The sequence below is a fragment of the Aquila chrysaetos genome, chromosome 1 (assembly GCF_900496995.4).
Source record: "Aquila chrysaetos chrysaetos chromosome 1, bAquChr1.4, whole genome shotgun sequence".
Lineage (NCBI taxonomy): Eukaryota > Metazoa > Chordata > Aves > Accipitriformes > Accipitridae > Aquila > Aquila chrysaetos.
Window position 1 is genome coordinate 84,497,521 of NC_044004.1, and position 287,720 is coordinate 84,785,240.

At 43.3% G+C, this 287,720-nt stretch overlaps 2 protein-coding genes and 3 long non-coding RNA genes across 14 annotated transcripts; 4 read left to right on the plus strand and 1 right to left on the minus strand.

Moving 5' to 3' along the window:
• Positions 1–28,227: 28,227 nt before the first annotated feature.
• Positions 28,228–136,459, plus strand: BMP2K (BMP2 inducible kinase). 7 transcript variants are annotated; one of them, XM_041128035.1, is made up of 17 exons: positions 28,228–28,329; positions 32,068–32,194; positions 95,426–95,544; positions 96,895–97,000; positions 98,705–98,847; positions 99,145–99,266; positions 100,272–100,353; positions 100,997–101,129; positions 103,702–103,805; positions 105,966–106,045; positions 107,727–107,887; positions 109,252–109,430; positions 110,433–110,528; positions 111,291–111,478; positions 113,534–113,691; positions 119,632–119,745; positions 130,837–136,459. In XM_041128035.1, exons 3-17 carry the CDS (start codon positions 95,488–95,490, stop codon positions 132,270–132,272), a joined length of 3,159 nt encoding a protein of 1,052 aa, XP_040983969.1. In that variant the 5' UTR covers positions 28,228–28,329; positions 32,068–32,194; positions 95,426–95,487; the 3' UTR covers positions 132,273–136,459. The 7 variants fall into 7 exon arrangements, 6 of the variants coding, with proteins under 6 accessions (XP_040983969.1, XP_040983928.1, XP_029872365.1 ...); XR_005933726.1 differs by lacking the exons at positions 28,228–28,329; positions 32,068–32,194 and adding an exon at positions 69,427–69,863 and having other exon boundaries at positions 130,837–132,685; positions 132,994–136,459; XM_030016505.2 differs by lacking the exons at positions 28,228–28,329; positions 32,068–32,194 and adding an exon at positions 69,427–69,863.
• A 1,309-nt stretch (positions 136,460–137,768) lies between these two features.
• Positions 137,769–145,631, minus strand: PAQR3 (progestin and adipoQ receptor family member 3). Of its 4 annotated transcripts, XR_003923859.2 has the most exons (8): positions 145,328–145,629; positions 145,079–145,241; positions 143,727–143,882; positions 142,775–142,972; positions 141,219–141,309; positions 140,747–140,895; positions 139,673–140,274; positions 137,769–138,859 (listed from the first exon to the last, which is right to left on the minus strand). XR_003923859.2 is itself a non-coding variant. In XM_030017387.2 (7 exons), the coding sequence occupies exons 1-6, from the start codon at positions 145,510–145,512 to the stop codon at positions 140,753–140,755; spliced, it is 873 nt and encodes a 290-aa protein (XP_029873247.1). In that variant the 5' UTR covers positions 145,513–145,631; the 3' UTR covers positions 137,769–140,274; positions 140,747–140,752. The 4 variants fall into 4 exon arrangements, 3 of the variants coding, with proteins under 3 accessions (XP_029873247.1, XP_029873024.1, XP_029873343.1); XM_030017387.2 differs by having other exon boundaries at positions 137,769–140,274; positions 142,775–142,909; positions 145,328–145,631; XM_030017164.2 differs by having other exon boundaries at positions 137,769–140,274.
• A 159-nt stretch (positions 145,632–145,790) lies between these two features.
• LOC115342741 lies at positions 145,791–176,982 on the plus strand. The gene is made up of 6 exons (XR_003923889.2): positions 145,791–145,867; positions 147,101–147,276; positions 148,891–148,943; positions 149,042–149,204; positions 174,021–174,201; positions 176,664–176,982. It is a non-coding gene; the product is annotated as an uncharacterized LOC115342741 (long non-coding RNA).
• Positions 176,983–178,443: 1,461 nt separating this feature from the next.
• Positions 178,444–190,843, plus strand: LOC115342774. The gene is made up of 3 exons (XR_005933853.1): positions 178,444–178,587; positions 182,092–182,210; positions 189,491–190,843. It is a non-coding gene; the product is annotated as an uncharacterized LOC115342774 (long non-coding RNA).
• An 11,811-nt stretch (positions 190,844–202,654) lies between these two features.
• Positions 202,655–204,458, plus strand: LOC115347307. The gene is made up of 3 exons (XR_003925451.1): positions 202,655–202,831; positions 203,873–203,989; positions 204,348–204,458. It is a non-coding gene; the product is annotated as an uncharacterized LOC115347307 (long non-coding RNA).
• Positions 204,459–287,720: the final 83,262 nt, after the last annotated feature.

The following is a 287,720-nucleotide window of genomic DNA, read 5'->3' on the forward strand; positions in this document are numbered from 1 at the left end:
GTCGTGGGACAGTTTGGGGCTGGCACCGCTCCTGGGCTGCAGTGGGGTCAGGGTTGGGAGCCTCGCGTCTCTGTTGTGCCCAGCTGTTGCTTTGGATGAAAACGTTTTTGCTTGTGGCTTCTGGTAGTGTTGTGTGTCCTGCTGCAGAGCAGTTTGGGGCTGTGCCAGCAGCACTCCTGGGTAGGGGCCCTGGCTGCAGTGGGGCCAGGCCAGGGACTGGGGCTGCACCCCACAGTTCTGGGACCGGTTGCCGCGGGGAGAGCTGAGGGAAGCTCCTGTGCCAATGCTGTCCCAGGGAGGGTTTTCCCCACGCCATCAGCAACTGCCCAGCCTGCACTGGTGCTGGTGTGGCTCTCGGCCATGCCTGGGCTGGGGACAGCCCTGTCCTGCTCCCCACGGGGCTCCTGGTTGTACTGGGCCGTTCCTGAAACCCACTTGGCCTGGTTCAGCTTTATTTGATGTTTACTGTATTTGATGTTTAGCACTTTCGTTGCTTCAGCTTTAGTTGATGTTTAGCACTGGGCTTGGCAAGGATGTTTAGCAGGATGTGAAGCGCAGCCTGTGGCTCCCCCAGTCCTGCTCCTGGGCAGGGTCAGGGTCAGGGGGGCGAGTGCTGTGCCAGGCTGGGCACAGCTAGTCCCAGTATTGCTCGGTGTCGTTTTGTGCCTGAAATGCTCCTCATGGAGCAGAGGGGTTTCAGCAAGGTGTGCGTTCTCACCTTCTCTTCTGGGGAGGAATGTGGTTTTTTTGGGTTGAGCCCTGAGCTCTCCTGTTGTCATTTCTCCATCCCTGTTGCCTGTGTGCGGTGCTGGGCAGTCTTTTCTGAAAGCGAGGGGCAGGCGGGAGGTAAGAGTTGCCCTTGCCTGGGAGGGGGACAGGCATCTCCTGTGGGTTATGTGGGGCTGTGCTGTGTACCCCGGGAGCTCTGACTGACTGGTTTTGCAGGTAGAGATGAGATGCCAATGCTGCCTTGCCCGCTGCCCCTGCCCTGTCCCAGGAGACCTGGGGGGACCCCCACCTCACTTCTGCCCTCGGGAGTGGGACTGGGTGAGACCCTCCATGCAGCGAGAGGCACGTGGCAAAGATTTAATCCCTGAGGGAAGAGGCCGGGCTCCCTGCTTGCAGAAAGATGACTTGCCTCACTGCTGCTTGGAGCTCCTTGTTGAGGACAGCCCTGCCTAGGATTACAGATCCACCTGATGGACACCCTGGCTTGTTACAGCTCCAGCCACAAGATGTTCCTGCTAATAGCTGCTCCTTCCTGTAAAGAGCTGCAGGTAAGCTTAGCTTTTCCCAACAGAGGCTACAGAGAGCAGACACTCTCCTGTTCAACCGTGCTGGGAGTGCAGCCCCAGCTGACAGACTTCACGGCTTGTTACAGCTCCAGCCGAACGGCAGCTCGGGATAAGAGATGTTCCTGCTCCTTACAACTCCTCCTGACAGACTCTCCAGCATGTTACTGCTCAGGGTGTTTGAAGCCCTGAGTAATTTCAATTCCTGCTGCTTCTTTCAGGTCCAGCTTGTTTCAGCTCCAGCTATGAGATGCTCCTGCTTCATACAGCTCTGGCTGATGGATGCTCCAGCTTGTTACCAGCTCTGGCTTAATAAATGGTTCCTCTTGTTATAAGCCCATTAAAGCTCCAGCTAATTGCAGCAATTGGGGCTTTTGGCAAGGTCGTAAATCAATCACTGTCACAACTTGTATATGAATATGAACTGTCATACTTGTACATTTTCTAAATATGGATTAATAAGTTAATCACTATTCCAGTGCTGGTACATACCTTGAATAAAGAGTTGGAAACCTGCAGCGAAAAGCACCTTTTCCCCCAGAGACTATCTCAGACGTTTAATTCGGCCTGGTGCATGCCGGCCTCCCAAGCTTCAGGGACCAACGCGACCGGACCCCCACCTCCGGTGGGGGTCCACGCACGCTGCCCACCCCCACCCCCATATCCCACCTGGACCCCCAACACCCTCCCCCCACCATCTCCCAACTGCCCCAAGCCCCCCCCCCCCTCCCCCCCAGCCTCTGTTTTGGGGGCTGAAAACAGCTAACTGAGCCTCTCTTTCCAAGTCCCAAAAACACACCACATAGAAGTTTGGGGTTTTTTTCCACATCCCAGATATGTAGGACAGAGCCTGCATTTTCAAGTGAAGAAAACGCATGACTTAGTCTTTTTCTGAGCTTCAGAAAGGCAGTGCTCACCCTCTGCATTTGAGTCCCCACAAACACAGCACTTTTAGTCTCCATTTTCCAGGCTGAAAAACAAAGGACTTAGTTTTTTTTCCTGAGCTGCGAAAATGCAGGACTTACCCAGCATTTTCAAGTGCTGAAAACACATGACTTAATCTTTTTCTGAGCTTCAGAAACATAGGGCTCTGCCTTTGAGACCCACCCCCACAGCTTGTTTTCAAGGCCCAAAAATGCAGCACTTGGTCTCTGTTTTCCAAAGATGAAAACACAAGAGTTAGTTTCCATTTTTAGTCCCCAAAACACACGACTCAATCTCCCTTTTCAGCTGCTGAAAATGCATGACTTTTTCCTTTTCTAACCTCCAAAACCAACCCACTCAGCATCTTTCCAAGCCCCCAAAACACAGGACTTAATCTCCATGTTGGGAGTTGAAACCCAGCACTCAAATTCTGTTTTCTGAGCCCCTGTGTGATGTGATGATGGGGGGCAGGAATGCAGCCCACCCACAGCCCAAGGGCCCCAGATGCAGTTTTGGGGAGTGCTTGGGAACTGGGGTGGAGGCACCCTTCCTGCAGGGAGGGTACACTCCGGTGACTCTGGGGGGCAGCAACAGCGTGTTGTAGGGAAACACTTTATTCAGCTTTATTTCACCAACACCACCGGCCCCACAGCCTAAGCCCCCCGCGGGGACCCTTGCCCGGGCACCCCGGGAGCACAGCCCAGCGGGGCAAGGAAGACTACAACCACCTTCCACGTGAACATTCCCCCAGGGGAACGCCGTCGTCCCCCCCCACCCCGCTCCAAGACCCCCCCGCCGGCCGCAGCCGGGGCCCTTCCCCACCCCTGCGGGCACCGGGACCCGCCCGCCGCCGCAGGAGCCCCCCCGGCCGCCGCTGCCCGACCCGCGCCGGGAACAGCAGAGGCCGCCCGGCCCCAGCGAGGAGCAGCCGGGGGCGGCATGGGGCTGCCACTGCCTCCGCTCCCCCCCCGGCCGAACACAGGCTCGGCCCCAAACCCCCCCGCAACGACCCCGGGGCAGCTGCCTGCCCCGGCAGAGCAGAGCCCGGACGCGCCCGCGGAGTCTCCAGCCCCGGCCATGTAACGCGCCCGTCCCCGCGGCCCCTCACCTGCTCCGGTGCGGCCGCTGCCTCCCGGCCCGCAGCGAAGCAGAGCGGAGCACATGAAAACGTGCGGCCACCGCCACCACCGCGGCTCTTTTGGGCCCGCGCAGGCGCCCCCGCCCCGGCACCGCCCCGGTGACGACACCGCCACCGCCCCGGCACCGCCCCGGTGACGGCACCGCCCCCGCCCCGGTAACGGCACCGCCCCCGCCCCGGCACCGCCCCCGCCCCGGCTCCGCCCCCGGGGAGCCCCCCCCTCCCAGCCCCGCTCCCAGGGAAGGGTCCCGCCGGCCGTTGGCGGGTCGCAGCCGCCCGCCGGGCCCGGAGAGGTCTCGGGGGGCTCTCTCCCACGTCGGGAGACACCCGGCCTTGCCGCGAGCCTGGGGGGGGGGTCCCGGGGCTGCCCCGGCTCCCGCAGCCGCTGCCCGCCGAGGTCTATGCGCGGCCCCGCCGCCGATGTCTCGGCGGAAACCCGCGGGGGCGGGGGGGGGACGACAAAGCGCAAGAAGTGGTTAATGACGCGTTTAGAGGACGATGCCTGCCGGGTGGAGCCGAGAAAGCCGGGCCGCCTGGGGATGTTCACGCACCCGCGCTTAATCCCACGCAGGACGAAGCCGGGTCCCTTTGAAACGGCACGCCCCAGCCCTGACGCCCGCAGGGCCACCAGAAAACGGCGCTTCCCGCCCGTTTTCGAGCCCCCCCACTCACTGGCCACACCAGCAAAGCCAGCCTCGGCGCCAGAAGCTCTAGGGCTGGGGAGCTACGGGCTGTCCCCAGCAGCGCTGTGACGAGCAGTGCAAGGCAGCGTGGGTCCTGCTCCTCCCTGGGGAGAGGAGCGTCAGCAGGGCACAAGCCTTGAAGAAAACCACACAAGGGGGGGTCTCCCCGAGCCACCACACAGTGCTCAGACCACCGCTGCAGGTGTCCCGCACCTGGCCCACCTGTGAGCAAGACCGGCACTCACACCTTGCAAGGCCAAGAACTGCCCGGGGAAAGTCTCCCTGTCGCAGCCCAGGGGTGAGGGACCTTGACCACAGCACAGCTGGGGACACAGGGATGGTCCTCAGCCCCTGAAGTCCTGAAACGGGGATCCCCTAGAGACCTGCACTGCAGAAACTGCAACAGAAACCAAAGCAATCATCAAGCTGACACTAACAAAACAAGGAATACAACCAAACAGACAAACCCACCCAAAACAAACAAAGGCTAGAGGAAAAAACAAATCTCCCCAGGCACGCACAGACCAAACAAACAAGTCAGGTTTTGACCCTGTGGAAATGCCCCCTTCCCAGCCCCACAGGCTGCAGCAGGTACCCCAGCCGCACAGGCAGCCCACAGCTGCCTCCATGTTGAGGGCAGCATGGCAGGGCCACCTGCGAGGGGCATTCTGCAGTGGGCACCGGGGTGGGGGGGGAAGGCAGGGCACCTGGAACTGAGGAAACATGGGAGGCAAGGCCCCAGCAGGCAGCGGTTGCGAACTGGGCACCACCTTCCTCTCAGAGGATCGAAGTTTCTCCATGAAAAAAATGGAAGTAAAACCAACCGAAGCAATCTGTTCCCCCAGGAGATGAGGAGGCTGAAGTGCTGCCTCAATGCCACGAGCAAACACAACCTGGTCCTGGGCAGTGACGCGCAGCCCAGGTGCCCATCCCGTTTGCTCCACCTGCAGGGATGCCTGTCACTCGCGTGTCCTTCCGTGGCGCTGAGTGGGGAAAAGACATCTCCCTTCTCAGGGTGGCACTGATGGGCTGCAGGAGCATGGGGAGCCACTCAAAGAGTGACAGCCCCCAGGGTCTGCTGCATGGACACCACCTCCGAGATGGCATGGGTGATCCACAGAGAAATTCAATGAAAACTGCCAGTGAAACCACGGCCTTTTCCCACCAGCCCACGCCTGCCTGTGGGGCTTTTGCTGTCTGCCGTTCAGCCTTCTGCAACAGCCCTGCAGACTGGGAGCCACAAACTGCCTCGGCTTCCCCGCCGCCAGCACTGCACAGGGCTGACACAGCACCCCCGGGGGCTTCGTGGGCATTCGCAATGTGCCCGCGACTCCCTCGGGATGAAGAGTTAGTCAGAAAGGCACACAAGGAGCTGCAGAAATGTATATGCCAGAAACACACCGAGCAGCTGCAGAGTAGCCTCAGATCAGCACAGTCGGTCCCAGGCCTGCCCGTGCCTTAGTTCTTTAAGTTTTCCATTAAAACCTTTAGGATGAAGTGTTTCCTCCCCAGGATTCTTGATGGCTCCGTCATGTCACTGCAGGGGAGCAGAAGTTCACTCGTCAGCCTGTGGGCTCTTGTACCCGCGATGCTCTCGACACAGCCAAGCGCTCTCCCTGCCCCAAAGGGGCTGTCGGGGGCCAGGCTCTGGACACAAACACTGGATCTGGCCATGCTCAGACTTTCTCTCCCCAGAGGAGAAGGACCAGCATCTTCGCCAACTCCTCCTCACCTGCCAGAGAGCAGGTCCTTGCCTGCCCACAGGGGCTGGGGCAGGACACGTACCTGTCCAGGGGCAGCCACGTCTGCAGGAGGCTATTGCTGATGGCCACAGGGAGAGCAAGGATGAGCACACACACCGCCATGACCAGGAAGTGTCAGAGGGCGTCATGCTGCGTGATCAGCATCTGGACATAAATAGTGCTGAGGATTTCTGGCACTTGACTGAAAAGACAAAAAGAGCTGTTCTGTTCATCCCTTCCCCGCCCAGACACAATTATGCAGACGATGAGCAATGCCAGTTCCTCTGACAATTTCTCCAGATGCAGCCCTAAACATTACCCCAGCAGTTTGCAGTGAACCCCTTGTGCACACAGAGAGCATGCCCGCCTTTCCCAGGTGCGAGGTATTCACCCTCCCTTCCAGACGAAGCCAGCTCTCTGGGGACACTTTTCTTTCCTCCAGCCTCCTCATTTCCCCCATGCCCACCCCCTTCCCAACAGGAGAGGACCTTCCCCTGAGACTTTGAAGCTAGAAGCTGTGTCCGGGATCAGGACAGCCAAACGATGGGGTCACGGTCCCGTGTGAGCACTCAGCTTCTCCTGATGGGGCTGGCCCCCAGACAGTGACACAGGCACCGTTTGGTCTCTCTCTTCACTGTGGGTGATGGCCACAGAGGGGACACAGGACCACTGGGAACAGCCGGGCTCACGGAAGACAAGGAGAGCCAAGAACAGGTATACAATGTCGTAACATGCACCAAATATAGAGTAAAACTCTGGAAGTTTGTGGAACTGGGGACCAACAGAGAGCGAGCAAATAAGGAGACTCTGTTAGAAAATTTGTAAAAAAACTCAGCAGTGCCAGGAGTGAGGAGGACGAAACCCCCAGTGTCAACATAGTATTCCTCCTTGGGAAGGACTCAGTGTGCCAAAAACTTGCTGCAGCCCCCCCACCTTCTTGTTGCAGAAGACGGTGCTGTTCCCCTTAGGGCCCAGGGGCAAGGAGGGCTGAGCACCCACCTGGGACACAGGGAGCAACTGGGAAGTTTGGGTGTCTCAGCTGTAACTGCCTCAGTCATGGGAATGAGCTGGGTTTGGCCTGGGAGCATCAGTGTCACCAGACTGAGAAGAAGTCCAGGATGTGGCTGCCTGCACTCGGATCGGACAAAGCCCCTGGCTGTCCACACCACGCGTGCTTCTTTAGCCCATACCCACGGTGCACTGCAGCAGCTGAGATGGGAAGCTCAGAGCCAGAGGGAAAAAGTGTCTATTTTACCTCTGTGAATAATTGTTGCCCCTGCATTTCTTCAGGAAGGTCACCAGCCACTCACCAGCTGCCTGAGCACACGTGGGTCTGATGGACAGCATCCCATCCAGCGCAGCAGAAATGAAGTCAGCGTGGGCTGTGCGGGGGGGATGTATCTGCATCTCCACAGCCTGGAGAAAAATCAGAAACAGGAGCGACCGCGTCACAATTCTGTCTCTTCAAAAGAGAGAGGAAACTCAGACATGGTGATTAGTGGGACAACCAATTAGTCCTGGAGGGCGCCACTGCTTTAATGTCCAGCTGTGCATATAGGGCTTTTGGTATTCTGTGTAGCTGAGAGATCTGGATGTGCCTCCTCGGCTCAGCCCCAGGAGCCCCTGGAAGCAGGGCCACAGCAGCAAGGACCTGCCACATCCCTGACATGGGCCCAATTAGGGTAACGAGGGCTGTGCCTTGGCTGACACATCAGCCTACTCACCACTGGGCAATAGGAAGTTGAAACCTGCCCTTTTGCTGACAGCTGCAGCTGTGGAGAAGCTTGGGCTGATGGATGTAGTGCTTAGGAATATTATGAGCTTGTTGACAAGAACCTGCTGTTGATGCGAAATAACTTGCATATTAAATTGGACAGAGTGACCTGAAACCAGGGTGATTTTACTGTCTTGCCAAGGCGATGTGTTGCACTCAGTCACAGGAAATCTCTGTTTATCTGACCATCCTCTGAGACAGGAGGCCCCTGCAATCTCTGACCCTGCTACTGCCAAGCTTGAAGCTTTCCCTGACACCCGTGTATGACGCGCCACCATTTAACTTAGCTGCGATGTTGTGTGACGGCCCAAAGCAGAGGAACAGCTCTAAATTGTTCACTCAATTTCCCATTTCTGTCGTGGATCTCAGTGGATGAGCTTCCACTGTGGAAATTTCACAAAACAAGGGCCTGTAGGAAACCACCAGGGAAAGAAAAAAATGCTAGCAGAAAGCTAGCACAGTCTCAGAGGCTGAGGAAAGCTCCCTGAGCACCAGAAACCGCAGGCTGGGAGGGAGCTGACAGGGCCCAGAGGCTGTGCACGGCGCCTGACACCCGTCTCTCGCAGCCCCATGGAGTTGCACAGCAGGGACTGGCCCCGGCAGAGTTTCAGTGCCAAGGCAAACGCTGGGGATCAGCGACATCTGGGGCACATGGCAGCTTTGGGGATCTCTGATGCCGACGTGTGATCTTTCAGGGACTGCCTGCTGTCCAAAGAAACTTTATCTGCAGACCATTTGACAAACAGGTCTTGGGTACTGTAAGAAGCCAGAACAGCCATAAGATCATAGCATAATTCAGGTCAGAAGAGACAGTGGGAGATCTTTAGTCCAACCTCCTGCTCAGGCCAGGGTCAGCTATGGGATCCGACTGGGCTGCTCAGGAATGTATCCAGTTGGGTTCTGAAAACCTTCAAGGATGGGGATGCCTCAGCCTCCCCGGGCAACCCGTTCCAGTGGCTGACTGTCCTCCTGATAAAACACTTTCCCCTTAAATGCAGTCGGATGCAAGAGCTTGGCTGGCAGGAGCAGAAACTCACTGTTGTGTCATTCACGAGCAGCGCAGAGACACCCTGCAGTAGGGGTTGGTATGGATGCCTGGGGATCTCACTTATTGGGCTCCTGGATTTTATGAGCTGCCCCTTCACCCCCTCACTGCCAAGTACTTCTGTAAATGGTGCAGCTGATAGGCTGTGAGTGTCCCTGACATACCCAGGGCCAAGCTTTCAAGCCGGGAATCAGTTGAAGATAGGGAGGGTCAAGCACTACAAGCTGGGCTGCCTTTCTCTCGCTGCCTTTTCCCCACAGCCTCACTTAGTGTCTCGACCTCTACCATGAGGTTGGGAACACGCTGGTACTGGCGTGTGAGCAAGGAAACTTTAGCTGCTGTGCAGCAAAGGCTGTAAGCCAGCACTCGCAGAGACAGCCAAGGGGGCTTCTCTTTCTGTCTTCTCCTTCGCTCGTTCCTACCCACCACGAGCAACAAAAGCATTTGTGTGTCCTCGCAGAGAACTGGATCAGGGAGCTGACTTGTCTTACAAAGGACCCAGCTCATTCCCCTTTGCCTACCTAGCTCTGTGCAGACTATTTCCCCAGGGTGTCACCACACAGCTGTACTATTGCTGGTGCTGGGGCAAGATGAGGAACAGAGGGCTGGGGAAGGGATATCTGGCTGGCTCAAGGAACTCAAACGCGGCACGTTTAGCACTAGTGGATCCAGGTAATAGCATTTGTAGTAGATGTACTTTGATCTCCTTGAAACTTCTCTTTGCCATTCGAGTATTTCTGAAAACTCGCTATCTCAGCTTCACAACCCTGGGAAGCATTTGGACCCAAAGCAGGAATGACCTCAGGTACTTCTGCATCGCACGTCTCATTGCCCTGCAGAGCAGAGGGGACAAGAAAAACAAGCAATGCTGATGTCCTCATTTCCACGCAGACCAAGGTCTCACTGGGGCCAAAGTTACACTTGCCTAAAGCCCAAGTTCAAGTTCTTGCTGTTTGCTCTGCTTTCTACCTGCCGCCGCTGCGCTTCTGTGGGACCAGCAAAGGGCTGTTTGAATGTAGTGGCTGCGCACCAAAGCTAGAAACAGGGAGGTGCTCTGCCAACGGCTGTACAGTGCCCCAGCAGGGCAGCAGCAGTGGGAAAAAACTCCTGGCAGTGTGCTTTCCAGGAGAGTCTTTCATTGCTTCTTCTAGCTCCCCCGGATCAAACCCTCGCAGAGGACCGGAGTGAACACGAGCACAGAAATGGGAGAATGCGTATTTGCTGGGTTGTTAAATTGAGCAACTAAGTCAACATTCCTGGCAGACTGAGCTCATGCCCTGTCTGGGATTTGCTTCCCCACCCCTGGGCATCATCTCTCTGGTTTTCTGTTTCAATTGTCTGAATGCTAGCAGGAGAAAATGAGATAATACATATGGATTTCTTGCTCTTTTTTCCCCCCAAGTACAGCTGTCTGTCAGCAAGTGTCTGTTTTTCCTCCTGATTGTTTGCTGACATTGCTTTACAGCAAAGCCCCAGTGAGAAGAACTGCAGTCCTTTCCCAGCGTATGGGACAGACAGATTGGTGAGAGGAGGAGGAAGGAAACCCCTTCTCTCCTGCAGGCCAATGATTAATTGTGAGTGAATGAAATGTAACTCTGGTACCAACTCTGCCTCCTACTTCTTGTCACAGGTTCATCTGAGAGACTTGCCAGGTAAATATCTGCTACTTTTGTGAGCATCAAAATTATGTTCAGTGTCCTCATTCTAGCCCATTGATACCTATACGTGACTTACCACCCCTCCCGGCGTGCTGAAGAGCTGAAAAGAGTCGTCTGGCAGGGCATGATGTAACTTGTCAGCCAGATCTGCGTCAGCTCCTCCGAGCTTTGAAAAAACAGTGCGTGTAACTGAGAGCTACTTGACTGACATGTTCCAGGTCTTTATTCTAGTATGTGTAGCACGGCAGGACTCAGCTGCTGGCTGGCAGCGTGGCTGTCTCACGCACACCACAGCTGGGGAGGCCCTCTCCCAAGCACCCCATCTCCCCAGCCCAACCGGTGAGCGTGGGGACAAGAGAGCGGTGCCGTTTCCACAGCCCGTGCTTTGCGGCTGAAGGACGGGGGTCCGTCACCTTGCCATCACTCGTTTCTTGCTCCCTTCCCTCTGCCTACACACGCCGGGTCACCTCTGGGGTCCGCGGTGCCGACACCTGAGCTGTGCGGGGAAAGGGGTGTTGCAGGAACAGAAGAAACGGGCGGCCGCGGGCAGGAGGGACAGAGGGACCGCTTGTTCGCTCAGGCTGCAGCTCCCGGACAGACAGACAGACAGACAGGCTCGGTACCCCCTCTAGCGTCCACCTGCCCAAACTGCCTGCCACTTCCGAACCACAGCGGCGACTGCGCCTTCCCGAAATCCTGAGGCACCCTCACGAGCAAGCACGGCGCCTGAAAAACTGCCCAGCTTCTGTTAAAGGGTCGGCTTCGGGGGAAAAAATCACACCGGGAACACCCGCCCTTTCTGCCGCAAGTAATAGTTTCTGGGCGCTCTTGTCTCCTTTCCCCCTATACTGTGCAAATTAACCCTTTCTTGGTTGGGTTTTCCTGTTACTAAAACAAATTTTCTTGCCACTTCATCTCTGTGATGTTAAGTTTTGTCGATTAAGGTCAGGTTGTCATGTATTAGATAGCAACAACCTCCCCTTCTCCAAATTCTTCGCAACCTTTGCAACGTCTGTGAGGAAAGTTGACTTAGTTGCTCAATTTTACAACCCAGCAAATATGCGTTCTCCCATTTCTGTGCTCCTGTCCGCTCCACTCCTCTGCAATGTCTGCAGAGAGAGACCTCAGATAAAACAGGCATGAAAATTAAACGTCTGTGCCTTTACACAAAGAAATGCTCTCTGCATCAGGACCACAGCTTAGACAAAGGGGGGAAAAGCTGTGCTGCTGTCTGCGCTGCCTCTGTGACTAAGCAGAGGATTTAGATACCCAGAGCTGTCAAACAGTAATAAAAGTCTCACTGCATGTGCTAGAAATCTTCCAGTGCTAAATGCATATCAATTCAGCCTACTTGTCATGTTTCTTCTAATGAAGAATTAGCATTAGTGTCAAAGCTTGTTAATGCCATATAAAAATTACTCTGTGAATATATATGTTACAAGCTCAATTTTGGTATGTTGCTGTACTGAATAACGTAGGAGGGAACAGTGACTTTCAGTTATCCTTATGCTACTGTTAAACACAATCATTGCAGTGTCTTGGTTGGCCTACATACCTAAGAGAACTCTGGAGGGAAAGACAGGGAATATTTAAAACAATGAAATCTTGGCATCACAATTATTATTTCTAAGTATGTATTTCTTACTGATACCTTTTGTTGAGGTAATTACTCTGGATAGTATTTTTGACCTCAGGCAGTAATTTACACGCATCAGCTTCCTCGTGAGCACGTATCAGCATGTTCCTAAAAGGAGTATGTTAGCTTTTGTTAAACACGCCGTGGAGGGCGGGAAGTGGTGCTCAAGCAGTAATATTATAGCATGACTCTCTGCCAAGCTGTGCTCGTGACATGCCAAACACAGGCACGGAAACTTGCAGCTTTAGCTTTCAAGCACCTTCAGATCTGACCCCAAATTAATGCTGACTTTTCTTGTCTTTAAATCTGTACCTACAGCCAGCAGTAACAGCGGCACTGGATCACCCAGAAAAACAGCCAGAAGGACAGACCTTTTGGAAAGAGCTAACGGCTCTGTGCCCCGCACTCCAACAGACCCATGGCACCAGCAACCCCACGGCCCTGCCGGGGAGCAGGGTGCTGCAGGGGGCACTCGCAGTGTGGGCTCACGCCACCCCTCTGCCAGCCCTCATCCCTGGGGTCCCAGTCAGGCACAAACGGACGCTGGCAGGATCGGGTGCTCGGAGAGCACAGAGCAGCTGCGGTTCCTACTGAGGCTGCCTGGACCTGTAGCTGCTCACTATTTCTTTAACACATCCAGCCTGTGACAACCTGTGCAGGCTGCCCAGAACTCAGATACAGCCAAACGTAGATACCACACTTGTTTCCGCAGTGGATCCTGGCGCTACCCATATCAGCTAATATCGGTTCACATCCTTTTTGCCACAAATCTTTCCACTGATAATCACCCGTATGATTTTTGTCTACAAGGCGACTCACTCTACTTCCCTCTCTATATAAGAAGTGTTTGAACTTGACTCAGTGGTGTAGAAACTTTTTTCTTATAACTTGGATATTCAGCGTTAGATCCACATGGCCCCAAACTGTGTTCACTGTGTATCAAATTGCTTTTCCTTTTTACCCCTCTGCACCCAACTGTGCTTGCTTTCAGATAACCATTCGCTCTCCCCTGCAGATCACTGACCTATGGGGACATCAGCTAGGATGAAACTATTCTCCATTACCATCATTTGATCTCTTTTAGTTCTTTGAAATTTTGTATGCCACCTACATGCACAGTCTTCATTTAGGCTAAATAAGACCCTAGAAGGTTTATTTCACTTTTCATAGCACTGACCTTCTACAGTGATCTTTTCCCTCTATGTCAAGACCAAACCAAAATAGTTTTACTTCAGTCTAAAAGAGAAAATAGTAGTCTGAGTCAAACCTTAAAAAAGAGAGGTGAGTGCCATTTTCCTGTATTTGGAACACGATGAGGATTTTAAAAAAATCCAAAGCCTGTAAAAACCAAATACCTCCTGGCCCCCAGGGGGGCAGTTTGGTACCACCCATCCTGATGCAGGTGATAATACAAATATTTTCTTACAAAAGTGCATTATAAGAACCACTATGTCATCATACTTCAATCAGAAAGGCCCAAGGGTGGGTAAAGTGGTTCGGGAAATGATTAACTTGGCTATGTTGATTGAGGTTGTTTTGGTAATTCATTTTTGCCTCAGCTTCCACAAAAATAAAAAAGCCTTTCCTATAGCCAGGCAGAAATTTGAAGTCAGGGGAACTGGGGCCATGCAGCCTTATATGCTTGTACATAATGGCCTTCCATGGTCATTAATCTTCTTTTTGTTTGCGTGTGTGTGTGTGTGAAATGCTGGCTAAAGGTACTGCTTGTACTTGTAAAAAACCCACCTGTTTTTTTAGTGGCTATTTTACTCATTTTAAGCACTTCTGCTACCCACACTGCATGGAAGAATGGGTGAAAGCCTAAAAGTGTACGAACATCTCGCAAAGAAAGATGCACAAGTACAGTTAAACGAAACAGTGCCTGAGCAGAAAGAACTTTTGCCACGAGATACAAAGACTTATCTTTGGAAACAGGCCTTCTGTGACAAAATTTGACATTTGAGCAGCTTCAAAATATAGCAAAAGTATAGAACCAGAGGATTTTTTTTTTTCTTATTGCTAGCAGATAGTCAAGTAAATGCTAAAAAAATAAACTATAAGGTCACATTATGGCTTTCTCAAAATAAATGTGGCAATACTTTTACTCCATGGGCTCCACCACCTATTAAGACTCCTGTACTTTTCCAAGTCTAAAAGCAGAGTAGCGCAAATTACCATTTTTAAATGCCTGAGGGGAAAGCTGTCTTTACACTGCACCTTCCCTTGCCAAACAATGCAGTGATGCTATTCACAAATGAAAATTCAAGTTTGGATTTGGGGACTTGGAGCTAACACGGATCATCAGTATGATGCGTCTTAGGACCTTCTCAACATCTAGTGGTGAGGCCACTTCTTCAGTAGCATTGGCGGTTCCCACAGGATGCTGCAATCAGCTTCCCTTAGCTTTGTTGGCAGGAGGACTTTTCTGAAGTCCATATCTGGAGAGGTAAGAGGGACCCTGAAGGCTTTCCCACAGAAATGAGTGGGGTGGGGCATTGGTAGCCATTCCCCCTCCTGAACAAGTGATGATGTATTAGTACTAAACCCACAGTTTCGACTTGCTCTGCTGGAATTAATTCAAATATTTGCCTCACACGTAAAATTGCATCTTTTATAATACCAATATTTACACTATATTCACAGTCACGGAATGGGAAAATTCTCCTTGTGATACAAAAAAATATAGATCAGTTAATCTTGTTCTTCACAATAATTTAGATCTCACTCAACCCAAAAAATGAAGATGAATTCTACATTTTATAATGACTCATACCAGGATGAAAAAACTGCAAAGCTTGAAATTCAACTACTAAAGCAGCAGTAACCACACACTGCTATAGAAATCCGCATATAGGGGATTCTTCTGCTAACCTTCAGAAGAGATAGAATTTGGAGGCTGGCTTGTGGTAGACCAGATCTAACTTTGGAGCAGGGGAACAGAGAGTACAATGCAGGGACAATGCCCTTGTTCCTTCTTTCCCCTTTGAAAGATTCTTCACAATGCCGACGAGAAGTGTGTTACAGATGACAGTACGCTCACCACAGTTCTGCGCTTTAGGAGCAAACCTCAACTGAAATGAAGCACGCAATTTGATTGAGACTGGTTTGTGAGATTTTTATTGAGATTATTATTTGTGCAGACCATCTTGCGACATATGGAATTTAGAGGTGAGCTGATAAAGGCAGCAACACTGTTCTGTCATCACTGTCAGCTTTTGAAGGTTTCAAAACCCTTAGTATTAAGTCCTTAAAATCTCTAACATTACTTAAGAAGATGGTCCACACCGCACCAATTTGTTTAAGAAAGCCCTTAATCAGACTGCAGACTGAAACAATTGCTCTAGAGCACAGTTTGCCCTAGCTGAGTACTCCTGAATTCAGAATCAATATGCCTCCACAGAACCGAGTAAATCTCTTCTCCATCTCTGAGAAAAGACAGGGTGCCTGGTCTTAAATCCTGCAGCAAATGTTGTTTTCCCTGTTCTCTCAAGGACAGCCTGGATCATGGCACAGTTCTAACACAATAGTGTCAACAGATACAGCATACAGACCAGATAGTGACCAAACCTCTGGCTAGACGACTGCATTTGTGCTGGGCACCACCATGGCTCATGGAACATACTGCTCAAAGCACACTCTCTGTCCAAAAAATGCCTGTAATTACAAAAGCTTCACTGGGTAAAACTCTTCCCTTCAGAAGCACTCGAGTGTTATCGCTGGCTGTCATGGTTACAGCTAACTCACTACCTGCATTCTCTCAACTGATGCTAACCTGAAGCATTCAAGAAGCAGCAAGATCAGGGAGCTCTCGTGGTCGGTCACTCCAAAACAACTTTTGTCAGGTGTCCCATGGCATTTCGTTGCTGTGTCCTACACCTCACGCCTTTTCGTGTTCACATTAGATGTTAACTGTGCAGGATGGTGCAGGTTTCTAGTCTTGACTCACTGACTGGTATAATCAGTGACAGTGACTCGGCTCTTGAGGAACACCAAGTATGCACAGATGCTGCAGACCCACTTCAGAGATGGATGAAGTACCCTTTGGGATCTCCGAAGTCCCCTCCCCCCTTCAAGTGTTTGGCATCATTGCATTTAATCCATGTGCTGTACTGTCACACCAGTATTTATTTGGAAATTCTACATATATATGTATCTATATCCATACACAGCTTTTATGTTACCTACATATATTCTCCAATGGAACTCTCCATCGTAACCCCAGATTTTCTTAAGGAAGTTGGCTCTGCTACAATAATGAAGCTAAATTCAGGTGACCTAGGGCAAACCCTTCTGCACAGACTTGTTTTCATTACTGTAGTTTAAATGAGAATCTTTTCAAGGTAATCTAAAATATCCCTGGACCTGAATTCCTTAGAAAAGAAATTGCAGTTGGGTATCTTAATGACCTTAAGAAACAAAGCCTTCATTTAAACTTAAAAGCATCAGCTACAATTAAAGCACTGCTTCATTCTGATAGGATCTGTCTAAAGCACTGCCAGTCAAATCATAACAGGGGCCACCAACCTTCCACTTCTAACAAGCAATTAACTCTAGCAAGCTTTCTAAAAAACGTAGTCCTTCAGTAAATTAGGAAAAAAAAACAGAAGAAAACTTCCAATAGGTGAGTCTGACCAGTTTTATTTCTTCAGAGCACCATTTTTCACTGTTGAGTTGTGAATTCCATTGGAATAATAAAAATCATCTTCTACCCAACCCCTGCCCCCCAAAACCAAGAACTTAGCAGTTGATTTTGAAAAGAGAATCAAATATTTATGCCTCCACACATCAGCATTTAAGTCCAAAATCCAAGAAGCCTGTGAACACAGGCTAACCATAGCAGAGACTGATTTTTAGAAAAACAGGTGTTTTTCCCACTATCAGACAGAAATTCCCCACAAGCTTTACTATCTTGTGTTTCAGCTTGCTTTTTCTCTCAGGCAGTCTCACACTCTGAGGTCTACATGGCCCCCCTGCCAACAATCTGTAGTGGAGGTAACCGAAGGTAAACTCCAAATGAACACAATACTACTACATTTCTCCTGTTTACTGTCATTTACTCTGCAAAGCTCTTAAATGTTCAAGTAAGTAAGTGTAAAATTGCAACACACTAACTGCTTTCTCATTAAGCATCAGAATAAACAGATGCTTATTTTAACACATTTCTTCAGGCAGTTGCTGATAGTTATCTTGCCACACGCTGTGGCCTGGGTAAACCGTGCTTAAAAATGATCAGAGGCTGATTCTGCCAAATACGAAGACTGTTGCTGCCTGCAAGGTAAAAGCATGTTTCAAAGTACTAACAGCCCTTCAGCAGCTGTACAGCATTAAGAAAATGTGATGTAACTTTGGAGCAGTGGAAACAGTAAAACTTCCTCCAATCCCAATTTTCTAGCTGTGTTTTGTCAGCTAACTGCCTAAACCCCCAATAAATCCACTAAACTTCGAGTATGACGTTCTGTGTTTGATACCACTTTCATGCTGGTAAATGCCAGTCACAGATGTCACCAGTCCTGGAGGAAGTAGTTAGAAGAATTAAAGACGAGTTTCAGGATTGTCCCGATATGTATCATTGTAGCAAAAAGAGACGGCGATCCTTACAAAGTGATTTTGGCTGCAATTTGGAAACTGAACATAGAAGTGACAACAAACTGGCAATCACATGACAATGTATTACTCTGGCCAGCGTAAATCAAAGAACATGGAGGTTAAGTAAAATGAACTGCACTTCTGCCCCTGCAACAGAGAGCAGCTTCTCAGCAGTTAGCTGATGATGCAGGTGGTTTTTTTGCTTCTCACGTGTGGGCCAAGTTGCAAGACCAGTCTTCTCACAGCTGCAATTTCTGCACGGTCACTTCAACTTCAGCTTGGGTATTCTCCAGAAATAGTAATCCTTTCTGGGAGTTTCTTTGTTGTCTGTTTGATTTTACTGCATGGGTGTCTGTTTCTGATCTTATGCCTCTCATTTCAGTTGCTGCTAATCTGATCATTATCTTGGGCAGTTAAGGATGTAGGCTAGAAAGGAGCTGTTCTCAATGGTCTGCTCTAGAAACCTCCTAAATCTAACTGGCTATCAACTGTGGCGGGAAAAGTCATGCTGGTCTTTTTTTTTTTTTCCACTATCACAGCTGTAATAAAAAGTCATGAAGGCTTCCACACGTTTGCACTTTCTCCCTGGGTTAGCATAATTTTATATCTCTGCAGGAGGGTTTGGAGACAGAGTCATCTCCTATTTGCTGGTGATCTTATGACCTTCTACAAAATACTAGAGCAAGAGCAGACAAGACATGTACCTGCTCTTTCATCTCCCAATTGCCAAATCCGGTCAGGATTTCATGAAGGCATTCAGCACAACTATTTAAATCTATAGCCTGTCTACAACCCTGCCACCACGATGTGGGAATACATTTAAGAGAAAACTAAGTCCATGATGCCTTGTCTGAATTTCCCTGCCTGAGCTTTAGTGCACTATCAGCACGGACTCTTGGCAGGTGGCTGTAGTGGCCACAGAGAAAAATAGGCAGCTTTGCAGGCTGGCAGCAGGTGGTGTCACCTCACTAGAAGAAACATGCTGGCAACGGAACATAAGGCAATGCATCAAACTGGGAGAAACAGCCATCTGGTGAGCTCCACAATACTCCTAGATCCAGGTTCCAGTTTCTCTCCTGAGAGAGCTGCTACCAAGAACATGTGCCCATCCTCAACCATAGCAAGGCAGTTACAGAGCTCATGCATGTCACACTTAAGATAAGGAAAGGGATCAGCACTGTTGTGACTCCTAAACCGTCATAAAAACAAAGCAATTACTTGGAAACCAGGGCAGGAGAAGCTTATCTTGCCATTATCTCAACAAAAGACTGTTTAAGGAACTTTTGTCATCTCAAGCAAAACTTAATTTTAAAAGATGAACTAGTTCAACTATTAAACTTATTTCTGTAACAGGAGGAACCAAACCCACAGCAGTCCAGCTCTGCCTTTTCTGCTTCCTTAACACTTACTTAGAATAACAGCTCGTTGCCCGAAGAAGCTTTGTCAGGAAGCCAGGGTGTGATTTTCTACCTCTCCAGCTAGTCCACAGTGACCTGCAGAAGGCACTGCATTGCTCCGCATGAGTTTGTAACCAGTAACTTGCTTTGCGAGCACTGACTAAGCTGCTGATTTGCCAGCGTACAGCAAGTCACTTTGGGCTTTTCTGTACACTCACTCGGTAGCTATACCAATGGCAGAGCCCTTGTGAAGCCTGCCTGGCCCTCTGAGGGCAGCCAGGCATCTCCCCAGCCCCACTTCAGCAGTACAGTTTTTCCTGGTTCCCACACTTTGGCAGCAGAGCTGGGTTACTCAGTCCAGCATTGTGCACAACCTGCTGCAAAACACACCCCTGACATGTCCATGGGGTACTGCTGTCAGCTCCTGTAAGCACCTCTTGAACACAGTAGGAGAGTACAACAAGGCACTACCAGCCGTACGTCTCATCTAGTTTCAGACGCATCAGAATACCAGGCAGTGCTTACATGGGCAGGCCTGCCTGCAGGCACGCAGCCTGGAAGACCCTCACCACATTCAATAAAATACTCTCAGGGGGAGTATGGAAAGACTTGCTGGTGCAGGTATCTTTTTTTAAATACTTAACTGCTTTGGGGCCAGAAAATTGCACTAGAGGGAAGAGACATTCATGGCCATGCTTGAATGCGCAGGGCTTAATCTCCACCCTCCTGTTTTAGCATCTGCCTTGCTCAGTGTGGTGGCCTTTGAATTAAAACATGGAATTGTTGCAGGTGCTTTTTAATAAAAGACATCTCCGCTAAGTTCCCTATAGACCAGCTTTGTAAAACAATTACTCTTCCTTATACGAAGGGCTGCTGTATTTAACTCAGCACGAGATTTAATAAAACAAAATAAACCACTTAAAAAAATCAGTGACGGGTTTCTCTTTGTGGGTCTGGCTTCCACCTTGACAAAAAACTTCCCATACAAGGAATAGATTGAAAGAAACAACTGACCAGAAATTGGCTGAAGTCTCTAGAGAGCAGGTGGGGAAGATGGATTAACACTCTGTCTGCATTTTCCTGCTGCAACTTAAGGGTTGTACTTCAGCAGAAATATCCTCCTTATGACTCGAGTTGAGTGTGATTTGTATTTCTCCCTACATGCACTCCCTGTGGGGGCAACAGCTTTGGCTATTACTACTGTCAATTAACTTCAATTTGCAGAACTGAAGACAAGATAACCATGCTCAGAAAAGAGCCAGGAAGAGGAGTCTGCACTAAGCTGCACAGAAAACAAAAGTTTCAGACTACTTGAAAAATCTTCCACTCCTGCTTCTTTATCCCCTATCCCCCCACACGTTCATTAACAGGTTTAGCAGTTTTTCCAGCAACAGCAATACAGGTAGCTATACTTGCTTATTTTCTACAGCAAACTCCACTTTCAACCAGTTGCAATGTCAAGGAAGCAGTTAACTGAATTATCAGGGCAACGGGACACAGCTCCCAGTTTCATTCCTAATTTCACTTAGTAGGTGTCACAGCATTTGAGAACTGTGTCAACATGAGCAGAGCACACCCAGGGAACGACCTAGAGCAATAGCAAATTTCTGTAGGGAGCTTACAGGTGCAAAATCACAGTAGCTGGCAAACTTCTGGGCGAAACGAGTTTTTCTTTACAATTAAATCTGATACTCTTCCACTAAATAAATCCCAACGCTTCCCCCTCCCATCCCCCTTCAACGCTTGACTCCTGACAGACTGCATGACCTTTCATAGTAAATCAGCCCAACTTGCATCCTGCTTAGTGAATACACCAGACTGCAGGAAACTTTAGTCTATAAGGTGAAGTGAGTCTCAATTCTCCCTTTCCCACACCATGAATACTTGGCAACAACAAAGCTTGATGTCATTATTGGGTGGGTGTCAGCAACTTGTTTAAGCAAGGCATTTGATAAGATGTAGAGCTTCCTGCAAAGTTGCTACTGTTTGGAGTAGTGCGTTCCTTTCTCACAAGATGGGGATCTGGTAAATTTATCATCAAGAAAGCCAGGTAATTATTCTGCCCAGTAAATACTTTTGCTCCTTGTAGGCCAACATCTGGATTGAGTTACCACTTAAGCCAAACCATTTCACAGGTTCTGCCTAGAAAAACATCAAGGAGTTACAGACTGATGTGTTTTACAATCCTCAACTATTGTGTGAGCTTCAGAATTTGTGCAAATCATTTTCTCTAAATATCATAGACAACATTCACATAGATAATAGTGGGCATATTTCACAAATTTTCTTTCAGTAAGTCATCTGTTGTTTATACCTCCTCTTAAGGAAAATATAGCCTATCAGAAAAGAGAACAATCCTTCAGCACGTAACTCATTTCTCTGATTCTCACCATGTTTCTCTACCAGATGACTCACCCAGCTCATTTATACTGCCCTCAAATGAAATAAACCAAGGGACTAACTGAAAAAAATTTTATTGCACCAAACAGAACTGTAAATTAAAAAGCTTTCAACATATGAACAATAATAGGATAGCAAAGCTCTCTCAAGTGATTATAGGCTCCTGTTGAATACACCAGCCAACAAAATATGATGCCAATTTACAGAGCAATGAAATCCTCACTTACAGCTGCACTTCAGCTTCGAGTATGTTTTTAAGTACAGTGGTACCTCACACTTTGTAGCAAGCAGGTATCTGGTTCTCAGGTGCTTTATTGAAGCCCTTTTGTTGTTACTCACTGGCAGTGATGGACAACAAGTTGAAGCTTAGCATACTTACACAAAGAAGCAGCAAAAGCAGGCTACTTGAAAGAAGGCAAGACAGGACCTCTGGCTAACTATCAACAGGCAGGGCTGTGCCCTCAGCAACATGGGGCACAGTCCTGCACTACTTAAATAAAACAGGCACAACAGGTCTAATGAGGGCAACCACAGCAAGCCACAACCTAAACTTTAAGAGACCACCCCACATCAATAAGACAACACTAAAATACATTCAAAGTAACAGCACAGCAAAACACAAACTAAAAAAAACCAAAACAAAACACCAAAATACAAAAACAGCAGAGCACCAAAAAAGAAACAAGTGCCTGAGCCTGAGCTTAAATAAGGCTGCTGGACCAAGGGGCAGAGGGTATGTGGTGGAGGCAGCAGGTGTAGTTGGTCAGGGCAACTAGGGCCAGCTGGTGCTCTTAGTGCTCAGACAGCTTTCATGTCAGTTGTCTAGTGCAAATTCTTCTTATACTTATGTATAAGAATGGAAATACAGAGGTGTGAGTTTGAACCAAGCCACCTGACCTGTATGAATACCTCCTGTATCTGCAGTCGCCGTGATCCAAACAGTATGTTGTAGACTGCTGACGTGCCATTCTCTATGTTGTCTGTGGAAAGGCAGCCTCAAAATGCAGCAGATATGCTGCCCTAGCCATATAATTCAGCCATACTTCAGGAAAGAAACAACAGGGCGACTAACTGGACTGTAGTCCAGAAGAATGGCATAAGATTTGCCTCTGTGGGAGTTACTGGTATACTTTAATGCCTGTCAAGTTTCCACTGTGTGAAAGTAACCCTTGATTTTGCAGAAAAAAAGATGAAAATGTCTTTAGGTACCTTTAGATCTTCATTAAGCTGCTACATTTAGCAAGAGGTTTTTCCAAAGCACCTCAGAGGATTGGGACATTCAATTTCTCTTGGTTTAATTGAGTAGTCAAATCCCCAGCCACCTTTGAAAATTGTGTCTTCAAAGATTTGTTCATGCATAGGTGACTCTCAGCTACAAAAATGGTAACACACTGTCAATTTATGAAAAGAAGTGACTCTATTCAAAACTCACGGGCAATCCCTGGGGTGGGAGAGGAAGCACGACCTTGTGTAAGTAAGAGAAAAGGTCTATGTAAAGACTAGCAAAAGCTACAAGTGTCAGAGCACGGTGACTATGGATTTCTGTTTGAAGTCCGCAAATGTAACGCATTTCCATAAAACTCAGATCTCGTTCACCAACGTCCTCTTCTGGCGCACAGATTCTGTCACAAAAACAGAGCAAAACCATTTATGGAGCTTGTCTTTTATCTTCTTGCTTTAGATATGCAAAGGGTGGTTTTGCTCTTGCATCAGAGAAAGGAAGGTTTACCTAATATCCCAAAGCAAGAATGGGATAACAACATCAACAATTAAATAAACCAGACACACCATGTTCTGTTCCAAGATTTACAGGTGCTTTGAAAGGAACATGTGTCCTTTTTCTGCTGTCTTAAAAGCAGAGCGAAAGCGATGGGGGTCAAGATTCCTCTGTAGATGAGACAAAGTACCACAAAGTTTGTCTAGATGAAAGGCGAATGAATGGAGATTTGAACCATTTGACTTTTCATGTGGTGAGATCTCTCCCCTCAGAAGCAGCTGGCATAGAATGGATGGATGTCCTTTTAACTCCTAGGTTTATTTGCCTATAACACACATCATGACCTCAAGCTTAACACATTCTGACTTATTAATAGGGAACATGAATGTCTCCTTGAGCACAGGAAAACCTTCCAGGGAGCTCAAGAAACTGCCTGCAGGGCCCCCCCAAGGCACAGTGAGGGGCTGTGCACTGGGGCACTGAGTCGGCTGGGGGCACCTCTCTTTTTGGTTCAGCAGTTTATAGCGTGTTGACAAGCAGCAGCTGTAACCAAGGTTGTTCTTGCTGTGGAAAGTCATCTTTTTTAAACACAAGCTGGGCACACTCAGGTAATTCTGGTCCTTAGTGAAAATCAGTACTTACAGACTTCCTCAAGGCCTTGCTGAGATCCAGAAGCTAATAGCTATTTGAAGGTTAAGGGCACTGTACCAGCACCAGTGGATGGATCAACAGGCCAGTTCTGTACTTTCTGGTCTTCCTGGCTCCCAGAAATCCCCCTTCAGCTCTGTTTTTACATGAGGGAAGTTTGCTGTGACTCATATAATGTTCTTTCATTTCCTTTTTTTAAAAGGAAAATTCTTACTGTCAGTATTTAAGCATTTTGACAGCGCCCTGCTTCGCTCGGGTGGGCTGACAACTTCGCAACAAAGCATTTTATTCACTGGAAAATGCAGCTAAATGGAATGAAAACTTTCTGCGGGAGGGTGTCTGCGACAGAAGGAAGAAGAATTTGTTTCATCACAAATGAGAGGTTATTAACCAGGTAGAACCTGGACAGGATATTTCAGTGTTAGCAAAACACAGTGTTTTAGTGGTCCCCAAAGTGCTTTTTACCTCCTGCCTTAAGCCAGTCTCGAAAAAAGCCATTTGTGTACTAACTGGTCTGGTAACTTGACTGCCTATCCTTGCACAGTGTGAATACCCTTTCCTCATTATCTCTGTGCTCTCTTCCAAGAGATAGACAAAAGTAAAGACATGCATGCAGTCACTTGGCTGCATGCTTAATTGCTCTAAATGAGAGACAAGTCCCTGGATTTGCACGTATCACTTCCTCTTCTCCAAAACTGATTTTTATGTGCAAACAAGCAAACAAAAAAAAGCAGGGAGCACAAATGGAATACAGCCTCATCTGCCAATTTAGTGTGTCCTGCTTGGGTCTGTGGAGTCTGCCTAGGTCTCTTCTGGTTGCATTTTGTGCCATTTTGTGGCTAATTTCTCCTGGGCGGTGCTTCTCTCTTCCAATGCCAAATCACTGCTCCCAAGCTTTGTAAAAAAGTTCTGTTTTCTAGGGGATGTGAATTTTCCAGCGTTGGCAGATATTTTAGCCTTCCTAAACGCTCAGAAGATGCTAGCTATGTAGCACACGGGAAGAATTTTTTTGCAGTGGATCCTGTTCTGCCAGTGCAGAGTCACTTGTCAAGGACAATAGCTGTTGGCAGAGCATTAATATGACAGAATTGGGCGTGCTGCCAAGGAAAGCAAACTCTTTTGTGGTTTATGCAATGTTTCACTGGCCCGTCAGTTTGAGATCACCATTGATGGCAAACTGAAAACTGCCTTTCACCATTAGTAGGAAAAAAAAAGACTACTCAGCAAAATGGATAACAGACTTTACTGAACCCCCACAGCAACAAAAGCAGGTTGGGTAGACCATGCATGCGTGCGTGCACGTGTGTTTGGGTTTGCGTGTGTCTTACAACAACTGCCCTCTGTGTTGGAGGCGCGCTGCACATTAGGTGAAAAAGGTTTACCCTCTACAAAATGGAGGTTGGAGTGAGGTCCTTTTTATGTTGGCTTCGCAGAAAACTTGGAGATGATGCTGACTGCAGGAAACAAAGAGTCTTTCAACTTCAGAGTTGTTGACTACAGGGCCATCTTTGTACTTGGAAATTCTGCCTGTTTGTTGTTCCAGGCATCATGGGATTATCTAAATTGGCTTTAAGAAGCTGACTTGCTTTTGCACAAGAAATCTCCTGGCATTTAACAAACTAAATGGACAGTTGCAACTGAGGTCCATGAAGTTTCAATTATTTCTTGAGGTGTCTGAGTTAGGAAGAACAGTGCTTATTGATTCTCATCCTGTCATTCATTCACGGGAAGTACCCATGAATGCTTGGAGAAAGGCTGTGTCTGAAAGGCTAAATGTCTGTAATGATTTTAATTCACAGAAGGAAGGAGTTGTGTGGCTGGGACCATGCCAAGGTGTTAGTGATATCTGTGACTTATCTCATCTGACATCACAACCTGATATGCAAGGATTATCTCTTATCTGTAGACACTTGCCACTTCTAACCTTCCCTTCTTTCTCACACTCTTGGTCTCCTAACCCTTAAAAAGTAGTCTGCTTCCTCTCTACTTAAACATGCACTAAAATAAGGTGAGACAAATGAATGGTACTTTATTTCTAAATGGGAATGTCCACACCTGGTCATTGTGATCCAATTAATCCCTCTTATCTTAGCACCTTCACGTCAGAAGACTCTTTCTGAGTGTCTTGGGGAAACCGATCTGCTGGTGAAGTGAAGTGTCAGCTGAGGCTTTCGAGGCTGCCGCTGTACAGCATCCCCCCGTATAGTAACCTGACAGCCAAACAGAGACTGGAAATGATGCTGCGTGATGTAGGCAATCTCATCATTGGACAAGCTGCTTCCTAATACATAGAAGAGTGTACGCCACCAACGGATTATGACTGTGCCCCATGTACTTCTAGAAACCACCTGAAATGACACATGCAGACTGTGCACATGAAATGAAAGTGTGTGTGCTCGGGGCTTGTTTGCCAGGACGCTGGTTCCTCGCTCCCACTGCTTGTACAGTGGTAGTGCGAGCTGCCGTAAGCTGCGGCCCTTTCTTCGGGGAAAGGTGCACCAGTCCATATGCTGCAGAACATGAGCTTTAGGTCGCTGAATCAGCAGAAAGCTGGTTTTCTTTCACCTCTCTCTAGCTGCCTGGAGTTTCATAGGAAAACGTTTTTAAGACAGCACTGAAGCATTTCCTCCTTGTCCGGAGCTTCCTGTTTTGCCAACGTGGTCTGTCTCCATGATTCGCACTGCCCCCTCCCCTCCCTTCCCTGTCTGGAATGGCTCTTGCTTTTTGCACCTCTAGTGTTAATGTGCTCAGCACGTGAAGAGAATTGTTACTCCCCCTCCGCCACCCAAAAAATAACCCTCTCAAACACTGAATTCTCTGCACAGTTGAATATCAAGGTGGTTTTAAAGGATGAAAATAAAAAATTTCTGTAGCTTCCAGTAGATTTTATAATTTCATTGCCAAGCCATTTTTGCCAGATATTTGATTCGATAAGGGAAATGTGTCATTATAAAGAGGACTTGCTGAGACTAGCAGGTGTTTGTGTCTATTGCGTGCAGGCGTACAGAGAGACTTTGAGTTCAGAAAGCATGAAACATCCTTCACCCTTGCTTAAGGCATTGTTCTTAATTGGGTGACTTTGCTTTTAGAATAATAAAGTTTACACCCCACTGGATCACGCATAACATGCTAACCTGTGCGATCAGGAGACTGCCACCAGCTCTGCCATGTGAGGTTGTGCAGATCACTGCGTTTAGCCATGTCCTGTCCAGAAAGCATATGGAGACCTCAGAAGGGAAGAATATGTTATAATTACAAAGTGACTCCGCTGCTCTGATAGACTGTGGCTCAAGAGCAGTGGCTACCTATGGGATGGAGCCCCAAGTCTGGGGAGGAATCGCTTAACTTTGGCTACAGCTGCCTGTGCTTTAGGCCAAGCACCCTGCCAAAGACTTTGTAACGTGTATAAAATAGCACGTGGGACATCAGACAACCTGGTATGATGGGATGAAAGACATCTGTTTTGTGCCAAGAGCCAAGAGCTTCAGGAACAAGAGAAGCTTGGACTACCAGCTATAGGTGTGCTGCACTATGGGGGCTCAGTCATGTGATTCAGTTCAGATCTGTTTCACATTATTTAAAAAATGCTTTTCACCAGAGATGGAATCTGTGAGGAACAGATTATGGAAATGGCACTATGTGGTTTTAGCGTCCAAATGGGATGCGTAAGGGTTTCTGCTCCTTTTCACCTGGCATGCCAAAGCAGCAGCCAATATTACTTGTAACTCCCAGTATGATTGTGTGAGTGCCTCTTTAAATGCCTGTCTCTCCAGAGCAAGGATCGGTCAGGACCCTGGATCTGACCTGTGAACAATATAAAGGGGCAAAGGAAACTGAGCAGCTTTCTTGCTCTTTACTTTGTTTGGGGTGAGTCTGCTCCTGGGAGATAATGTCCATTTGTGACTTCATTCTCTTCTCCAGCAACGTATTTGTGTAACTTCTTGTTGTATGTAGGTGTACACTTCTGCAATGCCTTCAGACTGTGCATCGGAGCACTGATGCCTACTGCAGCTGGTTCTGAACCACTATGTTCACTGACCTGTATTTTGGTTATATTTGTAACTGATTGCTCCATTGAAAGCTTAAATTGTGTAAGCAAGGGTACCTCAGTACCAAAATCCTAAGGATCCTGTATTCATTTTACGGGCAAATCCAATTAGGGCTGCTGGTTTCATTACTGCTGGTAGTTGATGCCTGCTATCCCTTCGGCAGAGCTTGCAAGAGGCATCTGTGCTTATTCCTGAACTGGAGAGATTTTGCTTAACTGACATGTGCTAAGTGCTTGGGAACTGCTGGACCTGGCGCTGAAGCAGCTGAAAGCTGTTTGTGTATAGTGTTCTGTTTTTCATGAAGGGATGAGGAAGGTAGCCTTCAGCAGAGGTAATAAACTGATGAATAGAAAGCCCTAGAGAACATGTGTACTAACACAGATGTTGGCTCGGGCTTTACTGTGGCCCTGAATTAGAGTCACTCTATTGGGGGGAGCACTGCACCAAGAGATTAGTGAGGTGACACCCAAGCCATGGGGTGACTTGTGCCTCACAGCAGGGTGGCTGTTATGCTGATAAGCGATTATAGCATGCTGTTCCCTCCGGCGCTCCAGGCAGGGCTTGTGCTGTAACTTATCTCTGGGAGAGGGACAGCTAGACTGCACTTAACACAAGGTAGAGATTTCCCTGAAGGACTTAGGTAAGTAAGCAGCAACTGACTTGTACTTCAAAGTAACAATGCTTCAGGGACAAAGCTAAGGAGCTCAGAGAGGCAATCGGGGAGCTAGTCACACCTTTGATGTATCCTTATCTTATCAGGATATGCAGATATAAGGCCTCGGCAGAGGCTGGCCAAGGGGCAAGTTGTTGGTTGTGTAAAGACTGAGTCGATGGGCCTTCGTTCCTTAAGGCGAGCAAGTCCTGGAGGCCTTTAATCTTAGAGCATTAAAAAAGTAAAATGACGTTGCAAACTATGAACTGTAACTCTCCCCCATAAAGCAGCAGATATAAGTAAATGGGGCAAAGGTCTGGGCTAGGTTACACACAGCATGTTGCACCCTTGGGGCTATTTCAAGTCCTCCCAGCTTCTGGGGTTCAGGTCACCATCTCCAAACTCAGGTGGCTGCTCTTTGTAAACAAGATCCTGATCCAGTTGCTTCCGTTATTACAGAAGAGCCAGCTCTGTGGTTGCCTGCCAGCCAAGAGCCTGGATTATAGTATGCTGGAGTAGAGCAAACCACTCTTTAATTTTCAGTACAGGGAAGCTTGCCTTTAGGCTTCACGAGGCACTTGAATCTGTTTGCTTGTTTCAACCCTCCAGAGGAGAAGTGGTTAATGGGGGGATAACCACTGGAAGGCTTGAAGGCTTTACTCTTTTATTTTTCTCTTTCTCCTCCCCCCCACCCCCCCCCCCCCCCCCCCCCCGCCATGTTATCTGCTTAGCAGCTGAACTAAGGAGGTTCTGTCTACCTTTGTGGCTTTGTGATGTTGCCACCCTTAATCTACAGGCTTAATCTACAATCTTACAGGCTGTATCTGTGCCACCCCTGGGGATGGCTGTTTTAGTGGGAGACAAAAAGGGCCTTGGAGCAGCATCACTGGTAGACATGTGTTACAGTGTCTTCTTTAAGTATGGTAAGGTTGTGGTGATTTCTTTCCATAATGTCAGGGAGAGAACATTTCCTCTGAGAAAACAGGTCTTCTGTTCTTTGGCTTGTGAAATCCTCTGCAGTGCTTCTGATACGCAAGTGCCACTAGGCATGCTCTGCACCAATGACTGGCGTCTGCTTGGATGCACTGGGCATGCACAAAGAAGATCTGTTGCAAAGCTGAGCCTCTGTGTGTGTACAGCAGTTTGTGGAGGTCAAGCAGCCTGCCCAGCACTAATGCTCTGACCAAAGAGTCTGGAAATCCTGTGTGAAGTGTAGTGGGAAGTGACAGGGACCACTGGCTCTTGGTCTCCTCTGCACTAGGGTCTCTTTACAGAAGCAATTTTTTGTCCGTCTTTTCATTTTACTTGCTATAGGCTCTAGATGAGCAGAATCTTCAGTAGCTAAGCTCAGTAGGCACTGCTTTGTACGAGAAAGGAAATTACAGTTTTTCAGAGACTGTTGTTTCATTATGTTTGTTAGAGGTCCATTGTTTCTTCATCTATAGAAGATCAATATTCTAATGTCACACTTGTACTATAATATCAACAGCAACTTTGAAATGATTTTTTTAAGGAATAGTGGTGGGATCTTTTCTTTATGATCAATGAAAAGTAATGTATTGTTGAAACTAATTTTCCCCTACTTACATGCTCAAGCCAAATTCTCAAGGAGAGAAATACAAAAAGTTGTCCTTTTTTTCCTTCAAAAAGGGGAAACCCCACAAAAAGATGCCTCATCTAGGTTAAGACATTTCTCAGGAAGAGACATGGCATACATCTGAAGCTACCTTCTGAGCAGGTGACTCTGAGCATAGGGATCGGCATTGTGTGCTTTACTGCCACAGAGGCATAGCCATCTGTCAGAAACGTAATTCTCACAAATATCATTCAGGGCTTGGCAGCCTGATATAGGAGGTGCTATCACTTGCCCTCAGACCTCCTACTTGAGCAAAAAAAAGGATGATTGAGCAGAGCACTTCTGAAAAGAGAATGTCCTGGTTATCTACGTTCTTTCAGATCAGCTTAATTTTTCAAGTGCTCTCCAAAGATAGCCCAAGTGACTCTTGAAACAATTGTGTGATCGACTCTTGAGCATACAGTGCTTTCTCTAGCTGCCTTGACCTTTGACAGCTGAACTGGACGAGTAGCTACCAGTTCTCCTGGGCGTTGTGTTCTTGGCTAATCACTAAGCCCAAGCAGCCAAGGTTATATGGGGAGTCGAGAGCAGAGGGAAAGGCTTGATACCTGCTGCGGTGCAAGGTACAGAATCCCTGCCTCAGAGCCTCTAATTTTAAGGCCTCTAATTTCTGTCAGCTCAGGCTATCAAAGAGCTTCAGTAGTTTACTTTTCTCCCTTTCAATTTTAAGGGAAAAGGCCTTCCCTTCCAGTTTGCTGAAGCGGTGAGCCCAGTACAGGCTGAATTAGTGGCATGGCACTCAAGTGGTTAACACTCTTGTTTTCCCATCTGCATAGGAAAATGACTGTTCCTCTAAAGCTACTGCTCTGTGCAATAGGCTGCTGTCCTTCCTGACTCTCTGCATCCGGCAGTAACTTCCTCCCTTCAGATAAAGTGAAATTTATCTATAGAATTCTTAGTACTGGAGGAACAAGAGAGAGGGGCAGTCATGGGATCCGCTGGTATGAGTTAACCTCACAAAACTGAAGCTGAGCATGCCTTCCCTAACCAATGCCCAGGAGAACAATTTCCCCTCCTAAAGGGGAAATTGATATTTGGGTCACCCAGCTCGGAGTTCTCGCGCACAAGGTTGTCATGCAAAAAAGTTTAAAGCAGCACGTTAAATGCAATGCAGTAGAAATGTTAAGACCGCCATCTCAGACTTCGTTTGTATACTGATGGTGCAGTTAACAAATGAAGAGATTTGTGGCTCCTGTTCTGCTTGTTACATTTGGATTTTGTGACATGTTTCATAGTCCTTAAAATGTACTGCTTTAACAACATATATAAGCACAAATTAGACGTACAAGAACTGTGCACTTAGCTTCTAGTCTTACTGTTCCTGGATGATGGTACAAGTTCAGCTTTAAATTATGCTCTGAAAGACTTTCCTGTGTCTTTGTGGCTATCTGGAGGCATTTCAGCACTAGGTAAAGAACACTGGCTTTTAATTACAGATGGGAAAAAGCTTAAAAGGAAAACAGTTTCAAAATGCTATGTAACATAAGGAAGAATATTTAGAAAATGGATTTTAGAGTCGCTTTGCTCTGGTAATGGCATGGGCTGTCTGAAACCTCAGGACTCTGGATCTCTCTTTGGTGACTGGAACCAGTCGCCAATAGCCGGAGCCAATTGCCAATCCTGTGTGCTTAGGTCTCCACCTCCCATACAGAAAGAAATTATTGTCTCTAGCGATGTTCCGTGTCCTCACATTTTTCCCAATACTTTTGTTTTCGCTGCAATCAGAGGGCCCAAGCCCCACGGTGGGCAATGGGAAGTGGTGCGTTGCTTAGTGCACTTTGGATCATAGTTGTGGTTTATCTGGATTAACTCTGTCCTCGCTGCAGTCCCATTCTCTGTGAACGCTGACGGGAACTGATGGTTGAATTCAGAGTCCTCAAAGGAGAACGCACTGTGGTTCATAGGAAACATGCTCAGATGGGGAAGAGGTTCTGAAACCACCTTCTTGACAGAACAGCGAAGCTAACAAGCGTCTGTTTGGATGGACTTCGTAGGATACTGATGTCTTTAGGAACAAGACTTTAGGCCTCAGTGAGCCAGGAATTTCAGTTTCGTTCTGTATTCCTAGGACCATTGGGTTCTCTTTGCAGATCTATAACAGATCTTATGTCAGTTAACACCAATCTGATTCTGCCACATCTTCTCTGTGAAGACGATCAGCTCCTTCAGACAGGTGTTTCTTCTGCTGTGATGGAGCCTTAACGTCCTTCTAAAGCAGTAAGTTGTCTTAAAAAAGGTAATGTAATTTACTTGGTTGAAAGAGAGTGTAAATCAAACATTTAACGGCACTCTGGTATTACTTTTCTATGTCTGTCTAACAGAAAATGAGTGGCTTTGTTCTGATGATAGAGTGCCCTCATACTCATTTTCTGAGACTGGTATTAAGAGTTGTACATGACATTTGGTGTTGTACAGTGGATGATCAGTACCTGCTGCACCAGGTGCTATATGAGGCAAAAAAAACGTAATTAGGTAGTAAATAGCTCTGAGGTTCCTGTGGCTGTGCTCCAGCGCTATCAAATGCCCGTTGTTCTCTGGTGTCTGACAAGCTGAGAGCACTTTAGTGGGGACTGTGAAAGGGTCTCTCTCTTCAGTGCTCCAAATAATAACAAAAGTGCAGGACCTTAATATCTTTGAGACACCTGCCAATTGTGAGTTCACCTTTCAAGCCATGCTTCATAAGGATCTTACCTCTGCTGGCAGTTGAGGTAGGGAGTTCAGTTAGGTCAGTGTCAATTCAAAGTGGGAAGGAAGCCAGCAGGCAGCTTGTACTTGTTCTTTTTGTCCCTGGGTAAGCTGGATTCGTAAGTTACTGAAGAGGGAGGGGGAGGAGGTAAGAAATGAAAACAGCTCTAACCAGCTGGAACTAGATCTCTCCTAGCTAGACAGTTACAATTTGTCAAACAGAAACAATGCCTAACTGTTTGCCTCGCGAGTAAACATGACCGGAACAAAGCCTCAGCTGTATGTGTGTGTGTGCTTGTGAACCTCCTTGCACTTACTTTACTGGCTGTCCACGTGCTGGTCAGTGTGTGGCTTGTAACTTTAATCAAAGACAAAAGGAGAGGGACGGGCAGGCAGCGACAGGCAAACATAACCCTTCCATGCACTGGGAGACCTGCAGTTTGTCTATGCCGGGCCTATGGTGTGTCTGAAAGATTTCTGTATGTAGTTCCACATGTGAGTAAAAGCAGAGTTGGCAAGTAAGTTCAGATGACCAGCTACAATTACCTCAGGGAGCTCTACAAACAAAACAGCCATCCTAGTGAGCCTTACGAGCATAGCTAATTTGGTTACTAACATGGTCATTACGACTGCATGGTGACAAAGGGTTAGATTAGCAGCTCGGTGCTACCTATGCCCCTTTATTCTACATGCACTGCAGCACTGTTCAGCTGCCCACTGTATCACCTAGCAGGTGGGTGTTTACTTTGCTGCCTGAGTAGTCTGAAATTACCCTTCGATTTTGTACAAGGGAACATCTCAACCATTTATCTTCAGCTAGTAAGGCACAGAGCCGGGGTTGCTGTTAGAGAATCCACTCCTTTGCTTCATCCCTCTTGGCTCACAACACAGCTACTCTGTTCTGATTGTGAAAGCTGGGAACAGTGAGGTTGATGCTTTATTTTGCAATGTCTTTTTTAACTGTGGAGTCTCAAAACAGTAACAATATGTAACTCGTTTGTCACTGCTCCTAGTGATGGGAGGGAAGAATGAGGGGAATGTGTCCCGTGGTGCCAGAGTGATTTGGAAACAGAACAGTGAAGTTCTGGTGAAATGAAATCAATTAGTCTAATTAGCCTGTCCACTTAATTACAATTATTTTCGTTGTGTCGGTTTGCCCAGGCTAAATGACATGAGGGGGGAAGAGCGGATGTGTGTCTGGAAGCATCTGGAAAACTATGACGTTAGAGCGGGAAAAGAGGTGGTCAGGGAGTGGTGAAGTGTAGGACAGGGAGCAGGAATGCTGAAATGAGAAAAAGAAGTATTGGGAGTGATGGAGATTGGGCGCTCGGTTTACTTTACTTCCAGACAGTGAATGATTTCTCATCCAGGGAAAGACAACTCGATGCTTCAATCTGGATACAGCGCTGGTAATAACATGTAAAGGAATTGCCCTCTCCGTAGGTGCAGGAACAGGCTGGGTGATTAAGTCCCTGCAAATGGACCATTAAAATCCTTGCTCATTTTCTGTCTGCTTTCCAAGATCCTGGAGGAAGCTGAAGCACCATGTTCTCTAGTTATGCCTTAGCTACACTATTGTCTTAGAGCCTTTCAGTGCCGAGGTCTCTGCTATAACAGTGGTCTCCTCCTCAGCTGCCACCTTTCAGTTTGTTCTGACCATGGAAGACGATGCCAAATGGCAGCATGTACTGATCCTTGGCTCACAGTACTTGGCAAACCAACCCTGGAACTGATTAGCCTTTAACTTCACTTATCTGCTTAACAGCACAGCTTTCTGAAGTAAGAGATCGGCACTGGCGCCAGCAGACTGGGAAGGTGACACTGTATTGGCTCGTACCGAGTCTATATCCAAAAGGTTTCCTTTAGGGGTATAAGGAAAGCACTTCATGAAGGCTGAAGAATGAATGGCTTATTTTCTGATGTGCATGGGACTAAGCTTGCCAATATCCAAAGGCAAGTGAGGTTTTTGAAGCCCTATATGATGAATCAAAAGCCTGGGAGCATTTAAATAGCCAAGGGTATGCTTTAATGGGTTATAAAAAGTTCCCAGCCCAAATGAGGCTAACATATCTTGTGTGCACTAATCAGGTGCCCAAGCTTAATATCTTAGACTTCAGGAGATGCAGCCACAGCGCTCATGCAGCAAGCGACTAGTCTTTGATCCATCTGGCACAGCTCCTTCACAATGTACGTCACTAATTTCCCCTTAGGTCAGCCCTATCCTTCAAGGCACTTGCATCCCTTTTCCAGCCTGTGTGTTGCAAGTCTGGAGTTGTGCGGGTTGGGGATTTTGCTCAGTTGATCATCGTAGAAAAAGCAAAAAGCTATTGAAAACTTCCAGATTAAAAGAGCTAATTGTCTCAGAACTGAGAAACGGGGCATTGCCAGGCTCCTGTCATTGAGGGGAGCAAGAGCAGGACAGGGGAGGAGGGGGACATGGCGAGAGAGCACAATGGCAGTTAGTGGCGAGTCCTCGCGCGGAGCAAGACTGTCTCCTGGCAACGTGTGGCACTCGGTGGACAGAGCGAAAGGAGACTGAATGAGGCGCCAGGGTCCATTTCAAGTATTTTGGAGAAATTTGCTGTTCACTTATTGCAGACCTGCCTAGTTTATTAATAACACATCCTTCTGATGTAATCCTCGCTGCTACAGAAGCGCTGACAAGAAGTGTATGTAGGGCACAGATCTGCCCGCAGAAGAGTTGGGCAGCGCTTTTGCTTGGCCCTGTTCTGGACCTGTTCCTTGGCCGTGACATTTTGTAGCCAAGCTCTTGGTTGCCATGCCAACTTTTCAGCATTAAATCATAATCTAAGCACAGCAGGAGGCCAAAAGCCTTTTCAGCACTAGCTCCTGTTCTTTCCCTGTTGATCATATAACTGGTTGTGTGAGCAGGATTGGCTGGACGCTTCAATGGCTTGTCAGCAATAGCCCAGATGAAAACTTACCAGCAGGGAAATGACAGTCCCCTTTGGAAATGGGTACAGAAGTTAATGGGAGTTATGCCTGGAAGATTTCTGGCTTCCCAGCTCTGCCACCTGTCTGAAATCAAGACCTCTCTGTCATTCAGCTTGCAGTGCTCCCCTGACACGAGCTGCTGTAGAGTGCCAGGGGAGCACTGTTGCTCAAAGCCTGTTCGGGTGCTGCTGAGCTGGGAAAGGCTTCCTTTTTCCACGTTTGCAGTGTTCATTAATGTGCGTTTAGCATTAAGCTACTCATAGATCTCCTCACATTAAGACTGTTTCTGGACTACTAAAGACATGCTTCAGGTCGTCGGGATCGAGGTCATAAAACAAGAAATACTCCGTTGATAATGATGTGTATTAGATCATTTAATATGTTGAAATACGTTGTGTGCACAGTTCATGTGTATTTTCCTTCCATAATGGGTCAACAAAGAGGCACATGGTAATGCTGAAATGGCTCAAAATGAACAATCTGCTCTGGGAATGAAAGAACTGAAAGGATGGTTAGAAAACCTGTGAGCTCTGTTTTAGCCAGACAGGATTTCACGTTATTCCTATCGTATGATGGTAGCTGAACATATATCTTAAAGTAACTCTGAGCTTCTAAGAGTAGGCTGCTTAATAAATGCGGGGTAAACAGGTGAGCTGAATCAGAGCAATTCTAATGAAAAAGCACTTGGTTAAAAGTAAGGCTGTGTTTTGCAGAGAAGAGATGGGATCTGAGTTCTCCCTGCCAAGTACTTTTTTAAACTGTTTTGCAGCAGAAAGCTTTTTGTTTGTTCCTTTAGTGAAACTGAATACCCGTAGCTTGGAAATTATCAGGTGCATCAAAACACAGGTCAAAAAATAGAAAAGGATTTTTAGACGAACTTTGTCATGAGAAACAATTTGACTAGTCCCGTCTAAGCCTTAGGATTTCCATCTGGGTTGTCAAGCTTCACTGGGGAGCACTGCATAAAAAGTCTGTATTTTTTAAATACTTCAAATCTCACCCTTAATTTTGGTGGGGTTTTTTTGGCATTTCAAAAATGAATGGAAGATTTCTCTTTGCCTCCCTCTGGTATCACAACATTGGTGTGAAGAGCATCCCAACAACACAATTATGTTAGGTTTTTAATTTCGCTGTAGAGATTCCTGTTAGTCAAATATGACTTGGGCTGTTCTTTACCTGCAGTGGTGGGGGGAAGCAGAGCAGCTCTGCTTGCTGTTTTCCTGTTTACTGTGACGTTGTTCAGTAATGATCAACATGATCTCCAATCAATCCGCTCTCGATTTTATCCCATTTTCCACTTAAATTACTTTGCTAAAACTGTATTTGGAGCTAAACACAGTGTTGGGTAATGCCTGTGCAAGAAAGAGCAACAGCTGTCCTGGCATTCAAGAGACTTTCTTCTCAGTTGCAAAGGAGACGAGCTCTTGGGTAGCTGAGGGAGCCTGCTAATGCTGTTGAACCAAACAGAAAAAGTTGATGCTGTGTCCAAGTCTGTGAATGACTGAGGAAAAACTGTATCCTATAGGTCAGGGGTCCTGAGTAAGTTTTTGTGTGCTTACTGAGTTTTTATCTTGTTTGACATTCAGAGAGCACACGCACGTGTTGCGGCCTGGTTGATGGTATTTGTTTCCAGCTTATGGACTATGTGCCATATGCCTGAGCTTCCGCTACACCTTATGCTGTCATTTCAACCTGCTCAGAGAGGGGCCACAAAGCACTCGGGCTGCTTTGTGGTCCTTTTGTGCTACAGTAAAGCCAAATTACTTTCACTGGCATGCTCTGGCATGGTGGAAAGCAATGGAGAAACTGGCCCTTGTCCTGCAGAGAATAACGATCTTTTCTTTTGCTCTCTTGTCTGAAATGTCATCTCAGATGTAAATAGAAAATGAGAGAAAGAAAAGGACTGATGAATATGTAGGACAGAAGGGTTAAGTGAGTGCGTGTCAGATGCTACCGCTCTGATCCAGATAAACTTTCATGTCTCTCTGCGGTGGTAAAAATGACCATACAAAGAACAAGATACATGAGTAGGGGACAAACCTGTTAAATACAGATAGTCATGGAAGCCTAATATTTAAGGTCAAATGCAAACTGATAACTTTTGGACCTCGCCTGCTGCCTTGGGTCAATGAATTCACGCCATGTTTACAATGAATACTGTACTTAACTTGCTCTCGCTCTCCAATTCTGTTCAAGAATATGCTAGCAACTGCTGCACTGAAATACTGAACTGTACTGCAGGCATCAAGCGAAAGGGAGCCTAACGCTGCATCTTTTCTAAATGGTACCTTTTATTTAAAGTATTGGTAAATGAAAGGGCTCTGTCCTTAAAAAGGAAATAATCAAGAGTCATGCAAAATGGAACATCCTCTAAAGGACATAATTCCCACACTAGTAGATGACACTGGGAGAGTTTTTTAAAAACAAATACTGTGGCAGTTTACAGGAGCTCTGGTTGTGAACCAAGACCCGCCGTACAGGCTGCTATACCAACACAGAATAAAGAGAGTGCTTTGAGTGTCCAAATTCTGTTTGGTTTTGAAGCTAAAAATACCTATCCAAAGGTTCCAAAGATGCTCCCACTTAAAAACACATGTTCTTAAAGAAAGTACTAATTATGTGGTGGATGTTAACTGTAAAGGCACATGTCGGGAAGCTCTGGTTTCATGCTCTCTATATAAGTATAGTTCAGTAGCTTAGACATGGTTTGCTCCTTTCAAAAACAGAAACAATCTAGGGAAGCATAAGCAGTAAAAGGATTTGGTAGTTTGATCATAATTGCAAGTGAAAGCTTGCATGCTAGTCGTACATATATTTTTATCTCCCTCAGCTCTCATCTATAATGTACAAAGGCTCTCAAGCAAAATTGTCATTTCTGTTTGACTCTCTATTCCACCTGTACTTTTATACTGTTAATCTTGGCATATTTCAACAAATATTGAATTATTAACGTATTGGATGTACTTTAATGAAGTACATAGAGTTTTTTGTTACAGGATTTAAGGGAGACTTTGACTTCAAATGCTTTAAGCCATAATTGCCAGCCCTCGCATATCATTGTGTTATCCTCCAGTGCTTGGTTCTTTTCTTATAGACTAACCTTCTGTGTTAATACACTGATAGGAAAATCATAGTTACCATGTTAAAAAGAACAAGGCAAAAAGGTTCAGAAATGTGGCTGATGCTTACCTTCAGGGCTCAGAAATCAGAAGAGTACTGGAGGGGAAAAACCCCTGAATTTTTGTTAATGTTGTTTGACCGATGTCTTCAATGACTGCATTTTGAAAGGTTGATACTGGCAGTACATGAATGCAAGCCCCTGGAAGAGACCGCTTGGAGTTTTGCCACAGCTTTTGGCATAGCAGAGTCAGGTCTTGGCGATGGCTGACTCTTCAGGACAAGGTTTCCTACTTGACTTTGTTAATTACTCTTCAGCTGTTGTGCAACATAATATGGTACTGAAAATACAGTGAGAAATCAAAGGAAATACCTGTAACACGGCACGGAGTAACCACTGTCTGGACTGGTGCATATACATCATATATCACAGTTTATCTGCACTCTTCTTCATTTTCACGGCGTCCAGGAGACGGTTTGTGCAGCCTCTAAAGCCAGAGAGCGGTCTGGGTTACTCAAGCCTGATTTGCTTCAAGGGACCATTTATAGGCAATGTGCTAGGCAAATATGCAGTAACCAGTTGTGATTCTGTAGAGCTCCAGGTCTAAAGCAGCACAAGGGAAATGCTCAATAACTCAGTTTCACGACTGGGCAGAGGCACGGCTAGCAGTGTGAGGGTCTCCTCACTTGCAGACCAGTGTCCTGTCTCCTAGTCAGCGTTAATTCTTTGAGTCTGGGTTCCCATGAGCTTAAACAGAAATGCCGCAATAAAGAGGTAGAGACTGTGGAGGGGGAGGTGCGGGGGTTTTCTTGCTGTATAAAAAGAAATGTCACCAAGCAAAAATTCCATCAGAGGAAAAAAGGAAGTGAGAAGGAGATTGCCTTTATGCAGCAGCTCTGTTGTTCTGTTTTGCAGAGATGTTGGCATGATTACAGAAGTGTAAGGAGGATCAAAGAGGCAGTCTTGCAGATGACAGCAGCTCTTGCCAAATCCTACTTCTTTATAGCCTTTGCTTCAGGGAACTCTGACAGCAGTGCTATAGCTCTCTACTTATCAGGTGGTCGGTTAAAGGAAAACTTGTCTTGCAGGCTTCATACTGTAAACGCGAGTGCTTTCTTTGCCTGTGGAGTGTGGTGTCTCCCTTAAAGGTTCTACACTTTTATATACCTGATTACAGGGACAACTTAGATGAATTTTCCCGGAGGACTAGGGTTCCTGGACATGGGACCTTCAGGAGAAACAGGATGACAAACAAGAGGCTACAGGAGGCAGAACTATCCTGTGGGACTGGGCTATTTGAATGGTTGGTCATTGATAATCCATCACTACAGCTAGCTTCAAGACAACCTCCCAAATCTCGTGGGGGCAGAGCCAGGCAGAACTGCCACAAGCTTTAGCTTGAATAAGTTATCGTAATCCGCGGTGTGTAAATTGAAGCATGAACAGCATCAGTAAGGAATCATGACTAACCTGGATGTCAGTTAGTATCTTGGTGGGCGGAGGAGATGACTGCAACTGGTTAGGCACCCATCCTGAAATGGGTGGAAGGCCTTGATCAAACAGGTCCGAAGAGTTAGCTGCAGTGCTATACCTTGCATCACTAAGAGGTGGTCCATTACCAGTCAGAGGGAAGTGGGTTTTGCTGCAGCATCATCTGTGATGAAACAGTTGAGCTACATGGAGATGGGATGATTTTTGTTTTGTCAGGCAACATGGCTGAAAAAGGACTGTCTCTGGCTGGGTACAAAGTACTCGCTGCACATTAAGCTCCAGAAAGCTTTTTTAGAAAGCAGCTGTTGGAAATGTGCACTCATTTTCTTCAAATATGCTTCCCACTGCCTTTGTAGCAGCTGTCTGTAAGGCTGTTAGCAGGCACCAGACACAGCTTGACCACAGAATGCTAGAGGGGCAACTTCCAGAGCAGGAACAGAAACATTGAAAACCACCAACAGATTCTCAATGATACTCACTTAGCAAAAAGGAAGCTATCCTTGGGCAAGGCTCTGTACCCTGGCTGCCAGGAAACAAGTCTGTTTTTCAGCCCTTGCAAAATGCCATGTGGCGCTTGACCTGATTGATTCAGGTGGGAGTGGGAGGACAGCAAGTAGGCCCGGTGGTGTCGCTGGTCTAGGTTCTAGCTGGGCTACGTGATGTGGAGTAGGTTGCATCCCTATAACGTAAACTAGTATCAGTGGACAGATAATATTTCAACTGTAAGGCACGCAAGGCTTTATTCCAGTCTGGCACAGAAGCAGTAAATTGCAAAAACAAGCAAGTTGCCCAGGATTGTATGGGATATGTAACCTATCATACCCTCAGAAGTTAGCTGGTGCTTGCGGGATAGGTGGGGTGGTGATGAGGTAGTTAAATCCTCACTGAAGGAGCGAGGGAGCATTGGGAAAAGGGACTGCCTGAAGAATGCAAAATAACCTAAAACTAATATGCTTGCTCTTGAGCTAGGGGAAAAGGAGGAGGAAGGGAGAGGGTGGACTAAGCCGGGAAAAGGGGGAGTATGGGGCTGGTCAAGATCTGCATTCTAAAAACGTACTTGCGCCCTTGCTTTCATTTGTAGAAGAAAGCAGGAATTGAAGCTGCTCACCATTCTCAGTGTTTCCTCTAGACTGCAAGATAAGTCTCAAAGGGATCTCACAAGCTCATCCTGTTTCTTGTCCTACCCCAGAGCAGGATTAACTACACCTGTTTGTCTAACCTGTTATGAAAACCTCCCTGTGCTGGAAACATCACCATCTCCCCAGGCAACTCATTCAATACTTAATTATCCTTGCAGCTACAAAATCTGTCCATGATGTTTAACCTAAATTTCATATGGTATAATTTAGGTACACCTTTATCTGCCCTGATTAAAGGGAACATGGCTGCACAGACTGTCCCCTTCCCATTTGCTATTTTTGTAAATAATAGGCTATGTACTGACTCGGTCTTCTCGTTTCTGGGCTAAACCACTCCTTCCACTTAATATTTACTCACAGGTTGTGTGGTTTCCAGACTTCTGATGGTTCTCACTGACATCCTCTGGAGTTGATCCTGTTTGTCCACACCTCATTTTGAAGCGCAGTATGCTACTTGGACACAGCACTCCTGTGGATATGGAATAGAAGGGAAGGGTTACTTCACACCTCTTGCATCCTCTATTCTTGTTTAACATAGCCCTACTTAGTGCTTGCTCCTTGTCAAAACCACACAATACAGCTGACTCGGGTCCTTTCTGAGATCTGCTGTAACGGCTTGCGCCCTTCCTGCAGAACGGTGGAGTGACTGGTCGCCTCCCTTCCCCTGCTCCAGTGCAGTGAGCACTTTACTCTTGTCTGAACCTAACTGCACTCTTGTTTTTCAAGTCACACTTAAATCTAGTTCTATTCTTCTGTGGTACGTGCAGGCCTCCTGGCTCAGCGTCAGGTTTTAGAAGCATGATCTCTTTTTCTTTTTTTTTTTTTTTTTTTCATTAAAAGTGTCACCCAGATTTTCTGTGGAAATATTTAACAGCACTGGGGTAGGAAAATACCCCTCTGGAAACCTGCAAAATACATTTTTCCATCCGGACAGGGGATTATGAATAACTAGTTTTGTAGCAGTTTTTGCACTTCCACTAAAATTTTTTCCCACATACTGTTTCTTTTGCTTGTTTAGAATGTGAGACAGCCAGGTCCCAGGCCGGAAAGGAAATGCTGCCCTGTCCTCACTTATCTGTAGCCTCTCTATGGAGTTCCCAGCATATGATTCACAGCAGCTGCTGATTTCCAGGCAGCACTGTGCTGACTGACCCTTGCATGCCTATAGACTTCCACCCATCAGGATTTTCCCTAGGTGCAAAAGCAGGAAAAGAGTTGTTTGGGGAGTCGTGGCTCTCTTAGCTATTCATATGCCAACTAAACCCGATGGCAATTTTGGGGGGCTAGGAAAAGGTACTTCTTGGGCCACAGGGCACACACCCTGACAAATAATTGGAAATGCTGTTGTGCAATAGAAGTGTGAAGGCTTCTTCAAAGGTGGATTTGTTATAGTGCGGTATACCAGGCGAGCCTGCTCTTCCTTCCCTAGAGATGTGAGTTAGTACAGATGTTGTAGCACTTCTTGCTGGACCGTGATACTAGTATTATTATTTCTCCTAAGCTTAAAACAAAACCACTGTGTGACTGCCTAAACTAAACGAGAAGATGTCACTTTGCAGCATTTCTCAGCAGCTGGATCTGAGACCAGCTTCATTCTGTGGTTGCTGAGTAACGGGTTTAGCATTTCGCAGAATCCCTGGAGTTTTTCTCAGCCAGTGTCTCAGGCTTCTCTAGAAATGAGTTTCTCTCTCCCAGCAGTCTGTCAATGGGGAAGAAGACCTTATGTGCCTGGTGAAGTGGAGCCCCATGCCAGTCCCCTTTGTCGCTGGAGTGGCTCTGGGTAGGAAAAGGGAACACGTTGCTTCTATAAGAAATCCACTGCCTTGTACAGATCATTTGCCACAGAAAGCTGTATTGCCAAGGCCAGAGCCTGTCTATCTAGTGTGCCTGTGTGGGGAAGGAGTTAGGTTTTTTACCCTCTACCCACACCCATGGAGCAGTAGGGAGGGATTTTATGCTTGTTTTATCTTGCGTAGTAGGAGCGATAGTCACACCTGAATCTACAAACCGACCGGTACTAGGCTCATGGCTGGGAGCCACCCCTCCTCTGGAGCTTCCCAAGGCTTTGATCATGGATGTTTAGGGTTGAGTGGGGGGAAAGGTGTAACAAAACTAATCTGTAGCGATGGGCATGTTCCTCAGCTACATGTTCATCTGCTGCTTCTGGCTCAAGGGGTGTGTGTTGTCCTGGGTTTCCCTTCCCTCCCTTCCCTTAATAGTGATGCAGACATGTGGTATAGGACTGGATTGCGGTCACTTGCCAGGTCTCCCCATACTTTGTTGGTGTGACAGGCAGCTATATCCTGCGTGGCACCCGAGGACTCTCTCCAGGTCCGGGAGAGTTAAAAGGTGGTTAGAGGTTTGACTGACTAGTTTTCTTAGAGGGAAATATTTTTAAAAAATCCTCTCGTAGGCATCACATAGACGTCCTTCAGCTTTATTTCAGGAACACCTTTCATGTGCTTTTTCAGAGAAGCAGTGCTAGGCTTTCCAGAAGACTTCGCCCTAGCTTTGTTTATCAAGCTTAGGGAATTTAACACCAGAACTTTCCCTTTGTGTGCTTCACAGTACTAGGAACACTTGTTCAGCCTAACATGCATGGTAGGTTGGCCCTTGTGCCGATAAAGGTGAATGGGAGAGGTGTGTGACGCGAGCAGCGCTAAATCTGAATGTGCATTAAAAAAGCAGCACAACTGAGACTTGACTCTGCTGAGGGGGATGCTTTTGACCTCCCTCTGTAACACACTGGGGAGGAAACATCCGCTCAGGAGCTCTGGAGCTCAGAGGGCAGGGTGTATCCTCTCACTTGCCCCTGTCTTCCCTCCTCTATCTAAAGTGTGTGCTTGTGCAGTCAAGTGAACTCTGAGATGAGCCATAAAGAAGGGAAGATAGCTCTGAGGTCCTGGCCTTTTGCACCCCACCCAGTTCTTGCTCTGCTTGCTTTTGTTCATTTCCAACTCCAGTGAGTAAGGCTATGGTTGACCTTAAACTTCCTCAGAATTAGGGCTGTGGTTTAGACATTGCTTTAGGATCTTCTAAAGTACAGAACCCGAAATCCAAATAAAATAGATATTTCTACAGCAACACGTTGCTTTCAGTGCCGTAAGGAAGTGATGATTTGTTACGCCTCTGTTTTGTCTTTTTTTTATGTGACGCTCTTGGAACTTTCTACCTGTAAGGCTTACAATAATCTTGATGGTTGTCTGCACATACCCAAGGTAACGTAGGAGGCAGGCTACTAGATGATTTCCATGTCCAAGATAAAAGTTATCTGCTTCCCAGGGAATGATCCTTTAATTGGAAGGCAGTCAGCTATATTAGCTAGAGTGACTGAGACTGCCTTCTCTTTCTGGCAGTAGATGATCTCATGCAGCTTTCACTTCAATTTCTGGAGGATTTTTTGCTTTACAGATGAAAAAATATCCTTTGTTATGTCAGTTAAAGAATGTGAAGCTACCGAGAGGTGTGGCAGGTCGGTATTACTGACTCTATCACTGTAAACCACGATCCAATGATGTGAGCTGTTCCTTGTTTGAAATAGCAGCTCTGGAAATCTTATAGTTAAGGAAGAGTTTTCTGGGGAATTTTAAATAGGCCTCTTTCATGATGGTGAAGAGAAGCTGAAAAAGTGAATCCTAGAAGCACAAAGTCCATTAAGCTAAGAAATACTCGTGCTTGAAAAAAGAAAAAACACTATGATTTGGGTGAGAGTTGGGACTCCCTGGCTTAACAATTACTTGAATACGTGCTCTGCCTGCTTAAAGCACATTTGAGTCATTGAAGTGAGGATGTGGGCATCTCGGAATGGGAGGAATAGGCTAACAGTGTAATGCTAACTAAGTCCTCTCGTACGATCTGCCGTTTGCCCTCGGATCAGTCCATCAGTGTGCAGTCCAGCCAACAGAGCACACCTTACTCTTTACATTCAACGGTTATGGCCTTGAGAACAGTCAGAGATCTGAAAAAACTTTTTGCCAAGAGTCACTTCCAGTAGGTAGCTGTGAGGATGTTGAAATCTGTGCTTAAAGCAGAGAGATAACAAACTAGTTAAGAGAGTCAGTAGCATCAAGGCTTTTGATGTAGGGTAAAAGATTTCTTGATTTTTATTTTTTTTTAATGAAAAGAGGTAGCTCCTGAAGTATTTGCATAAGCCTTGCTTAAGAAGTCACCAGAGCATAGTGAATTTAACCATCTGTTGGTTGTAACATTTCTGCTCTGCTACAGCCATCAATGCAGAAAGTGTTGTCCATCCCTTAGGAACACTTGAGCATCCTAAATTACTTGGCTGAGGCTGGCCTCAGAGCTGAGTTATTGCTCTGTGACAGTGCTCTTCTCTCTCCCACAGTTGCTTCCAGCTGTCCCTTGAAGAGAAGGATTTCAATGCCATTTCCAAGCTGACGGGCAGCTGGGGTGGCCAAAGAATGTCTCTGTCAAAACAAGCCTAAGACCCTATCATGTTCGTTTTCTTATTCACAGTGGGAGTTTTGCACTGTGCTTTATTGAACAGTTTCTCAAAAAGCCTATTTTTAGTCAGGCACTTATGTTAGAAGATTTTGAAATGCAGTCCTAGTCCTAAAAGAGACTGTTTAAAAAAAAAGGGGGGGAGGACGGACGCCACGTGGAATCAAAGTGTTGAGCAGTTCCCTGTGTATCTCCCTGAAGCAAACCCCAGCAGCTGACAAGCAGAAAGTTTTGGGTGCTTAACTGTCGATGTTGAAATGTGGAAGCTGACATTTCAGCTAGGTTTTCTCGCACACATCCTGAAGAGAGAGAGGGGAAAAAAAAAAAACTTTCTGAATTAATTAGCATCTCTCACAGGTGAGATGACAGTGGAATAAAATTCTGCATGCTGTGAATAACAGTACTGCAACCCATTCCTTGACAATGTGAAATGAAAAAAGTCTCACTCCTATTACTGTGTTTGCTCTTCAGCTCCAAGAGGAGTAGAGAAGTAGGAGACTCTCCTTTGATTAGTCACTGGCTCTGGACGCTCACAGAAAAGAAATAAAAATAAACAGATAACTTCATATACGGACTCATTCTGCAGGGTGAAGCTTCCACTCAAAATTGCAAAGGGAACTTCTGAAATGATTTTGTATAGAAGCAGGTGTTAGACTGCAGCCTAAATAGTTTTTTAACGAGTTATGCACATTACAACGACATGAACAGCTGATGTGTTTCTAACTGGGACTGAACACTTTTGCCTCCCACATGTTGTAGTTCTAGGAGTTATTTCTGATAAAGTAGTTGCTCTAACTTAAAACTTGCTTCCAAAACAGTACACCACGTGCAAACTGCTTTCAGATGTGAATCTGATTGTCCACTCCGGAGTTGATGTAAAATAAAGTTTCCCCATGGAAACAGTGTCTGTTTCATTTTAATGCTTTTATTTTCACCAGTGTGGACTTGATTACTGAGGAGGTGAAATGTATTAAGTGTTTATGGAGATGTTTCTTTCTGATAGATCACTAGAAAAAGCCTCAGAGGAAATGAATCTGGCCCTAGTTCTTTCAGTGTCTTTAAGCTAAGGCAGGAAGCAAATATTTTTTTCTTGTGAAAAGTTATAAAACAATTGTGAGTCCTCGCACGGGATCAAACACTGGAACTAGACCACCGTTTACAAAAGAGACTTTAATTGCATGTCATCAGTTTGTCTTTGCAGCGCTGCTCCAGCTGAACTTCAGTTTATCTTCTGTCCAAATGTAAAACATTCATGTGTCCTGCTTGGCTGCACATTTACATTTGCACGCGTTCTATAGCAATTAGCTGTCTCTCTTTTCTCTCTCCCTTCCCCCTTTCTTTTCTTTCAATGTTTAAGCTTCTCGAGACATCTGCTTCCTGTCCAAAACTCACAGAGTAAACTTTTGCAAATCACTCTATTAGAAACAGGTATCTAAAAATGCCGTGGGTCCGCTACCTTCCCAACTGTTACAGCTCTGAGTGCGCAAAATGTCCGAATTAGCCGATCAGATGGAGGGTTGCTATTTTTCAACTGTTTTTGCTGTGTGTCAAGTCTTGACACTGAGCCAATCTGAACTGGCAGCAGATCTCTGGAATAAGCCATGGGGAAAGCAGCAAAACACAGTCATTTATCTTTGAAACAAAAGCAGTGAAGATGGAATGTCTGATTCTCTTCTCGTTTAGACTGGTGTAAAGCAGGCACAGCTCCTCTGAAATCGAGAACAGAACTGCAGGAGGAAAGAACTGAGCTCTTGTACCGTATGCTTTGGCAAAAGTGAAATGGCAATTTTGTACGATAGAGAAAGATCTACTACTTCACTGGGTGGGAGAGGGCAATGGTGAAAAACAAAAACTTAACATCGCTTAGAAACTTTTTTTAGATCGATTTAGGTTTTTTAAGATGTATGCTTCCTATTCTGCTGGTGTAATTCCATGATCAGTGAGAGCTTCTCTATATTTCTGATGGCGACACTGGCAGAGTTTGGTTAATGCTATTCAGTTCTCTTGACAGCAGGATTTCGTGTCTTAAAAAGTGACAGACTTCAATAATTTACAGAATGTTGTTTATACTTTCTGCAAAGGAGTTTGGATTGGCTTTTCACCCCTTCTACCCTAATAGCAATCCAGAGTAACTATTGACTTAGCGATATTTTGCTGGCTCGGTGCTGGTGTGAGATCAGACCCGGTGCTTAAAACTTTCCTGTGTTCAGAAGGGTGCTATTTTGAAACAATCTGATCGTGACTGCCAGTACGTACAATGCGGAAGTGAGAAAATGCTGAGGAAGTAAAACGAGCTGGTGAATGACACAGAACTCATCAGATCTTAAAGGGAAACTCCAAGGTTTCAAAAGAGCTGTTTTGAACAGCTGATGACTGAGAATAACACCTGTGATACACAAGTCATCTAATACAGGCTAATACAGGCACGGATCCTATATTCAATTCGTTATCAAGCGCAATTCCTTTCTGAAGTCAGTAAATGGAACGTGAGAGATACGCATCACTTTCATTTTACAAAGAGGCAGTCAGTGTCTTTGTGCAAGAAAGGGACTTTTTCCAGCGTCACCCAGTGAATTAGCAGCAGAGACCAGGTAAACTTAGTCCTGTGTCTCAGTAATCTGAGTACAGCATACGCTGCTTGCGGATTTATAGCCTAAGTCCGAGCACATGCTGTTGTGTGGTTTGCAGTATTAGTTCACTTCAGCTTTTGTGGTCACCTTGTTATGTAAGAAATTTAGCTTTTCTCTGGGTGTTGATATACATGTGTGTGTTTACATACACACCCAAGTAAACTGAGTACCAGGGGAAAGGAAAAACCTCAAAGGCAATTCAAGACAAATTAAAGCATAACCAAATTTTTAGTTCAAATATGCCATGTATGTTACATTAAATATATCAAACATTAATGAACAGTCTTAAAGGAAGTCTTGACTTTTTGGGGGCTTTAATGTCATTTTTCTGGCTAAAGCTAAGTGATACGGCTGATAGAACTCTGGTGATAATGCTGTATGTCATATCTAAAAAAAGAACATCATAAAAATATTTCCTTTTTTTAATTTTTTGTGCCTTGTAGGCAACTGAGCCATGTTTATAGCTTGTTCCTAGGTGCTGTGAACTGTGCTAAAGCCTGGGCTGTATAACCGTATCATCATTTTCAGCAGGGTTGCTTTGTCAAGTAGATGGGAACCGATATGACACAAAGACCAACCACTAACAGACAAACTATTCTTTCCAGTGGATAACTGTTTTGCTCATCTCCAGGATGAAGAAACTGTGATTTTTTTTCCTTCCTTTTAATTGCCTATTTTACAGAAAAGCAGCTACACCAACTACAAAACAAGCCCTGTGCTAAGTGATATACAAAGAAATTGAGTGCTTATGCCTGAAAAAACACTGCAAGGTGGGCACAGGGAGAAGCAGGGTTTTTAAAACACAAATTAAGTCAGGAAGGTAGCGGCAACACCATTTTTGTTACGTCCTAGTTAAGTTTTCTTTAACTCCACAGTCAGGTGGGAGATGGCTTGTTCAAGAAGAGGCTCTGCTACAGGGGAAGAAAAGTGATGTAAGCTGAAGAGAAGCAAGTAAGATGAAAAAGGCAGAGGAAAAGACAGATGTGGATTATGTTGTGTATCACTATTAGGTTATTTACATTAGGGGATAAGAGAAATGGGTTATTTTAAAAAAAAATATTTTGAAGATGAATTTGTTCTTTCACAGCATTTCCAGTATAATTTTAAAGAAAATGTGGCTCGTCTACCAAATTAGGAGCTGTGTGGTTCCCTGGGAGAAAAACCTGGTCCTACCAAAGAAAAGAGGAGCTTTGCTTTGTCTTGCCTACGCGGCAGGCATGTGCATAAGCCTATTCTGGAGGTAGTTAAGCCGCCACAGCTTCTCACGTGGAGGTTCTTGGGTTAGGAATGGCTGTCAGCTATGTTCAGCAGCTCAGTTCACAGTGCAATTACCTGGATAGTTGAACTAGCCTAGGTAAAGGATGGTATTTCACAGTATGAGAATTAAATCCAGGATGGGAAAGCCAGAGACAGCTATACCTTAAAATGGTACTGCCTTTGGCAATTTTTGTACTGTTAAGCTTAAGCCTTAGTGTGGAAATGCCTAATTGACCCTGTAGCTTTAAGCACAGACTGAGCTGGGAGATCAGAGCTTGGTACTCTCTATTTATACTCTGTGCCTTGCGGTTCTGAGATCGGACAATACACATGGTGAGAATTAAAAAAGGGATAAGAAAAAAGATCACGTGCTTTAGACCTTACATTTCAGAGTAAGCAGATGTATATGAGTTGATGTATATTTACTTGAGTAAATTTCTACTGGTTTTGCCTTTTGGGGAGGGGAGGAGGGGATGCTGCTTCCCTGAGGAACTGGCTGTCGCTTTTTGCATTTTTCAGTATTGAACACATTTCTTATTTACAATATAAAAATAATAACTCAGCTGCACATTTTTCATTTTGACATGTGAAGGCAAAAATAATTGTGCTTTGCATTAGTAGGCTAAGATGGTAATATGCTTCTGTTGTCTGGGTTCATTTGTAGTTTAGGTTAAAGAAATTTCTTCGCACTGTGTTGGGTGGGTTGAAAAGCTATATTACGGACTTATCTCTGTTCCCATAACAGTGTCAGTAAAGCCTGAGAGTAATTTTGGCCATGTCTAGACAGTGGTGTAAGACATAATGTTGGCATGTGCCATGACAACCTTCCATTTGAAAACAAGGTCAGTGAGTGCTTCTGGCATTGCTACAGATAATTATCTATCTGAACGTTGATAGCAGTATCAAGAGACAAAAATTTTTATATGAAGTGCATTCAATATGAAGATGTAATTTAACCAGCTATTTATTTGTTTCACTTGGTAACCGTTCCAGGCAAAAAAGCAAAAATTGTTTTCTCTTACTCTGCAATGTGACTAGAACATCATTTCCATGCCAGCAGGGCAAAAGAGTGGTATCACAGACAAGAGAAAATAGCGTATGTTTTCTTTAAGAAATATTTGGCACGCAAAACAGAAAAACCTCTGTTTGAAAATCTGGCAGCTCACCTTAAGCCATCTTAAAACACACGAGCAAGCACATCAGCGACTTCCTGTTGCTGGCAGTGCTGTTCAAGTGTACCCTAACAGTATGGAGAGATAATGCAAAGCCCATCTGGAAAGCGTGCAACAGCCTCTTCAGAAGGCACTTTGCCTTGGAACAAATCACATCCTATTGCTCTCAAAAAGCAGAAGACTATGAGAGCAAATTGTCTTCAGAGATTCTGTTCCCATGGCAAGAGATGGGAGATCATCTCCTCCTCCTAAAAACACATGATTCTTCTTTGCATTTGCAGATTTCATGGTGGTGAAGTAAATTGATGCATAAAATATTTTTTTTTCAGCGTGGGCAGCCATATCACGGACTTGTTATAACGTCTCACGTCACCGCAGGTTGTCTGCAGAAGCAGGAAGAGCGCCTGGGTCTCCTCATTGTGAGTCCCGTGCACGGTTCACTACACTATGCGCTTCTCTACCTTAAATTTCCTGTGTACTGCAAAGTGGGGTGAATACATAAGTCTTGTCTCTGCAGCCTGTATTTTTCATGGAATAGAAGTCTAGCGATCGTGAGCATGAAAAGACTATAGCCTGAAAAGAGCTTGCAAATAACAATTTTTTTTCCAATGCAGTCCTGTCAGAGAACTTGTGATCAAGGGAGGAACTGAAACAGCACTCCCTGAAGGGACACAAATGCTGTGACATCTGAAAGATCGTTTCAGGAGCAGTTACCGCATTGTAGACGTGCAGAGCCGCATTCCCTACATTTGACAGCTACTCTGTATTTATAGCTCTACAAAAGACTAACTTTTATTTGTAACTTCATTATCAGAATAAAATGTTTGTTTTAGGCGTGACTGCTGCTTCTTTGGTCCTTGCTGAGACCAAATTCTGAGTTACTTTCAGTGAAGCAAGTAGTGAACATGATGAAGTGCTGAGCCTCAGTCGAGCTTCCTTTCTGAGGTTTGTAGTGCTGCTGCAGTTCTACAAGATAGTGTTCATGCTGATTTGAACCTTGTGGGATAATTGTAATTGGCCTGGGGAGTCTTTAACTGATGGCAAATAAAAAAAGGCACCGTGCTTGACTGACTCCCACTAACAGATGAAGTCCTTGTAGGATCCCTCTTAGCACTGCTGTCAGATCTGATACTGTGGCAAATCACTGTCCAAGTCCTGTGGCTTCGGCTTCTAAGGTGCACCTCAATTTGCTTTTGCTGCCGCCATCTGCAACATGAATCCCTCGGGAGAGAGGAGTTATGAAGAGTTAAAGGGGAAGTGCCGATTAAGACCAGAGAGGCAGAAGGGAGAGTCAAGATGAACGGGTGGAAGCAGAAGGCAAAGTGCAAAATCTATGAGAGCGCTAAGGAAGAAGAGTAACGTGCAAACAGCTGAAGAGAAGGATGACAGAGAAAAGGGTTGGATAGATTGTTATAACATTCAAGAAGGTACAGCTGAGAAAGAACAAAAGAGGAGGAGGGAGTGATAATTGATGGGTTTTTCTCCTTGGAATGCTTCTGTGATGACTTATCCTAAATAGTCTCTTAAGGGAGAGAGGAAGGGAACAAAAGGAAGTGGCTTCCTTAGGAAGATGGGAGGTTCATTTTGCTGTCCCCTTTACGCAGTTCTGACCTCCCATCTCTTCCCCACTCCCCATTATAAGTGTCCTAACTATTATCAAACTGATTGCCCTACCCATAGAGAGATTTCACCCCCCCTCCTTAACGCTACAAGGCATTTCCCTCTTCTAGGCAAAACAATCCTGTCTGTGCTTGTAATTGTGTCTGTGTTGTTACGGACAAGGGTCTTTTCATTCCAAGACTGAGTGAGCTATTTTGGCCAAGCACACTGAATGAAGCATTTATTGCTTTCCCTCTAATGCAGTTTCCTTTTACAGGACACTCCATTTTTAAAAAGCTGAGATTAAATAGCCCAGGAAATGATGGACCAAAATATTACAGAAGAGATTGCTTGTCATCGCATATAAAATATTCCACAATGCTATCCCATAAGGGACACTGATACTCTTGCCGAGCCTGAGGTAGATGAGGTTCGAGAGACATACACATTAAACCACACCACTTAAAATAAAACAAATACGTTTAGATGAAAAGGTGGCATGGAAGGCATCCAGTTCTGGAAAGGAGTTTAGAGTGCAGAGAACGGTTTGGTTAATGTCTTTGGGAATAAACAACTTCTATGTGTGCATTTTTCTTAAAGCCTTTGAAATCACGTTATTTTGGGAAGTATCTATTTAGAGAGATCTGTGTACGCTAAGTAAGCTCACTTTTTAATAATTTTGTAATAGCTTCACTGGGACTCGATCTTGTGGTGCAAAATACAGCCCTTCCTCATGGTAAGTTTCTAAAGAAACAGTGGGATGAGATAACTCACTGGAAATTACAGATTAAACTAGACATTTGGTCTTCTGTCTCCTCTCGGCTTGCCTTATGGCCAATAGGAGTACCTCATCTGTATAGGGCATGAGCCAGTTATCGGCTCTGTGCCTTTTTTATGTGCCCTGCTGAAAGCCTGCTGCATTTCAGTGCTGTGGGGTCTTCCAGAGACAACTGTACCAGTGTGCTTTTGGGCACAGTGGGTAGACACAGGCTCGAGGGGAGTGAGTTTGAAACCTGCTATTGCACTACTGTCAACTTTTTTTGAGAAAACTGTGTTACGTGAAAATCGACATACATCAAGAATTTATATGCTGGCATGTTTTGTAACGTGGTTGCTCGCTCTCCGCCCAACCTGAGTCTAGGGAATCGTGTTCAGGCTTGCATCAGCATGCAGGGTGTCTCAGAAGTACAACTACAGTACTGCTTTTCCAGATGGAGTTCATTGGCAAGTCAGGCTGAAAGATGTGCCTCAAGAGTCAGAACTGGAAGTAGGATTTGTATGTTAATATCAAATTTGGAAATAACCAGGTAGATACACTGCTGGTGCAAACATACATAGCTGTATTCTACAGCCTCATGCTGGTCTATGGCACTGTATGGATTTAATTAGCTTCATTAGAGATAGATGAGAAATGCCTGTAAAACCCATGCCAGTGGTGTTTTGAAGTCTGCAGTAACAGCGTGCCATCATTGAGATGGAAGAGACCTGCCGCAGGGAAGGTTCTCAGGTTTTATCTCTGGCTGTCTTAAAAATGTTCTCCCAGGAGGAGGTCAACTGGATTTGTTGCTTGTGTCAAAAAGCAGTATCAACCCTAAAGTAGGATCTAGGCCTCAGGCTCACATGGCAGCATGCTTTGGCTGGGAGGCGGCTCCTCTGTCTGCCTTCGTCAGTTCCAGCACCCTGAAATGCACAGGGACCGCTCTTCCCGATCTTCCCCTGAGCGCTGGTCTCCTCCAAGTACTGCAAAGCCAGACAGCAGCCGCATCGTCCCTCCGAGACAGTGCAGCGTGAGCACCCTTCCCCTCTTGTATCCTTGTTTTATGCCACATTTTTAGTGCAAGTAAGTTGGACTGTATTCTTAGAAGAACTGAGATTAAGTTATGGAATTATTAGTTCTGATAACCCCATGATCTTCTTTACTTTGAACTGCAGAGCTCCTGTCTTCATACATTCATTTACAGAATTACTCGAGGACCTATGTGCTTTCTCAGTATGAGAAATTATGCTCCTTCTTCAAAAGAGTTCACCAAACAAGGGCAAACGTTGCAAGATGGAAGTTGGAGGAGAGGGAAAACTAAACAGAGGATGTTGGACAAGTTAACAGCCAATGGGACTCTGCCTCTAAGACTGATTCGAATATGGAAAGTGTACAGATCTTACATGCACATACAGCATATTTCATTCCCCTTTATTTGTTAAAGGAACTCCTCCTACTTGAATGACTTTGAGCTAATGTAATATTTGTGGAAACCTAAGCATTTTGCATTTCCTATATTCAGGGAATGAGGAGAGAAAGGACATCTAATTTTTTCAACCTCAATGTTTCCGTTATGGAGTCTGATATTTTCTTTGCCATTTATGTTGTGGGGAAAAATTGCTTTCGAAGACACTAAGAATCCTGAAGTCTGCAAATAGTAGTGAGTTGCCACATATATAGTGTCTGTACAAAATTAATTTCTGCACATTGAAAGCATGAACTTAAATAAACACAAACCTCACAGTAGCGTAAAAGGCAAATAAAGCCTTATATTTTAAATGGGAAACAAATGAAGAAAATCTTTACCAACTTTATCCAGCTCTGCCCAACTGGTAGGCACTAACAAAGGTTTACTTTTCTTTTTGGAAGAGATGCTTGCTGGGGAATGAAGAAAACACTGTGCTGTGGGAAGGATAAACCAAGACAGCTGTTTAAATTGCTTACTGTAGTATTAAGCTGTTCTTTGTACTTTTGTTTTATTGTTTGTGCATTTTTTTCTGTAGTTGCCTAACATTGGCTGGTGTATGAGGATACAAAACAAATGGATGGAATTATATTTGTGCACATGGCTTAATTCTCCACATGAGCAGGCAGTGGAAGAAGAGAAGAGGTTTGAGATGCTCTGCCTGGTTTAATCATTGTAAGCTTGGGTGGGCAAAGGGAGCTTTGCTTGTTACTAGGATAGCAATCATGGAAACAAAAACCAGTATAACAGAAGCTAGCTTGTGCGTTGATACTCGCCGAGAGAGACACCAGAGACATCAATCTTCGTTGTTCAAAGTATAAATGGTTCACAGGAGGTCAAGCAGTAATTTCTGTCTTAAAATAATGCTGCACATTTGCCTGCCTTATGCAGACTCAAAACCTTCTTTTAACATTCTATCAATTAAAAGCAGACAGTTAGACAAGCTATTGTCGAGCTAAATGATAGAATAAAGCTCACTGAATTTCAGGGTAAGGGTGGCTTAAGCTCAACCTCTCCTGAAAAACCAAAAAAAGAGAATTGATTCATTACAGACACTTACTCTGGGAAATACGATAGTCAACAGTGAAATTCCCACTGCGTCCCGCAGCAATAATGTAATTATATATGCCACCTGGAGAGGGAAAACCTAAGAAATGATAATGCCAAGTTGAGTCTGCCACCTTAAGCCTGTTCTTTTGTGCATTAGTGTGTCTTTAATAATGTGACATATTGTTTCTCATCTAGAATATATTGGGCAATTTATTCTACAGTCTTAGATATGCTGTGTGTTCTGTACTTCAAAGAACATCAAGCCATTCTTTATCTACTTCATCAATGACAGGCAAGTTTGTATCCTGCTTTTAATGATGCCGCACATGCATTTTTCCAGAGACAAGGCATGTTCGGGAAAGAACTGCAGAGCACAGCTCAGCAGAAGATTCAGGCTCCCATCAGATTAGGGTATTGTGGTGGTTGTTTATCAGGCTGGTACCCTTTGTAGCATGACTTTTACCTTCTCATAGGCTTTAGCTGTAGGACGCTAACATGAAGACCATTTGCTGCTAACTCAGTGTTAGATGCTGACTTCTCTGTCTTCTGTCCCAGGGACGCAGGGAGGGTGGGATGACCATGCGCCATCAGCCTCGTTGGGATGGATGGGTGTAGTATGTGCTTTGGCCCTCAGGGTGGGGAGGGCCCCCATCGTTGCATTTGTTTCTCAGTCATCACTGTGGTTCTATCTCCTTTGGCGCTTTTCAGAACGCCCAGGCTTAGCATTTATGTATCAGAATATTTCAATACCTGCAGAGGTATGCGATCATCAGAGCTGATGAGACACACCAGGGGGTAAGCTGCAAGCCAGAAAGGGTATAAGCTGAAGCTGAAGGATACACTCACTCTCCTTTCTGTGCCTAAATGATGCTGGTGAATAGAAACACCAGTCTGGTGCTATGGTAAGAGCCTACGATGAAACTTGTGGGCAAACGCTTCTTTCTGTGCTTTTGCAGAAAACAGTGCAACCCCTCTCGGTCTTCTGTGATTGGTTAGCAGCATTAGTGTTTCTGAATAGCAAAACCACACTTATGGGTTCGTTGGTCTCCGAGTTATGCAACTTACCTCGTTTCAGATGAACAATGATTTCATTTGATAATAGAATGTAGCTTTGAACCTCAGAAATAGTTGCAAAGAAAAGGAAGAAAACCTGTGCCACAGTTAACCGTCCCCAAATGTTTTCTGTCATGCAAGTTTTTAGTGCGTACTGGTATCGACTTCTGTCCCAAACACGTACACGTTTCACCATGGATATGGAAATGTTTAAGTGGATGACTTTTATTATGTTGTCCCCTTTCTCAAAAAGCTGAGTTCATATCATTGCACAAACAGCAAGTTAGCTCCTCACACCTAATTTTCTATTATACAAGAGTTACACAGCACCGAAAGAAAGAATTTATTTCTTCTTCTCTGGAAAAAGAGGCAACTTGCAAATCTTTGTATCAAAATGTACAAAACATTTTATTCATTTAGCCTTCATGAATGGGTTCTGCAGGAATAAAGGCCTGTATCCCATTTTTGTAGACTACTCAGAAGCCGTATCGCGAAGCTGTGAATTTGGCCACACAGTTGTTAAAAAAAGTGCATCATAGTGTGCTTTTCTAGTAGACATAGGTACCTTCAGTAGCAAGCCTATGCTAAGGCAATCTAGGCTGTGTATTCTTCCATGTCCTAAAGCATTTTATGTATGAAAGCATAGTGTTCACAAATGGAAACTGAAGCCATCTTCTCATCAGCAGCTAAGGCTGACAAAAGCCCATCTTTCTGTACCTTATCTAAGGAATAATATATTCCCAGCTTAATATATATTACAGAAAGGGAACTTTCGCAATGCAATGTACCAAATGCTACATTTGAGTGTCCAGTGTTACTCCTGGTCCAAACAAGTAATTGAAGAAGTGAAGATGACGGTAGCAATAGTGATTAGTAGCCTGCACTTACAAGCCATGTGACTGCATGTGTTCCATGCAGAAAGCCTGTCACAGCTGAACCACTTTAGCAGACTCGAAGAGAACCGTAATTAAGGCTGAAAAGTTGTTCGTATCTTAGCTCTGGACAGTTGTCCATTTTAATGAAAGAAGTGTCAAAGGCAAAAGAGGGAAAACGTGCTCAACCACCCTTTGTGCTTTAGCAACGTCTCCCTTATGATCTTTAACTACTAAACTTCCCAGCTTCTAACTTCTTAGAGACCGGTGCAGTTTCTCGAGCTGTTTGGTAGATCTAGACCGTAACAGGCACTGTAACCATAAGCTTCTCACAGCCCACGTTGTAAGTAAGTCCAGATTTGGTCACGCACAAGGCTGCTGTTGCCTTCTTTTGTAATGCTATTTCACCACAGATATTTAAGCATAGATGCAACTGTCAGTAAGCACCTCTTGGTGATGGAGAAAAGCAGGAGGATATGTTGGAAGGTTCTGTTTTCCTAGGTCACAGCCCCTGTTTTTCACTCCCACATAACTCAGAGTTATTAACTGAAAAGTGTCTAGCTTCATAAGGACAGCGAGGCTTGAAAATGCTTTTGAAAATGCCACTTACTGAATCAATGAATCCAAACTAAATGAAGCTCAACTGTGACATTTTTTCTCATTTCTCAAACTGCATCTAATGTAAGAAAGCTAAGAAAACAGTACCACTGCTTCCCTTAATAGAAGACAAATCCCCCCAACAGGTTTTGCTTTTAAATAAATGGACCATTTTTTGGAAAAATGTTTACATCTTAATACTGTTTAAAAATTCTAGCACACACAGACATGTGTTCTGCAGATACATGAGCTGTTTAGGTAAACTAGAATATTTATACAATAATATTAGAATATACTGTTGTATGAAGTATAATTTGGTGACTGACACTGATTCATCTAGACTTTGAAAGTGAACCACACGAGATGCTAAAAAGGAGAAAGTAAACAATATATATGGAAATAATGAAGGCACTTTTCCCATTACCTGGAAGGAAGCACTAAAGTTAATAGTGCTCATTAATGACTGAATAATTTATCGAGCTGCTTGAGGTAATTGTGACTCTTCTCGTTATCAAAACAGACATCTCCTTTGCATGTACCTAAGCTCTTAATCTCCATAACTTTAGTGGCAAAGAGTTCTACAGGTTAGTCCAGTGTCATATACATACATGCAATATTATTTCTATGTGTATTTGTGTATACCTGCTGTTGTATATTCATATCTTTTTCCAGAAGCAGTTTAAACTATCTGCTTCTGGGTTTAATTGGCTCCCTTATTTTTGGAATAGAAATACAGAGCGTGCTAAATAAATATTGTTATATTATTCATTGTTTTATATACCAATACCAGGGTCATAGCCTCATCAACATTGCCCAGACCAATCTTTACTAACCTTCCTCACCTACTTTTTTCCTGGGGTATCCAACAGTAACGCTAACAGATACTAGCTGTGGATATAGTTGCCTTACATTTGGATGTGGCACTTTGCTGATTGATTTTCTAGACATTTGGGTTTGATATAGGGCAGGATAGCAACAAATAAACATGAATGCCATGCTACTCTCCAGGTATATCCACTGCTCACAGGGAACAGGCGGAAATGATCTCTTTGATCACAGATGAAGTACTTGAGCAAGAGTTTGAATAAAGACTTTGCCTTGATTGATTTAATTAAATCAGTTTAGAAACTGCTTGAGCAGTGTGCACACTGCAAGGATTTAATTAAGCTCACTTCTAAACCAGTGCTGCTACACTGGGGCAAATGTGAGCACTCAGAATTCCATCACTATAGGCAGTGGCAAATGTTTGAAATATCAGCTAATGTGTAACAAAATTACAGATGACAATCGTGACTAACATCCTGGGCCAGCTGGCATCTTCTTGTCTGATCCCGTGTTTTCACGAATGGTCAAAAGTTGACAGCTTTTAACTGTGGACAAAATGAACTAGAGATGATGCAGCATCTTCATGAGGCAGGAGGTCTGGAATAGTGATATCACAAAACCGGTCATAACGCTAAGCAGTTTTTGATAATTCTGCCTGTAAGATTTAGGGGACAAAAAAAGAAAAAGTAGAATTTAAATGCTAAAAACCTGTGCCTGGTCTGTTTGAAGGTCTAGAGGTGAGTAGGAATTGCTCATGAATGATGAATCACTCGCTGCCAGCGAGCCAGGCTCTGGTGGTTGCAGTCTAAAGTGCTCTTGCCTTTTTGTTTCTTTCTGCTCTAGTCAGCACTAACTGTGTTTACATGGGCAGTGCCCAGGTTTTGTTCATGGCTCGTTGGATTGCTTTTACTCATCGCCTCTCAAGGACACTGCAAGTCTTAATTCATCAACCTTTGTAAAGATTAAAAGTGTTACTATTGTTTGGTGACACTCTAATTAAACAATAATGACTAGGTGCAGGCATTTCCTAGAGACTAATAAAAGGCTGGAAGGAAGTGATGGGCCAAGATCTTGCAGAGAAATTGCTATTGCAATTGTGAGCTGAGAAAAAACAAGGGAAAATATGCAGAAAGGATTTTGTTAACAGATTACACAATTTTATTGGCATTGGAAAGCCAATGCATGCTCTGAAAAGAATGTATGTCCTGAAAGCCTGTCAGATTGTTTCAATCATCTTTCAACACCCTAGCCAGCTTAAAAAGTGAACCTGAAAAACATTTTATGCTTTTGGTGGGTTTAGCTCACAGTCCCTCCTTCCGAACTTATCCTGTCACAAATATTTATTTATGGGCCTGTGCTGGTATTTCAGCCACACGAGTCATTTTTCCTTCTACTGTTAAAACTAGTTTTCATGTGTTTCAAAAGCTAACCTGTACTACTTTACTGACTTTTCAATAAAAATTGGAACAATTTCCTCAGCAAAGTCAACTTTACAGCAGTTTGAAGGCCCATTCCAACCCAGCATAGAGGAACATGAGAGCAAATTAAAGCAGCTAGCACATTGCAGGCTGGAACCATTGATTCTTAAGTTCTGTGACATCTTTGTTACATGTCAGATTAAATTGGATTGAGTTTGTGTTTCCTTGTCCTCAATGCATATGTAGAAATACAGAGTTGAGAAGAACCTACTCAGCTCCTCTCCCACCATGCACTAAGGCACATCACGTGTATCTGCAACTCAACTTTAATCTTTGCTGAACTGATACTTGTCTATTTACCCTTTAAAAAAAACACAAATGAAACGTTGAAAAGTTTAAAGCTTCTACAACCTTTTTGATAGGGGTACTGCATTTAATGAGTTTTCTTCTGTTGCTTCCTTACCCTATTTATCGCAAAGGTTTTCCCCCGGTCTAGTTTAAATTTTTTCTCCTGCAAATTAAGACAAATTATTCTTGGCTTCCTAGTAGTAAATATTGAGAAACACTGATCAACTTCCTGTAATTAACAACTTTTCCATGGCCGAAAATTAACTCACTCTTTTCTCCACTTCTCCAGAGTAATACGTCCTGTTTAACCTTTCTTCAGAGGACGTATTTTCTAAACTTGTTGTATTTGCTGCATTTCTCTGAACTAATTGATGCAAAATAACTTGTCTTAATGTGGGATACCCAAAATGGGATGTGGTACTTCATCTGAATCCTCAGCAGATTAATTACCTTCATGTCCTACAGATGCAATTTCTTTCAGTACGTGCTGGACTGAATTTTGCCCTTGTTTGTCTATTGCACATTTCTGTTCAGACTGTGAGCCGCAGTAGCCCTTAGACCCTTTTTGACAGACCTGCTGCTTTGTCAGATATTTCTAATATTGTACTTAAGAATTTTTCTTCCTCTTGCCCTTAGCTTTTGCATTTGTATTTATTGAATCCGATCGGGTTATTTTCAGACCTTTTCTCCATTTCTAAAGATCCCTCTGAGTCTGGATTCTCCCCGCCAAATTACTTTCAGCTCCTCTCAGGTACTGAGTCATCAAAACAGTTTGGAAGTGTACATTCTTCTGCCACCCAGGCTATCCAGTAATCTCAGATAAAATCCATTCCAGCAGAGACTACTGCGTGCCCGAGTTCACAGTTGAACAGGCAATGGTAGCCGTAACATGAGTTCTTCCATATATTTAGATAATCCTTTAAAATGTTTCCATCTCAGATTTTTATATCGTTTCCTTACTAAGCTGCCCATCTTTCCAGTGCATCGGAAAATTTTGCTGCTAAGTCTGTCACGTACCTTTCAGAAGTCATCGTGTGTCCTGCAGTCCTGTATTCCTTGACTTAACTCTCCCAAGGTCCCATCCGTAAGTGTTGTGATAATTAATGATGTTTTCTGAAGTCCCTCACCTGTGCTTTGCCCCTACTACTCTTTTCTTTGCATGGTAAACTTAATTGTTTTGTGATCACTTTCATTCAAGACACTTCACTCTTCTAGATTTACGACTACCTTCAACACATAATTCAAAACCAGATCCAGCATAGCTCTTCCCCTAGTAATCTTCTCTGCTTTCCAGAACAGAAAGTTATTCCCATCTTGTGCCAAAGGCTTATCTATCCTATTTAATAGGCACTTGGGCTGCAGAGCACGAAATGACAGTCATTAGGATATGCAATAGCTCCGTCTCCGTCTTTTTGCATAGTGGAACAATGGACAGCCTATTTCAGGAAAGGCTATTGCAACATTATGAACAATTACTGCAGTATTTCTGTACCTGCTTAGATCTGGCATAAACTTGCAGCAATTCCCTTTTCTCCATCTTTCCCACTACTGTTATGGCATGTAACCTCAACTACGCTAGAGGCAGATAAAATTCTTCCCTTTCCTTAGCCTGGATGCAAATGCTATTGGCTAAACAACTCACAAAAGTCTTGGTGATTTTTCTAACCGAACAAAAGTAGAACTAGAGTTCATACCTCCACAGTATTTGAAATGTATTTTCAGCGAACAGCTTGTGAGTGCACATAACCTGTCTGCAAAATTAAACAAATTATAAGCAACTCAACTGTCTTTATAAGTGGGCTTTTAAAGGTACGAGTCAGCCAGCAATGACATCTGTGGTTATCGTAGTTAAACCATTTCAGTGTTTTAATGTGCATCGGCACGAAGACTGTTCAGTTGTGACCCATATGACATTCTTTCTTCCCAGGCTCTCAGTTCCAAGGATTTTTTCCCCTCCCTTCAAAATTATAAGACTATATAAAGAAGGAAGTATTTTTAGCATAACGACTGATGACCAGGGATATTTTTGCAGTTCTTTAAGACTCAAAAAATACATGGGGGGAAAAAAGGGCCATTGCTGATTTTATAGAACAACTATATCGGTAAAACATATGTCTGCAAATAGGGTAAAAAGAAAAAGATTTGAAATAAAATTATTTCTTGAACCTCAATGGCTGTGGCTTTTTCATGACTTTTTACTGCTACAGGTAGTTTTGGGGAGTACCAATGCCTCTGGGGGTTTTTGGTGACGCTTGGATTTTTTTTGCGCTATTAAGTAATGTATTTACATCTCAAATGTACTTCAATGAAGGATGCTATATTCTAATTTGTATGCTGCTGAAATTAAGATATCATTGAGACTTGCCATTTGTGCTTGACCTTCACCTTTTGTCCTTCTTTTTATCTCAATAGCAGTTGTAGAAGCATGAGAGTAGCATTAGTGTTGGAATTTGGGCATTTTAGTTTTCTTGTAACAAAGTTTAGCTTTCAGGAAGGGGAACGTTGTGCCACCAGTCAGATCTCTGTCGACTGTCAGCAGGCTTTTTATAAACCGTGTACCACGGTTTAAGAATTGCTGAGAAAGGCCACATGTTTTAGTCACTTGCCTAACTTTTTCAAGGAAGAAAGTCACTTTCTAAGGCTTATTCATTAAACAAGTTAGGATGGTGCCCTTCCTTTAAAAGGCTGCACAGAGCACACTTCATTCCTATAAGAGAAACCTCTTAGGTATCTTTAGGACTGCAAAAGTTAGTTGTTAAAGCAAGGGTGAAATCGGGTTTTGTGTGTAAGAGAGAATGAAATCAACTAGACTGCCGGTGAGCTGGGAATAACCAGAAACCTGGACAACAGAAGGCAGGGAAGAGTTCAACTTCAAGAGGTCAAATACGGATCTAAGACCACTCTTACAAAGTGAGCAGGAATATGTTACCCTATCAAACGAAGCAGGAGTCCTGATCATCAGGACAAACATAGGAGACTGTTCTTTTCCAGAAAGGAAACAGATTATTATTAATGTGAAGCAATTTACCAGGTCAAGATGCAAACAATTCCGAGCCCGTTATAACCTCTTCCCTATTCCTTCCTCTAGGATTTGTACGTAGGAGTCTTACAAACACATATGCCTTTATGTTTTCCCCACTTTCCGCGGCTGTGTTGAACCGGCAAGGGCTGTTGTATCAACAAGCAATTTATATTTTGTTTGGTCCCAATGCCGGCTGTAGCACAAATGACCAAATCTTGCCTTGCAATAAAAGACTCTTGACCTCAGTGTCAAGGAGAGTTGCGCTGGGTGTCACCGAAGCTGATGTCAGCTATTTGTACCTTAAGTATTTTCACCAGCTCGCTCCTCAGTTTGTTTCCATTTTAATGTCAGAAATCAGTGACTTAGTTGTTTTCCACAGCTCCTTTTGTTTCTCTCCTGATTAGAATAGCTGACAGAATCCGAAACGAATGAAAATTTGTCTCTGTTTACAAGGTCAATGCAAAGCCTCTACCGCTGCTTAGATCCTCAACACCGGAGGAGACGTCAGAGAATGCACTTGCTTTCTAGCTGATTTGTGCCATCCCTTTGCACTAAGTGATTTCAGTCTTTTTCTTTCTCCCCCCCCCCCCCCCCCCCAACCCCGTCAACATATTTTCCGTGGCAACATGTTTCACAACATACCAAAATCTTTCTGCTATTTTGTATATATAACTAAGCAAACAAAAAAAGCCTTTCATTACTACTACTGCTTCTGAGATGTGGAGCTGGGATATGACTTGATCCTAGAAAAAAAGCAAAACCAAACCCAAACCAGTTGTCTCCTGGGGTTTTCTTAGGTTTTATCTCATCATAAACATTCTGTCTGGTTTTAGTAACTGTGTCTGAAACAGACTCCAGCAGGGTCAGCAGTATGAGACTAAGACACAGAATTTACTAAGATGGGAAAATTGTATAGCTACTTCTCTGTGTAAAATGATGTTTCTCACGGCTCCCAGGGGACCAGAAGGAAAACAAACATGTAACAATGAGGCGATAAGAGGGGAGAAAGAATTGAAGGTGCTTATGGCGAAACCCCTTCTCTCTGGCAGTGCTTTGTTCACACTGACTGAATTATTACAAAATAGAAAATAACCCTCACATACCCGAATAAGGACAAAAAAAATTTACTGCAGTAATTGTTGAACACTTGCGAGTCTGTTACAAGAACACGGATCCGTGTGTTTTAAACGAAGGTGAAGAATAAAGAAGTGACACTTAAAAAAAAAGTTTTAATATGTAAAAACCATATTTCTAGAAAAGTAGTATTTGTTTTCTTTCATTTCTAACACTCAGCTTGGGTAATTAGAATGAAGAGAGTTTGTTCAGAAACAGCAAGAGACATTTCCAAAACAACACTCACACAAAGAAAGTTTTCCACTTCTATTTTGCCTTAATAACCACTTTCTGTAAGGGATATTTAACATTTTTGCAGGAAGCTCTTTTATTCTCACGGGATTGATTTAAAACCAATTTATGTTTCGTACAGAGGAAAGAGTTTGGAGTAGGGAGAGATGTAAGGAGAGAAATGCTTAAGGAACAGTAATCAAGGTAAAGGCATTTGAACTATTCAGCAGTTTAAAGAGGATTAAATCATCACATTTCAAACTCCAAGCACATGTGAAATATCTGGTGTTTCATGTTCAAGTAGTGTTCTCAGCTAGAGCTTTCCTCCGTAAATCTTCAGAGTATTTTTAGAATGGAGTAAATAATCACTACAGTAATTTTATAGATGGGAAAATTCTTCATATATGGAGGTGAAGCAGCATACTTAAAGCTGCCTTATCCTGATTTTATAGATGGAAAACTTTTTTGTGTACTGAGGTGAAGCAGCATGCTTAAGGCCGTCTAGCAGCCAGGCGTCAAGAGGGGGACCCAGATTTCAAGCACTCTGAAATAAAGTCATGGATACATGATCTGACACAAACTATGACTCTCGCTATCTTGACACTGAGAATACAATTACTGTTGTCTTAAAAAAAACAACTCTGGAGGTTTGCTTTTGTGAAACTAACTGTGAGAGAAGTTTCAAGATGCATATTATGTGCAGAATAAAGACAGTAAGTGCAATAGTTTATGTGCCATTATAGATCTGCCATTATGCAAATATTAACAAAGGAATAACGTATCAGCATTTTAGACCCCGGGCAATAAAAGAAAGGAAGCAGCAAGACGTAACAATATTGTGATAGAGACATACACAGCATGTGACTGGGACTTTTTTGTTTTCTCTCCTGTTTTCATGCAGTGAAGGTTCATTGTTGACTCCACAGCCATAAAAAGCAGAAGCTGACCTTTATTGCTCTTTTATTTTTTTTTATAATGAAAGCTTAATAACTCCTATGATTTCATGATTCATCAAGTTGAAGGTTTAAGAAAAAAACATTGTGTAGCAGCCCTCCTCCCCCAATAATCATAACTGATATCCCGGCTTCAGTGCAGCCTCTGCATTAAGATCCCCCATCTCCTCCACCTTTGTAGCTGATCTCTCCTCACTTTAGGATTCATACTTCTGATTTTCTGTTCTTTGCCACTGGATTTTTCTTCAGACCATCTACTGTTTTACATCAACCAGAAAATAACCCTGCTTGTGGGTACTTTCAAGGTTTTCTGTTGTTTTTTTTAAGTAGCACAAAGACCTTTCTGATCTGTTTGTCACACAGTCAAGCATGCGTTGCGTTAAATACGTTGGTATTACTGCACGTATTCCAGATGCAGAAGACTGAAGCATCCCTGCTCTGCTTGAACCAAAAGAGAGGTTTCATTTCAGTAAGGGGGAGCAAAGTTTACTCTGGGTTTCATACCCTGACTGAAAGAAGTATCACAACTCTTCCCTTCTGGAAATTAATATATCTTCTAGAAATGTCAAAATGCTGTTCTGCTCAGGTGAGGAATTAAATCAAAGTTAGCGGGCCTATTCACATATTCAAAATTATCACTCATTTACCAGCTTGGAGGATCAGGCCCATATTTTTCACGTGATCTGTCAAAACGTCTCTATTATTCAACTTCATTGACCTAAACTTAATAAAGGGAATCGTTAACACGAAACCTCCTCACAACATGCTGGCGTCTTACAGAAAAACACCATTTGGGTGCCAAGTTTGCAACTAAATGGGCTGTGGAACTCAGCAAGGTAGCTGCAGCGAGTCTCTTTGACATTACTCACGAGAGACTACTCAGTTCTGTGGCCGCCTACGCGTTCACGACCATAACTCGGTGTGCAATACTGATATTTGCCAGCGATGCCTAGTAGTTGACCTCTGTGTCCTCTAGTATGTCAAGACAGAGATTAGTAGCGTTAATCCCCGTATAAAAAGAGTGCTCATTTTGTCCGGCCTATAAATAACTGAAGCAATAATTCAATCTCTTACTTTAAAAAGAACAAAAATACATGGGTGGGTATAGGGACCTCCAAAACAAATGAAAACTAACCAGCTAACCTAAAAGCCAATCCTACCCTCTCGCAGTGAATTTTAGCAAATACGTTATTTTTACCGAGGACGACCAAAATTGCATTACTCACCGGCACTAAACTTATGTGCTTTTAACCTAGCTGCATTTTTTCTCAAGGACATAATTAAAAGCGTATATCTAAGGATCGCAGGCATATATCACTGTAAGAATGCCCTCATTAACGAAATGCTGCTGATCGTGCCATTCCTCTCACAGTACTCTGTTCCTTTCATCTGCAGTCAAAATGCCTTTCTCTTCTAAGGAAAACTGTGAATTAGTCTCTATATGCTGCTGAAAAATTGATCTCCCGTAACTGAAAGGATGGCAACGACTACAGAAAGGGGACTACTAACGCAAATAGCTGTATCAGTGCATTAAATGTATGACAAGTTGTCACTTCAATAGACTCATATTGTCATTTTGTTACCGAGTACGACTACGGCAGTATGATTAAGTCAAAAGTAATTTGATTACTGAAATGTTATCCCAAGGATTTAACCTTCTGACTTCTCCAGAGGTTTTACTGAACGGATGGCCGCAATTGGTATCCATCCAGAACCTAGGTGTTCGGTGTGAAAGGCTGTGTTGTTAAATTCCCACTGTAGAAGCCAAAATTGCAGCTTCATACATTCATATGAGAGATTGACAGGAGATCCCATACCAGTTTTGTTTTTAGCGTATGATTTCATTCCGTAAGGGGAAAAAAAAATGCACGAGTACCTCATTTGTATTTGCTCAGAGGGGACTACCCAAGGAAAGCAGGCTTGGAATGAAGTTACCTTTTCAATGACTCTCATCTCTCACCATTTTTGGATGACTAGAATCACTGTTTAAGTACAAAAACTGGATGTCATTGGCATTGTGGACAGTTTGAAATTGGGTTTCAGTCAGAATGTGAATTTGAATTGGAAATTTGAGATAAACGATTTGGAAGTGTAGGGTGTTTCCCAAGTTTTGTCTGTAGGGAACTGTGACCGATATTGCCTTCAACAGCCACACTTGCCATCTAGCAGCATGGCGATAACAACATACCTTACAGCCAGTGGCTCCCTGGCTGCCGTGGCTCCGTGCCTTTCCAATCAAGCCGACAAACTTAAGCGAGGGACAGTGGGACACGGGGCCTCCTGCGGTTCGGAAACAGTTTTTCTAATACAGTTCTTGTTTTCCTGAAAATTTCACAGGTGAAACAAAGCTACAAAGTTGGAAAATTCCCAGGGTTACTTTGTCAATGTCTATAGGGAAGATGTCCACAGCGGGTACATTTCACTGCAGGAAATTTACAGCTGATGTTTTTCCGTCCAGATCCATCCTTTTACCACTTTCCAGTCAGTTACCTCCTAACCTCTGCTGGGTGCATGCGTGGAGACCCGCCACTGGCCAAGCTACACTTGTCAGCAACACTTTTTACAGCAATTTCCCCTACTGGAAGCACTCTGCGGACCCCAGAGCGTCTACAGGCAACCAACCGCTGGCCTGACCAGCGGGTGCAGAGCCATTTTACCGCGCCGTGCCGCGCCTCTCCCTAGATCTCTTCCACAGGGTACGTCCCCGCCCCGGGCTGGGTCAGCGAAGCGGGATTATTGCCGGGGCCGAGGCTGAGGGGTCCCGTCTGCCCCACGCGTGTTTCCCTCCGCGCCCCGCGGCGCCTCAGGGAAGGACGGGGGGGGGGGGGGGGAGCGGCGCGAGGCGGCTGGAGCCCCTAACGGTCGCCACGCGCGCAAGGGCGTGAGGGAGCGCGCGAGGCCGGGCGGCGGCGGGCCGCGCGAGACCTCCCCCCCGCTCCCGCTCCCGCTCCACGTGCTCGCCCAAGGCTGACAACCTCACTTCCGGCCAGGCGGCGCGGCGGCGGCGGCGGCGGCGGCGGCGGGGGGGGCGTGTAAGGAGGGTGTGTCTGTGTGAGTGTGTGAGGGAGCTGGGGCCGCGCATGCGCCGTCGCGCCGCACACTGGCGAGGCGGCTTCTCCCGCCCCCCCCCCGCCCCGCGCCCGCCTCCCCCGTCCCGGCCGCCGCGGGGCTGTGGCGGGGCCGGGCCCGCCCCCTTCCTCCTCCTCCTCCTCCTCCTCCTCCTCCGTTGCCGCTGCCGCCGCGGTCGTCGCTGCGGGCGCAGGCAGCCGGCGCCGGCGGTCGAGGTGAAGCGGGGTGGGGGCCGCGGCCGGCATGTGAAGCGGGGCAGCCCCTTCCCCGCTCCGGGCAGCAGCCTTTGGGGCAACGGCCGCCCCTCGCCTCAGGCTCGCCGCCCGCCCGGCGGCGGCTTCTTCTTCGGCCGCCCTGCGCCGCGCGGGGCCGGGCAGCCGCCTGCGCCCGGCCCCCCGTCCCGCGGGCCCGGCGGGGCCCCGCTCGCCATGAAGAAGTTTTCTCGGATGCCCAAGTCCGAGGGGAGCGGCGGCGGAGGCGGCGGCGGCGGCGGGACGGCGTCTGTGGGCTCCGGCGGCGGGGGCGGCGGGGGGAGCGGCGTCGCCTTGGGCAAGGTGCTCGCCGTCGGACGCTACCAGGTCACCCCCGAGGAGGTGCTGGCGGAAGGTAACGGGGTGGCGGGGAGACGGGGGCCGGGCCCTGCGAGGTGCCCGTGGGGCGGGGAGGGAGCGGCCGAGGCCGAGCGCGGCCGTGGGGCCGGGCGGGGGCCCGCTGCCCCGCTCCTCGCCGGGACGGGCTCCCCCGCCCCTGCCAGCCGCCGGCTGGCTCTCCCCGTCCCTGAAGAGCTGCTTACCCGCTGTAAGCCGGTTAAGGGGGCTTGGGGTTGGTGGGTTGTGGGTTTTTTTTCATTGTTTCGGTTGCTGGCTGGTGCCTGGGGCTCGTTGGGTGGCTTAGAGTTTGCTGGCGTTGAGTAGACCGGTCTGAGGTGTCCGAGAGAGCGGCACGCTGCTGGCTGGGCTGGCGATTCAGCGGGTGAGAACGAGACGCTGTGGCCAGGAACCCGTGAGTCTGAATAGGACGGTTTAATCCCGTAGTAGGCTTTTACCAGCTAATCTGAAGAAAAAAAAAAAAACAAAAAACAACCCAAAACCCAAAACTGTGATCTTCCTTGCTGGAATGCTGTAGGTTTCTGGCAGGGTCACGAGTGAAGTTGCGGCACTAGTAACTTCTGCCGTAGAGGATTGCTGTCCTCCCGTTGTTGCGAGGTGCCCGACTTCTAATTCTTGCCGGTAACTTGCACTTCACCTCGGTAGACCTCCATTGGGTCTTAAAGAAGAGTTGCGTGAATTCAGATAGTCTTAGAATTGGCTAGACTTTGTCGGTCGTACGACTTTAGTAGGCGCTGGCATGGGCCATCGTCAAAACAGCCATATTTGAGTTTCACTCTGTGTGTGTGCGTGTGGGAAACCGTGCAGTGTTGAGCTCTCATAGTTGGTGGCAGCCGATGTTGTAATGTATAAAGTATAATTCACTTCCTAGGTCACCGAGCACGGGGCTAGTCCTGTATACTTTGTAGCTACTGAGTTTTGCAGCACTGCAACACGCTGCTTTGGATGTTGTGGGTAAAATAATTTATCTTTGTCATTTTTATGTCTGTGTATTGCTTAGACCAGGTTATGCATAAATGTACTAGTAAACTTTCATTGCTTATGTCCATTTCTTGATGGAGATTTAAGATGCGGTTTTAACAAGTACATGCAGATACTATTTAAAATAGAAATGTTTAGGTGGTACTTATATTTTTAATTGCTCTCTGGAAAAAGTGTTTTAGTAGAATAGTGGAATTGGTGCTTAATATTTAGAAAGCAGCGTTTTGTCTTTGGCTTATGAAAATGAGGTCAGGGCTTAGCCAGCTGCATACCTGGTTGCCTAAAATATGAGTGGTCCTTGCTGAGAGCTCCTTCGAAGTCATTGTGGTCTGACAGAAGGTCAGTTTTCTGCAGGGCTGGCTGCAGGATAGAGACTTCTTAAAGAAATTATGGAAATAGGCTCCTGGGTAAATTGGGGAGTTAACACAAAAACCATATACATAGTGGAAAGCAGCAAAATTGCATGGTGCTTGGTTCAGTTCAGCATATTATGAAAAGCTTTCTCGTAACGTGCTGTTTGAAGAGTCGCTATAGATGCCTTTTTTTTTCTTCTTGTTTCTGTAGCTTGTAGAAACAAATTTGTAGCCCTTAAGGGGTTGGAAGCAGGGGGAGTATGCATTTCAACAGTTGAGTGTTGTGCAAATTGGCTTCCTTACTTTTGAGACTGAAATGGAAAGTTTTCTACAGCTTTTATGTGGTCTCTTAGATATGGATGCCTATGACTAGAACTGATAAGAGTCAGGGCAGTGTAAATCTGCTGCATCTTGGGAAAAATCTTCAAAGCCAACACCAGACCTATTCAGTAGGGAGGACCCCAAAAGGCTTAGAGGAGAAGAAAATAACAGGTGGCATAACTGCATGGTCGAGGTAGTAGGGAAGTGAGGCAGGCGGGGGAATGATACTCTTACGACTCCACTGACTGTCGGGAAGCAGCTGGGTTAACAGTCTGTGTGTGTGGGCAGCAGATGCGTGCCCTGTGGAGACTGGTGGGAAGGTCACTGTGCCTAAGTGTTCAAGTGGCACTCGGGTACTCCTAACTGACCACAATAGTTTATGAATGAAGAAGTTGCGTTCTATCTAGGAATTACTTCTTGACAGTCAGCTTTTCCCTTGCCTTAGTAACAATTAGTAGTAAGTAATAGTATGTTATTGATGTTATATTAGTCATATTGCAGTCTATTATTAATACTTAACACTTTATAAATCCCCTGCTTAATAATCCTCCTCCTTGGGGGGCAGGGAGGAACAAAGTTTTGGTTTGTTTTGTTTTTTTTTTTCCTAGTCCCTTTGCATAAGGCATTTTTTTCATCTTTGATTTTCTGAAACCCAGTTTTACTGAGCGTCTCAGGCTTGTCAGGTAGTTCCTGTTAGTCAGTGCTGATGAACTACCATTTACAAGCTAGTTGCAGATGCTCGTATCGGAGTTTTAGGTTGTGTCATGCAGCGTTGTTAATGCGTTAATATAATGAACGTAATGAGCCTATTTCAGAACGGATGTATAATGTTCTGTTAGCCGTGGTGTGGTATGGATAGGCTTTTTTACTATGTTTTAGCATTAATAGCATTATATGTCTGTCAGAGTCAAACTGTTTAAACACCCCCACCACCCCTTGCCACACCCCTTCCAAATTTTGCATCTGAGTTGTCTTAGGAACCTAGCTCTTGGTTTTGCAAAGGACGTAGGCTCCCGGTAACTAGAGCGAGTGGCAGCAGTGATGCCAAAAGGCTCCAGTTGTAACTACCTTGTTAGGCTGCAGTAATGAGTCTGTGGTAGATTTCCTGTGCTGATACAGATGTTGCCTTCAAAATGCTTTTCTGTTGTCTTTGACAATATTGTTTTATTGCAGTGTTTTAAAGGCAAAAGTATGTAGCATTATAATCTAGTACTTCTGGATAACTATGTATAATGCTATCTAAAGCAACTGCATCCTTTTGCAGTAAAGTAGGTATAAAGGTTGAAGTGTTGTAGTTAGTAGGCTGTTAGATGGTTTCTTTTGTTTGAAAGACACCTCTGCTCTGGTGACTTCTTAGCCTTTATAACCCAATGGCCAGTATGTTGTTGGATGGAGGTATCTGCTTTTATGGTTTATTTTTCAGAGATGGGGAAAAAAACTATCAATTTGGTTAAGGTTCGATGTAGAAAATGAGTCCCTATCCATTTTAAGGGGATGGTAGAGGTATGTGGAGCGAGTGACTGATAAAGGCAGAGGGCAGACCTTCTCTTCATATCTATCTTTTTGTTCAACAAGAGCATGTGCAATGCAGCTGAAGTTTGGAAAATTAAATCTGACAAAAATATGGAGAATTGTCTGTTCAAAGTTACAGATGGTGCGCGGCGAACTCCAGTTATGGTGACTCCAATATTGAAAAAGACTTTCTAGTTCGGAAATTGCAGCAAACTGGATGTGACAAAATATGAAACATGCTTTTAAATTGATCTCAAATGTCAATGCAAAACAGTTAATGTTGTGAAGAGTGAAAAGGAAAGTGAAAATTAGCAACTTCCCCAAACATTTTTGGTTTATGTAAGGAGGAGATAGAAACTTGTGACTTGATATGGGAATAATACTACTTCATTCTTTGCATTGACTTAAAACAGAAAGGAGTTATTTAAGTGTAAGAACTGCAGTAAAACTAATTTTTCTGGACGCTACAAGGATAGGCATTGGAAGATACACAGTTGTCTTATCATTTTGATTGCTTGGCAGGACTTTGTGGTGTTGAAACTGAGTAAATGAAGACTTTTCCAGGTTTGAAGTTGTCTTTGTACCATGAGTAGATCAAAGTGGGCATGCCAAGTGTTGTGTTGAAATTTAGTATGTGGGTATGTTTTTAATGAGTGTGGACTGAGCAAGCAGAGAGTTACAGATGTTTAAACAAAAAAAAAAAAAAAAAGAGTCTGTACATGAGTTCTACACTGCTCTCGTGAGACCCCACCCGGAGTACTGTGTTCAGCTCTGGGGCCCCCAGTCTAAGAAGGACGTGGACCTGTTGGAGCAGGTCGAGAGGAGTGCCACCAAGATGATCAGGGGGCTGGAGCACCTCTCCTATGACGACAGGCTGAGAGAGTTGGGGTTGTTTGCCCTGGAGAAGAGAAGGCTCCGGGGAGACCTTACAGTAGCCTGCCAGTACCCAAAGGGGGCCTGCAAGAAAGCTGGAGAGGGACTTTTTCCAAGGGCATGTAGTGATAGGACAAGGGGTAATGGCTTTAAACTGAAAGAGGGTAGGTTTAGATTGGATATAAGGAAGAAGTTCTTCACTGTGAGGGTGGTGAGACTCTGGAACAGGTTGCCCAGACAGGTTGTGGATGCCCTCTCCCTGGGAGTGTTCAAGGGCAGGTCGGACGGGGCTTTGAGCCATCTGGTCTAGTGGAATATGTCCCTGCCTATGGCAGGGGGGTTGGAACTAGATCATCTTTATGGTCCCTTCCAACCCAAACCATTCTATGGTTCTGTGAAATGTGCAGTGGCTTCCCAAGCTTCACTCTCGAACATGCCTGGCTTGTTTTGGAAGCTAATTTGTGGACATGGAAAGATGATCATCACACTGCTTTCATTGTTTCCTATTCAGAATTGATTAATGGAATCATGGGGCATAAGCTGTTGCATCTTATTTAAAATAAAAGTAGTACTGTGTAGTGTGTTTTCCCCCTGTGGTACAGCTACTAAACTGTCATCTAGTGTCCTGCATGTCTTGATGTGGTGTTTAAAAGTAGCATAGTTTCAAGGGGTTCTTCAGGTTGGTTGTTCTCCTGTTGTCCAGGACAATTAGTACCATATCTGGATGCTTCCTGATTTCTTAATTAGACTATTTTTAGTCCCAACAGAGAAATGGGGTAACTCCATGTCAGGCAGTAGTCCCCTGTTGCTTGTACCTGTCCCGACACCCCCCCCCCCCCCCATAAGGGACCAGGCTGTAGAGGCACTAAGCATTTGTCCTGTTGGAAGGATTCCATCGAAGAGGCAGAAATCCATACCTGTCCTTGTTAATTAAGCTCAAAGTGCTTCCAAAAAATGAGCTGGTACTTGGTTGGTCCCCTACTAGAAGAAGGGAGATGACTGAACGTAAAGCTTAGACCATCTGGGGTTTATACCTTTCAGAGAAGCGAAGAGGGTTGGCGCTTGCATGTTATGAAGGGGTACTCCTTTATTTCCTGATAAAAGCATTATGTGGCTAGCAGGTAGTTGTAAACTTAAATACTGGGCCAGTGCTGCTGGACTTGGAGTTATCTTCAGCAAAGAACCTTGAAGTAAAAGAAGTAGTGTCTTAGAAACAAGCACAAGGGGGTTTTTTTGTTACTTTGTTTTGGGTTTTTTTTTTTGTCAGGTACTGGGAATGCTAATCTGGCTGGGGGTGAGCTTTACTGAACTGGATTTCACAGGACTATCCAATAATTACTGTTTCCCTACAATACAGATGTTAGCCCTGGTTATAGATGAGAAATGTCCTAGAGTGGTGTGAATATAGCACACGAAGGTGATGATCTTGCCCCTGAAAACCTTGTTTTTTGGTAAGAACTAGGCTGACACTATTGGGAGGAAGCAAAACTCTCCTGTCATGATTTCTGTACAGTTTTTTTCATTTTAACCTTCCCAGGAGCAAGTGCACTGCTTATGAAAGCAGGGCTGAGATGTCAGACACTTACACGGAAGACACTCGGTAATACCCTGTGCAACTCGCTTCCAGAAGTACCCAAACTGGATGTGAAGTAGTGGTAGGCAGTGTCACTGTGCTTAGAAAAGGCAGTAGGCTGTTCGTTAGCCTTTCTGTGTCTTGCAACTTTGGACAGGAGGGGTTGAACATGACTCATTACTGGTCTTGTGCTGTAACTTTCTTTATTTCCTTTGCCCTAGTCTATGTGGAAAGAAGTTGTGTGATAGTGATTATACTGGTTTTTTTAATCGTTCTAGCTGATAAAATGGTGAGTTTGGAGCTGTGTGGTGTTGAGCCTTCCGGTGCTATATTTTAGGAAGCTGTTGTTTTCCTAAGTGACCTTGTATCTAGGACTAGAGAGGCAGGGAAAAAGCCACTCAAGTGGGGACTGCTTTTAGGTTAATCAGTTAATATTTGTGTAACGCAGAATGCTTGCTTCATTTATTTAATGTGATGGTTAAAGCTTAGTTTTCTGTGAAGAGGTCCCTCTCTATAGGGAGGACAAGTGAAAACCCTGAATCTTCCCTTTATAAAATTGAAAATTCATTCTCCTTTCTTTTATAATTCATCTCACACTGCAACCTCTTGGAGTCGTTGCTGGCAAACTAGTGAAGGAAGGAGCCTCTTACAAGCTCTACTGTCCTACTTAAATTGAGTGTGCAGTCTTTGCAAGTACTTGATGATATTTATTATTCAGTTTCAGAATCAGATATTTATTATTCAGGTCTTTTATTTTCATACTGTTCTAGTCGAGGACTAAGAAAACTAGCACCTTAACGGGGAGGAATCCAAGTCCTGTTTGTGAGATCTCGTGCTGTGCATTTGTAGATAGTCACGCTGTTTAATTTTTAGTGCAGGTGTCTTTTCCTGGAGGCTTTTCTTCAATTAATTGTAGACGGGAAGAAGGGGAGTCTTAAAATCTGATCAACATCACAGCTGTGGTAAAGGCTGAATTGCTTATTGTCCAGTAAGTTGTTAAAAAATCACTCCTAAAATTAGCATAGTCTTGAAAGTTTTGTTGTGGGTGGTTTTTTTCCTACCTTATGTGTCTTAGCAATAGTAGTTCAATTACTAATCCAAATAGATGAACTTCCTGATGTGCATAAGGTTCTTCTTGCCCTTCTAGGATGCTTTAAGCCCCATTTCAATTAACCTTTACTACCCTGAATTTTGGGTCTTTAAGTTATCTCGGGTATTTGCAACTCCGGCAGCCGCTATAAATTCCTAAGCGTGCTGCTGTACAGCCTACGCTGCTTTCTCTTGTGTTAAGATGTGGCTCGTTTGTTGTGCCTTGCTCTGAAGAGGCAAATAGAGAGAAGTGCCATTGTAAAGGATCTGTTAGCTTTAGTACTTCAACATGTTTGAGCGTGCTGTGGACCGACGTTCTAACTCTGAGATTCTGATTGCATAGTGGGAGAGCTGATTGTGGCAGGTGTTACGTATATAGCTGGTGCAGGGTCACTTCTGCCATGACTATGTGGCATGGCAGTCTTCTCATGCGTGGCAAGATGACATGTTCGTTACGGGTTTTCTTTGTTAGTTTAGTGGTTATGTAGCATGTGACATTCTGCTTTTTGCAGTAGCTACTGTTTTATTTTCAGTTGGAATCTAGTCTAGTTGTTCAGGTGGATTATGAGCTGCAAGGTTGTCTGGGAAGTTCAGTTGTGGAAGTTGAGTTGGGATTGGTCATGTCAATTTTTTTCAGAGCGTAACATCACTGAATCTATGTTCACATGTGACTGTAAAGGTCAAGCGTGTTACTCTGTCTCAACCAGTTTTGCTTTGCTAATATTTGAGTAGCAGAAATGGTTTGTTTGAGTTGAGAAGATAAAGGGAGAAAAAAAGCAGGGCGAGTACTCGAAACTGTCTGATTTTTGTTTCGGCTAAAAGTATAATATAATACATATGAAGCTTTTGCACAATCCCAATAATAAGCATGGCTGCCTGACTTCAAGTGTAGCTTCCGCACAGCAAGTGGTGAGATGCTGAACCAAGTTTTGATCTCTGGGTAATGAAAGATAGGGAGCCTATGCTGTAGTGCTTGGGATTTATCTTGAAGCTTTTCAAGCCTAATGAAGGCATCTAACAACTTGAAACAAGAGCATTGTTCTGCCTGTTACAGGATGTAGCTGTATTGTGTGTAATGAAAAAGAAAACAAACCGGGAAGCAGTTTGGGTATTTGCATGTGGTCCTAGTCTTACATCAAGATGTGGGTAAAAAAATGTCTTTTCATGTAATGTAGGGCACAAAAGGAATGCTTTAACTTCAGTTTTGTTAGTCGGATAACTAGTGTGGTGACTGAACTTTGGTGGTACTTTGGGAGAACAGTCACTCTCACTGTACTTTCCAGAGCTGTTGTGTGCCTCTTCTACACAGACGGAGAAATTAACATGTTAGGAAACATCTGTAGGCTGACAAAGGTATCTATTGTATAACTAAGTCCAAGTTCAGCTCTTAGGGACATGTGGTCTAACGCTCTTCAGTTGTCAAGTGGTTAGTCTTTGCATCCCCAAAGGACATGACTTTCTGCATTGCCATGTACGTGAACATGTAATATTATGCTTCTGTTAACTGCACGTAATTGTTCCGTTCTTTTTCAAGAAAGTTATCAATTTAACTTTTGTGTGCCCAGAAGTAGTTAAATACTGAGCAAGTACTTTGGAATCTAGTAATTCTGAGCTAAGTTTTTGGGATAATGGCCAAGAGTCAGATGGTTATATAGGAGAAGCAACTTGATTTGTAGCAGTATCATGTTAGTATGATGCACAAACTCAAGCCATCTTTCCTTTGTCAAATTTTGACGAAAGACAGATGTAACAAAAGTATATGCTATCTACTTGCTTTTTTTCTTGCGGATGTGTTTTGATAAAATATGCTGAAGTCACAGTAGTGTGAAAGGGGGAGTACGCATGCAGGTGGTTTTGCTGTGGAACTCCTGGAAACCCTCAAAGGGTAAGGCAGCCTGTAATAATAGAGGATATATTAGCTTTGTCTGTGAGAGACTTAGCCTGGCTTTAAAAGAAGCCGCACAGGATTTTTATTTTGGGTGTCTGTGTTTTGTTGGTTCAACTGAAAGTTTATTTTTTTGTTCTTATTTTATCTCAGTATTTTGCATGTCAACATAGAAAAGGAAAACTTTGTTAGCTAATAAAAGTAGAATTCATTTTCAGACAAGTGTTAACTAGCAACCAGTGATTCTGGGAAGAGTGTGTTTATTTCTCTGGGCTTTTGTTAGTGTAATATCAGAGCTGTCAGTTATTAACTAGTATGTTACCCATATGCAAGTATTTGTACAGTTTTTCTGTGCACGGAGAGCTGAAGTTAATGCTAAAGATGGGACTCGGTCTCTACGGAGCAGTGTAATTACAGGCCTACTTCCCTTTGACACCCGGGAATAATGAGCATGCTTTAATATACACACGTGCTAACTGTGTGAACTTAGACATCTTTATAGCTGTAGATGTTTGTTTGTTTTAATTTTATATGTGTGCACACATGCTGTCTGGTGAATGTCTCATTTCTTGCTAAATAGATTTCATCTTGGGTTCAGAGGAAAAGTGTTTGAGGTAATGAGTTAGGTTGTGCTTCTTTTCTCTGGCATGGTTTTGGTTTGCAGCATTCTTTTTAAGTCTTCATTCTCGAAACTGCTTAATTTCTTAACCTTGGGCTGTATTTTACTTGGTGTGGCTATTTTTTGCCTCCATAATAGTCTAGATAAGTAGGTTACCACAGTCGAATGAGTTGCTGTTTGTAAGCAGAGCCGTGTTAACTGACACTATGAATGCTCTGTGCCTGCCAAAATGTGGAGTGTAATGGTGTCAGATAACAGGTGGTTCTAGTAAACACATTTTATTCTGTACTTGGGACTAACCAGGAACATGGACATGGTCAGTCACCTAATTGTAACTTCATGGCTTGAGATGCAGTCCTTTTCCTAAGAAATCGTAAGATTTGCAGGTATCTGCTTTGGAATGGAAGTTTTTTCCTCATGTGTTTTTGCAGGTTTAGCTTAAAAGCTGTTAATATACTGGGTGAACAGCTGCTTCCTGATATGTTGGGAATATTTGCCTATTTGTAATACCTTAAGCTGAAAGTCTGAGGCTAGTTTGCAGACCCCTGTGATGCTGAGCAGCAGTACACTGACACAGGTCACATCATCTCTAGGCTGTCATTCTGCTGTGCTTGAGATCTCATGTCCTTTATTTTTCTCTCCAGCTTAAGAACTTAGGCAGTGAACATGAAACCCCTGTTCTCTTGAAGGGCTGGGTTGTTTTTCTCTCTTCATTGTTGTCTAGCTGCTAACATGGAAGATAAATTCCTTTTTCGCTTTCTTGGCTGTCTTGGAATGGATTTTAGTCTCTTGAGTGTTTGTTTACTGGTTAAGAAGGTAGGAACCTTTCCCCCCTTCTCCTCTGATACATAGTTCCTTGCTCACGCTTGTCTAGGTTAGTTACTTTTTACTAGTGGCAGTGGGATGTCTTGCATGTGTGTTGTGTCAGTTGTGAAACTGGAAAATGCACAGAAAAGAACAGGTTAAAAACTGGAAATAAAAAATTTACTCGATCCTGGGGGTCTTTTAAGTGGGGCATATATCTTTTGGGTTGAGTAGCAAAAGACATGCTACTTGGTTCTTGAGCAACGTGAACATATGTTAGAAAACATTAAGTCTGCATTGTGGAACTGAAAACTAGCTAACCTGCAGTGTTCTCCTTGTGAAGGTACGATAGGCTTTTCTTAGCCTTGATTCTTGTTACATGTGCCTCGCTACTTCTGATGCAAATGGTAAAAATACTGCAGAAATGATTATGTTGACTCGTGTGAGATGAACACCTCTTAGCATTTTTTGTCTTGCTCTTCAAGAGGTTTCAAAGCTGGTATTGATCTGAAGAACATAGCATTGCCTTAGGGAGAGTCATTATTTCGCAGATGGAGAAACGAAAGAAGATGAAGGGATTTGCCCCGAGTCATACAACAAGCCTGTGCAAGAGGTATGGGTAGAGTTTGGAACGTCCTGGCTTTGTGACCATTTCTTCCGCATCGCTTCTGCAATATGCTGTGCCTTGATTGCCATATACAAAACTATGAAAGGATTTCTGATATTCCAGGACTTGAGGAGATTTTCTTCGGGATAATGTATATGTTGGGCTTCCTTCCAAACTAGCACATTATTTTAATAGATTAATTTTTTCCTGTGACACCTTGAGACTTTAAGGCGCAAGTCTCTAAGAGTTACATACTAATACTTAGGAATTGTCCAATTCTTGGTTTAATTCCTGTGCTGTTGTACTGACTTGTTTTAATTCTCATTTTTTAAATTTGTTATTTGGATTGTGATTTCTGTCTGTGCATTCTGTCTTTCAGTAGCAGTTCTAACGAGTTATTATTGCAGCATTTTACGACTTCCCTTACAAAACAAAAAATAGTTTTAGAAGTCAGTGGTTAATATGATATGTTCTTCAGTTCTTCTGCAATTCCTGTGGGTTGAAAAACTGAGTGTGCTTTTATTTAGAGAAGTTGTTGCTAAACAATTTTTTTTCTTTTTTTTGTTTTGGATAGATACCAAATTTCATGCATGAAACTATATGAAAGCAGTGTTTCTTTGGAGAGACAAGCTATGGAGGAGCAAAACTTGAGACAAGCTATGGAGGAGCAAAACTTGGAGCAGTTCATCCAGCTGCTAAATGTGCATGGACTTAGTCTGTGCTGTTTAAGAACTCTGACAGAGCCAAGTGTTCTTTTGGATTGCAGCAGTGTAAACACAGGAGGAGGTGATTCCTCTTAGTGTTTTGGTTTTGAACTTGATGTCTCAGATCCTGAGCAAATAGATCATTAAAGAATATAAGGCACTTAATTACTGTGCTGACACACATGTTTAAGGACCCGACTGGTCTCATGGAACACATGCTATATTCGAGAATAGGAAATGTGAATGAAATCTGTTGTGTCAGTGTTAGACATGGAATTGGTTCTGTTTTGTGCATGATGTGCAGGAAAACAAACATTTTGAAAAAAAGGAAATGAAGTAATTGCGTTCTTCAGAGCCCTGCTGTCTTTCCATAGTGCTCAGTAGCATGGTCTGTGTCTGCAGAGTTAAGACCTTCACCTTGAGTTCAGTTTAGATGAGTTATCACTTACGTAGTATCACTTGGCTTTTACTTAATGAGAAGTCATGAAAGCAGCAGGAGGATTATTTATTCTCAGAATGAGTTATCCAGAGATTCCTTAGGCACTCTGAAGACAGAAAAGAAAACTTAGAACTATTATGGTAGTTCTAAAAGCAGCGTAACCATATATAAACTCATCAAAAGAAAACACCGTGTGTTGCATCTAATTTGGTTTAGTCATGTAGGCATCTTCAAGTTCCTCCGATCTTGGTTTGAATTACAGTATTACCTTCCCAGCTTTGTGCTTTCTTGAAATGTTTGATTGTCTCCATCAAATGGACTGTTTTACTTCTTCTTCCTTTTCACTTTTTGTTCTGTTAAGCTGATGTTGAATTATATAGCTGCATTTCTAAGAGCAAGTTTTTGTTGAAGGACATCTTTGGGTTTAGGTGGTAGATGGGTCCCAGTGCTTTCATTTTTTGAGACTAACCCAAAACCACATGGGCTTCCAGACAGGTCCGTTTAATGAGTAATTACCTTGTTCAGAGTTATCGCTGTTGTTGAATGACTCTGCCTTGAAACACAGTAGATGTGAGAGGTATTAAATGATTTTGATAATCTTGAGTCCGATACTCAGAATCCTGTTGCCATTGCAGCATAGCTTTTTTATTTAACATGATCAAGCTGCTTACACTGTTTAAAAGTTTCAGTGTCTCTTTTTAAATCGTCAGATTTCATAGATGTAAAATAATTCAGATAGCAGTCTTAATAAAGAGATCTTTTGTATGTGAATTGAAGTATTCAAATCCATTCAACGTGTACCAGATGGAGCATTAATAACTGCCTGCCCCCATGCAGGTGCCAAGGAAATATTATTACCTAAAATATTTTTTAATTCTATTTATTGGTATAAGCAGGTCAAATCTCAGATATTTTGTTCTTAAAGTTTGTTGGTTCCCTGTTGTTCATATGCCAGATAGGTCTATGTATGTTCCTTTGGTACGCTCAGAGTTTAAACATATACAAGTATTTGCAGAAAGCTACAGAAGACGAGGTGAGATAATGAAAATCCTTATACTGCTTGCCTCAAATATTCATATTGGATATTCTTAACAACTAATTCCAGCCAGTTAATCCAGTTTTGATCACGCTCATGTATGAAAAATGGTCAATGAATTCACTGGTGATTACAGTCGGATGTGAAGATGTGAGTGAGACTATGTAGAATCTTTCTAGTGGTGAAGAGATATGTGTTTCATCTTGCTAATTTAGTATGTGTATGATGCCTCAGGAAAATAGTTAATCAGAGAATCTTCCTATGACATCTGCCTTAGTCTGAAATGCTTCTAGCATTATGAATTGCTTGGTTTATGTCTCCATGGCCTGGTGTCTCTTTTGGTTCTTTTGCAATGAAAGATGGCACTTCTCCAAGATGCTGTAGAACTAGCTGTTTTGCTGAAACTGGGCACCTTATGCTTTGCCTTGTTTCTGTGCCACGGTAGCTTTGTGGTATTCAGTGGGTGAGTTATTCATGTGTGAGGTTATAGATCCATTCTCTGACTTTCTCTGCTTTGGATTTTTACGCTTGCATATTTAAATTACAATTAAAATAGTGATTTCAAGGGAAATGCAAGACAAACTACAGAGCAAATAACAGTTAGTTAAAGAAAAGGGGTGTATGTGTATGGGTTTTTTTAATTGGGTGGTAACCATTCAGTATGACAAAGGAGTTTAGTTCCAAAAAAGTTGCGGTGGCTGCATATTAGGTATATATTGTATCTGTACCCACCGATTTAACCATTCCGTAACTGTATTTTATTTCGACACTTGTTTATTATACTGGAGTTAAAGTCAAGGTTTTTTAATGCACACAACAGTTTATTTTTTTTTAAATGCTTAGCAAAAGACATTTGAAATCAATCTACAAAATGAATTGAATTAATGGCTTCTATTGATCATAGCATCAGTGTTGTACAATGAGTAACTTCATTTTTCTGTCTAGTCTATATACACAGATAATGTCATCGTCCTGCTTTTCAAACTCCCTTTGTTTTCAGTTCAGAATAAGCTGCAAATGGAGTTGAATTCAGTGAGCAAACAAAGTTGGGAGGGAGGGTGAAAAAACCTTTCCACATGTTGAAGATACAGCTGCTGTTCAAAGTTTTTTTTGGTGTGGTTTTTTCTTCTTTTTTTTTAAACTGTGCTAGCAGATGCTTGTGACAGGTATCTTACCAATGTCTTGGACAAGTTGACAACCTTTCTCGTGAAAAGTTGGGCAGGAAGCACATCCTGCCTGAAGGCATCACCTTGGTTACATCTTGAGTAACACGGTATGTCTAGTGTACTAAAATTTGAGAGACTAGAGGTTTAACGGCATGGTGAAATGGAATTGAATTAAATGTTTTGGCTTAGATTACATGGCATAATCCCTTACATAAATGTTGAGTCAACACTCTTGACCTTGACCAAAAAAAAAAAATACAATGTTCGGGTTGGTTGGTAGGGTTCTGTTGTGTGAGTTTCTGTTTGTTCTTTAATCTTACTGTTTGGAAAAGGAAGCATCAGTGACATGAAGGTCTGTCTCTTGGGTAAAGTCTTGCTTGCTCCTGCAAACAGCTGTCACTCTTGACAAGTGTTTCTTGGCTTCAGAAGTGCAGATTGTGTGTCTTGCCCTTCTATCTTTTTCTCTTTTTTTTTTTTTTTTTTTTAATTCCAGAACTGCTTTATGCCAGCTAGGGAGATTATAAAAATGCCAAGTTAGGGATGCAATTATGAGTATTGTAATGCATTGTGTATGGGAGAATCAACAGCAATAGTTGACAGAACTTTGTAGGCCTGTACAAAGGTAACTTGCTTTAAAAATGCTGACCTGCCCTATAAAGAGAAAGCATGTTTGTTTAAGTGTACTGGGATGTGCAAGAAGTGCATTTGCAAAGGAGGAAAGAATTTGAAGAAAATAAATGGATTGGTTGCATTACTGTACATCTCAAAAGTGTAAGTGACCTGAAAATCCTTGCATTGTTGGAATATAGAGTTGTTTCAAGGCTGGAAAATGAGCTTCAGTGAGCACTGAACTAGGAGATGCAGTGAGCAGTGAACTAGGAGACGCTGAACTGAATTATGTTTTGCTTTTGTTACTGATGTGCCTGTAAACCAACTGTTGTACTGTCTTTGTACAGTGAACTGCATAAGGTAGCTCTGACAACTCTACGTTGTGCTGAACTGTTTCCTTGTCCCCACCAATGGTGGGAGCAGGCTGGATTAATCTCTTAAAACATAAATACTTGTCCTGTTTCTGTGAGAAGAAAGCTCTCGTTCTTTTTGATAGAAAAAACTACAGTACCCTTCCCTCTCTGCATTACAGTGTAGCCCTAGAACTTTTAAGAGGTGACTTTGTGAATGAAGCCCAGCATGTTGTGGCTTGTTGCCAAATTTTACCTTAATTTCCTACTTTTGGTTTCTGTTAGTACAGATAATAGACCTGTTTAATACTCTGAATTAATTTCTGTTGCAACATGATTGCAGAATCTGGAAGTGAAAAGGGGTTAATGTTTTGATATTCACTATCAATTAATTGAACTGTTGGTGCTCTACTAGTCAGGTTCTGTGCTCTCTTCCTTATGAGAGAAGGTAAAATATTAGTTGACTTAAATACAAGAATCTGTTAAATATGGTTGTAGAGGTAAATGTGTTAGATTTTTTTTAACAGGGAATAGTACGAGGAGGTGATAACATAATATATCAAAGTAGTACAGGAGTTGTGACATTCTCAGGCAGCTTGACTCAAAATTGAAATGTAGAGAGGTTTTTCATGTTTCTTCTAACAAGAGTATGGGGTAAAGAAGGGATTGATTTTTACCCTAAGAAATATAATGTTTTGTCTTGCGTGCATAAGATGTATTACAGGGTGTATCAAATGTTTGCTCCTTTTCTTTTTTTTTGAGCATGCATTAAATCAGCTACTGAGTGTGGTTTCACCTTCCTTAAGCTTGACAGAATATTGCAGGAATTGCAAGTGCGTCTATTTCAGTAGTTGTGTTAACTTGAAATAGTTTGCAAATTTATCTGCATTAGGAAACTGGGGTTTATTTTTATTTCCCTAGAAGCAAAATAGCTGAGGCAGACAGAAGATGGCATGGAAGCAGTGTTGTCATTACAGTAGTCAACTATGGATAGCAAGTCACCTGGATACTTGGAGGACCATGTAGCTTGGTTGTCTTTAATGCAGGATGCTGAGCCTTGTTCCTTTTGCTGTTGGCTAGATCAAAGCTTGAGCATCTCGATCGGCCAGCTGTGAGACAAAACTTTCTTAAATCTAGAACTGTAATGTTGGTGCTTAAACTTGTAAGATGTTTGTAGTAGTTTGAGTTGACAATCCAGCATAGTGCTGTAGGAGTCTAGCTGACTAGGGCAGGTTTGCACCATACAGAAAAAGAATGTTCCAAAGACTGTATTATCTCAGTAAATGACAATCTTAAAAATGCACTTAATACTGGGTTGACAGAATAGGTAGGCCGGTTAATAGTATCTTTGTTGCTCTCACACAAGCACATGTGCTTGCCTTAGGCTTGTTCTCTTCAGATTTTTTTTCCTTGAGAGGGAAGTTGCCTGATGGCAGGGAGCAGAGCAGAGGCTTCACAGAGGATATGATGTTCAAAATTTAGAGGACTTCACCTAAACAAGCTGCAATGTGTAACCATTGACTATTTCATGCTTCCTTGCTGGTACTTACAGGCCAGGAGGGAATGACAGTGTTGTCAGAGGTGATGGCTAAAAATTCCTGTTAAGGCTTTTTGATGAATACTAACTTCACGACTGAGGAAAAAACGTCGAGGTCAATGCCATAGGAATACTTCTTGGGATTTAAAAGAAGAAAAGATGATAATTTCGGACTGATATTTTTAATATTCCTCTATATTCCACCCCACTGTCTGTCTTACCTGTTGTCTGTCTTGATGTGAGGGGTTTTCCTGTGATTTCTGGGCAGCTCCCTGTAGCATGTTGTGTAGCACTTAAATTTGCATAGAGGTATTTTTTTGCACTGTAGCGAGCTTTTAGGATCTTTCATGTTAAGAGAAAGTATAATTGACAAGTTGAAGTCTCTTAAGTATGTGAACTTTGCTGGGGTTAAAGCTTTACTACTTCTTTACGATAAAAATATTAGTACCTGTTGGCATCATTGGCTTCTGGGGGTTTTGTTTATGACTGCACACTGTATTAGGTGATCTAATTATTTTTAAATGGCTAAAAAATGAAGTGATTTGTGCATTTGGCATTTGTATGCTCTCCTTTGCAACATAACTGCTTATCCCTGTCCCAGTAAAAACACCAGATAATTTTTTTTTTTTTTCAGTTTGGCAGCTGGACATGTCTGGTACATAGGTGTTACTAAATAAGAAAACTTTTCACAAAAATCTATAGCAGAGCAGACCTTAATTCATCTTTCCCAGAGCACCTTAGTAAGTTTAAGCGTTTTGGATGCCCCAAGTAGTCTCAGGGGCTTATGTCAAAGGTTTTTGCTAAGTTGGACTGCTCTTGGTGCTAGAAGAAATAAAATATGAGCGCACCTGCTCATCGGCACGGGTAACAGTCCAATTAGCAGATAGAGGTATGCATAGCAGACCTGCTTTTTATGGGGTATACTGTAATGTCCTGTTGGTATGCGTTTCACAGCTGCTATTTTCACAGCGCTGCTTTAAGAGCAGACGCTGGTTTAAAGAAAGCAGTGCTTCTTGTTTAAACTAGCCCTGATATTCAGATTGTTACGCAGTGGGAATTTGTGTGGGCAGTGGGAAAAGGAACAGTGGTATGTCCCTTGGAACGCGTTGTCTGCATGCTTAAAATAAAGTGGAGGAATATTGAGCTCCAAAATGTGTGTGTGTGTGTAGAAATGGATTATTTTAAAAGTAGGGAGCTATTTCTGCTTTTGGTTGTGGGAATGCCGAGCTCTTCAGCTTGCAGGCAACATCTGTCAGCTGCTTTTCCGGATGGAGCAATGTCTCGGAGCCTTGTGTTCACGCCTGAGACTTGTGCAGTATGCTTTACTAAAAATACACGCACAAGAGCATATATAGGAATATATAAAAATGTAAATGTGAATATGTATGATTAGTGTCATGTAATACTGCCTTTATTCAGCAGGAAGGCCACTTTACAGTGCTTTCTGCAAACACAAGGTCTTACGGCTTCAGTTGGCAGCCATACAGCCAGGGTGGTGGGACAGCTCACATACGGCACCTTCATGGGAGGTGGAATGCTCTTGCTGAGCTTGGGGCTAGCAATGACTGGTGCGATGAGGCAGCAGTGTAGGAGCATATGAAATGGTGGCAGTGTACTGGGCTGATGAAAACTGTATGACCTTCAACTTATGCTCTGGAAGCCTAGTGTACAACATAAGGTATATACCAGCTGTTGCAGGAGTTCTTGTCACATTGCTGGGGAGCTGATACTTTCATTAATGGGATGTCACATCATCTTCTCCTTCAGAGGTGCTTCAGGAATGGAAATGCAGAACCGTGGTCAGTGGCTTCCTTGCCCTGTGGAGGTTTTGACAAAAATGGAGTACTTGAGCAAAAATTCTTCATAAAGCTTGCAAACTGCATTGTAGGTTTCCATTAATATGTAGCTTCTCAACAACCATGTGGTGTTTGGAGTCTGATTAAAAATTTTCAAATGTTTAAGTTCTGTGTGTTTTTAAAGGTTTCGCTGTTACAAATAGATAAAAATTTTATTAGCTTGAAGAACTAAATAGTGTTCTCTATGCAAAACTCTCAAGTATTTCTAGTATATGCTCTTAGTCTATGGCTCCCATAAATATGCCTGCAATACAACTTCTGTACTGACTAACAAGACTGCCTCTGTGGAGGAAGGACTTCCTTTGTTGTGGGAAGGAGGCAGTTTCTGATCATTTGAGGAAATGCCCTGTAATTATCCTAATAGGGTGCCAATGAACTTAGCAAGTTACAGGTGTTGTAGCAGTACATTACGAGAGAAGAAATTGAGCAGTAGAATGGAAGAGGGGTCTGTGCAGCATGTTAGCAGTGTATCAGGATAGGAGAATTATGCTCTGAGCTCCAAGAATGAGCTGGGTGTGTTATATACTATGTGAAGATGTGATCAAAACTGAGCTGCAAGAAATTGCTTTTGACATTGTTTCATCTGCAACTGCGGCAGAAAGGAGGTTACTCAAAATTGCTGGTAAAATAGCACATAGATGTGGTGCTTAACAGTTATTAAAAAAATGGCTTTTCCCAGTGCTCTATATGGAAGTGCATGTGGGTATTAAGAGCTGTTTTTTTCATGAGGTCATGCTTTTCTTGTGGAGAAGGACTACTTCTTTCCTGATTTTTTTTTTCCTAAGTGTGCTGTTCTTTTGGACGCTGGCTTCTTTGGTATCTTGGCACCCTATAAAGCTACAGAGCTCAGAGTTGTTTGTGGTTGGTTTTTTGGTGTGTGGGTTTTTTTTTGTTTGTTTTTGTTTTCCCCGGCACGGAACATGTGCTTGAAACATTTAATGAGGCTTTTCTGCTGTCCTTCATTATGGACTTGCAAGAAGGTTTTTATTTCTTGATATTGTTTGGAGCCTATGTGCAGGGCATTTATGCTACTACTTTGAGAGGGAGTGGTCTTACTCTGTTGGAGTGAATTCGTAGTCTGTAAAATGGTTCACGCTTGTGTATTGGGCTGGCAAACTATAGGGCTCAGAAGGCTATACAATTTCAGGAGGTGTGTAACTTTGGAAGGAGGGTGTCTCTGGCTGCAGGTCAGCCTGATTTTGGAATGTAATTGAGACATCTGGATTACTTCTGGCTTTAGAGTTAACAAGGAGGAGGTATGTGTACAGAGTGATCCAGGCATCCAGGGATGCAGAGTAAGATAGCAGTGAAAGTATTGCTAAAGGCAGAAGTTTGTTCAGAGCCTAAATGATTGTTGTATGTTAGATTATCTGAAAGGCAAAAAAGCCAGATCTGTTATTTTAAAGAATAACAGTGTGTGGATGGATAGCCATCTCGTTGGAAAGTGTTTGTGTGTGGGGAAGGTTAGCAGCGTGTGCGTGAGTAGATGGATCACTGGAAAATAATTTGCACTTCAACCTGTTTATCCAGCTTTGCGGAGAGAGGGGCACAAGGCCATCTCACTGGCCAAGGTCATATGAAACAGAGCAGAACTTGCAAACTGGCTTCAAATGAGAAATAAACTAACTATCTTTTAGGTTATTGAGCTTTATTAACAACACCTTTACGTAATGACTGTAAAGACAGTTCTGGAACTGTGCTGTAGTGGAGGAAGTCATGCTGGCCCGACATGCCCTTTTCAGGCTCACATCTCTAAGGGTTAGTTTTCTCACAAACTGTTTTTTTTTTTTTAAACTCAAGATTATATTTAGTTGTTGAGGAAGTTACTAAATATCTAGCTGTCCAGATTGTGTAGGTGCATAAGAACTAAGAGGATCTGTTGCTTACCATATGTATTTCTTCATTCATTTCAGCTTTTCTGAAATGTACAGGAAAACTGGATATAAATACTGTATCTGAAAACAGACTTTTATATAACAATTAGCTTTATAAAACTTGATTTTTGAGTATTTATTTGTGTCAAAATGGAAACAGATTTTAGAACTCGGCCACTTCTCTGTAACAGCCAGGTTTCAATGTATTTGTGGGGAAGCTTTTATACCTTGCTGGTTTTCTGAGAGTGACTGTAGTAGCTACTATTTCTGGTTCAGCATTTACAGGTGTGGGTAGTGGTTATTGTTTATTACTTCATGGATAAAATCCTTCTGCGCATGAAGTTCTGTTCTGTTTGTCTGAGACTTGAATATATAGTCAAGTAGTTAGCCAGTTGGAGGAACAACATTTGGTGCTTCTATAGGTTTTAATGGTTTATTGAAAAAATCTTCTTGTCTTTATATCTAAAATATGCATAACTGTTCAGAATATCTTTGTTGATAGTCTTCTAGTCTGTCTTCACAGAACAGCAGTCTGAAAGATGGTAAAGGTACTGGAAGATTCTTCAGCCTTATTTTGTTCTTCCTCAGTAAGCAAATAGTATATTTTGAGTTCTGACAGCTATACTGTTTCCTTCTTGGAGTTTCAGAAATGTAACACGGTAAAGCTTAAACAGAATGTTGAGGCCCCTGAAGTTTTTCAAGGTTGACCTTAAATATGCATAGGGAAAAACCAGACTAGAAAATATGGCTGAGGTAGAATTTAGTTTTAAAACAAAACCACAAAAAAAAGCCACAGAAGACCAAAACATTGCTAGCTTGCCTGTTATTAAGATGCCAAAAGTGGATGGTAAAGATGAAAAAAATGACTGTTCAAGGTAAGAAAGACATGTGACTTTCAACTTGCTGAGCTTTGTAATGAGTTTATCTGTCAAAGCTTCAGGGTTTTATTCTGTTAAGTATCTACTGACTTATATAACTGTAGATGCTATAGAAAGGCTTTTTAGCAAGTATTTCAAGGAAAAGTGACTTGTGTGATGTGACTGTCCTGTGTAACTTTTGAGTGTTTAAGTCTCCGATGAGTTTGTTGGAGATAAAACAACAAACAATCTGTAAAATCTTACAAATCTCTGTAAGAGATTCAGCTCCTACAAGTCTTTTGTGGTTTAACCCTGGACAACAACTAAGCCCCACACAGCCACTTGGTCAGTCACCCCCACTGGGATGGGAGAGAACTGAAAGGGGCAAAAGTGAGAAAAGTTGTGGGTTGAGATGAAGTCAGTTTAATAGGTAAAGCAAAAGCTGTGCGCGCAAGCAACACAGGCAATTAATTCGTTACTTCCCATCGGTGGGTGTTCAGCCATCTTCAGAAAAACAGGGCTCTGTCATGTGTAATGGTTGCTTGGGAAGACAAATGCTGTAACTCCCAATGTCCCTCCTTTCTCCTTCTTCCCCCAGCTTTTATGCTGAGCACGACGTTGTATGGTCTGGAACATCTCTTCGGTCAGTTGGGGACAGCTGTCCCAGCCATGTCCCCTTCCAACTTTCTGTGTACCTCCAACCTACTTGCTGGTGGAGTGTTGTGATAAGCAGAAAAGGTCTTGGTGCTGTGTGAGCACTGCTCAGCAGTAACTAAAACATCCTTATGTTATGAACTTTATTTGCAGCACAAATGCAAAACATAGCCCCATACTAGCTGCTATGGAGACATTAAATGCTATCCCAGCCAAAACCAGTACAAAGTCTCAAATCTGGGAAAGGGAGTAGAGAAAACTTGATTCTAATGATATAGCACACAATGAAAAGGACATGTGTGTTCTGAGGGGAAAATAGCATCCTGTTAGCTCTTTGTGGCACGGTCTGAGAGTAACAGAGATGAGCCTTGGTTGTGAGGCCCCCAGATGCGGTGCCTCATGCATTCGCACTTAGCAGCAAGGCTGTGGGATGTTCTTGCAAAGTTAATGTGGGCCCATACAGACTGGCTAAATGGAGTGCTGCTGTCATTGTGCAAAATGATGCTTTTTTTTGTGCTTTTGCTTTGCACATGAGTCCCTTCAGAATTGAAGTCAGTCCTGTATTCAGGTCTCGAGTGCCGAGTGTGTCAGCGACCCTGCGGTTTCCTTAGTTGCTTTTTTGCGGCCTCTCAATTTGCATTTGAGTTGGCTCTTGAGGATGTGGAACGAGGGAGAAAAAATGGGGTTGTGATGTTATGCTCTCTGCCTGTGCCCAGTAGCCTTATGTACTGTTGTCTTGACCATGTTGGTGGCAATTTTTAGACGGTATCTAAACTTACTTACTGGCAAGTAAGCTAAAGGGCTTGCTGCACTGAAATGGGTATAGGTGATGAGGTTCATATAATTGTATTGCCATACCTGTTGACAGGCTGAGCGCATGTGCAATTTGCTAGGTTATTATATTTGCTCACTGTGCCCTTTCTGTCAATTTTTCAACAGAGGTACTGTAAACTTTGGTGCTCTGATAAATAAGACCACCCAAAGTTGTTATGTTGCTTTTTGATGGAAAGGCCTCAGTTGGCAAAGCTGTTGCTCGTTGCCCAGTATGTGAAGATTATGTGCTAGTCAATTAGTGCCTGCATACCTGTCTTGAGCCCAACTGCAGCATGTTGTGGCATTTCTTGTCTGTGGGAAGATGGGGAGGTACTTGTGGGATGCTGTTGGGGTGTTGTGACTTGACTACATCAGGAATTTAAGGTGGCAAGCAGAATTGTAGTGATGGGTGGTAAAGAACAGAAGTGTGTAGAGAAGGGGGTGGCTTAACATCTGGAACTTCCTTGTCATCTTTTTATAAGCCATAGCTTACAACAGTTTTGTTTTAAGCTTTTTTTGGATGCATTGTGTTATGGGAAAGAGTGTATATGTCTTGACTGCTATGAGATAACAGAAAAAATTTTCAGCTTCTGAAAGTGTTGGTGAAATGCCAGCTCCTAGGTTGATGGACATGGGAAAGTGTAGTTCTGTTCAGTCTGCCATCTCGAGTCTCTGGGCAAAGCAACTACTCATTATTTGCAGTAGTGTTTCTGTATAGTACAAGGCCATGTATGTACTTGCCTCCTTCTCCACCCTGACCTTTAGCAATGTTTAATAAGAGTTGTCATGAATGTTTAAAGCACTGATTATTGCTTGCTTTGGTGCTTTCAGTGAGAATTTGAACATCAGAAATGACTGAAAAGGTTTAAAGTTTAATGGTTTGGGATTTTCCTGGGTAAAGTTTTCCAGAACATTGGTGACTAATAGGTTTTCTGTAAATAGTAGTATACTTATTCAAGTTTTGTTCAGAGTTATGCCACTTGGCTCTTTGATGAAGGGATTTCCATAGTGGTGATATTTACTAATGGAAAACAATTCAAGGTCACATACTTACTTCTTGGAGAAATGGGGAGTAGGTCTGCCCTTAGGGCTTTTTGAGGGTTCAAGTTTGGTTAATATTGCCACCTAATGGCAAGAAGAGCAGTTGTCTGAGAATTCAGATTTTTTTCACTACTTTCTACTGATTGTTTTGATCCAGTCATGTCTGCTCTGGTTACATAAAAACCCTTGTCAGGGAAACTTGAAATCCGGCATTTTGTTCTTTCTTCCTGCTAGTCATAGAGAATTTTAAGGCTATGAAACTGGTTAAAAAATGAAGAAGTTATTTTTGTTGTCTAATCGTTAGACATTTGTGCTTTACCTGAATACTGCTTTATATTTTTGGTCAAGTATTGGTGCTTAAAAAAGAAGCTTCTTTTTATTGAGAGGATAGTACAAAAAAATCTTCCGCTACCGAAGGTCTGCACATTGCTCTGAGTATTATTCCCCAGGCTGGTATTAGGGGAGCCCTATAGGATCATTTCAGCCCCAGCTGGAGTTTGGCATTAGAACTTGAATAACTTTCAGAGTGGGTGTCCTGTTAATGTTTTGGGAATGCCCTGTTACGTAAACTAGGTAAAGTATAATAATTCTGCAGAATTTCAGCTGTTGTATTAAAATTGGCAGTAATTCTGTTTTGACAGTGTAGCATTTCATTTGGCTAAATGAGCAATGAAGTTAAAAAATATTATGTACTTAATCATCAGGAAAATTTCCTAATAAAACTTAGCTGCTTCAGTTGTGAATTACTACGCGCATGTTTACTCAAGCACATGAGACTTGTATCAAATGAGGTGCATCGTACTTAAAAAATGCTGCTTGCAGATTATATCAGGAAATGTGAAATCCTGCTTGCAGATTGTATCGGGGAACGTGAAATGCATGCATTTCAATTGCCTGCCTGAATATCAGAGTAGTTAATTGTTTTAATTTACATATTTCTGTTCTGATTGTGTACCTGAGTTTTTGCACTAGTTGAAAGTTCCCATGGTAATAGTTGGCTTACCATCAGACAGCAGTCAATTAAGTAAAGTACGGATTTACGTGAGCTCTTCTATGAGGCAGATTTCCTAAAACTGTGGGAAAGCTGTGTGTGTGAACCTTGAGGGATGCTAATGTAATCTGCTTGAGGCCTTGAGCAGTACTTAAAGGTAACAGACAGATAAAACAGCAGAGTGTTGTTTTTCCCTTGGGTTTGCCTGAATGTTTGGAAGCGTAGGCTGTTTCACTTTGCTTCTGTGTGTAATTCCTGTCTACATGATTCTTTTCTACCAGTGAAGAGAAAAAGAAAAACCTCATCCTGGGAAGCTGGGAGGTGGGCTTGAGTGTATATGACTCGTAGTTCATGCCGCTGTTGGGACTAAGAATGGTCCTGATGGGACTAGTTGTGGGAAAATGTTTAGTTCTTAACTGGGTAGTTAGTATGGGTTCAAATAAAAACACTACTTCAGAGTTGATTGCTTGCACTGTCTTTGATTGCAGGGAGGTTCCACCTGTCTTTCAGGCTGTGCTGAAAAGTTGCATGACTACTTCAGTATCTCTCAAGACTCTCTTTTTTTAGTGTTTTAATTTCTCTGTTTTAAAATGTAGGCTTAGGGAATTAATAATAACCTTTATCAAGTATTGGGGGATTTAGAAATTTGTGAAGATCTGGAGAATACATTTGCTTTGTTCAGGTTTCTGAATGACTCTGAAGGTACTTCAGGGTTGATACCTGAATACACAGACTTTGCTTTGGGCTTTATAGATATATTTGAATGTGAAAATGCTTTTCAAATGTATTCGTTTAATGTTGTAACAGAATAGTAACATTCTTAGGTTTTTGTCAAGAATACTTCACCTATGTGAAATGGGTTGAGGTAGCAAATCTTTGTAACTTTTTAAGTGTTCGTTACTCTTCACTCAATGACTGCCGTAGACTTTCTTATGCATTTCTTAGCGTGTAGTGATGTTGGCTAGAGGAATACAAAAACTCAAGTAGCTTCATTTGCTTGTAATTGTTTTTTCCAGGTGGCTTCTCAACTGTGTTTCTGGTACGTACCCATGGTGGGATACGTTGTGCACTGAAACGAATGTATGTTAATAATGTGCCGGATCTCAACGTATGCAAGAGAGAAATTACTATAATGGTAAGAAGCTCGTTATTTGTAACTGGAGAATGTATTCATTTGTAATATACGTACACCAAATGCCTCTTAAATGACAGTTGCTTCTAGACCACCTTTTCTTTTGACCTTGCAGTCCCGTTTTTGCACTGTTAGTTTCAGCAAGTAATGCCGAGTTTAGGGTTGGTGCGTGAATAACTTCTAAAGCAATTATAAAAAGCAGATTTGATACCACAGTCGATTTGGTCAGTAATATGGTTGCCAAGCAAAAGTAATTTCTTCCAGGTGTGCAGCAGTACCTTAAATTCTTAAGGCCTCCATGTGCCACAGCTCTCTTAGCTGAATGATGCTGTTGGTGGCTTCCAGAAGTATTGTTGTCCTGAGCGGGTGTAAGCATGTTCTCGAAGTTGCAGTCTGGTATTGGGGTAACTGGTATGTGTGTACCTTAACTCCCCTACATCATCAGAGTTTCTATTGGTTTTCAGCAGATTACTAGCAAATAAGGAGAAATTAGAAGGTTTAGTCAGGCACACTTGGGTATGTGATTACTTGACAAATTAAAGAAAAAAATTAAGAAAAAAATAAAATTAGTTGCTGACTGGGCAAGAGCAAATATGTTATATTGCCTTCTAGCAGGTACTATGAAGACTATTTACCTCCATCGCCATACACTCCTAGCTTACACATGTTCTAATCATAGCAGCACCTATTTAATTATATAAGAGGTACTTTTATGTTAACCTTAAGTTATCTTATAGGCAGAAACTGTGTAGTATAGATGATGAAACTTGTATAGTCAGATAGGAAATAAGCATTGCTTAATTTCACATTTAAAGTGGCTCTTAAGTTGTTCGTTTTCTTCCTTGTGGTCACCTTTAGTTGCTTGTGTGTAATAACTTTGTAAAACTTTGTAATAGTTCAGACTACAACAGTTGTGGCTTTTTTCCAGTTACCTTTTCTAATAACTGAATGATTGTTTTTCAATTTAACTTAGCATGGGCATGAGTAGCTTGTTTCTTCTACACCTCCTGCATATCGAGGCTCTAGGTATTACTAGTTCACAAGGTTGTTTTAGAATGCAGCAGTATTGGATGTGTTTGCACTGCCCAGTAAGAAGCACGTAAATGTTCTTTTCTGAATGGTAATTGCATTGTGTTTGATATGTAGCAGTCACTGTGATATTGCTGGCAGTGATGAGGTTATGTTTTGTGTTTGTGGTACTTTCTCAAGAGTGGTGGATATGGGGCAGGGGATAAGTTTACTTGAAATCCTAAATGGTTGTCTGGAAGCTTGTACTATCTTTTATTTGTTTAAATTTTTCTGTGCAAGTGTAATGTAAAAAAATTTTTTTTTTTTATTTTTTCCCCCCCCCAGAAAGAGTTATCTGGGCACAAGAATATTGTGAGCTATTTGGATTGTGCTGTTAACTCCATAAGTGATAATGTTTGGGAGGTACTCATTCTCATGGAGTACTGTCGAGGTAAGAAGAAAACTCTTAGGTTTTCAGAGTAAATGCAGGGAAAACATTTGTATTGATCACCTGGGATTTTTTACTTAGAATTGTTCCCTTAACGTAAAAGGTTAACATACGTATCTCACAGCTGGAATCCAGTTTTGTTTGCTTTTCTGTTTGTGTTGTTACTTAGGCACTGAGCTGTTGAACACTGAGAAAATGTGGAATTCAGTTTCACATGGTTTTGTAATTAAGTATGATCAGAAACAGGGAAATTATTTGTATAAGTATAGAGTGAAATTGTTCTGTTCGGTTTGTGCCAATCAACTGTAGCTAGAACATAATTTGGTAGGAAAGATTGGCAAGGTTTTTGCTGCTGTTCTCCCTCTGCTATTTTTGTTTAAGATAAGAGTAAAGCATCTTCAAAATTGTTATCTGACAGGTGACTGGTTATGAATGAGCAGAGTATAGTGTTGATAATGCTGGCCAAAAAAAAAAAACAGTCCTGTGGTCCTGCTTTATAATGTAACTTTGTTTCAAATAATATATAAAAACAGGTAGTTTCTAGATTATTCTTTTTCCCCACTTCACAAATGCATTGGAATAAACTCGCTATAGAGTTTAACTTCTGAAGTTTGTCTAAAATTTACGGTGACTAGACACCAACCTAATAATACGAGATGGCGGTTAACCCAAATAGGTGATGATATTAGAACGAGTGCTACAAAAAGAAACTAAGTACTTCTACACTAGAAAGAAAACCCACCCCATTGTAACGCTTGAAGAATACTTTAAGTTGAGGTTTATGTTGGTTTTATTTGCAGTAGAAGTGGTAAACGATACAGCTTGTGCAATCTGTACCATAAGGAGCTTAAGACAGTCTTGATGTATGTTTTAGGAAAGGGAGTAAGGGGAACTTGAAACCTAATGGCTGCATTTTTGGCCCTCTGCCCTGCTGTATGGGTGAATTTCTGTACCCTTGTGGGAGTTCACTTCTGACTCCCTGTTGGTAGCACTCTTTCTTTAATTATAATGGTAAATAGCCACGTGGATGTCAACTGTCAGATGACTAGACAGTGTTAGGGTTTTCTTTTGCAAAGCGCCCTTGTTTCGACGGAATGCTCACCAAGGTCCTGCAGATAATGAGTCTTGCTTAGTCTCTTAGTGTTAAGTGAGCATTGTGGTAGGAAGAGCTAGTATTATCTGGTAAAACTACTTGAAGAAACAGGGAAATAATCATTCCTGATCTTAGAAAGAAACCTGTGAAGAGGTTAAGTGAGGCCTTTCTGAAGGGGTGGATTTGGGGTCTTTCCCCTGCCCCCCCTCCCCGCTCCCTGCGTTTGTCTCCCAGAAAGACAAAGAGAGAGGGTGTCTAGAATTCGAATTAAATTAAGCTGGGTTGGCTGCCAGGGTTTTGGCTATGGATCTAAATGCAAGACATGCTTTTGAGGTAACATCTTTGTCTGATGGATGCTTCTTTGTGTTTGTGACAATTCGTCCCAAACGGGTTTCAGTCATAGGGACTCTTTTTTTCGTTTGAGACAGTAATTTTTTGATGTAGGATGATACAAGAGTGTGTGTTTGGAAAACCAGGTTTGTTTTCTTTAAATAGAGTGACTGTGGAAAATTTTCTTGCATCTTATTTGTGGACTTCTTGCATATAAATAAGTCTTTACTTCTGTACATGATAGGAGTTACTAAAAAAAATATATTCCGTTATTGTTTCTTTAGCTGGCCAAGTTGTGAATCAGATGAATCAGCGTCTGCAGACAGGCTTTACTGAGTCAGAAGTAATGAGAATATTTTGTGATACCTGCGAAGCTGTTGCCCGGTTGCATCAGTGCAAAACACCTATAGTTCACCGGGATCTAAAGGTATGAACTTAATAAAAAGAAACGTTGAGGTTTAAAACAATGATCTACTTAAAAAGGATTGAGAATATAGGAGGTATTTCAGTAAGACTGACTTCTAGTTAGGGAAGCGGTTGCTGTTGGTGGAGCTGTAAACAGAGACTAAACAGTAAGATGTCAGTTAGTGCTAATGGCAAGTCTGTCAATTGATTTTTCTGTAAACTTTCCTGTTTGTGTATGAGAATGCGTAGTAATGCTTAACTTTGAAATTAATGCCGTTAACTTTCATCTAATATTTCTGTTTGTTGATTTCGTTTCAAGGTGGAGAATATATTGTTAAACGACAGCGGGAGCTATGTTCTCTGTGATTTTGGCAGTGCCACTAACAAATACCTTAATCCTCAAAAAGATGGTGTTAACTTGGTTGAAGAAGAAATTAAAAAGTAAGTTCACTTTTAAGTGACCTATCATAAGCAGGAAACTCCATGTGTTATTGTGTGCAGTGTGCATGTATCTTACTATGAATTGAACTTAGTGGTTGAATTTAAACGAATGTTGACATAAATATAGTAAAATGTGGGAACTATTTGGTAACAAAGACTCCTTCCATTTATTCACAGATGGTTTTTGCAAAACTGATACTCTTAAGAATAAAACTGTTGGAAAAAAGCATGCTGTTTTGAAATTAAATTGTTCAAAAATATTTGTCTGGCTACTACGGGCCATTTTCGGAATTCGATATTTTAAGTTTGTGCTATTTCAATACGGCTAATTGTATGAAAGAAAAAGAACTGATGTTAATAAGCATTGGAATGGATTTACGTAGAGTCTTATTTATAAAGTAAGGTCGATGTTGATTCTCCTAAGACTGATCAGAAAAATATTTTGACTTTTATTACAGGTGCACTTTAGAAAACATGTGTTAGTTTGGTTTTGCCCCTTGAGGCTAACTATTGCAGAGGAATAAATACAGGCTATTTGTTCTCAAGTTATGAAGTGATACGGGTTTTTTTTCCCAGCTCTGGAAAATGCTTTGACTACCAGTTTAGTAATTACTTTGAGATGTTAGGTTTTTTTGAAGTCTGCATTCTGTACGTTTCAATATGTGATAGGTAATACTCTTACACTACATCTTTCAAATGACTGGTTATGGCAGTATTTAAGCAAAGTGACTCTTGCAGAAGTACATGTGCTGGGGAAATACCATTAAAAGCAGGTTTTAGCTGACTTAAATATTTATTCTTGCATATGATCATTTTATGTTGCTACTCCAAATATACTCTGTGATGCTGTAAATGCAATAAATGACTTGGATTGTGTACGACAGTTCCAGGTGCATATCTGAAACTTGGGTGTGAATGATGTGCGTGTGGCAGATGCAGGAAAACACTCTTTTAGTTCTGAGGCACGCTTTTCATCGATGTCCTCTTTTAACTATATACTGCTAGGTATACAACACTATCGTACAGAGCTCCCGAAATGATCAATCTTTATGGCGGAAAACCAATTACTACCAAGGCAGATATCTGGGTAAGCAAAAAATCAGGTACTAATTAAGAGATGTGGGGGGGAGTTAAAAGCAGCATTGGCTAATTGAAAAACTATTTATCTGGAAGCGAAATATGTCGTGCAGCTATAAAACGTAGAATATAGTAGAGGTATCTTTGGTAGTTACGTCTTCTGTAAATAAAACGAATGCTGTGTCTGATGATCATTTTGAGTTAAGGGGGACATGATTTAGAATTGTTTTCCTTCTTGTCACTCAGGTTGCTGCTTCATAGTCACCAGTGATTTCTCGTGGAAACCTGTTGGCAGCATGATAAGGAAAGGTGTTTTTATTAGGTGATGTGCAGTGGACTAAATAAAGACTAAATTCAGCAGAAATGCTGCTGGTATCTCTGGGGGATATGACAATGTTAATGCAGCTCTTGGGGTATGCTCTAATTGTGGTACTTCGTTGTTGAACATAGGATTCAGTGGGAAAGAAAGCATTTTTAGAGCTGCTTTATATATCAGCTTGTCACATGAATACAGTGTTTCATAATGTAGCTTCTACATAACAGTGTAAGCTTCAGCTGTAGCTAGGATGCAATTTGTTTCTTGTTGGTGCTGCTTTATTGTGCAAAAAGGCTTACTCTCAAACCTTTATGGTGCCTGTATTTGTTTTTTACAGGCACTTGGCTGCTTACTGTATAAACTTTGTTTCTTCTCACTTCCCTTTGGAGAAAGTCAAGTTGCTATTTGCGATGGAAGCTTTACCGTTCCAGACAATTCCCGATACTCTCATAGTATACACTGTTTGATAAGTAAGTATCTGGGCAGCGTGGCAATTCTTTTGCTTCATAAATCAAATACAACAGAAGATCCTGCTAATGGAGGTGAGTGGCTTGGATGGTTGGTGCAGACTGGCTGGGTTGTTCAGTGAACAGTGGGAGCTGCTCTTGGCTACCATCTGTCTTGTAACTCCTGTACTTGCCTTTGAAAGGAGGCTTGGGTATCCATTTGCTCAACGGAGGACTGTGCCGCAGGGTACAGAATGGAGGTGCTGGACTAGAGAGGAGTTTCAGAAACCTAGAGAAAACTTCTTTGAAATGGTGCTAAAAGTGTGCCAGGTGAATGAAGTATTAACAAGTCTTTCTCCTGCACAGCTGACTTGTTAAAATCGGCTACTGTATTCTGGGTATTTAGTGGATGAGTTGATAACTTCAGAATTGAAACAGAATAAAATGGTGCAGAGACCTGCCAGATTAAATTTTACTTCTCAACTCAGAAGAGCTTTGCTGAAATTAAAAGAAATTTTTGGTTTCTTTGAGAGGCATGGATGATTTTTTTTTTTTTTCATTAGGTAGTGGGAAACCACAAAGGTATAATGGGAATTAAGAGAAGCTCTTAATTTACTCATAGTTCCTTTTTGCACTTAAGTGTGTATTTTCTATGGAACATCGGACAGTTAATAGTATTATCTGTCGAAGTTAGACAGTTGTGCTTAGATGAACTTGAAGTGCAAGTTTAATGTAGAAACTTAAATGTACTGAGATGAATTGCACTGGTGATGCTTTTATTGTAGTTTCATGATTTATAACAGAACAAAAATCTGATGAAGTTTATGCAACCTCAAGTGTTGGACACGAACTCTGGTAAAAGCTTCAAAGCACAAAGAGTGTGAAGGAAAATTTAGGACAACAACAAGGTCAATTGATCTGTTATCCATGTAGAGAGATAACAGGACTTAATATTTACAATAATAGTGAGTATTTTCACTTGTCTTTATTTTGAACTTCGAGCAGATTAACTTGTAAGAGTGCAACTGACAGAATATGAAAAATTGAGAAAGTTCAAATAGGAGCTCTTGAAATTTATTTCTGAGTTAAGAATGTGTTGACCACATAGTTTGTGCTTTTATATAATAGGAAATACTAAATCCAAACCACTTTTTTGAGTACATTAATAATTAAGAAATAGTGGTTATCATGGTAAGCATTTACCTTCTACAAATACTTAACAACTGGCAAAATGAGATGAATTTTCAAGTGTTTAAATACTTTCCTCTGTGTCACAATGCTACTTCTAGAAGAGTACGGGTTTTAATCCTGTCATCTTGTAAGTGTGAGCGCTGATTTATTAAGGTTCATTAAGTGCTGTGCCAAGATGAGCATTGCTGGCATGGAATATATGTGAGTGGGGAAGAATCTCATAATGTAAACTTTACTTCTTTCAATTTGGAATGAAAGCCAAAAAAAGCTGCAGTTGGTCATAAAAAGTATGTCAGGGACTTCTGGCTTCATATGAGCTCTTTTACAAGGTGGCAAGTGGGGAGTGACAAGCTAAACATTCTCTACTTCATAAATCTAAGATTTCAGAATCATGTGGCAGGAGTCACTTCGTGATAAGCGTTCTGTTTCCACTTAATGGTGCCATCACTGCAAGTTTAAATTTGCCTTATTTTGTAAAACCCATTAAAAATAAAACTTGTGGTGAACTGTAGTGGCCATGAATTAATGGCTTTGAGTAAAATTGTAATATTTGTCTAAAATAATTTTTTTTTTAATTACTTGAAGATTTTTTACAAAATCTTGTTTAAGGTTGGCTGTACTACTGAACAGTTTTGGAAATGTAGCTTAAGTTTCTCATCAAAACCGACAAGTTAAGTTTTCGTAGGTTGTTCATTTTCTTCGTAGCTCAACATATTTTTAGAGGGTTAACTTGTTCAGAAAATATCTTTCACTGTTTATTTACCTTCTCGGGTCATTTAGGAGAGATTTCCTGATTGTGTACTCAGTATTGTATAGTAAACAACACAAAGTAACTTCGATTTCCTTGAAAAACACTGCACCTTGTAATTTGGGAAGCTAATGTTTGGGGGGGACATGAGATATTCTGTGTCTTGTCAGGAGAAAGTCCTTTTATCCGTGGAAGTACATTTTTCTTAAATATACAAAAGCATGCATAGCCAACTAAACCTGCAAGACAAAATATGATGTAAAACCTTAGTCTGATACAGTTAGACATACCTGTGGATCTTCTGTTAGCTACATTGAATTTTGTATTAACCCTAGAAAATTCTAGGACTACGAGTTGGTTTTCTGTTGTTTCTCTCTGAAGCTATTAATTACTACTTCAGTTTAGCTACCCTTTCCACAACTGAGTGCCAAAATGTCAAACAGCATACGTATTCTCCAATTCTATTTGACCCTAGAAACTATTTGACTTGACAAAAACTACTAAAAAAACACACCCCAAAACCAATATACCAATAAAACTGACTCTGGGGTAAGCTCATTTGGCAGAGCTGCTGAATTTCTTCTTGCTGGTAGCACACTATCTCAACAGGCTTTTTAATATCCAACGGTGATAATTTGGTCTTAACAATTTTTACAGGATATATGCTTGAACCAGATCAAGAACAGAGACCCGATATCTTTCAAGTATCTTTCTTTGCCTTTAAATTTGCCAAAAAGGATTGTCCAGTGTCTAATATTAATGTAAGTAATCTTTAATTTTTTTCTTTCTTCAGTGTGTTTCGTAGGTGGCATTGAGAGAAGTCTGTCAAATCAGCTGAGAAATATTATTTCAATTCCATCATCAACCTTGTTCTTAGATTATAAAACATAGAGCAGAGTATGCTTAGAGCTGATATTGTGTACGTGCAATATTAGGTACCTAAACAAAATATTTTTAAATTTTGAGGGCATAGCTTCATGAATTATATTGATACTGCACCAATACCTGACAATGTTTTAACCATTACTAATCTCTTGTGTCTCATACAATTAATACGAAATATACTACCGAACTTAAACTTGTTGGCAAAAGAAGGTTTAATGTTGTAACTGTAGCGTCAAGAGTTTTTTTTGTTTTTTCTGGATAAACTCTTGTTCTTAATCATCCTTAGCCATTATGTTAATCCATTGGAAGGACTACGGTGAACTGGAAGGCAAACAGAATAGTGCCTTGGTTAGCCTGTATTCCTACCCTTACTTTCCACGTGAATTTGAACTTTCTTTGAAGGTCTGAGCTTTCTCTCAAAGATGGTCTCATTCACAGATCTAAATACTGTGCAATGGAATTTGAGGGCACATCAATGATGTTCGGTATTGTAAAGTGATTCTCAAGAGGTATCAGGAAAGATTCATCTCAAAATTCTTTTTGGAGCAAATGTCAACTGTAGTAAGGTATGCCTTCAGAGGCAGAAAAGTGAACTTGCGGAGATACCTTTGAATTCCTTAATCATTGATTCTTGTAGAAGAAGGTGTGTGGTAAATGTGAGGGTTGCTTTTTGGAAACTTGAGTTAAAAACCCGAGAATCTTTAAGTACTTAATATTTGTAGGTAAAGGCTAAATTTCACGTGGTTTGAATGGTTTTGCATTATGCTGTTGCAGCACATGAATAGGAGGTGCGATGACTGTAGTCTTCCTCAAATAGTTTATCCTTAAATATGAGCCTCTCTTGACGTAACATAATTTGGGAATTTACTACGTTACTCATTTGAGGAGTAGTATCACTTCACTCAAGTAACTTCAGTATATGTCTGTTTCTTGGACTTTTTTATTTTTCCCCTGCAGATAGGAATTGCCTGCTTACTTGGCCCTTTGCCCTGTGATAGACATGAGAAAGTGAAAGTGCCTGGAGTGTATTCTTGCAAAGTGAAGCAAGCTGTTTGGTGTGTTGTTTCCACTGGGGTGTTAAACCAGCTGTAAGAGTAGCAGTCTATGCCCTGGTTTCTGCTGATTTCCATTGTTAGCGCTTGCTCCTCTAGCACTCGTGGCTGCCTTAAAAGAGTAGTAGCATGGAAATGTGCACATGGACACCGCTGACCCTCCCCCTCGAAGTTTCCTGAGAGTGTAAGAACGACTGTTACAGGTTAGAAGAGAGGCTGGCTGACTGCAGTATCCTGTCTTAAACACCAGCTGATTTTTTCAAGGGAAAGTCAGAAATACGCCTGCCTGTCTCTTTCCTGGACTCTTGAGTAATTTCAGTACTGATGGTACTCTTCAGAAGCAGTATTTGATCATTAACTCTGTCTCTACTATTTGTGACCAGTTTTAGATTTGTGTTCTTTACGTAAGGAGGTAGTGTGTGTGTAATTAGAGATAATATTCCTCCTCCCTGCCCCAAAATTGCCATTTTCCTTGGTTAAAGGTGGTTTAGGTGGTTTAGGTTTAGGTCAGGTATTTGATTGAGAAGGGGATGAGTTTAAAGGACCATAGAAGCTTAGATGCTGCATGGTTTTCTGGAATTTGTGTTGAGGTGGAAGAGATGAGTGGGCTAAAAAACTACTGTTGTTTAATCTAAACGTTAGGCTTTGTTTTAGCTCTTAATCTTGAGACTAAAGTAAGTCTTTGTTTTGTGTAGTTACACGAAAACATTTGGGGACGTGTTATTGTTGATAGCTGGTAGTGCGTGAAAGAAGTGAAGCAGCTGACAAAACAGTCAGATCAGTAATGTGTTTGTTTTGCTTTTGCAACAGGTAAGAGAACATAGAGACACTGTTAAATTAAAACACCTTTAATCTACAGCCGTGTGAGTGAGTTCTGCATGTAACATGAAAGAACTTGAACCCAAGTACTCCTCTTCAATATGTAATGATTTTTTTCTTTCAGGATTTCATTTTTTTAATTTATTCAAATTTATTTTTCCCAAGAATTCTCCTGTCCCTTCAACTCTTCCTGAACCCATGACAGCTAGTGAGGCAGCTGCTAGAAAAAGCCAAATAAAAGCAAGGTGAGCAGCGGATGTGGTTCGTTTTGGTTTTGTTTTTTTTTTTTTGGGGTGGGTTTTTTTTTTCCTAATATTGTTAGGCTACATGTTTGTCTAAGGCCTGTTTTCACGTGCTTGTTAATAAATGAAAAATTATTTTAGTAGCAGAGGTCATTACAATAGATAAACTGCAATTCTAACACCTTCAAGTCTCTCTTTGGATTCCACTGCATTGCTTTTTTTATTGTATTGAGAATCCATGGAGAGAAACTGAGAGCGTGTTTGGTGGTGGAATAAGTAAGAGCTGGCAGTCTGTTTCTGGTCTGCTGTCTTTTCTCCTAGTGTGTTAAGTGAATTTTGAAATAAAAGATTTTAGTGGCAGGTGAGGATAATATGGTACAGTTAAACTGTTATTCAGAGTTTCATTTAAATGTGCAAATCAAAGCTGATTGATGAAGGTAAGTGGATTTTGTTCTTTCAAACATTCCTATTTTTATACCAAAATAGTCCTTTTTCTGTACTTGTTAATAAGAACAAGATGAAAACCTCAGGAATTCCTGTTCATGCTTTTTACTTCTGCTGTGGTATATGGTGTATGCTGAATGCTAATGCTGGAAGAATCCTTTATACTCCCATTCCTTGTTAATGAAAGTTGTTTGTGTTTTGAATGTACCAACACGTATGACTTAAGTACTTTTATGTTCGGCTATAATTATCATCTGTGTTTCAACTCTGACTTCATTAGCCTATTGTAAATGAGAAGCAAAGGAATGGGCTCATCTTAGCCATGTTTGAGCTTTGTAGATGTGTCTTTGCCATTTTAAGGTAATGTCGTGGTCTGGATGTGGTTGGTTTTCTGGCTCTGTTGTCAGTTGGTAATGCAGGACGAAGGGCAAGCGTAGAGTATCTATGGAATAATGTTTTAAACTCCAACTAAATCTGCTAGACGATAGTAGGAAGATTTAGAGTTCTTCCTAAATAATGTTTTCTTGATGGCCCTAAGTTACAGCAGGTTAAGACAGATGATGTCTTGATATAATGTGTTAGGAACTAATATGGGGTGTTACGTACTGGAGCTCAGATGTTGAATTAGTGTTTTTAAGCAGTTGGACAGTTTTAAAAAATGCATTTACTATAACCTGATAATGGGATTAAAGCTCAAAAATACTTTGGTTTTGAACATCTTTATTACCCTGGTGGCCTATTACACAACTCTGAAGTGCTTCAGGGAAGATGCCAATATTTTGAGCAGTTTATGGGTGTTTAAACTGCTGGAGGCTAAATCTCTTAACAAAAGGTAGAAATGAGTGAACTTAACAGAAGAGATTTTTCTTAACCTTATTTCCTGTATGTATGAAAAGTAGTCATACCTCTAGTCATAGGATTGCCGACTCAAGCGGTGGACATAACTTTCACTCGCTACTGTGAACTGAGGAAAGGTTATACAGAGGAAGCGGTCTCCTTGGGAATAAGTCTGTTGCATAGCTCCTTCTTAATGGGGTTCTGCAGCAGCTGTATGTTCTATGGCTGCAATGGGTGGCGAGTGGAATTTTAGGAAGCAAATTTTAAAGTATTAAAATCCATTTCAGAAGTAGGGCAGCACATGGGTAACATAATTGAGTTGTCAAGAAATAATACTGCGTCTAATTTGAAGAAACAGTCTTTTTTTATCAAGCCTCTTCCATGGGAAAACTTGCCGTTTCAGAATAACAGATACTGTTGGACCAACAGAAACCTCAATTGCACCGCGACAAAGACCAAAGGCCAATTCAAGCACTGCCACTTCTAGTGTGCTGACGATCCAGAGCTCAGCAACTCCAGTCAAAGTACAAGTTCCTGGTGAATTTGGTAATCGTGGGCAAAAAGGTAACTGAAGAGAGTAAAAGGATGGACCAAAATAAATGAAGAATGAATTTTGGGGTTTTGTTTTTTTCTTTTTTGCTCTAGTAGGGATAACATTTAAAACTCCAATTCATCTGTTCCCTTTTTATATGCCAAAAACCAGATCTTCATCCTTTCCGAAAGACTCTAAACGTGCAAGTAAAAAGTTTGAGTAGGTGCCACAAAAACTAAACGCAGATTGTTGAGATGTGAATGTATTTTTTTCATTGTGCTTAACACTGATATTGAACTAACTTCCCCACTGTGGACTGTTTGAGAGAAGCTCGTGTTTAGTTTTTCAAATAAGTCATGGAAAGCATTGAGCTCTTCTGTAACAAACTGCTTTCATTGTAGTAGGAAAAATATTTTCCCTCTGTCTCAATAAGTCAAGAGATATCAACAATATGTTGGTATTATTTGTGGGCTGGAACCATGTAAAAACTTCGCTTCTCTAATGGTTGAACCGATGCATTTCACATTGCACCATGGGTGCAATAGAGGGCAACAGAGGAGTAATTGAGGGAGACTCAATTGAGTCAAACGGGTTTTCAATAAATCCTTTGTGAGCTTTTTTTTTATCATCTCATTCAAAAAGAGTTATGGTTCTGATAAATATTTCAGTTAAATAGTTTTCGTTTGTATCTTGAAAGCTTTACTAGTTGCTCTTTGTGATGTTATGTGTCTTACAGTCAGGAAGAGTAGCTTCAGGGATGGTCTTCGGAAAGCCTCCAATTAAAAGGCCACTGAGAATGTGTGTCTCCCAGGTGTAAACTACTTTTACTAGATAGGATCCAAATAATATCCAACTTGGCAAGCTTTGCCTGTTATGATAAGTAACAGGTGATTCCTGGGCACTTCAGAACATAAATACAGCATGCAAGAGAGGTTGATTTATGTTAGTAACTGCTTACTTAAAAGGCTAGAAAAACACTTGAAAGGCAAAATTAATCAGGTGTTCTGTTTAAGGGAATTTGACCAGTAAGCCAATAGTTCCCTTACGAGAGAGAGAGAAAAAAAAAAAAGTATGCATACAAAATTGTATGCTTTGAGGGTTACGGTTTGAGACACTGGAAGATACAACTTAAGTGTCAGTAAAGCAGAAGTCTTGAACCCAGCTTCCTCTGTTGTGCGACCAAAGGAAGCTTCCCGCATCTTGTAAGTAGAAATCATGCATTGAGAGGCCTGGAAGTGTTTTCAGAGAAGTGAAGTTAGTATCTACCAGTTGTCAGACGGGGAAGGGAAGCTTATAAATTGTTTCACCTTGAAGCGTTTAAGAGGTTCACTGCCAGGGAGCTCTCTGGCTAAACTTCAGATATCAGTATGTCAATAGTGTTGCCTGAATATCACAGGAACCATGCGACCAGGGAACGGACAAGAAATCTTACAGTCCCAAGGGACCAACCAGCACCCCCCGCAGCAGAACAGAGTTCTCCAGCAGCTGCAGCAGGGCGACTGGAGGCTACAGCAGCTACACCATTTACGTCACCAGCAGCAGCAACCTGCAATACAGGATGCTTACATTCAGCAGGTATGAGTCAAATCTGTTAGACAAGTTTGTAAGTGGCACGTTGTGCTTGTTAATAACACTTTGAATCATGTGTTAAGATTTCTGCTGTTATGGCCTGCTTTTTTCCTGCTAGGAGAGAGAAAGGGATCGCGGCTCCTGCCTTTCCTTTTACCTTTGATTTGTCTCTTCATAGGCACTGTAATGCTTATCCTAGAAAGCTGCTTTCTTTGTGCTGTCTTGTTTTTGCAGTTAGACCCTGAATCCCAGCTTGCTTTGAATCATCACTGTGTGGCCCAAATAAAGGTTTTGTGTAAACGTGCTTGAGATAAACATTAGGACTTACCTGGGTGACGATGCTAAGCTTGCACTAAATGGTTGTACGTACACCATCTGAGTAGGATTTTTGCAGTTTTTTCTTTCTTGAATTTCCCTTGGTCAGTGAAGAGCTTCCTTTTTGTTGTTGTTCTGTATGCCTAGATTTTTCATGGATACTATGTATTTTAACATTGTCCAGCTTGGATACTGTCAAGTATAATTGCTTAAGTTGTGTAGCATAAATAACTGTAAAAATAACAGAAGAGTAGCTAGGTCAGAGAAGAACGTTGAGATCCTGTCCAAGACACCTATTGCTATTACTCTTTCTTTCCCATGTTGAGACATGTTATTCTTTAAAGCACAGCTGAATTATTTTCCAAAGGGGCTCAGCACTGGTGAAAATGGCAGAAGTTGGGATGTTAACTGGCCTGCACTAGAAAAGGCAGTGCTGAATATGTAGTCTAATTTTTTGTTAAATGGGCTGGTATTAATTGGGGGGAAAAAAAAAAACACAAGCTTCCAAACAGAGAGTCATTAAAATGCAGTGACTGAATTGCTAGCTGATTCTTGGTTATGTGATGTCTTTACTGAAAAATGCTGTTAAGTCACAGAAGTGATACTTTAATTGATGCTTCTTCTAAATACCTGGATATTCCTAAAGGGGGGGATCATGACTTCTTAAAGCTGTTTTCTTCTTTTCAACTATAGTATCAACAAGCAATGCACCAGCAGATGGTCCAACAGCAGCTGTTGATGCAGTCTGTGTACCAGCAGCAACCTTCCCAATCTCAGTATCCTGCTATGGTATGTCAGGAATGCAAGGTAGATGGTACTGTCTTAAACTAAGTGCTGTGTTTGTAAGTCTATTGTGAAGATGCAGTAAGGGAAGTTTGTGAGTAGTTGTAATGAGCTGTGGATGTGCCAAATGGTGTGAAGTTCAGCATCTAACATGATACTCAGTTGGGAAGAAAAAAGTTAACCCAAAGTTGGTTGCCAAAACTTATCTGGAGTTGCACTTCTCTATTAATCAGATGGGATATATCCTAAACTTCATTAAGTAGGCATATACTAACTTGAAACATACTTGGTGCTTAAGGTTTCCAGTAGTGACCACAGCAACTAAAGTGTATTATTCTACGAAGTGGTAGAAGACATGGTGGCATCAAATTATGACTTTAAAAGCGAGAAAGGTAACTGGCAGAATCTGTTTTTTGAAAGTCAGGAGAAATTGTCCAGAAATTTTGATGATTAATATTTAAGAATGGGGTATGAAGAAAACTAACTTCTAAGTGCTGCAGTAGCGTATACTTAGGATGCAATGATTACAAAAAGTTAAGTGGTAATACGTTGGAAGAGGAAAACGGTATCACTGACCTGTTAGGGCAGTTTATTCTCACCAGTAGAATGAGCGGGTCTGGCTTTTGCTTCTGCTGAAGCTACCAAGCTTTTCTGGAGTGTGGTGGTCGTGCTTAGTGCATTTGGCTGCAAGGCTGGTATCGTTGCTTAGCAGAAGAGTTTCTCACTGGCCCATGTAAATTGTAGTAACACCATCATTATCTTACTTAGGTGCAGCAATATCAGCAGGCTCTCCTACAGCAGCAGATGCTTGCTCAGCAGCAACAGCGGTCGCAACAGGCGCAGTCTCCTGAATATATCACCTCTCCACAAGACTTCTCACCACCCTTAATCTCCTACCCTGGGTCGCTTCCAGTGCATGCTGGAACAGTGGCAGATTCTCCGTACCCTGCAAGCAGGCAAGTATTCTGACACAGGTGTACCCAAGGGTTACTTACTGCTTACATTCCTAGTTGTCATGAGCGCTGCTGAGTGTTTTCCTCAGAAATTACTTGCTTCAATAGTAACGTATTACTTAAAGCAGTTGGATAGTTGCTGTTTAGTGTAAAGGGTATTTTGGGAGGATGGTGGGACACTTAATTTGTTAACAGATGAGCGTGGTACAAGTTCCTAAAGGACTTGTCTTCCACTTATTCTTGTTCACGGACTTATTCCAGGAACTGACTGCTAACCACTTTGCTTAGGATGGTCAGTAGCCTGGGTTGAATGAGGTTATGGGCGTGTGAAAGTTATCTCAAACACTCTTTTTAAGAGAGGCTTTATAGTTGGCATTTATTTGCTAGGGCTTCTAACTCTTGTGTCTATTGATCAGTGGTCTGACTTAAGTGTGTTATATGATGGAGTACATGTCATGAGCAATTTGTCCCCTTCGCAGGGGCCTGCGGACTGACCCTTGCTTTATAAAGTATAATAAATAATGACTTTCCTGTGAATTCTTACAAAAAACAGTGGGTGAAATAAAAAACCCTTCCTCTTCTGTTTTAAACAAACAAAAAGTAAATCACAGATTTGTCCAGTTTCACTAATGTTTTGAACTGGGTTATATATTTATATAGGTTTCTACTATACTATAATGAAAGAGAAGTCCTTTGCAGTTGTGGGAACAGTGCAGTCAGTCTCGACACAGGCTTTCAGTTAATAGCATGACTTATATGTTTCAGGTGCTGCTGTCATTCTTAGTCTCTTCTAGGTTACAGTGTGTTGAAAGAGTAAAAGGCAAAATATTTTCCTGCTGTAGGCTGGATTGGTATAATAAGATATATCACTGTGGCCAGCGTGGCTTCATCTTGCCAATTAGATGGTCTAATCCCTAGCAGAGAGTGTTGTCCTGCATTTCTGTGCCCCTATCTGAGAACTACCAGGCTGTCCTTCGGTTAGGTCTATTGCTGGAGTACTTTTGTCACAAATAATTTCTGAAAGGGATCATTGCAGTCTGGAAGTAAATATGTATATTTCCAGTTTCTCATCTGTGTGTTTGGGTGAAAATTTGATCCTGCTGTTTAGCTTGAAGTCAATGACCACAGGTTAGCAGTGGTTGGCAATGCATAAGGTTGATCTGGTAAATAAAAAATATGACTTCTTGTATTAAAGGAAGGGGTGTTGAGTTTCTTTTCCCTTGACACACTAAATGCGTTGTATTGTATTGCATGTTGTCCTTCTCTCAGTAGAAAGAGCCAGTAGTCTAGTGGGATGGCAGTACCTGAGCTGACAGGAAGGAGCCCCTTCCCCTTTCTCTTGTGTTGAAGAGACGGTTCCACATGGAGCTGGGCTGCAGGAGTGGCCTGCAGAGCCTGGCTAGACATAGAGAGAGAACCACTTAGCATGCGGTAACTGGCTAATTGCCCCTTTTCTAGGGTGCTTCAGACAAACCGAAAAGTGGTAGGCATAATATGGGAAAACATGTATGAAAGGAAAAAGGCATCTGGTCAAAGGTTTCCTTCACTGAGTAAAACAAGCAGAAGCTGTGATGTCAACTGATTAAGTTAATTGTATTAGTTGGGTGAATGTAGGCTTCAAAGACACTTAATGTGTCTGCCACGAAAAAATAATTTGAAAACAAATAATGGATGAAAACTTCAAACATACTTAGTAGGCATTTTTTTTTCTTTTTTTGAGGAAAACAAGGCAGTCTCCTATGACAATACAATAACGCCTGCGGGTGGAATACAGATTTCGCCCTTGCATGTCGCCTTGCTGAAGGATTCTGTGCTTTGGCTACTATGCATAAGTTGAAAAAGAAAGTCTGAGGATTGCATCTATGCAAGCAAACCACATATTTTAAGTGATCTGTTTTCTCTTAAATTAGTTTTCAAATGCTTTGGGGCCAAGCTGTTAACGCACGTATGTTACTCATATGTACTGTTTTGGCATAATGAAACATGTCGTACATTTTCACCCTGATAAACAATCCTGTAATGTTTCTCTTTATTTGCTTCCATGAACTGACTTTACAGGTCAGGTATTCCTGATGCTGAAGCAATTGCCAGTTACCCAAAGCAGAGCATCAATAACCCACCTGATATGTCAGGCTGGAACCCATTTGGAGAGGACAATTTTTCCAAGTTGACAGAGGAGGAGCTGCTGGACAGAGAATTTGACCTGCTAAGATCAAGTAAGGGACGCTTGAAGGCTTATTTTGCTTCACAGTAAATAAGGGCTCTGTAGTTGCTCAGCATTTCCAACACCTGTCTTGTCAAAGGGCTGTGCAGTCTGCGTACGGAAAATTCTTTCTGAGCATTTGAGGGCACAGTCGGGCCTGTCTTCTTTCTTTCCTTTCTCTTTGAAAATGTGTGCAATAGGAATTCACTGTCTAAAATTGGTACTTACTGGCTTAAATACTGCAGAAGTGGTAATACCTTAGCTCTCAAATACTGTTTGTGTCGCCTTCATTGTCAAGAAGCTCTCAACAGCAGAGGTATGTTGTCAGATAGGATGAAAACTTGGGCTGCTTGCTTCATTCCTTTCCAGTTTTTTTTCTTGCACACCAGAGCAGAAGATTCTGTGGGTCTGATAAGTCCTTTGAAAATGCCTGAAAGAAAATTTATCTACTACATTATGTTAATGTTTTGTAATGTCCTTTTTGATGAATGGCTACATGTAAGGGCTGCTTTATTGTTCTGATATGGCAATAGTTTAATAAACTTCCGTGTTGAAGTCAGTTATCTCAATGGTTTTTACTTGGAATTACTTATTTCTCTTAATTGCTTAACACGTACCTGTTAGATGCTCTTCCTGAAACTGGTTTTGTCAAGATCAGATTTATTAGTGAGACTTGTAAGATGTGACTATGTCAAAAAACAGATTGTATATACTTTGGCTGACTATCAGCAAGTTCCTTGCAATTAAAAATGCAGTGAAGTTGAATTTCAAGTAACTGAAAAAAAACCCTACTATGCCTTCAATTGAGTGTTCTTCTTTTTGGCTTCTGTGTCCTTAAATGTAGCTGAACAGGAAGGGTGTGTTACCCCTTAATAGTTAAGGAAAGTGACTGGTATTTTTTTTTTTTTTTTTGTGAAACTCTAGTTCGTTGTTTTCAGTTGTATCCTGCGTTGATCAAGTAAGACTTCTATTTTTGAGATGAGGATGTAGCACGCACGCATTTTACAGTGAAATGACTTACTGATAGCTGAGGGAGATGGATAATGTACCAGCTGAAAAAAAAAACATTCTTTCCAAATCCAAGTTTACAATTGGAAATTATTTAGTAGTAGAATTGAATATCTTTAGGCATGCTGCTTCCAACTGAAGCCTTACAAGTCTTCTGAAATAATACACTATTGAATCCAGAGGAGGTTAGCTTGAACCATAAGGTCAGCACAATGTTGCCTGTTTACAGAATCTTTAACTGACTGTTGGACTGCTGACTGCAGTTAAGGTAAGTTTCATCAGAATGGTTTGGTTAAGCCACATGTTTTGAACAAATATAAGCACAGAAGAAGATAGTAACCAAAGACATGTTTCAAGTGGCTTTATGAAAAAGATGGCAAATGCTGTACAAGAAATAAGCTTGCCTGGAGTAGCTCAGTACGCTGGTTATAGTAAGCTGGGGAAATAGAAAATCATAGAATCATTTAGGTTGGAAAAGACCCTTAAGATCCTAGAGTGCAACTGTTAACCTGTCATTACCGAGTCCCCCCACTAACGATGTCCCTAAGTGCCACGTCTGCACATCTCTTAAATACCTCCAAGGACGGTGACTCGGCCACTTCCCTGGGTTGCCTGTTCCAGTGTTTGATAATCGAACCCTTTTGCTGAAAATGCTGACTCGCATGCAGTTAGACTTAGTAAAGGCTAGAGTAACTTGGAGCCAAATGCCACTAACTGCTGTCTCCACATCTCTGGCGGAAAGAACAGTTGACTACTGCTAGAATTCCATTATCCAGTTTTTGTACTGCATGTGTAAAAATGGTCTGAAGTTTTTGAAGACTAAATCTCCTTAGGCATAGTTTTGGCTCACCTCTTAGTAAAGATAATTCAATGCACAGAAGAGCTGGATGTGATAATGAACTTTATGTGCTGTATCAGAAAAGTAAACATAACAGCGTAGTTTTGCTTAGTAATAACTAGTGTTAGGGTTTTAGTCACTTGGAATACAGAAAACGTAAAAATAAGAAAAACTTACTAGCTTGACCGATAGTACACTAGATGGCAGGCTTGTTTATACATAACATGAGACGCAGTTATAACTTTCTTAGGCCTTTTGGCTTGATTTCTCATAGAGGCCTTGTGGAGGGGGAGCATTACTAGTTTTAATCTCAATGTTTGTGTGTTTGTGTTCACACGTAGGTACATATATCAAAGATTTCAGAGACCTTTTAACTTTCTTTTTTGATATTAACGATGTTGTGCTAAAGATCGTATGAACTTACCTTGCAGTGTTAATGCCTTCACTGCAGTCAAAGAAGAAACATTTCTACTTAATTTTGTCTACTGGCACTTTCTCAAACATAGGTGGATTAAAGAGAAATTGGGAAATCTATTGTAAAATTAAGGCTTACACATATAAAATTGTCTTTAAATGTATAATGCTTCCTGGAATTTCTTCAGATATATCTTAAGGATCAAGGCGTAATTCTTTTAAGATGTAGGTTATCTCTTATGAGAGAAAACTGGTGTTTACTACGAAGTAGTTGCTTTTGCTCAATTTCTGAGTTACTATGAATCATTTTGCCATTTAGAGGAAGGAGAATTGGAGATGCAGGTTTGATAAATTGTTATATTTTCTGTTACTAAACCTAGTTGGTGTCCTGTACTTCATAAGTCATGTACAGTGTTATGTAAGTTTGTCTGTTTGTAATGTTACGTGGTGTTGCGTAGCATTCAAAATGTTAATTCTTTCTTTCCACTTCCAAAAGCCTGGTTTGTATTGTAGAGCTGATGCTTTGTACATAAATTAAAAATATTTTTAAATCTGTCAAATATTTTTGAAGCTGTTGTGTTCATGACAGTAATACATCAGTAATTAAACGTATATAGCCTTTGTTAGAGGACTAGGATGTCATCGTAATTTGTCAGGCTAACATTACCATTCGATTTCATACATTTAGTAGCTTAATGTCATTGTATGTGTAGTGATGAGTATTGCTGTGATGACTAATCACTTTATAAAGGAAAAGGGAGCTAACTCATAGAACAGAATACCTTGCTTAGACTTTGTGAAAGTTTTCATAGTGAGAAGATAGATGACAGTTGCATAAAGTGTAATGCGCAATTGAATGAAGATTTCTGAATTGAGCACCTTTGTGGAGAATTTTGATGTGGAGTTACAGGATGGAGTTCCTGTTTCTTGTGTATGCTGCTGTTTCTCTGTTACCATCATCGATACTAATGGTGGTCCAGAAGCAACATGTGATGCTGAGATTCTGAGAATGTTGTGAAGGAGTGGATTTCTTAGAAAGAGCTCCTGTAACCACTTAATAATCTGTGCAGAAGTGGGAGCTGAGAAAATGAGTTGGGTTTCTCACCGGGAGAAAATACCAGTGTAGCCTTCAGACTGAATTGCACAAAGCTTCTTGTTAGGCCCAGAATCATCTGGGTGCTTCAAGTGAGACACCTGTGGGTGGTGCGAAGCCTACAAAGCTCTCTTCCCATCTCTTTTGCGGTATGTACTGTACAAAGGAGCTACCTAGGCCATCCGTGCAGGAAAGAGCTGTGGTTCTTAGCAGGCTTTCTTTGTGTGCAAGTGCATCTCGTACTTCTCAATGTCCTCAGAGCTGTCTCCTGAGGAATCTTGGACCTGTCACTTGCATGGAAACAGCCAGATTCTTTGTTTGTGGTTTTAAATAACTGCACTTTTCTATGTAAGGGTCTGCTGTGCCATGTGGCGCGTGATCGTGTCTCTGGCAGCAGTCTGGGCTGAATTCGTATGGTTATTCACTGAGGGGGGAAAAAAACCTTAGATCTTTATTTTAAGGAAGTTGCATCTGAAGCACAATAAATTCTAATACTGACAATCCCACTTAATCTACTTCTGCTTGTGTGAGGCTGGAGAAAGCACCACTGTCTCTTTTCTCTCAAACACTCTCTGTTAAAGAAATGGATCTTGTTATGAGGTAGACAAATGACACTTTGCCTCAGAAGACTGAAAGAATGGCTCGTCCTTTTCTAATAGCCTTAGATTTGATGAATTGACAGATTTTAAACTTTATTTTAGAGGGAAGTATATGCCAGTATGTATATGCTTAGGTGCCATGGAGGAGTTGAAACCTTGTATTTGCTCACTTTACCTAATTTTTCTTGCATGCTTAGCATTGCAATACTTTTTGTTTACTGCTATCCCTAGCACTGCTGCTGAAGCTCGGAGATCTGATCATCATCTGGGGGCTTTGAAATTACATGATCTTGCATGCCAGCATTTGCAGGGACTCTCCAAAGGGTAGTTCCAGCTGGTGCACCCTTAGAAGTTACTCCAGAGTTTGATTGCCTGCCCCCCAAAAAAAACCCAAACCCCGAACCATTCCTACTTGAGGAGAGAAAGCAATGAGGGTATGACTGTTCACAATCAGGAAGAAGTACTGCTGTTGGATGTGATGCTTGGCAGTTGTTTGTCTTCAAGGCTCAAAGCTTATGGTATAAAACATACAGCTGCTAGTCTTCTGTGCCTCTTGGATAGTATTTTCTTCTGCATGGCTGTGTCAATGTAGGGTAATTATGTTCGAGTGAGTTAGTTTCTGCCTATTTCTATATGTATATGTTGAGGTGAGAGCAACTACTTAATCTCCTGCACCAGGAGCCCCCAGCTGGCATTATATTTTAAACAGGGGTTGCCTGTAATGGAACAACTCCGACTGGTATTTTTTGGATAGTCTAATGGTGGGTAAGAATAAGACAATTCACATTACAGACGCTTGAATATGAACAGAACGCTTCTCTGCGAAAACTGGCATGTAATTTCAAAACTCTTGAGCTTTGTACACAGGGTTAATATGCATCTGTCTGAAGCAGATCAGCTTGCTGTCTAGTCCCTGGTGGTTGTCTCAGTAAAGCTTCCTGGTTGCTGCATTGAAGGACTGAATGGAAAATGTGCAGGTAGCCTGATATGTAGTTAGGGCACAGTTCAGCTGCATCTCTACAGCTGCAAATTGTCAGGAAGGTTGTGCTGCAAATTGTTTGGATGAGCAGCTGCTTGCTGTGAAAAAGGGGGAAAGCTAAATGCTGTGTTTTCTGCATAGAAGATGTAGGATATTAGCTGAAGGTGGAACACTTTGTCACACTGGTATTGTTAAGTGGCTGATGGGCCTTGCTGGACCCTCCTGAGTTGCACTGTGGTGGGTGGGCTAGCTGGTCTGCATCTGAAGTTGGCAGCAATGTTAGAATAGGAGCTTAGACAAAACCCCCTTGTATTTTCCATTACTAGCGCTTCGAATTTTTGACTGTGTTAAAAGGTTTCTGTATGTCTCTTCTCAAAAGAAAAAAAAAAATCAGTCTCCTAAGGGACCATATAAAACAGCCATTACACTTCTCTACATTATATGACACTCAAATTGTTATTAACTACTAACAGATGTTAGAATCATAGAATCATTTATGTTGGAAAAGACCTTCAAGATCATCGACTCCAACCATCATCCATGCCCACTAAACATGTTACATGTTTAATAAAAAGTACTCCCAGCTATTTTGCTGTGATGGTTAACTTTACTCTTTTTGTGTCAAAGGCCGGCCAAAACTTGGATAAAATGGATGATTTAGTGTTTTAGATAAGCATAGTGATTCTGACTTGAAAACATCAAGAGCACAGAGGACTAGTAGTTTCTATTACAGAGTGTGTAGGCTACATAAAACATGTAAGAGATCCTCATTTAAAGCATTCCATCACCAAATACATGCTGCTCTTGCTGGGACAGGGGGATTAACTATAGGTTTGTGCAGGTGTACTTTCCTGTATGATCAAGAAGTAAGAATTCAAGATGTAGGATATTTTCAAAACATCAAAAAAACCCTAATAGAGAGCATATTTCTCCCTTACCTTGTAGAGTAGATACCTTTGCGTTGGCGTAAGACCTGCCATTATTATTTTATTTTTTGTTCTGTTTCATTTTGTTTTTTACAGACAGGCTGGTGGACAGGAGAGCATCTTCAGATAACAATGTGGAGCCACACTCTGCTCCACAGAAAAATCCTCCTGAAGATCCCTTTGGTTCTGTTCCTTTCATTTCTCACCCAGGCAAGTTACATCTGTAACATCACTACCTCGTGTATATATATATGTGTGTGTGTATATATATATGTATACATACATACGTATATCTCTCTCTGTGTATCTGTTGAAGTATGTACATCTGGTTAAATGACCAAAGAATGATGAAGGTATTGGATGCCTCATGACAGCAGACGAGTGTTGAAGAGATATTTTTAGTATGTTGATTACCTCCAATTAAAAAAAACTTCTGCATCAAATTCCTGGTACTCGTACAGTGTATGGATTATGTAGTCTTTGCAGTGCAAATACATTGGACCAGTGCAGTGTGAATCACTTGTGTAGAACCAGAAGTGCTTTTGCTAAAGGCATATTACTTGCTAAGACTAAAGCTTCCTACTTCCCTGTAGTCTGCTTCCAACTCGTGCTGTTCCTTTAATTCAGTTCTCCAGCCAAGTTAAGACTGTAAGCTTCTGCTGCATTTAATGCATAGGTTTGGTGCAAATTGTGTCAAAACAAACAAAATATTTTGTAATCTGTACATTTGAGGGCAAGGGGGGATTTGTTATCATGTTTCAGTTTGGCTTTGGCTATTTTTACCTTGGATGGAACTAAAAATAATACGGTATGTGAAGATTGACTGTGAATGTGGAACTGCATCATCCTGCAACTTAATTGCCAGTTTTAACATTTGCTTGATCAGCACTTTAATAATTTTTTTTGGTACCTGTGCCAAAGTAAAGCCTACGTGACAGTTAAAGGCTAAAAAGACCTTTAGTTACTGATGGAGCCGCTTAGGCGCCTGTCTACATTTTCTTGAGAGTGCTTGTGTGATAAAGGTGCCTTAACATGACTTTTAAAAACTATTCTTAGAGAAGTTGAAAAGCTCAGATAAAATGCCTTAAAATAAATCATTTGGGGTCAACCTAAGTTAGCATCCGTGTTTCCTTTCACTTTCATCTTGTATTCCCGAAGATTGTTAACTGGGGCTGCTTAATGCTCGCAAGAGCTCTCGTACAATACGTGGTGAAGAGTGACCAGGATAATGCTGTGGTATTCTGCAAGGCATTTTATAAAAATACTTCTGCATCTGTGTCTACTCCTATTGTTAGAAAGACTTGAATTTATTCTCCTTGGTGTATTACTGTGTTCTTAGTTTCTCTTTTTGTTCTGGTCATTCGGAAAGGACAAGTTTACCTTTTATCATCCTGTTAATATTCAGTTGTTCCATACAATGCAAAAGCAATTCTTGAGTGAAGATGTTTGCTCTGTAGGTGCAGTCTATAGGTGGCAGTTTAGAAGGATTTATCTTAGAGTCTTCATTAAAGAGGTTGCTTTGTTTTAAAGGTGAGCCTAAATTCACATGCAGAATAAACAGTAATAGTTATACTTTACCTGAGATGGTGACTATCAGGTGCTTAGTCTCCTGTTATGAATATTCATATGCATGTGTCTAGGAATTTTTTTTTTCTTTCCTCATCTTAGGTCTTAGAAATGTATTTGCTCATAACTGTTTTCCAGATAGTTATAATATAGCTTAGGTTGTCCTGAATGGCCTCGCTGTATTATGTCATATGTTTTGTTTTTGTTACTTTGAATTCAAGCTTTCATTCTTGACATAGTAAAAAACAAGGAGAGAGGCCTTATTCTAAGGAAAAAAAAAAAAAAAAAATCCAATTCCATCATGGCTGAAAAACCAGACTGCTTGAGAAATGTTGAGTTGGTTGTGAGCTGTTAACTGTTTCACAGGAAAAAAAAAAAAATGTTTTTCACTAGCCGTTTTTCTACTGACTGATAACTGGAATGTGAAGAACTTTACATAATGGCTTGATTTCAAGGAAGGTATTTTTAATTCTGTGTTAACAGTGAATTACACTTAGCAAACAAATCTGCTATGGTAGATCTTTACATCTGAAGATACACCTTTAAAAAGCTGGTTTGTTTTCCCCACGGAATTGTTCTTGGAAATGTCTTGAAATGAGGTATTGTAAGACAACTAAGAAAAGGGGAATGGTGCTGATGTAGACATGTTTTATTTCTAGTTGAGGGCTTTCTAGAATAAACTTGACAAATGTCCCTAATATTTTGATTTCCTCTCGTGCTGAACATTTCTGTATAATATGATCTTTCTGGTTTGTTCCTTGTGATTGTAAAACATGTAACCGAGAAGTAAACCACATGCCTACCTTAATCAGGGCATCAAAGAAAAGATGAGTCTATAGAAAGTGGAACAGAGGTTTAATACCTTGAGTGCAATTTCAGCGTTTGGGTGAGAGTCTGTCTTAATCTAGTTAGAGCAGAAGTTTCACTTCCTTATTGTAACGTGTGTACAGTGCAAATATAGAGTGTGATCACTATTCACCCAGGTTTCTGACTACTGAATGTTGACTTCTTGAAATATGGTGAGATGAAATGTTGATGTTAGCAATGCAGACTGTTTAAAATAAAAAAAGAAAATTTTACTTTCTTAGGAAGTGTGACAGTTCCTACTGAAGATGTCTCCTACGGTATTAACAACCTTTGAGGTGGAATTGTGGTCTTATTCTGCTTTGGTTTTTTTTGCTGTGTGACATAGGTCTCAGGTTAGTAAATGTTGTTGTATATGGACTGTAGCCAAGTAGAGTCACCCAGAGTATTTCTTATGTTTCGGAGGCTTAAGGGTTCTCTGCTGAAAGCAGCATTTGACTAAATACTCAACTAGTTTCTATCATCTGATGTGAGGTAGCGGCAAGAAGCTGAAGATCTTGTATCATCTTTTGACTTAACAACATAACGTGAAGTGCTGGTAGTCCAGCAAAAACAGTGCTATCGGGTATGTTTACATGTGTCCAGGAAGGTGATGCAGGGGCAAGGGAGATGCGGAGGTTGAAATCTGAAACCTTTTATCATCGCTGGAAAGGACTGTGGGTTGCTGAGAGCTGTGAGCCCTTGGGATTTTCCCTGCGGAGCTGAGCACATTTCAGGCCACTGCTGCTGCAAGGATCACCGGGAAGAAGAACCTGGAACTGGATGGACTAAGGCAGCTTATCTGTCAGAGCTTCCATGATTATTCTTCTCAAGTGGGAATGGGGAACCAGCAACAACCTGTATGTCACTTGACATGCTATGCAGAGGGCAAATAGCAGTGTGAAATGAACTAACACATTATTGGGTTGTTCTTATTGTAGTTGATAGGAAAACAGCATAGAAGCACTTAATGTTACTCACTCTTAGTATATATCCTGTTAAAAGTGTTTTCACAAGTACTACATGTTAACTTGCTATACACCCTGTTTCATGCCTAAATGTTTGTGGAAGATAGTGATGGCTTAGAACTTGAGATGGCTGGAAAAGAAAATTGGCTTGAGAGAGAATTCCAATGCTCAATGTGATAGAAACAAAACTGGCATTGCAAACTTTTTGTGAAAAAGAGAAAAGAAAGCACAGTTGAGTAGCCAGCCCTGGGGCATTTAGGACAGGTGCCTAGCATGTGGAAAACAGATTCTGGTTCTTGAATGCCAGAAACACTGCATGGTAACAGTGGAAAAATTAGCTTCTGCAGTCAGCATTTTCGCATGGAAGCTTTTGATTCAAGTGTGTGTGTGTGTCAAACAGCTAGTGTTGTAACACCCTTTGTTAACATCAACTTGAGTGTTTCAGAAACTCAGAAGAGACACACATTTTCTGCTTTCGTCAAATTGTAAGAAGGAAATGTCACGAATATAGTACAGTTTGCTGTTGAGTTGTACTCAGTGGCCTTTTGCCATCTTATGTTTGTTGACACTAATTCTTTCTGGGATTAAATTGGGCTAGATTGGCTTTTGCTTCCTTCAGCTTAATATGGGAATTCAGAGAAGTAATAAAAGATTTAAGGTAACTCTCAAAATGACATGAATGGACTGTGTGAGAAGTGGAGATGTGGGGAAACCTTGACTGGAAATTCTTCGGAAGTGCTGACCTGAAGCTGTCTTCTAGGTGTTTTGCTCCTGTGCAGAATGTCAGTGAGCTGTCTTCTGGCTTGTCTTATTGGGATAAGGTTCTAGTTCAGGTCATCTGTTTAACTGTTCTACTGAATGTTTGTAAAGCTCATTTTCTATACTGCAGACATGGTGCTTCTTGATCAAGTCACTGTTGTTTTTTCTAACATAGACAGGTAACCCCTTCCTGGTCACCGCATGCATGTTCCCTGTGCGGAGACCAGGGATAAAAGCAACTTTAGGTCTGTAGTGGCTTCCTTTTGACTTGCGGACTTCCTGCACTCTAGACTTGGTAGTGTCTTTAAATGATCATTATAGGTGTATGTCTTGGAATAAGAACAGTTTTGTGATGTGGTATGTAACTCGCTAGTCACAGCTGTGTGGATCTGGCAGATCAGCAGCCAGCTGCATGCCAGACAGCAGTACAATGGAAATTGTCTGGCGACTTGGACTCAATATGTCCCTGAAAGGACTCTGTTGCAATAGCTGATTATTAGCATTCACTGTGTTGCAGCAGAGAAGTGCGTTCATGTGGCACGAAGTGATGTGGGTGACAACTATTCATTTGGTTACTTCTTTGTGTACTGCTTCTAGCAGGGTTTAAAACCACTCTAAGCTTCTGTCCTACAGCTTTGGAGCCCTCAAACTACTATGCAGTCTGCAACTTCAAGTGAAATGCAGCTCACTACAGTTAAGGAAGAAATGACAAACATGAGAAGAGGAGAAACAAAAATATTTGAGCCAACTTTCTCTACAACATTAGAACACCTCCCGCCATCAGTTCACGTTTCTTCCGCAATTGATATTCTCGAATTGTTTATTAAAAGACGCCCAGACCCACAACTTGATATGGCTGTTGTACGGTGTTCCAGATTTAGCTATCTTGACAATTAAAATAAGCTCTTATCAATGTTTGTACTCACTGAAAATACTGCTTATGTTACTCCATAACCTTTCCTTGGCTATGGTTTCAGGTATTGCTGAACGCAGGTTCAGGATCTTGCCCTGTATCAACATAATCTTTAGACTTTAGCTTTTCTCGATAACACTTCCAAAGTAACTTGCAACTTATTCACGCATCACAAGAATAAATTTTGTGTGTGGGCTGTACCAGTGGTGTGCTTTTTCTCTCCAAAATGATGCACTGATGTGTTGGGTTTTGGGTGGGGTTTTTTTGTCAAATCTTGGAGCATTCATGTTCACCTGTTTTGTTTTTTTAAATGACACGCTTCAACCTGTAGAGTAATTACTTGAAAGAATATCTAAGCAATAGATACTAGGCAGAAGTGTTTTTTTCCTCCCATTTTTGTTGTTCTTGAAAATAAAGGTGGTAAGCAGTATAAATCCCTATTACAATATTCAGCAGCTGCTGCTCTGGCTGTTGTCAAAGAAATAGTGCAGATTTAGTTGCAGCATGCCGGTAATCCTTGGGCCTGACATGTGGCAAATTGTTCTGAAATGATGGTGGCAGTATGTTACCAATTCAAAGAAAGCTTAAAGCCCTTATGCCCCGCTCTTTCGCCACCCCCGCAATACCCTAAAATGATGAACCAGCAGAAGGCATGTAATTACAGCAGTTGTTAGAGGGAATTCATCCTCTTATAATCGGATGTCTTGAAAAAGAACATCAGAACAGAAAATTTCCTTGAAGATTGGGATCTTCTTATACGATTAAAGATGTTCCACCTGCCTTGCATCTGAATGAAGAACAATTGTCTCCTACACGATGCAAACCTGATTAGAAGTGTAGTAATCTGAACAGTACATTACAAACAGATGTTACTGAATATTTTGCAGCATTTTTTTATAAATATATATCTGAACAGTCTCTGTAGCAGTTTAGGTTGAGAAGATTGCATGAAATCAACGTGACAGAACACTTCATTTTTGAAATCTGTTTGGCCAGAGCATTAAATTGTCATTAATGAGGGAATTTTTCCCTTTTGGGGCATTAAGTTTCTATTTGTAGTGCTCTTTGTATTTATTTAGTTTGCTAACTTCTTTAAAAGTGAAAGAAGGGAAACTGTAGGGTAGAAAAACAAAAAAAAATATTGCTCTCATGGGTTTAAAACTGATAGCTCTATGGAGGATGTTTTTCTTTCTTTGGTTTGGTTTTAACACCAGTCTGCTGCCATTTTCTCCCTGTTGCTGGGACTAAACCGAAGACACTGCAGATGAGAAGGTGCATGCAGAGATGGTTTCTTCCATGAAGTTTGGCGTTGTTGAACTTCAAAATGTTTACAACTAGTATCTTTAGACTAATGTGTGCTTGGAGCAGATGGCTCTGTTTGTTTGTTTACACCACCTCAACACAAGCTGAACAATAAAGCAAGATATGTGCTCTTTCCTGAAAAATACAAATGTGGGCGTGGTGAGGTCACCACTCTTAAAATACTTTAGAAACAAAAGTGCTTTCCTCAAAACTATATAGCAGGAGCAGTTGCTGTTCCCAGGGTCATCTGATGTGTACTACTTCCTTTCCTGTTCAAGTTGTGCATGTAGGATCTTACATGCTGGGTCTGAAATTTGAGTAATACTGAGCTATTACTGTAGCTTCTGAGTTTCTAATCACTGCACGATTCATTATCTCCTCAATAATTTTGAGTCTGTATGAAATACAGGAACCTGAATTTCCTGCTGTGATGAAGTAATATTTACAGCTCTGGCAAGGAGGTGATGCGTAAGGAGGAATCTCAGAGCTGAAGAGCTAGATATTCAGAAACCCTGTTCAGAAATCATTTGTAGTGAAAGGAGGGGTTTGAAGCTGATGAGCTAATAGGCAGTTAATTGCCTGGTACTGTGGTGATGTTACGGCTCGAAAAATAAATATGCTTGCTTAATATTTGAGTGGCCTCAGAATCGAGGTATTTGAGAAAATGTTTTCTTGTGTGCAGGGACAGACCTTCACAAATACACAGGCTCAAGCTTCCTTTTTGTGTGTGCTGCTTCATTTTAGCCATTGTTTAAAAAGTGTGTTGTGTGCTATATTCAGTGTGCGGTGGCTTAGCCCCGTTGACCCGAGTGGAGCAAGAGGCTGCAAAACTGACTGGTGCCAAGACAGATTGCTGTGTGGAAAGTATTGTGAAAATGAATACGCACTGCAAATTTTTAATACTCTCACTAGCTATTCAAGCACCTTCCATCTCTCTGCCTCTGTCAATAAGTAATGTGCTCAGTGTTTCCTTGAAGACTGGTTCAGAGCTCCAAGTATGTGAACAAAACACATAGCTTCATACATAACAAGCAGGCAGTCCCTGCGTTTGCTATAGAACATGAATCTCTAGCAACTGGGGCTGCTCCATGAGTTGTTCCTGCCTTCATCCCAGTCTTTCTAGAGATGGTAGTTGTTAGACTCAAGAAAGGAAATTTAGAATGCTAATAGATATTCATTAAAAACGAGGTTGTCTGTGTTCTCCAAATCAGCTGCTGCATTTTGTCAGCAAGAATAACATGTCTTGGTGGGTGTATGAAGAGATGTTGGAACGGCTGGTGTGCGAGCGCTAATACATTGGGTATGGTTTGGGAAGCTGCTTTAAGTGTTTTGTCATGTGTTGTCACGTTTGGTTGATGTATGTTCTGTCCAGTGAGGTCTGTTACTGAGAGCTAAACGTTGTGTCGTTCAAATTACTTGTTCAGCAAGTCAGTAGCTGTTGGTAGAGGTTGGCTTTTTGTCTTGTCGATGTCCTTTGCAGTTTGTTTTCCGGGGACTGTGACTGTGGCAGCAATTACCAAAGAATATTTAAACCTTTGGGGAAGTCAGGTATATTGGATATTTTTTGGTTCAGTTCCTGTCATCAAAAAAAACCACTTTATAAATTGTTTTCTGCATATGGAAATTATGTACCAAGGTATAATCATTCCTTGGGAGTGTTAACTCATGTGGATGTTAACATACATAAAAGGTTTGGGTTGTTTGTTGTGTAAGTGGTGTTAACATCTAACCTAGAAATACTTCCTCTTTCTTCTCCTTTTAAGTGTAATTTCATTTATGTTAACATTAGTGTTTCAGTAAATACTGGAAGCAGCAGGATTTGTAAGATAGGGGGTTATATAGTGCGATGTGAAGGCTGTACCTTAGGGAAATCTAAAGTAAGCTGCCAAATAATCCACATTCTAATTTAGTGGGTAAAGCAACTATGTAGTATGTAAAATTACAGTAGATAAGAAGCAATCTGACACTAGAAGCAAAGAAGAAACAGCTCAAAGCCCTAATCACCTGATGTTTTTGGTCATTCTAGTCATCTTGTTTTTAAATCCATACATAAAATACATTGCTGCAGAATTTTTATTCTTACTTTAAGTGTAATTGCAACAGGGCAAAATGGCTACTGGATGAAGAAATTGGCTGTGAATTCCTTTTAGAAAAAGAAGAAATTTTTCTTGTGAAACTTAATATTCTGGTCTAAACTGGAGCATAGGAAGAAAAAAATCTGACTTGGCTTGTAAGTTGCATGCTAATTTCCTTGTGAAAGAAGAAACTACCTGAGAAATTATTTTGTATATTGTAAGAACAGGAGAGTCATGAGCTGGATTCTGGCTGAAGATTTTTATTCAGAGAAATAACTGGCGCACACATCCATCGCTAGCTTTTTCAATCCTGTGAACACACTGAGTCGATTAAATTTCAGCAATTGTTTAAGAAAACTGTCAATGGAAGGCGTTAGTTTTGGTTAGGTGAGAGGGTCAGCAGACTAGCATGGTGCGATGACTAGAGCTTGTTAGTAACTACTTTAATGAGGACCAACTCCTGCCCCCAGGTTTGTGTCAGATACTAGTCATGTCAGAAACTCATACCCAGCGCTCAGGCTGTACTCTGTTTGTTGCACAGCATCTCACTAGTGCAGGCGGGTACCTGGATGTTCCTCACCAGGTAAAAGTGAACTCAGTGGGGCCATTAGGCAACATAAAGTGATTGTCAGGCCGAGGTTTCGGTGGCACAAGCATAAACTCAGTTGGTTTTGCCATTGTTCTGGTCCCCCTCTGAAGGTTGGTACCCACCTATGTTCAGCTGGGAGTGACTGTGATGTGGTCTCACTTCCAAGTATTGCATACAGATTTTCAGTGTGTCTGCGAAGAGGTGAATTATCATTGCTGCTGTTAGTGTTATGTGTTCAATTATACATTCGTAAAGCGGCGTGGCTGCTAGGTGATCTGTGTCCTAGAGGAAAGGACATCTCAAGAGCAAGTACTCTTTCCCCAGCTGAGACCAAGTGTTTTGCTTTTCCTCCTACTCGTTCTCTTCAAATAGAAATTTGACAGTCAGTTACGCTCCTGAAAACACCTCAGTGCAGCAGCAGGGCTCCGACACAGGGAGAAACTTGTTTTGCCTGTGTCTGATGAGTGCTATACCAATGGCACTATGCAGGCTTATCTGGTCTGCGTGCTCTTGCCATCTGTTTTGTTTACTGATGCAAAGTTTTTACTGCTACTAGTATTTTGAAGCCAACCACCCCACAAAAGAGTCAGCAGTGAATTGTTGTCTTAGCTCTAGTTGTCAGACATTAAATAGCAGGGACGAAGGTGTTAGAGTAAAATGAATAGATTAATTTCTTTACGATAGAGAACCTGAGCTGACAGATCTTATTTAGAAACAAACACCAAAACACTTCTCTCAAGTTAAAGCAATACCTTTTTTTTGCCTGAACTGTTACACTAGAAGTTAGAAGGGGCTGAATGTGGAGCTTGGATGTCACTAGAAAAAAAGACATTCTCTAAGCATAGGTTTGACAAGCCAAGGCAAGTATTGCTTTTTAAAAAAAAAAAAAAAAGTAAAAGCTCTCCCGTGTAGCTATCGCAGTGTGTGCTTTGCTGGCGTTATTGGGGGGGAAGGCCCTGGTGGAGAGAGGCTGTTTCAGCCTAAACCAAGGGGAGACCTTATTAAATGCCCAAATAGCAGTGACTATTAGGCTTAATTTTTACTGGCATTTATGAGTCCAAAGTATGGTTTTGGTCCTGACTGGGGGAAGGGAGGGAGTATTTCAAACCGAGACACTTGTTGGAAAACATTCTTGTGCTTGTATATCTATTTCCATATAGTTATGTTAGCCGATTCCCTTGCGATCTCTCATAGAGACTGTTGTCTTCTCTGTTTCCCTTTGTATGCCTCAAAACACATTTGTGAGGCAAAAACCCCCAAACCCCGTGTTCCTGTTGTGGCTCTTGGCAGGCTCCAAGTCCCACTTTCTCAGCTCATGTAAGGAGTTGGTGCCCTCGAGGGCAGGACAGAGAGATCGTGACCTCATGCAGTCTTCCCTGCAGCTTGGACAAGGAACAAACTTGTCTCTTGCCTGGTCACTGATTTTTATAGACTGTAGAGGAAGCTAATTATCTTGGAGCTGTTGTGTAGGATTGTCTTGTGCTATGAAAGCTTGGGAGAGGAAAGGCTGGGTACTAACGGGGTGTCATGCACTCGTTTCCCTTTCGAAACAGCATACAATATGTCAGTATTGCCACATGAATCCGACAGCATAGTAAAAGCCTTAATATAGCGGTTTGGTCTTGGAGAACCTCTTGAAAAGGCACCTTAAGGGATGTGTTTGTCAACAAGGTGCATTTGCTTTCTGGTATACAGAAACTGCGCACCAGACTAGTTGGTAGGCCAGCAGAGCCCTCGGAGGTCTGCTGTTGCTGTAAAATGGTACCCGAGATCTGAAGTGAATTATCTGCAATTGCCAAATACTTTTCTTTTGCCTATGCTGACTGTTTTCATGACTAGAACAGTAAGTTTATCAGAGCAGACTATCAAAGCAGAAGCACTTCAAGAAATAGGTAGTCAGCTTTTAAAGAAAAAAGAACAAAAACAAATGTTAAAATCTTTCAAACTCGCTGGCTCTTGTTTCCCTGGAGAGGAGCAGCTGTGTAATGAGCGTGTTTGAAAAGCTGGCTCTAGACATAACCTGTGTCCATTGGTCCCTCCTCTGTGCCCCCAAAATACTGGTATTGTTTTTCCAGACATCTTGAGGAGTAAATCAATTTTATGAGTAATCAATTTTATAAGTGTTGTTTGAAATACTAGGTATGGTTTTAGCTCCTTTCCCTCAGTAAGTACAGAACGTATGTGTGTATCTACTCTTGGTATGTGTGGCTATGGCGTGTGTGGAATAAGCATTGACTTTAAAAGTATATTTCAAGTTTTGTTTTGCATTTTTCTTCGGACCTGCAGGTTCCCCTGGAAAACAAGCGGATAACTCAGCCAGCAATCAAGGAAATAACTTAGGGACCCCAAACAAGGCTGGAAAACTGAGCCATGCTTTTAGAGATTCCCGACCAGGGAGGAAAACTGCAGAGGGACAGGTGACAAAAGGTGGTGATGAGTCAGAGAGTGATTTTGAATCTGATCCTCCTTCTCCCAAGAGCAGCGAGGAAGAAGAAGAACAGGAGGATGAAGAAGCCTTGCAAGGAGAGAATGGAGACTTCAACGATGACAATGATACAGAACCGGAGAATTTAGGCCACCGACCTCTCCTCATGGACTCTGAGGAAGAGGTGGAGGAAGAGGAGGAGGAGAAGCAAAGTTCTGACTCCGATTCTGATCGTACCAAGCAAAAATCTGTGGAAGGGCTCCTGAGCAGTAGGTTCAGAGATGGTGTGGGCAGCAGTGAAATCAAAGAACCCAGTTCAATGCGTACGTCCTTGTCTGAGGTGCCAAGTACTGTAATCAAGGCGAACCCTGGCCAAGAGTTTGATGTGTTTGGGGCAGTGCCCTTTTTTACTCTGCAGCCTCAGGCAAGAGAGAAGACCGATAAAGACGCCTCTTCTCGGACGGCTTTTCCCGGTCTGAACCAAGAGCAGGATGACTTTGACGTTTTCACAAAAGCCCCCTTCAGCAAAAAGGTATCTCAGCAAGATGGCCAGGTGGCGGGAACTGAGCCTCTGCTTTCCCCTACTTCTCCACGGAGCGTCGATATTTTTGGCTGCACCCCTTTTCAGCCTTCCCTTCTCCCCAAGACTGGTGGGAGTAAGGAGGACCTGTTTGGTCTGGTTCCTTTTGAAGAGATCACGGGGAGTCAGCAGCAGCAGAAGGTGAAGCAGCAGCGTAACCTGCAGAAGCTCTCTTCCCGCCAAAGGCGCATGAAACAGGAGGTCTCGAAGAACAACGGAAAGCGTCACCACGGCACCCCAACCACCACGAAGAAGGCGTTGAAACCGAGCTACCGCACCCCTGAGAGAGCCCGCAGGCACAAGAAAGCAGGCCGCAGGGACTCGCAGAGCAGCAACGAGTTCCTGACCATCTCGGACTCCAAAGAGAACATAAGTGTTGCATTGACTGACAGCAAAGATCGAACCAATCCTCTGCAGACAGATGAGAGTCTGCTGGATCCTTTCGGAGCCAAACCTTTCCACCCACCAGACTTGATGCGGCATCCCCAGCATCAAGGGTTTGGTGACAACCGCGGGGATCACGGCACGGTAGTAGTGGCTGGTAGACCTAGGCAGAACTCCTTGCACGGAGCCATTCACGGTGGTGATGGGCTGAAAACAGATGACTTTGGTGCAGTACCCTTCACAGAACTGGTTGTGCAGAGCGCGCAAAGCCAACAGCAACAGGCGCTAGAGTTAGATCCCTTTGGAGCAGCTCCGTTTCCTTCCAAACAGTAAATGCTTCCAACAGGTTACCCCCTCCACCTCTCTGAGTTACTTAATAGAGGTTTTAATTAGTGGAGTAATTTATCTGGTTGAATTGACAGGGACTTGGCTCCTACAGTTTGTTCAAATTCAAGAAGGCATGGCCAGCTTGTGCCATGGAACTTAGAATGATGGCAAATTCTTACTGGGGGTTTTTTTGGAGAAAAATAGAAAAAACGAACCAGGAGCATCATTTTGTTATGACAGATGGCTCCCAGAATGAAAAGAGAAATTAGATATGAATCATTGTCTGTCACTGACTCTGGGCCCTGGAACATATTGTCATTCTGCACTTTTGCGTTGCCTTTTCAGTCCTCTGTGATGTGCTGAGATGGAGGGAGGGAGACAGGCAGAGATCACATGAAAAACATTTTCCATACGTACAGGTAGGCTAATGGAACTGTGGTGATTCTTCGTGTCTCAGTCGCAGTAGACCTAAGAACCAAAATGTACTACTATCCAGACTGATCTGCTGGGAATAGTCAAGTCTATGCTTCCGAGGTGAAAACTACCTTTATTAATCATAAAAATAAAGAAGCCAAGTCCTCAAGGGGCTGTGGCCCAGAATTCCAGAGCACAGCTATGGCTTGGGACCTGGTAGACATCTATGCAGCTGCAGAGGTGAAAGGCAGATTATTTTTTTTGTGTGCCTAAACGTTCTTTTTTTGTTTGTTTGTTTTGTTTTGTTTTACAGTAAGTGCCATTAATGTAAAATAGCAAACTGGAAGCTTAGCGTTAAAACTAAAGATACAGAGAAGATAATGGTTTGCAAGACAAAAAGCCTGAATGTAGGGGAGTAAACCAGCAGGGATGCAGCCAGTGTTTGCAGCACTTTGAAGACTACTCAGTACGCTGGGAAGAGAGACTGGTTTACATGAGGAAATCATTTGGCATATGTGGAGGATTCCAGATGACTTGTACAGTTGACTGTGAGATGCAGCCATCAGATTTATTTGATTACGAATTGGGATTTGTGTCTGAAAGTACCTTTTCTTTTCCTCTTGGATTTTTATTGCAAAGAAAACGTGTATTCTTTCAAAGCTGTTGTTTTTTTAGAACAATAATAATTTTATGAAATGACTGTAACCTAATGTTCTTTTAAGTTCTGATGAATCTGTTATTGTACTTAAGTGTATTTTATAAGAAAGTTTTGCTAAATGCACTGAGCTTTGAAGAAACTTCCCTGAACCCGGATTTGATTCAGAACAGAATCAGTAAGCAGCAGGTAGCTTGCAGAAGCTGATTGCTACCATACCAGTAAACTGCATTTCACACCACGAAGCCTTACAGGCAGGACTCCTGTCCTGTTGCACAGTACCTCTGAGACGTTAGGTGCACGAGACGTGGCTAAAGGCTCGGGAGCGTGCGGTGCCAGTAGGTGATGGGAAGGTGATGTGAACAGACTCGCTGAGGACAAGATTTCGTTACCGTGTTGAACGTGCTGTGTGTAGGCAGGACGGCTTCTCCGCTGCCTTGCAACTTGTGCCAAGCCATGTACGCCGTCTGCGGAGCGAGTTTGACTCGGCACGGTCCGATTTGCCTTTTTTCTGTGGCAGAAGTCCTCAAGAGGAAGGGGAAGGAGGTAGTTCCTCTGCTTGTCTCAACTTTATATCCTGCTCTACTGATTGCTGATGGGTAGATAATTGGATGTTTATCTATGGAGGACATAAGCATTTGTGTTTGTGTGTCCCGGTGTCCCCCCTTTTACAGGAGGTAAAGTGAAATATTTAGGGTTGCTTTTTTTTTTTCCCCAAACTCATCTGCCAGTTACACAGTCATCCTGAGACCTGTGAGGGTGGGGGTGGATCCCTTATGCTATTTGATGAAAATACCACACTAAAAAGCAGTCACTTGACTCCTTTGGGGGTTGGTTTGATAAAACACTTCCTCGGATATATATGAGATTGCTTCCCCTAGTTCTGGAATTTGAAAGTAGCTCATATGTATCTGTACACCTTCATTACCTTTATCTTCCTCTTTTTCATTTTTCTCACAGGGTGGAAGTGAAATATCACAGCTGTGCTTGGTTAAGTATGCCTTTTTCAGGCTTAGAAATTAAGCTCTTAGGAGGTTATGAGTAGAAATGTTTCAACTCTATTTGCACAGGAGTTTCTTAGGCTTTATTACTACTGTTCTCACCTGTTTTTTTTGTGCCAAAGGCTGTAAGAAGCGCACGCCACGTTTTGTAGCATTTTCTGATACTCAGGTTAACTGTCTTTTTCGTTTGTTTTTTTTTCGTTTTTTTTTTCTTCTTCTCTGCGCGTGCTTATGAGCTGCCTTCCTACGGTTTCCTTCTGAAGTGTTACACTTACCTGCCTAAAGAGCTGTTGGAACAGAAGGATATGACAAATGGGGCAGGTGGGTGAAAACAAAATGAGACTAAACCAACAGGCAAGTGACCTGTTATCTTAAATGCGGCTCGTCCTCGCCAAAGCCACGCAGCTGCTGCTTTTCCCTGGTGGAAAAGCAACTTGAGGGCTTGCTTGGCCATTTGGTGCCAGAGGAAAGGGTTAACCACGCGCTTGGGACTGGGGGAAAAAGGAGAGGTGGTTCGCTGTTGGACACGGAGGGAAAAGGCTGTGCATCTGTGTGTCGGCAGACTTGGTGTGGGCCTAAACATTCAGGTAAATTAAGAATAGTAGGAAGCGTGTTTGGTTTTTGACTGTTTACCCTGAGACTTAAGGCTGAGGAGTGCTACATGTTTTCCTTGGGTGGTGGGTTGGTTTGGTTTTTTTGGCAGAGGGTCATAAATGGTTGTATTACAGTACAGGAAAGCTGAAGTGAGGTTGTACACAGAAACTGAGAGGGGAGATAAAAGCAAACTGTAAACCCAAGTTACTCTAAAACTGGCATAACGGCTCTGGCTGCATACGAGTTATGGCCGATGATATTTGCTTTCTAATGGCCTTAATCAACCTTGTTCTTTGTATTCTAGATACAAAACAGGTTTTTGCATAGATGTAACTTTTTCGTTTATAGAGTTAAAATTATTTTATCCTTTCTTGTGACTGAAAAGAGATTAGTATGCTTCGCTAAGTTGACTTTGCGTGGTATATATTGTTTATACACAACTAAACCCAAGTTTGGGTTTCATTTCACCTAAGATCTGCTAGTCAACAGAGACGAAATGTGGTACTGTCGGGGAACGTGATACCGTTTTGACTTTATTTGGTGTGTGTGCATGCTCATGTGCTTGCTTGCCACGGAGTGTACCGTGACCTTACCTGAAATACGGGAAAGACCTTGCTGCGCTAGACACGTACCATACTGTCTGTGAAGACAATAATGGCAAGGTAAGGAGCTGATACTTCCCTTCCGACCGAAAATACCAATCGATTTTTACAGCTTGTCTTTTAGCATGTTGAATGACTGAACCATAGGCCTTTTAAAATCAGCTGTTTGAGAGAGAGATTTTGTCAAAAGGTACTAAGAAGCCTGTAATGGTTGTGGTCATTGAAAGAAAAATAAGATCGCCGTGTTTCTCTGCAGACTCTCAAACGGCCTTGAGGTGCACGCAATTGCTTTGGCTGACCTGCGTAATGTGGGACCCGTAAGTACCAGGTTTGGAGGAAGTAACTTTTAATCATTCTGGGTGTCCCAGTTAGTAAAACCAAGTACTGTGAAAATAAGTTGATATATTTGCTACTGTGAGAATAAGAGTTTATCTGGAGTTTTTTTTATACTATATCGTGTATTTTTATATATGGAAAGTATATATAAAACATACACATGCTCGCACACATCATGTATCTCTTGGAGTTGCTGTGTTTTTAGTAACACAGCAGCCACAATCACTTTTGTGTCACTTGAGGGAGTGAATATGAGTGAAAGCTGTAAAAGAAAAAAAAGTGCAAAGGGTGGCTGCTGTGTTACTTTTCTATAGAGCTTACTTTGAAAGGAAAACCAAGGAAGTTGTGTGTATAGCTAAACTTGTGACTAAGGCATCACCTAATATTAAAGAGCATAAAAACTATTTTGAAATTGCTGGCATTCAGCTTTTAAGTGCACTTTCCTGAACTACACTTCCATTTCTTGTTAGACTTCAAGTTTCTAAAACTTTTTTGTGTACCACTAAACAGAGAACTTTTAACTTTTTTGTGAAACTGATGTACGTCAAAAAATACTTGCAGTTGTTAAATAAACAAACGTGATAACAGTGACTTTGCACATGTCCTTAAACATTGCATTATTAAGTATTCACATTTAGGCTTTAATTTAATGTTAAATACAGTTTCCAATGCTACCTCTGTGGACTTAGTTCTGCACCTGATCTTCTAGACATAATTTTAAGTAATTTGACCCCCTTCTGGCAACTGTTTACTGGAGCAGTTTTTTTGAATGCTGCTTGTACTGATTTTACTCTTAGGTAAGCTGAAGCAAGAATGAAAACGGTCAAAAAAAGATGGAGCGGCAGCAGGACTCGGTTACTAAATAGTAGCTCCTGTCCTGGTGGCTGTTGCGTCTTCTGCCTATTGCTTGTTTCAGTCTAATTTTGTTACAAGCAATTCGACAAAGAAATAGAGTTTAACTGGAGGCTTCACCTTAAATGAAAATAAACAACCACAGCTCTTAAATTCTTGCTTTAAAGAGTTAGTTTTTCATGGACAACAAGGTGTCTCAATCTGCATGTTGCCTGTGGTTTAAAGGCTTGGCCGAGTGCAAGCGGAGGAGGACTTGGGGCAATCCTGATGGTTACTGGTAATAAGCGTTGTGTGAGCGCTTGCCATGTGCTGCAGGACAGGACGAGAACGGGTGCTTGTAATGGAGAGTGCAAAGTCATCCTTGCTGGCTGGTGCAGCTGCCTGCTCCAGGCTGTATGCATAGGCAGGATACGCGTATGGGCAAAGCTTTTCTGCCTGTGCCATCCCTGCTAGAAGTTTGGTTTGTTTTCAGCCCCTGCAGTTACAAAAGGAGTTTAAAAAACATTCTGGCTGTGTTTCTATGTATTTGCAGCGTAGCTGCTAGCACTTGATTTCTCATCACTGGTTTTTGCATGCCGTTGAACTACTTCTGTTAGGGCAAAAGCACATTTACAACATTGAGGTGGGGAAGGGTACTGTTGTTTCAGTTGAGGCAGAGTCAGGATCACCCTTTCCTTCTTTTGTTTAGGCCACAGCAACAGAAATGGCCAGAGCTCTTAAGATTTCAATAAGGCCCTGCTTGGAAACTATCTCCATCTAAAGGCGGTCAGTTGCAAAGCTGAGTTCATCAGCAGATTCACCTAGAGATGCTCCTCCAAAAACACGTATAGAGCACTAAGTACTGTTAGTGGAATATACTACATGCAATACTGGAATAGTGCAATTTGAACACCTGCCATGCCTGTCTGTGCTGTGCCTTGATAATTCAAGAGACAGTCTCCCTGTACATTTCAAACCCAGGGGAAGCGACAGAAGTTGCATGGTTGAGCAATTCGTATCTATCCTTTCACTAGGTGAGACGCAAGAATGATGTTACTCCAAGTAAACATCCAATGAACTGAAATTTATTTACAGGTTTGGTATGTACATAAAAGACCATCATGCAGCTAGATAAATTTTGTCAGGATGATAAAAATGTACAGCTTTGCAGTCAGTTGCCTGATCCAGTGACAACTGCTGTAGTAGTTAAGAGTTTACCTAAAAAAAATACATTAGCGAACTGTAAAGTCAGTATGCTTTCAATATACAAACACACATTCTTCAAATATTATTGTTCACATAACACTGAAAACAGGCTTTTATACTTGCAGGTTCCTTGTCAGGCTTCAGTAGTACTAATTAGTGCACTTGAAACTTACTTGGCTGTCAAGTTTAAAAAATAAAAATAAAAAAACCCAGTGTTTACACTGAAAGGCTCAAAGGTCTGGGACTTTAATCTTACATGCTAAGTCAGTTCTTGCCACTATTTGTTACTGGCGTTGAAAAAAAAAACACCCCAAACAACCCACTGAACTCTATATTGAGTTACTCTCCAGCATACCAGTAGAGAACTTAGTATCCCACCTTTTCCATCCTCAGTGAGTGTTCAAGTGCATGACAGTACATTTCCATCGATATTCCGCATGTTCTTGGCACACCCCTGATGAGAAAGGCTGATGGAGCTGGGCTTGTTTAGCCTGGGGAGGAGGCAGTTTTGGGGGGACCTGACACCAGGCTGCCCGCCCTGAGAAGGGCACTCCAAAAAAGCAGCCTCTCCTCCTCTGAGTAAGCTAGAATCCATGAAGGGAGGACCTTCCCCAAGAGGCAAGAGGCAACGGCATCATGGCGTAGCACTGGCAAGGCCGACAGTTCATTGAGGGCTTCTTGTGTTCTTAAGCAGCTTTTAGCATGGTTGCCTGAGGTTTTCCTTCCCGCTGCTAGGCAGTGCTCTTACTTCTTTGGCCTCAGGTGTAAGACAACCTGCTTGAAATCTTACAAGGCCCCTCTCAAGAGTAGATTAAGCTGGCTGTTGCCAGATGATCACAAAACACAACAGAAGATGCTGGGACACTGTGGAAGGCCACGCCGCAGGTAACAAGGGGAGTTGTAGCAAGGTCGGCTGGGATGACAGTTTGTAATCCCAGAACAGAACGTTTCTGCCTGTAGTCAAAGCAGAAACAGTCAGGGTATCTCACGCTTTCTAATGGTAGCCCTGCCAATGCAATTGTGTCCTTCAAACAGCTCTGCTCCCAAACTTTAACTGCTTCGGATTAAGTTGTGACAGCATCTTGACGCAATTAGAGAAATCTCCCAATGGGTAATGCTGACTAACTCTTGATTGTGTGTAGCAGCAGCATTTGCTACCACTGCTCAGCTGAACTGTAAACACAAGCACAGCTGCTATACAAAAGCCACTTGAAAAAGTTGATTCTAACCCAAAAATCAAAGTAATTCCAATCCTGTTTGAAAAACTGGCACCCATTGAGCTTAATCATGCTGGGCTACAACTATTTACTAACCGGCCAATTTCATCTCTCCCCAGTGTTGAGTTTCTAAGAAATAGTTTCAGAACAAATTCTAAAACCTAAGGTGACCTTTTTCCTGTAGAAAGCTTATGGCGATAAGTCATTTTCAGTAACAAAGTCTGCAAGTACAGTATAATACATCACACCATAAAAGGCCAAAGTTGAGTGATTTTGAATCCCAGCAGGTTCACTACTCAAGGATGTGTTAACTTCATCCTGTTAAACAAGTGTAACTTAAAAAAATTCTTAGCAACTCTGATTGCAAGATAGTAACAAACTTAAACACACAGGCTGAGGCTACTGCTGAAATATGGATGAATACTAATTCCAAATTACCGAAGGGATCTAGAGAAATTCTTTGAAGTAATGTCACTAACCCATATTGGGAGAGACAAGTTTTAAGATCTGAAATGAAGATATACCTGTGGTAGATGACATGTGATCTTACCTGTCAGAAAAAGGAAAAGAGCTTGTCCAGAAAAGTACAAGAGCCCACTGAATTCAATTTTACACGTTGCCATCCTGATGCTGAAGCGCAAGCACGTCATTCAGACAAAGATTCTGAAGGATGCGACGCACCGTGCTGCTGTGATTTAGATCCAAGACGGGGTCCCACAGTTACCATGGTTTTACACGCACACTGTCAGGAGTGGTTTCTTAATTATGCACTCGAACAAAACCTGAAAACCAGGTATATCGGTCTGTCAGCTCAGCAAGGTTAATTACTTGTGTTTGTTGTTCGTGTTTATGAAGTAAAAAAAATACTGCTGTGAGCTGAATGCTGACTGTTACAGCTCAGCTTTCCATTGTCCCACTCCAGGAAGACGGGTTTTGTACTTGATTGCAGAACAGGAAATGTCTGAGAAGGAAATGCATCTCAGATCCCAGGCAAGGCTGTTGCTTTTTTCAAAACTCATAATATTATACTGTCCCAGCAAGCGGGCAACAGTCCAGAAGTCAGAAAATTAACTGCCTCACTGCTTAACTTCATAGCTCAGCTCATTAGGTAAGGTCCAGACTGTCAAAGTCAGAAATTTCATTGCAGTGTCTCTGAAATACAGTGGGGAAACAAGTTTAGTTGCTTACTATGCAAATGAAATTAGCAACTCTTACCTGATTTCCAAAAAAGCTAGATCAATGCTTAGTAAGCTGAAAACCTGACAAAAGCCTGAGGAGAAGGCTACTTAGGAACAAATATTAATGGCAGCTTGAGGCTATTAAAATTGGGAAAGAGAGCTGAAAAGGATCTGGCAGACCTCCGTCCAGCCAGTTCTAAAACGCTACTCAAGGGCATTACAGCTGCCTGCAGCCTCATGCAACACAGCAGTACAAAGGACCAGAGTGCCTGGTGTCAAGATCACTACTGTTTTTTATTTACAAGCAAGTATTACACCCATCACCTTTTTCTTTGGGTAAGCTAGTGAGGGAGGCTGACTGAAACTTATGACAAGTTAAAACCAAGATTATTTAACCTTATACTTGTTAGAATATCCTAGTCCCACGAGTATGAGAAGTGCTATACCTTCGCTCACAAGTCTGCGCTATACTCAGGACAGGGCTTGCTGTGTCGATATTGCATGATGTACACCGTGGACTGATGCCACCAATACAGCATCACCACTGCCAGGATATGCCACACTTGGTGACTCGAGCCGAGGTAGTTCAACTGTCCTGTGGGGAAAAAAGAGGGCAAGCGGTTAAGTCGTTAAAGTCAACAATAACTCATGCAATGCAAATAGCAATTGGTCTCCTCCAGAGGTCAACTATACAGTCCACTTGCTGGGAGGCAGTGAAAGTTCTTTAACGAACTTGATCAGAAGTCGTCTGCTGCCTTTTGCTTCAAATATATGCAACATTTTACTCTATATGAGAATACTTCATGGGGAACACGGTCAACCTGTTCTCTCACAGTAAGTTCACGATTCACAGCAAGGAATGTGACACTGCAGGAAAGTTAACTGCAGAAAAAAAACACGCGGAAGAGCATTTCCTACCTGGGAAGTATCTTTCTGGAACTTTGGAAATATAGAAGAGAAAAGCTACAGCAGCGATGAAGTACATGACAACTACACGCGGAGCAAACTCCTGCAAAAGAAAAGGAAGCTCTCCTATTCTGTTAGGAGGTAAAAATAGAAAAACAACAACAACAAAAAAGTCCCTACAGATAAAAAAGAAAAAGGTATGACAAAACTGAATCTTACTTCACTGTCTATGTTACCTACGGACAAAATCCAACGGGAAAGCAAATGTGAAAGTTTGGGAAAATCTGAATGGGAAGAAACTTGTTTTATCACGACTTCTTTGCTTCAATACAGAAGCTACTTAAGTGTTTCTGTGCAGTCTGCAACAGACATGAAATTTGTCAGTAAAAGGACATCTTCCAATACACTGATCTTATACAGAATGGCTAGGATAAGCGAGAAGGATGACTTCAGTGCAAAATCTCATTTACCGGTTGGGATTGTAGTCCCTAGAACCCAAGGCCACAGGAGTACTACATACTGGATGGTAAATAATCAAGCAACCCATTAATGAGCTGCTTTTTGTTTTCCTTAACAGAAAGTTTCGTTAACAGAAGCAGAGCATTTTTCTGAAGTATGGAAACAAAATGCAGGAATAACATTTTGCTGTACCAGGAGAAATGAAATGGGGGAAGACGTGGGGGGACAACTACTGTTAAATCTGATTTTTAGAAGGACAGCTTTAAGTGCTGTGTCTAAAGACTACATATATTCATAAATGTTGCTATTCCACATTCAACAGGAGCTTTGGACTGGGCTAAACCATCACCCCAGCTGACAGTCCTCCAGCAGGGCCAGTCTAAGAAGGTGCACAGTTACTGCTCACTATGAAAAGGAAATGTTTTCTTCAGCAGTTAGGTCCCTGGGTAATTGCAATGATTTCTGGCGTTTTCATATTGGGGCATACTTAACTGTCCTCAGCTGCACTGTGCTGCTTGTTTTTCAGAGCGCAAGTAAAACAAGAACAGGAAGATAGTTCGGTAACTTCACAGTGATGTTAAATAAGGGTTGCGTAAGAGACGGGGTTGGAGTAGGCAAATACTGGTTTTTGCTGCCAACCCAGGGAAGAGGAAGCAAATAATCATCTCATCAGTGTCTTCTGGTTCCCCTCTCCCGTCTCGAGCTGTGGAGGCGGACAGCCCAGAGCACTGGCACAGCCTGACAGACTGCTTCCCGCTCTGCAGCCGAGTTGGCTCTTTGCTCCTGTCCCTCGCCCTCGGGTGAGCGAGGGTGCAGTCCACCTATGCAGGCTGCCCTGTCCCTCAGGCAGACAGGCTCAGTCACACTTCTATCCAGTTTTCCTTCTCGTGGTGCAGCTGTAAATCAGTAAAGCAGACTTAAGCTACTCCACGCGTTTACCGCTTCTCAATAAATTTCTAAGTGTTTGCAATTGGATCGTCTTGTCTGAAAGAATTCTGAGCTTAAAGCAATTTTAATTCCCCTTCATTTCCCAAAGCGTAAAGAAGACTGAAGGAAGATAGCAAGAGAAAAGCAAAAGGGTATCTTATTTCCTCCTTTTTTTCTTTTACCTGTACAATAGATGCACCAATGCCGCCATTGAGCCAAATCCAGTGGATGGTGGGAATAATTCCATATCCAGACACTGAGCAAAAGATGATGGAGCGCAGTCTGTGCCACTGTTGCGTGAGGTAACTGGGATGAATCTGAGCAAAAAATACTGCCAAGATCATTGCCAGTACAGTGATTAAATATACCTGACGCCAGTACTGAGAAAAAAAGAAACAAAAGCAAGTTTGTGGGCTTTCTCAGCACGTGTAAAAATAATTTCTGGGTAGAAAGTTTACAATGCTAAACGTAATGATATATCAAATCCCTTGTCACTGCCGCAAGCACAAATGATGGGGTTTGAATGAACAGACTTGTATTTATCAACTGACAGCAAGGGGAAGGGACTGTCTTGCTCCAGTACACCTGGTAGAACATCATTTATTCCAAGCAGTTCCTTTACCAAAACATTTTAAATATACCTCTGCCTCAGCAGACTTGTTCAACTACCCAATTGCTGTACGCACTGCAGGTGTGGATATAATCTAGGCCTTCGAAGGGAACTAATTGTAATTGTTCTCTACTAGAAGAGAAAATAATCTTGTTGCTGTCTCAGGTAAGCTATGTAGTGGGGAATGATGTTTGAATGATTTGTGATGGGGACACATCCCATAATCATCCTCATGCATTTGACAAATGTAGGACCTGTAAAGTTTACGCTGCCTTCATATAGATTTAAATATTTTGTTGAGGCTTGTGTGATTGACAGCTTGAAAGGAAAACCTCAATTTGCCCATCACTTCAGCAAGCAGAGTTCTGCTGGTGTCAGAAGGAACTTGTTTCAGTTTCCATCTCTGTCTCCCGACTAACGTTCTATTTGAACACCCTGCAATGACCCCCCTTCTAACAGCATGGAAACTACGATGACGACACCACAGGAACTAAACGTTACATGAACAAGTGCTTCAAACTTACGTTATTGCAATAAAATGCATAAAACACGCCTGACACGTAGCAGCCCAGGATACCAATGGAAATTCCCGCATAATCTAACGCCATCCATCGTCGGCTGGTCTTCTCTGAGCGGTGACAACAGAAAAGATGGTATCCTACTGAGCAAAGCATACAGACCTATACAAATGTTCAAACAAGGATGCATTAATTTCTTAAAAATTAACAGGGAGTATAGCAAGCCTAAACTCTGAAACTTAGCACATGCGATTGACCTGTTATGTGGTTTGCAGTGCAACTTTGGTGTAGGCAACTATGATTCCTGCCAGAAGTCAACAGAAACTAACATAAGCTTCTCTGGCAGATGGAAGAAGGAACAGAAAACTTTGCAAGACGAGACAACCCCAAGTGGCACAGCTAAGAAACCTGGGCTATTGAGGCCAAGTGAGGAGCCACTACGCAAGGGAACAGGGCCGTGTCTGCATCAGTACAGTGGGACGATGAATTCTGCTCGGCCAAACGACCACAAGCAGAAACCAAAGCCCAAATCTGCCCTGACGGCCTGGCACCCAAGTTACTTTATTGAGGAAACACACAACAAATTTAACTCCTACCCCCAGGCCCCTTCTAGGCTGGCATCAGATTTTTTCCCTGTGAAATGTCTGTGTTTCTCTGCAACCCTCAACAAGAGTAGGAAGGAGCACAACAGCAGTGCTCTCCAAGCCAGCAAGGGAGTTTTCCCCGCTTCTAGCTACGCAAAGGCATCCTGTACTCTTCAGGGAACATGAACAGCACTCTTCAGCTCTTCACGCTTTTTTAGGGACAGTGTACCGTACAGGAGCTTCAGTGCTCAAATGATAACACAATGGAAGTTTGCTGCTGAGAACAGATTTCATCTGCCGCAGGAGCTCTTGCTTAGAGGAGGTAAAAAGTTAGAATACGAGCCCTACTGCCGTTCCAGACGAGCATCAGGCCGTGGCTGATTTTTGTGTTCTGGCGGGTGACCCTTTCCAGCAGCAACTGATGCTGTCTGGGACCCGACGCCCAGCTGAAGCCGTGACATACGGCCGTGGACAATTCAATAGTTTTTCACAGAGCCTCTACTAGGCCAGCTCTGTTGAGTCCTCCCTGGTTTATTGCATATGTCGAACAGGTCAAAATCACCTCGAGCACCGAGCTCGTCAGTTACCTTCAAAAGCAACTCGAAACACCCTTTCCCGGGCCTGACCTTAGTCGGTCTTGCTCTGCAGCCCCGCTCGCGCAACGTGTCCATGGGCTGGAACGTTCTTCCTTCTCAAAGGCGACGGCTCCCCTGAGGAAGCTGCCGGCCCGCACTCGGGCGCCGGCACCTCGGCGGGCACCCAGCCAGCCCCTACCTGGAAGCAGAAGAGGCAGACGGAGCAGATGACGAAGTCCTCCCGGGAAGCGCCGGCGGCCGGCAGGACGGCCGTCAGGTCGTAGATGCCCAGCGTGAAGAAGAGGAGGAAGCCGAGCAGGTGGCTCCAGATGTTGACGGTCTCGTTGGAGAGGATGAAGAGGCTGTGAGGAGACAACGACGGGGTGAGGCGGAGGAGGGGGGAGCTGGGGTGAGCCGGGGCCGGTGTGCGGGGGGGGGTTGCCCTCACCTCTTGAGGCAGAGCCGGGAGGGCAGGTAGGCCCGGTAGCCGTCGGTGATGTAGGGGTTGTCCTTGAGGAAGACGGGGATCTGCTCGTAGGTGTAGAGGCGGATGCCGCGGGGGACCAGCACCGGCCAGTACTGGTAGCTCCCCAGCTCGATGTAGTGCGCGCTCCGCAGCAGCTTCTGGTGCATCCTGCCCGCCCCGACGCCGCATCGGATCGGATCGGATCGGACCGGGCCCGGCCGCCCCCCGCCCGCGGGGATCGCCGCCGCCGCCGCCGGCCCTTCCCGCCGCGGCCCCGGCCGTGAGGGCGCTGGGCGCGGCCGCGTCGCCGGGCGATGGCGTCACGCTCCTCGCGCCGCGCCTGCGCCCTGCCGCCGGCAGCGGAGGGAGGGAGGGAGGGAGGGAGGGATGGCGGCCCTCAGGCGTCGGGCCCGGCCTGAGCCCGCCCGCCCGCCCGGGTCGGTGTCCCGGGGAGGGGGCGGGGGGGGAGGGCAGCGGAACGCAGCCCTGCCCGGGCGATCGTGTGCTCGGCTGGTCGCGGAGGTAGAGGTGTGGGCAGCTGAGGGGTTGTCTCTGAGGGGAGAGGACGCGCCTCTGTGAGAAACGTGTGGAGAAAGGCGGTTTTGGGGGGAGAGCCCGCCTTTTCCAGCGGGTGGACGTGAAGGGGGCAAACCGTGCTGAAATGGGGGGCCGGACGGAGACGGGCGAGGTGGAAGAGTGCTTGCGGGAATGGTGCTTGCGCCCTGCGAGAGCAGCCGCTGGTTAATTGGGGTAATGATTGTCAGCGGTTTTTTCTGGGTGCTCTATGAAGTACCGAAAAACCCCCAACTAATCCTAGCAGCCAAGAAGACTCTTCCAGACAAGTTGCTTTGCCTAAATAAGAAAAGCCGTGGGTCGTTTGCCATTTGCTTTTAATTCCGCCCCCCCCCCCCCCAATTTAAATTAAAGGGGGGAGAAAAAAGTAATTACATAGGTATCATCCGGCTCTTGTTCTCAAAGTCAAAAACCGGCGTGCTGAATGATAATCCTCGTTCACCTGCCCCTCCCTGCCAGTAATGTGCCACACAGAATGTTTCCAAGGTCTTTTGTCTCGCTGAACAAGATGTGGGAGCTTGTTTCCAAGATGGCGTGACAAGTATGAAAGATTTTCCCAGGGCAGAGGAACTTGTATTGTGAAGTAGAAGATTCAGGGTGATGGGCGTTTGAAATCAAGAATGACAGTAAAGACCAGGTGTTTGGTACAACCAGCTGTGCTGCATCACTCCCAAATCGCTGCATTACACTACTTGGTTACCCAAATTAAGTTGGTTTTGGTCAACAGCAGCTCTCAAATGTTTCTAGTAGTCCATTGTTCACTCAGATTTCTTAATGTCGGTGCTCTCAAAAGTGCATTCTTTCTGCCTCTGCAGACATGCTGACAGTTCCTGACGCCTTCTCCCTCTTTCTCAGTTGTTTGGCGGGCTGGGTACGTTCTCCTGCATGTACCGCAGGGCTTTGGAGAGCTATCCAGAGTAATCGTGTTCATAGTAAGAACTCAGCAGGCTTAGCTTTAAGAAACTTTCTCATGTTTTCGCCTTTCCAGGATGTATCTGAACCACATCCCCGAATACTTTGTTCCTGTTTTACTTAGTTTCTGTCTTCCTTTCCATATGGCTTCTCTGCTTCCTTTTTTTCCTCTTTATCCAAGTGTCCTATTAATGAAATTAATAATTTAGGAAAGACGTGCAGAGAAAACGCATTCCAAAAAAAGATCCTTAGACATAGTTCTTTTGACAGCAGGGGCGAGACCCAGATTGTACTGCTGGCTATATCGAGGATGCAGCAGAGGATACCCCTTCAGCAGACAGCAGAGTCACATTAGGTGCGCAGGGAAACGCGGCGTAATAAAACACCTTGTGGAGCGGTGCTGTGCAGAGAAGAGCTCGGCTGGCTGCTACTCGGGAGATGGCTTGGTGAGTCTCACACGTAACAGGGTCACAGGGGGACCGAGAATTCAGATAGTAAAGTTTCCCAGAAAAAAAAATCTTAAGAGACCACAAAGGTGATATGCGGCAGCTTGCTCAAAAGGGAAATAATTTATAGGCGGTCGATGTTTCTGTTCTGTGGTGGAAGAACAGTGCGATTTCTAGCTGACCTGTATCAGCTGTGCTAAAAATAGGAAAGTGTCCTGTTTTGGTCAACTTAGTGTACTTGGAAGATAAAATCTCTGAACCAGATTTGTGGACTAAGCCAAGAAGAATGAAATCTACATGGTGGCAATCTTTTTTCCTCACAAGTGTCCCACTGGCTTTCCTCTTTGCAATGGTCACTTTGAGAATGAGGGAGATAATATATTTTTATGCACACACGTACATTTAAAGGAATAAGAATACAGCTGCCTCGTTAATTCATTCAGGTGAGCGAACTCTGAACATTGCGAGGAGCCTCTCACTGCCACGGTGAAACTGAGCTGGGGAAATCATGTTCTGCCAGCTCCCGCTGAGAAATGAAGAAACTCATTGTTTGCTGGAGTGGTGGTTCACTTCCATCAAGCTGAATACTGCTTACAAAGTTGCTATCAAGATAAAACCTTAATTGGTCTTAACTGTCCATCGAATCATTAGCTCACTGAGAACATTACACCTGTAAAAACCACTTTGTTCACTTTGTTTTTAAAGCCTGTACAATTTAAATGTAATCCCAAGTGCTTCAAAGAGTTCAGTCGGAAGGAATGGGAGCTGACAGAGCTTTTTTTTTTTTTTAAAGAAGCTTTAATTGGCTGTTAAGTTGAAGCTTTGATGGGAGAAGTGTTATAGGTTAAATTAATAGGGAAAATTGAGAAACAATTAGGGCAGCTTTAAATTAATTACTTACACTATTTATTTTGAGCCTATTGAACAATTGTGTTGTATGCGTAAGGGATTGAAATTAGCCATCTGTGCAAGATAGATTTGACCTAAATTGACCTTCTTGGGTAAGAAAGTAGCTTGCCCTAATTCCCATACTGTATGCCGAATTCTACCAGTAGATAAGCTTAACTGGAAGCAAAGATGAACCTGCCTGAGAGGTTCTGTACTTTCCTGTTGAAACTAAAATCACCTGTGCAGACAAAGGTAGGGAAGGCTTTCCAAGAGATGGCTGAGGAGATCACAAATGAGCTAAACAGTTTCTTGTTAACCCTAACTGTGCCCTGCTGAGTTCCATTCTCCTATTGTCACCAGTGTACCTGTATAATGCCCTATTCGGGGGCATGAGATATCACCCCGTAACTACTGTTTAGCTTCTGCTGTTTGAGGAAAACCTAGGAAAGGACAGCAAGTTTATTTGAACTAAGTGGTATGGGCTCTCTAATACCAATAGAGTCTTTTTACGCCCTGCTCCGTTCTGCTGTGTTTTTTTCAGGGAGCAAGGGGGGGGGCAAATCACTTGGAAGAAGAATTATGCAAACAAAATATCTCAAATGCTCGTGTCAAAATGGGAGGAAAAAAAAGTTATTCAACTTTGAAACTGAAAGGGTGAAAATATTGGTGCTGATTTTTCAGGCACTGAAACATTTCCCCCCCCACCCTACTTTTTTCTGTTTGTAGGAGGCCCATTCCAGAAGTGCTCCGGCTGGCCAAGAGGAGTCTCCTCACAGCAGGTGGGTGGTAAGAAGACCCGAAGACTTCCCCAAAGTCAGGGCATCCCTCTCCCGTGCGAGCATCCTTTCCCTGAGCTCATGCTTGGCTCTCCCTCCAGGTGTCAGTCTGGCACTGTGCTATCCGCCCAGCAGTCGGGTGTCCTCGCCAGCCCCGGGAGCTGCCTCTTCATCGGCTTCCTAATTAACAAAGAACCGATGCCGGCACTGGGGATCTCATCCCAGCAGTGCCGTCCCTTGCAGACCTGTAGCAGTGCCCGTCAGGTCAGTGCTGGCATTCCTGAAGTAGCTGTGGTGCGGTGTTTGGTCCCTTTCTTCTGAAGTGCCTGGCGAAACACCTCGTCCTGACAGTTTTTGTTCGTGGGGAACTGGCTTTTCACATGTTTGTTGCAAGCAAAGACATGGGAGGTGCCCTGGGACTCCTTTTCCCACTGTTGGAATCTGCTGCCATGGGAGAATCTGGCTTGCTCCGAGTCTTCCAGAAAAGGCAGTTTAGTGCCCAGGAACGAAATCTGTTACCAGTCTGACCTTAATTGAGAACGTACATTCGGGACTGTTGGTCGAAGGTATTGCGTGTCTTCCTCTGCGTTGTGCTTACAGCTGTGTCGGTGTATAGCTCACTTTTTCTTTGCCTGTGATTAAAAACAATTGTGTTTTCCCTGGGGACAGGAAGAAGGAGGTCTATTTCAGAATGCTGTGTTCAGGAGTGTGTTTCAATGCAAAGCATGTGAATAACATACAGGCACTGGTTTATGACCATAGAGACCATGTATTTATTTATGTGCATAAAGCACTTTTGGTTCTGTATCAATGTGCAAAAAAAGCTTGCAAAGGGCCATGTATAGAATACCTGTTTACTGACAGTTACATCAGGAGATACAGATATTTAAAGCCCCCTGTCATGTAAAACAGACAGACCCTGTCTCATCCTTTCTTGGAAGCAGCCAAAGCATCTGTGAGATTAACTACTCTATGTTGATATGCAGTGGAGTTACATGTAAGAAAATAAGGTTCTTAGCTTTGTGGAAGTCAAAGAGTCTTTGAAAGAGGGTGCGTGTGTGTAAGAATAAAAATCCCGGGACACCCCTGATCCACAAACTCCCTTCATGAGAGAGCATAAGGAACACCAGTACCTTGTGTTTGATAATTAGAGTGACCTTAATACTAAGAAAGCTTGATTTCAAGGCCCTCTTCCCTGAAGATACATCTTTCTTCCTCGCACTGTCCCCGCTAGGATTTTTGTGGTGAAGTTCTTCGTGGTTTCCCGTAGCGCGCTCCTCAGCATAGACCCTGAGCAGCTTCCAGGAGCACCTGAAACAGAACGCCTGACATCTGCCGTGGGGGGTTCAGGCTCTCTTTCCTCTCCCTGTGGAGAGGTGCATGTGCGATGTGTGCACTGAAGTGACTTGGTTTGGTAGGGCTCTTCGTTCTTTTTTTTTTTTTTTGGCGGTTTTGTTTTCTGATTCAATCCCTTTGGCTTTCAGCTCCGGCTTCTGAATCTCAGCATCTGTCAGTGGTGCGATAAATTCTCTTTGGTGATAAGAGAACAGCTGCCAATAGCAAGAGCAAGGATGGCATTTGGGCTTTTTCCTGCCATGCGAGAGCTTACAGTCAGCAAAAATGCACGGTGCGCACAATGGAAGAAGGCACCTCTTCTGCCCAGCCTACTATTTTTTTTTTCCAATTTAGCAGCATCTTTTTCCCTCCATATTAAGCAGATGCACATGCACAATTGTGCAGCATGATAGAGTCCTGAACCTAAAGAACTGGAATTAATTGGCAAATGGCTTTTTTCTGGATAGGTTCTGAAGGTGGAAGTGGTGAGGGGACAAAAAAGCCATTTTTTTGAGAAACTAGGGGATTTTCAGGAAAAGAAAGAGGCGTCTGGAAAGCTGTTTAATCATGTGGGATGGTGTTTCCTAGCACAGCAACCTGCTCCCGGTGGAATTGGTAGGGAAAAAAATGAACTCCTTTCTGTGGATTCTTGAGTTTTACGAGCATAGGGTTTAGGTTTGTTGGTGGTTTTTTCATATTTGAAGGTCTCTCTAACTCCAGCTTGCCTATAAAATTTTATCACAGCTGGAATCCATGCCATGACAGAAGGCATTTCGAGACACACTCTTTTGACCACAGAGGTTTTGTTTCTCTAGTTGTGGTGAGTTTAGTTGATTTATTTGTAATGAGGGTGGAACTCCAGGAATTGTGGACAGCTTTGGTCGATACGGTAATTTCACTCTTGGACAACTGTGTGGGTTTCTGACTTTGCTGAAGAAAGAACCAGACCATGCCTGTGGAAGTCTGAGTCTCCCCTTGCCTGGTCGAAGTCTGACAACCAATTTCCCAAGAGGGGGATCATGTTTCTAAGACACTGTTAAGTGTCAAAATAGCCTTTCTGTAAAGTAGTTCTCCAGTTGTAGTTTACACGACTGTAATTTCTTGAGTGGTTTCTCAATAGAGCATGAGAGAGAAGAGAGGCTGGAATTTCAGTTATGTTTAAGCATGTTTTGAGCTGTGCTGACACTCAGAATGATTTCTTGGTGTCAGGGGGATTAGGTGCCCTTTCCTACACTGTTGTTGTAAATCCATACTGTTGCTGACTGACCTCAGTAGGTATTTGAATGTCATTGTAAATGTGACAAGAGACACACATTCTCATTTGGTTCTGATGAGGATTTGTATGCCTCAATTGATTTGACCTTTTTCAAAATCCTTTCCAAACTTTTAATGCGTTCTTAAATTTGATCTGTGAAGTGCTGCTTTCATCCCAAACAAGGCCTGGGTCCTCGGCCTTTGGGATCATCTCGCTGTACTTGCTTTTTTCTTGTCTTTTCTTCATCTGCCAAGGTGAGCGCGTGTAAATCATTATTTTTTTCCTGACTGTGTTGCAAAATGCCAAAATCTCCGCTAACTAGCAGTGTTATAGTTTGAGAATTGGAGGTGTGAAAGTAAAGGCTTGCCTTGCCTCCAAAAATGCTTTGGGACGGAAAGATCTGGGAAACAGGGAGGAAGCAATTGTCTCATTTCTCTGACTGCACTGTGGATATTGTTGCCTATATGCCAGGATTGGGTTTTTCCCCTTGCTAGTTAGTTTGTCTTAGGGGATTTTAGGTTTTCCTCACTTAACTTGATTACTAAAATTGGAATCCTCTGGTCTTCCAAAGGTACACAGTTCTCCTTCCCTCTCTCGTCCTCGTTGTCCGTCTAGCTTCTTTAAGTCATCGAGACCTTGAAGTGCAAAGATGTGTGGAGAAGGCAATGTATTAGGAAGCGCTGGGAAGTCAGTGAAGAATGAAGTACAGTATAACTTGCAAAATGCTGCCATTGTTTTTAATGTATTATTTTGTAATGTCTTTTGTTTGTCTACTTTTTATGCTAGTAGATGCCCCAGTCCCATCTTCATACGAGGGTGGGAGCCATAGAATGCTTCTTTTCAGCAATTATTTCAGCTAAAAACTCTCTGTGGAGGCTGGTAGCCTGCTTTCCTGCCTAATTTTCCCCTTTTTTTAGTCAAATTATTTGCCCATTTCATCAGTTAATTCTACATATTTAAGCTACTGTGTTAATTTTTTTTTTTTTTAGTTATCAAGTGCAAGGTCCATACAAGATCGTTTCACAGTCTTAGAAGCATTGGTTAGAATTTTTCTCTGTTCTCCAGTTGCATCTTCCTTGCCATTTCCTTTGGTTCACAAAGCATGCTTCGGACCGTATCTTGTCGGTCATATGAGACTCGTCAGCATATCCCAAAAGCGGCTGCAGAGCACTTGAATTTGACCAACCTTGAGAATTCTGTTATGCTTCTGCCCCTTTTTCTGTAACCTTGGAATAAAGATAATACAGTTTCTTCTTGTGATGCCATACGGCGGTAAAATGAGGCAGTGATTGGACTCCCTATTTGTGCTGTACACATTAAGCCATAAGGAGTTAGAGTTCTGTTACTCTTGCCCAAAGCCCATCTTTATTCTGCTTCATGTTTTCCTACAGCCTGCAAAACTGACGGATGCCTTCTGACGGTATTCCTGCCTTTGGAGTGACTGGTGGATTGAAAGCTTTTTGCTCCGCTACAGACGTATCGCTATTTTGCTACTATTTTGTCAGCTTCTGCTGTGTCACTAGGAAGTGATGGTACAAACATTTGAAGTGTGCCTCTTCCCCTTCTAACATCTTTTGATTGTCGTAGACGTGCTGAATGATATGAGTTATGAAAGCTTACAGCTAATCAGCTCATCTGTGCTGCCGGGGAGGGATTTTGGGTGGTAATTGGAGTGCAGCATGGATGGATAGTGCGGAGCGATAGGAAGTGAGCAGAGCTCAACAGCTCTTTTGCTTGTCCTACGGCCATGTGTCATGGAGAACAGTCAGGCTTGGCTATTATGGGTGTTTCTGGCAAGCTAGGATTTTTTCCAGCAGCCTTGCAAGGAGTTGAACAGGCACAGATGCTTTCTCCTGACTAGAGCTGGAAGTTTGAAGGGCAGCTGAATTTGCTAATGTTCGTGCTTTGATACAGAGTGTGGGAAATGTTCATGAGGCATGAGGCAGAACAGCTTGCTCTATTGCTGCTGTATTGACTCTGCAGTGCTGACAGTAGTTAAAAAAATGGCTTTTGTACATAAGCTTAGTTAATATATAGAACTTGGAAGACAGCTAGGAACAGCTATGGGCAATGGCCACGGTCTCTCTCTGTCTCTCTCTTTTTAATAGAGTCGCTTCCCTGCCCAGAAATGCACTTTAATTTTCAATCACTTTAGTATCATTAGGAAAGGCTGACATTTTGGGAACATTTGTACAGTGTAAGTATGAATAACAGTATCCATGCTTTGTCATATAAGGGGATGCGCAATTAGGTCAGGGTTATTTTCCTGATTGTTAGCAATGGTGACATTTTTGTTTCAAGTATAAAACATGGTGTCCTTTTTGCTAAAGAGTTAGTCCAAAGCAAAGGCTCAGCTGGGGTCTTTTAAAACCAAGACCTGCTGGATGGGCTGTGCTTTCTTGGGTCCCCAGGACATATTTGTGTTGAACTTCCCAGAGGAATCCTCTGCTGTGGTAGGAGAGCCATTGTAACAGCTGTTGAGTGAGTTCTGTTTGTTCTCTGCTTGGAAGAACAGGTAACTCTACCAACCGTGAGAAGACTGGCTTGGCATTACAGGGCAAAGACCAAACAGAAAACGGTTGCCACCTCTGATCTGGGGACCTGCCAGACTGCTTGTATTCAGCTAGTTCAGTCTGCGCTAATTCTCACACCCCTGAGCTGCCTTTTGGTACCCAGAAGCCATGTCAGCGGTTCAGGGAGCGAGACCTCTTAGTTCCTGCCTGGCCTCATTGGCTGTGCTGCTGCAGAAGGGAAAAGTTCATGAAAACTGGGATCCTTCCTGTGGAGTACCAAAGGTTGTCCTTACACAGTGCAGATGGGTGAATGGGAGAAGAGACAGTGATTTTGATTTTTTTGTGTAGCCTCAGAGTGTTCATCCTTGTGTCCTCCAAGTGAAGACATGCATCAACTTATGGAAGTAGATGCCAAATACCCGTGGAATTGCTGAAAGAATATTTATCAGCGTTTCTCTCCACATTGTCTTTCCAAAAAAAAACCAAAAAAAAACCCAAACGACCTGCAGCCCCATTATTATTTCAGTGTAACTTCTGACATGAGGAGATCAAGCAATTACCTCCTTTTTGAATGTCAATCTCTGACTGTCAGCGTGAAGACACCAACTGGGGCTCTATGTAAGAGCAAGTTTCTGGGCACGCTATGTGAGGGGCACTGGTGAGTTTCAGGCTGCTGAAATGTTTTTTTCTTTCTTTTTTTTTTTTTTGTCCTGACGGACTAGTAAATTATTACGATGTGGACTTGTCAAACAGGCTTGCCAGGTTTTCAGCAGTCATCCCAAGTGGACTGCCTAAAAAAGGGCTGGCACTGCATCACATGGAATGACCAATGATATGTCATATATTTTTAATGGGCAAAATGTTTTAATAAACATTCTCCTTCCTAAAACAGTGGATTTTAAAATAGGTTTTAGCCTTGAGCCATGTAGCTACCCAGCTGTGAATTTTATAAGGCAACAATCTCCACATCATTAGATGTTATGACTGATACACCAGCAATTGCAATAGTAAGTATTTCCACACATGAAAAAAGTTTCTGATAACAGTTAAAGAAAGTATGGCTCTACTTGGAAGATTTTCTCAGCTCAAAATTAAAGCCATTCTCTAAAAATATGGAGACAGGCACGTATTGTCTTTTAGTGGACTGCAAGTATCTGTTTATGCAAGCCATGCAGATTTTTGCACCTGACAGCTTTAATCACATTGCCTGGTACTTTTGAAAATCAAAATTATTTTTCTTTTTGTGCGATATCTGCATATTCAGCCAATCGAAATTCAGCTGAAATGTTGCACAAAGAGGCTGATTAGATCCTAGCTTTATCTACCACAGTTGTACTGGTTCATTGGAAAAGCCTTCTTGGTCTTTTATTTCTGGGTTACAGCAGTTATCTTGTTTTATTTAGAAGCATGTGGGACCAAATCTTGAGTTGAAAGATGATCCCAAGACCCCTCTTTGGGCAACCCAAGTCCCTCCTCTGAAATGACTGCTGTGCAGTGGTCAGTAAATCATGTAGCCATTTTGAAACCTGTTCTCCTCAGCCTAGACCTGCTACCAAGTTGAACACTGTTCCTCTCAAAAACGGCTTACCTCTTACTATGTCTTACACGTTGCTGAACCACAGAGAGTGAAATCACAGTGTCCTCGTGTCTGTAAGACAGAGTCGGTAGGACTGAGGTTCTTCTTTTTCTTGTACTTTCTTGCGTCCTCTGTGAACTGTAATGATCCTTTACACATGGGCTGAGAGTTAAAAAAGTTGAAGCGTTGTTGTTTCTTAGCTTTTTGCTCTTTGTAGTGCGACGGAACAGATGTATTTTCTGCGATTGTTTTTAATTATTTAAGTTCACTGCTGGGGCGTTCATTTACTTCACAGGAGATCACCTTTTTTTCAAACAGAAGGCATTCTGTTACAATTCCAATACTCATTCAGAAATTCTCCACAAAGTGATTCTTTTAATATTTTACAATTATTCTCAAGTTGCAGAAGGCGGCAACAGGCTTTCCGTCCTGTTTCCTTATGACAGAAAGAGAAGCACAAATGTTGCTTGAAAAATCTGACCAGAATTAATTTCAGAGCAGTGTTCATCTTTTACAGAGTGCATAGTTTCATTCAACATTGGCACTGCCAGCTAACTAATGAAGTGGATATATAGGTATATTGAACAGTATAATTGTTTAGTTGCATAATGTCAGGTTTTTCTTCTGGTGTCAGTAAAAGGTACTTGCATTTCTAGCTATGCAGGAAGAAACTTTTCATTGCTGGTCACGCGGTGATTTGTTTTACCGGCAATTAGGTATTCCAGATAGTTAGATTTTTCTTTTCAGGTTTGTTATGTCTCTATTTTTGGTGGCTAGACTGAATAATGAGTTCTTAATTTCACAAGTAGGAATCTTTGCTCTGTGAGTATCAGTTCTTACAGAACAAGGTAACCGTCATGAAGACTCACACTGCTCCATCTTTGCCCCTCTGAACGGGGCAACTCTGACGATACATCGCTTTCTATTTGAGGGGTTCAAATATACAAGCACTGAATAACAGCTTTGGGGAATGGGCTCCTAGAGGGAACACTGTGACCAGTCTCTGTTACAGCAGTTGCTTGATACGGTCATGCTCACGTGAAGAAACATACCTTTAGCTCAGTGTCTCAAAACAATTCTGAAAGAAGCTAAACCGGAAGAGCCTGGAAGAGAAGTTTGAAAATGTATCGTACAGATTCACTTCTTTATTGGATTTAGACAGATGGTGGCCTCCCTTCCAGAGGTGAATGAGTTGCTGTTACTCCATAGTTTTGGCATTTTCTATTGCAGCGATGACCATACAGAAAAGAGACCAGGGATCCTGAGTGCTAGCTCCTGTAAGGCCAAATAGCAAACAGCAGCCTCTGTTCCACTGGGCGTTGAGTCCAAAAGACGAACGACAACAAGAGCATTCGAAGAGCCCCATTAAAAAGATGTGAGAGACAAAGTGAGTGAATTCGGTCCCCGCTCGGGAGAAGACCGTTCATTTCACCCGATGGTCTCATGCTGCCCTTAACAAAGGTGTGAAAATAACTTTGCCTTATGCTGTGGTACAGGGGAAGACTTTGGAAAAGCATGTCGGCATGTGCCTGTTGGTTTCGGTTTCTTTTTCAGGTAATTATTGTTTCTCGTATTTCAGAGGTAGTGACAGCACCTCCACAGACCTCAAGCAGTGTGGTCTCTAAAGCTCTCCCGGGGATTCATGCGGCCTTATCACCTGAAATCATGAGACAGCTTAGCGCTTCATAGGACTGGATTTGGTTTTATAGGACTGGATTTGGTACTGACCAGCATAAAGCCTTCCTGCAGGTTCTCTCTTACGATGGGATCTTGTTTCTTGCCACTTGCCAGGTTTCACTCAGTCCCATACTGCTCATCTCCCCGTTCCTCGTGTGATGTCTGTAAGGAACAGTTAGTTAAATGTCAAATAAATCTGATTCGTTCTAGATGAAAAAAAGAGTCCGGTAAGTTGCCACTTGTTTTTGCTTTGATGGCTGTGTCTATTAGGCAGTGATTTCTAGCACTTTCTTCTTGCTGCTGTCACCCCTCATAAACTCTATTCCCAGGGGCCTGACAAACTTGCATGGCACTCGAGAGCAGTGTGGCCTCTCTGCCGCAGGAGGGTATTCCTGCCCCGGCTGCCTGGCCTCGCTGCGTTCCCCCTCTGGAGCTTTGGGGCCGGGGAAGAGCTGAAGCGCTGGTTGCTCTGCCCTGGCATTGCATGGAGGGTTCCAGCGGCTGGTGGGGGAGCACGGCATCCCAGCGGTGGGGAGCGAGCGGGCAGCGGTGGGGAGGAGAGGCTGTGCTTTTCCTTCTGCCGCGTTAATGCCGAAACCAGCTTGGGGGTGGAGGCGGAGAGGGAAGGGGCAACGTGCCGGGCGAGACGGACGGCGACGTCCCCGCGTGTTTTGTTGTCAAACTTCCCTATGGGTTGAGGAGAGCCATTTGGTTTTGAAGACAAGGGCAGAGGGACCCCGTGGTTTGGTAAGTGTTTGTAAGCGACCGTCTCTTCCTCCCTAGCACATAAAGCGCACGTAAAGTAGGGATGGGTGAATTCACTTACTCCCCGGAGGAAGAAGGGCTGTGCAAGTGCCTCTTCTACCTTCCGTTTTACGGCGTGTGAATACCCGAGTTCCAGGGTGAAAGCGGGGTGGCATATGCTTCCTAGCGCACTGTTTTGGTACCAGGAGGGGAGCACTGCAAACCGTAGCACAATATTTGCACAGCCTGCGCATGGATTCAGTTAAGTCTTGAAAGACTTTGTGGGTTATGACATTCCCCTAAATGTGCTGAGCTTTCTTTAACCTTTCATAAAACATTGTGATCTTTATGGACTGTATCATATTGTGCAGTAATGTGCTTTATTGTCCACAGAATAAGCTTTTCTTAAAGATAATTGGAAAGCTGGAAATGGCTGCTATCGGCTGATTTTTTTTTTTAATACATTATTTCTGAAATGGGCCTGGTGTAATAATGACCCTATCTGTTCAAGATTTAAGATTTGTCTTGGCAGAGAAAATTGATCCATTTCACCTTTGTCTAATGGAAAATTTTATCTGGGATTATCTGTTTATGTAAATGAATGTTCCTCTGAAAAGAGAACTTGAGGGGGCTGTAAATCTCAGTGACACTTTAGTTTCATGGGGGGAAAATTGGAAAGGATTCTAGTATTTATCTGACTGAAATTGGTTATAAAAACAAAATTATCTTCATGTACCTGCTGCATCTGATGTTTCTTGGAATTTCATTACCTTTTTGAATAATGCAACGTTACACTATATACAGGATTCTCTGTGATTAGCCCCGAAATTGTTGGGGGTTTGCTTCCTAGCGTTATAATTATCAGGAAAAGGCAGCCTGTTTGGGGCAGCGGGATTCTGATTCAGTGCCCTAATGGGTACCAATTAGCACAGCCACATTATTCATATCGCTCTGTGTGGAGCAGTGAAAATATACAGCATGACTTTTTTTTCCTTACGAGTTGTTTGGTTTTTGTTTGTTGTTTTGTTGTTTTTTTTTTTTTTTTTTTTTAAACCAAGGAGTGAATCTAATTACAGGGGAAAATGTCTCTGGCTAATCAGCTTTTGTTTACAGTTTGCAGAGCAGGACTGTGAATGTAGCATTTAAACTAATATTTTAAACATCATCTTTAAAAGCAGTTTCACTGTTAAAGAGACAGACTAGGGTTTTTTGCCAAATTTCCTCTTGAGATCTAGATGACACAGAACCGACCAGCCTAGATCCTTGCTGGCGTAGCCATTGCGAAACGCAACATTTGGCTTCTGCGTGCTAGCAGCGAACACGGTGGTCTAACATAGCTGCTGTAAATACTCCCTCTTTTCTGACACTCGGTGGGACTCGCAATGAATAGAGAGCTGAGTTGATTTTATACCTATTGTTGTATTAAAAAAGGCACTACACAAGAGGATGCAACTTTTCTGGTTATTTAAAATTAAATGAGGTCAAAACCCCATGTATTTTCACATGAAGCAAAGCTACTTTGTAGATATCTAATCCTTGCTACCTTTGGAAAACCAAAAAGGATTTTGATGGTACAATGACATGTTAGCGTCAATTGTACATGCCCAGACGGATCAGAAGAACACACGCTAGACATAAACATGCATTTAACGTGGGAAACTTCTGGTTGCTCTCGCTTACGATCAAATTGCTGCTTTCCTGGAGTGGAGGAAAAGCAGTTTGTATCTTCAAGCCATGAAAGAAATGACACGTACTTCGGAGTACACTTCAAGGTATGAAATAGTGCCCCGTATTTTTACGCCTAATTAAGTGGCCTAGTTTTCAAGCATCTTTCAGAGCTGCTGGTTGCTCAGAGCCTTCAGAGATCAACCCCCTCGTCTAGCTGGCCAAGTGAAAGATAGGAGCCTAACTTTGGAGACTCATGATCTGAGTCTTCCTAGGCTGATTTCAATGGGAATTGGGCCAAAGGCTTTAATGAAGAGGGGATTTCCCCTCTGCTATTAGAAATCATAGGTGTAATTGATGCCGTACTGAGGTGCATCAAGACTTCTTCAATCGTCCAGCCAAGCATGCCAATTAGTACTAAAAATAATGGGGGGAAAAAAAAAAAGTATTAAAAAAGGAAAGTCAGCACTTTAACCATGGCTTTCACTCTGTGCTATCTGGCAGATTTCTCTTGAGTCTTCTGTGTCTTAATGTTGCTTAAGTTTATTTCCATAAAACTTCAGGCAGCAATGTTCCCTCCCCAAGTTCTTTACTTTTGTGACTTTCTGCTCCACATTTCAGGCAGTCATTTCAGCTGGAAATATACATTATTACCAGCTCATTAAATCCAAAATAAATGAAGTGGAAAATTACAGAACTCCATGGATTACAGTGCACCCAACTCAAAATAGAAGTGTGTGATTAAAAACAAAATGGTCTGCATTTTAAAAATGGATTAATAGTTTTGGGCCCAGCTGGCAAAATATCATATGAAATGTGTTTTCAGAGTTGGACTAATATAAATTAAATCTCACTAAGGGTGCTCAAGGTGGGCCTTTACAAGTGCAGGACTTTGCAGTATACACACTCTAAAAAAAAAGGAAAAGATATATTTGTAGTGTAAAGGAATGTAATATGAGGAAGCCACTTGAAAAATGTAGCTCGGTAATGATGGTGGCACCGTGCACTAAGAAGTACGCACAGAGATCTTTGTGAATCAGCCTGCTCGAGTGTGAAAGGGGGGCAAGTGTTTAGCAAGGCAGGGCTGGTCCTGCAAAATGCACTGTCCGAATCAAACCGCCAGGAAACAAAATCTGTGACATAGCCTTACCTGCCAATATGGGAAGTGGTCGGGTAATCTGCGTAACTCAGAAGGTCTCACAAAAGCTGTTGTGGACCCCCATGGCGAGATGGGGTCAGGACTGCGGGGGGTACTTTTCCCTTGAAGCGTGACTATCCACAGGGCTCAGTGCCTCTGAGCAGAGACACAGGGTGTGGAATTAGTTTGTAAAGGGAAAAAAAAAAAAAAAAATCATCTACGCCATGCGTGGTGCTACTTCCCTGACACCGAAGTGTTTAGATACTGCAGTCCCAGACATTGTAGAAAAACCTTAACGAGTCCAGAGGTGACGATCCTCTGTATATCTGCTCACATGCTTGGCTTTGTGCAGGGTGGAGCATTTAAAGCTAATGTGGGAGCCCAGCTGCAAGTTGAGGGAGGACAACACTTTCCTTTGCCTCTGTTAAAATGTAAATGCCCGTCTAGTTCTTTGCAAAACTGGAGCATGGGTAGGCTCTGAACCCTTATTTGTTTTCTTTGAATTTAACAATAATCATAACAATGAAAAATAACAAATAAATTCCTAGGCAAAAGCCCTGGGTCTTGAGAACAGTTTGGTAGACAGCACTAACAGCCCAGCATTCAGTACTAACATACAGATAAATTAACTCCTCCTTTCAGACGAAGCTGTTTGAAAGAAGCAGTGTATGTGTGAGTATATGTGTATGCAGAAAAGGTTTCTTTAATCTTCTCTATTTAACTTGTTTCTCCTGGTTTTGGTCCAGTTTCACTAGAGCTTAAGCAAAATGAAACTGGATGAGTGGTGAAACAGTTCTTTCACATCTTCTGTGTGTCACCGTTTAATAGTGAAGAAGAAAATAGAGAGTTAGGAATGGGGAAATGTGAGAAGACGGGTAGCTATTTTGCAGCACAATTAAAACTGGAGCTCGATTTTCTTGTGGCATTTCACCAGATCTTCCAGGCTTCGTAAAGTATTCCCAGGTTTGGGTAAACCTTATCATTCCTGGAAAGGTGCAGAAAAAGAGACTATTTTACCAAGTCTGGAATAAAGTATATTAAACAGTAAAGTAAAAATAAAGATCATACAGTTAAAACCTCCGCAGGATTTTTTTTCTGCTTTGTCCTGCAACAAATGTATGTCGGTCTTTAAATGCTGCTGTGAGGTTGTGCTTTGTGTTCGAGCTTGAGCTGGAGAAACAGGTTTTTGACAGCGCAGAGTGGGCAGTATTGCAGACTCAGAATTTGGGGGTTCCTTACTTCTGTTGAATTTAATATTTACCTGGCTTCTGCAGCAGAACACAGTAAACTCGCATCTCTGCCTCTCTTCTCTGCAACCTCGAAGAGCTGTTACACACAATGGAGAAAGGAAGGAAAAAAAAAAAAGTGGACCATCTGTAGATGCAGATGGGGATTTGTGGACGGTGTACAAGTTGCAGTCACAGAGTAAGCAGAGATGCCCAAAATATGTCATCCAAATTGACCAATCAGGCTGGTAAGGGGAACATTAGCCTGTTTGGATGCGTGGTCTTACAGGCCCACCCCAGCAACTGTGCAGCTTGCGCAGGCAGTCAGGCACTCCATCAGCTTTTCTTTCCCGCTGCTGCTCAGCAGCCGGAAATCAGAGCTGCTTTTACCTGTCAGCTTAGCTCAAACCTCCTAAGATTAGCAAGCCTCATTTTGCTTTTTCAGAACGTGTCGCAAGAAACCTCTTTTTTTCCTTTTTATTTGTGTTGGTTTTTTTAAGGGATGATGCTAGGTCTTTTACAATATTTGTATGCTCTGAGATGTAGTTTGATTACCAAGTGTTGTTGTGATGCTGCAGTTAGTGAATGGATTGTGTTGTGTTTGGCCAGGGGACAGCTAGATTTGCTTCAATTACTTAGATTGCTTTTCCGTTCTAAAAGGTGACAAAAACCCCACAACCCTTCATTTGTTGGGGAAATTAATTCTGAGGGGAAGAGATACCCTGTTTCTCTCGTATTCTTGGGAAAGACACTATTAAGTTGGAAGATGTAAGCTTTCCTGTATACCAAATCAGTTGAATATTCTGACCTGATTGGATGCCAAGGTAACCTTTTTTTCCTTTCACTTCAAAAAGCGCTCATCACACCCAGTCTGTTTTCCATAGAAAGTTTTTATTTCTCTTGAGCGTTCCAGGTACATGCTGTCCTGCTTCAGGAGAGGGAAGAGCCTTGCACAGCTCTGCAGTGCTGGGAGGCAATGGTTTGGCAATGCTTTCTCTCAAAACACGTTCAACTGGTGCTGAAGGGGCAGGTCGCTTTCCTGCACACTGATGGGCTAGTATGGGTAGACAGAAATTGGGTAAGAGGAAGAGTTAACTGCTGGAGTATGAGTCGCCTATATGAGGAGAACCTCAGTGAGAGTGATGAGCTCATGCAGTGGTCTCTCAGGTGGAAATTTTGCTATCAGGACCTTTTAAAACCTGGGCAGTACTCCAGGGAACTTCCCATGAGGATCAGGCCTGGGCTGGCAAGAGGATGGACATTCATCCCTTAGCTCGTCTTGCTTGCAATGGCTTATGCTCATGTAAAAAAAGACAACCTGCGTTCACTCGTTGGATAATCTGTGGAAGCCATCGAGTGTTAAACACCCAGGACAGAAGGTGGCACGAGGCTTGTAACATGTGAAGAGCGCTGTCCAGGACTGTTAGTCAGTCGCTGCATCAAAGTATGCGTCAGTTCGTCAACTATAGCCAAACCTGATCACAGACCCGTCAGCTCTGCCGTGGGGTATCTAAATCTACTTGAATGGATTAGCTCTAGACTTACATCAGCATAAATGAGATGGCAGTTTTTCTAAGCAGGCCATAAAACGCAGCGAGTTGTACAGCTAGTCCAATACGTTGTTCGTTGTCAAGTCCCCGAGAGGTTTTTAGGGTGTCTGAGTATCTGATATCTTTCCTGGTGAACTCCAGAGATCAGTAAAAGAAATGGTGTGGAGAGGAGGGTGGAAGGGCAGGAGAGGGGAGAGCTGCGGACTGCTTTTGCTAGTTTTCCTGAGAAACGGTGAGCAGGCACTTGGCAAATGCAGCTGTAAAGAAGCAGCAAGGGGAGGTTTGGCCGCAGGCTGGGGTTCCCTCAGAACAACTTTTCTTCAGATGGGGGTTGAGATTCAAACACCCGTGACTGCTGTTCAAAAGGTCCATTTGGATTTTCAGATCTCAACTAACAGAAATCACGGCTCAGGCGCCTGCATGGCATGCCGAGACTGTACTTAGGCATACTGCATTTGTTTGCCCAAGTATCCAAAGCCAGTTTTTATTTCACAGCGGGCAGTTGTGACCGTGGCAGTTCAGCCTTGCAAGCATTTTCTCCGTTTGTATTTCATGCCACTTTTTCTTTTAAATGGGCCTGGTGTTTTGTGAGCTGTAAAGAGTCTCCGAGCCTGCTTATGCAGGACTGCAGAGCAACAAGCCTCCTTGTAATGCCTTTCAGGATGGCTCCATTTATATTAATTGTGTCACTAAAAATATTCCCTTTTACTTAGGGGAGTGTAGTCTGCCTCACAAATCATCCAGATAAGAAGAACTGTATCCATAGCAGGTAGCACTTTCTTTAGGGTATGAAATTTTTCTCTGGCAGCTTTAAAATAACACCCACTCTTCACTCTCTTGCAGGAGCTGGTACAGAAAGCTGGTGCATGTTACTGTCTAGCTCCCGTGTTTGACAGCAGAAGTGGCTGCATTTCTGTGGTTAGAAACAAAACTGTGATTGTGGCCCAGAGTCAGTCAAAGCTTTATCCTTAAGTAAAAGAATACCAGTGAAAAGAGTAACTCGGGTACCGCTGTGCTTGGTGAAATATGTCGCGATGACACCAGTGCGTTTGGTTATGTTAGCGTTACTTCTTGTCTGTTAACTAAGCCCACTGAAAATGCAAGGGCCGTGACTGAAACGTATAGCGGGGTTACAAAAGCTAAGCTTTCGCTTCAGCTTAGCAAGCGTTTGCGTGTCAGATATCAGTGGCTGACAGCCATGGGGAGGTGCTGTCTGGATCAGTGTCCCTCCTGATCGCCCAGCCTCCTAGTAGGGAAACGGAGGCAGCGAGGTGAGGGGACTGATGGAGGGTGTCCAGTGAGGGCTGGTGCTTGCAGAGCCGTGCTCGGCCCTTGGGGCTGCCAGTTCACAGCAGCAGCTTTTTGCTTTCCTGGAGATTTTTCCGTGGTCACGGGACCCGCGATTCCCAAGAGGGCTGGCGCAGCCACCACGCCATCTTGGCTGGCCGCCCCGGATGGCACTTTGACTGCCCAGCTGTGGTTTGGCCCTGCTGTCTGTTCTTCACCTGCTGACTTCAAGCGGAGGTTCTTCCTCCTGGCCTTGCTCTGTTTCAAGCTCCCCGAAGTCAGCATGCATCTTCACCGCTCCCTCCAACCTCTGGCTTTGGGCCCCGTTCTGCGTTCGGTGAAAGGCTGTAGAGCAGTACCCGTGCTGACAGGCTGCATCAGCCTCTGGGTGTTGCTCTCCCCTCCCACTCTTTCCTCCTTCTTTGCTACTCACTCCACCTTCCCCGACTCTGCGCTTTCCCCCTGCCTCCTCCGAATCCCTCCTCCTCTTCCTCCCTCCACCCCTCCCTCACCCAACGAAGTCTTAAGTTCTTCCCGCTTGTAATTTGTCGCTAATCAGCTGTCAGTGTTGGAGCAATGATGAGAGGTTCATCTCTTGCTGAGGGTAATGGCCTTAAAAGTCACAGAGTCAATGTCAATGGGATCGCTCCAATTCAATCAGAGACCTGAATGAGAAATGGCCCCCGCTGACATTAGCACTCATTTTGAGCCCAAGCATCTGGGCCCTAGTAAATAACCATCAGTGGGTGGGTCCGGGGGACAGGTCATTAGCCCCACGAAAAATAAATATCGTTTCCCTTGATGGCTGCGAGTAATTTAGCTCAGACGAGGAAATTTCACCCTAGATTAAGTATGATGAGCCAATATCAGTCAGAGGAGGCCAAACAGTGAGAGCTTGATGAGATAGAGGGAAATTTATATGCAGCTGGCTGAATGCAAGATGAGTTTAAAGAAATGATGTTCTCTTCCACTCTTTAGCCATGTGCAATGCCAGGCAGCGCGTTTCCTGTAACTGACGCCCCCTCCCCACGCTCCTGGGGGTCCCCCAGCCCGTGGGCACGCATTCGTGCGCTGCACGGCCCATCCGCGGCCATCCCCACCCCCTCCACCAGCACCAGCCTCCGCTTTCAAACAACGGGCTCTCGCGCTGACAGCTTTCGCCTGCGATGCCTCGGAGTCAGAGCAGCGGTGGCGGCGGCCGGCAGCTTCCAAAGAGGAGCTTGCCATGTCCGCGGGCTTGCACACAAGTCACAGCCGCGGCCAGCCCTGCCTATCCGAAAATGGCGAGGGGCCTTGATTGCTCTCGAGGCCCTCAAGAGCCATTGCCCACTCCCTTTCTCTTACGCAAGAAACGTAATAAGCTTCCCCCTGTATGTTTGCTCTGCGTGCTTTTTTTTTTTTGGTTACATATTTAACCCATCAATCTAGTACACGATATACTCCATGGCTATTAATTCCACCTCCCCCCCAGCCCCTCTTTACAGGGAGCACACATTGGGAATCACGTTTTATGTCTGCTGGAAACAGTAAGCAGGCAGCTTCTCTCTCCCTCATTGGCCCAGCTTTATATCCTAAAGCTGCGGCTGGAGGCTGGGGTCTGTCCCCCATTTGTGCTCTGAATACAAATCAGGCACGCTGTAGTAACCACTTCGGCTCTCCCTCTTTGTCAGGTCTTTCAAACGGACCCCATGGGTGACTCGGACAGGAGCGTGGGATGAACCCGATGAGCTGGGGTGCCAGAGGAAAACTGAAGCAGGCCGAGAGCAGACAGAAATCAACAGAAACCACGTGGAGAAGTAGGTTATTTTAGCGTAGGCATGAAGGAGGGAACTGCGAGTGGAAGGAAGCAAGAGCCCTTGCTACAGCTAGTGCATGCTTTGGCTGTCTCCTGGGAGGCCAATTTCTTGGTGTTAGAGCTCATTAATTGTGCTAAGAACAGAAGTCGGACTAGTTACGTGGGAGACCCAAGTGGCTTTGTCCTTTATTTCTACCTACCTGGTGCATTTCCTTGTGCCTGAGTATTTGTCTCACTTCGCTTACGTTCTCTGTTGCCCCAGTACAATATATCAGCCACGAAAGACCAAGCAGTTAGCAGGTTTGACAGAGAAAAAAAAAAAAAAAAGGTTTAAATCTGCTGGGAATGCAGTTGTTCTTTTAGAGGATGTTCCTATTAGAAGCTAGCGATTTCTTTCTACCAGCTCACCCATTGGCACACTGTACTCGCAAGTAATGACAAAGCATGATTATCCCATATCTCTGTGAACCTATTCTGTCATTGTGCTTGAGTTCACCACAAGCAGCTTCTAGTGGGTCACTTAGTGATCAGCAGCAGATGTGTATCACTTACGGCAATTTTTTTTTTTTTTTTTTTTTTTTTTTTTAAACAGTGCTAACGGTTCATATATGTCAGCCTTTTTTTTATGCCTGACTAGGCAGAAGCAAAAATATCTTTGTAAATATTCTGCCCTCCCTTGCAAAATCTGTGCTGAAGGCTGAGTCTTGCCATTGTGCTGAAGGGCTACCCAAACTATGCAGAGCAAGAGACTGAAGTGCCAGAATAACTACACGAGGCATTTAACATTTCTCCTGGCCTGATAACATCTGACCAGCATCTCAGAAGTATTCCTTCTCCAAAGTAAATCCTGTGCAGGTATGGTCCATGGAGTTATGACAGTTTCTTCAAAACAAAGGTCTGGCCAGGACAGAGGGTCTGAACTTGAGAAAAGAGCGGAAGGCAAAGCTTGTACACAGAGGCACTCCATTTCCAGCCACCCTGGTTTTGAATAGTCTTTGGATTACATCCCCAGTGCCCAGGAGATGCAGCAAGCATAGCCAAATTATGGGGCTACCGAGTCCCTCGGGACCAGCTGCTTACTCAGCTTTCCTGTGAAACAGCAGTGTTCACCGGGAGCTGACAATATCTCCCACTTTGGAGCGTGTTCCCCTCCTGAGCTCACCTCTCCCCTTGACTTCCAGCTTCACAGGTTAGGCTTTTCTTGGCACCTGAAGGTTTCCTTGCAATTGGCAGGGGGACGGGAGGCTGATGCCATTCCTCCAGGATAATGGTGAGAGAGTGCTTATTCACTCTGTGTGAGCTCTGAGTTAGAGGTGGAATTACTGAGGCCGTACCAGAAGACTGTGTAAAAGGAAGGAGGACGTGTTTGGCCTTTGGCTGGTTTTACAGGTGAGAACGTTTTGGCTGCTGTATGGTTTAAAATGTCCTAGCCCTCTGGAGGATGCTCAACAGAAAGAGGAGCTGGGCTGGGAATGCCACAGGACTTCTATTGTGTCATTTACATCTCACAGGGTTTCAACGCTCCATGTCTGAGGCTGGAAAACCCCATATATGACTGTCAAACATTTACATAATTCACTTCATGCAGAGCAATATCAAAGCGAGTTTTGTGGTAGCTGGCTCTATCTCCCATTCTTATGTCTTCTGCTTCCCGCAGGTCATTCTTGTGGAGGAACATCCCAGCTCACACAGCAGAGCCGTTGTGGATTTTTAAGGTTGTTTAGATGCGCGCATGGTCTTGTTAGGGCTGGCGTAAAGTCGCATTCTTAACGATGGAAGGAGTCTCTACCTGACTCGTGGCAACTTCTGTGGGGAGCAATTGAAATGTGTTTGGTTTGTTAATTTATTCCGCGGTTTACAACACATTACTTTTTGATAAAAAATGGCATTAACTATTTCGTTCTGGAAAATGTTCTGATATCTTAGCTTTTTATCCCAAATCAAGGTAAAAAACTATCAATCTATCTGTCTGTCTATCTATCTGACTGTTTTTATATAATTTTTTTTTTAATATTGGAAATTCCTGAGGCATGAAAATCCGGAATTTTCACTTTTTCTGCTTCTTTCCTGGTGATAGGATATTGTTAGCTGAAGAGAGAGGCTGCTTATAGTGCAGGGAGCAGAGGTGATTTTTCCGTCAAGGTGAGGCAGTATAGCCAACAGAAATAAATGCGGTGACTGACCTAGCACCTGTTTTTAAAGGTGTGGAAATCTTTGTATCTTTCTACCAGCAAATGGAGCTGACGAGTCAGTCCCAGAACGTAGAATATGTGATTTTAACATACAGAGATTCTTGCTGATGAGGTGACTGTGAGCCTCTCTTCTCTCTAATGCTTGTTTTGCACGTTCTTTTCCTCTGTCTCTTGAACTTGTCCTGGTCTTAATGTAGCAGAGCTGCAGGTTCTGTTGCTATCAGGGTAAAAAAAAAAAAAAAAAAAAAAAAAAAGGCAATAATAATTTTATGTGTAGTTGATACAGAATAGCTTTTCCGTTCTCTCCTCCCTGTTTTGAAAAAATCGGTTGGCGGGACTTGTTGGGCCTAGGCATGGATCCCTTTGGAGGGTGATGATCTGTTTGGAACTACCGACAACTGTATTTGTGTCTGAGAACCAGTGCCTGGGGTGGGTCATAGTTTTGTGGCCTGTCCAGCAGTCAGGAGCAGTGCAGTGGAGGTAGAGAGATGTGTCTGTCGGCTCTTAGCGAGGCCAGAATTGTACTTTCTGTACAGTAGGATACATATAGCAGAATTTGGAGCTCTTTGCTGCATTTTCCTACAACAAATGGACTTTTCCTTATTATTGCCTTTTGCTGGGGTGTTTCAATCTTAAATATTTTTTTTTCTTGTGCATTAAGCTACAGCATACCCTGCTGGGTAGTGTGGGCTGAATTCTGGCCTAACATAAGCAGGTGTAAAGTTAGCAGAGTTATAGCCACTTAGGCTAAACCTGACTTTGGCCCTGTGCCTGCCCTGCTCCCTTGCCAAAGCAGAAGCGGCCATTCCTGGTTTTTTATCTCAGCCACCCCGCACCACCCACCCCCCCCCCCCCCTACCCCCCTTCCTGGTCTGTGATCATTCTCTATGATGCAGTTATCTGTCTCCCAGTCTCTTGTGTTGGTACACAAGCAAACTGATGAGCAAACCATTGACAAAGTCCTGATGGTAGAGGGGCTGATGATGAATTGGGGGCCATTATAGCAGGTATTGTGCGCATTCTACCAGCTGACATCAAACTTCCCGTCTAATGCCAGTTGCCTTCTATCATCTGGTAAACGGATTGGATGCAGGCTTCTCCCAATTAAAGCCAGTGAGGTCATATACTTCCTAATTACAGGCTAGCCCATTGTGTCTAAATGTGACAGGCATGTGCTTCGAAAATTGCTTTTAATGCCTAAATAAACATGATGAACTAAATGGCAGATTTGAATCGTAATTGAAAGTGTCTAGCCTCTTGAATTTTGCACTGACTTTCTGATAGCCACTTGTACTGCCGACCACCCCCATTTGACGATGCTTTGTTCTTGGCATAGCAATGCTATTATGTCGCCTGTGAGCCGTCGCCCTTTCCCTTTCTCTGGGACATTAGAGTTTTACAGACATACGCAGCAGGATTGCACAATGGAGAGCAATACAGCCCTCCTAGAAGAGGAGAAAAGGATTGCGGAAAGAGAGACAAATGGAGTTTACACCAACAGCAAGAGTGGGTGAGGGAGTAGGTCTAGGGCAATGCAAGTATGACGGTACAACACAGGGCGGTTAAATAGAAGAAACTCGGAGTATTCCTAAGAAATCACAAGTGACTGCCGTCACCATCCAGGCTGGGAGATGTCTTCACGTGGGCAAATTCTGCTCCCAGGTACTTACGGAGAAATCTGGACTGTTTCCAAAAAGCAAAACCAGTCACTTCTAATTGAGACCACAAACTAAATGTTGCCCTCCTGTGCTAAAACTTTGAATGGGAGAGGATAAGATCTGTGTAGATATTCAGGAACAATCTTTTGGGGATACATATATATATATTAAATAATACACTTAATGCTGGACCAAAGGCAATTTGTGTGTTGCATTTTATCTGACACCAAAGGCAAAATGCTCACTTTCCCAGGCAGCTTGCTATTGCTTGCATATGTATTAGTTTCTATTGGTAGTATTCCCTGCAGGATTATCTAAACTGGCTAAAGCCTCGCTTCCTATTTTCCTGTGTTTTATAATGGTTGGCAATATTCAGTGCTCACTAACAGTCACAAATGCCTGCTGTGCCTGGCTCTGCTCTGCTTCTACTCCATTCGTTCCCTAGGGCTAAGTCTGTGTCTGAAGCTTTGAATCTGAGTAAAGCAACTGGGATTATCTGTGAAAATCAATAACGTTGCTAATGGTGTCCAGAGTAGATGGTGCCACTCCAGAACGAATATGGAGAAGTTGTGACCGTAGTCACAACTTGTTCTCCAGCTCTTGTGATCTCAGGTCATGATTCAGCCAGTTGCTTAGGTGCGTGCCGGGCTTTAGCGTGATGGTCAACGTGCTTGAGGCTGGGCCTGTGATGATGTACTCTGCTAACGTACAACCTGAACTCTTTAAACCAGTTTAGATTGACATCCCACAAAGTGCTGCTGTCGCTTTAACTTGAAGGCGGCATGCAGTCTTGTTGGGTCCTTCCGAACCCAGGGATCCCGAAGTCCTTCCTGGCTCCCAGATGCAGGCAAGCGCTCTGCCCAGGTACGTGTCGGAAGGGGAGCTGAATGTCTGTTTGTCTCCCGCCCTGTTTTTCCGGAAACATCTCTCGCTTAGCGTGCAGATGCCACCAATGACCTCAACAGAATCACGCAGGCACCTTGAGTTAAACATGAGCAGAAGGATTTTCTCACAGCAGGACAGGGGAAAAGTTTTGGGGTTCTAAAGCGAGGAATAGCTGAGAGCCAAGGGTTTCTGTTAGGTCAAAGCCCCATAAAAAAATCAGGACTTTATATAAGGAGTGTTGACTATGGCTTGTATCGCTCATTTCCAGTGTCCGATTGTCACGTGAGCCTTCACTATTATGCCCTATTTGATGGCTGCACATATTTGCTGGCTTTAAAGTAATATATAATCTAATCAAGCCTTCTGTTGTTCAGAAGTAAGCAGCCTTCCCATTGGGAGTGGGGAGGCGATGTTTTTAAATCAGTGGAGCTGGTAATGGGCATGGTGAAGTCTGTGGTGAAGTGAAGACCGGGTCCCAAGATGGCTCAAGCAAGGAATATCGCTTACTCTGTTTGAAATGCTGTGGCGAGGTAGCATCTGGTAGATCCTGTTTTAGCATGCCCTAGTATACGGATACAGCATAAGTATGTGCATAACTTTTAAGATGGCAAGCAGCTCTCTTCAAATCAGTGCTTGAGGTTATATGCCAGCGTAAGTACCCAGCTGGACTGAGACTTATCTTGACAGGTATTTTCCTGTAGAACAGATCAGCATATTTGCCTCGTGCTTCGTTGCCTGAATCTTTCAATGCTGTCTGATCAGAGAGTGCTGTCTTCCTGCCCCGTTGTAGGGACGAGCTCTCTGATGCAGGGCCAAAACGATTCCCTTTGCAAGCTGTATTTTATCTTTTGAACTGACGGGTGTCAAACTTACGATGGTGTCAAGACAGATGTGAAGTGCTTGGGGCTCGCAGTAATATATTGTGCCCTGTTGTTTTATGTTGATAGCACGCTGGTACAATTTACGTCAGCTATTCTGTCTTACCTTGAACTGTAAGGCACAGCAGCTGTTTACTTTATATTTACAGCACTGTAACTGTTTAGGCTATGCTTTTGACAAGCATACCCATATTTCATGTTGCTCTGCATCCTCTTGGACTCCAGTAGACCAATCTCATGGACTGACGATGAGAGACTTGGCAAGCAGCAGGTAGCTTGAGATAGTCAGAGAAGGGGTCAACTCTGAAGATGAGGTATAAACTGCTGTTGAAGTAAAATGTTTGTTCTGTCCAACCAGCCACCTATTTTCATGACACTTGCAGGAGCTTAACTGTCTTAAAGAATGTCAGTGCTCTTTCAGATTTCGTTACAGTAGACTAGTATGCGCAAAAGTTATCGGAGAAGTTGAAGGTTCAGAGTCTGAATGTTTTTTGTTTTCTTTTTCCCATGGGAAACCAGATTAAAAGTTAGAAGTGTGAATAAAATATGGGGGCATTCATAGCGAAGCTAGGTGGGAGCTGATGTTGAATCCGAGCTGTAGTTGAATACGTTGCTGAATCCGAGCCTTAGATCAGGTGTGCTGAAGCATGAAATGAAGGCTTTATTACCCCAAGATGTGTGCTACATACTGGCATGGGAGAAGGGCTGTTTGTTGCAGCTCTGCAGAGGATTTCTGTCCTTTGCAAATGATGTGACATCAACGCTGTTCATTTGGCACAAGGTAAGGACATTAGAGGAAAAAACAGGTTTTGCCAGTAAGGGCTTCATTCCTAGGGTGTAGATTTAATAGCATCAGCCAATCCATTTTAAATGACCTGGCTGCTGCAGGCACAGGGTTTTCTGGGAGACGAGGAACGCTCAGGCAGCCAAAATAACAGCTTTGATCTCTCTCTCTAACTTTTTGTAAGGCTAGGTGAATGCCATGCAAATGCAGGATGCTCCTGTCCATGGTGGGTGTATTTCTCTTAGCCAGAATGAAATTAAGATTTCCCTGAGAACATTGGAGGTAAATCTCCTGCTCTGCTGCAGACTCCTTGTGTGAGCTTGGGTTAGTCACTTAGCTCAAAATCCTCAGATGTATTTGCACATTGACTTCCAAGTGATTTTCTGTGGGAGATAGAGGCTGAAGTGTCTTTGTCAGTCTGGGTCCTACTCTTTCTGGCTTCACCGACGCTATTTTCCCTGCCGTAGTTGAAATGTACCCAGGCGAACCGGCTCCTGTCTGCGAGAATGGTGTTTTCCTCCCTCATCAGGGTGTTGTGACGATAAACACAGCAATGATTGCAAAGTGCTTACTTGATAATAGGAGCCATATAACTGCCTGACATGGATAAGCTGCTCTTTTGTGCATGTGTCTGGTAAGGAAAAGTGTTATTTATCCTTGCAGCATCCTCGGAGAATCGAGAGCTCCCTCTGGGCTTCACCTGACGCCTTTAGGCTGATTACTGCCAGCCCTGCAGTCATTCCTTACCTTATTCCCACACACAATAACCCACCCGTTATCTCTTTTCCTCACTAGAATTTATTTACAGTGGCCACCACCTCCTCTGCTGCATCATGTGTAGTACCCTTCTTTCTACCTCTGCAGAGCCCTATTGCACAAAAGCGAGTTTATGGCTGGAATTTGCCATTTCTTTTCTGTACAGATGGTCACTCTGAGCCCCACTTGACCTCTCAAGTACAGGCTCTGGACTCAAAAGCAGGAATTAGCAGGCTTCATCTTCTCCTTCGCAACAAACTGCGAAGAGCTTCAGCAGGAGGTTGGCTTCAGGGAGAGGCAATGTATCGGAACACATTGCAAAAGACACTTCATGCAAGAAAACATGGGTAAGTAAATGAATTACTGTTTTTCTGCCTGTAGCTGGAACTTGCTTTCCAGCAGGCTTGGAGGGCCTGAAGACCACTGCGGAAAAAGAGAACTCCCTCGGGTGTCGCATGCAAATGTTTACATTCACCAGGGTCCCTTTCTCCTTGAGTGGGCGAGGTAGCAGTCGTTCAGTCTGTTTCACTCTGCCCTGCCTGCCCCTTTCGAGTCTGTCCCTGAGAGCCCCTTACCTGGGTTGGGTGGAACAGTGGATAGCACTTGTTGTGACTCTTCGGTTCACGCCAACAGTGAATGGTGGTGATGGACAATGGTGGTGATGAAATGCTGATGGAATGGGTAGCATTTGCACCTCCGGACTAAATGATGAACGCAAGCAGCTACAGTTTTAGCAGTAAAGGCAAAACTTGGCCTGGGTATAACAGCAGACTCTTGTGCAAGGAGTTGAGATGAGTTGTCTCTAAAGTCTTCCGGCACTGTATGTGTTTGAGACTGGACTCAACGGCTTGGAGCGTACCTACGTAGTGGCACGTAAAACTCATTATTGACATCACCACCGGTGTGTGGATGCTGGAAGAGGGTCTACGTGATATTAATTCTACCTAATTAGCGTAAGGCTACATTACAGTTTGTTACTCATCTGCTTTGTTTCTGCATTTTCTCCTGTAAGGGATCTTTCTTTTCAAAATGCTTTCACATACTGGAGTAAATAAATTTGTCTTATATGTATCACCCTGTGCGCATGTGCATATGCGTTGTTTGTTCTGTTACCTATTTCGAGCTCGCTACAGATCACGGTAAGTTTACTCTGCCCTTTGAGGGAAGTGATTTCAAACAGCCGGTGCAAAGTTAAAGTACACGCTCTTGAGTATCAGTGATGCTTTTGGCATCTGGAAAGCTAGGACAAAGTCAGCAAGAGTAAAAAGTCTTCAAGTGGCCTAAGAAAGCACGGCCACTTGATATTCCTCGTTGCTTCTTGTTCCCTTTGACTCCTTCTGTGTCACAACTTTTGTTTTGTTTGGTTTTGGTTTTGGTTTGGTTTTTTTTCAGTGCAGAAGGTAGCATTTAAAACAGATGACCTCCTGGGCTTTTTTATAAAAATAGTCTTTATAGTCACCATTATATATTGCAGCCCTGGTTCTGTGCTGGTAGAACCAGTTCGGAGTCAGTTTCTGTTTGCTTTGTTTGTTTGTTATCTTCTATCATTATAGCACAGTTTTGGATCTTGCAGTATCTGCTTTTCCTCCTCCTGCTTGACAATAGTGTAAAACCAACTGTGCACCTCAACAAATCTTAATCAGCTCCAAGTTTTGAAAGTAATGGGCCAGAGCCTGCTGTCAGTTTTAGGGCATATAGTTCCAATGGCAACTTTATGGCTTGCTTGTCACTAGAAACAGAAAGGTTTCAAATAGGTGTGGGTGTAAACCCCAAATTTGGCAAGTTTCCCTGTAAACCTCCAGGCTGGATTCTGGAATCAGATACCAACTTTTTACTAAAACTGTACCTGCTGTTTTCCCCAGACCAAGATTTTGCCTAAGCAGGTGCTATGCAAAATCTGAGGGTTTCAACGCTTGGCCCGACAGCAAGCAGCTTTCTCAAAATGCAGGTTATCAAACATAGAACGCAGCAGCCAGTATGGAGAAAAGCATACTGCGGAAGTCAAAAGGTTTCAGATAAGACATTCTTAAATTTAAAGTGTCACTACCAGCAAGAGAGAATGGTAGTGCTGTCTGTGTGTGTCAGCCTTAGGAAGAGAATGCCTGTCTCCTGAATTGCTGTCCAATGTAACAGCAAGATCATCCTGTTTTTGAAATGATGGCATTTTAATCAATTGGAAAAAGCAGCTTGAGCTGGCAAAGTTCCTCTTCTTTCTCCCCCTTTTTTTCTCCCCTTTCCAACACTCATTCAGCGCAGCTAAACTGTGGCCAGAAAGATTTTGCAGAGAGCAGTTCCAACAATATTCTCTCCAGAACTGAGACACCCTCCGCTCCTTATTTCTGCCAGCAGCAAATTTTTAGGAGTGATTTATAAAGTCCCGGGCCTGGGGGCTTTGTAATGGAAATGCTGACAGACCCTTAACTGTAGCATTGTGAAATGCAATGCTGTAATACAATGAATAATATTCATGAATCTGCCATAATGCTGGATATTATCACTCATTACCATTGTAAGAAAGGGGTGATTAAACTAATAGTTACTGAGAGACATTTCTGGTGACAGGAGGCAATGATTAGAATGAACTGACTTCAATATACATTTAGAACTGGGAATAATGGGATGTGGCAGGAAGCCAATAAGTGAACATGGCCCACAGCTCTGATCAATGAATTACTTTTTTTCCGCTTTACAGCAGTACATGGTGTTTAATGAAAAATCAATAGCCCCCTGTAATTCAAAACCGTAATCAATCGTTTGACCTGAAGCTTTCCCTTTTTTTCTTTTTTCCTTTCCCCGCCTCCCCTACCAGGGAAGATGTCTTCGGCTGATGACGCAGTTCAATTGCAAGGCGCAGTACTTGATGAGGCTCGCGGAAGGAACCTGAGACAGGTCTGCTGCCATCTATACCAGCCGCAACATGTATATTTATATGGAAAATCTGGGGATGGACTCGGTCAGATGTTGCTGCAGCCTCGCCGTCCTTCTGCCACAGCCGAGATCGGAAGGTGAAATGAGACCTCTTTGCTCCTGCTTCACTCTCTCATCACTAGCCGCAAGGAGTTTTATGGCAATTGGTCCTGTTCAGATCCGGCATGAAGGCATCTGTGGCCCAAGGCAAGTTGAGAATGGTTGGCCCCTTTCTTCAGGCTGCAGCGGCTCTTGCAACCCGAGTCAAGAAACACTTTTGCTGCCCCAGGCAGCTGCCTTCCCTGCCTGTGTGAGAGACAGCCTGTGTCCTGTGCCTGTCAAGGCTGTCAGAGGTGTTTATTTTTAACAACAGGGGCAGGGACGAACTTGGTGTCGGAAATAGGTGGGAAATCCACCTGGGCCATTAGTGCCTGTTGACTTAGGAAGAAAGATACATAACTCTGGGTGTTGGGGCAGGTTCTGTTATGTATTACAGGGAAAAGTTTTCCGTCTGACTTTTGCTGTGAAGTTGAAGAGATGTTGTTGGGAATGCTATCTATCCAGGGTCTTACTGGGCTAAACTGATAGCAGGTGTGACGTTGGGCTTATGTGCAATTGCTCCTGATTTGGGTCAGTGAGAATAGGAAGAAAAATAAGTCTGGCGTGTCTCAGCAGCACCTTGTTAAAAAGGTTAGTGAAGCTGATGAGCAGCATTTTCATCCCAAGGATGACCCATTTCTATGAACCAATCACAAAACCCTACCCTCAGCAAGTTCCCAGCAAGGACAGATTTTGGAAAGCTAAGGTTTTACTTGAGAGCTACTTGAGTGGGTTTTTTTCTTCTCTTTTTTGTGTGTCTTTCCTCTCCCTAGCTGGCTTCTTGCTGTAGTCTTGTCACCAACTACCAGAATCAAACATCGTCTCCCAGGGAAGAAAATGAAGCATCGACAATGGCAAAGACCTGCCTACTGCAGGATTGTTCCTAACAGCCTGTTCCTGACTGTTTTACTCAGCCTACTTCTAAATGATTCAGTGACAAAACGTCACCCTTTTCCATTCCAAGACAGCTCGTAAATGGGAAGGTTTTTGCTCATAACCTAAGCTCTAAGATACCGTCTCAGTATGTTGGTTTTGGTCCCTCCTTAACCACTGAGTAACCGGTTTTCTTCCTTGATGCATTAGAAAGATAAATGGGTTAAGCTAAAATTTACAGCATCTCTCTGGCTCCTCGCTCCCCACACCCACCCCTACCCCCCTGCTATTTGTTGTAGCGCATGAAGAGAAGAGAGCAAGCGTGTCTCTTGGGTTTGACGGCTCCCTTCTGCTTCTCTGTCTTCTGTGGCCGCTGCTTTGCCTGTTAGCTGAATGGCTGATTTCCTGGCACAGAGACAACGCAGGTCCCTTGGCGGGAAGCTGAGCACACGCAGTATTGCCAAGCAACACTTTCCCATGGATTGTGTGTGCCACAACTCTTGCTTGGTGTCATGTGCTGCAGTCTTCTGATTTTTCTTTCCATCCGGCGAAAATGCATACGCCTCGGGATGCGGGAGTGAGTGGGTAGGAATGGGATCTTAGCGGGCTGGGGGAAATACTAGGGTGGAGGGGCCAGGTTTCCGTACAGGCACAGATTTAGACAGAAGAGCGTGTGTATTTTGGTCTGTTTCAGAGCTTTGGGTGGAAGCTGGACCATGAAAGAATATTCCATGGCATAGCTGCACACATGCCTATATGCCTCTCTCGTGAGAGCGTCGATTGCTTCCCTGTCCACTGACGCGCAGGGCCGGCATCTGTCATTGCACTCTACAAACCTCGGCTAGACGCGGCAGGTATGGCCCCGGAGGCAGGCTAATCTGAGGTGAAAACAAAGTGCTTTGAGCAGGTCTTCCACACTACTGATCTAGGTTCTCGCTCTTTCTCCTTCGCTCTCTCAACAGCACTCTACCTTAAACGACTGGTGTTCCCTGTGTAACATCTTACTGGCTTCTTTGCTTTGAAAACACTAGTCTTGGTTTGAGGAGAAGCTCCTTGTATTTTTAGATTGCTCTTGAGACGTAGTGGTGGAGGGAAAAGGAGTTCGTTGGAACGTGGGGAAAATTGAGGCGGTCCTTGCGGGACTGCACAGCAAACAAGCTGCACAAGGAAAACCAGAAGATCCCCTTTGTTGAGTATTTACCAGTGGCCTATGCATTTGTTAATTGTTCTGTTCTCATATGGAAAATATGACCCATCCTGTAATAGCTTGTTTGGAGTTAGACCTTGCTCTCTACTTGGAATCCATTGCAGGTGTGCGTGCTGATATAACCAAGGACTTACTCTGCTGTGTAGGAATGAGTTTGGGTTCTGGACTTCTCTGGTCCGAAAGGGCTGAAAAGATGATTCCTTGTCCTGTCCTAAAGCTATTGAGACTTGGAACAAGGGGAGTGGATTTCACCCAGAAAGAACATGTTCTGGGATAGCTGAGCAGCAGTAATTTGGGGTCCGTTCCTGAAACCGTTCCCGAACTGGGAGAGAGAACTGAACGCAGCACTCAAAACATACACGCTTGTTTTATATGTCCTGTTGGGCGCTGAAGACACACTTAACGGCTTTTATTCCTCTTCAATTCCGGTAGCCTGAGTAGCGACACTGTTGTGCTGCTACGGGCGCAAGCCAAGCGGTCTCTGCTGTGGCTCCTTTTCTGTCCTGTAGTTCCCAGACCTTCACTGATGTTTAGTCTGAAAGAGGACTGGACAAGGGCTTTGGGATTTGGCTTCAGGAGAGATGATCCCTTAAATGTAAGGAAAATGGAAAGAATGAAACCATCTTTCCTTGAGGGCTCGCTCCCCACTGCCACCGCCGAGCCTGCCAACAGAGCCACATCCGTGGCTCTGAGCTGTCCACCCGGTCACTGGAACAGTGGGTACCAGGTACCAGCTCAAATACAGCTGGGAAGCAATAATGCTACTAATAACAGTGTTGTGAGTCAGAGAGGCAATGAAACTCTCAATCTGGATGTTGCAAACCTCATCCCGCCAATAGAGTGAGTGAATTTGCAGTATCACTGCACTTGCTGCAATGGCAGCTTGTCAGGCGGCTACTGGAGCAACGAGAAGCTCTCAAGCTGTGGTAAATACACTCTGCATCGCAATTATGTAACAGACCACGTCCTGTCCCGAGCTCGTTTGCTAAACAAAAAGGGCCAGCTCCTCCACTGGTGTAAATTGGGGTAGCACCGCTGACTTGGGTGGACGAGGGCTTCACCCTGGGATGATTCTCTGAAGTCTCGTTATCAATCTTTTCATCTAATCTCATGCCATTGAGAGAGGAACCTGTATTTTTACCTTCTGCTGCATGACTTAATTGATTTCTGTTTTTTTTTAAATACTATTTGTTAATTCACATTGTGTATTTGGGCGACCAATTATATGCATGGCCATATTGTGTGACTGCAGCAGTCTGGTGCAGTGCAAGGAATGCCACATCATGTGAGACGTTTCATCTCCATGAGTAACCTAGTCACTGTGGTAAATGAATACATGAATACAGTACATCCAGGAGAGATTAAACGTATTGACCGGTGCCTCTAGTCACCATACAAATGTCATTGTTTTTTAATTCCCCCCCCCTCCCTCCCCCCTCCTCTTCTTGTTTTCCCGACACATTTTGGTCCCCTTTTCGCTTCTCCCCTTTTCCCTTAAGTAGAGATGACACAGATCAATACCTTTGATGGAAAGTAATAATCAGGCCTATTAAGTGACAAAGGTTTACTCTGTAACAGCTGTGCTGGCGGGAGAGGAGAGCTTGTCTGACTAATGAATCATGAAACAATCAGGCAGTAGCCATTTGTGTTTAGATCTGTAAATATGGTGTGGTTCAAGTGCCAGACCATCTCCAGCACTCCAGCTGGGGGCACAGATGGTCCACATTCAGAACAGCACAAGTGTAAAGAAAAGCTTCCCCCCCCCCCTTCCCCGTCTCCCTCTCTGTCCCATACTGCCCCTCTCAAAGGAACAGATCAGCTAGCTTGAGGATAAACTTGTGTTGCGGGCAGGAGTCGTAACATTGGCCTTTCAGACTGAGCAACTTGCAGCAAAATGCGTGCTCCCTTGCTTGTCCAAGGGGGGGAAAAAGCCAGGAAAACCCTCCTGTCCTATATGCTGTGCAAGTCCTACATTTTGGACTAAAAATTGGGGTTTGTTCCTTGCTTTCTACCCCTTTGATTTCTTTTACTGACAGATTTCCTCCTGAAAGGCACGATGACGTCGACTTGTTAGCTCCTAAAGGGCAAGTGAGTGACACGTCAGGAATTCAAAGCTAATGCGCAGGAGCTCAGGCCCAGCGAGAGAGGGAGAGAAATAAAGTTGTCAGGGAGTTCAAGCTGTTTCCACTCTCCTGACTTCAGCTGAGAGTGCTGCCCCCAGTACTGGTGGCTGATGCAGCTTTTCCCTTTGCCTCCTATGGGAGGCCAGGATCCCACCTGACACTGAAGGTGCTTCTGATTCTTCCCCCCACCATCCCTGTGCCCCCTGCAAGAGCTGGTACCGTGATAATGAATACATGTTAAGCGCTTTCTCACCTGCAAGGAAAACAGCAAATCAAGTAGCCCTGTTTATGCAAAGTGTAAGGAAGTAAAATTTTGACAAGTTTCGCTGTTTTAAATACAGACTTCAGTGCAGTGAATTAGAGACCTGCTTTTTCTGCTTTTTTTTCCCACTGACGGAACTCCAGAGAATACACACAATGGGAGAAGGTATAATACAGAAATAATAACAATTTCAGGCCACGAAGATCTCCCTTTAATCGGTGTGTGCCGTTGGATGCTTAATTGCCCATTGCAAGTCAGCTTACTACTCTGGAACATTTATTTTCTTTCACAGCATGTATACATGTTTGTATGTATGTGTGTGCGTTTATAAATACATGCAATACATTTGCTTTCTGCAAGCTCCTTAATCCAAGCCTTTTGGAGCTGTACCTCAGTTTGGCTTAGGGAAAGAGGCTATTGCTGCAGTGGGGCAGTTGCTATCGCAAATATGTATTCTTTGGACATGGTTCGGATTTCTTTTGCTGCAAATGGGTAATTTAGCACAAGATGAAACAAAGGAATAGCTTTGTGTATGGCATACCAAAATTCACTTGCTGGCCGAAGCGTGGAAGTGACAAAGGCAGAAACAGGTGAGTTTGCAGCGCACCGATTGCCTGGGATTAGTGCTTTTTGGAGTAGTGAGGCTGTGTTGCTGAGATGATGTTTGCATAAATATATATGCCTGTCTCTACCCTGCTAGAATTATAGGGTGTATTTGAAAGCGTTTAAAAAATATTTTCATTGTCTTTTTGCTGTCTTCTAACAGGGGAGATGGTGGTGAGATACCATTGTCCGGATTGGTCAGTGGGAGGAAATGGTGAATTATTAGCACTGTGATCTGCTCTTCGAACCTCGCTCAAGAAGGTAGTACTGGCAGAAGTGAGGGTATGACTTGCCGTTCTTATTTTAGTATTTATTTATTTTAGGAGTATCAGGTTAGCTAACATCTCTGCTCATTGTTGTTGATTCCTTTTACAGACTGCCACTCCCTCAGCAGCTCCCTGGCAGCTGTGAGGAACTGTTACCTTTGAGGAAATGTCTTTCCAGCGGGTCTTGCCTGAGGCTCCAGCTCCGCCTAGGCAATCCTGTATGCTTTTGCTCTTGTTCTGTGCTGCATCTTCTGTGATGATTCCTGCTCAGACAGCAACACGCTGCAAACGTAAGTCAGTGAAGGCATTTCACCTGTTGGTAGTTTATGCTTATTTTACTCTTGCTGTATAAAAAACTGTACAGGGCACGAGGCAGTGAAAAGACGCATCCCCATTGTCATTCGAAAAACAGGTAGGTTTCTGTGCCTGCATTCTAGCTGCTCTGGCAGCCTACAAAGGCCAGAAACATGTAAAGCCGTGTGGTGTCCAAAACCTTCCGGGTAAGTCACCCCATCAGCTGCTTGAAGGTTGAAACATGTGCAAAGAATGGAGCAGACTGTGGACACTTATCCTGTAAAGTCTGCTTTCTGTTATACAGAAGAAAAAAATCGGAGGGGGCTCTGTGAACAGATCTCTGCTGGTAGGCCCAAGAGTTGAAGTTGGTCTTTTTCTCTTCCTTACAAAGGGTCAGAATACGGATCTCATCATGAGCACTCCCTGCTCAGTACAAATGACCTAAAATGTTGTGGGATTCAATCACCTGCTTTTCAGACTCTATGAAGTGCGCTCTGTGAGTTTAGTTATGCTAAAGAACTATACGGACCTGTTTGAATTGCAGAAATGGTGGCACTGTCAACAGGAGAGCGTGATGGTTAGCTTGACTCGAGATGTTTTTTCATTGCTCAGTGTCCTAGTGGAAGGCTGTTTTTGACTCTGATACTCACTCTCCCTCTGTTGGGTGAAAAGGGCTTCGGGGCTGAGGTTACTACAGACCGGCACATCTCGGTGCAATTCCTTCACAGAAAGAAAGTTCCTGAACCTGAAAGAAAGTATCTGATTTCTGTTTCTCAACTGAATTGGAGAGGAGTGTATGGCACTGGGAAAAATACTTTTTTTTCAGATGACTTGAAAAAAAGAAAGCTGTTTAAGGTGTAAAATGAAGCCAAGGTGAGCAAAAGCACTGAAGAGGCACATGAAGTCTGCCTAACGCCAGCCACAGCACAGTCCTTCAGCGGCCGTAGGTTGCTGGGTAGTCCTCCTGATGTACAGGAAAGAGGTTTGGCTTCTTGTCCGTCGAGGGCTCGGCCCACGATGTTTACCCTTGCAGAGCTTTTGCACGAGTGTTTCAAAGTCCGTCAGCCTTGATAACTCAGGATGACATAGTCTGAAATAGGGATAAAGGGCAAAAGGGAAGAGGGAGCGGACTTTTCTCTTTTTTCCTTTCTTTTTTTAAGCCATTATTTTGTGTGGACAAAGGAGCAAGTTTGCCAAAACCCTAAGAAATACAGATTTTGTGGACTTTGACAATAGTACCATTCTTTCCAAAAATCACATTATGTCCCACCTCATTTGAGCTGTTGAATGGTTATGTCATGCAAAAAGGTGGATGAGAGAGAAAAGCCCCCAAACTCTTTCAGCTAGATCAGTGCAATCCATAAAGCTCACAAAGGTAATTATTCTCTGATTTAAGACCTGCTCTTCTGTTTGCAGTATTATTTGCTTGCACTGACCAAAATGCTTTTGGGAACAAAAAGAAGTTTAAACTCATGTAAAAATAATTTCTCCAGGAAGTTGTTTTCATCCTTCTCTTGTCCAATAACCCTTCTTTCTTTTCTTCTTCTTCTTTTGGGGAGGGAAATAATTTCTTTTTTTCTCATGAGCAAGGCTTAATTTTGCTTTTTGAAGGCATCTTCTTAGAAAAAGCAACTGGGGCCGTGCACAGCTGGCTTTTGAAAATGAGTTTCTACTGAAACTTCCCTGCTATTATCTTGACAATCTTATTATTATCAAAGCCTGCAAATATTAGGTATGACAATGAATGCTCACGGCAGGGAGGAACATAGCTTGGCCATCAGACGAAGGGGGCCACTAACAATTGTGCCCCCTGTTGCAAAAGCCGTAATAATTTAATATTCTCATACTGGGAGTCTCCATTTTCTTTGGCGTGCATAGAGCCGCTGAGTGCGTTGTTTCCTTTTGGCCAAATCACAAGGGCCGTTCCTTGAACATTTTGCAAGACTTCAAATAGAGGATCATGCTGATAATGACTTCGGGGCAGGATTTTTTAAATTTTTTTTTTTTTTTTTTATCTTAGGAATAAATGATTTAACTATTAAACTGAGTCAGGCCTCTAGCTTTTGAATATAATTTATTTCAAGGTTGTGTTAAACTTGTTAGTAGATCAACCGTTTTTCTTCTTTTGCCAACCTGCTTAGCAAAAAATAGGGAAGACAAATCAGCTAAATGTCATCGCCTTGGTGTATTTGAAGTGTCACATATTGTAATCATTAACTACCAGCTGCATTATCTGGATATGGGTTTTATTTTTTAGGACTGTGTTTATTCTCCGCTACTAAAATTCATCAGCATATAGCAGGACATGTTAAATGTCTCATTTTAAAGACAAATAACTTGGCAAATTGGTCAATTAGGTGATTTTAATGGATGTTCTCGCTTCTTTGCACAAATCTGCTAGCTCGTATAGAAGTCAAACATCAGGACTTCCATCTTCCTGGAAGACTGGCCCTTCAAAACCAATTTGTTCCATATCCACTTTTAGTCCTGTTCTGATGCGTAGAGGAGGAACTGTACAGAGAGTGAGCTAAGCCTGGCAAAACTGGCTACTTAAGATGAATTCGCTGTAGCACGCGAATCAACAGTTCAGTCGCTTCCAGCCATCAGAAACCACTTTGCTGTTTTTAAGTGGAATACCTAGGAAACACAGCCCTGGGCCAGGACTGTTGTCCTCAACAGGGCATAGGTTTACCTGTTTATAGTATAAGAAGGCTCAGTAGTAAATTGTTATTTATCAACTGAACTAAAGGAGCAGGGGCGATATGTGAAAAATTGCAGGCAGTAACTGCCGCTAACTGGTCATTTAAAAGCTGTTACGAGGAGTTATCTCTTTCTCTTCCTCACCTTATGCTTGTGTGTGTGTCTGCGCGCATACAGAGCGCATAAAATTTTGCAAGTAGATACGCACCTGAAAAATGTTAAAGATAGCTTAGGCAAAGTTCACCAATAAATATAGTGTTACAGTTTTAAACACATGCTGGAGATTCCCATGACCACAGGGGTCCTGCCTCTTGTTTAACAGCCTGGTGGTCTGAAACATCAAGGTCAGAGTGCATCTATTGGTCTGTGTGTCTATTGTCTGCACTTCTAACTTAGGCTGGTGAAAAGGATAATCATGTCTGAGCCAACCTCCGCTTCCAAGCCTGCACCATTTGAAGCCTGTTCATGAATTATTATGGGGAGATACTTATGCTGGGTGGCCATTTAGAGACAAGGCAGAGAGGCCTCTTTCTCCAAATGTGGGTACCGGGAACAAGGTTTGGGTTAAGTCAGCTGGGGCATCGGGGTTAACACCCTTGATCTTCCTTTGTTGAAAGTTGTGGGATTTTTGGCACGCAGAAAGCCAGGGTAGGGAATTCCTGCATTTCCCTGGGGTTTACCAGTGTCCTGGCAGCAGAGACACAAGCCTGCATGCATACAAGGTTGCCATTCATTTTTATCGAGAAGGTAAGACCTCTTCTCCTGCAGCAGGTATGTATCACACATATATCACACATATAAGACCGTGGTGAACGCGGACTTGCAGGACGCAGGGAGATGGAGAGCATATGGAGAAGCCCTTGGAGAGATTTATCTTTTTGATATGCCTGTTGTCGTGGAGACTAGGAAAACATTTTGCTTGTTGTTCTTGTGAGTTGCTGCATTCATCCATCCCCATTTGCCTTTGGAAGTCAGTAAAGCTACAGCTAGGTACAACTGGAGAAAAGAAGAGAAGAGCATGGGTTGTTGCTGCCAAATAAGGGGACGCTTGAGGAAATTGAAAAGCAACATATGGCTTACAGGAAGAGATAGTATGCCCTTTTATACTGCTGACCTCAAGCCCCTTGTTACAGTCTGTAACTGAAAACAGGGCTTCAGGCAGCAAGTAGATTTTCAGCTATGGATATTTAACCTAGCTCCAGTGAAGTCACTGTGACTGTCTGCAGTATCCCCATATTGCCCAGTTCTGCAGGGGTTTTTTTTGTTTGTTTGTTTGGTTTTTTCCCCTGTAAGCTGTTCACCACTCAATGGGGATAAGGAGGGCGTTCCTTCTGGGGACAGGTTTCTCTTGCAAACCATCACAACGGATAACTGTACCTTCTGAACCTGTTGTTTCTGGCTCCCGTTGTTGGTGGGACAGCAGGCCGAAAGGACCTCTGCTCAGTGCCAGCTCGCCGATTCCCAAATCCCCACAGCGTGGAACAGCAGGTTAAACGTATGTTAAACTTCCCACGGAGGCTGTCAGAGTTGCATTCAAAATGAGACTTGCCCAGGTATGTTGGAGATTAGCTGCATTCCCATTACTGCCTTTGCAGATCGTAGCGCTGTGAAGGCTTAGCAGCTGTGAACAGGGCATACTCTTTGATATTCCCCGTGGCTTTACGCTCAGCCAGCGATTTCTCTGGGCCAGTGTTGGAAGTCACCCACGAGAACAGGAAGACCTCGCGTTAGTGAATACCCATTGCAAGAGACACCTAAATACGACTGGCAAAGTCCCTGTAAGAGGGTGTAGGTCCTTATAGGATCTCTTATTTGAATACTTACAGAGTTGCTAGTGTTTGTCTTCTTTTTAACCTTATGGATATAGGCGTCTCCAAGAGGACCAGTATCCTGGGATAACTTCAAGATGCCAACTTCTGCAAATGGCTGCCATGATGTCTTAGTTAAAACTGACATCGTACGTATGTTTATCCACTCCCAAGGGAGTTATACTGGCTCCTCACTCTGGTTTTGGCTCATTTTCATAACTTGTCTGAGGATCCATGGCCCAAGTTCTGTGGAGTGCTTGGAGGGGTAATGCCGGGCCCAGGCGCTGTCTTTAATTCAGTGTGTACTGGCATTGCCGGTAACAAAGTGGGCTAGGGAGAACCACAGAGCGAGGAAATACTACCTTCACCTTGAAAAGAGAAAGCGTTGAAAGAGGGCTATAGAGCTCCTGAGGAGCCCGGGGAGTCAGTGGGAGGCATTCACAGAGCAGCCTATCCGCAGGGACAGGAACGCGTTTTTGTTCGTTTGTTGCAGAAATGTTATTTCCCGACTTGGAATCAAAGCAGTCTCAGCAACGGAGACTGAGGGGATCGTTGTTGCTCTCTCCCCTGACAGCGACATGCCACCAGCCTCCCCTCAGCTAGAGGAAGTAGTTTAATTACTTGCCCTTTAGCACGTCCATGAGACCCACCGCAGGGAGCTGTTTTGCTGCTGAAGGGACATTGTCTCTGCTCGCTCCCTGCAGCTCGCTGAGAATGGTTTGGGGAAAGTGCTCTTGCATTTGCTAGGTGAGCAGCCTTTCCTGACTTCCAAGAGGAAGACTTGCCGGATAGACAAAGGTTGGATTTGGTCCGTGGGTTGGATTTGCCCCGTGGTTGGCCTGTGGGGTGAGGGGCCTCTGGTTCAAGGCTCAGGAGAGATCTCTGTGTATTGCTCCACAGGAAGGAGAACGTGGGTCCACTTCAAATGAGCAGCACAGTGTCACGGCACGACGGTACGTTACCGACTGGACCTCCGAGCTGCAATGACTCTATACTGTTAAAGGGCACAAGACCATGTTAAATGTAGTACTTTGTACCGATCGCAGTATGCACGTCGGGGAGCGGTGTGGTCTGTTGGGTCAGGGGACCAACGAGTTAATCCCGTAGCGGTGAAAATTATGATGGTCAATCTCACTTTTGAGTAGTGGCCTTATGGTGCATGGCAAGAGGAGCCCAAGAAGGCTTACTAAGGGCTTTCTGTTTGATTTATGCCCCGCCCCCCCCCCCCCCCCCCAAAGTAATGCTGGACAACAGCTAGTTTGAAAAGTATTTCATGCACTTAGACACTATAGTGATGAATTTGGTATAAGCATCAGTGGAGAACAATGGGCAGAGGGTGGAGAAAGGCACCCTGGGCTTTAGATGCAGCTGACTCACATTAAGCTGAAAGAAAGTCTGTCCTAGTGGTTGAAACGTAGACCTAGGTGGAGGGAGACGAGAACTGCAGCAAGTCTGACAGAGGTGCCTAACTTTGCGAATATCTTCCAGTGCTTTGCTGAGTATTGCTGGGGTTTGGAATACGTGCCGCTCTGCCACGAGCATGTGAGAGTGAATGAAAATGCTTTAAACGCTTCTCAATCTGCAGATGGAGTCTGCTTCGTAAATCATGGGAATTGTTTAAAAATCCTGAGCAGATGCCTAATGCGCTGCTGGCATGGTAGGGGTTAACTGGGACATCACCTCCTGGTCCTGCTAATTGGGCTCATTTGCCATGGTGTGGCTTCCAACACCATTTCAGAAACTCAAGGATGTGAAAAAGATGGAGCGAAACCAATGCAAAGTGGGCTTAAAGTGACTGCTCTACTAAATGTCAACTGCACAACTAAATATAACCCCGAAAGTAGAATTTATGCTTTGCACTCCTTCGCTTTTTTATTGTGGTGAGAAAAAAGCCAGGAACTCAACGGGCTGTAACTTTAATAGGTCATTCCAGCCAGTGCTTACCTTTACAAAATCCTGATAATACTGAGAAGACAATACAGTGATCAAAAGCAGTGATGAGATTTTTTAGCAGCATTAACCGTCATGACCTAGCAAAATGAAAGAAAATGGTTTAACGGAACTGTCAGATCCAATATAGCTAATAAAGGCATGGATAAATGTTTATTACATACCGGAGACAGATCATTTCTGTACAGAAATTGAGGATGACCTTTACTGATAACTCTTATCTGCCTGATATCCTGAATAAGAAAAAGAGAGGGGGAGAGAGGGCTGCACTATTGCTGATATTTATGAAAGGTGGAGAAAAATTACAATTTGCAGATGATTGTTTTTAGACAAGGGCTCTCAGGAAAATAAAGATATTGAACTGTTCATTCTGCGCAAGAGATTCCAGGCTCTGACTTGGCTGCGTCAAATGTAGCGAGCGTGTCCAACCAGGGGACTTTTTGGGAGACTTGATTTTCATACATTTTACCTATATTTGTTTGTGTATATGTCTGTGTTCAGCGGAGTACCAGTTGAGTTCACACTGATTTTTCTCTCTGTTTAGGAAGTTCCAAAGTTACTCGAGTAATGCTGCTGTGAGCCATTTTCCAGCCAGCCAGGTTTCTAAGCTGAGCACCCATAGTTGAAAGCAGACTTCCAAGAGAAGCCAGCTCCCAAAAGTTCCTGCCAAGACTCAATGGTCAGACCTACGGAAGAAAATTGGGAATTCAAGCTATTTATTTTGGACTGTAAATGCGATGTAAGCTTTTTGAGGAAATCTGTCTGCTCTGTTCCAGTTCTGTACAAAGCAGGACATGAGCATTTGAAACAAAGGTAATGCCGGTGCTGAACCCGTCAAATGAGGCCGCAGCAGTCCTGCCGTACCTGACAGCCACGTACATATGGGAGTCAAGAGAGAGACAAGCCACCAGGCTGCCTGAAGCACCAGGGGCGGGCAGTGACCTGCCAGGTGGGCTAGTAGAGTTCTGCCGACAGGGAAATCAAAGAACAAGTTAAACGCAGACTTTTTTCCGCTCGGTCTGGAGTGCAAGCACCGCAGACCTTACTTGCCTGATGTTCTCAGCATGATGTAGATCTTCATACGTTGAAAACACAGCTGTAGCCCTGAGGGCTGGCCTCTTCCAGAAGCTGGGCACACAGGAAACGTCACCAGCTACCTGTCAAAAAACTGACTGGAATGAGATGCGAGTGAAATCAGAATCAGGCCTACTACATGCAGTTAATCATAAATAAGGCTGTCTCGGTAATGGTTGCAATTAGTTATGAACTTCAATCATTTCTAACGTTTCCATGTTGGCCAATTATGCTGCAGAAATTATCAAGTAACCCATAGCACATTAGCTTTCTGTAATGCCATTGTTTGGACGTGCTCAGGTCACCAGATCCTCGCCAGGATGGATTAGCACAGCTCTCCGAAGTACAATGGTGCTGGGCTGATTTACATTGGCTGAAAAGCTGTCCCTTTGTCTGCTGGAGTTGTAGCAGGAGCAAGTTTAAATCACAGCTTTGCATTAGAGACTCTTAGGACCCCGCCTTATAGAAACAATGGTAGGTGTGTTTTCTCTCTCGGCTGTGCAGATGACTTATTAGATGCCAACAGTAATTCTTAGGTCTGGTGGTAGTTGAACAATAAGCTGAAATCGTACTTTAATGGTGCAATTTGAAGCTGGGAAAAGGAACACATAATTAATGGGCTCGTCTGACTTCTTAGAAGAGAAGCCTATCAGATAAGATGTCTTGAACTGATGAAGTGGTTGTGCTGACCAGCGGCTTAGAACTTCCTTATGCACTTGCCCAACAGCTTATTAAAATGACTTTTGTTTTGATTTTACAGGACTGCGGAGGTGTGTTAGGACTGCTGTTTTCTGATGGCAGGTACGATTATTTTACTATGGAAGAGTCACTTTGTTGTAAGCTTCCGCAAAACAAAGCGGTACAATTTGTTACGGTCCCAGCCTTGAATGCTCTGTGTCTGTTGCTTCGTTTCCTCAGAGAACAACTGACTTTTCTGTTTATGTGAACTTTTGTTTGTCAAGTTATATGGGAAATGATATCCTTGAATGCTAAAAGGCATTTCTGTGTTGGTTACCTTAAAATCCACGGTAGCTGAAGCGCTTGAATACTTTGAAGCTTCCCGACCAGGTCCACAGACACACCGCATAATTTTGAGTGAGAACAGCGCTCTCTACACTCTCTTTGATGAGATCTCAGGCTCTGTATTTGCTAATTGTCGTAAGGCAGTCTGACTTCCTATTTCCCTGACAATAAAATGAGTCGGCAGTCTCGGTGCTTTTGCCTTGCGCATGGATCCCGAGCCTGTAGTTTGAAGATCTCGTAGCTGCTTCTGGGCTGTGTGGTTTCAGAGAGAATTATTTTAAAGCAAAAAAATCTTGGGGAAATTAGTTGCAGTTTTAAAACAGAATATTTTGTCAAAATCAAATTTATTTCAATGAGGAACAATCACTCTAATGGCTGAGAAGAATGCAAAGATTAAATGAGGTATGAATAGCTGTAAGATGGTACAATTACCACCTCAGAAACAATATATTTGTAAAGTTAATTCCTCTTGAACATGAACAATCTCCTTACACTTGACCCCTCTCTATTGCCTCTTCCATGCTTGAACTCTCCTTGAACTTTGAAGATCCATCTTGAGAGTATGATATGGCCATCTCTTTTGCATCTGGTTATTTTAGCTCCAATTTGCAGCCCTAAAATGGCAATTATGGTGATATATTGCTCAAGTCACCCGACATGGATTAGTATCGGGATCAGCGCGTTTATGCACAGGAGTAGTGAATGGAGACTACAGCTATGATTTTAAATGACTTGATTAATTCTGAAACAACACTTCAGAGTCCATTACATCCAGCAGGTGTTGGGGTTCAGGCTGCACTTCCGTTGCATATTCAGGCTGCCTTCCCTTAAACAGCACAAGCATGTCATATTTATTGCCCTTGTGTGTGTGTGTGTGTGTGTGTGTCCAGCATTCCTTTCCTCCCCCTCACCCCTCCTTTCTGTAGAAGTTCAGTGGCCTTTGGGGGCAACCTGGACAACACTCCCTTTTCATAAATCACATGGTGGGATTCAGATTGCCAGACTGTAATATGTGCCTGTATAAACTCTGGGGACGTAGCCTGACTGGTATCGGAGCGAAGACTGTGACTTGTTGGACAGCAGGGCTGGTTTTTGGCTCGCGGTCAGTTAAATAATGCCAAGCCTGCATAAAATATCTGACCACGTTAGTATAAATATCGCTGTCCTCTCAGAACTAACCTTGTTGGCTGGATATGGATTTCTTCTCTCTTAATTCAGTGGTACAGATGCTGGAACCCCTCTCTCACCTTTCCTCTCTGTGTCACCTGCCGTTGCTCCTTTGGGGGCAGCCCAATTGCTCTTATGAAGTTGGGAACTCGTCTGGGATACGGTTACATGCCGGGGGTTAGGTTTTCAGCTGCGGTGCAGTGCTGTGGTTCCCACCTGACACTGGGGTTGTCCTTAAAAGAAAGAGAATAAAATGACTGGCCTAATCAAGGGGTTTAATGTGCTTTTGATCTTTGAGCTGTTACCACACTGTCTGATACTGCGAATGTTGGTGTCTACCTGTGATCTTCACTGACTTTAAAGTGGGACGAGGAGACGCAGGTTTAGTATAGAAGTGTTCCTGCTGAGCCTGCTGGGCGCCACGACTGGACTCTTTATCAGTCTGCTCCTTGTCCTGTGGTCGATACTGCAGGGAGGGAGAAAACGACAGCAAACCACAGAAATTGTCTGAACCTGAGGGATGACTGGATTTGGATAAAGCAGGGAGAACCGTGACGAAAACTCTTGCAATACATCACTCTGGTTGTAGGGACAGCCTTTTGTTATGATCAGTTGTCATGTGGCTTTATTATGTGCTTGTTGCCTTTATTTAAGCCTTTGTGGCCTGATCCTGACGCTCTCTGGGTCTTGTTGCAGCTAGAATAATTCTTTCAGTTTGCCAGAGTTCAGCCGAACAGAGCCACAGGCCAGGCAGGCACCGCACATATAAATAAAGCGCTATTCAGTGAGGCGCCACTGAAATGACTGCTTGATGGCCAAGGTACTCCTTCCCATGAATAAGGGGACAAAAGTTTGGGGCTAATGAGAAGCACAGCATTTGAGTGTTTGTTTTAAAGACAGTGGCTCATTCTGCAGGCTGTGGTACGGAGGCGAGGGAAATTCTGTCTGGGGTCAAGAGTCTCCCAAAGGAAGGGGCTTCTGTTTGCACTGAATACGTAACTCCTCGTAGCAGAGGTGACACTACGTGAGCCTGTTCCGCAGTCCATTGAAATTAGTGCGAGACTGTCTATGTACATGGAGTATGCCTTAATAGGACAAGCACAACACTTGGCTGAAGTACCTAGATGGATCTACTCGGAGGAATTTACAGGGAAGGAAAACGATGCGGAACTTGTCCTAAGGCTCTGCTGGAAAGCGCTGCCCAGCTTAGACCTGCTGAGTGAGCGGAGGGATGATTTGTACAGTGCTCTGTAGGGAGTGTGCTTCTTGGGGATCAGATAGGAAGTAGTCATATAGAGTTACGAGGGTTCAAAGCTCTGTGAAAAAGTTGTCAGGGAAATATCTGGCATGGCTTGGAAATGCAAAGGATTGCTTTTGGGTTGTGGGTTTGGGGTTTCATGCCTATGGGAAAATATCTAGTGAAAGGTTTGTTTTTTCCTTCAATGCTTCATCAGACTTCTATTTCGTTTTTAGGGTAGATGGGAAATAGCATAGGCTGTTCATCTGTGAAAACAGTGCATTTCCTATGGGAAGTTTAACTGCAGTGAGAAAGAAAACAGCTTTAAAAAAATGTGGCACCCTAAATCTTTGCAAGTGTTTGAACCTTTTCTCTGGGTGAAGGCAATGGTCTTTTTTCCTAGGGCAATGGTGGTATTTCTTTTAAGCTGAAGATAGAGTTTGATTGAAAACTGAAATCCAAATGTGCCTAAACGTTTGGATTGCTTGAAATCTAACCCTAGAAAGCTGTGAAGAGCTAGGAGCAAACCTGGGCTGGATCTCAGGAGCACAGAGCTCAAGTCTTGTCCAGTCTCACATACCTCTGTTACTATCAACTCCTTTCTGTAATAACTTTACTTTGCTTAAGTGTTAGGTCAGACACCGAGTTCCCCGAACAGCTGCCTGGGGTTGTGTGTACTGTAATGACACAGGTCCTTATCTTAGCAGATCTTTCTGTTTCCAGCAAGTGTTTATGTAACGTGTTCTCTGACCAAGAACCCGTTGGACAGCAGTGGATCAGTGCAAGACAATCTTTTACCTCAGGGCTTCGTGGTAAATGTCCTGGTGCTTCTTGGGCTCACAGTCTGGGAGTTTGCCTATGTTTTAAAAAGGGACCTTAAGGTCCACCTTCTTCCGATCGAGGGAAAAATCTTGCAGACTGGGGACTTATTCCCTTATTTACCTCCATCTGAAATGGAAGAGGGAGAAACTTCTGTTCTTTATTATACATGGCACAGGTGGGTCTAGCGGGAGGCCACGACAGGCTCGGATGACCCTTTAGCTATGCAATATTCTATTCACGCATTTTCAGACTACTCGCTGTCTTCAGTCGTTCCTCTTCCTGGTGGGGTCAACGCCCTACAGGCACTTTTAGTCTGTTAAAATACTCTCCTTCATCCATGGGCTAGCAGCACCGTAACTGTGGGGAAAGCCTTGGGCTGAAATCCAGGAGGCTCGAGTTGAATTTTTTCCCTGCAGTTTCCACTGGTTCATTTAACCTCTCTTTGATTGCATCTTCTGACTTGAGACATTAGAATGGGGAGAGAAGATAAACAGGTTTTGTCCTGTAGCCAGTACTGCGGTACTGCCTACCTGTCCAGATTTCTTTTTCCCTCTTTCAAGTAACATTTTCCTGCGTATGTATGTGTGTGTGTGTGTTCCCTTCCTGCTTTAAAACACACTGACTCAAAACCTCCAGCTGCTTCAGCATCTTTCTGATTCTTCTCAGAGCTCACACTGATGTTTTCTGGTGACAAGGGGCCCAGAGCTCAATCCTGATCGAGAGCTTTTCCTGCGGGGGCCCTTGACAGCCCACAGCAGAACCTCAGCAAACCAGGACGTTGGTGTTTCTTACCTGTGGCACCAGGGAGATGGCTGGAGGGCTTGAAGACACGTCACGTGGGCGATACGTGCAGATGGAGGGCAGGGAATGGCCTGCAGGATAAATGTCTACAATGAGAACAGAGTCCTAACCACGTGGCTGCTCTCAGCAGTAGCCAGCTGGGGTGCAGGGCTCGACTGCCCTGGGAGCTTCTGTTCAGCCACCGCCTGGATCACCTGTTTTAGCAAGTAACAATTTCTGCCTGTAAAGCAGTAAAGTCCCTCAGAAGACCCACATCCTTCACAGCAGGGATTTTTTCTGAGCAAAGATGACTGCGCTGTGTAACGCGCGGCATGGCTTGCAAGCAGACACGACAGCGTACCCAGAAAACAAACCTTTGGTACAGAAGCGTGACAGCCAGCAGCAGAGGCGGTGATTGACAGGGTCTTCTGTCTAACGCCTGCTCCATTTGGGGGAAACCATTGCTTTTGAAGCTGCTCCTGACCTCAGGCGTGTTTCTGTGCAAAATCCCCGTCAGGCGACGCTTGGCCCAGCCTGCCTCTTCTCCCACCCTCGCTGAATGAGGAGATTTCTGCACGCAGGCACAGGCCAACTGCAGGCATTCAGTGCAATACCCAAATCAGGATTTTATTTATATCCCAAATCCCATTTCTCAGCACTGTCAATTTTTTCCCTTGCGGAGAAGCGAAAAGACAGTTAAAGGGACTTTCGGTGACATCCCCCCTGTTTAATGAAGCTTGGAGTTATGGGCAAGTGACTCGAACTGCCGTTATTATCTGCATGAGTGACTGAAGGCCGAGGGTCTAGCAGTGTGCAAAGAGCTCCACTGCAAATGTGCACATTGATCATTCCTAATCAGACCAACCAGGTCAGGGGTGCTGGAGAGATGGAGAGCGCTGAAAAAGCTGACAAATGAAGCAGCGGAGCTTGGGGGTTAATGTAATATTCAAACAGAATGAGATATTCATTTTCTTATAAGCTTGTCACTTTTCCCTTCCTCTGACATTTTGCCAGAGACTACAATGAGGAGGCAGAGAGAGTGTGAGAGCATATGAGGGAGAAATGTCCTAACCAAGGCGGGGGGGGGGCCAGAAAAATCCAACAAGTGTATCTAAAGAGCACAAGGGAAAAAGGCGTGGGGAAGCGCAATTCTTTTGCGTCCTTCTCGTTTTTCCGTGCTTTGCACTCTTTTGTAGTAGAATGCTTTTTTTGTTCTTTTAAAAGGTGATGCTGCTTTGGGACCTTTTAAGTTGCTGCAGCCAACACTGTTCTGTTACTCTGCAAAAAAACTGCACAGGCTGGATTGTCTCTAAAATAGATAGGTTTGGGGTGCTTCTCCGGCCACAACTCTATTCCTCTCAAGTAAAACGGACTATGTGTAGCATTGTCAGAGGTGAGGAGCTGTGCGGCGTGCTGGTATAGTTGTTGGGTTTTTTTCAGAACCACTGTATTGAAGGCTGTGGGCAAAACATACGGTGCATGTCAGAAGCATCATTACTGCCTTACTTGGGCTTCTCGTGACTTTTTGGCTTCCTAACAGTAAATGCCTCACCTGAGGAATTTTTAGTATCTGCTAAAAATTCACTCTACTTCCCAGTGCTTCGCATGCTGGAAGCCAGGCCAGAGTAATGACAATTGTAATTAAAGTGGCATAAATTGTATCTACCCAGCTCCTGTTGTATAACGGGGCAAACTAGAGCACAAAAGGTTTGGTGGTTGATTCCAGTCATCCGTGCAGGGCGGGAGAAGGACTTGAGAAGTCGCTCTCATCCGTCTGGGCTCTCACCAGATGAGTGGTTGGGTTATGGCACAGTTGAGGCTTTTGTACTATCTGAGGAAGGTAGGCACCTTATGCTTCAGGGAACTCTTAGGAAAAGCCTGCCTGGAATTAACGATTTGAGAGATTTATTTGGCACTCCATAGGTTAGAGGGACTTAATGCTCTAAAGAATGAGAGAGGCTTGACAAATTAAGGGTCAGAGCTCCTGTAAGATCTTTGCCGATTCAGTAATTATCCCGCGTTGCAACGTCGTCTACAGTGCTGAGGTCAGCTGTTGCCAAGGGAGGACTTCACGAGGAGACCCAGAATGCTCGAGAGCTGGAGATCTTGTGCAGTGCAGCAGAACCCCAGGGTTTGAGATGTAGCAAGGACCAAGCGCTTGCCCTTGGTATCCTTGTCTATGCAGCTGTTGAGCAGGAAATCATTCTTGAAAAATCAATCCCATTTTCTTTTTTTTAGCGGAGTTTCCTGCCCATCAGAGAACTTTCAGTTCTCACATTTTATTTTATCTCTCCCCACTCTGTTTCCTAAGCATTTTCTTACTCATGTAAAATCTGCAAGTTATTTTTTTTCCCAACTAGCAGTTACTTCAGAGTTTACAAGGAGGCTGTGAATTGATTTTGGTTGTTTCATCCCAGATGCAAATAACTCTCTGAGTCCGCCTAGCGAGACGCTACAGGTCTGGACCAGGAGACTACATGGGGGTGGCAAGAGGAAAGCTGCGTTACATTGGCACTACAGGAATCAGGAAATTTCTCGTTTTCAGGCTGCTCTCTGTAATAGTTCCATGATGAAGTTGGAGGAGGAAGTGGAAGGTGAGAGGAGGAGGAAAGTAAGCGTGTTGCCGTTTGTCTTGGACCTTTGGAGTGCATTACACCTCCAGTTCAACAATAATGAAATCACCCTATTAACTGTAGCAGACTTCAGACTGCAGCCTCCAAAGTTTTGGAAAGCATAGCTCAAATTATCACGTCAGAGCTGACAGGAATGTGTAATAGCAACAGCAACAACATAAAACATAGCAAAACCCCTGAATTTCTTTCCCCCCCCCCCCCCCCCCCATACTGCGAAAAGCACAAAAGACGGAAGGAAGGCCTTTGGGGGAGCGGTCACTGGGCTGGGTCTTGGGAGACGTGAATTCAGCTCTCTTCTTTCCCACTGGGGTGGTACAACACCCGGGATAAGCAGCTGATTTGTTGGTTGGGTTTTTTTGGTTGTTTTGGTTTTTTTTTAACTTCTCCTTTGTTCTGCAGATCATTTCAAGATGTTCTTTTTTTTCCCGTCTGTTTTGACTATCAGTTCTTCAAGGCTGGCATGATTTCTTATTATGTTCCTTTTACAGAGGGGCTTTCTTCCAGCAAGAGCCTGTCCTGAAGTACAGAAGAATAATACTGAATATTTGTTAATGCCGACAAGCAGAATTATTTAATCTTCCTGCTCCTTTAACCAGTACTGCAGTCTGCTGGCTGCCTGCGATGTTAGGTAGTTGGCAACATTTTTCTAAGACAAGCTCTCTCTCTCTCCTCATCAAGCTTCTGTCTCAGAGATTCATGTGAAGCATTTCAGTTTATTCAACCTTTAATCAGATGCCTGACCTATTCTGAACAGTGCTCAGCTTATGACCTCTTCCCAATAAACAAGTTTTAAACAAGCTGCCACATCAGATTTTTTGCAGAAAATGAACGTGAGACAGCAAGGAGAGCTAATCATGCCAAATATCGCTCTCTTTGCCAGGCCACTTTCTCTTCTTCCCTGCAAGAATTAATTTACATTTTTGGAAAAGCATGAACGTCTCTCTGAAAAGAAATGATACAATTTCTCTAGCGTCGAGAGTTCTGCTGTTCTATGGGGAATTAAGTGTATTTAATTAGGCAAAATGCTCTTAGTGAGTTGTCCTGAAATAAACACAGTCCAGGGTACTTTCTCCTGCTCGAGTTACACGTGATTTAAAAGGTGAAGGCAAACACCATAGTTGTCTGGACCACTGATCCTTTGGACATCGAGTACTTAAGAACTCAGCAGTTACCGTGAGAGACAAGGAGGGTGTTTAGAGAACCCCCTGCCACACTGCTAGGGCTGTAGGCGCTGATTCTCAAAATAGCATAGTATGCAAGTTGTTTTGGGGATCTCAGTAGCTTAGAGCTGGGTCTTGATGTTGAAATTATTCTGGTTTGGGTTTTTTTTTTCTTCTATCTTTCTTTCTTTCTTTCTTTCTTTCTTTCTTTCATCTTAATAAGCAGTGGAACCGGAAAGGAAAAGTGGAAGAAAATGGTGGTTTTTCAGTGACTGCAGTCATCTTGACCAAAACTACTACTATCTTTGGAACACTTACTGGCAGCTTCAACAACAGATGATAAAGCTTAGATGGGTAAATGACTGGATTCCACTCGTCGTGAAGGCGATTGCTGCAACGGCAGGTAGCACAGACAGGATGCTGTGCCTAATGTCCCCTTTTCAGGCTACGGTCTTCGTTTCCAACTAATAACTCCTTTTACTGCTTCTAAATTCATGTCGCCTCATTTTCCCTGTCAAACAAGGGGGAAGGCATCTTGAGGCTTTGCAATGCCATTCTCTGCAACCGGTGGCGTGCTAGAAGAGGGCACCTGGGTGCCAGCTTGGGGCAAAGCGTTATAAATATTGGCAATGAGGACACCAGTTCACAGGTGTTAGAACACAGGCACTTGCGTGGAATATTCTCTGCTGCGTAAGTCGACCACCTACTTAGTACCTGCGTCACCTTGGCCTGCTAAGAGCAGAAACTGGAAACGAGCAGAGGTGAGTATTGCAAATTCTGTTATAGCTGGTTGTTGGCATCGCTGTGCAGTTAAGCACAGCAGTTACTGCAGGGGAAACATTAACAAATATTGACAAGACTTTGTCTCTGTACTAAACAGTACAATCTCCAGGACACCATTGTTTGCTGATAATGTTGATTTTTCAAACATAGTTTCTTACGGCTCTGTTCCCTAACATTTCTGTGAGAGATGTTTAAATTAGCTTAGATTGGAGGTGCCATCACAAATGTTGTCAAGCAAGTAATGTAATTTTTCTCGTTTAGGCCTGGCCTTGATGACACATGGACCTTGTCCATTGGTGAGGCTTAGTGCCAATAAACATGACTGGCAATAACAGTGCCCGTTTGCTTTCCTTTCTAGTCCCTTTGGGTTGTAAAATGTTGCGAGATGATTTGGTAATAGCTGAACTTGGCCCTTTCCTCTGGCTCCTTCTGTGATGTTGAAGTCCCAACAGTGGAAAATTGATTTTTGATTAGTACGTTTGTGTTCTGTAACATTTCGAGGACGCTATTGAAGTTGGAGTGCGTCCTCTAACTTCTGGTCAGTAGCTTGTAGGACAGGCTGAAAACGTGCAAAGGGAAGGTCGGAGCTGTGTATTTTTCTCTTGCAAAAGGCAATTGGTGAGGGGACTGACCTTGGGCAAATTACCCCTGCTCCAACATTACTTGCCATCTCTATTTTGGCAATTCTCTGTAGAGGAAGGTGTGTACAGTGTTCCCATAGCGCTTAGCACACTCGAGCCTCCCCAGACACTCCAGAGTCACAATAAAATTTTAAACACAACTTTATTTTTATAAATTAATTATGATTGATGTGTGGTTTCTGGTGTATCTTGAACACCTTAGACTGTGTTTGGCTCTTGGTCAGATTAGAAAAGGATAAAACGATTTTGTCAGACTTCATAGGGTTTAAGAAAACTTTGTCTGTGGTTTCCCTTAACTGGACTTTGGTCGAGAGTTTAAAAGGGGGAAAATGCCTTGAACCACCTAGTAGTTTTCCCTCTTTCCCACTAGATGGCCGATTGTGTTAAGGCCAAGAACCATTTTCTGTCTTGACATCTGGGAGGCCCTTAGTGAGAAGCATATGCCTCTATCTGCCAAAGCCCGGATGCAAAACCTAGACACAAAATGTGCCCTTTAGGCAGGACGCTTTCAGGCAATACCCTGCTGGGTCATAAATAATTTTTTCCATCACTTAGGAGTTTCATAATCTCTCATTCCCAATAGAAATAATACTCAACAGTAAAAGCAAGGGACAACACATCTGTTAGGAGGTCAGGAACTATAATGAGCAGCGTCCCTTGAAACTGTATTTGAGACAGGAGAGCAGTATATAGCAATGTTTTCTTGTTTGCTCAGTTTCTGTTTTTTTTTTTTTCCCCCTTAAAATGGCTTGGCACCGGTTTATGCTTCATATGAAATATTTATTATTGTCTTATTTACATTAATTTTGAATGCTTGATCAGAAATCTGATCTCTCTCTAGTTTATATGGTCACTTCCCAATAAACCAATTAAAACCCAGCTGCTATGCAGGAGAGAGCGAGTATGAGTCAGATCCTCTTTCCAAGGATTGTTCTTTTATAGATTGCTCTTGTGTCCTATTTGCCTGCCAGGAATTTAATTCTACTGAAGGAAAAGACAAATATCTAATATTTCACTGGGGGATGGAAAAATCTAAGAATCCTTACGGTTTCCCAGAAACAGTTCTGGTAAATGCTTTTAGGGAAAGCAATAGCTGCGCTTGTTATCCACCTGCTCTTGTCAGTATGTACAGAACCAGATACTTGGTTATCTTGTATTACCTGATCCCTCTCACGGATTTGACTTCACAACAGGTGCTGTTTGTGTATTCACAGAGGTTCAATTAAGTTGGCTGTCCAAGCTCATCCTGGAGGCCTGTGTTTGTGCAGAGAGATTAGGTTTGAGCTGAGGACTCCCTTTCTGTTCATGGCCAGATGGTAACAAATTTCAGTGCCTCAAGATGCATCTTGGACACTTGTGGCATTGCCAGAAGTAATGAGGGCGCCGATTCCCACAACTTAGGTTTTTTGCTCTAGAACTGCATTTTCATAGTTTTTAGTCTAGGAAGATCGCAGTTTGGGCAAAAGCGATGGTTTCTGTTGTCCTCCTCCGGAGCTTTGCAGTCCTTTGTACCCGCTAGCGATCTCATTCCCTTCCTTTCAGTGGACTGTCTTCTCCGCAAACTCCAGCCAGCTTGGTTGTCTCAGAGAACGTATTTTGTCTACGTTTCCCCTTACTTGCCCTTACCCTTGACAGCAAAGTGCAAACACACTCTCCATGGGAGATGCACATAAATGAGGGTTCCCTGTACAGTGCAAGCTGAAGAGCAAAAGGCCTTACAGCTGGGAGCAGTCCATGAGACATGAGAGTGGGCCTTTCACTTAAATAAACACTGAGCTTTTCTGACAGCGCCCGAGCCAAGCAAGGAATAAACTGGTGTGAGCAGGCGTGGGGCTGGGTCTGCCAAGTGGTGTGTTTATGACAAAATGGTACCAAGGAGCCAGCTTGCTGCTACTTAAGAGACTGCTGCAGAATGTAATCTGGTTTTTCAAATCAGACAGAGAACGGGACTGTGACTCTGGGTAGATGCCATTCTTAAATAAATAAATAAGTTCAGTCTGAACAGAAAGAAAAAGCTGCAATTTTCCATGGTAGAAGACCCCCCAAAATGTCAGTACTGACTCATTATTTATTTCCTAAACTATCCTCTTCCTGCCCCACTGGGCACTTACAGACTGCTGCTTTGCAGTCTCGATCGTCCCTGTGTGTCTAGTTGCCAACCACGAGGACTCGGGGATCCAAATGTCCCGTGAGGCTGTTGCATTTTTCTTACATCTCTTACTTGGAGCTGAGCGTTGTTTTGCTGATTCAGGCTTTCTTGGGTGTCATTCCAACTGTTCTACTGATGACAAAGAGCAGTCTCTCTTCTAGCAGATATAACTGTAAACACCACCGGGAAAACAGACTCCTGAACGTGGTGATCTTTACTGTGGAGTAACACATGCTGAGCGTGGGTGCCTGGGTAACAGCCTTGTATTTCTGTTTCAGGCTCTGTTCATGGAAGAGAGACTTCCGTGGGAAATCCTGTGGGGCGAACCTGTTTGGTCCCATCCTGATCGCAGTCTCCTTTTTCAGCTTTTTGTCATCTGGGGAAACGTGCTGTCAGAGAAGCCTTAAAGCAACCATGTGAGTTCAGCATGGAAGATGTCCCTTATTCTAGCTGTGTGTGAACATGCAAGCTGCAAATTATGCCTCCATCCCAGGTGTCCGTTGACCGCAGGGGCTCAGAATTTTAAAAGCTCAGCTAAGAATCCTCTCAGTCGGGGCAGATCCAGTTAGCATCATGGCAATGAAAACATGTTTTGGGTCTGTTTAGGACCGAATACTAGTCTCAGCTAAGGCAGCAGCAGTTTTGCTATTTAGTTCAGTGGGACTCTACGCTTTACCCATGTCGCTCCCCTTTTCTTCAATAAAAATTGAAGTCTAGCTGTAAGTCTTACTATCAGGTAGCAAAACTGAAGTGAACTGAACCGTCTCCTCCATGCCTTTTTATGTTAATACAATTGTACATCTTGTAAGTGACTATTTAAACATAGCCCTGTATTGATCTAAGGCAGAGTCAGAAGCTCCCAGGGTAGTGGTTTTCAAACTGGGATCTGCGTACTGCTGTCTTGTCTGTACACTTCAATCTATGGAAGGTATTTAAAAAAAAAAAAAAAAAAAAAGGCTACTCCAGTTAAATGTTGAGGGGTTTGCAAAAAGGCAGACATTTTTATAGAGCAGATCGTGCTGATTTTCATGGGGGTTACAGTAAAAAATTTCATGGGTCATTTTGAAAAATAACTTGTAAAGAATCTCGTCTAATTACACAAAACAAATGCCTGGCTCCACAAAGGCCTACTCACATGAGTGGTCTCTTGACAAGATCCATTTTAAGTGAAGAGAATCACAGGACTTGAAGGTTTTAATGGTTTTCCAAAACCTACTTAAACAGTACAATTAAATACATATTCCAAGAACAAATTGTTTATCAAGTTAAATATTAATCTAAAATTGACATCTTGATTATTTTTTCTCATATTTGGACAGCTTTAGGCAGTGGGCCTTTGAATGTCTTGACTGCACAGATGCAACTACATCATATGGGCTTAGTGCTTGCTCAAGTCTCGATCCTAATTTTGTTGGTTTTAATAAATGGAGTTAATGATCTCGTTTCTGTCATTTCAGAAAAATCCTGGATAATTTTAAAGATGAAAAACCGCCAGCAATCCCTTACTGCAGTTTAACTTAACCCCAAACTTCTTCCTTTACAAAATACTACAAAGAATGAAGAGCACACAGGAGGTAAACAACAACAAAACAAAACCCCAAAACCTACAACAGTAGTTCAGGGTAAAAATTTTCTTTTTATGTTTAAAGGGTACTGTTAAGTGTTTTGAATTAAACTTTCTATCAACTGTTAAATTTTGAGCGGTATTTCCACAAGTTATTTTTTCACGTAAGTTATTACCATGTCCTTGAACAGGCTCGCGTATTGTCGTTCAAATATAAATGGTGTGTTCCCATACCCAATGCACCCGTGCGTTTGTAGCAGTGTTATGGCTGTGACAGTGTACAGCGCTCATGTGTAAAAGCAATTGAAAGGACTCACAAGCAGGAGAAATAAAAAAAAATCATACATGTGACCATCATTTTATTTTAGGTTTCTTCATTGCATTTCCCACTGGACCCGAAGGAAACTTAATCTGCATTTTCTGTCTGACATGATGGAAGCTATGGATTTTAAACTTTCTTGACAGCCTGCAAGACAGGGGTAAGGCTAAGGAAAACCACCCTGGCTGTGGTTGTTGGCATGCTTTTATACTGTATGCAAAACTATGCTTTTCTTGTTTTAGAGGAAGGAGAAAGATCTTTTCCCTGTACTTTTAATTGTAAAAGGCCACTTTCATTAAGGGCTTGTCTCTGCTTAGCATCCTTGATGGGAAGAGCATATCTTGCTTGAGTAGGTTTAAGGAATGTGCTCGGAGGCTCAGACTCGCTCCCGTGTGGGGTTGACACTCACTGTGCTGCTGTTTCCCCCGGCTAGTCTGCATTTAGTCCGCTAGGCTTTTCAGAGAGAAAGCAGTTGAAAGCACCAAAAAGCTAAGATGCTGTGACAGGATCAGTGAACTTCAGGGGACTGGCCCTAAATGAGAAAGCTGAAAACCAGAACTTAACACCCCTCTTGTCCATTTCAGAATAGGGGGTCAGAACTGGAAATAATCCATGGAGCCCATAGCATTCCTCCAAAAAAAAAAACCCCCAAACAAAACCTTGCACAACCCCTGGTGTTCCCCTATCCATCCCTTCCCCTTGCTTCCCTCTGTCAGTTCTCCGCCACCCCTCCTCCTCTGCACGCACGCTTCTGTCTCTGTATTTTCCATCAAAGGTGGCAATGCCTCCTGCCTGCCAGAACGACAAGATGGCTCAGTCGCCCTGCAGTCAATCAGACAGCTTGGCTTTCACGGGAGAGCCGGGCCAGCCGAGTCACATTTTGACCTCCTTCATCTGCTCCTCTGAAAAGTTTTGGATCCACACAAACTCCTGATAGCATTCTGCTCCAGAGCCCCCGCGCAGCTCCAGGAGCGCCAGGCGGGGAACGGCGGCCTTAGCCCCCCGACGCCCGGTACGGCTGGTCGAAGGGCCCCTCGGCTCCTCTGAAACGACGCCTTTCTTGGCCGAAACCGCACACCGCCAGCAGCCCGATTTGTGCTCGCAAGCCTTTCTGACGTGACCTTTGTTTTGGATGCGGGTAGCGTGCTTCTCTCTTGTTCAATCCTCTTCCTCCCGCCTGAATCATTTTTGGCCAGTGCTCCTGGCGAAGACCCATCCTAAACCTACCACAGCTGTAGGCTCTGTCAGTGGGGACAGCTCAATAGGAAGGCCTGGCGGATTTGGGGCAGGAGTGGAGCATTCGGCCGAGCCTGTAATCAGCGTTTTTTTTTTTTTTTTTTTTACTTAAAGCGCAAGAAAACGGGCCGCGCGTCCCTCCTTTCAGCTCTCTGAGGGGAAGCAGCCCTTTCCCGCCTCCCGCCTTTCGATGCGCGCGGCCCCTCCCTTGCAGCGGCCGCCTCGAACGTTCCCCTGCTGCGGCGCGGCCGCGGGGCGGCGCCGCGCCCGCCCGGCCGCGCGCCCCGTTTAAACTGAGGCGGCGGTTGGTCGCGGGGGGGGCCAGCTGCGCGGCACTGATCCCTCTGAGGGGGGCAGCGGGCGGGAGCCGTTAGCGTGAGGGGAGGTGAGGGAGGGTTCGTTCCCCTTCGCTGTGAGGCGGTGTCCTGAGCGCTGGCCGCCCGCGCAGAATGTTCTGGAAGCGTTCTGAGGGGAGGGCGGGCAGCCCGGTAGCCCCGTTCCCGCACGTCCCGATGAGCCCGACGAGACTTTTTGGGTAAGAAAGCTGCAGCTGCTGGGGAAATGAGTCCTTTTGAGCACCTTAGGGTGGGGGGCGGGCTGGGTGTCCTGGGAGGTTAAGTCCTGGTCACAGCTTTTTATTCCCAAATAAGTCTAATGGCCCTGTTTCCTTTCTGCTACTTCTGGGAGCAGAGGCTTATAGGTTGCATTTGAGGAAAGTGGGGTTTTAGCCCTATTGGAAGCTATATGTTTGGAAACAAAGGGTGCTGAAAGGGGAGTAGGCTGTGTCTGGCTGTGAGAAGCTGGAAGCATTTCTGTATCTTGTAGTCTGGCTAATAAAGAAGGGATTTAGGTCAAGTTTTGTGTTTTTGCAAAACGGGTTAACTCTGCCCAATATTGTGCAGTGGCTCTGCTTATACTAAGAGGCCTTAAATCTCCTTTTCTGCAGTAGTAGCTTTTTTTTTGGGGGGGCTTACATGCTGTGCTTTCAGGTAGGTGAGGAAGGTTTGTGCCAAGGAACTTTCCCTCTAAACCTGCTTTTCAGATACTTCATTTTAATAATTGGATTTTTCTCTTATTATTTTTCATTTTATAAATATTACGTGTATAAGAGCACCAGGGAAGGGTTTTCAGCACTGCCCTATATACTGTTGCAATTTCAGATGACTCTAAGGTGGTATGTAGTAATTCATAAATTGTACGTTAATTCTTCCAGCTTTCTAAATCTCTATGTAAAAGCTCTGCGTGAAATCTGTTCTACAGTGGTTAATTAAGAAAAGGAATGAGCACTTGTTCATGGCTTTTTACATTGGTGGATATAAAAATTGTTGGGACTCTTATTTTTCTGCTGTGTCTGTATCCTTTTATTCTGGTTGCTCAACTGGCAGTTTAATTAATGCATTAAATAGAGGTCAGATAGCAGTACATGTCTGTGGAGTGGACTGGACTGTTGTAGTTTCCTTTCAAAGCAATGGTTTCTTTTAAATGTTATCTGCTGTGGTGCTACAGTCGGAGACCTCTTTGGTCACGATGTTTGAGATGACCTCAGTGCTGCTCCAGTAGGTGAGGAGAGCTCGTCCATGTGAGATGAATTCAGTTAATAGTTTATTATATGAAGTGATGCTCCTGTGAAGTAAGCTATTCCAGGTCATTTAGAACTGTCCATGTCTAGTTACAGTATGCGTAAAGTAATTTGATGTCTGATACTACAAATGCAAGGGTTAAAAATAAACTCTTAATTGATAAGGAAGTATACCTTGTCTGTGCCACAACTTGGTTTCAAGGAGGATGAATAGCTTCAAAAATATGGGGGTTTTATTTAAAAAAAAACAAAACCCAAAAACCAAACCCAGAAAAAACCCAAATGCACAAAAAACCCCAACAAACAACAAAACTTTCCAGTGAAAGTAGAGTGGGACTGGTTCAAGATCTTTTTTTTTGTGTTAGGATGTTTCCTTATGAGAGTAAGCTTTGCACACTTTCAGGTGTTTAAAAAGTATTGGTTTCTGGTGGACACTGAACAGAGTGAATGTTTGGGCTTTCATTGTTTTGGTGATTTTTTTTCTTGTTTTGTTTCCTGTTTGTGGGGTGTAGTGCAACAGAAGAAAGAAATTAAAGCACTGGGTGTTTGGGTGTTTCTGAGATAGAGCTGTCCTGGGGGATCTGCTGCCTGAAGTAAATGGCACAGGTGGATATGGTAAAGAGTATAACAAGTTCTTAAGTTAAAGAATAGGAAACAGGTGCATGTGTTCATCAAAGAGTAGGCCTTCAGGAATGTTTCTTTTCTTTCTTGGAGATAATAAGAAATTAATGTTTATGGTTAGGTAAGGGCCAAGTTCTATGAAGGGGCTGCAGTATTGTTCCTGTACTGACGGGGAAGCAGAGTCATGGGGAAAGAGACAGCAGTGTGTTTTTTGTACTGAGATGTGAAGCAAGGAGATAATTATGACTTCATCAGTTAAGTGTCAGTCATTCTGTCTCTCTCTGTTTTGACACATTCAATTCTAGTGACTGGTGGTAAAGAAGATGAGAATGTTAGGGAGGTTTGAAGGAGAAATTTTAATGGGGGGAAGGAAGGGGAGAGAAAAAACCTGTCGAAGACAATTTCTGGCAGGCAGTCGGGTTGCTGGTGCAGACAGATTGGCTGATGTTGATTGTTGACAGCTTCTGCAGCTTGCTAATTACAACTGTAAAAAATTCAGGTGAATGACAGTAACTTGAAATGTTAATTCTGCTTTTTTTTATTTTGCAGCTGCAACTGTTAGTTGGCTATCGCTGTAATTGATGGACACTGCCAGTTGCTTAGACAGATGGAAATTAATACTTGTGTTACCATTAGAACTCACTATCACAGTCACGTTTTCATTAGTCTCCTGCACTGAATTAATGTGTACAAGATAGTGTGTATAGAAGGAGCAAATGCAACTTCTACCTGCAGACCAGCCAGCGGCACTGTGCTCATTGTGTGGCTGTGCAGGGTCGTGTATCTCTAAGACATGGTAGAAGGTGGTGAGACTGGGTTAAGGAAGTAGTTCGTTAGCTCTGCGTTCCTGTGGGTGCCATGGGTTGAGCCACCTGAGAGCTGGGCAACTGCTTTTTAAGGTTTGTGATTTATTCCGGTCACTAGGCTGGCCTTGGGAGGGACAGTACGGTTGTGGGGAGGAGATGACTGCTCAGTGGTCCCCTGCACGAACTGGGTTCAGACTGGAGTAGTTTTCTAGAAGTGTTGAATCTGATGGATGTGGGAAGTCTTAAAGTGTAGCAGTAGCATGGGTTTTCCCGCTGATGCCAAAACTCCACTCTGCCTTGCATGAAAGGGGAATGGCTGGAACAAGAAGGAATTGTTGTGCCTGTTTGCATTGAAGGCGTGTGCACCGGGGGGGGGAAGCTTTCCGACACCAAATAAACAAAGTACGGTCCAGTCTGTCTTAAGGCTGGGAGGAATGAACTCTGAATAAAGGAAGCTTCCCTGCAATGACAGTACCTGAGGTGGCCTTCATGTACAGGCTGTTTCTGCACAGTATTCTTCAGTAAGGGTAGTGGTTTCTCTGTATTTCACCTGGCTGCCTATTTTCACAAGATTTAAAGGCTGTGTATTTTTTCGATGTTGTAAGCAGAGATTCCCTTGAGTCCTAAAGCCTGTGTCAGGAAGCAGCAATGAAGATTTTGGCTCTTTTTTTGTTTTTGTATGTCCATTAAATATTTGAAATGAGAAGGTATTTCTTTTTCTATGCTTAAATGAATTGAGACTAGATCTGACAATTTCTGTTCAGGTTATACACAACTAAGAAACAAGTTCTCTGGCTTTTGAATTCTTTCAGTGATGCCATACAGGCAACTGAAAGCATGCCAGGCTCTTCGAGCTGGGATTGTGACCTTCTCAGGTGTGGTGTGTGTTTGGTTTGTTTTGAGGGTGATAGCTATTGCAATACAGCTGCTGTTTGTGTTAGGCCTGTGCACCCCTAGAGTTCCACGGCAGTTTATTGAGGAGACCATCTGATTTTACTTCCTGCTTTAATGTCCTGACTTAGCAATGTCTCTACTGAGTTATTTGAAGAAGCAAGCTATTTAACTTCTTTCAAGCTCCAGAACTTCAGAATGTTTTCAAATGTTCCGTTTCTCCTATTTCAGTGAAGAAGGCTTATTGACTATAAGACCCTGAAAAATGTTTTCTGGATGTGAGTGTGCAGCTGCAGATGTTACCAGAGCTTAGAAGAGAGAAATACTTGCATTCCAAAATACTGGAGCTGTCCATCCAACATAGAGCAGATGACCTGCTTGCTAAGCTAGTGCATGCAAGAACAGGCCCTCCGTTTTTCCTCAACTTCTGACAAAGGTTAGATGTTGTTAAAAATAACCATAATAATGTGGGGGTCTTTAAAGATTTGTGTCAGCGTTGATGGAAACTTGTGGCTTAACTTGTTCATCATGGGAAATGCAGCTGTGATCTTAGCTGGTGTCTCTGAATTGTAGATGCCTGCACATCATGTGCATTGGAAACTATAATGCTGATTGAAAGGAAAATGCCTAGAGGTCTATAGGTAGGGTAAGTAAAAGCAATTAATAATGTCAAGTAATACGCAGAGGAAAGGAGCAGTGGGGTGAGGTTTTCCAAAGTAGAGGTGTGATACTACAGGTGGAAGAAACAGATTAAGAGAGGTCTTTGACTTGCAAGTGGGCCTGCTTTTGCTGTGTGGTGGTGGGGCGGAGGGGCTGGTTCAGGTAGAATCCTGCTCTTTCTGAATATGGACTTGCTTCAGCCTCACAGGGCTTGGTTGCTGAGGAAGGAGGTGGTGGCTCAGTTTATTTCTCTGAGGACTTAGTCCTTTCTGAGAGGTTCAGTCTTGTGGGGGTAAAGCAAGTCGGTGCATGCAAAGAGCTCCTAGCATGCAGCAAGGGAGCACCGCAGAAGTGTTAGTCAAACAAGTTGCTGAAACTTTGGCTACTCTTGAACTAGGAAAGTAAGTTCGTAAATTCTGAGCCCTCTGAAGCTTGCTTTTTTTTTTTTTTTTTTTTTTTTTTTTTTTTTTTTTTAAACAGTTTGCTTCAAGCTGGTGAGGAAAATGGTTTCCTTGGTGTTCAGAGACTGTGGCAAAGCGGAACTCTCTTCCCCGGAGAGGTTCATGAGCTGTATTTAGGGGTAGGCTGACAGAATTGATAGCAGCTCAGCTCCAGGTGCAAATGTATCTCTTGCTGTTTTGTTGCTTCTGTGGAGGGGAGGTCATGCAGACGCAGTCCTCTCTCCCTATCTCTCCTGTGACCACATTGGTGCATCATCCTCAGACCCACCAGGACTGCCTGGTAATTCTGACCTCAGAGCTAAAGTGTAAGCAACTTCATAGGAGCTCTTCGCTGGCCTGGGTAGCAGAGCTTTGATGTAAGTGTAGTTGTGCACTTGGTGTGCAGCACAGGAGATGTTCGTACGCTAAAGGTAGGATTGTGTTGCCCACTGCTATGCCAATTACTGGATATTAATGGCAGGATAGCATGCATATGCCTAAACTGGGAAGCAGAAGGTTAATAGACGAACAGCACCAGAAGATCCCATTTATCAGTTTCTATTTATCTCTCCTTGGGAGGTGGCAGGTTTACAGTAAATACCTTCTGTCCTCCTAATTTCCTAATGATGGGGATAATGATGGAGAATGGTGAAGTCATTAACTGGGACAGCCTCTGTGCATCACTCTGTCAACCACATCTCTCCAAGACCTGCAATGAAAAGTGATGGGCCCCAGCTGTTCACCAGATTCTCTTCCCTTCCCCCCCTCCCCATTCTCAACCCCAATTGCAGGCTTAGCAATTAAAAAAGAGGGGAAAAAAGAGGGGAATAAAGAGGGGAAAAAAGAAAATCCACAAACCAAAAGACAAAAGCCAGTCCCTTCCTTTTCCACTGCAATGATAGCCCAGTCTGCCCTGTGCTTTCTGTGTTTGTGGGGATGTACCACTCTGATCCTGTTTGGTGGTCTCAGTTAAGTGCAGTGGTATCCCTGGGCCTAGCGGTGTCACTCGGGCAAGGTGTGCGGTACTGGAGAGGGGAACGGTTAACTGAGATGAGCAGAACATGGAAGAAGGTTGTGCTTCTGGAACAGAGGCATTGGGTTTCCTTGTGCTGTCTTCTGCTCTTGCCTTCTGCTGAATAACTTGTTAAATGTCTGTCGAAATGTCTAGCAGGTCTCTGCATCTGAAACCGTCTGCTGGAGTACTGATGTGTTTTGGTGGTTAAAAAATGGATGGGCAAACAGTTCTGAGTCACGTGGTACATCGGGTAGAACTGTGGATAGAGTACAGTAGCCGGGCTCTGTTTCTACACCCCACACTTGAAGGTTCAAGTTCTGCAACACAAAGATGTCCCTGAAACATGAACCAAAGTTCAAATGAAAATTTACCTAAGGAAATTGTTGTTTTGAAAAGATTTTTTCCCCATGGCATTTCTTTGTAGCTGACTCGAGGGGTTTTTTTGGTATATTTGTTTTGCATTTGGATAATGACTTTGACTCAATGAGTGTTTTCAGAGAGTTAAGAGTGCTTTACCATTTTTAACAGCCATGTATTCATTCAGTGAGTGCCTGTGACTTATCGCCAGCCCTATTTAAAACAATGCATTTCTCCGTGAGAGGTGGGGAAAACCCACCCCACCACTGGGGCAACTGTGCTTTTTCCTTACAATGAAAGGGAAGAAACTGATGTGTGCTCTCTTATATGCTTACAGTTTTCTGGTAAATCTGAGCCTGTGTACACGTGCCTTCAAAGCAGCTTAGCTTGGCCTGTTTTCTAGTGATGTACTAGTTCTTCACTGAGATGTCTTTTTTCTTGGTTGTTATAATTCGTGAGTGAAAGCAATAGCTTTACCTGTAGCAAAGCTACAGGCACTTGCTGTGGCCTTGAATATAGTGTAATATGGCGGAGCTGTCCAGAGTGTTGCGGGTCATGCCTTTTGCTCTTGACTGTCAGCCTGTTGTGGTGTCTGAGAGTCTGGCCTTCTGCCTTGGCACGTTTTGAAAAGAGAGGCCTGCCTGAAGTGAGGTTTTCCTATGCATCCGCCATGTGTCGGGCTCATAAAAGAACTCTTGAGCTGTGGGAGCTTTGTATTAGAAGGGTTCATTAACTTTCAAATGTTTCAATTGAGAAATTTCAGTGCTCTCAGCAATAGACCAAGGTGGCCAGCTCAGCCAAGAGTGTCCCCTGACAGTCAGGTACAGATGTGATTGCTAGTCAGAGTGCCGTAAGAAACGTAATAGTGTCCCAGAAAGTGTCGTACTTGAGCTGGACAGGCTTCAAGCAGATAGCCCAGAGAGACTGTAAATAATTTTTATTAGGCTTTAATAGATAGGACGATAGAGGAGTCTTTAACTTGTAGCATGCCAGGAATTCAGTCTGCAAGGTTGTATAGCGTGTGGGTCCTGTATTTATGTGACTCATCATGTTCATTTAGCTGGCCTGGAAAATGTGACAGGAGGAAGCAAAACAGTTGTGGTGAGAGAAAGGACTCTGGTACTGGCCTAGTTCCGAGCAGGTGATTAACTGTGTTCCTAAGCGCTTCAGGCCAGGATAGATCATGATGGTACAAAGGGGCAATTTTCTGACTAATGTCTCTGTAAATGTGGTATCTAAGCAGAGAGACAGATTAAAAATCAAAGGCAATAGAACAGCTCTCTTGTTTGGGAGATGTGGCATTAGACAGTTACCACATTAGACAAGGTGGAGAGTAAATGTTCCCTAAACATTTGTTTCTCCTTTATTTTCCAGTCCTAGATGCTGCTCTTGGCCATACGGACTCACGAAGATTTTTGTGTTGCCCCAAACTGGTCTGGTAGCTGCATGTCAGGGAATCTTCTCCCAAGGGCTTTGACTTAGGTTAATGGCCTCTGGTATCTCTTGGCTAATAACTTTATTTTGTATCTTCAGTCATAAGATTTTAGGCTGGGGAAAGTGATTTCACGTGTAATAACGCAGGTCACTCATCTCATGAGCCTTGCGCTGCGCTCTAGGGTTCATGTTTGACCAACGTCTGTTCTCCAGCCTTGGTTTAGACGTTTGAGGAGGTGCCAGTTCAGTGGGATTTGAGCCTTCCCTGGAAGAAACTGTGGGGGCTCCTTGATGGTTTTGCAGCATTCTTCCTCTCGTTGACTTGCTTTTCAGTTAGCTGGCCTTGCCTAGGTTCTCCTGGAGACAAACTAGCTAGCACTTAAAAGCAAGGCAAATCTTTGGATTTCAGCCCTCCTGTGTTGTCTTGGTTCCCACAAGAGCTCGTAGCTGAAAATTAGAATATGCCTAGTTGTTAGTGTCTTAACTTCCTCTGATCTAGCTGTTCAGTGTCCTACAGTACAAATATAGCAGTCCTGGGCCAGGCTCAACAGCATCAGCTGTTTTTGTGGCTAGCCTCTCAGCTTTGACACCTCAAGCATGACACAAATCAGGCTAAACAGAACATGCAATATTAAACATCTGTTGACTTCTAAATAAGGAAAATCATATTAGTCACTCTGTAAGCAATCTGTATGATAATTTCAGGAAAACATGAGGTGGCTGTTCTCTCAGTGGAAGAAATAGCTGATATATCTTTTTACATACATAAAACTAACCGTAGGAAAGACTTAAGAGCCTAGCATGGAGCGAAGTTTTACTTCCCTGAGGTATGTTTGATGGAGAAAATAAAGGCAAGACAAATTGTCTACCGCTGTGGAAATTTGTTTGGGGAGGACAATATCTACAGGACCAAATCTTGAGGAAGATGGATGCTGTTACAGATAATGCTGGTCAAGTGAAAGAAATGTCACTGGAGCATTGTAATACCTATTCAAAATCATTTTTTCAATTATGTGTAACATACAGCGGGGGATGACTTAAAAAATTATCCTAGCTGACAGCACAAAGGCAGCAAAATCTTACGCTCAAGTCCATTTTTAAAGGTGCAGAGTGTACATAGGAACTGTCTGACTATAGATGGCGTAAAGAAAACAAAAGTGGCTGTTCACGGTGAGTGTTTAGCTCTTGTTTCAACTTGTCTAATTACTTCTATTCTAGAACTGGCTGTTACACGCGGTCGCAGCTTCCAAAGTGAAGTGTAGTGGTGCATATCTGCAGAACATTACGGATTAATCTAATGCTTTACATCGATTTTGGTGGACTCTGGCTTCCAGAAGCTTTGTCAGAAAGGAAGCTATTAAATGTGTTTTCCTTGAGTAACTAAATTCTTAATGTGTCTGCTGCATGAAGTATTCGAGTTTGGGTTCAGTAGGATGTGTGTCCTCTAAGTGGTAACGTTTACTGGATCTGCTCTGCCCAAGTACAGGAGAATTCATTGGTGGCTGTGGAGAAATGGGAATTAAATGTAGCGGGCTTTCTTCTTCCCTGCCTCTGGCTCCAAAATGCAGGAGCGCACTTTTGACCGAAGTATAAAAACCAAGTAAGCCGTGGCGTACTACCATGCAAGAGCATTATGGAGTTTGTGAACACATAGTGTTAGCTACTTCACAATAAGGACAGTAACAATAGGGAGCTGGTAACTGTTCTTTCTTTGTAAAGAGAGAAATCACTACTTTAGACAGATAGAGGTTCCAGCTGGGGCAAGAAGCCCTGTCGGTAGCAGTCAACAGTGGAAGGAACTGTGTGGTACAAAGTGCTCTCAAGGCTTGCTTGCTTCCTTGATTGTGTTATCTTGTGGACAGCTCTGAATTGTGGTTATGCTTTGGGTGCTTTATCTGGATCAATAGACACCCCCCCCATCCTCCCTCCCCAAGGAAACCATCATAAAACACAACAGCCCGACCCTGAAATACTGTGATGAGGACACAGGTCAACATGGAGAAGAGCATCTTTCAGCGTGGCAGTTGGCATATAGTAACGTGCAGTGTTACCCCAGTGGAGTCCAGAGGAAAAACTGTTTGCACTGGAGCCTGGATACATACTGAGCTCTGTGTTGTGCTAAATGCAAATAACTGAATGGGACTGGGCTGTCTTTTAGCAGGTACACACAAGTCAGTGACAGACTTGAGAGCGGAGCCTTCCCATGTCCTAAGATGCCATTTTGTTTGAACAGTGCTGCTGTTACTTGACAAAGTTCTTGGTGAATAACAGAATCCGTCAAAATTCTGTAGTGGATTTGAACCCACGGACTGCTACAAAGGATTCAGGTCCTTTAGGGAAAGCTAATGCTACTGAAAAGTAATGCCTTTTATGCCTGAAGTCAATAAAGGCAATGGAGAGCTTGCTTCTAAATGATTTTGTGTGCACGTGCGAGGGTGGGGAGGAGGAGGAGGAGGACTGTCTATTGTGCATTCATTTCTAGGTATGCTAGGTGGAGGGGATATTCCCCTGGCATGTGCAAAATACTACTACTGTGAATGTAAGATCATGTCTGTTATAAGAAGAGGCATCTAGATATCCAGTATATACAACTACCTGTCTTAGCTCCAGAGGATTGTCAAGTGCTGCATTTGCCATGGCGGTAGGATGTATAAAGGGAATTGCAAGAGCTATAGAGAATCCCAGGCATCTACTACTACTCTCTTCCAGAAGAGTACTGTTGTGATTTGTCTTACTAAAAAGGAAACTGCTGCTTGCTGATCTCGGAAACCACACAGTATGAACCCTTCCCCTGCTGCCCTTCATACTGACTCCTAAAAATCCTTAAAATTAATTATATGGTAATGACCTCAGCTTTCACTGAGAGTTGTATTTTATTTGGAGTTTTTACCATTGCTGTGAGATTTTCATTACTCTGCGTACATCTTTTTCCCTTCCTTTCTTTGCTCCCATTAACAAAGGAAACCTATGCAGTTCTATCCTGCTACTGGTTTTGTTTGTTTGTTTGTTTGTTTGTTTTGTTTGGTGTTTTGGGTTTTTTTTTGTGTTTTTTTTTTTTTTTTTTTTTTTCCTTCAGATAAACCATCTGTGACATGGAGGCCTTGAAGCCAGAAGCTCTGGCCACAATGCTCAGTAGACTGTACATACAGCTTTTTCGGGGGTAACTGCTGTAAAAAATCGGTAGCACCATGGTGCAGAGTTTTGCCTGCCTATTCTGAATTTTCTCTCCTATTCACATCATGTAGTGCAAGTTCACATATTCAGTCAGCTGCAGTTGTTTTGGCTGGCTACACAGGCTAAATTTAAGACCCACAGTGAACATTTCTGTCACTTTTGCTGTTCTGGCCACTATGTTTAATCAAAGAGCTGGAAGGAAAGCGCTCATTAGAGAGGCTTTCTTTCAGTCGTACAAAAGCCTGCACTTCGCTAATAGATGCTTTAGAGAGCTCTTGCTTCTGGTTAGGGTTGGTCTACTTGACCTGATCTAGGCCTGAGGCGGAATGAAGGAAGAGCAGACTTAAAATAAATGATGCCTGAGTAAATGCGATGGCTAGAGATGAACAGGATTTTCTTCTGTAAGGCTGCTGCTCTGAGACTGAAGAGTTTCCCTGCTCTAGCAGCAAACTGCTGGTATATACTGCAACTGAAGAGATTGTTGCAAACTTCTAGGTGAAAGTGGGAGTCTGTACGGATTGAATTTGATATTTTTCTGTCTGTTGTTGTTACTGCTTGCATGTATAGCAAGCAGTCAGAGTCCAGGCCCCGTGTTGTCAGGTGTTGGAAGAAATGAGAGTGCAAGGCAAGCTGTGTTGCAGTGCCTGCAGTCTGAATGAAGGAATCAGGTGAACGCTGGGGAAAAAATGTAAGGGGAGGCGGAGGGACATCACCGGCAGAGCTAGGAAGAGCTATCCTGTTCAGCTATTACATAGGCCTCAGCCGAAGAGTGGTGTGGAAAAGCTAGCGTTTACTTGAAAACGGAGCATGGACAAAAAATTCTTCTCCTGGAGATAGCTAATTCATCTGTAGTGTCTGAGGCTCTTTAACCTCTGGAGCAATGTAACTGAGTCCATTTTGTATGTTTTGTAGGCTCTTTATTTTAATATCATTTTTTGTGTAATGCACAGTCCGTGGGCCTAGAAGTTGCCACCTGGGAATGTGTGAGCAAGTGAAATTATTTCAAGTTCTGAATAAAGTCACTACAGCTGGTGGTATTAATTGTTGGTGTCTGGGGGAAGATGTCATGTGATGGAGAAGATAAAGTAGAGCACTTGCTCTTTCAGGATACAGGAACTGTTTCTTCTGCTTGTGGTCAGCTACTTGAGTAAATCACGTCTGAACAGGTTTGCTTCTGTTTTGGGTGAGAGGCGGTAGTCTTAATGACAAGTCAAAGGTGGAAAAATTCAAGAGTAACCTTCATAACCTTCTCAGGCAGCTCCTCATACAAGGTGTGTTTGTCAGGTGGAAGGCAGGTACTCGTTCTCACTGAACCCTTTGAAATGCATGTTTGGTGGTGTTAAGTAGTTAGCTTTGCAGGAGGCAATTACCTGTTTTTACTGAGCAGCAGTATGTTAAGTCATGTATTACATGTGGTAGGAAAAACAGCAGTGCAATATGTGGAGCTGACACGCTTGCTTTGGGGGATGGTGGCTTGTAGGTGGGTGTGAATTGTGTGTGCTAGGTGGTGAAGGTGTGGAAGGACCGGAACCTCAAGGTAATGTGTTCACCTCATGCCTCTGAAAGCCAATCTCCATCCCAAGTGAAGTGTAAGAGCAGAGGTTTCAAGCTGTGTAGTTGCTTTCTGCAGCTTTTGAATAACTCGGTTGCAAAGGGTTAAGCTGTGCTGAAAGAGAATTGGAGTTAACAGCTGCTGGTAGTTGCAATGCAATGATCCTGGTGCCTGGGTGCCAGGGCTTGCTGCAAGCTGAGCAGGCTCTAGAACTGGAAGCAGTGCCTTTGTGGTCATGTGGTGGGGTCCTCTTTTCTTGTGGAAAAGGAGATATGCCAGCTACAAAGCGCCTAGAATTATTTAAGAAGCTGACTGGAGAAGGGATGTAGTGAATGCAGGTCACTTACTGAGTAGGTTGAAGATGGAATCCCAATCCCAACGGAGATGCAGTGAAGGAGAGAGGGGGAGGGGGCAATGGGGTGTTCTTGGAATGTTTGCCAAATTTCCGTGTAGCTTTCCTAGTTGGTCAGGCTTTGTCAGACATGTTGTCACGACCCAGACTGGACAGACCAGGAAGTCGTGTTTAATTCCAAATTCCCTGGGGCTAAATTAAGGTGAAACGACACCAAACGATCAGTTAAAGATTTTATTTATGACAGAAGCAAACTGAACTGAGGCGGCGTGATAGTAGGTGGCAGGGTTTCTCACAACAGGAATTGGCATAAGACTACTTCTGTAAACCCTGTAACCCAGGGTGACCATATAATAAGGAGATCCCTCCTGTTGAGTCACGAGGTTCAGAGCAGACCCCCTTGCTTTCTAGACTCCTCCTCAGAAAAGGGCCCAGGGGTGGCTGGATCCACTCTTAGTCTCAGACTTGGTCAACGGTTTATGTCTTGAAACGGATGAGGTGTAGGGATTGTGGAAAAGGAAAAGGAAAGAGATAAGAAGACAGAGAGAGAAAAAGGAAGAGAGGAAGATTTCACCGGTCCTGGGTCCAGCGTTGGTTCAGTCAGCCGAGGGGTCCAGTCCTGGTGGGCTTGCGCACCTGGGGCTTCAGTTTGTGTCCTTTTATCATCCTTGCCCCTCCTGCGGGCGGGCACCCGAACTCGTCAGGTTAATGAGCAGTTTGTGAGCCTTTGGGCTTGGGGGTCATTTGTGGAGTAACTTCTCCTTCCCTGCAGATGTGGCCATTGTTTGATCTTTGCATCAGAACAGGGAGCTGCACCCTCCAGCACGCCCTCCCCCTCCTGTTGCTGATGTCTGAGCTGATGGGCTTTTCACCTTGGCTCCTTGCTGTGGAGGGTTTGTCTTTAAGCAGAACTTGCCCCAGCACAATGTCTGAGACGTTAACTCTTTCAGTCTGTCACACATGTCTCAGTATGTCTGTCGTGTCAGGAGTCAGTGCAGAGATGAAGGGACAGATGGGGAAAGGAGACAAAGAATATAAGGGAATGTACATGATCTGACCCAAGGGACCTGTTAAGTTTAAGTTTCTTTGTTAACAGTTTCATAGTGTATTAGTGGCTGACCTTGCAGAGAGGATTTGTAAGTACTTACCCCCTCTCCTTTTTCTTTGCTTTTTGCTTTTCATCTTCTTGCAGAGCAGTAGAGATGCTTGACTACAGAGAGCTCCTATGGGAATCAAATTCTTAAGAGACAGCATTGCTCTGTGAAGAGAGATGGGGGAAGTTGTGAGGATAGGAATGGGAGGCAGGTTTGTCAGGAATAGTTATAGGACTGATCAGAGCAGGATGGGAGGAAGAAATAGTCTCCTGAATAGGATAAGCTTGTCGTTTCAGTGGACGACGTAGAGCATCAGTGTGTTTGGAACCCACAGTGGTGGGACCTATACACATTAAGAATTGATCTCTGCTCAGAGATGCTAATGTTGCACAGTAGGACATGAAGAACTAATCTCTCTTCCTGTTCCAGAGACAAGGAAGGCTGCAGGCTCCCTCAGATTACGGGAGGGGCTTTCCCCACTTTGCAGCAGGTAGCAGGAATGGGACTGGAACTCAGGTTTCTGTATGGTCTATGTGGAGCTATAAATGCAGCAAAGAGAGGAATAGCTCTCTTCTGTTTCTCTTGATCATGCTGTGTCTACTTTGGCTTAGCCACATGTCTATTACCAGTGGTTCCATGTGGGATGCTCCCAACTGAGCGACCTGCAGCTCTGCAGAAGAGGTTAACAGAAGGGTTATAGAAAATGAATGAAGTAGGCCACCAGCAAAGGGGGAAACTTATTTCCAGCTCTTCTAAGGCACAAGCCGAATCCTCACCAGACTAAGTGTGATTTGGTGTCCTTTGTGAGCACAGGACTGGAGGCCTTGTCGGAAAGAATACCAGCGATGCCTTGAATTGCCCCATGTAACTTAAACACCGTGAGGATGGCAGAAGCCTGGGCGAGGAGCTCGGGATTACTGTGAGAAGGTGCAGTTGGGAACACCGCGGGGTCGTTGCCTTACTAATGTTACGTCAGAATCTTCCCCTGCCGTGGTGGGTTCCAAATATATGACAGAACTGTGCCGAGGAGTGAGGGTTTCTCTGTCAGATGTCTGCTGGCTGTCTTTTATGTATTGAGGGGACAGGGACCTTTGTTTTGATGGCAGAGGACCCTTAGACAAGCTGTCTGCGTTGATATGTACAGATGACTTTATGTGCTAGAGGTGGAAGGTGTGGCTGAGCAGTGGGAGGCAGCCGTTGAGGTCTCCGGGGAGCAAAGCGCAGGTTTGCAGATAGGTCTGAGTGAGTGAGTGATGGCTTGTCAGACACAAGGGGAGTCTGGACAAGTGCCTGGAATGGAAACCTGTTGGGAGTTGTTAAATACAGAAAAGCCATCCTGAGCTCAAGAAGTCCCAGAGCTGCAAGTTGTTAGGGACCAGGAGCGTGTTCTAAATGAGTGTCCCCGTGTGCCTGCTTTATTCTTGTACCCTTTGCAAGGTGTCCGCTTCTGGCCTCTGTTACAGCATGCTGGGCTAGATGGCGTGAGCCACAGCAGATGTTCTTCTGAAAAAAAAAATACTGCAGAAACGGTGTAAGGCCAAGAGAGCTCTGAATGCTTCCAAAATACTTCCACGGCTTCTTACTGACTTAGCTGAATTTTACTGACTTAAAGGCTGTTGAAAGAAAGCAAAGAACTGTGGGGGTTGTGGAGAAGGGGGTGCAGATGAGTTTATTCCCCTGACCCTTAAGGATCCTGGGCCAGCGGTGGGGGTAGACGGACGTAGCCTCTGCGAGTGGATCAATGCAGATCCAGACAGAGTGGGATATTTGAGTTAGCGGATGACTCCTTGAGTATGCAAAAGTTCATAAAGATATCAGAGCTAATGATGAATGAAATGTCATGTGTTCTGATTACCTGAATGACTCTGGCAGGCTTGAATGAAGACTTTGTTCTTTTGTTTTGGTTATGGCTTTGTCCCCAGCTTTGTGGTCACCTGACATTGCTCACCTTTTTGCTGGAGGAGTTATGTAAATGATACTGTGGCTTGTTCCCCGAGATACTTAACTGTTGCTTTTTAATGGCTGTGTTGCGACTCTCACGTGCTAGTCTGCAAGGTCTTTCTTATGCTGTCTCTGGCCTTGCTGAAGATTAGGTCCCACTACACTTTGCTTGATAGTGGTGTATTCTTGCAAAAGAGGTGAAGCTGTGGGTGACCTTCAAGTCAGTAGAACATGGCTGTTGCTCAGGATCTAGTACTTGCTGAAGCAACAGTTGCAGTGTTTGTATGTGAAGCATCATGTTAATTATACGCAATCTTGAGTCAAAATAAGCATGGGTAGACAGTAAGGGATATACCTGCAAAAGCAATGTACAGCACGAGCGTGCTGTTCAGGCCTCGTGTGGCAGGAAAAAGGGCAGCAGGAGGCGCAGTGGTCATATGGGGGAGGAAAAATGAAAGGGGGCTTTTCATCACATAATTATTCTACTGTAAGGCTTCTTCTGAAGTGGTGAAATTCTAATGCATTGTTAATGACAGCCTGTGGCTTCATGGCACTGGCTGCAAAGTGCTAAGGTCAGGAATATAGGTGGCAAAATGAGCTCTCTGATCAGTAGAGAAAGGAGAGTTGACTCGGATGTAAGACAAGAATGTTGCTGTTTTACTGTTAATTGCTATTTTCATTTTTTATTGTGGAAAGGACAAAGCAAAACTAGAAACCCGTATTTACTCTTGCATGAGGTGCCTTTTCTTTTTCCCAGAATAGACCATCTGTAGCCCTACTTAACTACAGAAGAGTAGCTGTGGGCAGGTATGTCCACAGAGTCTTACTCTGTAATATATGTAATATAGTTCTTGCGTGGATTATACGGGTGTATAATGGTTGTGGCTTTGCATTTTCCTTTCTGCCTGAATGCTTATTTGTCTGATCTGATAGACCCTAGAAATCTCTGAGGAGAAGGCTGCATTAATTGCTGGCTGTGGGGGAGGATGAAAAAGCAATGGGTAGTCCTGGGTTGATCCAGATACAGCTGCCATCGTTAGTTTCCATCATATTTTCTAATGTCTATGTGAGACTTCTATACCTGGGTTAGGACTTGATCTACCTTTTGTCTGTGAAACCTTGTGTGGGCCCCACCCCCATGGTGCTGTCAAAACAGCAAAACAGTATGTGTTGATTTTGTATTGTGGAGCCAACACAACGGAAAAGAGTATCTTGAATGACAGGCATTAAATCCAATAAGAAGGAGACATTCATCATGGATATGGAGTCATATTTTCTGTGATCTGAGACTGTGAAAAGGTGCTCGTGGTAAACCTTACTTAAAACACATTTAGTCGTCTTAACATTTGGGATTTTTTTTCAGCTGAAGATGGCTATGCTAGAAAGGTATACTGGGGTTAAAGACATTGTTCAGAGGAATCGGCTAATGGTAAAACTTACTTTTTTGGCATTTGAGTGAGTGTATGCTTATGTAAATATATATACTGAAAGTGAGGGTGTGTTTTAAATTATGGGAAGCTAAAAGGGGAAAACTGACCAAGGTTGTACAGAAGTAACAAAGTATGGAAACTAATGGAGTAGCAAAATATTGGTTGCCTAAATATCATCATTTGTGCTGAGATGTGTTTTCCTTTGCATGTTTTTTAATTACTGTTTCAGTTTACTGGACTGTAGTACGTATAGTGTGTATGAAAGGAGATGAACTCTCAGTCCAAGATAGAAAAGAGAATTTTGAGTACAAGACATCTTTAATACGAAAAAATACCTCAGAAGCTCCAGTATTTCCTCGAGGTCCAAAATGTGAGATTGAGGGTGGGAATTAAGCTCCTGATGATCCATGTGAAGATCTGAAGTTATTTTTCTGTAGGAGAGTATTCAACCCTTCTGTATCTGAAAGTTACTTAGATTGGGAAGAAAAGGTGAGGGTCTAAACGATGAGCTGTATCTGAATATGCCCAAGCTTGAGTGCACATCGGTTTCTGCGTACCTCACAGGGAGATGCAACTCTGCATTGGCCTGAAGGTTTTGACCTGGTCCATCCTTAGATTTCACATGGGCTCTTTGGTGAGGTAAAGCAACCAGACTGGAGCAGAGTCTGCTGCTGGTCATGAGTTTCCAACTCACTGCGTTTGTCTTTATAGCTCTACGCAGCTAATTTTGCAGTCGCCCCATTATGCATCATCATAAATTAAACTGCAGCTGAGGTCAAAGGGCAGGAGCTCATGTGTAAATGAACATTGCTCAAATTCTTGTTACTTATTGGACCTTTGAGATCAGCTCTAACAAGCATAGTGCAAACAGTGGTTTAGTTTGTTGCATGCCACTGGGAAATTAAATGTGTCTTCCAAGTTCTTGTCACTTAAAATTTGCAGTGACATTTACTGCATTTGACAAAATGTAGGAAAAAGAGGTTCCAATTAACCAGAACATCAAATACTGTAGATGGTGCAGTTTATTTTGGAGGCATGATATTCAGAAAGGTCAGTCTTTCAGTCAGCTAACCTCGGCCATTTGTAGTGTTCGCTGTGGCTAATGAGCACTTAGCTCAGTTACATAATGGGTGCTTTATGCAGAGAAAAGCCAGATGCAGTTGTGTTGCTAATGTACGTATGTGGTGAAAGTAGCTTTGCCCTATAGATGTGCACTAGGGAAGTGGTGTATGAAAACTCTATGTAACATACTAGAAAAACAGAACTGCTGTTCTGCCATAGGAACTGAACTTTCAGGAGGTTTGCATATTCTAATGGGGAAAAAAACTGGAGAAGAGACTAGATCATTTGAGTCCTTTGAGAGGAATGGTGATCTTGACTTTTTGAAGGAGCTATCTGAGACTGAAGAGAACTGGGCATCTGGGTTTAGTTTACCTAGAAAGTCTCTCAGAGCAGTAGTTCTATTTCTTGATGGTTCCATTTCACGTCAGGTAAAATCGGCACGTCAGGACTTAATTTGTGGTTTGTGTGCTTAAGTTCTAATTTTGCAAGAATTCACTCGTGCTTATTTTGCGTTCTTTGGTGTCGTGCCTTTTATAGAGACTGCAGAACAGAGGGGTCGGAGTTTGCCACTGTCAAAACCTGTGTATGTTAAACTGGGAATACTGCTTTTTAAATGTGAGGTACGAAGAGTTACACAGGCCCTAATACCCATTGCAACATCAGTGCTTGTCCTCCCGAGTGTAGGAATGTAAGATGTAGTGATGTAAAGCATACATTATTTCATCGTGTTAGGAATATCTAGCCAGTAGGTGATGCTCAAAATAGCTTACTACTTCTCATTTATGTTTAAAAAAGTAAAAATAAAGTTTTTATTGCAATAGTGTAATACTGTGTAAGGCTCCATTAGCAGCTATACTCGGGAAAGATGTTTGGTTTAAAAAATATAAAAAATTGCACGGAGGTTTGGATATGCTAGTTGGAATTTCACTTCTGACAATAAGATCAACAAACAAAGGGGATGAATCCAATGTTAAGAGCCAGGAGGATATTCATAAAGAAAGTTCTTCCCCTGTCACCGGGCAAAAATTCTTGCTATCTTAGTGCTGCTTTTTAGGCTTGTTAAACACACAGAGCCCTATGTAACAGGGTGGTTGTTTTAAACTGTAGCATGGCATTAGTTCCTTGTAAAAGGCAAGTGGAAATCTATTGCTGCATTCCATGCTATATACTCAATGTTGACAAAAAGCTGGAGGGAAGGTGGGGAAGTCTCCCGAGAGACTGATGTTCTTGAGTTGCCTTACATGTTGGTATTAATTGGTTCCAAATAACTTACTACTTCTGCCAAAATTAATGGCAGCTGCTAGTCCTTTAAGCAGGTTTATTTTAGCATTAGTACTGGGCTATAGTATTACTGCACTATCTGAAAACAGACATTTGGGCAGAGCTTCCGTAAATGATGGTGGATTTATACCAAAATTGCCTTTGGGAAACCGATAATGTTAAACTGGCCAAAGACATTCTGTTTCTGCTCAAAGCTTTGGGTGTTTTTATGCATCCTTTAGAAATATTTCTTTTTTTCTATTTGTTCCTTGTTCTACAGAAGCTTTAAAATCCCCTATACCCCAGTTCTTTTCATGTTTTTCAAGTAAAACGTGGCAGGGCAGCGATGGTTGGCAAATGCCGGCTCTTTGAGGTGTTAACTCTTAATCCACTCTGCCTATTTGAATGTCTCTGTTCTTGACAAGTACTTGGGAGTGCTCATGTGAAGGCAAATGAAAAATAATTCAGTATGCTGCTTGGATCTTTCTAAACTTTTTAAAGATGTAAAGATGAACACATTCTTTGCTAACTATTGTTGCTTCTTAATACTGTATTTGTTTTCCTTCTTTGAACTTAGTTCCCTGAATCAACAGTTTCAGAGGGGTGTCCAGGACTTGTAAGTCAAGTACTTGTGATTTACTGTGCTGCAAGCTAGGCATCTTCTGGTCCAACAGGATTTTACCTTTTCTGCTTTCCATTGAGCTGTGTTTGATTCAATGGAAGAGTGGGAGTGTGGGAGAGGGGAAGGAACAGTGAGAATAAGACGACTGGGAGAAAGCTTGGGCTCTCTTAAGTTGGTGGGAGTTGGATCACAGGCCAGAGCAAGAATAAGGTAGAGTTGCCTTCAGTCTATTGGAGGAAATAAGAACAAGAACTGGGAATGGTGGAGCCTGATATTGTCAGGCTTTTAGCTAAAGCAGGCTTCCTGGGTCACAGTGTGAAAGAAATAATTACTTGAATTAAATAGAGCTCTCTTCATACTGAAGTCATAGCAACAAAATGACCTCACACTGCAACTTTACTCCCCCCCCCCGCACCCCCTTGTAGTTGTTGCTTTAATTTCCTACAATATGTTATTCTTGTTGTTTGGAATCATGGGGAGGAGGGAGAGAGGGGAAACCAACCTGTGTAAAAATTAGCTTTGAGTTTTTCCATCTGTGGACTCTTAATTTTGTCATGAAAACAGAGAAGCCTGGCAGGAAGCTAGCTTTTGACTGGCTTCATGTATCCTCTTGTCTGGAGCTGGTTAAGAAAGCGTGGCATTTAGAATGAAAGCAAAAGCTTCATTTCTGGAACTCTGAGTGTTTGCCCAATTCTTTGACCATCTGTTTTTGTTGACAACCACCTCTTTGTGTTGTGCCAAAGTTATTTTGGCTTTTATAATCTGTATGTGCGTGTGTGTATGTGTGTACATGGTGGTGTGGTTGTGTGTGCCTGCATGTAGATCATTAGGGCGCTACTTACTGGGTAAGATTGCAGGAAGTCGAACGCGTAAAAACAGTTATCTTGTGAGGTTTGAATTACCAGTAGAAATACAATGACTAATCCTGGCTTCCCTGAGACGCTCAAGTCCTATCCATGTTGTTATCCTGTCTAAAAGCTGCCAGCTTCTGGTAGCATTCCTTAAGTGGCTTTCATTGTGTCACAACTGTTATGAATATGCAAGTGCCTGCCTCAAAAATCCCGGCTGTGATTAATAGTACTGATGGAGAGCCCAGCATCCGACTGAAGGTGAAGAGCAGGTGGTTCTCTGCGCGTCTTGGTACTAGAGCGGGGGCCTGTTTGGTGGTGGTATCGTGGAGGTGCTCAGTCACATTAGCCTCTCTTTGGCTTCACTTATCTTCCATTCTTGATGTCAGGTAGAGGCTAATTATTTGTTCCCTGTATCCTTCGTATGCTAATTATATCCACTATCAGTATATATCGGTGATCCACCAGAGCAGGTGGTGTTCAGAACTCTATCGTGGAATCGCAAAAGCGTTTTGAAGTTCAGCTTCAAAATCTAGTGTGAGACACTTGTGCTTCTTCAACATGTTTGTGTGTTTCTAAACCTGCCTCCTTCTGTTTTCTTCTGAAAGCCGTATTGAGAAAGAGCGAATTTTCTCTGTTGCTTTTGACACTTCGTTTTTCCGGCAGTGAGTTCCGAACTCTTGCTTGGCATGAGAGTAGGCCAGAGTAACAAATATAGCCTGTGACAGCAGCAAAATGAGGCTAACAAATATCTTACCGAGGATGCAGTATGACAGCTTCATCCATCCAGCTGAATTTGCATTGTGAGTATGAAATAGCTGCGTGTCATGGGCCACTGCCATTGCACACAGTCATTTATTTAATAACTCGGTGCGCAGGCATTAAAGGGGAGCCATGCAACACATTATTTTGTTGAAGACAAATAAGAAATTAAGATGTGGCAGCGTTTAGAAAAGTGTATTTTGTACTATTCCATCACCGTAACTTTTTAATGTTCAGCCAGGCAATGCCTCGTGTAAAATGGATAGGGTTTTTACTAATAGTGATGAAGGTATGGACTGTGGTGTGTCACAGGCTGCTTCCCTATGTTGTTTTCCGTTGTGCCAAATATGAAGGTGGCCTTTTAAAAAGATCAGCTTATTCCCTTGCAATATAAAGTATTGGAGTTAGTTATGCAACTTGCACTGTATGTTTTCTGGCATGTGAACCAGGTAGGTTAAACCTGCTTAAAATTTTGATGATTACTTATTTTTCTCTAGAGCATTGTTAATTCACACAGAATTGAGGTTTTTTTGTATTTGATAGTCAGGGTTATCCAGAAATGCCCAGTGCTGCAATTCCATAGTGAGGAGAACTAATTTTAAGTGATATGGAGTGCCTTGAAATCAAGCTGCTTAAATATTTATCCAGAGAAGAAAAAAAGGGAGAAACTAAAGCACCTGAAACAGGCGGTCACTTCTGAAAATCGGTTCATAAGCACAAAAGAAAATGCTTCTGTCATTTTAGACATCTTCTCAGGAATTGCCTTCAACCCATCTGTTTCCATGTGCAAATTAGGTGTCTAAGGTCAGAGAGATTTGTTGACTCGTACAAACACCTCCAGTGAGTGCTAGTGCAGTTGTGAATGGACAGCTCTGTTATTTCAAAAACAAACTTGGAGTTACGAGAAGGCCAAGACTGAATTTGGGTGGGGACAGTATGTCATGCCGAGAGAAGGGAACAGCGGGAGTTTTGTTGATGCATAAATAGCTTTTTGCTGCAAAGAATATAAGGCAGGTTTTTACAGAGTCCGGATGTGAAACTCCTAAATCTTTTGCAGGCACTTTAAAATAGAAGTTTTTGACTGTAATGGGACTAAAGGATTCTTAATTTTTCTCATCGGTGGGAGCCTAATTTTAACGGCGTAAAAAAGATTTCATGTTGTGTGCTGTAAGAGTAAGTCATCAGACTAACTGGAAAGGAACACTAACAGTTGTCACCCCCCCTTAGCATCAGCAGTGCTAAAGCTTTCGGAGTGCTTTCCTCACAGCCAGGACAGTTCTAAACCTTCAGTTCTTATTTGTGGAACTCGGATGTGTGTGTGAAATGTCTCCTGGGTTGCTTTGCTTAATAGCAGTTAAGAATAAAAGGGCCTATAAGTGAAGCATTCAAAGATTTTCTGTCCTCAAAGGCCTGTAGAAAGAGATATATTTGAAAAATAGAAAAATACAAAAGGCAGAAGCTGCACAGAAGAGAAGAAAGAGGGATGACTGTTTTGTTGTGTTAATTTGCACTGTCGTAACACAGAATATAGAGGTTGCTGTTGTTATTTCTACTAATGTGCTACTACAGCCGCTGCTGTGAGGACAGGGTGGCTGCAGCAGTTACTGCTTCCTTGCCCTCCCTTGCAGAGGGGCAGCCTAGTTAGAGGCTTGGTAGGTATGCAAGCGTCTTAGTCTTGGCTAGAAAATTAGGTAGTTCAGCAGCTGTTTTGTGAAGAGCGGAGCTGTATCTGCAGCTGGAGCAGAGGGACTTGTGAGAGAAGGGTGAGCTAGTTGGCCAGGTGTCGGGAAAGATTATCTGTGTCTGTGCATGTGTCAGATGCCCAAGTTGGGTTATGTTGTGTTTGCCAGAAGTTGGCATGTTACTGAGAAGGTTCATGTATCAGCTGAACCATGCAAACCTGTGTGTCTGCAGTCAAATGCTTAGGCTGCTTAGAAATGCTGAAGCAAAGAAAAAATTGCAAGGAGGATTGGCCCCTTGTGCCCTAATCATACCTGAAATACTTAACACAGGGAAGTATGAAGAGCATGTTCTGCAGCTTCTGAAACCAGTACTGAATAATAGTTCAAACTATCTGTTGGTATAAATGGATGCCACCTCATGGTTTTCAGTGGCATATCATCTGTTAAAACAAGCAGAGAAGGTGTCTTGGAAGGCATGTAACAAAACTGAAGTGTTTATATTTGGTTGCATGTAGTTCTGTGTTGCTGTTACACAGTGATATTTAAGGAAGGCTTTGACTTGAGGTCGATGTGTATGTGGCCAGATGGCTAAATAGCTCAAAAAATATATAAGAGTACAAGAAAGTTACAAGATACTCAACTGGCAAGAAACAAGGCTGTAATTTAGCTTAAAACAAAGAAAAGTGAAAACTCTTGAGTTCTGCTGGTTAGAGTAATAGCTTATTCATCCTGCACAACTTGTTTGCAATTACGGATTCTTTCAAGAGTCGATTTCTAAACCGGAGAGTAGAGCAAATGAAAAGTGTAGGGGCTCTGTCTGCCAGTTAGGTGGAAGGGCAATTAGTATCCCTATGCAATCTTTCAGTGGAACCATTTAAATCTTTTTCCTGCAATCTTTAATTTCGGCTTGCCGTCACTGGATTTACGTCCTCCACTCATTGCTGTAAATGAATCCAGAGGCATTGTTCTAATCCAGTTTCAAATGTGGAATCTGCAAGGGGGCTGCTTTGCCTGCAGCGCTTCATCCTGGTGCTTCAGCTTTTATATCAGTTACAAATGCTTTTACTGCAAACTGACCAGCTGTGGCCTTGGCAGGCAGTGAAGTCTGGCTTCCTCACATCTGCAGGTCTGACAGAAGTGGCTTTACCTGATGCTGGAGTTTAGGTCTCGGATGTTAAGATTTTGTGCCCTGTTTGTATCATCTGAGCGAAGGTATTTTCCTGCACGCCCCATCCCCTGAGAACTGTGTTGTATCATCATACCAGTGCTGTGAGCATCAGACCATGTGTAGATAACATCTTTGTTCCTTTAGATACAAAAGCTGAGGAGAAAGCTCATCTCAACTGCCAGCTCAAAGCCAACAGCAGATACTGTGGGTCATGTATAATGTCGTTATTATGAGTTTCTCCTTCTGTATGGCCCAATGGTTGTACCTTTCCACTGATGACATGTGTCTGTCACAGGGTCGTGTGCTATGTCAGCCTTCCTACCTTGGCCTGTTCTAGTAGGCATGTCATTACACTGCGGTTCGTTCGATTCAGTGCTGTAGGAATGTGTGTAGCTTGGTGTATATGAACAAAGGTGGAGAAGTGTATCCTGTAGTAGATGGCAAGCCCCACTGGTGATTATTTTGGGAGCAGATTCATAATTGCCCAAAGAAAATGAAATTATATTTTGCCCAGTAAACTCAGGATTTGCAGTTTCAGACAAGAGGTTTAGCAGGTGCATCTTTTGAGAAATGTTTGGAAGAACCTGTATGGGTAAGATGTTTGTTGATCTGGTTTAGTGCTGGCCACTAAATTGTGATTCTTTTTCAGGCCTGTGCTCAGTAATGCAATGGCACTGGAGTTCCTTGTACAGGAGAGCTTGGCGATGTTGCCTGAGGGAGATGCTTGACTTCTGGTAAAATGTTTTGTTGGAAAATACTTTCACTGTGAATGTGACTAGAAGGATTTCAGTCCCCTGTTGCTTTTTTGCTATGTTATGTGAAGTTTATCGCTAGTATGTTGTTTTTCCCAGTTAATGCATAGGCACCAATTAGACAGCATCCTTGCATTTGAAATGTAGGTTTAAGTTGGCAGGCAGTGTCTGTCTGTAATAGCTTTGAAGAAGTCTGAGCTATGGAAGTAACTTTTTACAGTTCCTACTGCTTTGTGCTGTATAAAGGGTACACAGGCCTTGCAAACCAGAGTTGTTTACTCGACGGGAAAGTTGTTGGCAGATCATGCAGGCTACCGTTGCGTACTGGAGTACTTTAATGGGCTTAGTAGGAGATGCTGGCGAGGTGAAAATAAGTGGAATGGAGAAGCGTGGCATTTAGGTCTTCTCACTTGGAAGGCCGTGTACCATCCGGAAGATTTTAGTCGAAAACCTGTGAAAGCAGGTTTGTCCTCAATAGATTTTGCGAGACAGCCACTTAAAAATGTGACCGCGAATGCAGGGAAAAAATAATGTTGTGGGGTTCCTATTGCACTTGAGAAATTTGAAACTTCTCACCGTGTTGTGTTGTGATACCATGGGCAAATGGAAGCGATTGCAGTAGTCCTTAATTGTTTAAGAACCTCGATTTTCATCTGGCTGCCAAACAGTGGCTCACACAGTAAAAAATAGAATACTTGGACTAGTTTCCAGCATGACTTGCATTAGGGTTAATCCTGAAGATTTCAGCATCTTGTTTCGTAGCCCTTCTCCCTCATCCTAGGAAGGCACATAGGAGAATTCATTGGCTTTAGAAACTTTTTAGCTCCATATGTATTTGATAGCTGCGTAAGATGGCTTTACCTGTAGATAATGCTTTCAATATGGTAGTGGCTCTGAACCATCTGTGTACCATTTTGCCTCTTTCCTAGTTTTGGGTGTAGTAGTGCTGAGATGTTAGCGCTGAGCTATAAACCGCCACCACGGTGCTATTTTTATATCTCCGTATCTTTTTGTGTACTGACTTTACAAAGTAGCGGTGGCACTTCCTCTCCCCCCCCCCCCCCCCCCCCCCCCCCCCCCCGATTCTGTGTAGTGCAGGAAGTGGAACAAGCGTGTTCCTCACGTCTCGCTTGCTGATTTGTCCTCCTTAACTTTCAGCTTCTCTGACTACTACTACTACTACTACTACATTTTTTTGGTACCGATGTCCTGTTTTGGTACTAATCTTTCCAGGCAGTTAATTTTGGCAAGATTTCTAGTTTTCAGCATTATCGTGAATCAACTGGTAACAGCTGAGTACAGCTGGTATCTTACGACATCTATCACTACCTGTAACTAGCAAATGTCTTTTTCAGAAGGAAAATTGGTTCAGTGAGGGTATTGGCTTGGTTTGATAAAACGTAGTGGACTCCTTGAAGGGCTTTTTCATGGCTGCAGTGATGCGTTTGGTATTATGGTACCAGCTTGCCTAGCAGCTGCGGCCTGGAACTTGAAAAGTTCCGATTCTGACAAGTTGGTTTGTTTCTCACTTTCTTGTCATACAAACTCCTTCCCATAGATGGAGCAGGTGGAAGAACAGACCTCTTTCTTTGCTGATGTTGACACCTACCCAGATTTCCTAAAATTAACAGCAGAAGCTCATGCAAAATATTGAAAACGGAGCGGTTCTTTTGATATGTGTGGAACTAGCTCATGTCAGAAGGAGTTAAAGCGCAGAAAATTCTGCTTTGAAGGAGGCGGGTGGGCTCAAAGGCCTCTTGAGCTTCCTTCCAGCTGCAATTCCCGAGATTTATCAGTCTATTTTGAGCTTTTTTTGTCCTGAAGGAAGTATCAGAGATTGCTGCTAATTCTGGGGGGAAAGCTTGTTTTTGCTAGCGGAAATACTGCTTTGTATTTGCTAGATGCTTTGTGGTATATCAGAGAGCTTGCTTGTTTATCAAGGAAGTCTTCAGGACTTCAAATCCAAACCTCCGCTTCTTCCAGAAGGAATAGAATTATACCAGTGTGTGAGAACCTTTATAATTTTGATGAGAATTTTACATTAGTATTTATCTATACCATACTGTATATTGTCATCAACTGTCTGATCTTGTTAATGATTTTTTTCTGTGAGATTTAGACTAGATTGAGTGGGTAAGTTATGGCAGATCTAACTACAGCTTAATTCTGGAACTTATGGAGCACTTAAGTAATGTGGTGTCCTTAAACCTGTGAGTAGCTTGTTGAGTTGGGTGGGACTGTTCATGGCCTTGGAATGTGTCCAGCTGAGAAAAAAAATACTGCAGTCTGGTAGCTGGGTTGGGTGGAATAAGGCATTTTGCGTTAGGCAAGGAGAATGTAGGCAGAAGGGGTTGTATGAAGACTAGCAGCATCAAACGATGAAAGGCTACATATCGTCTTTGACTATATAAGTGAAATAAATGGAGCAACCTCCATTTACTGTGTCGGGTTATGAATGAGTACTAATATATGACAAGAGAAAGGAGATGGGCAAGTGAATTTAGGGGAGGACACACAAGTCCTGTCTCTCAACTTCAAACTCGTTCATGAAGCTCCTGAGTTTCTCTGTTGGTAAATAGCCTGGTCTTTCAGACAGTCTGATTTGGTGGTGTTCTGCTAAACAAAAAAAGCCTGCCCGTTTATACCAGCGGGACACTGCATGTTGTGCTGTTGGTACAAATGCAGTTTCTTTTGAGTTCCTAAGGGGTTAAAATAGTTGGAGGTGAAACACTAGGTTTGCAGTGGTTTGATTAAAAACAAAACAAATCAAAAGGTCAAAACTGCTGTTATAAACCAGAGGGGAATATTTGAGCAAGTGGATAAATAGAAATGCTCTGTTGTTTGCTCTTTTTCGTGCTTTTGTGTATGGTAGATAAGTATAGGAAAAATTACACATTTATATGATGCGCTCATGCTCCACATCACTTGAATCCATCTGTAAACGTAGAGCTGTTGCCACACATAGGTTCTATATGCTGCATATTTTGCAAACAGCTACACCTACTCACAGACAGTATGAGGCATTAGGGCTTTTATTTCCAGGATGCTGTACGTACTTGGAGCCTGCAAGCTGTGAAACTGCAGTCATTCCAAACCTGACTCAACTGATTTGGCCGAGCATTAGCATTAGAAAATACTACCAAGGTGTGGGGGGGAGGGGTAGCTGCTCTCTGGTTCGCAATGGAGGGCTTAATGGTGAAGATTTTATTAAGTTGCAAGGCAAGCTACAGTAGAAACCTGCAGTACAGGGCTCTTGCCGCGCACGCGTGGGTGTGTGCATGTAGATGAAGGCAGGTGTAAACTCTGTTTGGAAAAAATGGTAGCTCTCCATTTATGCTGTGTCCTACCAGAAGATTTATCTAGGTTCGTTCTGTTTTCCTCCCCATGTGATGTACTGTGAGAATAAGTGTGTGTTCCCCATCCTCCCTCCTGCTCTCTCCCTCCCTCCTCCTTTTCCCTTCCCCACCCCCCCACAAGCTGGAGGGCCAGAAGGTGGGGTGGTACCTCAGGATAATGGTAGCAGAAGGCGAAGGAGGCAGACAGCTGGCAAGTTCTGCCCCAATATGCTTCTCTGAAAGAGGCAAGGAAAATGCAGAAGATGTGATGCCTGAATGGCTCACTTTGCAGCAAAAGGGAAGATTAAAAGTAAAATTAGTTAACATCTTGCTCATTTCAAACCACCACACGCCAGCTTTTTGCTCCCTCCCCCCCTTGCCTTTTCCCTGTGGCTTTATTTTCTGAAGGGAAGGAGGGAAAAGGCAGGGAATCCTGGGACTTTGCAGAAATCCATGTAGTGAGCAGCACTTCAGAAAGACTAAGCTCTCCAGGTAGTGTTCCTGCTAGCTCTGTAAGTCATCTTTATATGACTAGGCAACTGGAGCAGACAGGCAGTCAGCTGCATTTCTCTACCAGAAGCTTTTGTTTGCTGTACTAATACAATATTATATGAGTGTTTGAAAGCGTAGGGTAGGAAGAGAGGCTGAGGCAACTGAAACTGTTCAGTCTGAAAAGGGAACCTCTTAAGGTAACCTAAAGACCTTACCGAGATCTTGAGCAGGGGAGATCTGGCTGCTGGCTACAGCTGTCTAATGGGGGAGCGTAGAGAAGGCAGGGCCAGACTCTCCTGGGAGGTGAACGGTGACAGGCGAGAGGGACAAGATATGGAACACAGGAAATACCAACTAGATGCAAGAGAAAAATTAATTCCCTGGGAGGGTGGTCAGGCATTTGAACAGGGACCCGGAGTGGTGCTGGGATCTCCGTTCCAGAATGTGATCAAAACTTAAATGAGTAATACCTTATGTAAAAAGGACACGTGTTCTTACTTTACCAGTTACTGCTTCTTTTGACAGCCTGAGCAACGCATCCCTTATTTTCAGGGACCTCCAAGTGTGTGGTGGACTGATTATGCCATTACTGCTGGGAGTAGCGCTCTGATTCAGTACAGAATTTCTTTGTGCCTGTAGTCTAGGCGATTGGGTTCAAGTCACTGGCAGGTCTCGTTTCTGTGTCATGTGGGCAACTGTTTTCTGAAGAGGTTTTTGTTCCATTGGAGCAAAACTCAATAGTATGTCATGGGGGTTTGTTTTACGTAATGCTGTTCAAGCAGAACTTAGGTCCTCAGTAAAGCAGGTGACTGCTTATTGAACATCGGGGTAGCGGAGGCTAGGTATCTACTAGACCCCTTCTACTAGCAGCAGTGAGGGGTTTGGTCTATGACTTGACTTTCTTGAATAGGCGTGTGAAAGTTGTTGCACCTCTGAGTTAAGACCGGAACAGTAGGTATTTGGCTGTGAGCGGTTACTGAATACCTGCCAATACCTTTGCTTGTTGTTAATCCTTGCCATCTCCACTGGAAATAATGACTAGCCAGCCTTAAATTTGTATGAAACACTTTTCTTCTATAAACTTCGGTGAGAGCCCAGCTAAATGATTGTAGAAACACACGGCTTTTATTACAGTAGGTGTAGTTCAAGATAATTCTTTTGGGTAAATGTTACTGTTAGTTAATTGGACAGAAACAGATACATGCCAGTGCAGAATGCTTTAGAAAATTACTCTGTTACAAACACCCCAGATCTTCACCTGTCAGTACTTTCAATACAAACCAGCTAGACCAGCAGCTTGGAGTTGGGGAAAAACAGCTTCCAAGAGCTGGTTAGTTGGTTACTGCTCATTGCGGAATTTCTCACACTGACTTCTGGTACGGATTGCTGTCGCAGATCGGATTCTGTTCCAGCTGGAATGGAGCTCTGATCCTGCTCAGTAATTCTTGCACTGGACCCGAGTTCTGCAGGAAAGACAACAAATGGGGAAGTTAATTCGTTGCTGGTTTTTGGGCATACTTCTCTGAGGTGCTCATCGTTCTAGCAAGACCTTTATGAATAACAGGGTTATGGTGGTCCTTTATGTAAGCCTTATTTCTGCTGCAGCCTGAGGGTGATGCATAGTCCACGCTCCTCATGATGATGGCTTTAAGTGCTTAGGGGCTCATACGCAGAGTTTATACCTAGGAGCTCTTGTCCTTAAACATTCACCAGTAGCCCTAGCTTATTAATTGCTTTTTTTCTTTCCGAATCTCTTGAATAAGCCAGATGGAATGATTGATGGTACTAGGGAATACCAGAGATGCCTTTAGTGAGGCTTCCTATCCTTGTTAATGTGATAAAAATGGGAAAGATTGTGGTGTTTCAGGTATGTTATTTCCAGTTTTGTCCCTCCGCTACATGATGACTTTTTGAGTCAGTGATTATTATGTGTCTTGTTAATAGCCCTAGCTATGTTGATTTTTCTTCTATATGGCCAATTGCATTTTGAACCCCTCCGTGCTTGTGGAATCTGCGGGGCCTTGTAGAAAGGGATTCTGCCACTTGTCCGTGTCCGGTGAAAAAGACACTAGGGACGCATCTAGGTTGCTGATACTGAAGTAAGGGCTTGAAAGCTGTGCGGTGGTAGTTAGGAGCACTGTGTTCTAATGACTTGGTAATCTTCTCTTAGCACACAAAACCTAAATTCCCTGGGCTATGTCCTTGTGTCGTTTTCACTGAAAGTATTCAAGTATTCCATTGCTGTTAGGGCCTTACGGCTGTTTTGCTGATGACTAAAATGATGTGTGTAAGGTTGCTGTAAGCAGTGTTTTTTTGCTGCAGTGTTTACGTGGCCGTTGTGGCATCAGGATACGTAAAAGGCTTGTGTCACCTGAAGACTACTATATGTGGCAGAGATGGCTTTGGAGTGCCGAGTCGCTCAGCTATGTGTATGTATTTTTTTAACCGTGAACTTGTTCCATTCTCTTGTTTTTTCTTTCCTCCCCCTTATCCTCCACCTGACCCGAGCATATGAATATATGCAATTCAGATGGAGTGTACCTTATTTCATATATTTGCCTGTGTACCTCTAATGGGGTGGAAAAAGAGTACATTAATGATGGGAAGTTATTTAGTGCTGCATGGAGTTAATTGCTTCTAATCACTGCTTACATCCGTCTGGTTTTATGGTAGACAACAAACCTCTTCATTGGATTTGCTCATTAGATACACTGTAAATCACAGAGATGCTCTGGCATCTTGCATATTGTATTCTCATTAGCTAGGCTGCGTTTTCATATAGCTGTGAACAAAGAATGGTAGTCACTGGGACGTGGATAGATTTGTTGGAGTCGCTGCTTGGGAATGCACTGGGGAACGATACCCTTTTAAGTTTTCTTGTAAAAATTTGCCAACTGACTGTGTTAGGTTTACGTGGAAAAGCATGCGGAAAAGTTGATGGAGTCTTAGTGCAGCAGCCGCGGTTAAGAAGAGTTCAGATGGAAATTTCCGTAGCAGTCCCTGTTTTCCATGCCGCAGAATGTGGGTGGATACAATGTCCTTCTCAGTCTGAAACGAGATGCATTTTATCTTGGGCTGAGGAAACAGTGTAATTAAAAGGCATCAGTTGGTAATTCTTAACAAGGAAGAACAGGCTCCAACTCCATTTAAAACTCAAAATGGACCTAATGCTATCTGCACTCTTTATTCTTTTTTTTTCAGTAAGGTATTCTACAGCTCTGTTCTGGGACGCGTCAGTGCCACGAGGAGAGAGAGAGGACTGTTTCAGTTTTGAATAGCCTGCTCCAGTGGAAGTTGTTGCTGAGTTGGCTACTGTAACCTTGATGAGGGAGGCCTATTCCATGGAGTAAAATAATTTTCTATCTGAATAAATTCCCTTTTTCAGTTAAAAGAAGACATCACAGTTACAGCCTGTGTTGTGTTTGAAAATTCTGCGTGGTTTTGGGAAGCTGTTTTTGCTGCATGTAGCAGTCAAGTGTTGTAAAAAACTTTTTGCATGAGGGTAAAGGGAAGAGTAGTGAGTTGTGCAGGTTAACTACCCAACATTATGTGAAGAAGTTTGTTTTATTTAGCTGAAGTAGTTAATCTTTTTCTCTTTGGTTGCTCCAGTATGTGTGAAACAGCTAAGAATAACTTCTTCATCTTTTTGAAGTTCTGTACTGGGTCACTTGATTTCCTGCTTTCTGATTAAAGTGTGAATAAACATTTAGTCTTTCCTAATAAAGAATCTTTTCTGTCACTTGAGTTTGTTTCAGCCATCCCCAGTAGTCTTAGGTTTAGTGATGCTTTTTTTTTTCCTATTAGCTTGAATGGCATGTAAACCAGGGGAGTATGCGGTTCCTTTATACAATAGACATGTTATTTTGATATAACTTTCTTATGATTTAAAATGGTCAGAAAGTGTATAGAAGCGGACTTGAGGTGGATGAAAGAATTCAGAAAGGCCTTGCTGGAAAGGATGAGATCTGCTTTGTTTTGATGTGGGGTGTTCATGAGATTGTGTAATGCAGAAAGATGTGCTCTGCTGAAATCAGCCCCAGTTTTTTCATATGGTAGGCAGTGGTGTTCTGGATGAGGAGTTACAAGTCAGGTTGGACTATAACTTGAAGAGATGTTGCTCCTCAGTTTGATGAATGAAAGATGCACTGGGGAGCATCTCTACCGAAAAGGATGCGAGGGCCTTGGTAAGACAGAAGGCTGAATGTGTGCCTGCACTGTGCCCTGGCAGCGATACAGCCTGAGGGGCTTTATTAACAGGAACACAGCCAGTATATTGAGAGAAGAAGTTACCTCCCTCTACTCAACACTCCTTAGATCACATCCAGAGCAGTAGGCCTGGTTTTGGGCCCCACAATACATCAAAAGGCATAAATGAACTGGAGCAAGTTCAGCGGAGAGCCATCAAGATACGGAGGTTGGGGCGCTTGCTTGTGAGGGAGAGGCTGAAGGAGCTCGGCTTCTTCAGCCTGGACAGGTTGGGTGCAAGGGGATCCAAAAGCAGCACCCCAGTGTCTACAATGAGGTTGTCAAGAAGATGAGTATGGCTTTTCAGAGAGACGTGTGACAGGAGCTTGGGAGACAAGTAGGCACCTGAAACAAGAGGCTCAGTTTGGATATAAGGAGGAACCTTGTCATGATGAAGGATGGTTGGTCAGTGGAATGAGTTGCCCAAAGAAGTTGAGCAGCCTCCAATTTTGGAGACAGTTTAAGACCTGACTGGATACAGTCCTGAGCAGCCTGGTGTGCCTTCACACCTGGCCCTGTTTTGAGTAGGAGGCTGAACTCGTGACCTCCTGCTGTTGTTTCTGATGTGAATTACCCTAAGATCTCATGGACATTGCTGCTGGAAGTGAAATTCTTGTTGAGTCTGCCCATGCATCTGTTGGGCCTGTGGTGTGTGTAAATTTTAACAGGCGGCTCAAAACCTGAGTTTTGAATACCTTAGGAAGACTTCAGGTGAATCTTTGGACTGAAACAGGGGGATGACTACCCTGGCTACAGCAAGATTTCTGAAAAAATGCCAAGAAGATAAAGCTGTATAAAACTAAAAAGCTTGCCTGGTCTCTTGCAGAGGGCCAGATAACCAAGAGGAACAAGAAGTGCAACTTAGTCACTGCAGTTGGTTCCATTTCAGTGATTCTCTGTATGATACAGGGATGATTTCTTGTCCAGTATGGCCTGAGCATCGTGTAGTCATTTTGAGATCAAAGACAGTGTTTCTCCGACAGTAGTGAGCCTAGAGGGTGTTGTCTATTAAAATGGGTTGTGACCCGCTCTGTGTGGTGAGCGTTGCAACGGTTGCGATGAACGCCGTGGTTACTGTTCTCCTGTTTACCTCAATTGTACATGGAGCTCCCACCAGCTCCTACTGGAACGCACAGCAGTAGCTTCGCTGCTTAGAGCTCTAGTAAGTGGTAGCCGAATGAGATGTATTATGATACATCATTGCTGTTAGACTTGCAATGGGCCATGTTAATCTCTTCGATATGTGATCCACTTTGTTCTATGAAAAATCTCTCCTGGAGGACAGCGTTTGCCTTTCTCCTTATAGAGGACTGCTGTGATAGGCATGAACAGTGCCTTGTTTCTTCGCTCTGCCCCTTCCTCTCCTCTATAGGTGTATTGGCACCCGTGTCTTCTGTCAGGATCTCTTACATTCTGCTGGCTGTGTTGAGTGCTGTGAGAGCAAATAAAAAAAGTGACAGGAGCTTCTTTTCCATCAGATGTAGGAACACTGATCAGGGTGGCATAATAATTGCTGTTGTATACAGTTTCTCCCTGTGGCATCTCTTTGGGGTACACTATCCTCAAAAAGAATAGATTTAAAGACTTACTGCAAATGAGCTTCTCATTTTTGTCAAAATAGGCAAGTTGTGTCGAAGAAAGTTTTCTTTTGATGTCTTTGTAAGAAATACGGAGCGTTTGTAAAAGATTTTGGCTCCTCTTTTTCAGGACAAACATAAATAATTACCTAGAGAAACTACCTTATGCAGAATCAGAGGTGCGCTGTCATCCAGCAATCGTGGCAGCCCTGCCAAGCTCTGTATCTGGTGCAGCATGATGGATAGATGTGGTTTGATGAATGGCCTATGCCTGGACACCCTATTAGAGCCCATTGACTTCAGGAAGATTAATTGTTTCAGATTGTGCTGGCATCTTTCAGGACTCAACGTTTTAGGTTTATCTATCCGTCTTCCACATCAACTATAGCATTGTATGCTCAAGTGAAAAAATGTAAGGGTAAACTAAACAGTTCCTTACAGATGGATGGAGGCTTTGACTGACTTTTGCAGCTCCTGTTACCAGAACACAGTGGTTTTCAACGCACAAGGCAAAGGAGCCCACAAAAGAGTTAGTCTTGGATAGAAACTCCTCCGATATGTTGCTGGCTATTGTTACTGTTTTGGTTTGTGTTTTTTTTTTCTCTCTCTCTACTCCCAGCTTTCTGCTTTCCCAACACTCACAGCAGGTGGCAGCCTCAAGCATGCAAAACTAGGAGCCTAGTGCTGTAGAAATCCTGAGGCTAGCTTTCAAATCGTGATAGTACGGAGTTTAAAAAAAACAAAGAATAGGCCTAAACCAGCACTTGCTGCTTGAGTTTTTAAATGCTCAGGCTTTTAGAAGCTTTTAAGAAGCTGCCACCATGAGAATGAGCAGCTTGTTGATTTTTCTTTTTTTTAATTTTTTTTTTGATGATGTTGAGAACTGTTTTACCATCCTATGATTCTAGAAGCTGATGCATACAGTACAGTTGTAGATGGCATGAAACTCACTAAGGAGGGGAGACAGAGAGACTGAAGGCACTGAGAATTCTGCTAGTTCCTTCCAGCAAGAAATCTGTAGATGGAGAATTTTGGTATGGGTTGGAACAGGGTGGTGAGGTATGCTGGAAACAGTGAAAGATGGAGAGTGAAAGGGACCAGTGCCTAACAGGAATATATTTTTTTTACAGAAAGACATGACAAAGGAGAGAGAAGGCTGAGGGTGAGGCACATAGAACACGCTGCATGGATAATAGCAAGTGAAAAAGCTAATTTGGTCACCAACCAGTGGCGATTCCCAGGGGAGTGAAGAGATGAAGGAAGTGACAGTGCATTGTATTCCATATCCCTTGTGGTCTGAGGTATATCTCAAAATCGATTAGCTGTCAAAAAAAATTGCATGGACAGGCTTGCTGGTTGTGTTTGCTTATGTATACAACTGCCTTCTTGGGACACTCTGGCCTGTGGAATGAGGGGAAGCTGACCGGGAGCTCTGAATGTTACACACCACCGTTCTGAGACACGGACGTTTGGAAATGCAGCTTGCTATCGTGTTGGGTGCCATGCATCGGCGCAGAGGAGAAGCCTTGCTGCAGTGTGTGTATTTGCAGACATTCAGTGCCTTCTCTACCCTGACTGTACATTTTTGTAAAGGCAGGGAATTCGGAAAGGTGACAGCTGGTAGCAAGGGCCGGTGGCTTGCAGAGGTGGGATGAAAAGGAAGAATAAGAAAACAAAGCAGGAAGGTGAAAAGACTGGGAAAAATAAGGGGGACTTGAAATGGGAAACACGTGGTCGCATGACTTGAGCTTCAACCCCTGACCTGATGTTTGCACCTTGGCAGCTCAGATTCGATGACTGATCTGGGCTTGCTTAGAGCCTCAGCAACAGAAATAACATAAGAAGTCAGGAATCCTAAATCCAGATCTTATCTCCTCCTTTGTTGAATGTATGAGAAGCTGACAGGTTAGTAAGGCTCTAGGAAACTACACAGGGCCAGAGTGGTGTGACTGGGGGCTGCAGCTAGTGTTAGCAGCGCTTGTTGCTCCTAGTTACTTGTTTTAAGAATTCAACTCTTTCACAGGGACTGAAGGACAGCTGTGAGAGCGCCTATATGTATTTGAGGATGGGAGGGGTAGGACAGCAGAGAAGACCTTGTTGTGGGTTTAGTGACACATTCCTTGTTCTCATGGTTCTGCACCTGTGTCTGGTAGCTGGATAGTGGGGTTTTTTTGTTGGTTTTTTTTTTTTTAAGACAGTGAAATTCTGTGTAGGCCTAAAGAAAATGAAAGGATCTAGAGTAGTTATAAGTGAGGCAGGCTGAGGGAGGTGTGCTTGAGAGAGAAGTGACATAATTGTAAGAGATGGTAGTAACCATTTCAGAAGAACTGGGGCTTCCAGCCAGACTGTGAAAGCCTATGGCTTGCATGCACATGAGGCGACACTATTCAGCGAGTTCTCTAGTTGTGCTCTGCTGTTCCATTTTGTACATCCAGCTGTCTTTCTGCATTTACAAGTATAAGGTTTTCTTTTCCGTCCTGGCCTGATCACAAGGCCACGCATAGGGAAAAGCTTGTTCTTTGGGGACTGTGAGAGTTTTGAGCTGCTGAACGCTTTGGAAAATAAACTACTTAATTAGTTGCCTGATTGGGAAATGAATATTGGGGAAGGTCCCCATGTGCTTAATAGAGTTCATGTATTGATATATAATCCAGAATACGGTAGGGAAGGATGAAAAGTTGGGGCATGAAAGGTTTGCAAATAATGCTGCGGCTTCTGCATCTCAATTTTTCTGGCCAAGCTCATTCTTCCAGCCAAAAGCATTCAATATTAACATTCCTCCCGGGCTGCTGGATTTAGCAAAGCTCTGGAGTTCCTTTTCTTTTTTTTTTTTTTTTTTTTTTTCCCTCCTGTCCGCCTGTCGGGCAGTCTGGACTTTTGGAGTGAATTCCTATGCTTCTGTTCTGTGTCCAGAGCTTCTGAGAGATTGCTGCCTGCACTGATGTGATGTCCCTGTCCCCTGCTCCTATTACATGCGTTTTCAGTTTAACAATTGTGTGTAGATGGCAGACTTGATGCCAAAGCCCTGTGCATCCAAAGTCATTTGGTGGAGTCCATTATGATTGTGGCTTGCAGTGATAAATTCCCTGTGATGGTGGCAGCTCACAGCAGCCTCCTCTCGTAATGGCATTCTGCTCTTGTTGGCAGGGATCCCTGGACAGGAGACACTGCCCTGAAATAGCAGAAATGATGAGAACAACAATAGCTAGACAGCTCTGGGAGACCAAAAAATTATGGAGGAATTTGAGTAATTCCTTTTCTAGGATTGCTGTGTTTAAAGGAACTTGCAAAGGAGGTGCTAACGGGGTGTCTTGACTTTACCAAGGCAAAAAAAAAAAAGGCAATGGACTAACCAAAGAGATGAATTCCTGTGCATGAGGGGCTAAATAAACTTTTCAAAAGTAGATTACAGGAATGTACCTGTACTACCTCTGCCATTTCAGGAAAGAGCCTTTTGGAACTTGTTTTTAAGGCATAAAGGATGGGGCATGGGGTAGGGTGGGGGTCTGGGCGGGCACAGATGACACATCTGAAATAGGAGCAGCTTCCACATTATGTGCTTTGTCAAAATCCTCTTCTTTTAGGCATATTGAACTCATAGGAACTGCATGCTAACACTTTGAAGAATATTTGCCACATGTATGCTAATCTAATTAAAGCAGTACAAGCTGCTTAGCATGAACTGAAATGAGTTAGGGTCAAGTCTTATGTTGGTATTTTAAGGATATAGTTATTAGGGTATAAAATAATAATCAGGAAAGCTATCCTCAGTGGAGACAGTTTAGTATAATGGGTAAAATACTGTTTAGAGAAGATCCTGATATAGCAGTACTGTTACCAGAGACAGCTAATATGTTCTACAAGGGATTTATACATGAGAAAGAGTTTCCCAGAGAATGGTTGGAGGAAGGATTTACACATGTACCAAAACATTTGATGGAGACCTTTTCTTTCTCCCTCTCCTTTGTTTCTCATTAAGTCATACCAATTGACCTAGAATCTGTGGTAATAATCCTCTTTAATTTGTGCGGTCAGGTTTTTTGTTTACAGACCTCTGTAAGGCAAATGGAAATGCAGCTTTAATTATCAGGAAATGGTTAATACTGATGAACTCATTAGATACTAGTCACCTGTAGGGTGTTATGCTTCCTGTTTCCTAATTATTAGTTTTAATTGGCTGCTTATCTATTTGTACTGCATAAGTGGTGGGGAGCCCTTGCCACAAACCCGGACCCCAAGCTGGGAAGTGCTGTAAAAAGGACAGTCCTGCCTGCTGCGGAGCTAATAATCTGGACCGGCTGACGTGATGAAAATGAGAGTCAATGGCTGTTTGCGCTGACATCCGCTTGCACTAGCCTTAGAAAAGATAACTTGATTCAGTTAAGTGAACAAGGGAGTTCCCTTGCTGACCATTTCCTGCACGCTCGTTACCCGATCCCTGTACAGTGCACCAGAGAGCTGAAGGATTGATCATTTCATCAGCTACTTTGTGTATTTTTAAAGACTGTTCTGCGCACAGCTGCAGAGCAAAACAGTCGCACTTTTTTGCGAACTGATTTATTAAAAGTGTGCTTGTTTCTTTCACTGGGTTGTTTGTAAGTCCCTTGCTCCCCTGTCATTTGCCCTTGGCTGCAGTATAACCGTAAAACATTTACTGCGAAGCCATGAAGAATCCATATGTCCATTTGATCTGTCAGGCCACCAAGAAGCCAGGGCTTGTGGGGTAGCATAAGGATATCTGAAGGTGACACATGCTGTCATTTGATGAACAGAGATGCAGAAGGGGATTCTGGCAGCCACTACCTTGGCCTTGACAACTTGTGATGGTGACCAGGTGGGGTGTGTTATCTTAATAGTCTGGAGCTCTTGTGAATTATTTGCTGATAGATGTAAACAGCTGTTATTCTTGGTAATGGAAAGCAATTAGAAACATCTGTACTCTTGGCGATGAGTAATGCCTCCCATCTTCACTGCTCCCAAGTGCCAATTGGAAATAACTACATCATCAGGATGGGGCTGGCAATTCTACACTGCATTATGGACTGATGATTAGTACTGAGCTGTGAAGAACAAGAGGTGAAGCGCAATAGAATGAGCCTGTACCTGTGCTTGTTTGGTGTTTGTTTCCCCTCTCAGGAAAAGCAGAGCATAGTTGCAGTTTTGGTTATGGAGAGAGAAGCAAGGTGCTTAATACTTTTCTGTCGCTCTTCAGGTAACTTGATATTCAGGAGCCTGGAACTGTTAATGGGTTCTGGAGCTGTAGGTCAAGATCAAGTCACAATGGAATGCTGTACTGAGGTACCATTCCACCATGCATTGATGAAACTGCACGGATCATTGATGCCTCAGCCAAGAGCGTATGCCCAGGTCGTGGGGGGGGCTTGCCGACAGCTGGGGTGAGGTGGTTAGTTTGGAGGCACCCGAGTAGAGGAAAGACCAAGAGAAGCAAAAGAGCTCAGGATCTAGCAGTTGCTAGCAAGGCTTCTCGGAGAAATGCCCGATTCTCAGAAGACCCTGGCAACAAGCAGGAACTAATGATAGTAAAGTATATTGTGCAGGGAAGCTTTTTTGGCTCTTTGGTGACCACTGAGGTGTATTGTTTAAGCAAACTGGGGTTGGAGTCCTTCAGGTTGTCTTTGTTCTTCATTGTAAATTTCAGAAAACTCAGTATGGCTTCACGTGGCTTCTGAATCACAAAATGTCACTCTTGATTTTTCCCTGGTGGGGCTAGATGAGTAGTATTTATCAAAATGAAAAGTAGGGATAATTTAGTATAAAATCCTTAGCTTTCACTTTTGTAATATGTAATTTTTTTTTCACAATTTTTCATTGGCTCTGGAAAAAATAAGAAGCCAAAAAGGCCCCAGAATCTATATTGACAGAGTATCTGTTTTAACCCTTTCAGAGTAAGATCTTCTTTCAGTAGGAAGGATCATTAGCAATACTCATAAAGTATTTGTGATGACAAGTGATGCCCGAGCTCAATAGGTTGGCAGTGTTTAGTCTGTGATGGGTGTTTTTTCTACTTTTAGTTCACTGCTTGTTTTGTCTCCATTATTTAAAAATAAAACAAATAAACAAACAGCGTAGATCAGACAGCATTTTACTTCACTTTACTGTTTGTTAACTGCAAAGGTACCTTTTACTTCCTAACAGTTTCTCTCAGCTGTTCTTAAAAATATGTAATTTTCAGAGTTCTATGCATCTCTCTGCCTCACAGAACTTGTTCAGTCAAAGACCAGCAACTCAATTTTTCGAGTAGTGTGAATGAAGGAATCGCATAGCATAATATTCTCCGATGAGATCAAGCTTGTATACATCTCAATTTGTTTTCTTTCATTGTTTTCTTTTCAGTGTGACAGGAGTGCATCATTTTATAGTTTCCACATAGTTATTAAACAAAGAAACAAATGGTATATTTCCTAGCTGTAGCATCTCTGGTTTAATAAATTACAGGCTGCTCTTGGAATGGAATGAATCTGATTAGTTCTTAAACTGTAGGTTAGAAGTTGAAAAGAAGTATTAGTATGGATGGAAGTCTTTGAAATGGGCAGCAGAGCAGTGAAGTAGGCTATTTTTCTTTTTGTTGGCATATTAGTTTGTTCTCACAGGCTGTGTGGGTTAATCCTTCCCCCCTGCCCCCAGAAATGAAGAAAAGCAGGGAAGTAATTAACACATAAGACAGAAAATATGAAATACTCTTCTGTGCAGAGGCATTTCATGCTTAACTGGTTTCATGAGAAGGCCAGGGTGCCAGAACAATAATTAATATGTTGTAGGAAGAAAAAAAATAGATATCTTGGGTGAGGTCAGAAGCATTTTGTGGCTTTATGAGGGAGAGAATGGTGCTGAAACACATGATACTGGCAAAATGCAGAAGCAGTAGCTGGTTTTTAAACCCACTTTGTTTGGGATAGATGATTGCAGGAGTGCATGTATGGATGTTACTGGGACATGCAGTTATCTTGATGCTGCTAGCTAGGCCTTGACTGATACAGCAGTTGCTTTCCTGTCTGTGCCTCTTCTCCTGAGGTTGCTGCTGAGGTGGTTGTTTCCTAAGCACTTTTAAGTACTTGGAAAGCTGCACTCGGAAATGATTACATAAGAGGTTTATACAGGCAGGCAGTCTAAATTCTAGCTAGAACATGAGTGGTTGTTGTCCTCCTTCCCAAAGTGCAATAGGGAGAAAACTGCAGCAAAGCTGTAAGGAGTGAATGGGAAGATGAACAAGGATTGTTCCCTTGTTTTAAAAGTGCACTGCAATAGTTCTTTGACTACAGTTGTATTGGCTTTGTGTGGCAAGGTTTTGGTAGTGGGGGGGGTTACAGGGGTGGCTTCTGTAAGAAGCTGCTGGAAGCTTCCCGTGTGTTCGAGAGAGAGCCAATACCAGCCGGCTCTAAGACGTCCCGCTGCCGGCCAAGGCCGAGCCAATCAGCGATAGTGGTAATGCCTCTGTGATAACGTTTTTAACAACGGAAAAAAAAAGTTGGGACAGACGGAAAATGGCAGCCGGAGAGAGGAGTGAGAACATCTAAGAGAAACAACCCTGCAGACACCCAGGTCAGCGCAGAAGGAGGGGAGGAGATGCTCCAGGCGCCGGAGCAGAGATTCCCCTGCAGCCCGTGGGGAAGACCACGGTGAGGCAGGCTGTCCCCCTGCAGTCCATGGAGGTCCACCGTGGAGCAGATCTCCACCTGCAGCCCGTGGAGGACCCCACGCCAGAGCAGGTGGGTGCCCGAAGGAGGCTGTGACCCCGTGGGAACCCCGCGCCGGAGCAGGCTCCTGGCAGGACCTGCGGATCTGTGGAGAGAGGAGCCCACGCTGGAGCAGGTTTTCTGGCAGGACTTGTGACCCCCTGGGGGACCCAGGCTGGAGCAGGGTGCTCCTGAAGGACTGCACGCGTGGAAAGGACCCATGCTGGAGCAGTTCATGAAGAACTGCAGCCCGTGGGAGGGACCCACATTGGAGAAGTTAGTGGAGGACTGTCTCCCGTGGGAGGGACCCCACGCTGGAGCAGGGGAAGAGTGTGATGAGTCCTGCCCCTGAGGAGGATGAAGCGGCAGAAAATAACGTGTGATGAACTGACCGTAAACCCCATTCCCCGTCCCCCTGTGCCTCTGGGGGGGGCTTGGTAGAGAATCCGGGAGCGAAGTTGTGCCCAGGAAGAAGGGAGGGGTGGAGGGAAGGTGTTCTGAGATTTGGTTTTATTTCTCATTACCCTACTCTGGTTGATTTGTAATAAAGTGAGTTAATTTTCCCTAAGCTGAGTCTGTTTTGCCCATGACGGTAACTGGTGAGTGATCTCCTTCTGTCCTTATCTCTACCTACGAGCCCTTTGTTATTTGTTCTCTCCCCTGTCCAGCTGAGATGGGGGGAGTGATAGAACGGCTTTGGTGGGCACCTGGCATCCAGCCAGGGTCAACCCACCACAACAGTTTAACAGGAAAGAGCCAGGAACATGTTTAACTGGACTTTTCTTATAGGTCATATTTGTTTGAAAAGCAGTTCTGCTGAATGCAGTTAGCATGTGGGAGGCTACATTCAGGGCGATTATGAACCTGCAGCTCATTGTTGTGAATGATTTATGTTGGGCTTCCACAGGGGGAAGCAGTGATGTGGGGATATAATTTGGCCATTAAGCATTTTGGGGTCGATGAAAGCCAGGAGAAATAGCTTCTGCATGATCTATCTTCACACATCGCGGGGTAAAATTCCTTTGGCTGCTGTGTGATGTTTCGCAGTGGTGAGCTGACCACACGGGTATACTTCAGATCCTGACGAAGTGAGTAAAAGGTGGTCTCTTGGCTTTGGGGAGTATTGTATCATCTGTAAGGAAGAGGGAAACCCTCAGGTTTTGTTGTCTTTTGGTGCCTCAGAGCTGGGTGGGTGTATAGTTCCTATCCATGCCACGTTCCCAAGTGTTCGTTCAGGCTCTGGTGGGCGCTAGCAAAATGACAGTTTGATGCGTCTTCATTTTGTAAGTAAGAGTTCATGAAATAGGGGGAGAGGAGGAGGTGGAGTTGGTCCGTTGGGTAGGTATCTCCGAGCAGCAACCTGTTAATAATGTTCTTCTGTTGTGGCGCTATGGAGTGCCACAGGCCATGATAGCACTGCTCGACAGTGTGTGTTAATAATGGATAGAGCAGGTGGGTGCCAGATAGAGCAAAGCGTGTGAGGAGGAGGAAGCCTTTCTCTAACTGGGCACCCGGCTCTCAGCTGGGTTAGAGAAGTTGGAAAGCTGATGGGCAATGTTGGGGGAAGAGCACAACTTGTCTGAATCAGTGTGGCTATCCCAAGTAGTGCTACCACGATTGTATGCAAAGTATGTGCTGCTGGATGAAGGATTACGATGGGCTGCCATTGCTGTGTTTTACTTTATAGATGTCATAAAAAGACATTCTTCAAACCTGTTCATTCCTCCAGTGCTGCTTTTCCAGATGGGAATTACAGAGCAAGATTCAGTGAAATCTGCTTCTGTGTTACTTAACAGAAAAGAATTACAGTAACCTTTTCTAATCCTTTCATTTCAGGTTTGATTTACCTGCTATACTTTGATCAGAAATGTGTGTAGTTATACAGGATTAGGTATTTTCATGTCCAGTTCTGGAATGAGTGTAGTATATAAAATGTTCTATGATTATTGTATTTTGAAAGCTGGGATTAACCTGTGATTCTTGATTAAAAAGATATTGTACAGAGATTGGGGGGGACGGGGAGGGAGCGGCGTTTAAATTCTTGCTTAGCTGTGTGTTTCTTCTTGCTTGGAAGAAAGCAAAAATGAAGCGATTTCCCAGGCAGTATGCTAACAGAGGAGAGAAATTTAGAAATAAGGAAGGTAGAATGTTTTTACTTAATGCTTCTGAATTTCCCTGTGAACTATCTGAATGGCTGGCAGCAACCAGCTCTTTGTTTACTGAGTCCTTGATTATTAGAAGATAGCAGTGCCGCATCTGTGTTGACTTGACGTATGCAGCTCTAGTGAGGATGGGATCAGCATCCTCCGAGTTACTGACTCCAATATCTAACTGAAATCCCCTTGTTAAGGCCTAAACTGAAGCAGGTTCAGCAAGTAATGTCAAAAAGCTGGGTATTTGCAAGCCATTTTTTTCTACCTTGCTGCAAAATGGCAGGAAAAGCAGTTCTTAAAGCATAGGTAGAGGAAAGATGCTATATGGGACAAGATAATGTGCCACTGAAGGTAGGATACAAGGATGCCTGCCTGCCGTAGCGGGGTGATTGAAGATGTGGTTTGGAATGCGTGTGGATAGAAGGAGTACTTGCAGAAGACAGGTGTGCTGCACAATATAATAATTTAATAATCTACATATTTTATTTATATGCATCTGTATATTTTATGTACACATGTATTGAAAAAGCCTAGATGTTTATATTGTACTTAGCATTGTCTTCAACCTACTAGAGAAGTGTTTGGACCACGGTATATATGCATTTTATGTATAAATAAGGAATAAATCCACATAATTTGCTCTATGTAAATTTAAATCCATCTAAAAGTCTTTACTGATACTGTTCCCCACCCCCCACCGAGTCAAGGGAGAGGAAATAGTATAGATCTACTTTGCTTAAGACTAATGCAGGAGTTTTTTCAAAGTGATAGTGTGGTGGAGATGATGGACTGGGCGAGGGCTGGATTTTCTTTTTGTTCACTCTCCCTTTTTAGAGGAGAACAGGTAGCATTTATGAGGGAGAACTTTTTTGTAGGTTTGTAAAGAGAACAAAGGGTAGTCCTGCCTTCGAGATCAAGCTGCTGCTTAGCGCAGCTGTAAGAAAAGTTACTCTACCTGGTGATCAGCTCCTTGAGAAAAGGGGTGTGGTGAGTAGTTTTCCCATGAAAAACAGTTACACACACCTCCCTTGCACCCCCATGCCCCCGCCCCAAAATCTGTTGTCTGGATACTGCTGCCAACCACAGATAAAGTGGTCCTGCTGTGGACGCTGAAGTCAAGGGGAATAGCAAGGATCTGCTATTCTCCATGCTGGGTGGAAGAAGGTATGGTCCCATTAGATATTTGAGGAGAGAATGGGCATTAAAGACATGCTGCAGTTCTGTTGTATCAAATGATATAGTCCTGGCTGAGTTGGAGCATAATGTGCAAAATAAGACCAGAAGTTCCAAATGGCAATTATCAAGCAGTTTGTTTAACTCTATCTTGCTTAGGAAACCTCTATCAGGATTATGGGCTCTCGGGAAAGATTAGCAAAGCTGAGGAATCTCCAGGTTGATAAATAGGAAGATTAGACAGGAACAGTGGGAAAGCTACTTAGTACTCAAGTCTTTGCCCGGAGAGCTGAAATAAAAGCTTTTAACTAAGCGCATTGGGACTGAACAAGCCTGAAATTGCAAGAAGAGATGGCATAAGGAGGGAAGATGACAGCTGGAACCCAAAGAAGCTTTTAGTTGCTTCTACTTCCCATTGATGGGAACTTAACAGGAAATAGTACCAGGAAGAGTCAGCGCACTGTAATTCTGACTGCTTTTGTAATTGAGACTATGTGGCATACTAAGCCTCCAGGGCAGAAGGCTCTAGTGGTTAGAGGAAGAGAAAGATGAAACCAAACCTGTGCTATGCTGAAAGCTGTGGGCACCAAATCATACAACCCATATCAGATTTAGCAAGAGGAATGTTCATTAATGTTATCTTAGTCATTCCTGATATGATAGAAACACTGCCGAGATCTAACTAAGACTGGGCAAGCCTCCGTACAGTGAGCATGACTCTGTGCAAGCACAAAAGGAAAGGCCATGTAAGCGATAAGTATGACTTGAGAGGGATGTAAAAAGGATGTTATTCCCATTTTAGAATGAGGACCCCAAAAATTGTCTAATGTTGCACTGGGAGTCTTTTAAAGAAAGTTAAGCTCCTATGGGTCTCCTTTGATTTCGAAATTGTCAGAAAATCTGTCCTTTATGTAGAGAAGTATATGCATGTACATAGTTACGAGCTGCTCTGTGACACCCGCTAAGGTAGCTCGCTAGCGCAGTGTCTGTTCAACCACATTCATACTCGTTTTGTTTTCGATTTACAATGGTAGCTTGTTTGCAAGGATGTATGGGGAATGAGTCTTGTTAATGCCTGTGAAAAATATTATTTCAGCTCAAATGAGAGTGTGTTTATTTCAGATTGTTATAAACAACGCGGTTGGGTAGCTAACAAATAAGAAAATAGATTGTGGCGAGTGAGAGCTGGTTTGGATTTTTATTGTTTCTGGGAAGTTAGTGTACTGTGTGTATTTTTTCAGTTAGGATGTGGCTGCTTTCCCCATTATTTGGGGTGAAATGGAAAGCAGACATATTGGAACACAGGAGAAGGGGTTCCTTGGCAGTAAATAAAGTATGTTTTAAATAATAATAAATACTTATCAGAGGGCTCCATCATGCTTGGCTTTCTGGTTGTAGTTGTTAAGTGGTTTGAGCATGTAACTTGATAGTAGTGTTTCCTCATACAGAAACTTCCTGAGCATTGCTGAATCAGACAAAATAAGTAGTTGTTAGTAGTGTTTGTGAAGTGTAACCATGGCTTCTCTGCTTGGTTTCAACTGTCGTGGCTGTCTAGGTGGCTTATTCTGCTGGCTTTGAGCTGTATTGGTTCTTGTGTTCCCTGAATGGCTGGAATCTCTGGAAGAATTCGTGATGGAGAAGACTTGCATTTTTGCAGGGTACTGTGCACATGTGCTGTGAAAGCTTGCGCTTTGGGAGGGAACCATGCAGTTCTCAGTAGCTGATGCGGTGAGGACCGTCCGTGGACTTTTTTTATCCTACATCAGGGACGAGATGTATTGGGACATCCATTTATCTGCAGTCTGTTTCTAGAACTGTGCCAATGGAAGGTCTATTGTTTCTCCCTGAACTCTCTCTCTTTCTGAAGAGTTTGGTGAGGCCAAGACAAATTTCCCAGCTGGGTTGCAAGAGGAGCTCAAATGACCCGGAGAAGTCTGTATTCTGCTCTAGCAATCCAGTGTACCATCTGTACCCAGGGCACGCTCCTGGGCTTTGTGCCAGCGTTTGCTTTGTTGCCTTGCTGAAGGATGTGCTGGATCTCTTTGGCTCTGGGATGTCGTGGAGGATGCACTTCAGGTCCTGGTCACAGCTGACAGACGCTGTGATGGGCCAATGAGAAGTGCAGGCAGAGTAGCCAGGAGATATTTTTCTGCTGTATCTTTTCTTAACTTGGTAAGAAGTTAAATGTTGGAAGCAACAGGAACACAGGGAGGCTGTGAAGTGCTGCATGACACTAATTGAAAATTGATCTTTTCCCACCACTATGTAGTTCTTGCTTCTCCAGGTGTTAGAGACCAATAGTCATTTTGGAAGAAATTCTATTTTACCACCTGAATTTTACTGCTTGCTTTTTAGTTTAGACATGCTTTTTTAACTCGTTAATTTAAGATCACCACTGATCTGTGGACACCTGGATGTAGCACGGTGATAAAATTAATGTCTTGTAAGTCTCATACATTCTGTATACTCATGCTGTCATGAAGTAATGCAGCAGAAACATAAGAACATTACACTGAATGATACAGCAATCCTCTCTCTTCTTGCTGATGATGAGCAGACCGAATGTTCCAGGGGAAAATTAAAAATGCAAAAAATCATTCCACAATGGGCAGTTGCAAAATGACAAAGGCTGAGTAGTGAAAACAAGTGTGAACGTGTGTGATACGTGATGGTATAGATGGCTATTTTTAAATGTAAGGAGGAAGTCTTGTTTATGGCAACTGTCTGATATGGAAAAATGTGTAATTGTCCTAGTTTTAATTTAAAAAATAATAAAGTTGGGTAGAATGAGTTTGAAGGGTAAACAGCAAAAACACAAGAAAGGATTTGGATCTTGAATTTTAGTGTGGCTGCCTTTCAGTCTTACTGAGGGTAATCTTCTCGTCGTACTAAGTAGTTGTATTGGTTTGTTCAGATTTCCCTGGTTTTGTTTTTGTCTATTGCTTTCTGAAATGAGTATGTGCAAATAAAGGCAAAAACCAAATCCAAGGCCTTTACAGGGAACCTATGATAATTTGCAGTGTTTGTATCTGGAGCCACGTTATGGTAGGGCTTCCATACCTGCATACTTCCAGTACACTTCTTTGTTCTCCTTTATCTGTACTGCTACAAGAGACAAGTTACTTGTCCAGCTGTCAAAAAAAACCTGGCTGGCTTTTCAGATTTGCGATAGTCGCTGCCTGGAATTTGGTCCAGAGTGTTCCTGTTATTTGTTCCAATGCTCATTACCTTTCTTTTTCACTGCAGCAATTGTTCTGTCTTATCTCTTTTATGTTCCTTGCAGTCTTCTCCAGATTTAACTAATCCAAATGATCTGGTATTATCTGCATAGGTCATCACCTCATTTCTCAGCCTCTTTTCTAAATCATGACTAACGACTGTAAATAACTCTGGTCTTAGTGTCTTGGGGCACCTCCTTGTTAATCTTCAGCCATTATATTAATTGACCATTTGATCCTAATCTCTCCCCTGCCCCTCCCTTCATCCCTCTGTCTACCTTGCAGCCAAAATCTCTGTCTGTGCACAACTGCTTGACTCTGCTGGAAGGTCTTATGGGATACTTGGTGGCTTTTTGGAAGTCCAAAATAAGATGTCGTCACATAGGTCTGTATCTTCTATTTTGATGAATGCCATTATCTGGCATGATTTTCCACACTCTACCTGGGTTTATTGATGATTCATTGGGCTGCTGTGGCTGCTGCTGCTGGTTATGCTTGCTCCTTTTAGTGGCTTGTTGGCTCTCCTGGAGTGGATGATTGAGATGGGGAAAGAACTTGGAGAAGTATGTGTGGCAGGGGAAGAGGAGGAACAGGGAAAGAGCCCTTTCTTCAGCTTGCTTGCGCAGTATTTGTCAGCATGTCACGATGTCATCTCGAAAATAAAAGCAGAGGTGGGAATTGATTTAAGGCATTCCTGACAGTGATAAAATAAAGAAATTTACACTTTAAGATTATGTCCGAGTAGGATCAGATTCTCTTCTGTCCTTCACTCAGCATTTCAGTATCATGCAGGTTTTAAAAAATAGCTTTGCCCATTCTCTGCGTTTTACAGTAGCTGTATATTTGGGAAATGGAATGAGTTTGGTTCTTCTTTCTTCTCTCCCTCAGCACCGATGTAATAGGCCATGTTTTAAAGGGTAGGACTGCAGGATATCTGCATAAGTAAATATAAATCTTCTTGGCATTTCAATTTTCCCCCTGGAAATCTTGTTTTGATGCTCAAGTGCTATGGAATTCTGGGAGCTTCTTCAGTTATTGCTGCCCTTATGAAAGCAGCTGTTCTATCAATGCTGTGGATTTTGTTACTTATCAAGAAGGTAGAGGAATACAGGCGATTGGGGGGATAGCCTGGCTACATTGCTTGTTCAGCTGAGTATTATTGATGAAATAAATCAATTCCAGGGCAGTTACTCATTCCTGATGGCCGTGCAGCTCGGGACTGTTAGTTACATACATGCGTACTCTCTGTTCGTATGAACCCTGTGTGACAGAACTGTTGAGAAGACCAGTGCGCTTTTCTTTGGTGAAGGCACTGTGGCTGGTCTGTTTCAGTTCCTGCCTCGCTTGTGTTGTATTCCAGATCTCCTCTCCTGTTCCTGAAGGAGGTGGTGGTGGAAGTAGGAGAAACAACTGAAAGTAACTGCAGGACAAAAAGCAGAGCTGACAAACGATTTCTAGCGAATTAAGGCAGAGACTAAATGCCATGTGTGGGGGCCAGATGAACAGTTTCTCTGGTGTTATAGTTTTATTAAGTGAATGCTTTGAGAAGCTCATGGATGGGAGCTCCTGTGTCTCAGAGGACAGGAGTTTGACCTGGGTTTTAATAGACCAGCCCAGGCAGTGTAAGTGGCAAGCACGCTGTTGTATTACCTTAAACAAGACCCATCCCCTTTGCTGCCTCTTTGGCTATTTTTTATGTGTCCTGCTTATTAAGACGGTCAGTTGTACAAGCAGGAGTAGCCTCTATACCATATACCGTACTTGATACTGTGATGTGGGCCTGTAGTTCAAGCTGAACCTGTCATTTTCTGTTGCTGCATACGGTGGGGTTCGGAAGCAGCAAAATGCCATAGAGAATGTTCCTGGGACTGAGGAGGAACGTTTCCTAGGCCTCAGGAAAAAGGTACATCTCATATAAATGAAACATGTACAGCATTGTAGGTTTAAGGCACTTGAATCTCTGCGCCATTCCTCCCCAATGGGCTAGCAGCAGCAGTTGCGGATACTCAGCCCATCTGATGGTCAGGGCTGTGCTGCCTATAGGGCTTAGGACCTGTGTTGAGGTGACCCTCTACTTAGAACTACAAACACAATATTCTCATTGCTTGATGGTGGCTTATTTCAGACCGGACCGTCAGGATGGTGTTGATCCAAAAACATGGGACTTGTCTGAATCGGCTACCTTCACACTGCTGCCTCCTGGTGAGCAACTAGACAGTTGTAGATGTACTGTAGATGGTTCTTGGTGGATGAAATGCTACACTCGCTTTGTGGCTTCTGCTCTTGGGTCATTGTTAAGTTTTTTTTTTTGGTAGGTTTTTTTTTTTTTTGTGGGGAAATGATAGATAGATGCAAAGATGGGAGACAGATGGATAGACAAAAAGACAGGATCAGATACTAGATGAGTTACAGTTGTAGCCTTAATGCATGTACTGTCTTAATGCTGCAATATTAGCACAGCATCAGAGTCCCTCTACATCTGCCCCCCTTCCTCCAACTGCACCGATTTATATGAAAATTAAGATTACAAATTAAAACCAGGCTATCCTGGAGTTTTCCAGTTCATCAGCCATCCAATAAAAATGATGTCGAGCCTGTATGCATAATTCCCAGAAGATTACTTTGTCCTTACAGCTAAGCTCTGTCCCTGATATAAAAGATCTCTATCCAGTTTTATTGAAATAAAGAACTAACATCATAATCCCAATATTGAGGTATAATCTTCATTATCTCCTGACCCTCTTGAGATTTTTTTTTTTCTACCACCCCCATTCTATTCTGCTTCAGATTTATTTCATTTATAATCCCTATGTGTTTACCTTTATTCAGATAGGATTATAAACCAAATGAATAAAAAACCTCCCCCCCTGCCCTAACATACCCTAACATACAACAAATAATGTTCAGTTCAGTAATCATCCTCTGATGTGTTAGGCTGAGCTATTCAGTGCACTGGGCTTGATTCTTGCTTGCTCTACAGTTGCTGTTACACCCGGGCAGCGCTGCCCAAGAGGCCTTGGACAAGGGAGTGTGTCTCCTGAACAGCATTAGGGCTACCCTCCTGTTTGTATTTGTTTTGTGCTTGGATCCCTTGTGCTCGCACGCAGAGCGTAAAGAGGGCATGGTGTAAATGTCAATGGAGGTTGCAGACAGATAGGCTAGCACATGTTGGTAGGCTACTCCTGTGAAGTGTACCTCTTCTACTTGGCTTTCTAGTACTTGCATTGTATTTCTATGCTGAGTGCAACTCAAAGACAAAGAATTAGAATCAACTGATGTGTTTTTGGTGATCTGGCCAAAAACTCCATTCAGCTCAATAGAACGAATGGCGAAGTGGTAAAGAAAGGAGACCTACACCTTCCTCCTTCTATTATTCATGTACAGAGGAGCTGTTGCTGCATACTGTCTTTGATGACACTTTTGTCTTGACGGTCAAGCGTCTTTGATGACATTGGAGCGTGAATGCAAAATCCAACTGCACCAAAAAGGAAGGCAGGCTTTTGGTGGCTGAATTCAGTAGTGGTGTGAGAAAGTCTTAAGGAAACCTCTTTGCTCTTTATCATCATCATGGGAATGTTCACTTCACATGGAGAAGAGAGGAACCTGCAAAATAGGAAGTGCAAGTAGGAAAAGTGTTGACTTGGTGGTGGTTTTTTTTATTACTGTTATTATTATTGACTCTTTCTGGTTTTTGACAGAATAAAGGGTGATGTTGTGTCAGAGAGGATCTGGCTCAGAGTTTGCCAAGTTGCTTCCTAGTAACAATTGGAGATGTCTTAGTATGGCTTGCACCGACTTGCCTGAATGTTTAAGCAGAGATTTTTCAGAAGCATGCAAGGGTGTTAGACATACAAGCCTGCTTAAATAGCCAAGCACTGTAGGGATCCTTTACAAGGCTAAGGAGGTACTGGCTGTACTTTCTTCTGCTTCTCAGATAAGCTGTAGAGCTCCAAGTAACCAAGACTCTTTCCCTGAGCTCAGTGATTTTTTTCTTTTTTTAACACATTTTTGGACAGTTAACACAAAAGGCAGGAAGTCCTGGTTTGAAAAGAAGTCAGTGACAAAGCACCTACTGATGTTGCTGGTGCTAGGATTCTTCAAGTGAGTTTTAAACATCTGGAAGTGTGCATTGTACAGCTTCATGGCAGGTTGGAGTTCTCGGAGGCATTTCAGTGGTGTTACTTTAAGCCCTTAAGGAAGAGCGGTCACCTGGCTAAGGGCTATGTAGATTGACAGTATGAGTGTGGTTTGATATGGGAAAATGAGGTTCAATTCCTGGCTATGCCAGTGGCTTGTCCGGTGGCCTTGGTGTCTCCCCGAGTTTGTTCAGCAGGAATGAAATGAGGTTGGAAATATGAGTGTTCAGTGAAAACAATTTGGAGAATCCAAGGGGAAAATTGCAATGAATTAGGCATATGTGACATAAGGGGAGAGAATTTAGTTTGCTCCAGAGAGATATCATGTTGCATTGCTAAAATTATTAAGTTTCTTGTCCTGGAGTACAGTAAGTATGTACTTAAGAAGAAATCACCCAGGTAAGCTGAGGTTATTTCTTCTGTGTCTCCATCTGCTAAGCTGATAACACAGAGACATATTGATGAGGGCTCAAGGAAAACATGAAATATTTCATCAGCAAGATTATACCACACAGAGACAGATGTTGGGAAGCTGTAACATTTAAAAATAAAGAGATAAACACATGCTTGCAGGAGGGATGGAGAGATTATTTTACTTTTTTTTTTTTTTTTTTTTTTACTGCATGGACTGAGTGGGAGGAGGCAAGGGAGAACAAGGAGCTGGAAGAGGAAACAGGCTGTAGTAGAACACAAAAGGAGGAGTTATTACCTGAAGGCAGACTGAGGGGGTAGATCCTGCTGCTTCAGGATAAGCAGCTTTGTGGGAGTAAGGGAGGAAAGTGAGCTTAGCAAGCTTTTTAACCTGTGTCTGTTCTTATATGTACCAGCTGTGCTGCTGCTTATGGCAGACTATCTTATTCTTTAATTGTAAAGCTTTACTTCTGAACTATTCAGACATAGGAGATAGGTATTGCTTGAGTTTATGGTGTATAAAGGAACAGGACACCTGCTGTCTGGAAGACCTTTTCCATGCTACAGGTAGTTTGTGTGTCTAATTGTGTTCTGTTTGCAGGTAGGTATCTTTCAGGTGTGTCTTTCGACTTGCTTATTGCTGCGGCGGTGTGTGATGTGCACTGCCAACTTTCTTGGTCAGAATGGTTTCGTTTAACTTGAGTTAAATTAACCATGGCACTGTACTGCTCTTCAGTAGCTATCACTGAGCCTTGCTGTAATGTTGACCTTCAAGTGGTAATAAGCTCCTCAGAGTCATCCTTTGAGCAAGCTGTGTTTTATCCATACAAGCTATTTGACAGCAGATGTAAGCATTTCAACTGATCTGCTGGGCCATCAAACTATAATCGGCTTGTAGAGGTGTTTTGCATTCCTTTGCAGGTTGGCAGATAATAAATTGGAAATTTTGACCGCAAATGCTTCAAAAGAATTGGATATCAATGAGCTTGGGTACGTAGTACCTAGGGAGGAAGAGAATTCTCCACTTCTTTCTCCAAGGATGTAAGAACCTGTCGCTGGCTCCTGTCTCTAGCAAAACTTCTGGTACCTTGCAGGTTTGGTGCCGAAGGAGGAAGCTGCTAGCGAAGCTCTGTGACTCTGCAGGTCTCCACCGTGGGTCAGGTACCTGCACTGATCAAGAGCACCCATGTGAACCTTCAGTGGTACAGCTTCATTTAGGCTGCCTGTCTGGCACTTACCCAGTGATCTCACTAGAAAGGGGATCTCTGATAATAGGAAATGTCGGGGGGGGGAGAAATCAGTCTGACACCCTGTCCTGGTTTCAGCTGGAATAGAGTTAATTGTCTTCCTAGTAGCTGGTACAGTGCTATGTTTTGTGTTCAGTATGCGAAGAATGTTGATTATGCTGATGTTTTCAGTTGTTGCTAAGTAGTGTTTAGTCTAATGTTCAAGGATTTTTCAGCTTTTCATGCCCAGCCAGCGAGAAAGCTGGAGGGGCACAAGAAGTTGGCACAGGACAGAGCCAGGGCAGCTGACCCAAAGTGGCCAACGGGGTATTCCATACCATGTGACGTCACATCAGTATATAAACTGGGGGGAGTGGTGGCGGGGGGAATCGCTGCTCGGGGACTAGCTGGGCGTCGATCAGCGGGTAGTGAGCAATTGCACTGCGCATCATTTGTACATTCCAGTCCTTTTATTATCACTGTTGTCATTTTATTAGTGTTATCATTATCATTATTAGTTTCTTCTGTTCTGTTCTATTAAACCGTTCTTATCTCAACCCACGAGTTTTACTTTTTTTCCCCGATTTTCTCCCCCATCCCACTGGCTGCGGGGGGAGTGAGTGAGCGGCCGCGTGGTCCTTAGTTGCTGGCTGGGGTTAAACCACGACACACCCCTTGTGATGGGGAGAGAAAACTTCTCAGGCATGGATGCAATGGTATAGGGTAGGAGGTGGGCAGCATACTGCCACCTTTATGAAAGTATGCAGCATACTTTCCCCCAGTGCATACTACTGTGGAAGCGGTACATTCTGTGGAGTCTGGGGAAAAAACAAAAACAAAGTTCACTGGAACATTTGTAGTGATATTTGTTATCCTTGGCTCTGGGTCCAACAGATACTTTGGTGGCCTCAGCACATGGAGTTGCTCAGAGGTACAAACGTACTCATATCCATATAAAATGCAGAAAGGGGGAAAGCGTATTTCCAGTAATGGATGAATCCGTATGTTACTTTGCATCCAAAGTTAGGCCTTGAAAATCAACCCGTTTGCTGCAGTCCTGCTTAATCTTGTTCTTTGTCAAGTTAGCTTCTCCTTTCTCTTTGTGTTCATTTATGGCCTCCTCTTCCTCTTTATCCCACTAGATTATTCTATCACTTTCATTACATATTAACATAGTCTATATTTTCTCCTTTAATCCCCACCTGTTGCTTTTCTTCAATCTAATATGTCTTCTGACCTATTTCTAGTCCTACATAGCAGCATTGAGCCTTACTGATTCATTAGTACCTCCTTACAGTGCTATGGGGTCTGATGTGATTTGTTACAGCGCCAGCCCCATCGAGGTGTTGTCCCTCTTTTTCTTTCTTGTTTTATCTTGCTACTGAGCTATACTACCCTGACATCTGCTCTGCTGCCTTGTTTGGAAAGTACAGCTTGCTTTTCTCACCCAGGAGGTCCTGGACTGAGGGGCAGTTGACTCCCAAGCACTCCACGGGTTCAGGATTTTCTATGGATGTCTGATAGTTGCATGCAGTTCCTGGAGTCCAAAAGCAGCACTTAGCTTCTCAGGTTATTTTGGTGGAAGAGTCAGTATAGGGGTCGTCAAGTAAGGGATATGCTTTCCTCTTTTCAAGATGGGTTCTGTGGAAAGTAGATGAGTAGTTTATAATGGCGAGACTTAACACTCGGCAAGGCAGCGGTGAAGTCATTCGGTTTGAGGCAGGGGACACACTGCTGTTGATTTTGCGGCTTGTCCTGATGATCCTTTGGCTCATGGAGCGGAGTGCGAGAGAGTTTTCCATACCTTTTGGCAAAGTGCAGAGAGCTTGAGTGACTCACCACCTAGGAGGGTTACTTTTTAACCTTATCACTTCGATAACGTGATGGATGACGGTACCAGGGACATTCTGAATGCTGTATAACCTCTCAGGTTCCCTAAAGGTGAGATACATCATGTGTAAATGTTGCCATCTGCAGAGTGCTTCTTTATGAAGAATTTCCAACTCTGCCTTAAGTGGGAAGCTGGAGTGACAAAGTGATGGTGTCACTTTGCAACTGGCCCTTGAAAGATGGTCCATTCACTTCAGTAGCCATCTGTATAGTCCTGCGTGCCTGATGGAATGTTTGTTGTGTTAGGCTGAAACGCAGAAAATAATCTTTGTGTTTTTTTGTGCTGAGATTTCCGGTGAGTTTAAAAGCCTTTGAAAAAGTTGCTCTGTTTTGGCCGGAAGAAAGATAAGTTTTGAGCTGGAGCACAAGCTGGAGGTTTAGCATTGGTGGAAGCCTTACAAAATTTAAGTGTTAAAAAGATTAGTTGATACGGATTTCCTTCCTCCTCAGCATGAGAATCAGCCTTATGTCTGCCTGTGATTAATCAATTTACATAGCAGGTGGAAACAGCAAATTACATACTTGGTTATTAGCAGGAGTGGCTTAAAGAGATAGAAACATTAGAAAGGGAAGTTTGAAAAAATAAATTCTTAAGTCATGTAAGGTCAATGGCCAGACATTCGTATGACGGATGTATGAGCAGCAGTTGGCGATAGATTCTCACCTTAATGATGATTGTACGATTTTATAGTAACTCTTGCTTGGCCGGTTTGGCGTCCCCTGCTTGCGTTAGCCTTCCTACTTGAGGCTCCTTGAGAGGGGCAGAAGGAGTGCAGAAATGGTTTGGTGTCAGTGAGGTTGCTTTGACTTGGGCTAAGACTCCAAACTAGCCCCTTGTGCCAAAGGAGTTATCACTGAAGTGAACTGCATGCATTTGGGGTATAGTAAGAGGCAAAGGGTGCTATGGGTGTGGTAAGTAAAGGTAGAGGTGGCTAATCCAAAAGGGAAGAGCAAAAAAAGAGCGGAAGACTTGGATTATCTTCTGAGTTTTCCCCATGGGCTTGACGTGTTAAGCACGTGATCTTCCTGTGCCTCTACCATGTCCAAATCACTTGAATACTTATGAATGCTTAGCTTGGACCCTGACTCTCGAAAGTATTTATTTATGTCTCAGCTCAGGTAGGCCTAATAGTGTCAAAGCAGATTACACGCTTACTTGCTGTGAAGCGAGAGGGAGTCAGGTATATAACCCGCTTCGAAAGTCTTGCTAGATAATGCTTGTCCATAGGTGCTGTTGTATTAATCGGGCTTCTCGTATTTTCTGTAATTGGCTTTTGTTGGTGTTAGTATTTACTCAGAATGGGCTGAAAAAATAGCGGGAGAGAAGATGCTGACACTCGCAACTGATGCTGTTGTTTTTGCATGGGCAGGCCACAGCTCTTTTCAGGCAGTCTTTTTCTCCCAAATAACTCCAAAGCTATTGCTTGTTTTAGTATAAATACCATCTAAGAGGTTCAGAAAAGTGCTAAAATTCAGCTCTACTTCTTCCGATCAAGTTCTCGTAGGTTTTTTTTGGTTTTGTTTTTCCTTGTCATAAAGGCAGGGAAGCGTTGGGCAAGGCGCAGTAAAGAAGGTGGCAAACTGGGACAAATGAGGAAAGAGGGCACAACTACTCTTAGGGGCAGGAATGCCCATTGTAGGAGATGAGGTTGGAAAGACTAGCTTGCTTAGATTTGTGTGATGGCATCTGTCTAGCAATATGGCAGGGAGACAAACTGTTTAAGCTGAGAGATGAAATGGGCACACAAAGAAATGTATATAAAGCGACCATGGATAAAAACACTGGAAATTAGAAGATGGGCTCCGGTGTTAAGAGGTTTCAGATTGTAAAACAATCTGCCGGTAGGAGATGTAAGGATGAAAAAACGTATTTGGTATTAATTTCTTTTAAGAGGTTTCATGCTGGGTTAGCGAGGTTCAGTTTGGCCTCTGATAGCCTTGGGTGTGACACAGGAGGCTTCTTTATATCCTTTTTCAGTTTATTAAGTTGCCCAAGAAGTTTGTCCTCATAGGTTCACTCTTTGAGTAGGATGGCTAGTAATGCTATACTCCGGAGAACCTCTTCAGGGGGACAAAAGGCAAGATTGGACAGTTGTTCCTGGTTCTGTAAATACAGTCTTACCAATGAGTATTCCAAAACCATACGTGCCCATCCCCCCAGCAGTGCTGAAATTACTGCAATTGGGTTTGAAATGTATAGTTTTTGGCACATCTAGGGTGAGGTTATAGTTGGAAATTACCCGGGTTGTCAGTTTATAACTTAGTTGCGTATTTCATTACATCATTTGCCTTATAATTAGTTGTCTGGTGAAATTAAGAGCAGTCTATTTCAATGAGTGCTCATGTGAACATTTAGCAACTCGGTGTTCAAATGACAACTCCGAGAGCAGGGGAAGTGAGAGCTAGCTCTGGCCGTGCACCTGGCTGAGCAGCCTAGCCCTGGGTGCTTGGCACTGCTGTGCAGCAGTTGTGTTGCTTTTAGCTCCACTGGCTGTGTGTTCCCAGTCTCGGGCAAATTGGCAGTTTGTTGGTGTGATAACTTTCAACTGACCTGACTGCATTGTTCAGCTTAACTGGATCAGTTGAATATTTTGACACCTCTCTCATCCTGGAAAGCTATTTTAATCATTAAGATCAATTTCTCAACTAAGAATACCGAATAGCTCAATCTGCACATAGCATTGCAAAATGTGCTTGTCTCCTTTCTTGTCTGTTATGCCCACCTTCCCCCTGCTGCCTTGTTTTTCTCTCTCTCTAAGCAAATCTGGATGATTGCCTTCAAACTGAAGAACCACTGGCCGTAATAACTGTGCATCCCTGTCTTGGCTGATGTCTGTTTGGGCTTAAGTGCTTCTAATAGCTATTCCAACATGGGTGACCAGGCGGCTTTATTTGCTGAGTCTCAGTTTTCCCAGCTGCAGTATGGGCTAATTGATTTGATAATGTTCTCATGATCTGAATGGACAGCAGAATAGCTACATGATGCTAGTAATATCAAGGGAAACTGAAACTGTGGGGTTGTATACATATCTGTAAGTCATTAGCCTCTCAGCTAAAACATCCCCAGGCAATTCAGAATTTTTTTTTTTTTTCCTGTAACATCACTAGAGAAATCTAAATACAGGACTTGAAGTATTTCAAGAAGTCTTTAGGAATTACTAATAAACCGATTTGTTATTTTAAACCCTAATGTTTCATTAACCATGGCTGGCTGTGGGTTGAGTTCTTGCAGATCATGCTGTAAGCAATGGTTTTTTGGCTTCTTCAAGCCCCAGAACTGACATCTGTTAATTTGTGAGGAAATAGGCAAGAAAGGTGAAGCATCAAGATTTAAGATGCTGACTTCAAGCTAAATGGAGGAAAAAATCCGGGTCCAAGGTTTAAATGGGAGGGCTCTGTGAATGGCAAATAAGCACTGTGGAGTGGATCTGTGGGACCTGAAGTGGTGGTGCTGTCTTTTAAGGCTAAAGGCTTTAAAGGGAGACAGAAAATGAGATGTGAAGTTGGTTCCCTGTTTTCTGCTTTTTATATCATGAGTGATGACAAAATGGAACCTAACATGAGAGTCCTGGGGAAAACGAGCAGTAGCTTCAGAGTCAGGCTTTTAATTAAGCTGCTCAAGTGAAACTGCCATTTCCAGGGTCTGCATGTGTGTGTTCTGAGAAGCCCAAGGGCTGTTTGCCTGAGAGTAGCTTTGTACCTTATTAAATAGCTGTCGATGCCATCGACCGACATGAGTTTAAGTATGGGCTTCTGTTCTGTCCAATGACACGCCGCCTTTTCCTTTATAGTGTGGCTGGCTGCCTGTCGTAGATATCATTGCCTCGAGCAGCCTCTGTTCTGGCCAAAGGATTGCATTTGAATATTGGAATTAATGCCTAGTGAAAATCAAAGGTGTTCAAGCAGTAAGCAATTTTTTTTTTCTTTTTTTCTGAGTGTAACTCTTCAAGGGAAGGCTTTCGTAGCTCAATTCTGTTGCAGTTTGCCAAAGCATTTTGAGAGACGACTTTCCCTGTTCATAATGCAGGAGCTCTTTATGTAAAGCAGTTCAACCTCATAAACATAGGTGGGGTGTCCCATTTGGGAAAGCAGTTCACAGATAGCACTTTGCCACTTGCAAACCGGTAAAAAATCATGCTTCTTTTGGGATATTGGCCTTCCTCAGCTTTTTGATGGGTTACGTCTCTCTTGGGTTTGCATGCTGTCTCTCAGCTTCACCCTCAGCAGCACAACAGGAATGGGAAATGCAAAACATCCAGCAGTGGGAAGAAAGATGACATGTTGGTCACTAGTCTCCTGCCTTGCTTGGCTAATGTAGTGGAACTGCCACTCCTAATTAAGGTGAGAAGGGAGCCACTGTGCACTGTCTGGAGATTTTTATTGAATTGTTCACCGTAATGAGAGGCATGAGGATATGCTGAAGGAATTTCTCCAGACAAAAGGCCTTTGACTGTTAAGATGGGGCCAGGTCAGGAAGTATGCCTGTAGAGGATCTGACAGGGAAGTAGGGAAGTATGCAGAAAATTTGCCTGACTAGTTCTAGAGATGCTGATTTCTCTTTCCTGTGCTGCACTGCAGTGACACTCGTGGTTACGTTGCACTTTGGCTTGAACAGCCACGGCTTTCCCTGTAGTTCCTCGATTAGCTGTGTATTGCCTGCTTCTCATACTGTTCCTGCCTGGTCACTCTGAAAGCTGTAGCACCCTTCTTCAATAAGGTAGCTGGGATGCAGTTTGTTGTCTTCAAGATAAATGATCTTGCAGTGGGAACACTTCTGCAGGATTTTTCTGAAATGTTTACTTATAAAGGAGTTGTAAGAGCGGCTTGGGTGGGGTTTAAATGAGTCATTCCTTCTCAAAACTTGATTGTCAGTCACCCTGCTCCTCAAGAGGTTAGCACAAACACTGCTGCTGTTACCTGTAAAAGTTACAGCAGCTGCTTCATAAGCCTTCTGTCTTGCTACTGACTTAATTCACCGTGGTTTTTATTCTGTCAGTGAAAAGTATCAGTATAATATATGTGCGTACTACTAGAAAAAAGGTGAGTCGGTTGCATATATCACCTTTGGCTGACTGCTTTAGCCAGCAAAATATATCTGAGGTCACAATATCAAGGCCGGAGCCATTCTGAAGCCCCAGGGAAACAAGGGAAGGATGTTTGAAATACCAGCAGGAGACACGTGGGCAGCTTTACTTTTTGGCTTGTACGTGTTAAGAAACCTGGTATCTCTGTATCTGTACGCATGTGTGGAAATTACTCCAAAGTGTGTGTCTTTGTATAAGAGGAGAAAGAAAATGTGAAGCAGCTACAAGAAAATACTATCTACTTGTTATACGCTAAGTTCTCGAAGAGTGCCAACAGAGAGCAGGGTTAACCTGGCGCTTTAACCGTTCGTGCAGAATTTCTGTACAGAATACATGGGGCCAGCATGTCAGCTGTTATAAAGTGATGCTGTCCTCCTGACCTGATCGAATTAAGCTCATGAATGTGTTATGTAGCAAGAATTGGGTTGTGCATTTTCATGGCTGCAGAATGTCACAGTCTTTACCACCTTTTCCTGACTGCTGCGCTAAAAAGCACTGTAAAATAAATACTTGGCATTCATCATTTCACATCTGGGTAATGAGTCATTGGCAAAAATGCTTCGGGCAACGGCCCAGTCGGAATCGGAGGGCTGTGTTCTCTTCTGCAGCTCTTAGGGCTCTGCTGCAGTGCTAGCGACTCAGTGCTGCAGTGATGCTCTTTGAGACTTGCTGATCATGTGGTACGATTGACGAAATACTTTGTCAGTTCATTTCTTGCTGTTCTGCAGGTATTTCTGAGTGTGAACTCTTCCTTGAAGTGTCCGTAGCTTTCACGTCCCTGTTGATAACACGTTGAACAGAGTGTTCTTTTTCTCCTGATGTGTAATTTGTGGAATTTTAGTCCAGGTAGAGCAAGATGAGGACTTGGCTTCTGCTTGTGAACTCTACTGAGCACCAATGGCAGAAGCTTTCAGATGATGTGGTGGCAATGCTTTTGCAGTACTGTAATGACTTACATATAACTATCTGATAGATCAGGAACTCGGATATCAACTGCTTTAACCAGTCTCACATCAAAAAGCAGGTGCATCGTAGGAGATACCACAGCCTGGTCCATAAAGAAACCTTTTACAGCCTTTGCCTGTCTAGTGTAACGGTATCCGAGGGGGTCTGTTTTGTGCCCTCTTCCTCTTGAAATAGACTTCAGGCTGCGCTGGCGGTTTCAGTGAAGCAAAAGGATTTATTGGCTTCTGTGATCAGGAATATATTTGTTTTTCTACCGCAGTGATGAAACTTGCACGTATAACATGTAATGCTATCATGTGGCAAGAGCTCAGTATGTGGGTAGTACAGAGGAAGTTACAAACCTTTTCAGTAAGCAATACGGGGCAGTCAACAGCGCTACCCGCTGTTCCTTTTTGTATGAAAAAAGCAGTTGGTCAATGTGTGTATTGAATAGTATGCAACTCCATGGGTTTTTTTTCTACAGAATTTAGCACAGAAATGAGGCAGGTGCTGTGAATAGCTTTCAGTTAAGCACGCGATAAAAATAACTGGTGATATTGGGGACAATTTTTGCCCAAACCGTTTTGCAAGTAGCTTAGATATTTTTGTTGTGCTATAGCTGTATTCCGAAAGAGTACGTCTTTGAAACCTGCCAAATTGTAGGGGTTTTTCTACGTTTGGTTTCATGACGAGCCTGGGAAATAACTAGAAAGGTACCTTGAAAACATTGAAAACACATGAAGTTTGTTCTGATGCAAATGGTTCCATTTGGTCTCTGGAGTATGTGGAAACACATAGTGCAGACTTACTGGTCATGACTGGTGTTACATACCATCATGACGCAGGACATGAGGATTGGGAACCCCACCTACATATGGTCTATTGAGAAAATGTATACATATTTCACATGGAAACACTGGAAAGCTGGGAAAAATACTGTCTAGGATTCTAATTAAGATTCCTTGGAGATAATAAACCAGCTGTCTTATAAGTTCACAAGAATACAGTTTGAGGTATGCTTTGACAGTAAGCGATGCAACAGTGGCCAACTGCAAGGGCCAAGGACATATGCAAAGTTGCAGGACCCGAAAAGAAGTCTGAACTGACTCTGTGTCTTAACCTGACTTGGAAGGTGAGGGACTCGGAGGCGCATGGCCCAATCTAAAGCCAAGTTCTTTGAAGGTCTGCAGATGGAAAAGTGCTGGAAGAGGGCTGGCTCGGAGCACTTGATTATTATGAATGCCTGAATAACGTTCATACTTTGTCATTGCTCACTTTTAGAGGGGGACTGGCTTTGGATGCAGTATATTATGCAATGGTTTTGTCATGTATCAGTGATGATATTAACAGCCTAATGCTAAACAGGTTCTGAGGAAATGAGGAGGAAAAAAAAATGACTTACTATATTTACCCTGAAACAAGATTCAATCTGCCACTGTATTTAATGCTATATTTTTCATTATCTCACAAGCATATGTTGGAACCGCTACAGATGATGGTTAGCTGCTGGGCAGAGCTATCATCAATGCTTTCCATCTTTATTTTAATAAGAGGAACGAGCAAATTGTTTGTGACCTTTGTCAAGGGCTTCCTGGAAGACAAGAAACCTAGCTGCAACAGAATCACTAGCCTGGAGCCCTGCTGAATATTCAAAGCTTTAGCCTTGAATAAAATGTGCTGTAACAAAGCCATTGTGTCTGATGGAGCCATGTCTACTACAAAAGAACAGGGATCTAACAGCAAAAGTTAAATCTTTTCTTTCTTCCTTACACTTCTGGAACAATGTCGGCAATATGCTGTTTTGTTTAACTGCTCTGAAAAATGCACGTTCAAGGCAGGAAGCTTAAAATTTTATTTCCTTGACAGCTGGCTCATCACGCATATGCTGCTGTGGAAAAAAAAAGTGGGCTTTTGGTTTTTTAGGAAATAAAAAGCTGACATATGTGCTCTTCGTGTCTGTCGGGTAAGGGGCATATCCCCTATGGCCAGCACCATTTAGGACCACGGAGATGCCGTTTTTAGATACCTCAGACAAAGAGAGCCTTCTGTGAAGCTAAGCACATGATACGGTATCAAGCAAGTAAGAATGCTGAGGCATGAAGGGGGCTGTATGTCCTGAAGAACAGGGATGGTAGAAAAGGCCTTCCTGGCATGGAGGGGGTTCCTATAGATTGCTCCCGCCCGTGCGTAGAGTATTGGGTGAAAGTCTCATAGCCTTATATAGTGTGTAAGATAAGATACGGGAAGACTTGATCCTGGTGTTTGTATCAAAGCCTTGATTTAGCTCTCGGCAGTGTTGTGAGGCGTTTCATTAATTCCAGAGGCACCGCTTGATGCGGTCCGCTGTGATCAGGGTGTTTCTGATTAGATGTGCTTAAAAAAACCAAACCCAACACAAACACTCCAACTCTCCCCAACCCCCAAAACCAACAAAAACAAACCAAAAAAACCAAACCAGTAATACAGGGGCATTATGGCCAGTCTGTAGGCTCCCTGTGGTAGCCACTCCAGGGACTTGAATCAACCCTCAACAGTAATCGTTTTGACATTGTTATTTCTGCAGTTGTGAGTAGTTTGTAGAGATGGAAGATGTACCAGATGCTGTCTTTAGATTCAGGTATAGACTTCGCAGGTGACCTGAGACAAAACGCTTCATTGTGGATGTTTATTTCAGCCAAAGACTTAATCAAATCAGAGCTTCCAAGGACCATTTCCTATATAGAGAAAATAAAATACACAGTGGAAGTGAGAATACATTAAATAACACAGGCAAAACTGAGAAATATTTGCTGGATTTCTTACAGCTGATGAAGTTTCGACATATTATCAGGTGAATGCAAATGCAGGGATTGCTATTTTGCAGGATACTAGGGTTGGAGCTGGGGGCAGGCAGTGCCTTGTAAACCTTCAGAGTTCTACGAGTAAATGAACAGTTCAGTTTACTGGTTTGTGCTAGTGGATCTTGAGATGAGGGATGAAACCATGTCTGTGGCTAAGGTACAGCGAAAGGCCTGTGATGTGGATGGGCTGGTGAGCTTGGCAAGGTTTCTGTGGGGCTGTTATGGGGTGGATATATTATCTACGTTACTTACGTACCCATTTTTGGGTTCTCTGCATCTTGGAAAGCAGATTCTGTTTCATCTCTTTCAGCTTACCTTTTTTAAACTTGGTAGCTGCTACAGAATGGTATTTGTAGCTCCTGGAGAGCGCTTTTCTCCAAGGAGGAAATAATTTACATCCATTTCTTGCCTTTTCTAGATATATCTCCACTATCTAGGTCAGTCTCATTGCTGGACATAGGCTGAGAAATGGAAGTTAGCATTGTTGTGGGAGATGGAGTATGACAGACCTCTTGGAATAGATTCAGGCTTAGCAGTAATACCTCCAACAAAATGGTGACTGGGTGTGAAGAGGGATCTACATACGGATAAAGAAATAAACTTGGGTTGCAGTTCCCAGCTGGATGCCGAGCTAAAGTCAAGAACAGAACAGGACTCCCAAGCCAAGTAGCAAAAGCAGGCCAGCAATGTCTGCAATAGAGTTGCATCTCTGTTTCTGTACTGTGTGTTTTACTACTAGTGCTAAACTTGAGTTAAATTTCTGTATGCTAGATATTAATTACTTCAGCTACTTTCTGAATTAAGTATTGTATGCAAGCACAACCCCTTCTTTACCTGTCCAGGATAAAATGAGTACAGTTGTGTGCGTGCTTGAACAAATATGTCCCTAGCTGTTCATCTCTATATATGGCGACTGACTCAATGTCTACAGTTTCCTAAGATGGTACAAGGTCGTCACCGGGGCACCATTTTCATAGTTAAATGACTTTATTTTGGCATCATCTCCTTCTTGGTCTCTGAAATCTTAAGTTACGTTTCTCTTCTGCGCGTGATACTCTGATGCATTGACACTAGTACTTTGCTCAGTACTGTATCGTCGCGGACTTCGAGTGAAATTCCTTGTGGGCATCTAAGAAAGTACAGCTATAAATGCTGACTTAAGTAGGCTCTTGTGGAGCCTGGGCCACTGGAGCTTGAAAATGTGATTCCAGAAGTGATACTTAGTTATTCCTGTATTGGGGTAATGGCCCAGCAAAACTCAGGCGTGCTGTCTTGCCATCTGTGGTAGCGAACTCCTGTACACAGCGGGGTTTTCCCTGACCTGGTGTCTGTGGCCACTCATTGGGGTGGTGATAAAAAATGGCTGTCCGATACAAAAAAATGGCTGTTTCGTGGCAGCAGTTAGTAGTGTGCTGCGCCAGGTCGTTCTGCATTTTGTTCATTTCCTGTGAACTGACGGTGGTTTTTGTTGGCAAAGGGCTTCTGTAAAATAGATAAGGAAGCTGCCCTGAATTGCCTTTGCAAAACAAAGTGTCTGTGACCCGGAATGGCGAAGCTCTGAAGTCACTTTTCGCCACCTTCTTCTGGAAGGCTTCAAACTATTTCTTGCACCTGGGAGTTGCTGGTGCCATTTACTAGGATTATTCTCATGTTTGAGGCTTCAGAAATAGCATGTCTGAAAACCAGGGAGTCTACATGATTATTTCTGGCATTAATGCTTCTGTGCAAAACCATCTGGTGGAAAGCTTGGAGTGCTGAATGAAAGGTGTAAACCTGGATTAGCATTGATACGGTTTTCTATTGCGTTTGGCTCATTCACATCTCACTGGATGTTATCCAGGTTCCCTTAGAAGAGCCAAGATGGCCATCATACAGTGTAATGCCATATGTTAAGATTCATATGACATATTACCTAAAACTCATAAATTATTATACTGTGTCTCTTTACAGGGCTGTGATTAGAAATGTTTATGTAAATGCACCTTCCAAAGAAAAATGGCACATGATGTTAAACAACAGTATGCATGGCAGCTCTAATGAGATCCTTTGACTCAGTCAGGATGTTGCCTTGAAAACAATCTGATCCCAGTATAATGAGAAATTTATGTCCTTTTTTAAGTGCACCGATCTTAGATGAGATTTCTGCTGGGGCTGGCATCACTGGGGAGAATACTCTGCACACTCTAGTAACAAGAGGAAACAAAATGATTGAGAGACAAAACTGCAGAATGTACCGTTCTGTGAATTAGAAATACCTGATCTTAGAGTTGTGGTATATATCGCTGTAGTGCATTATTACAAGCTGATTTGGACTGGACTCGGGGCATGCGTTCCACCCGTCACATTTTTAATTGGTAGGTTTCAGGAAGACTGTTTATGGAACAATTCAAAGCGATGGTTGGCTATTACTCTAGTCACTTGGAGGAGAAACTGCCTCTGTAAAAATCCAGCTTTGCCAGAGCTTCCCAATGATTGCCTTACTGCTGTGGCCCTCTCTAGAAACAGGTGGCTGTTACGAAGTCCTTGCCTGTGGGATTTCCTTGGACGTGTAAGTTTTTGGTCCTGATGTTCTGTCTGTGTCACGTGACAGAAATTCCATACGCACACACATATGTATAGACACATGTCATTTGATATATATGACCGTGAGACAAAGATTTTACTTGGGCTTTTAAAATGCTTCCCATAAAAGTGAAAAAGTTATCCCTCTGTTTAACTCCTGTTTTTCATGTGTAACTTAATGCATCTTGAATTCTGCCAGTGATAGGAAGGTGTAACATGCCCAGTTAAGTTAGCTGTAGATTTTATTAATTGCTCCTTCAAAGATGGATACAGAAATCAAGTGAGCAAAGATGAATATGCTTAGTTAGAAAGCTAACCAAACTGAGCTCAATATTTGTGTATTTGAAAAAAACCTCACCATAAATAATGAGTCAGACGGTTCTTTTAAGTATCAAAATGGAGGATATAACAATTCAGACTAGACATTGGATTAAAAAAAAGAACAGGGACCCGTTTAATGCTGAGAATAATGTGGGGTGTTTTTTTTGTCCAACAACAATAGATTTTGCAAATCAGATGAAAGGATCCAATCATTCTAATTATCACTAAGTCACTTTCTCTCCCTGAGAGATTATATCCGAGCTTTGTAGTGGGTATAACTGTACTTCGCCTTCTCATGTAATCTGTTGCAGTATTTGCGAAGACTAATATAATGCAAAATGGTAAAGATGTAGAAGGAGGTGTTGTATCAGTTTTGAATCAAAGCATTGAAAGAAGCAGGCACACCAGAGGAAACCATTGGTTCATTTTGAAGTGCATATGAACTTGCACAGTGTTCACGTAAGTTATTAGATTGTGACTTCGACTCATCCTTCACATTGGGTGTCTCCAAAACGGGCCCCCTCCGTTGACTCTGCAAACCGTGATGGCTGCTTTGACTTTACTCAAGTTACATTCTTTGATACCTGTGCAAATGCACAGTGCTGCTGCATGTGCACTGTTGTATTTTCTTACGCGTATGTATGTATTGCACATGGGTACCTGTTAGCTGCCTTTTCTTGTCATCCCCACATAGGCATCGATGGGCGTGTTCCCAAGGCTCAGTGTCGCCACAGGATCAGCTCTCACATGATTATGTGAGAGATCAGCATGATCGGCTGTCACTGATTTCACTGACATCTGTCCCCACAGTGAGACAAGCTGCAACATGAATTATTGAAGACGTACACATGCGGATCTGTGTCATGATTACGCCAAACAATACGCTTTGCCACACTCCAGAGAGCTGAGGAGAGCCATGTGGACAGCTGCTTTAACCCTTTTTGACAATCTGTTACCATTTTTCAAGCACAGGAACTTTCTGGGGGTTTGTAAAACTTGGGTAGCCTAAGTCTTTGCTCCCTATTCTAAACTGCTGTTGCATATTTATTGTCTGAAGGCTTTCTTCTTTGCAAGGCTTTGTAAAACAAGTCATTGGAATCTTGATAGGAGGACTTGATCTTACAACAGCCTGAAAACATTGGACCTGATCCAGCAAAGAAAGTAAGACCCTGATTAAGTTTAACCGCTTACCGTTAAGCGTGAGACTCAAGACTTGAAAAGCTTTGGGGGGCTATGAGTGCTTGGAACCCTGCATGATTGTCTGAGTTAAATGCGTTAAGACTCAGTCTTGAAGAACAATAATCAACTTGTTGATTTCCGTCATTGGGCAGATTTAAGACCTGTGCTGTACTACCACAGCATGGCAGCTATTTGTAGTTGCTTGTCTCAATAGCGTGTAGGTTTGTTCACAAGTCGCAAAAAGAAATTACAGCTACATGTTTATATGTGCCAGCAGTTACCAGCTTTGGAGGTGCTGCAGCAGAAATAAACCACAGGAAGAGGTTTGAAGGAGCAGTGTTTTGATAAGAGAATTCTTTATACTTGCGCTGTGCATTGAGTTTAAGGCAGAAGACAACACAAAGGCAATAACACCCAGAAGAGATAAGTACTAAATAATTAAAAAAATGAAATTATTAAATAGGAAATAACTGAAGTTATCCTTTGGATGACTAGAAGGCTAATACGATAAGGCACAAACATCTGTGTGAATAACTTGTTCTTAGTGTTGGTGAAGCTGTGGAAATAATCAGACTTTGAATAGATAGTAATCTGTTGAGAAGGATGATTTGGGTAGGCTGCTTTAGCAGCTGCACTTAGAATGCAGAGCAAAAAGAGGGGGTTGGTTATCGATACATAAGGTGAGAAAGTGTGGTTTGTGCAGAAACGGTCTCAGTAAAGAAGCAGCTAGTTTACAGTTTGGCGGGATGTGCGACATGGGGAGAATCCGTAATGACTGCAGGATAAGGAGGCAGGTGTTTGTGAAGGGCTGAGCAGTGATGCTGTGGGAGGGTTCTCTCACGAGTGCTGTTTGTGGTAGCTTGTCCTATTGAACGTCAGTCAGGCACTTGCACACTCTTGCCATATAGTGGGCATGGTGCCATTTCCTTCTTTGTGGAAACGCTAATTTGTATTTTTGGTACTCTTTTCAATAACTTTTGTAATGTTTACTGATGAGTAAAGAATGCTGACCTTGTCCTGTCATTAGTCATGCTGTGAGTTGAGCACTTACGGGCAAGAGGATACATTTTAGGGATCTGTAATTTTGCACAAAATATTGTTCACAGTGCAGTTGAACCGTTAGTTGAGAAAGTGAAAGCAGTTTAAGATGTTTGTATAAACCTTCTCTCCCTGTTTGCAAATCTCCTCTGCAATTCCACTGCATGAAGAATGGCTCAGTGTAATGACAGAGGTTAAAAAAGATTTCTCATAATGGAGAAGGGAATAATATCACCTGGGGAGTTTTGCAGGTTCCAGTGGCAGAATGTTTTGCTGACTTCTTGTCAGTACAATTAGAGGGACTGGTGAAGAGAGAGGTGGGAAAATGGTTAGGAAGTTCATGAGCTGATGTCACTGGCAGGCTATTAGTGACATCATTAATAGACTGTAAAGAGGTTATTTTCAAGTCTAGAAATTTGGAAACTTTCATCTAGATAAAGATGTGCTTAATTTCATGAGGTGGTTAGTAGACATGTCTGACGGATACCTCAAGTCTTTTTGCTAATGATAAGCTGAGACATTTGAGTATCATACTACCTATACTGTACAATAAGCTTGAGTAAAGTTCGCTTTTTTTAACCCCTAGTTAAGTAAGCAACTTCAGAGCCTGTCTATGTGTAAGATTAAGCTGCCTTTTCGGTTTCAGTGCAACTTAAGCATATATTTAACTGAAGCAGATGGATATGGGCCCACTCTCATGACCATGGAAGTCTGTGGGAGGCTTTGTGTTAATTTGCAATGGGGCCCTTCGTGCTTTGAGTGCCTCTGTCTCACTAAACCTCTGTGCTAGCTTCATAATTAAAGGGTTATTTAGAGCCGTGTGTGGCTCTGTGAGAATTTGACTCCACAGAGAGCTGCGGACAACTAAGGAGAAGCAAACAGTAGCCTTTACCCTATTAAACAACCTTACTGTGATTATAATAGTTCTCACCCGGCATATCCAATGAACCTTTTATCTGCTGGTTTAGTTTACAGAAGTGAACGGTATTGGTGGATTTCGCTTCATGCGCAGTGTAGGTTATGGGTTATTCTGTGTTAGTTCATAATGAGTGGACTGCTTTGGATGTTGTTGTGTTTTTTGTGGGTTTTTTTGTTTGTTTGTTTTTAATCTCACCATTTTTCTCTGCCATGCAATAGATATTGCTTCAACCAAAGACATAGCAAGTCTCAAACGCTGTCAAAAGGAGAGGATGAGCTCCCTTAAAGGGCTTAGCAGAAGTCAGATGCGGCATGCCACCTTGTTGGAGGAATAATTATAATCCAGACCCTTGGACACAGTATTGTGCATCAGAAGCTATGAATATTTGGAGCTTTGCGGGAATGGATTATTTGCTCTAAATATACTCAGAGTAATTGTATAGCTCATATCCAGCAGGTCAGGATTACGGATTTCATTACAGATTTCAGAGATTGGAAGCCTTTATACAATTACCATAAGTCCAACTAAGAGGTAAAATCATTTCCTCAAGATGGAATAGGAGAGGATACTGATCTGACATGACTTTCCCTAGGTTTCAATTTCATTAGGAAAACAAGAATCCTTCTTCATTTTCATCTGGGTTTGATATATCCTCAGACATATGGCATATCAGGTGTGATAGACGCTTGGATCGTCCTTCTCTATATCTCTTGAAGATATACAGATCAGTGTTCCTTGGGCCTATGCTTGCTTGATTGCTGCAAGATTCTGTGAACTGTTTTCTTTTGAACTGGCAGTTAACTGCACGTTTCTTGCAGATTTGTTCTGCAAGAAACCCTGACACCTTGGATTCAGCTTAGTTGCAACACAGAATGGAAAAAAAAACCCCAACATTGAAGAAACACTATGGGAAAGTGTTCTGGGTTACGCATGCTTTTTGTTTTGATTTTCACCTAATGTTTTAGCAGGTTTTTTACACACACGGTAAAAAAAACCAACCAACCAAAAAAAAAAAAAAAACAACGAAAGACTTCCCAAACTACTATTGTTTAATAATTAATTGGGAAGTTCTTCAGTCAAGGTGCTTCAGTCACGTGACTGAAAAAATGCCTCCCCGCCCCCTTCTCTTTCCAAAGTGAACTTCAGTCGAAGTGTATGTGATGCTACCAGAATGACTTTTTCTGTTTTCTCTGTTACCAGAATGACTTTTCTGAAAGGGGGTAAAAAAATCTCACTGGAAACATTACACCCAGCTCTGAGTGGCTTTGCTGACACTAGTGGGCCTCTTGATTTGTTGAGGTGCTGCTAAGTAGGAATGAAGGCATCAAGCTCTGCAAGACCTTGATGCATGTATTATCTTCCTTGGGGAAAATCAGTAGGGACTGCTGTGTGAATTGAGTTGGCTACCCCTGTAAAATAAGGGGAACTTCCATTTCAGATGTTCTAGGATACAGGATTACTGTGCGCATGGAGCAGAAACGATGAGACTACAAGAGATTTTTTTTGGACAACTTGCCAATGCGAGGAAAGAGAGTCACTTACTAAAAGCCTTATAAGGCAGGGGAAATGTTACAGACAAGTTGAAGGAGGATGTCTACACGTTAGAAGACATGATTATTCAGAGACAATTTGCTCTCTATTGCTCTGTGTTAGAAAGTTTTGATAGCAGAGCAGGTGTTTCTGGAACCACGAGGCCGGTGGAACTGGGACTGAGAACTCGTAACTATTTATAAATGTAGGATGACAAATACATAATGGGATTATGTGACACTGTTTGCAAAAGAACACTGGATCTAAGAGCTTCTTCCTTTCACAGTTTAGTATTGCTGCATTTTGAAAATGTTCCTGAATTTCCTTTGTAAACAGAATTTATTTTTTAGGAGACAGGGAAAACAGGTTGTTGGCTGGTTTGTTTTTGTTGTTGTTTTTTGGGGTGGTTTTTTTTTTTTTTTTTTTTAGTAGCTAGGTGGCAAATGTTCTTTGTGTGATCTAATAAATGAGGTTTAACCCAAAAGAGGAAGAAGTCTTCAAGAAGCTGTCAGAAGTGCAAACAACAGAGGTAATTCTAAGGGTCACAGTCAAAGAGGAGTAAGGGCCATGTACTGATTATACTTGCTTGAGAGAGTGCAGATGCACAAATGTTGGACAGATCGCTTCCAATGCCTCTGCACAGACACCGCTGCTATGCATAGACAGACTAAAAAAAACCCTTGAAAGGGCTTCGAGTTACACGCGTGCTCAACTGTTGGGTGCCTGAACATAGGCAAATGTGACAGCAGTACCGGCACACAGGGATATCCCACATGTAGTGTGAGTGTTTGTGGTGACAGTTCATATTGGGTTATACGATGTGAGAACACACAGAGAATGTTGTCGGACAGATCTCCAGGCCCATTGTTGCCTCCTTGTAGAAAGAATAGTGTGGGACTTCTGTATAATTGCAAACTAAGTGACAGACGAATGGATGTGCCTCTCTAAGCGGATGTCTGTCAAGGGTCTTTCTGTTGGACAGCTCAGTAAAGTTTTTTGGGAAGATAGCTTTGTGTTTCTGGGAGAATGGCCTGAAAAATTGAGGGATAATACCTGGAAAAAGAAAATTTTCGTATGGACTTGAGGTTTTTTCTCTTGGAGGATTTGTGCAAAGCACGTGATTCGCACAGCTTTCCTGCCGGCATCCTCTGCACATGGTATGAACCAGGCCTGTGCTTGGTTTTTTTGGCACATGCTTATCTGTATTACTGTTGGCCGGTGTTGATGGCTTGTGTCTTCCTTAAAAGAATTAAAAATGTCTTCAGAAGGACCCATTCCCCTGTGCTTACCAACACGAATCTCTTTAAGAAAGGCACGTATTTTATCTGTAACAGAACTGAGAACAGGTAACCCTTTAGCACCTGGAGTGGCAGGCAATATGTTGATTTTTTTCTATTCCACGTGAATTAATTGGGATCCCGGTTTTGATGCGAAGTGGGCAAGCTACATCTTGGTCTGAATTTGACACAAACGCCGGTAATCAGGGCTTAGAGAAATGGGGTTATTTTTGGTTGTGAAAACAACGATGGTGTAGGAGCTTCATGATCCTGAAATTCCACCTGATGCCTGGCGGCACTCACGTGCCGAGAAGATATTCGAGGAGGTAGAAGTTGCCAAATCTTTGGGGTGACTTTGCCCACCTACGGTGTTGCAGTAAACCGGTCCTTCGGCAAATTCGACAGTAGCGGCTGCTGTAAAACTTACCAGCCCGAGGAGCTGCTCGGATCAGTGAAGGCTCTTACAGAGCTTTACGTGTTCCTGTCTGAGTAAAAGGACATGGAAATGTCAGAGTATGGCCTAGTAGGCTGAAGGTTGATAGAGCAGGGTATTGAATACTGATGCCAAACCAGAAATAACTGGGTTTACCTAGACATAAGTCAGTCAGTGTTTATCTGTGTAGCAGGGTATTGATTTTATGCTTGTCAAAAAGGCAATACGCTGACGTAACAACTAATTAGACTTAATGTTAAGACTGAAGAGACAGAAAGATGGCAGAGATCAATAAATTGTGAACTCTATTACTGTGTGTTAGCTACAGGCTATAAAGATGCAAGCAGAAGGTAACGCATGCTTCTCTTTGTAAGCATATGACTTCAGCGGACTACTCAGATGCTTAAAGATTAGCATATGCCCGAGTGCTTTGTTGAATCAGGTCTCTCTTAGGTGTGAATTCGAGATGGTGGAGTATTCGGCGTGGTTTCTCTGTAGCCATAGGCACGAGCTGACTGGCACATGGGGTTTAGAGTATCAGAGAGACCTTACTGCTGCACGATGTCATCTTATCCACATCTGTGGTACCGATCTTCCCTTCATGTAGAACGGCAGTGGATGATGACAATTAATTCCATAAGGTGAATGAACAGGATTGTATGTTTCCCATGAAAAGAGCAGCATCTGTTGTTTTTAGCACTTCCCAGAATCATGGGTGTCTTAAATCAAAGTAACAGTATATTAAGGTTGTTTGAGGTATTAATACTCCATATTTCCGTATTTCTGTTTTTTAAAAAGGACCTTATCTTTACTTTTTCAGGCTTCCCTATAGCTGGTGTTCTTTTCCATAGCAGTGACTTGGTAAAGTTTTGTTTCTTACTCCCTTGCCTGTGTCAAACGGTTGTTTCTTTGAAAGCAGAACTCCAATGTAACAAAAGCTTGTGTGTGTGTGTGAATGGACATACGCAGTACCTGCAGGTCAAATTCAGTGTTCCTGGCTGCTGTAGTAAATTCAGCCCTAAACATGTTATTAGCCTTTGGCTTTGGAAAGCCATATGGCCAACAAATCTGGCCAGAAGCAGACTGAATCCAATTCACAGAAAGCTGGTAAACCTGGATTTGTTGCTGAAAGTGTCCAAATGTTGTCTTTAGTCAGCCAAGAAAATACTAGCAGCCAAACTATTATGATAAAGTAAGACTGATTGCTGTGTTTTCACCTGACAAACACAGGTGATGAATGCAAGCAGTGGCAGAAAACCACCAGCATCTCTTTCAAGTAGTACGTGTTTATAGCTCCAAAGAGTGGATCTAATTCTAGTATTCTATCGATCTCATGCCTGCAAGGCTTTTAACTTCTGTCCTCTTTCGTCTGGTGTCTTCCAGAACGGAAGGAGAATCGGCTCAAACTTTGTGCGTAGTGCTCTGCGCAAGTGAAAGAAGAAAGCGCTTGTTCCCTGCTAAACAGAGGGGGACTTTGGCATCTAGTATATTAATATTTATGGCAGCGTTGACCAGTGGGGATTGAATTAATGGAACTGGCTGGAATCAGAATGCTTTTGTTTTTCATTTTTTTTAATGAAGGAGATGGAGCTTTAATTGTCATTATGTGTAAATCCGTTCTGTTTAGCTTCATGAGAGAGGGGGGTATTTTTATTATCTTTCACTAGTAAGAGTTACCTGCTTAAGAAGCTTTCAAAATATTAACCAGTCGCTGAAGGTTCTTTGAAGAAAAATATGACTGCTCGTGTAAACAATTAATGGTTGTTAAGCATGGCAGTGTATATTATGACAAACAACACATGCTACATTATGCCAGCTGGTGTAATGATGTGATAATGTCTGACTCATTAACTCTGGCACACAGTTTACGATGCCCTTCTATGACAGGATTAATTGATTCACACATACATTAAAACAAAAATAACTAAACTGAAATTCAGCTGGAAGCCTGGCTTCTCATTTGTCATCAGCCCTGTTGGTGGTTAAAGCCAGTTCAGGCCCAGTGCAGGGGGAGCCGAGGTTTGTCTGCTGACCTTTGTTTTGGCTAGCGGGATCAGTATCCTGTGAGGAGGGAAGGAGTTGCACGAGCAGCGATTTGACTGAACGGCCCCTACAATGGCTTTTAGTGCTTCTGTAACTGTTTGGGTCAAATAGGGAAGTTGGAAGGTGAAAATATCAAAGAATTGCAAAGCCGTTTTTGCCTAAGGACATAAATGCACAGCCCGTTGTTTACTGTCTTTATAGAGTAAGAGCTAGTTAAATACATTTGTATCGGAGGATTGATTAGCTGTTATGTTGCTAGTGGGGAATCTTTCCTCAAACGAGAACTTCAAACACACATGTGAAGAAATTCCTGAAGACTATCTCAAAGTTGTTCAGGCAGTGGGAAGACTGAATTGGAAGCCATTTCATAAAGATGAAACGAAAACAGTGATTTAGAAATGGAAATGAAAAACCTTGTGGTGAAGTGACCTGTGACTTACCTGCCTTGATGCTCTCTGATAGGGAGAAACCCAGCTTATGTTTGCTTTTACCCTGTGTCAGTGATTAGCCTGTACCTGACATGATGAAAAGCAGCTTTTATATTCACTTAAAGTTTTTTTTAGACTGTTCTGCTTGTAATGTGTACCTGGTCTAGGAGCCACAGCAGAAGCAAAGGTGTGGGAAGTTGCGAACAGGCCTGTGTTCTCAATTTTGCTCACGCTGTAACGTTGGGTTGCTTAATATCTAGCAGTCCAACAAATTGTATAAGATCTGTGAGTTTTAGCATAATGTGTGTAGTGTGTAGTGCTAACGTGTCAGTATGTCACTCGTGGCAATTAGTAGATAAAAGGGTGTAGATTTCTCAATCCCCAAAGATGTTTCCAGTGATAAAATTTGAAAATGCTTTTCTTACTATTATACTGTACAGTCAATTTTATTTTTTTCAAGAAGATGCATGTAACGAGGCTCAGAAAAACTATGTAATCTACATGTTTCCATTTGACAGGTCTCTTAAAGGACGACGGAAGGGAAAGAAGGAGTTATTTACTCATACTGAGTAATACTTTCAGTTGTCCAACTGAGTAAGAACTTGTAGCAGGAGGAAAAGTAATAGGGCTTACCTGTGTGCTAGGACTTGTTGGCAAATGGACAAAAAGTAGAGAAAGCAGGGGGTAAGTGCAAAAACTGTCTGGTAGCTTGAATGAAGCTGCAGGTCTTAACTGAAGGTTTAATTTAATTTGTGGCTTCTTCCTGGCCTTCCAAAAAGTGGAAGGCCTTGCTAAAGTAAATGTGATCTGAGAAAAGAGACTAATCAAATTACAAATAATGAAAGAATTCTAGGGAAGAAGCAGCATTATCCAGTAAACTTCATGCTGTTTAAGAAATAAAGGCGGCTGAATCTTAATGTTCAGCATGTACTTAATTTTCACTTTTTAAAGAGGTTCCCCTCATTTGTGGTACGATATCCTTAAGTGGTTCGTTCCTGCAGCACAAAGCAGTGTGTTCAGATGCTCTGTTTCTGCAGAGGGAGATATGGTGAAGGGGGTACGTCCCAGTGCAGTCATGCGGAATAGATGCTTGAGCCTTGCTACTGGGCGCTGGGACATGGGTGAGACCTGGCTGCCCCAGTTGCTGTTTCACTCTTGATAAACGTACATGGCTGTCAGTGAAACTTTCTGAAAGCTCAGAAATGGGTCCTTAGCTCAAGAATAGTTTCCTGCTTCACGTGCTTACTGGATAATAGGGTTATACTGTGGCAAAGTATAATCTAGAAGTGAGTCTAATAGAAAATCTCTATCATGGGGATTTTTATGGAAAAATGTTTCCTGACTGAAACAGTTTGATAAAAAGGCTCCCCCTTCCACTGAATATTCAGTGTTAGTTGGGGGTTTTTTTCTTTCCCCAGCTTAAGGAAAACAGATATGTTTTACACTTCAACCACCTCCCCTGCTTCTGATTTCCTCTGAAAATGAAATATTTTGATTAGGGCAGGTTAGTTTATATCCCTGTGCTTTTTTCAGCTGGGATGCTAGCATGACAGTGTTTTTGATGATGTGCTACTTGTTTCAGTGTAATAGGGCAGGTGGTGTTATTTCCAGATGTTTTTCAGCTAGCTGTCTGACCTTATGGAGGTTGTTGGGAGCGTAGAGCAGTCAAATTCCATTTGAAATGAAGTACTGTTGTGGTGTTTTTAAATGGAGTTACTTCAGGTTTTGCCCAGTATATTTCCACTTAGGCTTTGTGCATTAAGGAACTGTCAGAACATCCGCCAAGCTCTGAGCAGCCTTAGTCATAAGGTGTTGGATCCTGTAGTTCTGATGACCCGTGTGTTTTTTTTGTTCATATCGCTTGATATTAGTGGAAGATGGCTGGCTCACGCCGGTGTCAGCGCCCTTGAATATGATGACCTGAACAAGTCTTGGAGTCTCTGTCTGGTGAATTCTTCATGCAAATTTGGACTGAGTGTTATGAGAGCACTCACATGGCAAGTCCAGGATAAGAAGAGGATCAGGCCCAGTCAGCATGGGTTTACGAAAGGCAGGTCCTTCTTGACCAACCTGATCTCCTTCTATGACCAGGTGACCCGCCTAGTGGATGAGGGAAAGGCTGTGGATGTTATCTTCCTTGACTTCAGCAAGGCCTTTGACACTGTCTCTCATGGCATACTCCTTGAGAAACTGGTGTCTCCTGGTTTGGATAAGTGTACTCTTCGCTGGGTGAAAAACTGGCTGGCTGGATGAGCCCGGAGGGTTGTGGTGAATGGGGTGAAATCCAGTTGGTGGCGGGTCACAAGTGGTGTTCCTCAGGGCTCGGTGTTGGGCCCCGTTCTGTTAAATATCTTTATCGATGATTTGGATGAGGGGATCGAGTGCACGCTCAGCAAGTTTGCAGATGACACCAAGTTGGGAGGCAGGGTCGATTTCCTCGAGGGTAGGGAGGCTCTACAGAGATATCTGGACAGGCTGGATCGATGGGCCGAGGTCAATCGCATGAAGTTCAACAAGGCCAAGTGCCAGGTCCTGCACTTCGGTCATGGCAACCCCATGCAGCGCTACAGGCTTGGGGAAGAGTGGCTGGAAAGCTGCCCGGCAGAGAAAGACCTGGGTGTGCTGGTCGACAGCTGGCTGAATATGAGCCGGCAGTGTGCCCAGGTGGCCAAGAAGGCCAACAGCATCCTGGCCTGTATCAGAAATAGTGTGGCCGGCAGGAACAGGGAGGTGATCATTCCCCTGTACTCAGCACTGGTGAGGCTGCACCTTGAGTACTGTGTTCTGTTTTGGGCCCCTCGCTACAAGAAAGACATTGAGTTGCTGGAGCGTGTCCAGAGAAGGGCAACCAAGTTGGTGAGGGGCCTGGAGCACATGACTTAGGAGGAGCGGCTGAGGGAACTGGGGCTGTTTAGTCTAGAGAAGAGGAGGCTGAGGGGAGACCTTATCGCTCTCTACAACTACCTGAAAGGAGGTTGTAGTGAGGTGAGTGCTGGTCTCTTCTGTCAGGTGGCTGGAGATAGGATGAGAGTAAATGGCCTCAAGTTGAGGCAAGGGAGATTTAGGTGAGATATTAGGAAAAACTTTTTTACAGAGAGGGTTGTCAAACATTGGAACAAGCTGCCCAGGGAAGTGGTTGAGTCACCATCCCTGGAGGTATTCAAAAAGCTTCAGGACATGGTTTAGTGGGCATGGTTGATGGTTGGACTCGATGATCTTGAAGGTCTTTTCCAGCCTAAATGATTCCGTGATTCTATGATTCTGACCCTAACATCTACTTGTGCTAGGTCACGGAATAGGAAACCAATTTATTCACTGTCCCTAGATTGTTTCTCTCTGCTGGTTCTTCTCTTTTTGTTCTGAGTTTGCGTTGCGTTTACAACAGTGGTGTCTTGTCTACAATTGGGCAATATGCCAATATGAAGGATAATAGTAAAAATTTATTTATGAATCTGAAGGTAAAGGTAATTGTAGCTATAGGCAATATTTGGGCTTTTTGAAATATATTGGGCACTGAATAGTTTTAGCAGCACAGTTTCACATGTACTAACTTTCCCCACCAATGGCTTCTGATACCTGAGGTGTTTCAGGCGTTCCTACCATATGCTCTGGCCTGGACTGTAGACAAGTTTGCAGGGAGATAAAATCCCTGGTTAAACATAAAGTCCTCTCCTATGGCTTCAAGTCTTGCTACACTCTCTCTGTGCAGTCGTTTTTTCTTTAAAAGGCTGTCATGTGTAAGTGTGCCTCAGGTTTAGATGTTACATCTAAATGCAGAGAGAACCCTGAATAGCCCTAGGGTGGGCTCATGTTAATTTTATTGGAATTTCTCCAGGCAACTGGAACACTGAGCTACTGTTGAGTTATCAGCTTACACTTACCAGAGCTGAAAGCTGAGGCAACATACTAACCTGGCATCCCAGTTACCAGCCATCACATCAGTTACCTGATGTGACATGGCTGACCGCTACAAATGTATCTTACTCTTTTACTCAACACATTCTTTTGGAGACTTCACACTACCTGTATTGAACTGACAGGTTAGTGTGCAAGAAACAAATTGCAGCACAGCATGGACTCGTGAACTTGAGCCACTGTGCAGAACGGTGGCTGCTCTCCTCTCTTGGAAGTTAAATACTCCCCATAAGGATGTCACCGTTCTGCTCGTTTTCTTTGCTTTGAGGATATTACTCTACAACAAGGCATGGTTTATTGGGGGTGGTGGGAAGTTGACTGGATGATGGTAATAGTCTGACCTAAAAACCCAGCTGAGTTCAAGGCCTCACAGTTTTCAAGTGCGCAATGAAAACTGTTTCTGCCTGAAAGAGCATACAGTCTTAAACAGGTAAGGAGAAAAAGGAGAAGAGGGCATTCCATCCCAAATAATTCCGGGGAGTCTGGCAGAGATCCAAGATATTTTCCATAGCTGGTGTACCTTGAACCGGTATTGCAAAAAACTTTCAAGTGTTTGGCCAAAACAGTGCTGTGTTAGTGTCTGTGTGAACCTTCACTATAAGTATTTGCAGTTTGCTTTA

Bases quoted from the DNA above. Each gene is read 5' to 3' on its own strand.
- PAQR3 (XM_030017164.2), bottom strand. From the start codon at position 145,512: ATGCACCAGAAGCTGCTGCGGAGCGCGCACTACATCGAGCTGGGGAGC. The intron at 142,973-143,726 runs GTAAGTTTGAAG...TTTTTTTCTCAG, and splicing joins ATGCATTTTATTGCAATAAC to TACTGGCGTCAGGTATATTT. The intron at 141,310-142,774 runs GTAAAAGAAAAA...TTTCTTTTGCAG, and splicing joins TTGGTGCATCTATTGTACAG to GAGTTTGCTCCGCGTGTAGT.
- BMP2K (XM_030016505.2), top strand. From the start codon at position 69,686: ATGAAGAAGTTTTCTCGGATGCCCAAGTCCGAGGGGAGCGGCGGCGGA. The intron at 97,001-98,704 runs GTAAGAAGAAAA...TTGTTTCTTTAG, and splicing joins TCTCATGGAGTACTGTCGAG to CTGGCCAAGTTGTGAATCAG. The intron at 113,692-119,631 runs GTAAGGGACGCT...TGTTTTTTACAG, and splicing joins ATTTGACCTGCTAAGATCAA to ACAGGCTGGTGGACAGGAGA.